The following is a 288,358-nucleotide window of genomic DNA, read 5'->3' on the forward strand; positions in this document are numbered from 1 at the left end:
GTAAGTAGAGTCAAGGGACAAGTTTCAGGTGTGGGGATTGAGAACAGTAGTAGAGGGGGTGAGAAGAAGAGGAAGAAGAGAAGGAAGAGGAAGAAAAAGAATAATGAGGGAAGGAAGAGGACTGGGGGTGGAGAAAACAGAGAAGATTATGAAGAGATTTCCTTTCTGTGCTAAGATATTTCATATATATTATCAAATTTAGCTTCAAATATCAGATAAAGGGCTAGTATCCAAAATCTAAAAAGAACTTATCAAACTCAACACCCAAAGAACAAATGATCCAGTCAAGAAATGGGCAGAAGACATGAGCACGCACTTTTCCAAAGAAGACATCCAAGTGGCCAACAGACACCTGAAAAGGTGCTCAACATCGCTCGGCATCAGGGAAATCCAAATCAAAACCTCAATGAGATACCACCTCACACCAGTCAGAATGGCTAAAATTAACAAGTCAGGAAACAACAGATGTTGGCAGGGATGCAGAGAAAGGGGAACCCTCCTATACTGTTGGTGGGAATGCAAGCTGGTGCAGCCACTCTGGAAAACAGTATGGAGGTTCCTCAAAAAGTTGAAAATAGAGCTGCCTTATGACCAAGCAATTGCACTACTGGGTATTTACCCCAAAGATACCAATGTAGTTATCCAAAGGGATACGGGCACCCCGATGTTTATAGCAGCAATATCCACAATAGCCAAACTATGGAAAGAGCCAAGATGTCCATTGACAGATGAATGGATAAAGAAGAGGTGGTATATATATATACAATGGAATATTATGCAGCCATCAAAAGGAATGAAATCTTGCCATTTGCAACAACATGGATAGAACTAGAGGGTATTATGCTGAGCGAAATAAGTCAATCAAAGAAAGACATGTATCATATGATCTCACTTATATGAGGAATTCTTAATCTCAGGAAACAAACTGAGTGTTGCTGGAGTGGTGGGGTGTGGGAGGAATGGGGTGGCTGGGTGATAGACATTGGGAAGGGTATGTGCTATGGTGAGTTCTGTGAACTGTGTAAGACTGTTGAATCACAGACCTGTACTTTTGAAACAAATAATATATTATATGTTAAAAAAAAAGCAGATAGTAGGAAGAGTAAAATGAAGGGGGGGGAATCGGAGGGGGAGACGAACCATGAGAGACTATGGACTCTGAGAAACAAACTGAGGGTTCTAGAGGGGAGGGGGTGGGGGGATGGGTTAGCCTGGTGATGGGTATTAAAGAGGGCATGTATTGAATGGAGCACTGGGTGTTATACACAAACAATGAATCATGGAACACTACATCAAAAACTAATGATGTAATGTATGGTGATTAACATAACAATAAATTTTTTTTTAAAAAAAAGGGCATGTACTGAATGGAGCACTGGGTGTTACATGCAAACAATGAATCATGGAACACTACATCAAAAACTAATGATGTAATGTATGGTGACTAACATAACATAACAAAATTTTTAAAAAATGTAAAATAAAAATAATTAGCTTCACAACTGCCCAGGAGGTAGGTTCTACAATTATATGCATTTTAGAGAAGAAGAAGGCAAGGCTTCAAGAATTTGTGGAAGTTGCCCATCATCTCATACCAAGAGTTAGAGCCAGACCTCCCACCCAAGTTAATCTGCTACCAAAGCCTATGCTTGCAAGATAAGCTCAAAGACCAGGGGGTAGTTTTTTTTTTTTAAGATTTTATTTATTTGTTTGCCAGAGAGAGAAAGAGCTAGAGGGAACACAAGTAGGGGGAGCGGCAGGCAGAGGGAGAAGCAAGCTTCCCGCTGAGCAAGGAGCCTGATGCAGGACTCGATACCAGGATGCTGGGATCATGACCTGAGCCGAAGGCAGATGCCCAACCGACTGAGCCACCCGAGTGTCCTGACCAGGGGGCAGTTTTAAGCTATGTTCATTTATTTCCCAACCCCCTAAGATGGGTAAGTGGCTACCAAGCATTGAGTATACCAGTGCACCCAGACAAGGGGTTTCTTTCTTTCTTTTTCTTTCTTTCTTTCTTTCTTTCTTTCTTTCTTTCTTTCTTTCTTTCTTTCTTTCTTTCTTTCTTTTTTCTTTCTTCCTTTCTTTTTTCTTTCTTTCTTTCTTTCTTCTTTCTTTCTTCTTTCTTTCTTTCTTTTTCTTCTTTCTTTCTTTCTTTCTTTCTTACTTGAGAAGTGGCTTTCTTAATGGGGAATAATTTGGAAAGATATATTTTAATCAAGTATTTCATATACTATACGTGAATAGAGTAAATTATAATTTTTAAAAAATGCTCTCTTTTCTCCCAATCTCACTCAATTTACTTAAAGGTGATGCAGTTATTTGAACTCTAACATAAAGAAGTGAGCCATGTACAAGCCCTCAAGGAAGCAAGAAAATGAAGGAAGGAATTTTTAGGGGGGAAAAATCACCTATTAGCTTAAAACTGAAAACAGAAAGGACTACATTTCCAGTGGTTTCCAAGACAGGAGTCTCTGTTTCCCACTATTTGAGAATGATTAATGAATTGACCTCCTCTGTGCCACTTTGAAAACACACCAAATGTGCTTGGTTTGGCAGACCAGTGGAGGAAGAACTATTCATACAGAACAAAAAAGGCTGCTGTTTGCCAGTAGCTATTAACTTGTGGCTATATCAACACTTGTGCTGTTAACAATAATCTTATCCAAGAGTCTATTCTTGTAGAACCTCGAGGGTTGAAGAAATGTTTTATTGGCAGCATCCCTAAGCCTATAAGTAGCAATATGTTTTGACAGAAGGAAGCCACACAATTCTCACCTAGTCTTGGGTTTGCTTTCTTATGAGATAGTCTGAGGCTGGAAATAAAAAAGCATACCCCCCTCCCTTCTCAGAAGAAATAGGTTTTGTACTCAAACCTGATGTTCCAATTTCTTTTAAATTTTTCATTTCTCACAGATCCTCTAAACTTGTAACTTCTAGGCTTCTGAATCCATACCTCCCACACAGATGCATTTTTCAACCCATGCCTACAAGAGCGCCTGACAATACTGATGTGGTCTCAAGATTACATCTATTTCACGACCAACTGCTGTTGAAATACCTCCTCTTGTTGTCATATGCTGGCTCTTAATTTGGGGAAAAACTACACATGTCTACTTAAATTGAAAGTTTTTGGTCTTGAAACAATGCCCAGAGCTGGAAAAAAGAAAATTGGGAGTAGTGGCAAACTAAATATATAATAGAAAGTAGAAGAAGTAGCCTAGAACACAGGTAAAACAAATCTACTGGGAATACATCATTTCTGTCTGTTGGGGCCAGCATGGAGTATAGACAAGAGGGTGAGTGTTAGGAGCCAGCAACCGTGGGCCCTGGACAATGAGTTGTTACATGAGTCTGGAAATTTTTGACTCTCTCTTATGATCATCTCTGTAGGTCCAAGTTCTACTCCTTGGAACTTGTGTGTCTTTCATTCCACACATTCATGACACAAATATCCACTGTGTATTGATAATTTACTGATAACTCTGCTAGGTACTGGGGCCACAAAATACAGTCCAACAGCTTCCTTGCCACCGAGGAGCCCATGTTCTGTGCGTGGAGATACAAGCAGAGTATAAGGGGTGACATATGAAAGGTATGCAGATGGGGCTGGCTCTGGGACAAAAGACTTAAGGCACTCAACCCAAAAGAGGGAGCAGAAGGGGATGAGACACTTTAGTTCTATTTAAAAAAAATGAATAGAAATCAGAGAAAATACTTCCAGGTATGAAGGAAGAGATGTAAGGTCAGAATTGTAAGAGATGCTGAATGAAATGTCAGTGGTTCAGTAGAATTGGAGAACACCTGCATGGATTAGTAATGAGGAGCCATCCATCATGAGGTGTGTTGAAGTGAAGGATGCCGAGAAGGAATCTCAAAAGGTTCTAGATTGAAATAGTGGTTCCACATGGCTATATGGCTTCAGGCATATGACTTGTACTTAATTGTTCATTCCGCACATTTTTGTTGTGTGCATACTCCATGGCAGTGCTCTGGGATGAGATAGTGATAAGGGGGTGATATGAGATAATATAAGAAGGATGACTTACTGAATGTTCCACACAAAAGAGGTGTTGAATTTTATAAATTCTAGTCCCCAGTCATATGGCAGCTGCTGCCATCTTCACTCTTATGTGTGGTTTAGGGGTAGTGGCTATGTGATCACAGTATAATCCCCACAGATACTTACCTTAGGAGCCCTGCCTCTTTGACCCCACTGCATTTGAATGTAGATGTCCCCCCATGGATATATCAAAGGAAACAGGAAGCACAAGCTCAGGGTCGCTGTGTTGGCAGTCTGGTCCTTGTTCTGCCACATTAATTGTTCTTAGAAAAATTATTTCATTTCCACATTAGTTTTTTTTTTTTTTAACTTTTCTAGTAAACAGGTTGCACATGATGCTTTTTAAGATTAATTTAGCTCATAATTACTTGGGTCAACAAAGAAAAACCTATGAATTTCATTTTTGTTTAAGTCACAAACTTTCTCTGAAGAGTGAATATTTGTGCAGCACTCAGCTAGATATTCGGGTGGTAAAATAAAGAATGAGTAAAAATTTTGGTGGAAAATCAACAATCACAAACATTTGCTGAACACTTATCAGGTGTTAAAATATGTATTCACATGTATTAACTCTCTAAATCCTCACTGTAATCATTTGAGGAAGGTACTACGATCTTTAGTTTATAAATGAAAAACCCAAGGCACAGAAAGTTCTGTCGGAAATAAAAGAACTAATAAAAGTAAGAAATAAATTTGGCCCCAGACTTTCTGAGTCTACCCTGCATTCTAGATCTCTGGCTTGGACCTGTCCTAGGAGCAGGGAGCAGCTTGATATGACATGAGAATAGGAAAATGAACCCAGCTTATATGGGCCTTGAATGCTATGCTAAAGAAGATGGGCATTAGAATACAGTGGAGGAAGTGGGTTGCCTATAGAACCACAGTAAAACTGTCCTGCCAAGTGATGCCTGAAGGACGCTCTCTCGTTGCTACGGAGATGTGAGACAATATGAAGTAGTGAGGACTACAGGGAAATGGAGAAGCCTCACATTTGGAGGGTGGTGCAGGGACAGCAAATCAGCCCGGCAAGAGAATGTCAACCCAATGCTGCCAGTTTCTCTTTTTCAGGAAAAGCAGTGAATACCAGATGTTCACTCTCCAAATTATTAAATGTTGGCCTATGGCATTTGTTTTTGTTTTGTTTTTTAACACCACGGACCAAAAATAACATGCCTATTGGCCAGATGCACCCACTGGTAGACAGATTGCCATCGTGAGACACCTGTGCTTTCAAAAAGTCCATTAATTTTTTTGTTTGTTTTAATCTGGAAAGCAATGTAAGCACATTAACGTTTTAGAAAGATAAATCCGGTGGTAATATAGAAAACAGGAGTTGAGAGGGGATGGCCAGTTAGAAGATTATTGCAAGAAGAGAAAGATGACAAAGGCCTGGGGGGAGGGGGGGTGGCTGTGAGAATAGCAAGACGTGGAAGAGTTTTCGGAGTATAATTGATCCATTACGTGTGGCTGGTGACGAGAAAGAAGGAATCAGCGCTAATTCAGGACCGTCAAACTTTAGTGATTAGAGGGAAAGTAATGTATTGATGTAGACAAGAAACATTAAAGGAAGAGCACATTTCTGGAGGAGAATAGTGAGTTCAATTTGAGAAGTGTTCAAATAAGGTTTAGGAAGCATTCAAATAGTATCAAGCTCCTCTCGGCTCTCCTATTGAAAAGAATAATCATTCCTCAGATTCAGTTGGCTCCCATCCACTGATCACAATCGCTTCCTTGGAAACACTAAGAATTTCAAGAATTGCTAAAAACTGTTCATTCTTGTGAGATTTCAGCACAAAATCAATTATCAGCAAGAATTAGTAACCACAGAATTGTAAACAGGATTCTTTTAAAAGAATTTGCTCATTGTTACTTTCCTGTACGTTTTTATTCTAGTCTCTTGCATGTAGGTTCTACCATCACGGGCAGCAAATCTATTGGAGGGAAATGGTGCTACATATGGACAATTTTGTTTAAAAAAATCAACTTGGAAACCTTGGTTTTAGTTCAGCATTACTTTTCCTAATAGGTACACAATCAAGTTTCTGGGAATTTGTGTTATTTAATGATCATAATGTACATTTAGCCCGTCAATGCTACTGAGCATAAAGCTTTACTTGTTACAATTAATAGATTTTAAAAGACTTTGTAATCAAATATAATAATAGATTTATGAATATTAATTAGAGACTAAAACTGAATAAATTTTTAGTTTTTTCTGGTCTCCATGGGCTTTGATTTATTTGATTTGGTTAATTAATTCCTTGGGGATAAAGCCGTGTGTAAGAGAGAGAGAGAGAGAGTGTGTATGTGTGTGTGTGTGTGTTTTAAATAGAGCTCAATCTATTCTGTAAAAAACCTGGAATGATATGAACTAAAACATATATTAGGGTCAGTGGAAAATAAGTAGGTAATATCTTAGAATGAATATATATAGATATAGATATTGATACATATGTAGAAAGATAATGTACTTTTATTTATTCGGTAAACATTTATATTTATCCCACATGAAAGACATAGTATTTGCTAGTGCTGAGAAACTCAGAGGGAAAACAGATTTTGGCTAGAAGCAATCACAGTCTGATGACAGATACATCGCTAATTATAATATGAAGCAAAAAAAATGCCAAAAGGGAAAAAGGACTCCCAAAATTCTAAAGTTGGTGAATGACAAATGAAGGTCTTGCTAATAAAGTGTGGTTCTCCACCATCTTTCTGCTCTGCTAAGAATATTCCTTGGTGTCTTGGTGAACTTAAATCCATAAGATTTCTCTGAATCTCCAAACTTTAACACAGTTAAAGAAACAACTCTAGCTTCTGATCAATAAAACTAGAAGAAGTTGTTCTAAAATTAATTTTGAAACAATATCAAGGACTATCCTATGGAACAGTGTCACCATTCTCTAAGGTAAATGTGTTGAAATGTTTATTTTTTCTGGATTTTTAATTTCAGGAGCAGTCTGCTAAAGCTTGTCCTTTAAACCTACCATGTGTCTCCTAATTGATGCAAGAGAGTTCTAACACTCATAGATGACAATAGGATGCCTTTCCTTCTTATATTTTAAACTGCGCTATATATGGCCAAACTAAATTAATATTCAGAGATTACTACTTTAGTCTTCTTTTATAGCCATATCATTTATAGAACTCAGTGTGTATGAAGGCTCTCCTGGAGCTCATGTCCTTAGTGACTTTTTGTTTTTTTACTGAGACCCTATCTGGGAAGACATGAACTAAAAAGACAGTACAGCACCGGGATGCAAGGAAGTGTCAGCAGTAGGGTGGGGTCCTAGAACTTGATCTTGCCTTTGGCTGCACACAAGATGCTTACTCTGTAGAGCACATATTCAGGAGTTGACATTGGCCTAATAAAATGGGGAAATGGGATGTTTTGCTCCCATTAGGGTAATAAATATTTTTTATAGATAAGAACACAAGGGTCATTTAGGTGATTCTCCCAAGGTCACACAGTTAGTGAATAAAGGACTTCAATTCAGATATCATGGATCTTGACTCAAAGTCTAGTGATCTTTTCTTAATCTTTTCTTTGACTATTTTATTAAATATATAAATATCAACCTATTTAAGCCTTACAAAAACTCTGTGATAGGATCAAATTCCATCGTGATTGCATGAGGATAGCTCCACTGACCTGCTCTCCAGTGAAGCTGGTGAAAATTATTTTTAATTTTAATGATACTGTGATGCCAGTATCATTATTATTATTATTATTATTATTATTATTATTATTATTATTGTTTTTACAAATGAGGAACTCAGGCACAGAGAAGCTAAGTAACTCACCCAAGGTCATGTGTAAAAGCTTGGATTTGAGCCCAGTTAATTGGTTCCAGAGCACATCCTTGGGGTGGGAGGGGAGTGGTGATGGAAAACATAGTTTAAATTATTTTAAATTATCTTATTCTAAAAAAAATGATACAAAGAAGATATCATTTATCTCAGACTTAGTAGCCACTTAGATGGAGGTGTCCTGTTTTTGCTTTCCTACTCATTAGCAGTGTCACTCTGCTCAAATAACATATTCTGAGTCTTGGTTTACTCATTAGGGAAAGACAATGGGGGGGTGATAAAGTCTCCTTCTCTGGGTGGTTGGAACAGATGAAGAAGATATGTAAGAAATGGGAACATACTTAATACCCGAGACATGGCAAGTGTTCAGTCAGTGCTAATTTCTCTATCCCTTTGATCTCTTCTCTCATTTCTCCTTCCAAAGGTTAAAATGTATTTTTACAAAGTTGAGAAAGCTCACAAAATGGAGATTGTATGTATAGGGTAAGGATGTGGAATTGAAGAGTTGGTGTCTCTGACAACTTAGCATGCCAACCTCAGTATGACAGATATTGGTCACCAAAATAAAATGCAAGAGCAAGATTCAGATTTTCAAAATATCCTCCTAATAACTTCCCTCAGATCTCTTGAGATCCTCACACCCAAGGAGGATAAAAAAGGGGAAGAGTTTGGACAAGCAGAGGACTTTATTTATTTGTTTGTTTATTTGTTTGTTTGTTTTTTGAAGAAAGAGAGATGCTGCTTTATTGAAAGTTTACTTGTCTCCCTGGAGGGGTTCTTCCTTCTTCTGTTCATCCTAGGGAGAGGGGAGTCTAACACATCCCTTGGAGAATTGCAGATCTCTTAGAGTGGGGGATACAGTGGACAGTGGTCTGGCCCCCATCCTAGAAATCAAGGAGACAAAGAAGTCAGGCAAAGGGGAAGTGGCTTCAGGAAACAGGGATGAACCTATACTTCAAGAGTTTGTCAAAGTAATGGATGCATGAGTACCGCCCTTGAACCAGATGTGGGAGAGAGAGCTTCACGGACCTGTTTTTATTTCTGCCCTAGAAGAATCTTCAGAGATTGAAGGGTCTCCAACAGGGAGAGGTCCGTATGAAATAGAGCTCTAGGAAATCACTGGCTAAAGTGAGAAATCACAAATATCCATGAACTGAGTGTTGGAAGAACTTCACAAAAGACAAAGGACTGTCGATTTTAACATATCTCATAAGGCAAGGCACAGAAAGTCATAATAAGACCTCATTTGAAAGCAAAACATTCTTTTTTCCCTTCTTACTCTCCTCTCCCCTCCCTCTGAGCCTGAGAGTATGGGAGAGAGTCATAGAAAAGCCAAGGCAGCAGCAACTGGTGGGAGAAGGGAAGATGATTTCCTTTAAGATGAAAACTAAAGGAATTATTCATATCTACAATTGTACATTTGAAAGTACGTAACTTTTAGTTTGGTGATTTTGTTTCATTTTGGTTTTGTTTTCGTTTTTACGTTAAAGTAACCATACAGCTATTTATTTCCAAGAGTGAATATCAGAAGAGTAATCTCATCTCCTGATTTTTGTTCTATGGATATCAATAAGTAAATTGTATTGAAATATGTATTTTTTAAGGATTTATTTATTTATTTATTTAAGAGAGAGACAGAGGAGGGAGGGACAGAGGGAGAGGGAGAGAATCTTCAAACAGACTCCCTGCTGAGCAGGGACCCCCCCCGCCCCCAGCTCAGGGCTCCATCTCATGACCCTGAGATCATGACCTGAGCTGAAACCAAGAGTCAGATGCTTAACCGACTGAGCCACCCAGGTGTCCTAGTATTGAAATATATTTTAATGACACAGAGTGAAACAAATATACAATTACATTTTGATCAAACCTCAAAAATCATGGTAGTTCAATATGTCAGGTTAATATGTTCGTATATGAATATACATGTTCTATTCCTTATAATTAATAACTTTGATAAGAGAAATGACAGAAATATTCAATAATAAAAGATCAGTTTTCTTCTCTTTTGCTACCAAATATATAGTTTTATATTAGCAGATAGAGTTTAATTTTCTTTTTATTTTATTTTTTATTTTTTTAAAGTTTTTTTTTAAATTTTTTGACAAAAAGAGAGAGACAGTGAGAGAGGGAACACAAACAGGGGGAGTGGGAGAGGGAGAAGCAGGCTTCCCACCCAGCAGGGAGTCCCATGCGGGGCTGGATCCCAGGACCCTCGGATCATGACCTGAGCCAAAGGCAGAAGCTTAACGACTGAGCCACCCAGGCGCCCTTAGAGTTTAATTTTCTGAGAGCATTTTTTTATTTGTCTCAATATCTACAATGCAAATACATCACTACAAATGTGTTGTAGTTCACAAACTAGTAGGTTATATTAGTTTCAGATTCATCCCACCACGTCTGATTATTTAGTGTTTAATATGTGGAGAACTATCTCAAATCCATTCATACCTTATATTGTAATAATTATTATCATATAGTAAGTATAAACATGATCTAACAAATGAAAAACATGGTATCTTGGTAAGAGAATAGACTATAAGTAATAAGATTTAAGTTCTCACTTCTGACCAGTCAGTACGTACTTTTGTGACCCTGGATCAATATAAACATTCCCATGTCTCAGTTTTCCCATGTGCAAGTTAAAATTGATAGCAATCTAACTTCCTCAAAGTTGTTTTTTTTTTTTTTTTTTTAAAGAAAATTAGCTTTATTGATGACCAAGAGATATATGCTGGGAAAAACACAAAAATATGTCAAAAGGAAAATGAAGTTAGTCTCCTTTATATGTTTTTCATTTGGGTTAATATGAGGGACAGACCAGGCTTTGCTGGAAACATGGATCAAGATATCATCTAAATATAATGGTCAATTTGGAAAAATGTTTTACATTTATTTAATAGTATCCAGAGGTGTCAGTTAAAAGACTCAATAACAGCAAAAATGCAGATGACCTCTTTTACATCTTGATGGCAAAATATACAAAGTAATCAGGGTGAATTTTCTCAGTAAAAAGGCTTTTGTAGATAATGTTCCTCCTGGAACTATTATGTTGTATAAATAATATAACATAACATAACATAACATAACATAACATAACATAACATAATAATTACTTTATATTTATATATATCTATAATAGAAATATTTTATAACATAATAAGATTGTCTTAGGAAACCTATCCTATCCTGACATCCTGGATCTGGTTAAAAAGTAGATTCTGACACAGGAGATCTGGGATGGAACTCACATTTATACAAGTACCCAGGTGATAAGGATATTGTTGATCTGTGAACCATTCTCTGAGTAACCTTAAGTTACTGACAAGTGCACTGAGTAATCTTTTTTTTTTTTAAGATTTTATTTATTTATTTGACACAGAGAGACACAGCGAGAGAGAGAACACAAGCGGGGGAGTGGGAGAGGGAGAAGCAGGCTTCCTGCAGAGCAGGGAGCCCGATGCGGGGCTCAATCCCAGGACCCCGGGATCATGACCTGAGCCAAAGGCAGACACTTAACAACTGAGCCACCCAGGTGCCCCAAGCACTGAATAATCTTAAGATTCAGCATTTTCACAGTTAAGAACATACCTGAGTAAAACTCTTGCATGTGGACACCAGGAAACAGGTATGCAAATATTCCTAGCAACATGGTACAAATAAAATGTGGAAATAAAATAAATGTCAATCACCAAAATAATAGACTAATAAACTTTTTGGTATATTCACACAGTGGAATAATATTCAGAGGTGAAAATTAATGTTATGCTGATAACAACATCAATGTACTTCAGAAACATCGCATAAAGCAAAATAAACAATACAGAAGTCTGCATGAAGAATAAAACTTTTATAAAGCATAAATACTAATAAAAATAGACAGATTATTGTGTTTGAGGCATAAAAAGATAATAAAACTGGTTTTACATAACTAAGAAGTAAGAAATATGGAATTCAATACGTGGTATACAGTATAATTGGTGGATCCTGGGGAAGCATGAAATGAAAGCATGCTACATGCTGCATGCTAGCTTAAATGTTTTCTGTGAAATTCTATCACTTGAATTAGGATGCGAGTTTGTCATTGTGTATTTAATTACTCTACTTCATGTCTTACCTATACATTGCCTATGTTATTTTATATATATCGCATAGTAGAAGCAATTTAACAAAAGGTCAGGAAAGAAGCAATCTAAACGGGGAAAGAACAGTAGAGAGGGGAACAGGTGAACAGGTGGAAAGAGAAGTGCTACTTTTCACTTCATGTATCTTTGAAGAATTGGATTACTTTCATCAAATATGTTTGTGATGTAATCAAAAGCGGGAGCAATGTAGGAACACGTGGATGTGCACTCTAAGTGTGGTGGCCAGGCCGCACTCCTTTTACGTGAAAAGCTTCCAGTTAAAATCCTATGGATCACATCATGCATGCAGATATCTTTGATTCCTTGCATAATGTTTTTTGTTTGTTGGTTTTTTTGTTTTCATTTTTAATTAGAAGCAACTTTTTTTTTTTTTAAGACTTTATTTATTTATCCGACAGAGAGAGAGATAGCTAGAGAAGGAACACAAGCAGGGGGAGTGGGAGAGGGAGAAGCAGGCTTCCTGCTGACAGGCAGCCTGACTTGGGCCTCGATCCCAGGACCCCTGAATCATGACCTGAGCCTAAGGCAGACGCTTAACGACTGAGCCACCCAGGTGCCCCTAGAAGCAACTTTTCTTTTCTTTTTTTTTTTTTTTTTTAAGATTTTATTTATTTGAGAGAGAGAGAATGAGAGAGAGCGAGCACATGAGAGGGGGGAGGGTCAGAGGGAGAGGCAGGCTCCCTGCCGAGCAGGGAGCCCGATGCGGGACTCGATCCAGGGACTCCAGGATCATGACCTGAGCCGAAGGCAGTCGCTTAACCAACTGAGCCACCCAGGCGCCCCTAGAAGCAACTTTTTTAATGGGAAAACTGACACACAAAATATTTGGATTTCTCGCTGTCTTGAGGAATCAGAAACTCTGGCAAATACCAAGCCTCTCTCCACAAGCATACGGAGGCTCTCGGCTGGACCAGGAGGGCCTCTGCCCCATTTTGATGTGTGCTTTCCACGCTGCCACAGTCTCTCCCTATCTCTATCACATTATCTGAATGATCTCTGTCAGCCTTTAATTTCATGTCTTGCCCCGCATCATAGTGCTGCTTAAACAAATCACTCTTGCGGGGCTCTGAGGTCAGATTGGCTGGCTGGAATCCTATGTCAGCCTCTTGCTCACCATGTGACCTTAGGCAATCTATACCCTAACTTGCAAAATTTCACCTGCAAAACTCACTTTTCTCATCTGTAAGATGAAGGGTTAATAGTACGTGCCAGAGAATTCTGCCAGGTAAAATGCTTAGCAGAAGGACTGGCATATCGTAAGCTCTCAATAAATATTGGCAAGCCCTCAATAAATATCAGCTCTGCTGTTATTGTGCCCTTTATAATCTTTGTGATGAAAAGGCGCATGTCTATGCAAATTCCTAAAAGCACATCATAATAAGATGGAGCTGTACACAACTAAAATATTCTAAGTCCAGAACTTATTGGATATGGAAAATTATTCAGGGGCAATTTGAGAGAGAAGACAGTAAAAAATTAGCTTCAGCAAGAGGAAGGGAATATTAAAAAAAGACTAATTTCAAGTTGTAGTAGTGAAAGAAGAAAGAAAAAGAAAAGCAGATGAAATATCTAGTGATGATGAAGAGGTACAGAACGAAAGGGGAGCGCTTCCATAGAGGGAAGGAGAATGCACACATTAAACACTTAAAGGTGTGGAAGTTTACTGAGAAAGGAAAGAAAGGGAATAAGAGAGAGAACAAATTTATGGCTAAATAAATAAAAGGAAGGATGACCAAAGACGCCAAAAAAGTCCATAATAAGTGAAACGCAAGTCTGAAAAAAGAAAAAAGGGGGAAATTATGGAGAAATGTTATGCTTCATGAATGTGAGGAGTCTGTTGTTTCTGAGGATTCATGGAAAGGGGAGAAGAGGTTTGGTATAAAATCCTGAAGGACAAGTAGGACACATGAGCTTATCAGCAAAAAAGAAGACCACAAGAGCAAGTATCTGAAAGAGGAGCCTGAATAAAAACTTTGGAGCCCAACGTAAATAAACTTGTTTTTCTGTTGACTCTAAGAATTAGGAAATAGATGCAACAATAAAGTGACAATAAAACAGAAGAGTAACAATATTTGGAGCCATGCCATTAGCTAGACAGGGCATGAAGACCTGTGAGAGGTACAAGAATTCTGTCTCAGGTGATTGTGGATGTAAGTTGTGGGTAAAGAGAGAGTCAACTTCATAGCATATGCAGCTGCTGCCTGCTTGCCCCCTGCCCATGGTACCAAGGAATACAAATGAATAGATTACTTAAAGATATGTCTCCTTTTCTTAAAGAAGAAAAAGGTTTTCACTTGGAGGGAATATAAGATTCATTAAGTAAAACAAAACAAAACAAAACAAAACAAAAACAGGACGAGAAATAACTAAAACTAAAGAAAGGATGAAAATATATCAAATTAGTCTGAAATGGATACAGAATTTAAAATGTTTGTATGTACTTACGTGCATAAAGCCTGGAAAAATACTTATAAAGTGTGAGTCAACGATGGTTAGGTTTATGTATAAGAAAAATAGAAAAGTTTGCCTTTTCAAATCATTACTCCAATAGCTTCCCTAAAAGCTGGATAAACTAGAAAAGGTACTTGAAAGATGAAGGCATTCCTGCAGAACAGGAAGATGGTTCAAATACCAGAGGAAATATCACGGTGAGAAAAAATCCCATCCTTTGTCAGGACATCAGAGTCTAGTGGAGTGTTAAAGAATGGTGTGGAGAAAGTGCTCAAGAAGGAGTGAAGCTCAAAGGATTGATAGTAGCTAAGACATTTCCAGTTTCAAACCCATTTAATGAGAGCAGCAGGGAGAAAACAAAGATGAGATGAGAGCACAAATCCAAAAGCAAAATGAAGGTCATTTTGTATTGATAGGTTAAAAGAGAAAGAAAGAAGGAAAGAAGGTCAAGTCTAAAATACAGACTTATTACACTTACACACACACCTTACCGTGTTCATAAAGAGAGGGTGCTGGGTTCAGAGATTGAAGTGGAGGGCAAAAAAAGATGTAGAAGAAGAAATTGGATAATCAAGCTGCTTCCAATTTAAAGAGAGATGTTTACAAAAATGTATGTGGATTCCCACCGGGAAAGTCAAACATGATGAACTCATTGATTCAATGTGAGATCTCACAACCTGGAGACTGAGAACTCAGTGAGCTGGAAAAGAGAGGAGTCCCCAGGCTCAGTGGTCTGATCTTAACCTGGACCCCTTAGTTCAGTTAAAAAATGCTTTGAGTAAAAATGAAACAGCTAACACACGAAAAGAAGAGTCTTCTGATGATATTTTTAAAGGACGTTTGAGAAGATATCAGAAACTAGGATTGGCAACCATCGCTGTGCTGATTACAGTGGTTTTGCTGGAAAAGATGCTAGTGTAACAAAAGGTGTCATGAAGCCCACGCAGTCCTGGGTCATAAGGTATTTGGTGGATTGTATTCTGGTATCACGACAAAGGCGAGCATCGCTAACGTGATTTTACACAATGTAGGTCAAGGAAAGCTTGCAGGAAGGTGATGTGTCAGTTAAATTGGGAATGCAGAGGAATACATTCTTTATCAGGTCTCTATCATCATGGAAAAGTGGAATAGAAATTAAATGGATGAGGGACTGAAGTGAAGCTGTGTTTTATGCACTTCTACGTGAAATCTTCAGAATTTTTCCAAAGAGAAAACATGTTAGATTTGAGAGAAAATAAATGTAAAGATGAAGAAAAGGCAATGCTAAGCTGGATGGGCCTCGTCATATGTTATGCAGCTGAGATCATTCTGAAAATAATGAAAGCAAAAGAGATAAGAAAATTTAAAATATATGACAAGTTCACAACAAAATCTGGAGAAAGTACAGCACAATAAAAGGAGAGAAAAGAAAGTTTTATCAAGGCTGCATGGGGTGACAGATGATCTCTGTGCCTTCTATTAATTCAAATTTCACAACTAAGTTATAAAAAGTATCATCATCTCCATATTTTGCGTTAGAAACTCGAGAATTAGGTAGGTTAAATAACTCGTCCAAGGTCACACAGCAAGCAAATGTAGAGCTGAAATTCAATTCACTGTCGATCTTACTCCTCAGCTTTTATCTACACACCATTGCCTTTCAAAACAAAGACATAAAAGTGAGAAATAAAGGGAACTACAATTACATGGAAGCTGTATAGTTGAAGGATGGGTGTATTGTCTGTAGAGCAGGAGGCTGCAACAAATAAAAAAAAAAAGGAAAAGTAAAAAATGTTGTCATGATTTCCACGCAGCACTTAAAAGAGAAATCCTACACAATATCCCGCAGAGGTGTGTCTGAGCTGAGCTGGGTGACAGACACCTATGCTAAAAGCATGGGTCTGCAATTCGGAGCCAGAGTTCTTGTTCGGGAAATAATTATTTCTGAGTAATACATAATTAAATTAGATTAAGTGTTACCTGACTTCTCTTTTGCTGCTATTCAAATATATCACTGCCAATCTGTTGAATTAAAGAAGTTGTCCTTAAACTGTGACATTGGGCAGCTCTCAGACCTACTCACTGTCCTGACACAGTCACTCTGAGAATGGTATACCTGCAACGTTTTCATTCCTTGAGGGGTCCTGGAAGGTCACATTAGAGGATTTACCGTATGGCACCATCCTTTTCTTTTCCCCCTGAGAAAATTGTGCCTATGCTTTGAATGTAAAGGCCTACTATTCTTTTAACTTTCATATGATGTAATTGAGCGGTAATGATGACAAAATAAAACTCAGGTAGAATGAATTTTACAATATATTTTAGTAGAAAGAAATTAACAAATAATATAGGCATGGTGCTACTTTTGTACAGTTCCACTTTTGTAAAATTTTCATGCATACAGTAAAATGAAATTTTTGTATGGAACATATTAAGGAGTTGCATGATGATATTATAGGAAATATTTTTTCTTTTTATAGTTTTTTATTTTTCTATGGTGAAAATGCATGAAATATATAAATATATGTAAATATTTATTAATATATGTTAATAAATTTATATTAATTTAACAGCTTGGATTCAAAAATAAATACTAATTTCAAGTCACTCTTACAGATAGAAATTAGACTAATTGAAGTTGACTTTGAGTGATTTTTATAATATAGAAAGTTTTTGTAAGTAATCAATCCAGGATTTATGGAAATTTAGACAACAGTTAATACCTCAAGAAAAAGACTATTGTAAAAAAATTAAGAATGTAAACAGTTACATGAACAAAACTTTAAAAGTTATATAAAGTATTCATCTTATTAATATATTATGATCATATTAATACTTATAACTATATTAATTATCAATAATAGTAATCACTAATATTTACTAACTTTTTTATATAAAGTGTATTATATCACTTAACTTTTTGAGTATTATGCGATGTAGATGCTATAATTGTCCAATTTTCTCCAAGAGGCTTAGGCAATGCTAAGTGTTTTGATAACATCCATGTAAATTAACAGTAAGTTCATAAAAGCAATGCCTTATGAGCACATTGAATAAATCAGACAAGACTGATGTTTCCTAAGCCTTATTGTTCATGAATCACTAATCCTGATGATGTTGAAAATAATTTTTCGGTTGTTGTGCATCTAAAGAAAATGATTATTTCTCCTCTCACTATTGAAATACAATAGAGAGCTCATTGCTCCCAGTCACCATACTACAAAATATATTCACCTGATCAGCGTTCTCTGGAGTTGAAGAACCTAAATTCCAGAGGTGGAGTGAAAAGTGTGCATTGTTAAAATGTTTCTCAGGGATTTTGACAACTACAAAGATATGGCCCTTGTCTTAGATCAGGTTGCTATGACTACATACCATAAACGAGTGGCTTATCAGCAACAGAAATTTACTTCTCACAGTTCTGGAGGCTAGAAGTTCGAGATCAAGGGGCCAGCCTGGTAGAGACCTGGTGAGGACCCCCTTCTAGGTTGCAGGCCGCTAACTTCTTCGAGGCACACCCAGTGGCAAAGAGAGCTACCTCTCTGACCTTTTAGAAGGGCACAAATCCCATATGAGGACTCCACCCACAGGACCTAATTATCTCCCAAAGCCTCCATCTCCTCATATAAATCACATTGGGGGTTAGGATTTCAGCATAAGAATTTCAGGGGGACACAAACATTTAGTCCATAGTAACTCCTGAGTTTGTATGGCAAATCACAAATAAAAAGACAATGGATTCCAGATCTTCGTTTTCCAGTTTAAACCAGTTGCCTTCCTATGTGCCCCTGGAAGGGAGAGGTTTATGTCTGATTTTTGTTTTTTGACTCCACATATTCTCAGTATCTCCCCCAGAATTCCAATGCATTAACATTTCTTTTCCTACTTTTTCCTAGTCTCCCCTCTGCATCCTTGCAATTCCTGAGGGAATTGTGACCAAGGCAGGAAGTACATTTGCCATCTTAGACCTTGTACTGAAGTGTTTGGGTTTAATTTATATTGCCACGCCCAATGTCCAGTGGCCATCTCTATGACAGTGGAATCAAATATTCTCACACGAAGAGGATTAATTTGTTCTTTCAAAGGATCAAAGAGTAGAGTGGGAAGAAAAGAGACTACCTCCCATCTTTCGTGGAGCCAACATTCTATTGATACAGGCAAAAATAAAGAAATAAACAAATGGGAAAATAAATGAATATAATAAAAGATCAGAGAGTGATAGGAACTATGTAGAAAAAATTTAGAAGGGTAAGATTATAAAAACCAAAGTGAGGTAAGAATGCTAGATTAGAGAACAAAAGTCTTCCCCAGGGAATTGATATTTGAGCTGAAATATGAGGTAGGAAAGTACATCATCTGCAAATCTTGGGAAGAGTGATTCAGACAGCAAAAGCAGAAACTGGGAGGGAGGGGGGCATCCATAACATCGGGGTTTGCTTGATAGGTGGCATGAGCCAGACTCCTGGGATGAGGAGCCTCTTGTACCTGGGACATTTAGTGTTTCGCATCCCAAGACTCCCTGGCCAGTTCAGCAGAAGTTCTGAGATCCCGAGAGACCTGGCTTCCTTTGAGAAGAGTGGTCCAGACAGGAGAGGATACAGTCATCCTCTGAGCTTTTCCTAATGCCCCAGGCATCCCAGTCCATCCTCTTCCTTCCCCTCCATCTGGATCCGCACTTACTTCCCCCCACCCACCCAATGCCAAAATGCTGTGGCTTCCACCTGTGCCTTGTTGGACTTCCTGGGAAACCCTAAACTGCACCCAGCCAGCCCAAGGCAGCAATGGGGTTGGTTTACTTTCAGAAAGCATGAAGGTCAGTGTGCATATAACAATGTAATATGATGGAGGAAGGAAGGAGGTGAGCAACAAGAAAAAGACAACAATTTGCTCATGTAGGCGTTGATAGCACACAGTGCTTAGATTTCATTTTGAGTGTGATGGAGACCATTGGCAAATTTTGAGTAAGAGAGTGAATTTATCTAATTTATATTATCATATGTCACTCTCACTGGTATTTGGGGAACTAACTGGAGGTATGGAAATCTGTCAGTAGCATATTTCAGTCTGTGAGAGAAGTCTGTGGCTTAGTCCAGGTGTTAGCAGAGTAGATGTTCTGACATGGTCAGATTCCTTGTGTACATGTTTGTACTGTGAAAATGGTGTCCATCAGAGTCATTAATAGATTAAATGAGGAATTAGGAGGAGATAAAAAGGAGTCAAAGATCCCTCCAAGATTTGAGGACTGAGTATTAAATGCTGTGTCTGTGGACTGAGATGGGAAAGACAGGATACCAGTGGAGTCGGGAGTATCACTTTGGACATGATGAATTTGAGGTGCCAATTAGACAGGCAAGAAGAGGCAGGGGGCTCTGTGTGCGGGAGGCAGATCAGGGTGGAGAGCCACACGAGGGAGTCACATCAGCACGACTCTGGATGAGATCATCAGGGAGGAGTGTACACATAAATACAAGTAGAAAACTCACTCAAGCCTTTGTGCTATGACAAAATATGTGATTCTTTACCTGAACGTTACAGACAACTATGATCTGACAACGGGGCCATGATTTGTAGAATGTAACATATACGTTACTGTAAAGCAATTAGAATATTAATGTTAGCTGTAGTTAACACACAACCTCCCTGAAAAGGCAGTGATTTTTTTTTTTTCCCAATACAAATTTAAGTGTGGCTATCTTAATGCCCTACAGTACATGAGTCACTTTCAGCAGTGAACTTCAGTTAATCCTGAGAGGCTGGCAAATTCACTTATAAAAACTGGTGGCACAATTGGGAAGAAAAACTGCCCTTTTGAGTAAATGCTTTATAAAGGCAATTAAAGCAGAAAGATGTGTTTATGGGCTTTCACCCTTCAAAATGGCTATAGATCAAGTTTATTAAAAACGCAATTTGGAAGAGAAGCTGGCAATACAGTAATAAAAATAAAAATGAAACTAATTTATCTTAAAAGTCTATGTTGCTTTTAGCCCTAACCAACCCAAAGATTTTGTTAGTCAAACACAAGTTGGAATTGAAGACTGCCTTTTAATCCCAAAGCATTTTGAACAAGAATGTAGCTGTTGTGTTTATGGTCACAGGACAGATGAATTCTCATAGTTTAAGACAGAAAATATAGATATAATTTACATATAGCTAAAACTTAATAAAGATAATGTTTAGGGGCTATTTTTTTTTAAATCAACTTCAACAGGATTTGGGAAGAAAAACAAATGCTCTATTCACATTTATATGCATCCAAGTAGTTAAAAGAGGCAGTTTTTTTCCTATATGTTTAAAATCAACATTTTTACCTGTTTGCACTTTCTCTTTTTTTAATTAATTGCTTTTGAAAAAAAATAAAGGAATACCTTTTAGGTTTAATAATTAGGACATTTAAGATATCAAATACTGTGAGAAATCAAATAATATTCTTTCTCCTAAAAACATACTTTTTGTAAGATTCATCCTATTTTTTTTAAATATGTGACCTGTTTTCAGTTCAAGAATAATGTCCAAATGGATTGTTTCATATGCCAGATTATATCTCTTCTGAGCGCATTCCAGCTATTTTGATATCCTATGATAAAATGAATTAAGTGCGCCTGTCCAACTTTGGACAGAATCCTTCACCAGTGAGGACCTGGCAGCTTGCAGACAAGCGTCAGTTTCACCATATTCAAATAAACATTGTTCTGAAGTGTTTGTGGGTACAGAGAGGAAAGACTTGGCCCCCAAATGGGATTAGCTGAACAGACAGTCTGGAGCGGGGGACGGTTCTAACTTAGGATGGCGGCCCACTTCCCAGTGCCTTCCTTCCTTTGCTTTGGCTTCTGTCTCCCTGGGATTGGGCAATGTTCTGAAATGTAAATCCCCCCATTTCCTTTTATGCCTCCCAACATTCCTGAAAGATTACACTTAACTTTCAGACCTAAAGAGTTGATCTTTATCTTCAATTCACTCAACACAGAAAAATGATTATTAATAGCACACAGAGCAAATAGTGATTTCAGAATCCTTATTATCATATAAGCCTACCTGCAAGGTGATCTCAGAATAAGAAATGAAAGGTATTTTTTTTAGCAGAATTTAACATGCCTTTTAAAGTCTGTAACACCGTTGTATTTAAAATCATTAAGTGGGGTGCCTGGGTGGCTCAGTCGGTTAAGTGGCTGCCTTCAGCTCAGGTCATGATCCCTGGGTCCTGGGATCGAGCCCCGCATCAGGCTCCCTGCTCCTGGGGGAGCCTGCTTCTCCCTCTCCCTCTGCCTGCCGCTTCCCCTGCTTGTGTGCTCTTTCTCTCTCTGTCAAATAAATAAAAATCTTATGAAAAAAATTAAAAAATAAAAATAAAATCATTAAGTGATACTGACTTCACTAACCAGATTATCTTGATATTAGCCTGAATTATCTAGTAAGACAGTTGTTTGTGAGAACTATGTAAGTTTGCTTATTAATTATAGTTTTAAAGTACCATCCACTTACATCAAGTTATTTATAAGTACAAGTCTTTTTTTTTTTTTTAATATTTTATTTATTTATTTGACAGAGAAAGAACACAAGCAGGGGGAGTGGGGGAGGGAGAAGCAGGCTTCCCGCCGAGCGGGGAACCTGATGCGGGGCTCCATCCCAGGACCCCGGGATCATGACCTGAGCCGAAGGCAGCCGCTTAACCGACTGAGCCACCCAGGCACCCCTATAAGTACAAGTCTTAAGTGCCATTAATTTAGAAAAAATAACAACCAAAATTCTTATCTCTTTACAATTTAATATCAGTCCATACTACACATAAATTAAATTAGGAAATATGTTTCTAATAGATTATTCCCCAAATAGCACTTACTAGGCACATACAGCAAGAACCCAACACATCCATTCTGTGTGATTTTCCTAGTTCAGAAAGTAATTACAACCATGAAACAAACAAGAGTGGTCCTCTATGCATAAATATTTGCTATTTTGCTATTAGAATTAGTGGAAGAACATTTTAAAAGAAACAAATACCCGGGTCTCCAGGCCACTTTATATTTTCAGCTATAAAAATATAAAATAAAATCGGAAGGTTTTTAGGCGATCAAATGATTTTCCATCTCTGGGCAAAGGAGAGGAATAGCTGATTTGCTTTGTGAATGTATTTCACCAATGTTTATATGGAATGTGACAGTTACCTGCTGCACAAACTCTATCCTTTTAGAAATGTAGTAAATTTAAAGCTTTTTATGAGCCTGCGTGAGCCTGTGTGATAGCTAGAAAAAAATGGCATGCTGAAAAAAGTTTATTTAAACTTCAGAGTCTGGCTAAAGGTGCAAACCACATCTTTGCCTGGAAGCAGTAGGTCTACCTGAACAAAGATGGGCTAGGAATGTGTTCATGAGGCAACACAATGGAGTCTCCTGTCTGCTAATACATATGGCACTTTTACTTGAAGTGTGAATTAGGACAACAATAGCAATTGCTCTAAGTTTCGTTCTCCATACTCATATAAATATGTCCAAACACATTTTAGATTAAATGGCAGTTTCAAAATTTTTTCTATTAAACGGTCAATCCCTTTCTCTCTTTTCTCTTTTTCTCCTATAGATATAAAGACATAGATATCAAAAGACACATCATAAATAGAGATATAAATGAATCATAGATAGATCATGGACGTATAGGTGTAGATAGCTAGATCTGTGATGGTTAGAACATAAATACACAGATCACAGTTATTAGGACAGATTATTGATAGAGAGATTATAGATTTAGATAATCTAGGATAGTTCATAGCTCTATGACTGATCATAGATAAGTATAGATAAATCTATGATAGATCTACACACATATGATCTATTTGTATCTATGTATGTATAGGAGAAAGTGAGATATCAGGGTTGACCTACCTTTTCTGAGAAGGGCCAGGTAGTTCACATTTTAGGTTTTACTGGCCATATGGCCTCTGTTGTAATTACTCAACTGTTTTGTGTGGTAGCACCAAAGTTGTAAACAATATGTACATAAATGAGCACAACTGTGTTCCAATAAAATGTTATTTACGGACCCTGAAAATTGAATTTCATGGAATTTTTATGTGTCATGAAATATTATTTGTCTTTTGTCAATCACCTAAAACTGTAGAATCTAGTCTTAGCTTGAGGTCTATCAGAAAGAGTCCTCAAGGCATAATAGCTCATGGGGCTGTAGTTTGTAACTTTTAAAATATATATAAAAACCATTTTTTTTTAATTTCAAAGAATTTTACAGCCCATTGTGGCCCATGTCATCTTATTATGATCTGCAACCATCTCTGCAGTAAATATGAACTCTAAAGAAGAAAATGAAAGTTTCAAAGCCGAAGACTTTTTAAAAGAAAATATAATTTTATTGCACAAATTGGACCACAGCCAAGATAGAAAACCTCACACCTCTACTTTAAAAGAAAGTGCACAGCAAGAATATGTCTCAGCTAAATGTTTCATTATATGTAAGTTAAGATGTATAATTAGTCAAAATAAAATTCCAGTATTTTCACAGTGTTGCAAACACAGTACAATATTAATTTTCACATTATATTTTATATGCAAACAAATGGGGTTTGTCTAAAAAAAAGTGTCGCTTTCCTCAGAAAAGCTGTCCTTGATAATAAATAAGAATTCCACTGAAAAATGAAACTTTCCATATGTGAGAAATTTCAAAAATATGAATTGAAGAGAAATGAAGCCTTCTCTCTGAAATACATGATTTTACAGATGGAGCTTCTTAAATTAATGCTCAAAAATCTGAATGCCCCAATCTATCAGTTTATACAAAGAATGAATGGATAAATAAACAAACGTTTTTTGTCTGTTTTTAAAGTTTCATTTGGCATCCAGGTCATGGGTAGAGTAGACAATGGAAGCATTTCTCTCTTTAATTCAGTAAAAATTCCGAATCAGAAAGCTGAATGTGTCAGGTGATGATTTCATGAAAGTACTATCAATTTGGTTTCTATCCAATCTGGATAATTCAAAATGTTACCCATATTTGTTTGTTTGTTCACTTGCTTGTTTGTTTTTGGTAGAGACTTAAAAGAGTTGAGAACTGAGGACTGGGCCCTCATTCAAGTCATTTCTCTCATTTTTCTTTGCCTTTAGGAGATAGAAATGGACCAATTAAATGTACGACCCCCTTGGGGAACCTAGTTGCCCTGCTAGGATCATAGACGCATATCAAACATTTCTGTTCCTTTCATGACCACGGGCACCAGAGGAGTTTCAGAGCAACAACAACAAAACAAAACATCGAGGGAACCATATTTCATCTTTTCCTTTACTCTCCTGCTACAAAAAAAATCAAGCAGAAACAACAATTTCTCATTGGATGATGAAATTATCATCATTTTGTAACAAATCTATAAAAGAACAGAAAGTGAAATTCTGCTTAAAAACTAGTCCCAAACCGTATGCACAGCCTGTGTTTTAAAAATAAATGGGCCGGGTGGTTAGAACAACCACTTTTGTTCATGCTAAAAAGTGTAATTCGTTTTTTGAATTTATTCGCCCGGTATTCATCTTTAAAAGGTAAGAAAATATAGTTCACAGACGACGAGCCTTGTGTTCTCATGAGCATCTTTGGAAACCTAAGTTCACCATAATAAGCTCTTGGATCAACTATTTCTTTTTAAACAGTGATCTGGCATGGCTTATGAAAAATGCATATTTAACAGTGTAAATATGAAAGAGATGAAAAACAAGACCAAGGGAAACTGAAGTGGAATGTATGGGTAAGCATCTAACACCAATTTCGTCTGTTAGCGGTTAGATTAAAATTTTCCAGTAAAATCATCAACTTCACGGGGAAGTTCCTGCTCATTCTGATGCTCCGGGACCATCTCTTCATACTGATTTTCACAAAATTTCTGGGCGAATGCATTGTCTTGTTTGCTCTGTGACATTCCTAACAGTCTTAAATAGCACCTCCAGACTGACTACAATTTGACATAGAAAATGACCTTAGAAAAAGGCTCTGGCCAGGAAACTTCATCACAGCATCACAGAAATCTCGAAAGAGCCCATTGAGACATAAGTGCTGCTTATAACCCACCTATAAATATCCTTACCAGTATCACAGAGTCCAAATATATACTTCCTGATAAATTTCCAGATAAAATTCAGATAAAGCAACCCCAGCTCAGCCTAGGAAGCATATTCAGGCTCTCTAGAATAAAAGTTGTATAGTGTGATTCTGCAAAAAAGGTCATAATAATAGTAAACAACAACAATAATAACTAATTCCACAAATATGTATTTTTCAACAGCTGGTATTTTTCATCAACATGAATCATAAGACTTACAAAAACTCCATTATCGTTGATGAATTTTGAAGAATGCTATGCAAATGCTGCTTTGCTTGCTGGGCGTTGGCCATGATTAGATGCCTTCCACAGTATTTTACCGCAGACTTGTTACTATAATTCTTGAACCACCCATGAATTGTTTAAGAGGTGATGACGATGACGTTGCTATCGATGTTGCTGGAAGCCCTGTTGGGGACATGCAATGTGCCTTCTCTACAGCAGATGGAACCAAGGCTGTCAAAGACCCACATGTCTTTGGGTCTTACCAGGTCAGCACCTGCAGAACCAGTTTCCAACTGCCAGTCTTTGCCCTTGTCTGGCCCCCTCTGCCTGTGGCAGCAGCACCAGAAGAGGAAAAGTCCCTGGAACAGCTCTCGTCCACGGACTGACAGGAGTTGGCGTAAAATGTTCTGGCTGCCTCACTCCTCAATTGGGATGACTCAGAGCCCCACGTGATGCACTGGCTCCCAGAGAATCCTGTCAGGACTAAATTGCAACTCATCTCATTGAGAACTGGCTTTGTAACACATGTTTTCTTGGCTTTCCATGACCTTGCCCATTCTACTTCCTCACTTCAGTATTCACCATTTCCAGGACCACATCCCAAATAAACAACTTGCATTTGAATTCTTGTTTTCTGGATCCGTTTTGCAACTTGGTGAGACCGGATATCAGATTTCCCAAAATATTTTCTGAGAGCTATGAGTACATGGTGTCCCTCTTTTATCTACCAATAATACCTGTTTGTTTGCTTTTTTAAAATTTCTTGAAATGTACTTTTTGTGTCTCTAACATAATAAAATGGAAGAGGTGCTTGAGTATCTAACCAGTTTCCTTAAATCAGATATGCACATCTCTGCAATAATAATGAGAGGGGAGAAACTGGGGAGACTAGAATGAATTCTGCCAAGACACTTATAAGGTACCGAAATCCAGTCAACCATCTTGCTGTTAGCTAATGCTTTGCTATTTTGATAAAGAAAGATCTTCACCAATATTAACCTTGATTAAATTTTCTGACAGCCATCGATTAAAGGTCGTTTGACACTATAGAATAACATGGAACTAGCATCATTGTTTAAATTAGAGTCTGTGCTCCCTATCCCTAAATATTTTTCCACCTTACTTCTATACTTGGAAACCATTTCATAGGTCTCAGATGAGAATTTTGATACCTTCTACCACTCAAAAGACATGCTATCTATTAAAATATATGACCTATATTAAATCCTTAAGTTATTCTGGCACTTGGATCACCAAATAATTGTCATTGCTCAAGCAACATTCTGAGGATTTCCATTATTTCTTTAATTTTCCAAGACTTTAGGGATCCCTTGATTTCTGGAATTCCACATGTGACTCTACTCATTGACATGCTGATTCTGGTACTAATACAAGATGAGCTCAGAGAGTCAGAAAGTCCTAAAACATGTGGGTAGGCAAAGTGCTTGAGTGAATGAGAAAAAACGTGAAATATAAAAATATATGTATGCTAACTTATTCTACAGCGTGCATCCTGCCGGCATTCACCTCATCCTAGAGGAGATAAGGATGCAGCTGCCGAATGTAAGACACCAGCTTCATGGAGACACTCAATTTCAACTACAATCAGCCTGAGGCTCAAACCTGCCACAGCCGTTCATCAACTACCGAAAAAAAAAAAACCCAAAAAACAAACCAAAAGAAACCAACAAAAACAAGCAAAAAATATCAAACAACTATGACAACAAGAGACTCCAAAGTTGGAAGGGGTTTTCTAAAATATCAAATAAGGTAATCTTTTCCAAATTGGGAGTGATGCATGTGTTCAGTTACATTGAAGACTTTTTAATTACCACTTTTATTTTTCTTTAACATATTTTATTTATGCTTATTAACAGAATCAGAAAACAGGGTAAAATGTTCTGAAGGGCCCTTTCCTCACACATCATGTATAATAATATTCATGAACAGTGAACAAAAAGAGAAATTATTGACACAGAAAATGATTGCTGTTATCACAAGTCATTGTATTCCACAATACCTTCCTATATGGGTCCTTCTAAAAGAGTTTTTATTTATCTTGTATTAATATTTATTAATTCCAAGCTTTGTTGGGATTTTACTTTCTAAGGAAAAGGATACAACCTTAACTAAGAAACTAAGGAAGCAGATACATAACCCTGAGGTCCTTTTGCCTGCCTTCAAACACCAGGTTGTATATATCCATTTGTTCATCGAACATTCATAAAGTGAGCCCTAACTTTTGACTAGTCATGTTTATATTTTCTGGTATGCCCTACTGCCTGGATTATGACCTGTAAAATTGTTTAAATGCAGTAATGATGCTCAGTTCAAAGTATAAGAAGATAGTAAATGTGGCCAGAAGGAAAGAGTGATCAATTCTTCCTGAATAATGGTACACTTCACAGAAGAAGTCATACTTGTGCTCAGACTGGAAGCAAATGGAAATATTCATTAGATGTGGAAGAGCCAAGAGGCCATCCCAGTCAGAGGAAAAAGTACGAACAAAGGGATGAAACAACCAAGCGCATTCAGGAACCAGATATTCATTAGGAATCAATTGAACATTGAATGGAAATGTTTGTATTGGAAGAAACCAGGAGGTAGAAGCCTAAGTATCTGGGATTTTATCTTATAGTCAAAGGAGAGCTAGGGAAGATACTGGGGAAGGAGTCAATATAGCATCTACTTTTAAAAAAAAAAGGATTTATTTATTTATTTGATAGTGAGAGAGAGAAAGAGAGAGAGTGAGAGAGAGAGCGCCAGCAGGGGGAGGGGCAGAGGGAGAGGGAGAGAAAGAATCCCAAGCACACTCCTGGCAGAGCATAGAGTCCAACATGGGGCTCCATCTCACGACCCTGAGATCATGACCTGAGCTGAAATCAATAGTGGGACATTCAACCAGCTGGGCCACCCAGGCACCCCGCATCTATTTTTGAGAAGGGTTTCTTCAAGACCGAGGGGCAATTTAAATATATATATATATATTTTGATGTGCGATTGATACATAATGTGGTACAGTCATGAGGGGTGGAGAATAGAAAGCACATCTGCCACATACTTTCCATCCTTCATAAATATGCAAAGTTCAAGCACACATATTTCTATTATTACTTAGAAGTGAAGGCTGGAGGTGAGTGAGGGTGACAGCAGGGAACAGAAGTTCCACAGAGGAAGAGAAAGAAAGAATGCTTTTTCACATGTCCTCTGGTTTGGCCAACGTTTGTCTCCCTTGTCCCTTCGCCAGCTCTTCAGCCACCACTGACTTCTCTTACTTCCCACCTCCATCCCTAACCCAGAAATACATTTAAAAAATTCTTTTGATCAGTACAGGAATAACCATCCATAGGAAAGATGAGGACATTTTTAAAGCTGAAATCCAATATAAACGTATAGAGGTATAAAGATGACAGTGTTGTTTTCACAAGACACTGTAGAGTTAGGGGCAGTGTGTGTGCGTGTGTGTGTGTATTTAATTACTAGATGTCAAACACTTCAATAATTTGGCCTTCACAACCACATGTATGTCCATTGCTTCCACTATGATTGGACTGGAGGGATGAAAGATCTTTACATTCTCAAGCTCTGCATCTGTCACTAATAATTTTTAAACAACATAAATGGCATTAGAATGTGTATTATGCTTTCAACCTGGCTTTACATCTGAAATGCTTCTTATATAAACTCCCACGTAGTCCAAGGATCAGCAACTATAGCAAATCAGATTCAGTACCAAATATTTTCCCTTTTTTGATGGCAGAAGGAAATGTCTTCCCCACCCTGAACATCAAATACATCCATAAGGGACTGCCTGAAATAATGTCATTAAAAGTGTATTCATCTCAGCAGGAACAGCACAAAATGAATTTTAGTCCCTGGTATTGCTTTGAGATAAACCTGTGAAGGAAATAAAAACTGTATTTCAGTTGCTGTAAATGAGAATATGGAAGAGATATTTACACCCAGCCTCTGTTTCTCCTTATCCTTCATCATCTCTCTTACTGCCAGTTTAATTGTCAACCTGTCTCTTGAGTTTCATACCTTTCCCAAATGTGTTTCCCCCCTCTGCCTTATCTCTTCAAAGCCATCAGTCACACAGCAGATTTGTAATGAACTTGCTCTCTGCCAAGGCAAGAAAAAAAAGTGACATCATTTTCAAAAAGGGGAGATCAGCACTTTAATCTCAGTGAGATAGAAAATAGAACAAAGGGAATGTCTGGCGGGGCTAAAAGGGGGAAAGGATGGGGATGGAGCACACGCTTTCTTTCCCTCTCCATGCTTTGTACACTATGATTTAGAAATTTGGAATCCATTTGTTTTCTGTTCTCATCGTATCCTGCTGGCCATGCAAGGTCTCGTCTGGACATAATTACTGAGAAAAGGGTGTGGCTTTCTCTCTCTCCGCTTTTGTGAATTTGGTGGGATGGGGTGAGGGTGAAATGTTTACGGGCTTATTACAGAGTTTCAACGTTGACGAAGCGTTTTAAAATTTTGATGTGAGGTAGCTAGCTCATGAACCCGACTGGGCAGGTGTATTCTAGTGGTAACTAAAACCAAATCAGACTGCGAAGAGATGGCCAGAGAAGAAAGAAAGGACAAGCACTTTTTTTAATCACAGAGAATCCCCTCAGACTAAATTGTAGACATGTAGATCAAAGGTAATGTGGGAATCGGCACTGAAGGCTCAGAGGCTAAGATATTAAAACAGCTGTTTACAATAACTTGTGTAATCAGAATTAGTTTATAAAAAGTATGATCCTCTGAAAATAATCAGGCTGAAAAGAAATGTAGGTTCTCTCTGGTTACTATGGTTTTAGTTATGGTGGGACCATGTGTAGGAGATTATCAAACATGTACCATTTGTCAAAGAAATGTGATGAATCACCCTTGATAAAAGATAACAAATGCCTTCTTTTTAAAGTGAAGCTGGTTTAGAATTAGACATGTGTGTTGGGCTTGAACCTCCCAAGCCACAATTTCAGGTGTGCCAAGAACAAAACTGTTTAAATTTGTTACAATTAATTTTTGTCTGCAAGCTTCACTTCTCCTGTTATCAAAAATCCCAACCTTAAGGCAGTTCTTGGTAAACCCAGTTCAGTCCAAAGTTTGCCTTTGCTCTGACTTCTCTGTGTTGATCCAAATTTCTTGGATTTCACTCAGCATCCAGGTCCTTTTCCCAGTCCTACCTACAAAACCCAGTATCTGCTAGGGCACACATCACTCCGTACAGTTTCCAGCCTGAGTTCCTCTCATCTGTTGCAAGGCATCTGATTTCCCATGGTATTACTGGTTGTCATTTCAGAAACTATTTTGTATCACTGGCATCACTACCATAAAGGATCTTTAGCACCTTCAGCCATTTCTCAGCCACTTTGATATTTGTCAGCATAGTGGGAGATCACAAGAAACCTCTAGATTCTCTCCTGCTCCATCTGGTAAATGGCAACTTGGGGGCCATTACAGAACTCTGCCTAGATTGAGCAGGCTGCATTTTCTATCTTATTGGTGCCCCATAACTCTGGGATGGCAGGAGTTAGGGGAAGTGATGTCTAACCAGCTTCTGCCTCCCACATTCCACCCAGGAAAGGAAGGCACTGGTCTGTAGATGATCTGTTGGCTCTAGGTCCTCACCAGCTCTCTGGGATGTGGTCCAGACAGGGAGGATGTAGACAGATTCAGAGCCCTTCCTCAGAAATCCACACAACAAACTCATTTTACTACTTTTCCTCACTAACTTTTTTTCCTTTCCCAACTCACACAGATTTTGTCTCTTCTGTGATCATAAAAACAGAGAGAAAACATTTGCCTCCAATGTAATTGCTTAAAACCCAAGTCAGTTGTGCTCATGGTTTTTTAATATTAAAAAGCTTGAAACTTGCAAACAAAAACAAAAATTATCTTCCCTATTATCTCTACAATAAAGTCAATTTTGACGATAAAAAATGAGTTTTGATCTTCTTTGTTCTTTTGGTTTTTCTGCTAAACATATATACTGTAAATGAAAATATATCATGAAATTTCAAAGAAATATCATATATTAGTATTTCAAAATACTATTAATTCTATGTTTCTTTCCCCCTACAAATCTTTGCCTACCAAAAAAATGTGATTCTTACTTACTTGTCCTGCTCTCCTCTAAGAAAGGTTTTTACCTTTAATCCATTTCTCCAAAACAATAAATTCCACACATAGCAAAAATGAGTATATGTCTGGGACGCCTGGGTGGCTCAGTCGGTTAAGCGTCTGCCTTCAGCTCAGGTCATGATCCCAGGGTCCTGGGATCGAGTCCCGCATCGGGCTCCCTGCTCAGCGTGGAGTCTGCTTCTCCCTCTGCCTGCCGCTCCCCCTGCTTGTACTCTCTCTGACAAATAAATATTTAAAAAAAAAAAAAAAAAAAAAAAATGAGTATATGTCCAAAGTACAAGACTCTATATTAAGGTCCTCCAAGACTCTATAGATAAATCTTCATGATGAAGTAAAAATATGTAGCCAAGAGAATCTATCCATTGGCTGAACAGCCTCCTATGGACCAATACCAATGTAGAAAGGCCTTTGTCCAGATGGAGTCCAACTGAGGCCGTCAGAGCTTCTCAGGGATATGTACTAAGAGACACCAAAGGTAATCTGTAGTTATTGATAGACACTTGAGTTAAAAGTTTATATGGGCCAAATGGACACAAGTTTTGCTTATAGAAGGACACATGGACAGGGTTGGAGTTAAGAAGAGGGGTTATGGAGAGAGAAACAAAGACATAGAGCAAGGGAAAACAAATGCTAAGAGTCAAAGAAATTATGACACAAATGTAGAGATGACAGACTGATACCTATTCACAACTGCATCTCTGAGCTCTCTAGCTCCCTTCCTTGTCTTATTTTTTCTCCTTTGAATCTAGGTGACCACCATACTTTTTATTATACATATTTATTTATTTGCTGTCTATTTATACACACACACACACACACACACACACACACAATATTTAGATTCCATGAGAGGTAAGTTTTGTGTTTTGTTCACTAGTGTATCCTCAGTTCCTAGGGCAGTGGTAAGGATTTTAACAATTATATTGCAGGAAAGAAGGAAACAAAGGAAGAAGAAAGGAGGAAAGGAGTGTAAAAGGAAAGGGAGGAGGGACTAGAAGGAGAAGAGCAAGAGGTAAATTTCTTGCTTTGTCATTCTCTGGACTCAGACACCTGGCTACACTTCCTGCTCTTGCATTCCGTAATTCTCCCATTTTCTTTCTACAAGCTCTGTTTTCTGGACCTGAGCTCATTTGAATGTGTTTCTTTTCCCTGTAACCAAATGAACCCTGACAACAACAGCTGTGGGGAGTTATCCTAGTCAGTTTACAGACCCTTTTTCTTTATTTGAGGTGAGTAGCTAACTTTCTCATCTTTAAATGATCTTTGAGCCTGGTATAAAAACTGACCACATGATACCATGAGCTTGTTAGAAGAGCATGACTAAGGGTGCTGATTCAAATCATGGGGGGAGATGGTACAAAGGTAAAAGGGGAAAGATGACATACAGCTGTTACCTCCACAGTGGCGGAAGATCTGGGAGCTGAGGAAGCAAGTGATCTTTCCCCATTTACTATAATGGCCTTAAGGGCAATAAATAGTTCAGTAGTGGTCCCCAAATGTTATTGAACATATTACTAGAATGCTTGCTAAAATGGAGGTTACAAAGTCCGACTCCCCCAAATTCAGATTCTACCAATATATATTGTGGGCCAGGCATCTGAATTATTAGTCAAAACACCAAATGATACCTACTACCAGATGATCTGAATGTTTGTGTTCCTCCAAAATCCACATGTTGAAATCCCACTCCCCAAAGATGGTGGTATTAGGAGATGGGGCATTTGAAGGTGCTTCAGTTGCCTAAAAATGTGACCACGCTGACGACTTGATCTTGGACTTGAATATGAGAAAGAGATATCTGCTGTTTATAAGCTATCCAGTCTTTGGTATTTTGTTATAGCAGCCCAAACAGACTAATACAAAAGCAAGTGGTTTTCTAAATACATATTAAAGATAAAAAAGCTCTAATTTGATCTGTAACATTTAGAGTGCCATGTTCCCAAAACTTTAACCATGGTTCCCCACTTCTGAATACCATCTACCTCTGCGTGCCCTTAGACATCCAGAAATTAAAAGACAGAGTATAAGTGTGGATGAGATGGAAAAGATGAGGGTTCATTGTGGTGGTGGTGGTGGTGATTTTTTAATTAGCTAGGCTTTGTGTTGAATTTCTCGTATAAAATATTCTACCTTTAGAGCTGCATGGGTAAGGACATAGCCAATTGATTAACAAATTATCAAAACCTGGGATGTCAAAGTAGCAATGTCCTGAGCCACACTCTTTTCTGTCAGGTTCCCACAAAAATTGTATTATCTTACTGCCTTTCCCTCTACCATCAGTTAGAGCTTTGGTACATTTTCTAATTAGCCTCACATTCTCAGAAATGGAACACCTTTCCTGGGGTATATTAGACTCTTTCAGAGGCTGCTGGGCACTCTTGAGAACAGGACAAATGCAGTATTGAATTGGTAATGTGATATAAACATTGGGCTTCCATGACTGTTTTGCTTCAGGGTAGCAGGGCTGGTCATAATATGAAAGCTGGAAATGAATTAGGACTAAGGTAAACTTTTAAACTCCAACCAAAAAGCTCCCCTGAGTCTGGTGGCTGGATCTAAGAATGATGTGTAGGGTCATATAAGTTGCTGGTTAGGTCACATCTTAGGTCTCTAGCCTCAGACACACTCAAATCCCAAGTCTTTCCAGCTGATTGCTGATTCATTCTTCTAAAATAAGACCTGCTGAGAGGAAAGAGTTAAATCTGTCTTCAGAAGGTTCTGCCTGACTCTGAAGAGGCCATCCTTCATAGCCGCCTGCCTACTTGAATGAAAAGTAGCATATTAAGCTTCTAGACAGAGTTATGAGAGATCAAATAAAGAAAGAAGTACCTCCCACTCATAGACTTACAAAATATATAGTCTTTTGCAAAGTGTACAAAGGAGGATTCATAGACTGAGGAGCTGTTTGGTGTTCCCAAAATACAGTGCCTCATGTAAGAACTTGAGAAGATAGAAGACCCAGTTAAGGCAAAGCCATAAAAACAGAAGGCAAAGTGAATTCATTTTGTAATTTGCTTTATTATATCAGGATTTATAGAAAGCAGTTCTACCTATTGCACAAATCTTTTTTTAGTTTTGTTCCCTTCCTTTTTTTCCCCCTCTGTTTTAAACTTTCCATGATAGGTGGTCTCAGAAAGTGCTGAATTAAGACTTAGCAAAGTCAAGTCCTATATATCTGGCTAGTCCTATAGTTCTAAAACAGTCTCAGAAGCTAGTGCCTCACATTTGTCTGAGAGACGTAAGACCAAAAGAGTAAGCAACACGGGGCGCCTGGGTGGCTCAGTTGGTTAAGCGACTGCCTTCGGCTCAGGTCATGATCCTGGAGTCCCTGGATCGAGTCCTGCATCGGGCTCCCTGCTCGGCAGGGAGTCTGCTTTGCCCTCTGACCCTATCCCCTCTCATGTGCTCTCTCTCATTCTCTTTCTCTCAAATAAATAAATAAAATCTTTTAAAAAAAAAAAAAAAAGAGTAAGCAACACATACTTATAAACACTCACAAGCACAGGTGCCCACACACGGAGACATGGACAAACATATGCAAGGTTACGTTTTGTACTTTATTGCGATTTAGTTTGGGAAAGCACTGCTTACACCTTAACATTCTTTCTTGGATCGCAATGTTCATACACCCTAGCAGATTTCAAAACCAAGGTAGGATTTATTTTATAAGAAAGGGTAGGAATTCTCCATCTTGCTTCGGTAGCACTCAATAATGGATTCTCAATATTGTAGCATATTAAGAGATGCTAATATTTGTATAGATTTTTTCGAATTTACAATGTAGTTTTACAACCATTATTTATTCATTCAGTAACTATTTGTCAAACACCTGCTGTGTGCCAAGCATTGTTCTAGGCTCTTGTGATAGAATGTGGGCGAAGATCTTTGTGCTCGTGGAGATTACATTCTAAAGAATCATCCCATTTGAGACCCCCAGTAATTCTGTACTTTCTCTTGAGGGAAACATGACTCGAACCCAAATTGTAATCCAAAAACTCTGTACTTTTACTAGACTTTGCTATTTTTCTTACAAAATCTAATCAATAAAAATAGGGTAATTATGAGAACCACGGTAAATGTCCTAATCTATACAAGGAAACATACAAGTATAGTAATCAGTTTAGTAAATGGCTAAATTGTTTTGAAGGCCAAATCATTAAACCAACTAGCAAACTCAAGCACTCCATGAAGGTACTCAGAAAGGACCCAAGGAACAATAATTCTTTATAGTATCTATAGAGAGTACAGAATGTGACTTTGCATACTATGCCAAGTAGTTGTAATTAATTTTGTTTGACTCTACTTTAAATTAAAACTGGGATATCACATGAGAAAGAATTTCTGTTTCCCATTACAAGTGTACTTTAGTTGGTTTCCACCTAAGTGCAAATATGTTTTATTTTTTTAAACAAAGTAATTGATATTACAGCTCTCATTTCCCTTTAAAAAAACATTGGTATTTTCCACTAGATTTAGTTTTAAATATTTTTCAAATATTTATCACATTAGATTCACATCTCAAACTGTTCAAGTTAAGTGGAAGTCTCCAGCCTATCCCTAATTTATTTTTATCCATGACACATGAAGAGTCCATTTCCATCTTATAGTTGGCTCAGCCTGAGAGATTTATTTGTTTTTTTCTGACTAATTCTGTACATCAGCTCTTCAAATATGAACTAACTAGTGCACTGCATAGGGTAATCTTAAAACCTTATGTTTTAAGGTTTTATTTGAATTTTATGAGAAGAGAAGCCTATTTGATTGTGTTGAGACCAGTCATTCTCAACATGGTAGATTTTGGCTCATTTTCTCTTCCCTAATGTTTTCCAACATTTGCTATGCTTTTATTGTAATGCTGAATTCATTACTTTTGTTATAGTTGCCCAATTAGTATTCAGTCTTAGTTTCTAACAACACAAGGACCCATAGCAGGTATGTGTTTAAGAAGAAGAAAAAAATTGTGACTACAGATTAAATGGGGAGAGAGGTGGTGGAGTGGAGAGAAAGAAAAGTTCCAAACAATGTGCAAAAATAACAGAAATTACCCCAAGTCACTAACAGTCCACAAATTCATTGAGAAATTACATATTAAAATTTAGGTGAATTTTTTTTAGAAAAAATCACGTCAGTTTTATTTTCTTGACAAATGTTAAGTTAGATCACATAGCTTTCCCCTACCCAAAGAGTATTCTTGGGTAATATAAACCCAAAAGAACTTTCTTCTATATTGCAAGGTTCTAGGTGGTAGAGAATTATAAGGTCTTAAGTTGAGAACTTCACCATTATGAGAAAAACAGATCTAATGTTAAAATACTCTGACATTCTGTAAACTTAGAGAACATTACTTAGAATTGGCTTTCATATAGTAAAAGACTTTACCAGCCAACACAATGTTTTCTTTCAGGGCATGATGCCCTGGGCAGGACATGGGATAGTTTATCAGTCAGGGCCCTGTCAAGAGGACAAAAAATAAAAAATTAAAAAAAAAAAAAAAAAAAAAAAAAGCAATCACTAGTTATTTTAACACAAAGATTCGATATAAATAATTATCAACCAGGTATTACAGCCATGAGAGACAAAAGAGAGGCACTGTGGATTTATAAAAGCAATTACTGGGGGGAGAAACTATCACTTCCAGGGTTCAGGGAACAAATGGAAGAGGATGTTATTATTAAAATCTAGAAGCTTAGAGGAAGGGCCTGTGGAGTTTGGACCCAGAGCTCTGCAGGGGGACCCTGGCTGCGTGGTGCTGGTACATCAGAAATTAGGAGGAAGGACCACCTGAAGTCAGGACCTAGATTAGCTAGTTCTGATATAGCTGAGAATGCACTAAGAAATTGTGTCTAGGATGTGCAAAAACTGCAAAATAGGAACAATTGCAGCTTTGGGGACCTACTGTCAATGCCAATGGAAAGAGGGATTTCAAGGGTGACCCTCATAAAAACAACAGATTATGGGCATGTCCCTTTTTCCTCCTCCTGCTTTCCAGTCTCCCTCTTGGGCTTTGTTGGCAAAGCCTAACAGAAGCCAGCTGGCAAAGGAGAAGTGTCCCCAAAATCACAAAGCAAAATATAGAGGGATTGATTTGAAACTTAGAAAGACAGTAGCTTCTTGGGGCACCTGGGTGGCTCAGTCGTTAAGCGTCTGCCTTCGGCTCAGGTCATGATCCCAGGGTCCTGGGATCGAGCCCTGCATCCGGCTCCCTGCTCGGCGGGAAGCCTGCTTCTCCCTCTCCCACTCCCCCTGCTTGTGTTCCCTCTCTCGCTGTGTCTCTCTCTGTCAAATAAATAAATAAAATCTTTAAAAAAAAAAAAAAAGAAAGACAGTAGCTTCTTAACTGCTACATAAGGAAGACAGCTTGTATTAATGTGTCCATAACATATCATTTGAGTTTACAAAGCTATATTCTTGGTTCTAGAATACAGAAAACAATATTAGTAATTGCCAGCATATAATAGCACCTACTGTATACTAGGTTCTATGCTAAATGCCACACATGTGTTGTCTTATTTAATTGTCCAGACATCAAATGAGAGAGTGATCATCATGAACCATAAACAGTTATCTAAACTGAATAAAAATGTGGATTTCAAGATAGAAGTCCCAGTAAGCCATCATTTGGTCCAGCCCTTTCTCTATATGCATATCATCTTTTTTTTTTTTTTTTCCTGTAGAAGAAAGAGTTGAGTTTATTGGTTACTCTAGATCAGGGCTTTGCATACTTTTTAAAAAATATATTTATTTATTTATTTATTTATTTATTTATTTATTTATTTATTTTAGAGAGAGAGCACAGAAGTAGGGGGAGGGGTAGAAGGAGAGGGAGAGAGAATCTCAAGCAGACTCTCCACTGAGCAGGGAGCCCAGTGCAGGGCTCCATCTCAGGACCCAGGATTGTGACCTAAGCCAAAACGAACAGTCGGACGCTCAACTGACTGACCCACCCAGGCACCCCTGCATATACTTTAAAAAAAAATTCATTTTGAAAAAAAATTTGTTTTGAATCCAGGATAGTTAATATATAGTGCTATATTAGTTTCAGGTGCACAATACTGTGATTCAGCAATTCTATATATTACTCAGTGTTCATCAGGATAAGTGTATTCTTAATCTCCTTCACCTAAGTCACCCATCCGCCACCCAACTCCTCTCTGGTTACCATCAGTTTGTTTTCTGTAATTAGAGTCTGTTTCTTGGTTTGTCTCTCTCTCTCTCTCTTTTTTCCTTTGTTTTGTTTCTTAAATTCCACATAAGAATTAAATCATATGGTATCTGTCTTTCTTTGACTTATTTCTTTTAGCATTATATTCTCTAGTTCCATCCATGTTGTTGTAAATGACAAAAGTTCATTCTTTTTTATGGCTGAATAATATTCCATTGTATATATCTATCATGTCATCTTTGTCAATTCGTTTACTGTTGGACACTTGGGCTGTTTCTATTTTTTGGTTATTGTAAATAATGCTGCAATAAACATAAGGTGCATGATTCTCTTCGAATTACTGTTTTTATATTCTTTGGGTAAATACCCAGTAGTATAAGCACATTATCTTAAAACCAAACGTAGCTAACCAGTGTTTCTCTCACCTGTAGCAATTAGGAAAATTAGAGGGGTTGAAGGATTCCTTTACCAGAACTATAAACCACAGCTTTATATAAACAACATAGCCTTTTCTCTTAGCCATAACTTGAGGAAAAAAATTAGTAATATTTAAGGGGAACTAGCTGCATGTTAGCAACATGAATTGGTTGACCTTAGAAGCACTTTGATTAAAATATATTTATTTTTCAATTCAAATAATGACAATACAGTTGATAAATTCTCTTAGCTGAAAATGAAGGAAGAAAAATCATTGAACTCCTAGAGCGGTCATTAAGAGCTGGAGCATACAAGTCTGAGATTGGAAAGTCAAAATGAGGCAATAAACTAGTAGTTAGTAAGGTAATAATAACTACTAATATCTAATAGGAAGCCATTGTATTATTATTATTACATATGTGTTACTTAGATATATAATGATATATAATATATATATTTATATATATATTATGTATGAATATATATTAGCTATAACTAGTGTTCACTGTCTCATCTCTGTGCCAAGAATTTTGTTTGATAAATACACAAACACAAACTTATATAACTCCCCTTGATGACACTATGAAATGGTTTTGTAGATAAGGAAGCAAAGAGCTATAAGATGGTAGAATGCAATTTAAACTTTGCTTTATTGAATTCTAAACATTTAATTTGTCCTACCTCCCACATGACCAAATCTTCATGGATGACATGCCAGATGCCACGAAGAAGAACCAGTTTGGTTTCTCTTCTTAATTCCCTTTCCCTTTCACCCAACCTTGCACAGGTACTCATGGTAGCATATGAGGAAGAGAACAGAGAAAACCTCACTTTTCCCATGCCATGTCCCTACGTCTAATTCTATTTTGTCTCCCATATCAGTCATGATTAAGGTGTTCTCTATCTTCTTTCAATTACAAGATAGCCCGAGTCTTCAAGTTCTAGCAATACCATATGAAAATATATAACAACCAAATCACAGAAACTATTGGTTTGATGTGCAAGTAATGTAAAAATGCTTATAAGTGGTACAATAGTCATAATTGACGAGAGAGCAGAGAATTAAGTCTCACTCCAGCCATGCTCAAATCCTGGCTGAATTCTACTTACTAGTTCAGTGATGTTGGGCCAGTGTTTTCACTGCTCCAAGTCACAGGTTCACCACTTCAAGTCACACACACACACACCCATATGTGTATATAATAAGAGTCCTGTCTCACCAGGGTGTGAGGCTTTAATAGCATAATACATGGAAAGTACTTAGCACAGTGTTTGGCAAATAGTAAGTGCTTAACAAATTTTAGCTTTTGTTAGTGGTAATAGATGGGTTTACATACAGTGTCACATCTTATTTTGCATTATATGGAAATTCTTTACGGGGTAAGTCTAATATTTATGAGTCAATGCCGGTGTCCTTGGAAACAGATGTCTACAAACTCTTCCTGATACAGAAAATGCAATGGGATTTAGTCTTGCACCACTTCTTTGAGAGTGGGAAATTAGAAACTCAAGGCAGTCACGTCATAGGATGTCCTCCTAGGTACGACTGGAGTTACATATTCTCACTGACAGAATGCACAGTGTGTAACACCTCCACCAGGAGCCTTGATCACACGGTTTTACAGTGCCTCCCCTGGACATCAGGCTATAAAGTAAACAATTTTATAATGAGTCCCATAGCATTTCTGGTATAAATTGTTTACATTTATTGTATAAATCCAAAACAGAGCCTCCTCATACCGGGGTCCTACTGATTGGAATCTGTTCAGCATGCATGGGTTTATTTTTGGAAGTCTTTTTTAAACTTTCATTTTGTCTTCTCTTATCATTATGCTATCTTTCCTCTTTTAGTCTAGCGGTTAGGAACTTTTTGTTACAAATAAGAGAATGCCAAGCTGCTGATTTCAGTAAACAATAAGGACATGTATTTGTCGTGCATGACAGGGAGACTGGAAGTCAGTTTTGTCAGGATCGGTTCAAGGTTCAGTGCTGTTCCCAAAGACCCAACCAGCTTCTGTTCCTCTTCCCTGTCATTCATAGCATGTGTTATTCTCAGTCTCAGGCACCAGAGATGTACCAGCGGCTCCTAAAACACGCACGGTGACCAATGTTTTTGAATATCACTAAATAATCTACAGTCAAAATGAAGGAACAAAGGCTAAGTAATGAAGATTAGTATCATCTGTAGCATAAAATAGCAGTATGACTTGGAGAAAGCCATTTAACCTTCTAGAATTCTACTCGCTCATCTCCAAAATGAGTATAAATGTTCTTAAATCATCCTTAAATGCCTCACTCTGCATCTGTCACGTTTCAGATATTGAATAAATAAGTAAATAAACAAGCAAACAAACACATAATGAATGTGTAAAGGAATACACAGTTAAACAAAGCTCATTTTAGTTATTTAACCTTATAATCTTGAAAATAATTGGACAGTCTTTGGTTTCCATGGGAAGTTTAAATTCATGGCATTTAAAATGGGAAAAAGGAGAATTTGCCTGACTCAACCATAGATACTTGCCCTTCCTGTGTGCTGATGTTATTTGGCTTATCCAGGCATGCCTATATGTGAATAAGCCTTAGTGTTGATCCGTCTCCAGTTTACCTAAACCTGTCTGAAAGGTAGAGCCAGACAGCTGAGTCATTCTCTAACAATTGCCAACTGGCGATGACTTCTCAAAGCCAGACAATCCCCCTCAGTGGTCATTCTTCTTCTTCTTCTTTTTTTTTTTTTTTCCCCAAGGATCATAAAGCAGATGCATTATTTTCCATCTATTGTGTCATAAAACAGTGATTCCAAAAGCTGGGAAGGTGAGTGATTTCTTGGAAGCGAAAACTGTAAGGCAGAGACTGGAACAAAGACCTAATTATGGGTAGAGGTGCTAAAAGGCACAGGAGACCAGGAAGCACACTACCAATAATCAAAGAAGTTCACCCTGACTGCTGGGTTTGTTGTCCTGAGTGAAAAAGAACAACAAAAGGACTCCACAGTGAGAGACCAAACTACACTTGGCCAGATTCATGCTAGCACTTGCTTGAATTTTCTCACACACTTCCCTCCCCCATGGCCCTACTCATCTTTTCTTGGAGACAAAGGTAGGTTCAATTTCCCCAGGCTTCAGTCAGACAATCCAGCTGCCAGAAATGTGCTGGCTGATGATCTTTCTGGAACGACTTCTCTGCTACTTACTTGGGTCTGTCAAATCAGGGAAAGGAAAGAAGAACAGAGGACGATGTTGTGAAAAGCCAGGCTGTAAGCTCTGTGAAAAACCAGCAACTAATGATAATGCTCAAGTACTGTGTTAACATTAATTAGATTTCTATGCTGTAACACTTGTCCATTATTAACTATAGTTTCACTTTGTCTATCTTTACTTTGTTTTTATAATATTGACCAAAAAGTATTATTTCAATGAAGTTCTTTTTCAGTATTTACGAAAATGTGGCCCACCAGGGACTTTCTATAAATAGCAAAAAATTAATGTTTTGTCTAATTTACCTGCAGAACTAGTGGTAAGATACTATTAAGGCCAATAAATTACTTAGTTTATCAAGACCATAACAGTAGGTAAGAAAAATAGAATCTCTAGCCATATTAAAGAAGATAAAATAATAGTTTCATGTAAGGTTTACACAAATACACGGAGATAATGGAAGTTATTTTGAATATTGGCAGACTTGCGAAGGGAAATGGAAATTTTTGAAAGTGAATTACTATAAGTTGTTAACCATAATTCAATATTTACTTGCAGACTTTCAGAAAAGTAGTTCACTGTTCGTTTTATGCGATGAGTTGTTAATGTTACGTGAAATAACAAATTGGCATCATAACTAAACAGAGTCTCTGGGCAGTTATCATAAAAAGAACGATGGGAGTCTAAGCATGGGAGTTGAGTTTTTTACTGACAAATGGATTATTCTGCACAATGTGAAGTTTGTCATTCCTGCTTTCTGATCAGAGACTCTTCAGTCTCAATTTTAAATGTCTTCATTACACAGATCGTATTTATTATAATTGTGGGTGAGATTAAGCTTGTTAGAATGAGAGCCTATTACATCATTCTGTTATTTTTAAAACCTTGGGAATGTCACACTTACCCAAATGAAGGACTGATATGTGGCCCTACAACCATTCCAGTTATGGCAGGGCCATTCCAACAACATTCTTGACGTGCTGGAAGCTGACGGCATGCCCAGACAAATGTTACCCTGTTCCCTATTCCCTTCAGTTTCTGGTGTTAAGTACTAATTGAGGCCCCGATCACCCTGCAGAAAATGAAATAAAATAAGATAAAATACAGCAAAATCCACAGAAAATACCATGGAAGTTTCTATTGATACAGTGCTGAAGGCAGAAAGACATATTAATGAGTAGCACTCTGAACGGGAGCTGAAGTCATTTATTTAAAATGGCAATGAGATGACCTCTTAAAAAGCTCCGGTGGGGTGGGCAGAGGGTAATTTGGCCGAGGCCTCGTACAAAGGGCTTCAAACTTAGACTTTTATTATTATTTCCAAATGATGGTTTACCTTGTTATGAATTGAACTGTATCTCCCCAAAAATTCATATGTTGACGTTCTAAGCCTTTAATGTGATTGTATTTAGAGATAGGGCCTCTAGGGAGGTAATTAAAGTTAAGTTAGGTCATAAGGATGGGATCCTAATCCCCGGGATCTGATGTCTTTAGAAGAAAACGGACAGCAGGAGTATGTGCCCATACAGGAAAGACCATGTGAGGACACAGCAAAAAGGTTGCCAATCAGGAAGGAGGTCATACCAGAAACCAACCCTGATGGCATCTTGATCTTGGACTTCCAGGCTCCAGAACTGTGAGAAAATAAATTTCTGTTGTTTAAGGCCCCTTGTAGTATTCTGTTATGGCATCCCAGGCAGACTAATGCATACCTATAATCACAAAGGTTAATCTGACATATTAAAAGAAGATGTTTGTCATTCTTCCAATGCTTACCCATTTATAAAACCACCTTGCCTGAAGCCAATAATAACAGCAGAATCTATTGAACTTTTTTTCTTGATAGGTGCTGTTTTACACATTTTCATTTCATAGAGTAATTCATATTATTACCTGTTTTACAGATAAGAAAAGGAGTAAAAGACAGTATAAGTAACTGATCCAAAGTCGAATAACATACTCAGAATATTGTAAATAGTAAAGTGAGCTACAGAATAGTTTATTTATAAATCCTGTTATTATCTGGGGGAAAAGCACAGGTGTATCACTGTGCATTTGTACTTTTAAAGTCATTTCTTTAACACATGTGAAAAATTTAAACTTTCCACAATTAAAGAAAGCTTTTTGGTCATAAATTTTATAATGTATTGGGAGTCTCAAAAAAAGAAGATAAAAGGACATTTCAAGGAAAATCACTACAGAGGTAAACTGAATTTTCTCCATTAAATACATTTATCTAAACATGGGGCAAATTGCTTGTATTTGAAAACAACTGTGATTTTTATATATCTTTTTTAAAGTTGAATGCCAAAATTTCCTTTTGAATCCCACAGTGGTTTTAGAAGCCAACATATTTCCAGGAGGTTGGAAAGCTACTATAAGCTTATTTTTAACTGGTCAGCAAGTAAAATTCTAACTAATGTTGATCTTTCTCTGACAGCACTTGCTTGGAAGGTTCCATAGTTTTGATTAATACTTAAACACTAGGGCTTCCAAAGCAAATTTACAAGCTGAAATTACTAAAGCTACAATAAATACAGAAACACGTTACTGCTTTATTTTCTACATGAGCTAAAAAGAGCAGCCATTAGGAATAAGCAAGTACAGGAAGGAGGAACTTTGTTTTCAGTTCGTTTTTTCACTGACCATTAGAGATGTACACTGTGATCTCACTGATATGAGGAATTCTTCATCTCAGGAAACAAACTGAGGGTTGCTGGAGTGGTGGGGGGTGGGAAGGATGGGGTGGCTGGGTGATGGACACTGGGGAGGGTGTGGGCTATGGTGAGCGCTGTGAATTGTGTAAGACTGATGAATCACAGACCTGTACCTCTGAAACAAATATTACATTATATGTCAAAAAAAAGAAAAATATAGTAGGAAGGGAAAAATGAAGGTGGGGAGATCGGAGGGGGAGACGAACCATGAAAGACTATGGACTCTGAGAAACCAACTGAGGGTTCTAGAGGGGAGGGGTGTGGGGGGATGGGTTAGCCTGGTGATGGGTATTAAAGAGGACATGTATTGAATGGAACACTGGGTGTTATACGCAAACAATGAATCATGGAACACTACATCAAAAACTAATGATGTAATGTATGGTGATTAACATAACATAATAAAATAAAATTAGAAGGAAAGAAATGTATACTGTGAGGGGGAACCTATGGTGGTTTTGTTTACTAGCTCTGGAGCTAGACTGGATGTGAGTGCTGGCTCTGCAACTTCCTGGCTGTGTGATATTAGGCAAGTTATTTCTTCTTTCTGTCCTTTAGTTTCCTCATCTGTGAAATGGGGCAGTGACAGTGTCTATTCCGTAGGAATTTTACACACCTTAAACGAGTTACAACAAATAAACTGCAAAGAACAGTGACTAGCATATAGCAGATATTCCATATGTGATGGTGATTATTTTTTCCTATAAAAATAGTATTTAAATAAAGTCAGGATTCTATGATATTCAGCCATTAATTCAATAAACATTCACTCATTCAATAAATATTTATTAAGTCCATACCATGGCCAGGAGCTGGCTGTAAAGAGTTGAATAATTCAAGGGACCTCTTGTCTAAGGTCTAGCATTATAGTGGGGAGAACAGACACATATATTCCTGGTGGGTGCTGTCTACTGAGCTTTCTATTAGAACATGGACATGGGAACTCATAAGGAGCTCTGGGAAGAGCGTTCTGGAAGGAGTATTGCTGGATCTGAGTTTTGCAACTTTATGACTCACTTAGTTAGAAGAGGATATGGAGACAGCTATTCTTTTTTTTTTTTTTATAGGAAAAATCGTAATGTTTCATTTTATTTTGTGTGTGTGTTTCTTTTTTTTTTATGTTATGTTAATCAGCTATTCTTAACAGAGGAAGCAGAAAAGCAAAAACATAATGGCCTGAGGAGTTTGGGAAACTAATGGGAGGTGTGAATAGCTTATGAATCATACATAAAGGGGCCGTGAGGAAATCAAGCTGAGAATTAAACACTGATCGCATAACTTCTCCCAATTTCTACTCTTCTACAGCACCATGATGGTCCCTTTTGTTGAGGACCAATAACTCAGCTCTGACTACATGTGGGGAAGAAAAATATGCATGATGACACTCCTTACCTCATTGTTCAAATTGGGCCAACATTCCAACAAATAACCGGTCAAAACCATCTCAGTCTCTAAGGGATATGATTAATTGGACAGGTTCCAAAATACACTAATATTGGAATACACTAATCTCACCTGCAGATGAAAATATTTTAATATGCAGCTCAAAGATGGCTAGACAAGTGTTAGTCCAGAGAGCACTATAATATATTTAAAAGTAAAGCTCAATACTAAGTAATCCCATGAAGTGTAATAAAATTTCACATCTGGTTGTACAGAGTACACATTGTCTAAATTATGGAGATGAGAAATGGCAAACTAAGTGTGAAAGCAGCTTCAGTTAATGACGGCTATTTATGACCCAGCCTGTTTTCTGATGCATACACAATTATTGAGCTTGTGGCACACAAAAGCCTGAATAACTGCAGAAATATTGGGGATGGGAGAAATATTTAATCATGCCAGTTTTATCGCAGGTCGGCAAGGCCTTATCTTTAGGTGGGCCTAAATCAACAATATTAAAATGAGTAATTTACCCTGTTCCGACCTGAAGCCGACTGACTGTTTTATGCCTAGGGAAGAAAAACACTGGGCTTTGTAACTCTTCACCCTGATTGCTTGTAATGCTCATCGATCTGAAACAAACAGTGCATAAATCTGTTCTTTAGCAACAGACGCAACTAAGGTGTCGATTAAAAATGACCGAGCAGAAATTGGAACATGATTACCAAATCCGTAGTACCCAACACCATTCACTGACTCATACACAGCTACTTCATTGAGAAGAATGAACTAAATAAAATATCCTTTCAAAAAATTGAATTGTAAGGGACATTTTATGAGATAGTTGTGAGACATTTTTTTTTTTTTTTCTGAGACAAAAAGATGAGGTTCTGATTGCGCTGAGAATTCAACCTATGTCCCTGCTAATTTTTCTTTCTTCCCTTAATGAACAAAGATCATGGCCAAATTTCATTTGCCAGTTCTGTTGACAATTTGGACAATAAACTATTCTCACCTAATGTTCCTTTAATGTTACAGAAGCTCAATTCAAGAGAGGAAGCTTATGTTCTTAAAGGTGAAATAAGTTACTTTCATGTTACTCTTTAGTACCAAAGGGTAACAGCAAATGAGATGAGTTCTATAGTCAATGGCTGCTTACCAGAAGCCTTTGGAGAACAATGGTTCTTTCTCTTCTGTGGAACAGGAACCTGAGACATGGAGCAGCTTAGCAGCTAAGCCATTACCCAGACTAAGATATATCATTAGTGAGTGCCAAAGCCCCCAATCAAATCTCAGTCTGAAGGGCTCTGTGGTTGTTACTAGGGCAATTTACCAAATATTTATTGCCTTCTATCTTCTGGGCACATGGTAGGTAGGTACTTCCTTGTTCCTTTGTGGTTGGATGGGATCATGGGTCTAGTAGTAGCCAATCAGTTGCAAGCACAGAGACACATACCTTCTCCTGAATAAAGTATGTAAGTGCTGGCGCAAGACTCTCCAGAGTTCTCTTTCCCTCGGCCCAGGCAACTGGCAAGGTTCTAGCTAGTGGCTTCACTATCAACCAGAGTCCCAGAGAGTCCCCAGCTAATCTTCAGAGCAGCACTGGAACAAAATACATTTCTCTTGTTTATAGTTTCTGGGATTTGGGGGTTTGTTGGTTTCCACAACCAACTTCACCTATCCTGATGTATGGAGACCACAAAGCCTATTCTCCATAAAGGAACCCATAAACTAGAGATAGCATCATAAAACCAAGTCACAAGGAACAGAGATAAAGCTTCATGATGAAAGGAGGATGAGATCGGGGCCATAAAGAAAGAGAAAACCAACCTGAGAAGAGCAATTTGGAATCTCAAGCATAAACCAATGTAGAGACTAAATTCACTTGGCAGTTTTGGAAGACCACAAAGAAACTTCCCAAAGAATTCAAAGTGAGTATCAGAAAACAATGGGAACTTAGGAAATAGTGAGCTCCAGAGTGGCAATAATAAAATGGGAATTTACTCAAAATATCTCTTCTCAATATAAAAGGGCCCATTTATAGATAACTGTACACTTTTATGACCATAACATCATTGTTGGAAATACTATACAATGCTAGTACCTCCACAACCCTCGGGATGAGAAGATATTATCGCTCTCTTTTTTCTAATTCTTTGCACATATTTCTATTTTTTTTTTTTTTTTTAAAGATTTTATTTATTTATTTGACAGAGAGAGACACAGCGAGAGAGGGAACACAAGCAGGGGGAGTGGGAGAGGGAGAAGCAGGCTTCCCGCAGAGCAGGGAGCCCGATGCGGGGCTCGATCCCAGGACCCTGGGATCATGACCTGAGCCGAAGGCAGACGCTTAACGACTGAGCCACCCAGGTGCCCCACTTTGCACATATTTCTAAAACAGTATTTTTGATAAACCAACACCAGTGCTATCTTAGGAGCCCTCATAGGGCTATAAATCCTCTGGAGGAATATTTGGATGGGAAAATGCTAGCTTAAAAAAAAAAATCATCTCATTCCAACATGTGTCCAACAATGGCTTTCAAAAGGTGATTTGGGGAAACTCGGCTAGCATTTGTGTTGGACTTCGCATACCCATTCAGGGGCCTGAGTGTCTTTGCATTGACTATTGGGAACTAATGAAGAGCCATATACCTGGGATAATGATCAGTGGAAAGACAGTTTTGGGGAAAGTACACAGGGCCTTCTGCAATTCCAGACTGAATTTGATCAAGCTTTTAGATGTTATGGGAATGGGTCTGGAGAATATGGCTAGAGGGAGAAAAAAAATAAACTAGAGTTGGCTCCCCCAACTTGCCTTATCAATGGAGTATATTAGCAGAGGGGAAAGATTATATAGTGCTCTTCTAGTAACCACTTCTGTCTTGCTTTCACTACTGTTTTCCTGATACTTATTCTGACAATATCTGGAGGCTTCCCCTTTACTGTGAGTTCTTCCCTTGAAGCTCTAGGTTGGTTTATGTTCCCTTACCTGGGACTCCCATTAACTCCATACATTGCACTACCAGTCTATCTGGCATATTGCATTGTAATTCCTAAGAATGTCTGTGTCTGACTCTTCCACAAGACTGAAAGACCTCTGAGAAAAGGGACCTTTTAATGTTCACTGTTGTGTCCATCGTACTCAGGACAGAGGCAGACACAGAGTAGCTCAAAGCAAGTTTATTAAATTAAAAAAAAAAAAAAATCAAAGAATGAATAAGTAAACATGAAACTAAATGATATAACTGTTAAGAAGGTAACATATTTACTGGGGCACCTGGGTGGCTCAGTCGTTAAGCGTCTGCCTTCGGCTCAGGTCATGATCCCGGGGTCCTGGGATTGAGCTCCGCATCGGGCTCCCTGCTCCGCGGGAAGCCTGCTTCTCCCTCTCCCACCCCCCCTGCTTGTGTTCCCTCTCTCGCTGTGTTTCTCTCTGTCAAATAAATAAATAAAATCTTAAAAAAAAGAAGGTAACATATTTACTTCATTGTTTTACAAATAAACTTCATTCAAAGTCCCATCTTCTTACATCATCAGATTGTTGCAAATGCCTTACTATGTAGTGGCACATTCTAATCTTTGTACATATTACTTGTCCCCAAATCGTCTTGTTTAACAATTATTGTCTTTGTTTTTTTAGAAGAAAAACTAAAGCTTAGAGTGATTAGGTGCTATAAGAGAAATAGTCCCTTTAGGAGACAAGTACATGCTTTCTAATCAGATGACCTTATTATAACAATAGTAAATCTGATGACTCTGAAGTGTAGGTAGTATTTCTCTACTGCTTGCAATTCTAAATAATTCAATAATAACTGAGTAATAATTCTAAATAATTCAATAAATAACAGAGTTAAACATATTCTCATGACAGAGATATCTTAAATGGAATTTTGTAACTAAGGTGTAGTATTATCTCTAAGAGCAAAGATTTGGAAACTAGACTACATGGGTTCAAATCCCAGCTCTACATAACCTATGGCAAGACGTCTATGTCTCAATTTCCTCATTTGCGATATGGTTGCACATGATTGTTGGAGGCTTAAGTTATCGAATAGCTACAAAGTACTTAGGGCATAGGTTATCACGGAGCCAATGCTTAATAGATATTATTTGTACCCTCACTGGAACTACTTGAGTCAACTGTTAGACCATTATCATCAATGTTACTAAAAACAGAATAGAAAAATTCTATTTTTCTACATATTACTATATGATTAGAAATTGTGGCTTTAGCATGGAAGGCCCTTCATGGTCTACAAGGCCATGCATGACTTGGCACTTCCTTGCCTGGTCTCTGAGCTCTCCACACCTTGAACATGCTCTTTGGCTGTGTTGCAGTGTCTGCATGTCCTACAAAGATGAATGCCTCCAGGCATTTCCAGCTTTTGCACAGCTGCTCATTCTGCATAGAATGTAGTCTCCTCTTCTCTTGTTGTTTTTTTGCCTGAAAAACTCTTTCCACGACTTTAGGATTCAACTAAAACTCAGCTAAAACTCCCATGCACCCCTTGCAGCCGAACCTGGCTAAGAGCCCCTTCTAATTGCTCCAACAGACCTTGCATCTATCCCTGTGATCATGCTCATTGATCCAGGTTTGCCCTGTGCTTGCCTGCCTTGCCCAATGAACAGACAGAAAGCTAGCCAGGGGCAGGAGCTGAGTCCTTTCACCTTTTATTTGTCATATCTGACATCACATTGGGAATATCAGAACCCTTAATAAATAGGTGTTAAATGAATAAATAGGTGAGAGATAGCTTTCAAGTGGAGCAGAGTATTTCTGCTCAATTGCTTAGAAGAGTACTTCCCAAACATTTTCAAATCAGGACGTACAGCTAGCTCCATAGAAAAAAGAATGGGCAGTTTGTCCACTTGAGGTTAATAGCACAGATCGCAACCAGCCTGGACCACTGAAGGAGCACCCATCCACCACACCCAAGCATGGAGGGGCATCCGCCCCCCAAATAAGAAGCTCTGGCTCAGAGCACAGAATATGACAGCTCATCCTTCTACTTGTTCAGCCACCTTCACTCAGTCTTCCTCAGACAACCCTCATGATTTAAAGGTGATATTCTGCTTTAATAACTGTGAAGGTGGCATGTTTGGTATCATTGGTTGGAGCAATCAGAAGATACAGGGTCTAGCACCCTCTCTCCTATCCAGAGATGAACACTACATACCCTTGTCAAGTAACAAGGTTTTTTTGTTTGTTTTCCTTATAAAAATGAGCTGTTAAGATCTGCCCTAGCTACACCATGGGATATTTGAGGGATAATATAATTTGCTACAGACAAACTCAATGTGAGATAAATAAAATTCTATAGGAATATAGTAATGAATTGCAAATATATACTCCTAGTATGTGAAATGATGTTATCCGTTATAAGTAGGTGGGCTTTATAATTTATTTTATAAACCAGGACAAAAATGAGAGTGAAATAAGATACTATTAAGAAACACAACAAGATGACAGTCAGTCATTAATAGGCAATCATCAGGACTTTATCAGGAATATGATCACCCAGATTACAATGAGTATTCTAGAAGATGCTAGAATTTGAAGTGATTCTTTTAGTGGCATCAATATTTTTGTCTGTGCACTACTGCAACCCTCTGTTTATATTTGCGGCATTCATCACCTTTTGAAGGGAGCAAAGCAGAGCTCTGTTTTGAGCCCTTCTTCCTCCCACCCCACTGCAGTTGAGACATAGGCATGGCAACTCAGCCCTCTCAGTCAGACATTCTCAACCCAGACCAGGAGCACAGAAGCAGAGGATGCTCCATATCCTTGCAGACAAATATAGTGGCAGCTGTAATGGCCACACTCAGTTTCCAGAGGAGCAATGATAGTGGTTTTAGCCGTGAGCTCTGATTGGTTCAGTGGTGCTAGGTGGTAAAGTCCATGCCCAAAGATGGTGGAATGCTGTCTTCAAGGGGCCAGCGCCTGAGCCTGTCCTCCCCAGCACAGTTAGTGTTGTTTCTTCTTCCTTAATTTCCAAGACCAGGTCCATGGCCATCCCCAAGGATCTGGGAACCACCTTTAACCTGAATCTTTCAGTGCAATTATTTTCTGCTTACATTAGCCAGAGATGGTTTCTGCTCAAATCTAGATGCACCCTAATAAACTAAAATTAACTACACATGGAGCAACCAAGGAACTGTAAGTCATATAGCTTGCTTACAACCACATCACTAGAAAGTAAATCAGAGCTAGAGGCCAGATCTACCGCACCCGGTCTAGAGAGCTTTGTAACTCCACACACTGAAGATACCCAATAAACATTAGTTTAATTTGCTATTTTGTGTGTTCTGTTATATATTTTTAAAGCATGCTTTCTACAGGGCCACAGTTTGGAACGGGTGATCGATCCAAGTGCTCTTACATGGGATGGTGCAGTTATTCAACAACAATTAAGGAAATTTTGTACTGTGGTTAAAAAGCTAAGAAAAAGCAAAAACCTGGGAAACATCTTTTATAACCTTTGTTTTTCAGAAATGACAAAATACATTTCATCTTAGAAAATAAGAGCTAAAATGAAGCAATGTGCTGAAAAGAGAATTGTATGGATATTAAATGGGCAAGCATCCAATTCTCTATGTGGGGTCTCAGAAACCCAACATTTTATGATGGTGTGGTTTGATTAACGAAAATTAACAAGCAATGAGTACTTACTTCTTTGGAAAGAAACACCACTGGAATGGATATTATTTCCTGTGTTTGAAAAACATGCCTTTGCTGTGATGTTTTTAGACAATTTACTATGGGTGAATCTCTTTCTCTTAACTCAATCTGCCAAGCTTGCCTGTCATTCCAATGGGATGTCCATTTGTTGTTGTCTATAACACTACAACTTCATTTATTTTTTCTCTTTTCCTTACTAGGTATCAAATATGCTGGCCATTTCATAAACTTTTGCCAAAATAATCCTAACAGCCCAGAGCAGTTAGTATATGGAAATGCATTTATTGGTGTGGCTTCCCTCGTTTCACCTGGCTTAGCTTTGCAGAGACCCTTAAACTATCTGAATCAGCTTTTAAAACCAAGAAGACAACTCTATGTCCAGAACATCTGCTCCATCTGCATTTCCCATTTTGGCCCTGGGCTCCAGGAAGTACTTGGTTCCACAGAGCTGCCAGGACATATTTTCACACACTTGGAACTTGAGTTACCGTGGAACAGCTTCCACGGAAGTCTCCTTAGACTTCTAAAATCCTCCAGTATCAGCAAAATGGAGAACACATACCCATTAAACAAATTAGTCTGAAATCTGTTTAGAGACCAAAAGTGGTTGTCACACATCTGGAAAAAGAGTGCAGGGTGGGCTGGGTAGGAAAGGGGAGCCTAATAAAAGGAAAATATTAATTGAGCAGATCAAGAAAAAAAGGAGAATAGAAAAATATCAAGCTGAACGTGGACACAAAGTCATTAGCGGATATTGCTTTGTTTGCAGAAATGGAGAGCACAGGCTCGTGCCAGAGAAGACCCGTTCCAAGACACAGATGTTCAGAGTGTGCTTGCCTAGTTCCTACCCATTTCCTGCTTCCTTCTCACTCCCACCAAAACATTGAACTTGACACCAACATGTCTGCTTGTGTTACCAGTGGTGCAGCCAGGTTGAAATAGCCTTAGCACTGCGCAAGGACACTTCTTCCTGGTCTGCTTCTTCTGAGTCCCAGAACCTCAACTATTGCTAATCGGTTGGCTCCAACTTAGACAATGTTTTCCTTTTGCTTAGCCAGGCTTCATAAATTAGCTTACACTAATGAGTAGAATAGAGCAGTCAGCGACCATGTAGAATTTAGAGTGAGACTAAGTTTGAATCCAAGTTCCATCCCTTATGTGTTTTTTTACTTTATCTATCTGGGCCTCAGTTTCCTAACCTGAGAAATGGGAATGGTAGTGGTAAAGTGGTACATTCTCATAAGATTATTGTGTATATTACATAGGGAAACCGACATTAGTGGTTAGAACAGTACCTGGTACAGTATTAGCACCATGTAAATATTTGCTCTCATTACCTTCTGTGTGTTCCACAAAGTTTTAGTCTACATGATAACTTATGAATTCAAAGGATTTCTCCATCACAATACCTTCCATTGCCCCAAGTTCATTGTAAATTCACTATTCAAGCATTCATTCTGCCATCATACAGTCCTCAAAATGGTGCCGCCTGACTTACCAGGAACACATTCTTTTTTCCCTTAGCCTCCTGCTGCATGGGGTTAGTTCATGACAAATAAGCTGTAGGGAATTTTGGAGGATTATGGAAATGTCTTAAAAGTGGATTGTGGTGATGGTTTCACACTCTTTAAATTTATTAAAAATCAATGTATTCTGCTCTTACAATGTGTGAATTTCGTGGCATATAAATTATACCTCAAGAAAGATGCAAAATGAAAAAAATAATGATTGTTTAAAAAAATTTTTCCCTTTGTCTTTTAGGGAAAAAGAGGCATAAAACTATAAAGAGCCAGTATGGAAATGGAATGGAAGCAAGTAGTACATTGCTCTAATTCTTTCAGAGTTTTGTTCTTTTCTTTTTCTTCTTCTTCTTCTTCTTTTTTTTTTTTTTGATGGCTCAATTATTTACTTTAGAAATAGTAACACATTCCTTGGCTACCAAACATCTAGGGCTTAAGAAATCAGGCAGCACTTCATATCAAGATATTTTCCAGATTGAAGAACAGGGTGAGTAGGGAGGGAACTTGGGGGTTGTTTTGAGAAATCTGGAACTTGCCACCATTTCGCTGAGTAGAAGTGCCAAGAAAAAGCCGTAGGTGTGTCAAAAGAAGTTGAAGGTCTTTTGCATTTTAACAAGACAGACTAGGATCTTATGTAATCCTCTAACTGCTCTGAGTTTCAGTCAATGAAAAGAACCTTAATAAAGGAAACTGTTATTACTAGAAGCAAGGTTGATTTTAGCAAAACCTTAACCTCTTTGAATAGCAGAATTAACTTTAATCCAAATGGAGATGATCCATATGAAAAAAAAAATATATAGAAGAAGAAAAGGAGGAGGAGGAGGAAATTCAAGTTGCATCACTTAGCAAATGACTAATCAGAGCAGTAACAAGCCTCCAGTTTTAATTGTGCCAAGAATTTTACTTCAAACCCCAGTCTCAAGGAAATAATTCAGCAAATCTCTTTGTATTTGATATTTCTATTGGCATTTTGGCCAATTCTTGATTCATTCAAAAGATGGCTAATTCTGTCTGCTGAAACTTGCACTAGTGGGGTGGGTAGCTGCTTGTTACCGTAAGTGATAGATGCCGACAGCAAGTCTGAGATTTGAATTATGACAATAACAGCAGTGTATCTGACTCTGCAGATGCAGTAACTACAGAAAACCTTTGCAGTTTTCATTTTGTTTTTAAAAATATCAAAAAAAAAAGAGAGATTTAAGGTGTGTTTTAAGAAACCAATGATTTCATTCATGTTTTTACTCTCATCTTTGAGACTTTATTTTATTGAATAATAAAATATCGTTCCATTTAGCCCCCTGTAAATTACCACATTAGTGGCATCTACTCAAGAAATATGCTACATGACTTTCTCCAGGGTTAGACATTTATATTTCAAGAATTGAAAGTTGATCCTAAGTACCTGGGGTCCCAGAGGTCTCAGGGGGAAGACAGGGTCAACCCAGTGGTCTGGTCAGGACAGGAGGGGGCACAGATAACTTTCCACTGAGAATGTGCCAGGCTGTTCAGGTGGCTGCTTTCACTTTATTCAGAGCACTGATAAAAACAGATCTTTTCTTCGCTAGAAGCAGATAGGCCTCTTCAGAACTGTAGACATGAAGGTACCAAGATACTGGATTTACTCTGAGTTAATGTTTACCTGAATTATTGATTGCCACATGGGTTACAAAACAGCTGGTGACTCAGTTTGTGATGCTTTTTCTTTGAATTACAAAGCCTGAGCTATAAATCCAAACCTGAGAGGATTTCTTTCATCTTTTCTACTTGTGAAATGTACCTCTTCAACAGAACCGACCCTGGGTCATTTTAAATCCATCACTAATAAATCAGTGGCACTTTCTCTTTCTTCAATGCAAGCGAAAAGTACCATTTTAGGAATTAATTTTGTCTCTGGCTTACCTTTGTCTAAGCTGTTTAGCTGTGACTTACCTTATTTATTTCACAAAATGATAGGGTATTAATTGGATTTTAAGATGCCTTGAGGTATTGGAGGTTAAACCATACATTGGGTTAAAATATTTCAAAAACCCAGGCAGATGTTAACAACCAAACTGAACACCCCTGTATGGCAAAATGAAGTGTTTAGGAGACTGTAACTTTATTTCATTGATTGCCTTGTAACTTTTCTCAATATAAAATAGTTTAAAGATGATATACCATAAAAGGCATATTCAATAATACAATTCTCATTAAAGAGATTAAAGCCATAAATTAAAAAGAGATGCAAATAATTCAACCACTAGGGAAGACCGAAGTAATACTATCATCCACTTGACTTTTGAATTGGAGCCTCCTGGCAGCTGGGGAAACAAAGGAAATATAATAAATTATATACATTTTTATCTCATAGAAGTTAATATAGCATTTATTTAAAAGAAATATTTTCTGTCTTATTCTGAAACAGAAGCTCAACCTGAGTATGTATCTTAAGCATAATGTATAAGAAAAAAAGTAATGTATATTCAAACTATACATGTGTATTGATAATGCCAATACCATTATGTTGAAGCACAAAAAAGGGAATTAGGGCCTATGCCAATAAAGTCCATTGTATAATTTTCTATTTATTTAATTTCATGCAAGGATATAATGAGAATATTTAGAAGACTAAGTAAATAGAATGATCCCAAGATTATCTATAATAAATATAATTTCTAATGTAAGAATGTTTTATAACATACAATGCAAAGATAGTTATTTCAATTGCTACTTGAGGTAGTATCCATAAATTTTAAGGACCAGGTGAGCAGAGAGAGCTAAACATTTGTTTTGAAATTTGAGAACCAAGACCAATATTCTCTGTAAATTGGTACAGCCACTATGGAAAACAATATGAAGTTTCCACAAAATGCAAAAATGGAACTACCCTATGACCCAGCATTCTCACTTCTGGGTATATGTCTGAAGGAAATGAAATCACTATCCTGAAGAGATATTTGCACCCCTATGTTCATTGTAGCATTATTCACAATGGCCAAGACATGGAAACAACCTGTGTCCCCTGACAGCTGAATGGATTTAAAAAAAATGTGATATATATAATGGGTAAAGTTGGTCAAAGGGTAAAAACTTTTAGTTATAAGACAAATATGTCCTGGGGATGCAATGTACAGTACAGTGACCATAGTTAACAATACTGTATTTATACTTGAAAGTTGCTAAGACAGTAAGAAGTTCTCACCACACACACAAAAATTTTAACTATGAGGTGATGGATGTGCTAACTAACCTTATTGTGGTAATCATTTTGCAATATATACATTTATAAAATCATCATGTTGTACACCTTAAACTTACACAATGTTAATGTCAATTATATCTCCATAAAGAACGAATATTCCTATTTGCATAAAGGCTTCCCTGTAACCACTTGGAGGGGAAACCCCTAAAGATTATAATAGGCAAAATATAGCCCTTTCTACATTTGTATCACTTGTAATAAAATGTTTAATGTCCATTTTCTTTTATAAACTATAATATCCCTGAAGGCAGAGAGCTTGTCTGTTTTTTCTACTTTGAATTTCTGGTACCTAACAAAGGATATAGCCCGTGCTAGACATCTAACAGGCATTTTGTTGAATTGAGTTTAACTATATTTAAAGCAACTTTTAGTTTCTTTAACCATCTGCAATATCACAGAATGGAAAAAAAAAAAAAAAACATCTTGGACAGAATTTTTAAAAAGAAAAGCTCAATTCCTTCACAGTTCTAAATGGGATAACTTCCTGATATACTCACTAATGCAGCTAAGATGCAAAATCTACCCTCAAATAATGGATTAAGTTAATTTTCTGAATAGAATTCTGAAATGTTTTCTCTTTTTAAAATGCAGTATCTCCAGATCATAATAATTTTAACTATGATTTGACTGGTATTAAACTGTTATCACAGACAATACTCAAATGTTCATGAAGCCATCCATGGTCCTTAATAGCCCACCAACTTTTGAGCTTTTAATCTAGATACTCAATCTCCTCTTCTTATTTACTACAGCTCAAGAAAGTATCATTTATGAAAGAAAAGTACCATGTTATTGTGTTCAGTGTTAAAAAGCATAAAAATATGTGTAGGCCTTAAACATATCCACAACCATAAATAACTGCCAAACTACCCTGAATTACCACTAACTAGATTAATGTGTGATGTAATTACAGAAATTACAAAGGAACAAAGCATCTCCTCTCGTAGCATCTTCCGTGTGGTGCTTTATCTCATTTGATCAGAGCAACAAACCCATAAGGTAAGGTCTCAGTAGCTGTAATTTGCAGACAAGAAATCAGAGGCTCCATGTTCAAGAGTTTGACTAACCACAGGGGACCAAAAACTCTATTAGTATCATCTATGTGTCTGAGAGATAATACACTGCTGTCCCATTTCCCAGTTCTCTGCTTCTCCCAGATCTTTACTGTTTCTAAGACTTAAAGCAGTATCTAACCAGACAATGCAGAGGAACTCTTGGATAAATGTGGCTGTGTGCATTTTTTTTTTTTTTTTTTTTTTTTAGGACCTCCTTATGGTTCTGCAAAGGCTTTTACTGGATTGTTCCTTTCAGGGCAGAAGACACATAACCATAGGCGGTGGATGGGCATGCTCCATGCTATCCACACCTCATCGGGATGAACTCTGGGCAAGACACTGACTGACCCTGCTGAGCACAGTGGGTGGGCAGGCTCCAGCTCAGTCATTTCTCCAGAGGCGCATAGTTGAGCAGCTTCTGGATCAGGTCCATGTGCGCCAGCAACATGCGGCTTCAGCAGCAGTACTTCAGGCCAAGCTCATCCAGTGACTGCGTGCATTCTTGAAAAGGCAGTTTGACTGTAGAGGTTAAGGGTGAGACCCCTACAGTCAGACCGTGGCTTCCACGTACAAGTGTGTAGTTTGTGCACCGCACAAGAGTTCCAAACCCAGGTCAGACAACCTACCTCCTTAGCTTCCCAGGTGTTTTAATTTAAATCTGATATTTTAACCTTCCTAAATCTCCTTTTCCCCACTGTTAATGTTGGTATAGAAATAATACTTCGTTCACAATCTTGTCGGGAAGACTAGGTAAGGAATGCCAGGTACTTTTCACAGTGCAGTCTACAGTAAACACTCAATAAAATTAGTTCTTAGCGTTATTTTAAGATTTTATTTATTTATTTGAGAGAGAGCGAGAGCATGAGCATGAGCATGGAGAGGGGCAGAGGGCGAAACAGACTCCCCACTGAGCAAGGAGCCTGATGCAGGACTCGATCCAGGACTCTGGGATCATGACCTGAGCCGAAGGCAGATGCTTAACAGACTAAGCCACCCAGGCATCCTTATTTCTTAGCATTATTAAAAAATATTATTATTCTTTCTTCATCATTAGCAAATAAATAATTATGTGAACTTTTGATCATTTACTGAGGATAAGCTGTTGGAAGTGGAATAATCGGGCCAAAGTTAATGAACCTTTTGAAGACTCTTGACTTGCATTTGCCTTTGGGGATGGCCACACAATGTGCCCTCTTACCAACAGTGAATGAGGCAGCCTATCTCAGTATATCTCAACCATCATTGTGATCTCAGATTTCCTCTCTGCCAGCCTCCCATTATAATCCAAATTCTACCTTAGAGTTACTAAAGCTTCTATTTTCTGAAGACAAATATTTTATTTGAAGGAATAGGTTGGCAGTCTTCATGTACTCCCTAGTGCATGAAGATAACAAGAGTAGTTATCAAGTCAGTAACACACAGCTAAATATGTGTGTGAATAAAACATCACCCCATTATTTGTGGTGGCACAGAGAACTATGGAAATTTCCAGGCAAAAGAAAGGGCACAGACAAGGAAAGGATTAATTAAAGACTTTGGCAAGTAGGAAAAGCCTGGAGATTTAGGTACAACACAGCAAGGGGCATGACAGCTAGTCTGCCTCCTTTAGGTGCCGTGTGAGGGTCTATTGGACCCTTAAAACTGGAAAAGAATAGAATTATAAACCTACACAGAATCTTTGCAGTCTGTGGACACTGAGACCCACAGAAGATGAAGAAGACCCTCCGCACAGTGCTGCCTCCTTCTGTTTACATTTATTTATTTATTTGTTTACAGATTTTATTTATTTGAGAGAGAGAGCACACAAGCAGGGGGAGGGGCAGAGGGAGAGAGAGAAGCAGACTCCCCACTGAGCAGGGAGCCCAATGCGGGGCTCAATCCTAGGACCTTGGGATCATGACCTGAGCCAAAGGCAGATGCTTAACCAACTGAGTCACCCAGGCGCCCCTCCTTATGTTTACATTTAACTGTATTTGTTGGTTATCCATTCTGAAAGTTTTGACCCAAACAACTCTGTAGTTGAAGTCAACTATCTGTACAAAAGCACACACTGAAACTAACTCCAGGGATCCACAGTAAGGTGTTGGTGTTTTTCTTGGAGGAAAAAAAAATCTAAGGGAGCCAGTGGTAGCCTGATAGAGAGAGGTTATTTTCATGGTGACTTGATGAAATATTTTCTACCTTTGCAAGCAGAGCACCTGCTGGATCAGGTGGGCTATGAAAGGATAGCAGCACAGAAGAAAGGCATTCATGTATTTTGGAAGCCTATGCTTGAATCTGTTCAAAGTTATTATCTTTTCTCCTCAATTCCCTCTGTTGAAGAAAGATTCCTGGTGCCCTTTTCCCCTACTGTAAAAGTAAAACTTTCATTTTAACCTTTGAGGAAGCAAACTCAAGTGCAAATGTTCCTTCAGGTCACAAGTCTAAGCCTACTCTATTTAAACAGCTGTATATCAAATGATAGAAGAACCAAGACTCTTGCCTTGTTAACACTGAGCCTTCTTAAGAGCAGGCCCCAAATGTCATAACATTTCATACTTAATCTCTATACCAGTTTAAAAAAAAGTTGGGAAGTTACCTGTCTTCCAGTGTTTTAAAATGTTTCTCTGTTGTTCTGTGTTGTGTTAAACAACCATAATCATTCAGATAAGAACTACCTGAGATCCCCACACTTTTCCTACTATGAATATTTTATTCTAGAATATTCTATTGCTAGTAATACCTTCTCCTAACACACACCTACATGGAAATATTTCAAGGATTAAAATTCTAAAGAGCCTTTCCCTGAGTCAGGTTTTCAAATTTTATACTTTCATGGAGAATGGGCTCTAAAATTAAACCTGCTTCTCTGTTTGGATTCTGAGATATTAAGTACATTTTTTAGCCCATCTGCTTCTGAGAATGGCATCCCAGGAGCCCCAAAGCATTAAGTTTATGCCTTGAGGCATGAGCATAAGGGGAGAGAAGATGTCAGACCCAGAGAAACTATATGTCACATAGTTGAGTGTGTTGATAGTCCATAAACATTAGTTTATGTTAAACTCAGCACTGCTGAGTTTTTAAAATCTTCTCTGGCTAGTTGCAAATCTGAAAAGTCAAGAGACAGTGACTAGAACATGGAAGGCAAAAGAGTCAAAGAAAAAAAGACTTCCAAAAGCTTTGCAAATCCAACCACAAAGGTCTCTATAGTTGTAGAGGAAAGCAAATCCAGAAAGGTAGAAGAATTGGAAATGTTCAATAAGCTTTTAACACTTTCTACATCAAAGAAATGATTAAATATGAAATCATTCTGGCCAGGATCTGCCGTGGATGGCATAAATGCAAGCTCTCAACTGGGAAATTGAGACCAATAGTTAGAAGTTCTACACTGAGGATCAATATTTCGAAGTTTTGGTTTCTCCTTGTGGAAATGTCTATGAGGCCTAAAACTTTGAAAGTCTTTTTTTGATTTACTTCCTCTCTTCTCCCTCCCCATTCCTCCTTCCCTTCCTTCACCTTCTCCTTCTTCTCCTTGTTTTCCTCCCTCTCCCTTTGCCCCTTTATCTTCTTCTCCTTCTACTTCTCCTTCTTCTTCTTTTACTAAGAAATGGAATGTGCTATTGAAAACAAAACTTTACTGCTTGGAAACCCCCATTTTGGCTTCCAGTAAGGTTAGCAACAGGAAGCAAATAATGGGGAACTTGTTCATGACTCTTTTCCCCATACTTCACCTATGGAAATTTGCCAAACACTAAACATGTGGCTACTGACTAGAGAGTGAAAAACACACCAAAAATGTATCTATGAGTCTACACCCATGGAAAAGTAAGCATTTCAATAAAAAAAGACATTTGGGTTTTATATGAAATATGGACACCCACATGCACCTACGCAATTCCTGACTGTCATATGGAATAAAACTTTTTTCTTTTCTTTTAAGTAGATTTTGCTACTTTGTTGAAATAAATTTATCTTTAAAATATTTCTTGCTGACTTGTTTTCTGATCACCATGACCATTTGAATCTATTGAAGTATATAGAAGATTTTATTTGTCTTTTTCTTCTTTCCCCCCCCCCCATCTCTTAGCAATACGTCTGTCTTAAGGTCCAAGGATGGAATATAGTAATTTTTAAAGAGGTTGCTTGGCTGTGCTATTTAGAAATCACTGTGCTCTCATGTTTTACTCTATAACTTTTCCAGTGTGAAATGGCCACAGCAAGTCCTTCCCCTAATTTCCTGGTAAGAAGTTATGGTATTTGCCTATAAAACCTTTTGGGCTTCACTGTCCCCCCTAAGTGAATCTTTTACATACCAACCCAGCTGGCAGTGGTCCTGTTTTTCTGAGGCCTAAAAGCCTCTCTTGACACTTATCATGTTCTAGTTATATAATTTATGTTCACATTTTATTTTCTTAAACATATTGTTAGTTTTCAAAGCCAATAGGTAATTATTTTTTTAAGGTTTATTTATTTATTTCAGAGAGAGAGAGAGCTGGGAGTGGGGCAGAGGGGGGAGAGAGAGAGAATCTCAAGCAGACTCTGCGCTGAGTGCATGGCTGGGTCCCATGACCCTGAGATCATGGCCTGAGCCAAAACCAAGAGTCGGCCGCTTAATGGACTGAGCTTCCCAGGCACCCCAATGGGTATTTATATTTATTTATATTTGTTTATATTTATGTATTTTTTTATCCAGTATCCAGTAGATTTTTAATTTTCAAGTACTTAAAATCACAAATGAATAGGCCAAGGCAATAAATTCTCAAAAGCATTTTCTCAGCATCCATTAACTTTAATTTTAGCATTAGTATACTTTTTATTAGTTGGCTCAGTGATTGTTTTAAAATTGGGTCAAAATGTAGTATTAGCAATCATTTAAAGTGCTCTAATATAATAACAAAATATTCTAATGTAATTATAAGTGATTACATAGTTCCTTCAAAAAAATGTGTTGGAGAAGAAAAATAATTCTTACTTGCCTACAGGAACAAAGCCAGGATTTACAGGACTCTGGTGTGTTTCCCTTGTGTAAAAGCCATGCTATGGAAAAATTGGATTTGCCTGCATGAGGCAGCAAAGAATACTATACTTTTTGCTTATGGATAGTGTCTTTTTTGTCAGGATATTCTCATGACATGTCACTTAAATCAGGAACAACAACAACAACAACAAAAACCCAAGGAGATGAAAAAGCTTGTATCTAAGCGTGCTTGATTAAGTGAGTTGCCATTGCTTTTTGGTAAATCCATTAAAAAAATGATGACTGTGGCCTTGTCTTTGTCTAAGGCCAGAAAATCATGTGATTCTCATGTTGATAATAGAGGGTCAGGACTCACAAAGGACAGCTCAAGCCTGAACTAAGGATCTAAATATCGGGTTCTAAGAGCCTGGAGTCAACAGCAAGTTGGAAATATCAGGCCTAGAAAGAACAGGGATCGAGATAAGAGAGGTGAACTTTGAGACAAACTCTGTTCAGATAGTACTTACACTAGCTAGACTATATTTTTCAAACTTTTATGTGCATAGATAAGCATCATTTGGGGATCTTCTTAAAGTGCAGAGACAATAGGCCTAGGGCAGGGTCCCAAAATCTGCATTTCTAGTGAGCTTCTGGTCTGCAGGTCCAGAGATCACAGTATTCTACACAAGCATCTAGTGTGGATGCTTTGAACCTGTGGTGGATGGTGTCTGAAAGTCCCAGAATATGGGTTATACCCCCAACTCCAGTTTGGTATTTGATCCCCAGGAAATCCAAGGAAAAATATGTTAGCAGATTATCCCCATTACCAAGAAAATATCACAAAACATTGACTAACAAGGAAAGCAAATGGTTATTATCAACCTGATTAGCAATGGAGAAATCATTAGTAAAAGCAACACAAGCATTGTGAAGTCATAGGAAAAGGTTAAGGGTTTTTTGATAAACAGTGATACCTTGAACTGGATTTAGGTCTTAGTAAAGTTTCAATAATGAGCAACATTTGCCCAGATGTCTTGATCATTCCCTTTTTCCATACCATAAAGTGCAGAGGATCATAGGACTATAATATGTGGTGATAAACTTGTTTGATTACACATCCCAGGTGCTGCTGGGTCCAATTATCTTGGTGCTAAAATATCTTCTAATTGGGTGTGAAACACACATCAGAGTTAATTACACTGTACACTACTATTCAGGCTTGAAATAATTAAGACTGTTTTCATTTCTCAACTGGCCTAGGGAAAAAAAAAAGTACATTCATTTTAAGTTTCAATCCTTGGAGATTTCACAGAATCTCATGAGATCAGCTAGATATGAATTTATGCAAATTTCTAACCCTAGAATCTTATTGAGACCATAAGCCTCTTATCATAACCTAGATACTTTGATCTACAGAGGTTTATCTATCTGTGTCTTGTGAGTGGCATGTGCCCTTGAAAACTGAGAAATCAAAACATTATGGGATGGGAAGGTCGATTATATTAAAAAATTATATTAGTCACTTAAGTACTAATTTGGGGAGTTCATCTTCACAACTTGGTAATCTTGGAATTCCAAGGCCAACTCTCTACAGAATATTGATTACATAATACATGAACAATATTGAGAGAATTGGAAGATTAAAACTAAAATGATCCCCACATCTACAAATCATGGAAATACATTAGAGTTGGAATTATCTACCACAAGAAGATCTAGCATTTTATCTTCAGGGCAAAAATGAAAGACATACTCTTGACTAAACTCCTCTGTGTCATTTAACCTAAAATATTATATCTATATCATCTATCTATCATCTATCTATCTCTATTTATATCAAATAGCAAATTTGAAATTAATATGGGTTACTAATCTTCTGAAAGGGCAAATAGATGCCAAAAGGTGATAATGAGTTAGAGTGTCAGCAACTTGTTCCCAAAACCCACTGTTCCGAAAGTTTGTGGTCACATTTACCCTTCCCCTTTTGGATCATCTCCTGGCCTTGGTGGACTGACTCATGATATCTGCCAGGTTTTTCCTGACCTGACTATCTCTCTGGTCACTAGCTGACTCATCCATGCTGTCATTGGTTTCTTCCATTATACTTTACTTCCCCAGGCTTCATCCATCACCTGCTGCTCTCCTCCTACCTTACTGTACCAATAGTTCATGTTCCTTTGAGCCAATACTTTCTGCCATTACTCATCCTATGCATGGCAATTCTTCACAATTAAATGTTAAATTATGATAACTCATCTCAAAATATGGTACACTCTACAGCTGCTATAAAATAAAGATCACAAAGTATCTTAGATTCTTCTGCCTGGTAAATCATTTTAGAGTCAGGATTTTTGGATGAGGATTTCGTTAACTTATCTTCTCTCTCCTGAATAATTTGACTGATCCTAAATCTTTAGTGACACACTTTTCACCCACCAGCATGGAACTTGATTTTCCTCACTTTTTCTATATCATTCCAATGCTCACTAACCTGAGCAAAAAAAAATCTGAAAGTAACCAATGGTTATGGTCTTCAAACTTTTATTTGACTTTTGCTCCTTTGTCACTTTGGGAACATAGAGTATTTACAGAAGGCATGTCAGGTTTGATAAATAGATTATTGACTCAACAGCTCTACAACATAAACCACTAGCAAGAATTAATGTGCTTGTATTTTGCCCAGTTTGTAGGTAAAATTAAAGTATTTAGAATACTGCGGACTTTTAATTTGTTATTCTTGAAAATTCAGTCCAAATTCAAATTTGGATTTCACTTGGCTCCTTTAAGAAGATAAATAGAGGGCAAAAGGGGAATGTGCTTATTAATCTTAAAGGCAGATAATTAAACTTTTATGATGAAAAGAATAAGGACCACTGCTTAAATTGATTTTAACCTTGTTAATTTATCAAAAGTAGAATATTGTTTTGTCATCACAAATAAAGCCACTTTTCCACTTCTTTATTTCATTTTGCATTGTATTCAAAACTCTTGAAATTTCTAAGTTTTGGTTAATTCACATAACACTTTCTATACTTAGAGAAGTCAGTAGAAGTATGACTTGTAATTCCTTTTTTTTTTTCTATTAGTGCTACTAGAACATACATTCTCTCATTAATTCCACAATCAGGTATTAGTGATACAAACATCATGGGGTTTCAAGACCTGAGCCATGAGAACTCTACTCTACTGGATGAAAGAAAAAATTTGTTGAATAATCTCATTAATACCTTATTACAAACTATGAACAAGAGAGGAATACCAGCTTTAGTCTGAAGATCAGGAGCACCTTCCTGGCCTTTGAGAACTGAAAAGGAGAACTCTTTAACCAGGTTAAAGGAAAGGTTTGCTTTGCAGACAAAATGGAGCATGACTAGGGTTCCAGGGGAGAAGGAAGCCTGTCACACTGAGGAACACTGAGAAAGCCAGAGTGGCTGGACACAAGAAGGTTGAGGAAGGTGGTGCTGTCATTGCATTCATTCTGTATTGTCCAAGCCTCTGTTCCATCTGCCTGACTCCTACCACACTCCCTAAAAGAGGCAGCTGTTCTGAAAAGGCAGGGACCGGGTATCTCACATAGAGCTAAGGCTGGTCCCTGATCTCTGACAGCCTGGCCTGGTTGGTTCAGCTTCAGGCATGAAAACTGCTGTCTGTTCACGTTGGTGCCGTCCTCACCCAGACTCACTTCCTCAGTATCTTTGGGTCTTTATTACACACAGAGTAGAGCTGACAGCACAGGCCTGTTCTGGAAAGATAACTCTGAATGGAAATCTGAGGGCCAAAACAGGTCTGATTATTCCAAGTTCTATGCTAAAGCAGATTGTATTGTATAACTGGTCTTTGATGTGTTCTTAGAATCTATTAATAACTTAAAAAATGAAGACAAGCATCTATCCAGAACTTTTAAAGGGTCTTATTTAAAATGCTTCGCAATGGCAAATTACCAGAGTTGTGATTTAAATTGTCTTCTTTCATTTTTACTATGGGGATGAATAGTAAGGTTCAGAAAACACATTCATTTATATTTTGGCAGAAACCTGCATGTTATAATCCTTGTAAGTGTGTGATCAGAGGACATGGGGCTGGTAGAAGCATGTGCCACATGGGTGGTAGAATAACATGCTCTTTACAAAAATAAATTAAACATAATAGATTTTAGATAGAAGTGATAAACACTAGATTATAAGCCCTTTACAGCCTAGATCATATCTTATTAGCACAATAAATGTCACAGCTTGGGGAAAAGTAAATTTGCTAAGTAGAAACAATAATGAATAATTGAATGAATGACTGGAAACCACTGAGAGTATAACCAGCAGCCTAAAATTTTCATCTGGAGTGAACTGCAGTGTGAACTATGGACTTTGGGTGATAATGGTGTGTCATTGCAGGTTCATCAGTTGCAACAACCGTGCCACTCTGGCGGGGGATGTTGACTATGGCGGGGGCAGGAGTTACATGGGAGATCTCTGTACCTTCCACTCAGTTTTGCTGTGATCTAAAACTGCTCTTGGGCACCTGGGTGGCTCAGTGGGTTAAGCGTCTGCCTAAGGTAGGCACACCTTATGAAACTAGATTTAAAGATAACCAGAAAGGTTAAAAAAATAAAATAAAATAAAGATAACCAGAAGTGCTAATGCCAGATGGAACCATTAGATCATGAAGGAAGCTCAAATTGGATTGGCAAAGATGCACAGGAATGCAAACGTAAGTGTTCCTGCTGCAATTGAAAGCCTAGGTAGACTCTGCTCTTGGCTATGCTTTAGGGAAAATGCAGTTTTATGTCAGTGTGGGTAGAAGCTAGGCACAGGGAAACACGTGAACAAAGATGTGATTATGCATATTCAGGGCATAGCAAATTGTTCTTCAAAATAAATCTTTAACTATCAACTTGAAAACTCCTGAGTTTCTACTATGATTAAAATTAGTCACAGGTAGTTCTAAGGAAAATCCCCTTCATGAATTTCTGACTCTGTGGCCGAGTGCAATGGCATCAGGACAAAAGAGAGGTTGTATCAGTATCCTCCAGGAGTTTACAATCAAAAGAGAAGAAAGAAAGATTAAATCAGGCCAACGCAAACCCAGAAAAATAAATGTTTTGAACATCTAGGTCAGTTTGTGGACCATGGCAAAATGTGACATTTATAGGAAAATCTCAGGACAAAAAAGCAAACCACAATCATTTAAGTTATCTTTCCCACTTCCTAGGGCATCTGGGCCAAGTTTCATATTTGATCAAAAGAAGCCCAATTCTGTAATTTCTGCTCATGGGAGAATAGACCAAGAAGTAGGTGGAAAAAAAAAAAAAAAAAAGCCAAGAAATTCTTCTTCATCGGCTTCTTTTTAGTAGCCAGAAATAAAGAGGATTTAATCCCATCTGGGAACTGTAGTCATTTTTCAAAATCAATTTTTCGAGACACCGTTGTCTTATGTTTACCCTCTAGGTGTCTACTTTCTCAAGGTAACAAAAAGGTTCACAAGGAGTCTTATCTCCAGGTGATAAACAGATGCAAACAGAGCCAGGCCTATCTGGGCTACCACAAGGCCTGTTTGGCTAATTGCCCTGATAGATCATTCTCCTGATGCCTGATGTTGTTATTGTACCCAGCATAGCTGAGATAGCACATGTTTAACCCCTGACCTCCCAGCTGCCTGGACCACATTGCTCTGGAACGAACCGTTCTCCATCATCACTTCCTCCCCATGGCAGCCCGGGAAAGAGATCTGTTTCTATGCAAATAGCAAAGGCTCTGACCCCGTCATGAGTCACCAGTCTGTCTACCTACTTCCAAGATTCCCCGTTTATATATTTATTCAGCTTGTCAGAGTTCCTGGCAAAGAGGATAATGATATTTGAGGTAAATAGGATTCATGCTAACTCTGGGAACAGTAATTCCATAAATCCGAGATGCCTGAAGTGACTTCTACGGGCTTCCTATGAACCAATCCATTCCATCCTACTCCCTTTTCAGGTACCTTTTACTTTAACACAAAAGATAAAATAGCAAAAGCCACAGAATGAACAACAACAACAAATATTCCAGAGCCACTTATTACAATGTAGGGAAATACCTGATTATTCTGTGCCTTAGGGCACTGGCTGAAATTTCTGTAAGACGGGCTAAATACTACTACTCGCAGCAGAAGTGAGAAGCAAATGTATTTTACTGTAGATAGGTCAGCTTTCTTTTATTGCATGCTTCACACATCTTATTCACAGAACTTACACTCATCAAGTTTTAACAGATACTGCCAACACTCAGTGATTCAGCTGCTGACAGGCTGGCCGAGGAGTGTTGTGCAAAAATTTCACATTATGCAATGATATAGAAACATTACATGGGAATAACACAACAGGAAGTGGTGGTTTTTATGACCATTTGTGTTAATTAATGGAATTATGTTGTCTTTACGGAGAGGCAGAAAATATACGGAGAAAAAGAAAAACGTAATCATTATGGAGTGCGTTTGCATTTCTGTTCATCTTCTTTAAACATCCCAAACTTAAATGGACATGAAATATTAGAGGCTATCGCATTGGGGAAAAAAAGATCCATTTTGGTACATATTGTATTTCAGCTTTCACTGAACCATTTAACATAGACTCAAAGCATTACGGCTTAATTATAAAATAGCTCAATCTTTCCAACACTTTGTTCAGCCATGTCTTTAGACGTTTAATAACATTTCAACCAAAAACAAAAAGAGCATATTTGTTTTGTAAAACTAATTACTGAATACTAATGTTATCAATCATTATTATCCTTCCCACGTAGTAAACCTGATATTTTCCTCTGCCCATTAAGAAAGCAAGATGGTAACGTGTAAAATATTGAGTGGATTGACAAGATATTGAAAATGCCTGAGGGAAAACCAGACAAATAATCAAAGTTATGTGTGTCTACGGGTTTGCACTGAAGGAGCGCGTGACACAGAAGGGGTACTCGTTGTCAGATGAGCTAGGTTACCTTCATCTAGGGAGCTTTGAGTTCATTCTGAATCTCAGTTTTCTCTTACATGACGTTAATGAAGCCTTTCTAACCAGCTTCCCCTGAAGTTTAAATGATAATAAGTTTAAATGATACAGTGGCCGGAATTAAAAAAGAACAAATAATTGATTGATCCCAAGTCCCTTCTTGCACTCTCTTGTACAACTGCCAGAGATTCCACTTCAATCAAATTTACCTTCAAGCTACTTAGAGTATAATTTCACTGAGCTCGCACAAATTTTGGAAATCTTGACCCACAGTGAGATAGCTTGTCTTCTGAAAAGGAAGAAAAGCAATGTCTAACATGAACAAGTCTTGTCCCACTGAAAGAGAGAAAGAAACAAAGGTGAATTTCTATGAGCAACAAGAAAAGTTAGATCTCTTTTGTTTATTAGAAAATTTAGGGGGACTTGCCAAACAACAGGATTGTGTGGGGATGAAGCTCAGAGGCCAAGGATGTTACAGGATAAAAATTAACTGAGGCTCTGATGAGAAGCAATTCTGGCTTTTATTGCAACTTAAGACTAATTTATAGAAACTTCAGACCTGGTTCCTTCATCTGTAAAATGGATAACCATATTTGTTTCACAGAATTATACTAGGATTAAATGATACAATGTGAGTAAATCACTTATCCTAGCAGAGAAGACAAACTTAACAAATGCTACTTTAAAGTTTGTAGTATTAATATGAGTAACGTGAAATGATTTGAAAGCAATTGAGAATACCTTGATTCTTTTTAGAGTGTTAGGGTTCTTACTCTCTCATAGATTTATCTCTTCCTCATCATCTCTTAAATATTAATTCATGTTGAAAGTCTTTGCCAATTTCCCCTTTCTTGTGTCTTATCTAAATCTCCAACCAGTGGCACCCATTCAAGTTAATGTCAATATAGCATCCCATGTTAGGATGAGATCCAGAACACAGGATGAACAAGAAAATACTCCTTTCACATTTTTTTTTTATAATTTATACATGCAAAGCCTAAAATTAATCACATCTCCAAACATTTGGATCCAATAATGCAGAGCATTGGGCAAATAATTTACCAGATTTTCAATGACTCCAAATAAAGATAGACAAATATGGGAAAATCTAGACCAATAATTTTTCTATACCTGGTGTCAGTCTATCTGTCTATCTATCTATCTATCTATCTATCATCTATCTATCTAATCTGGTATAGCATTTTAAAATGGTAAGTTCACAAGTGAAAAGTTTATTGTTTATAGTGTCCAGTTTTCCTTGTTATAAAAAGAAGTTAACTTGTTCTGTAGTACATTTAACTAACTGATACCCATTACCTTGCCAATTTCTATACAAATACATTGTGAGAAAACTACTTTTTGATGTACTAATAACCGATAGACATCACATTGCTCAAGGATGACTGTAGTGTTGGGTTTATGGATTTAACATCCCAGTAATGATATTTTTTAAACCACAGCTCTCTTTTAAATAAATGTAAGTAATTGGATTTTCTTCTGTATAAAAAAACTGTGTCAGATAAATGTTATAAATCTGAAAGCAGAAAAGTAGAGAAGAAATAGTAATTTATAAGTCACAATGGGGTGTTTCACAATTTTTGTTTAACAAAACATATTTTACTCTGCTTACACCTTGATCTATAGGACCCCAATGATTACAAGGCTGTAAATTGTGTGAAGAGCTCTGCAGAAAATCATAAAAGGGCAGCGAGGGGGCCTTATATCATGGAGTCACTTGGTCCCTAAGACTCAACCAGGACTTTGATATTCAGTTTAAACACAACCATATATTTTTATTAATAATGAATAGAACCACTTGTTTCAATTTCATAAGCCCAATGCACCAAAGCTGGTGAGATTTCTATTACCCATGACCTGGATATTAATCCTTTGATTAAAAAAAATTCTCAATTTTTCAAATATTGACTTAATACTGAAACAATGAGAAACAACTTTCCCAGCAATTTTGGTACATTGAACAGGGAAATAAGAGTGGCCATTCTTTGTTCACAAGGAGAGCTATTAAAAATGCTTTTGGTACAGGAAATACTTTTTTTCTCCCCAGATATTAGAGGATATCTTCAGGAAACTCAGCAGATTAATCATATGAACCCTGGCTCAGCTTTATTTAGAAGTAAAGCATAAGATTGAACACTCATCTTAAAATGTAAAATCCCTCTTTCAGTATTTCATGATGCTGATATTCCTTGTTTGAGTGTTTTTCTGTTGGCTCAGATACTGATAGCAAAGAGTTTTCCCTTACTTTTTTTTTTTTTTAATTTTTATTTTTTTAGTAGTGGGCCAGGGGAAAGATAAAAGGAGAATGTTGGTTAACTTTGCCTGGATTTTTAACATGAAACCACAAGATTAAAAACAGTAATGTATTTTTTTTTAATTCACAAAGTAATAGGCTTAAGCATAGAAGTTTCTAAAACTTCCAATTTGTGTTGACATAATGACTATGTACAAGTTGTTTTTCAAAAGGTTTCTGAATAAGAAAACTTTATGGAAAGAAAGAAGTGCTCCTTCATTCTTTGTTGGATGGAGAGTATTCTGCTTTTTAGTAGAATTTTTCAAAACAGCCCAGAACCGCCTTTTCTAAAAGATACTCTAAGACATGTGTTTCCTTACACTTCCTCAGGAGAAGATATAACTTATATCCATTTTTTTAAAACTCAAGGAAATTCCCTTTGACTGAGACTTAGAATAATCACATGGACAAAAGTACATATTTCACAATCACTGCTCTAAGCCCAGGACCAAACACTGCAGGGAATGGTTGGAGAAGAGGAGAACGGGATGGACATGAAACATCTCAACTCTGCTTTTAAGGAAACTATTTGCTGACTGGGAAATTAGAAATGACATAAACTAAATTAAAAACCCATTTCTGAAGCCACATTTCAAATGCAGCTTGAGGCTATGCTACAAACAAGGATGTAGATGATGTAGAGAGAAGGTTGAGTTTGTGAGACAGGGATGTCTCCTGGAGGATGCTAGGTTGGGACAAATCTCGAAGATAGTGCGGAAAATGAGCTGGGTATCTTGGAGGGTTTGGGGGGCAGGCAGAGTCATCTGAGCAGTGATGTTGAGTGCTGAGGGCACTGAGGCCAGATCTCTCTAGATTTCCCCCATTCCCCATGCCCTGGCAGCATTCAGGAAGACACATGGAACCACGTACTGCATGTGTAGATTTGTCCTTATCCATGCAACTTCTTCAGACCCTCAACTCAAGCACGAAAGTCAAAAGTATATATTTTAAAATTGCTTCTTGTCTATCTCCTGGGTGGGGAGTACCAACATGATAGTTACTTCTCTGAACTTCAGTTTCCTTATCTGTGAAGTGGAGACATTCATAATGGAATTGTGAGGATTGATTTATTTAATGTGTGCACAAAATTGAGTCAAGTGCCTGGTACCAAAAAAGCACTCAATACATGACCCCTGTCAGTATTATAATTATGGAGTTTATTCACAAGAATAAAGATGTCTTGAGCAGCCTACATGATGGTTTGCAGGATTTCACCTTCAACTATCAGCAGTGTGAACAGAGTGAATGAAAAAGATGGATGAAGCCTTTACGACAAAAAAAACGGTATTAACTTGGAGATGTTCACGTGATTTGGGGTGTGCTATCTGGGGACTGAAATTCCATATTTTACTCACTATCCACCTTCTCCCTGGGTTACAATTACCATGTTAAGTTATAACAAGAGCACAAATCCTATTTAGGTGCTTGATAGGTGACTATTTTTTAACTGAGAACCTGTGAGAGGGTATAGAGTCTGGACTCAAGATCCTCAAAGATCACTTAAAAAAATCTCTCAAAGAACACACAGATTCAAGGGATAACCGTGAAATATTTTACCAGCTAAGGCAGTTTGCTTTGTAACAAAGAGCAAATGTGATATACAAATGATAATGTACATGAGAATGTGCATGAGAATGTACCTTATTGCTTCTTATATTGGCCTTTGTTTTATTTTAGATGAAGAACTAGAAACTTTACATGGGCTGAGGCATTTTTAAGAGACTTCACCACAAATTTTGAGATCCTCTGGTAGGGTTTTAAAGGAACTGGACATGAGAGTAATAAAATCATTTTTTTTTTTTAAATGTTCAAACATCCCAGGGTGTAGTCCTGTATATCCGTTTCCCAAACAGTGTCTCCTGCAAGCACCAGCTTAAGGAGAGAAACTTGAAAGGCAGCATTTCAAATTAAATGCCCTCGATATGTTTATCTCCATGGGTAATTTGTAACAAATCTGGAATAGCAATTTTCCACCAAATGAAAAACTGCAAAAGATGACTTTTTTTTTCCCTCCTTTTTAAAGTACAGGTCCTGGTCAAGAGACTATAAAGAGGTTCTTCTAGTCAAAAGAAATTACCTGCAGTCCTTTGGGCCCTATAATGCCTGAAAGATCATGTGCTGTGTCCCTAAGAAAGTTGGATGGTGCAGGGGAAGTGGCAACCCACTGAGAAAACCTAGGATAAGGGAACTTTCAAAGCCCTCAACTAAGTTTTAGCAGCAAGATTACCCATTAGCTTGGCCAGCTTGTTTAGACACCAAATTTACATTCCCCTAGAGGAAAGAAAAACAAATTTGGAACACGAGGGTCCCTGGTCCCCAGAAAATAAACGTGCTTTTAAGTAGAAAGAGTAAGAACTGATTAGGTGGTTCTTTTATTTTTCTAAGCCAGGCAAGTTCATTTTTCAAAAAACCCCCATATTTATGAGAGGAAAGATAACCCAGAAAAGCAAGTGTAGGCTCTGGAAAAGATTAGACTGCAGAGGGAAATTTTTAATGACACCTTTAGCGTCAAATATGTTTTTTGGTAGTTAAAGTAATCATAAATCCCATTGCATTTTTTTTCACTTGGATCAGCAAGTGGATGAAAATGGCCACTCTAAATGCTGCTTCGGTTTCAATTTAGAGGGCTGGAATTGAGTTATGTTGTGAATGGAGAGAATATGCAGTGTTTCTTATGTGTAGCTTGACAGTTTGCTTATGTTCCATGGCTAAATTTTAAGCCATCCCTAGTGAAAATGAGAATAATAAAAACAATGTCCAGAAAGCCAAGTGTATTTAAGTTAAAGAATTATCATTATGTATGTCTTGCATTTTTTGGTATAAAAATGCCCCATTTTTAGGAAACGCTGGTGATGGTGAAAATTCCTTGTGTTCTCTCCCAGGGTGTCTGATGCATACAATGTGAAGTTAGCTATATGTTAATTTTAAATCTATCTTTTTACTTATTTATGAAATTAAACTGTCGAGAACCTTCCCATGTATACTATCATTTAGAATGCTTACTTCACAAGAAAATGTACTTTATTTCACCTGCATTTGGGATGAAAATGTAGCAAGGACATCTAGATAACATTGTCCATCATGTGTTTTGGGAGGCAGAAATCATTATCTGTGTATGTCCAAGCATGGCATCATGCTGTATCATTTTGACCTTCAAAAGCTTTGAAAATTTGAGATGCCCCCAATGACCACTGAATCCAAGGACGATTTTCTCCTGAGATCTCCTTTTCTCCAAGGATGATTCGTCAGTCGCTCTTTCTTGAAGAGGCTTTCCTAGAGCTGTTAGTTTTCCAGCGTCACAAAAACAAAGAAACTAGCAAAGTCAGACAGTGGTTCACAAACCCAAAAGAGAAAAGAGCCATGCTTTCACAAAGAACTAAAAAGGGCTTCCAGGAAATTGATGCTCAGTCAATAGATGAGTCAATAGTATCTCCAGCCTGGCACCCAGGAGTGGGGAAGAGCTGGTAAAAGGGCAGTAGATTGGAAATAAATGTTGTGGGCTGACAGGCTGAAAATCTGATTGCCTGGTATTCCTGTCACAATACATAATAATGTGAAAATGAACAAGCCTGAGAAAAGTCTAAGTCTAGTTATTGTGAGTAGACGCAAATGCAGGGGGCCTAATGATAGAAGTTGACAGCTCCAAAGGCATCCTATTCCTTTGCCATCGGCCAAATAGTTTGATGAGAAAACGTTTGTAGTACTTAGCCTGGGTGTGTGGCTTCTTGCCCCTTCCTGCTAGCTTGTGGACTTTTCTATCAGGATTGTGGATAAGACAGAAGAAAACTGTATAGATGAAATTTAGAACGTGATGACTTTAAGTCCCCAGAGGTGCCAAGAGAAGAGTCTGACAATTAGGTTAGCACCATGCAGCATCTGGTAGGAGTTAGGGTACTGTCACTCATTTATCATGACTTCCATCTCCAGTGATGGAGAACACCCTGGATTCTGTGTTTCGAGTTCTTGGAACTGCATAAATCTTTTGGCACCCACAGATAAGTGAGGACGTTTCCCCTAACTGTCTTACAGTTATGGACAGTTCCCAGAGACATAAAGGTAATATAAATAATGTGCCTTATGACCAGCATATTAGGAATTTTGCATCAAAGTCATATGCAAGTCTCTCTGCTAATTATCTAAAACATTATATTGAAAATATAGAAGCTCCTGTGGTCTGAGAAATGTCAAGACCTCCATCAGATTATGTTCCATGAGCTACGTTTTGGTTTTCCTAGTGAAACAGTGGAGGCCAATGGTTTTAAGTTATTGTATAATTGTCCCTAGTGTAATCCTATAAAATAAAACAATCCACATTCTAGGAATAAACCTGCTTGTAAATTCAATAATTTCTCTGATTTCCAATGCTGTTCATTTATGTTTTGACCTGGAAATCAGAGTGTGCTAAGGAGGAGGAGTTCTCCCCTGTCCAACACAAGAAGTCTCTACAATGTATTTACTTTGAAATTGAAATTCTGGAAGAGAATTCTGGGATTCTTCCTCACTCCTCAGAGATGTCACATCTCTGTGCCTTCGCTGCTGTTTTAACTACAGAATAAAGCTTTAAGCCTGAAATCATGGGAAGGCATTAAACTGGGATGGATATTCTGGCTTCTTGGCCCGTTTCCACACTTTCTGATTTGTGCAACTACCAGAAATTGCTCAGTATCTATAGACCTAAGATTCTCAAAATAGAGCATTGCAGTAAATATTCTCAAGTACCTTCCAGCACTGAGTCTCTATAATGCTATAAAACCTCAGACCTCTTCACTATTATCATTCCTTTCTCCCTTGAAACGAGGGACAGATGGTCACTAAAGACTTCCAGATCTGAGGTTCTGTCCTTTCTGACATCTAATTTAACTAATATACCCTGAGCATGTATCATGCAGTTCACTTTCACATGGATTACCTCCCTATAAGAGATACTATTATTCCTGTTTTATAAATTAAAAAAAAGCACCAAAGCTGAAGTTAAAGGAGCTGCTTAAGGTCGGTCATATATTCAGTGAATAGCTGAATTGGGATTTCACCTCATCAGGGAATATTTCCAAACCTACGACTCAGTTTATCATAGTAAAGCTACCTTAAATCTCTTAGGAATTATCAGAATTTGATCTTCAAGCCTTTTCTTGAAAACTTCTGGAAGTATCTGTGGCTGCATCACTCAGAAAATTAGTAGACCGGCCCACTCAGCCTTCAAAGCTCTGCAGCCTCACCAGATCTCTATCAAAATCTTCTTCTGTAGGAAGCTGCTGTTTGTGCAGGCTCCAGAGGACAGGTAATTATGAGGCCACACCCAAAACATCTTGACATGTTGATTGCCAATGCATCTGACCTCAGTGAATTACAACAAAAATGAGTAAAATAATATAAAACTATATGTGAAACATATTTTTCCTACAGCCCAAGTTAGCTGTGGCTCAGTCAACAATATTTTCCCTGCCCAATTTTGAAACATTTGAGAGATAAACAATGAAGTCAAGCAAGTGGGGACGAAAAGAGCCACTTTATACTGATAAAAAACAGACTAGAGAATTGTGGCTTACGTAAGTGATGGCAATGGATTTGTCACCAATGAATCCCAGAATGAGCCTAATGCCTGCAAGCCCGGAAAGCACTGGACAACCCAGGCTTCCCCACATCAGGGTCTGTCCCTGTCAAACATGGAGTGCGAGGACAAGACTGGAACGCACTGTCTGAGTGAGCAGGCTAGTTCTCAAGCAGAACAGAGGGATAGGGGCTACCCTGGGCTTATGTGTTTCCTTACTCAAACTCAGCATTCTGACCACTCCTTCCCTTCTCTGGGGGAAGAGTGCGTGAGTGGGGCAAGGGGCCAGGAATGCTTAGGGAAAAACTTCCTTCATGAGAAACCAGAGGAGTGAGGAAGAAGTGAATCTGCAAGAGAACAGATGATAGGATTTCTAGGAATTAAGCATCTCACAGGAAGCTCTACTCAGAGAGAGAGAGAGAGAAAAAGAGAGAGAGAGAGCACGAGCAGGGGGAGGGGCAGAGGGAGAAGGAAAGGGAGCAGCAGACTATTCGCTGAGCCCAGAGCCTGATGCTGACAAGAGCTCCATCCCAGGACTCTGAGATCATGACCTGAGCCAAAGTCAGACGCTTAACCAAATGAGCCACCCAGGCGCTCCTAGATGTCCCCAATTTCTAATTTTGCTTAGGAGTTCAGAGTTTTCATATCAATCTCTGAAAATACTACCTTCTTCTAACCTTCTAGTCTCTTCCGTAAAGTGGTTGCCCAGTGTTTGTTAGCTTTCTGGATAATGGATGGCTTACACCATGATCTATCCCTCTTCTGCCAGAGGTTGTGTTCCCATGTGGGCTTCTCAGTATATATAATATATATAATAATATCCTTGAAAGGACTCATTCAAAGTGATCATTTGGCAATCCAAGTTCCACAGCATAATCCAGAGGAAGGACGCGTGCTTTGGGGTGAAATGTTGGCACTCTTAGACTTTCTGAGTAGGCCAAAGTGGATACTTTTCTCTCTACCCTCCTCTGGGCCCTTAGTGGTCTATAGATACACCTTTCTATTCTCTTTTGCTGCTGGTTGCCTACCAGTAAATATTGACTCTCTGACAAGCGGTATCCAAGGACAATTTCTTCCAGTTAAAATGTCATAGGTATAGTTTACCATTAACAGACATAATGACCAGGCAAGTTAGGGTAATAGCCTTTCAAAGTTTCTACAGCTGGCATTCATTTAGCACTGTGGTCTACTGACTTAAGGGTGTTCTTTCTATGCTACAGTGTTTTCTCTTTTGAGAACTGAATGACAGTTTTCTGGATTTTCATATGGAATATCAAATCAGTACTTCCCAACAATTTTTTTTTTTTAGATTTTATTTATTTATTTATTTATTTATTTGACACAGAGAGAGAGATAGAGAGAGCAGGAACACAAGCAGGGGGAGTGGGAGAGGGGGAAGCAGGCTTCCTGCCAAGTAGGGAGCCCGATGTGGGGCTCGATCCCAGCACCCTGGGATCATGACCTGAGCCGAACGCAGACGCCACCCAGGTGCCCAGTACTTCCCAACAATTTAAATTTAAATTTAAATTCAGTTGCCCTGAAGGGTCATCTGAAGTCTGTTTTGATGATATCTTATCTGACAATCCTAGCTCAGGACTGTGCTTGTCTGTATTAACCATTTCAGCTTTTGACTATTTGTCCTGGCTTAAATGAATTTTATTTTCAAAAAACCGATGGTAAGCTCTTGAGAACACTGACCTTATCTTATAAATCTCTCAAATCTCCCACATTATGTGATCCCTGGATGCTAATTGATTGGCTGAAGGATCTGTCCTCATCTGACCCTGTGTTTGTGAATAACACTGCTTAATTATTCATACATTTTTATCAGAGTGTCATGTTTTGATACAACTTAATGGGAATAGTTGGAGGATATGGAGGGAAAGTACTAAGAAACTGATGCCAAATAATTAAAATGATTTGGCCCAAAGACATCCTGCTAGTTAGCTGCCTATGTGGGGCCAAAAATTTAGTTCTCTTGACACTTAGTACAATGAGGTTTTCATGTAACCATGCTGAGTTGTTGACATTTTCCCTAATCTAGGAAGCCACCCATATAATTAAAATGCATATTTTGTATTGTGAAACTCAGTGATTAAATTGAGTAGATTTTAGGTGGGGTAGAAATCTACATTTTTATCAAGGGCCCAGGGTAGTTTTTTTTTGTTTTTTTGTTTTTTTTTTAAGATTTATTTATTTATTTTAGAGAGAGGGTGAACATGATGGGGGGAGGGGCAGAGAAAGAGGGAGAGAGAATCCCAGGCCGACTCCCTGCTGAGACTGACCTGGGGCTTGATCTCACAACCCGAGATCATGACCTGAGCCTGAGCCAAAATCAAGAGTCCAACACTCAACCCACTGAACCACCCAGGTGCTAGGACCCAGGGTACTTTTAAAGAGGAATTTTCAGAACCCAAGCTCTCTTGCTATCTCCTACTTACCATGTTGATTTTTCCCCCTAGGTCTAACTCCTACATATGTGTTTTGTGTTGAGTGAGAATGTCTATAAATGGCCAAGGAACTGTTATGTCTTCAAAACTTTTTATTGCAACCAAAGTGACTCTAGTCTACCATGACTACAGCTATAATCACACCTGCACGAATTTGAATGTGTTTCTGATATACTTAATGAAAGAAATGGCAACAGCATACCTCCCAAAAGTCATGGAGTTCAAAGAAAAATAATTCCATTTGTTATTGCCCATTGAAGAGCTGGATACAAATAAATTTGACTTAGCTTTGCATAAATTCATGCTCACATTTCATGCTGTGTTCTATCTGGATTAGAGAGTAAGCTACTTGAGAGGAGGGACAATGCCTATCTTGTTTACTTTTATAGTCTAGAGAGCAATACAGTGTCTAAAAGATAGTAGATACTCAACAAAAGTTAAGAAAATCCAAGGTTCCTGGAGGAAACCACAGGAGTTTTAAACTACTCATAGGAGACATGGCCATATCAGAGTGTGTGTTTATTATACTAGCAACCAACTTTTGTTAAAAAGCAAGCAATGAAATGACATTCTTGCCTAAATCTGGGGAAGCAATTTCTGAATGCTATTATGGCATATATAAAGGACTAGGTGTTATACATGTGAAATGCTTAGCCTTGAACCTGGTACATAATAGATGCTCAATAAAAACCTACTAATATAATTATGAATGCTATTATTATAAAGATTAGGTTTTAATTAAAAGGAAACTCTCAGGAACCAACTTCCAGTTATATGTGGTTCCTGAGCAAGAGAAGCTGACTAAGCATTAAAATCCCTAGGAATTATACCTCTGAAGACAATATAGATAGGGTTTTCTGGTATAGAGTTATAGTTATAAGCTTTTCTGTGAGTTAACAGAATCTATGGGCCTCCGATCATTTTTAAATAAATCTGTCTTCCTATAAATCGCACATACTGAGAACACTTTAAAAACATAACAAATAATTCTGTGACATTTTATAAGAAAAACTATATTTTAGAAACAAGGAAGTCTGTGTATCTGTGTTTATATTAGAAAAATGGTAAGATTTTTTTTTTTAATTGATATGGTCTGGAGTTGTCTCTCTTGATGTTTTTATGTTCTCAAATTCTTTTAAAGAGAAGTGTATAATCACAGACATGCACTCCACCCATAAATTCCCATGGTCCAAATTTTAAACCAATATTACGCTGCAATAAATTCCTGTTTACCACAGTCCAGACCACTAAGTTGGGGAAATACCACTAATGGATTTTATGGGATTTTTGTAAATGCTACCCTCCAGTTTTATGCTAAAAGTGAGGGAAGTATTAAGTAAATTTTTGGTCAGATGTAAACAACTTCCAGGATGTGTCAAGGATCAGTGAATTCTGCCCAAGTTTTCATAACCTGTGGTTCTTAACTTTTTCTTTCTTAGGGATCACTCAAAGAACCTCATGAAAAACACAGGTTTTCTCTGAAAAAAATATGTTTTTACACATGCACGTAAAATCTGGCATATAATTTCAGGGTGTTCAGAACTCCTGAAGAAACTGAGTTTAAGAAAAAAGGCTCACACACTAATGATGTAAACGATTTCCAGCTAAGGTTGAGTGCCATTTCAGGAGGGAACCTTCTTGCCAAATGCTACATGTTTCTACTCAGTGATTCTCTTGGTAAAGAGCCAGCACAAGATGTGAACAGGTGTACCTGCAATACAATTACTCACTTGAAAACCATGGAAATAGAACTGAATGCGTGACTCTGGGGTGATATCCCATGACCTGTTTTTCCCTTTGAAAATCCCAGAAACTATCTCTTTATTAAATTGTGACAAGTAGAATTTTCTTTATAAATTCTCTTTAATTGGGGCGCCTGGGTGGCTCAGTTGGTTAAGCGACTGCCTTCGGCTCAGGTCATGATCCTAGAGTCCTGGGATCTAGTCCCACATCGGGCTCCCTGCTCAGCAGGGAGTCTGCTTCTCCCTCTGACCCTCCCCCTCTCATGTGCTCTCTCTCTCTCTCTCTCAAATAAATAAATAAAATCTTAAAAAATAAAAAAATAAAAAAAAAGATCCTTGATGACCCTCAAAATTTAAAAAAAATAAATAAATAAATAAATTCTCTTTAATTACCAGTATGTCAGTGATATTATATATTAATGACAAGTATTTCCTCCATACCTGATGTGTCTCTGGCACTGTACTGGACTCTAAGGCAGTCATACACAGGCTCCATAAGGCAGGACCTTAGTCCTTGAAGAAGTTCAAAGCTGTTTGAGAGTACTAGATAAACTTTGAAACAAGAGCATAACTAATGAGAATACAGCACACACCAAACAAACCTTGAGATATTTGTCACTATTATGTATGTCACTGGAGGAATATTCAGTATGCTTTCGATTGCCAAAATGGAGTGTCACACATAGGGACTTAATTAGCGTGGAGACTTGGGGGCTCAGCCAAGTATTGCCCAGTGGCCTACAATGGGACCGAAGACACGTGGAAGGTATGGAATAAGGATTGAGGAAGGGGAAACAACAATCTCCCTCCTCTCTCTCTCTTCCCTGTCATAGCAGCTAATTTTGGAGTTTATGTGCCATGCACTGTCTTATATATGTTAATATATAACTTATAAATGTTAATCTGGTCATACCTCATCACTGTACTATGAGGTAGAGCCTACCTGCACTTTACTGCTGTGATCACTGAGGCACACCTCATCAAAGATCTCAGGGCTAGGAAAGTGGGACCACCGGGATACCAACCCAAGCACACCTGGCTCCAGAAGCCATGCCTTTAACCAGTATGTTGTTCTGTTTAGGGGACTGCCAGCACTTACTCTGTACCAGGCAAAGTGCTTGACTCTGAAAAGACAGAGCTCAAAGTTAGTGCCCCACTGAGGTATATGGAGTTTCCAAAGATGGTCACAACACCACCTCCCATCCCACGTATTCAGTAGCAATGTGTTCTTGCCACACCCATCAATGTTTGGAGTCTGTTCTTTCCCCCTGGGACTCAGGTAGTCTCTGTGACTGCCTTAACCAATAGAATATAGCAGAAGGTCTGGAACTTTCAACTTCTGAATCCAGATCTTAGGAGAACAGGAAGCTCTTGCCTGGGCCTCTTGGAATGCTCACTCTTGGGGCCCTCTAAGAACCTGCTGCCATGTTGAGACCAGTCCAAGCCATATGGGCAGAATACTGGTAGGTTTTCTGGTAGACAAACCCAGCTGAGACAAGTGGCCAGCATCAACTAACCAGAGATAGGAATGAGCCCAGAATAGTCTCCAGATGATTCCAGCCCCAACTGCCATCTGACTGATCCAAATGAGATGCCAAGTGACAATACTCCAGCTGAGCCCAGTCAGTCCACAGAAGCATGAGAAATAATAATAAATGCTTGCTTGTTTTAAATTACTGAATTTGGAGTGATTTGTTATATAGCCATATAAAACTAAAATATTCTCCTGCAAGCAGCTCTACTGGGAGATATTTACATGGTAATCAAATACAACCTAGAAATTCAGTATATGTTATAGTTATAATTAACAAAAGAGATTCTGGAAGCACAAAGGAGCAGCACCTACCTCAGACTAGAAGTGGAAATGGCTGAGAAAGATAAAGGGGAAGAAGGAAGAAGTAGGATAAAGGAAGAGGGGATCAGGAGGCAGGGAGATGGATGGGAGAGAATAGGAGGGACAGGAAGGAAGGAGAGAGAAGAAGCTACTGCAAAGGAATGCAAGAGAGGCCCTGGCTCATTCCAGAAGAGGTGGAGGAGGAGGAGGAAATCAGCTTAACTAAGAGAAGAGTGTGGTGGGTATTCGTGGGTTGGGGGAGAGGCCAGGGGGCTAATAATTAAGAGGGGGGCTGGGTTAGAGGAGGCCTATTTAAGATCATAACGGGCCTTGGATGGCATGCTGAGGGTGTCAGGCTTTATGCTTAAGGTAACAGGGAGCCATGCATCTCTCTAAAAAGACCTAATGGAGCACATGTGCATTGTGGGTAGGGAAGGCTACCTACCTGGCAGCAGTGTGGGACAAATGATAGGAGAGGGCAGTTACATTGAAGGCAGGTTGTTCTGGCAGGAGGTGGACTCAGATAGACCAGAAAGGGAAGAGCGGGAGCAAAACCGAAGCTGTCCTCATGATGACATGGAGGGAATGATGCAGAGACAAGCAAAAGAGATGACATCACAGTACCTGCAGACTGAGGAGACAGGGTCAGAGGCCAGCCCCTTCTTTCAGGTTGGAAGTTATTCACTGGTGCTGCTATTCATCAAGATAAGGAATAGAGACCAAGAAGCAGACGAGGGAAAAGAGAAGGAATTAATTTTGCGCATACTGAATCTGGCGTGTCTTTGTGGTGTCCACACAGAGATGTCAAGCAGGTTGATAAACAGAGCTTTTCTGAAGTTCAAGACAGAGGTCGTCCCGGACAGGTGGAGTTGGGGGTCATCAGTGTGCAAGTGGTTATAAAATTGCAGGAGTTATTAAGAACTCCTCGAGACAGTATGTATAATGCTGAAAAAAAATTGGTGGGGTGTGATTCTAAGGAAAATCTGATAACTCGATTCCAAAGATAGATATTAGCATTTTAACATCTCTGATATCAGAATGCCTCTGGAAATTAATGGGAGATCCTAGATTAATTGACAGTGCTTTTTCTTCAAAAAATAATGGTGTTTTATAATTAGTGACATCTTAGATCCAATGAAATAAGATGGTATATCAAAGCAACCTGGATCTAATAACTGCTTAGGAGAAGGCTATATTTATTTAATTTTTTAAAAGTCTACAAAAAATATATTAAGAAATAATAGTGCAGGTAGTATGCCAATGGGGTAAAATAATTACTTGACTCAAATGACAAGTTTGGAAACACTGATCCAAGAGCTTTAACAAGAATGACTATTATTTATTGAGCATTACTGACCACTGATTATGCAGATGTTCCACTAAGTATTTATGTGCTTTAATTCTTTTCAATCTCACATCAATTCTATGAGGTAACTATTATTGGTTTCATTTTGCAGATGAGCAAACTTAGACAGCGTGATTCAACATCAAATATCAGTCCTGGCAAAAATGTCCACAACAAATATCCAGAGCAATGTGACAGCCCACACAACTGAATCATAGCCGTGAAGAAATTTGGGGAAGTCAATACTCCCCAGAAGGAGAGCCTAATAGCCTGTAGAAAGAGACAGGAACCCTATTAGCAACCGGCAGGACTCTAGCCAACATCACTGGAATTCGTGAGCAAGATACAAATACTCTGGAAAGGAATCTTCCAAGAATCAAAACCTCAGTTCTAAGAGGGAAATGGGGGCACTTAGAGAAGTTCCTAGAATGAGAAATAAGGAAGAGGACCACAGTGGGCATGCAATGTAAATATGATGGAAGTGAATAGGGCCTTCTGGGGAAAGGCTCTGGGGATATCAAAAAATAATTGGGATACTCCAGGCCAAGAACCAGGAAATAGCTTGGAACTGCTTCAAATTTAGTCAACTTCAGTTTCCAATTGATCCTGGAAGTGAGGAAAGAACTAACTTATAAGACTGGGATGAAGATGCCCCAGTGGTGAGGAAGGAGAGGTTGCAGAGACTAGAGAATCAGGCAGGATCTGAAATCAGCTAGAACTGGGTTCAGGAATTCCTTGGCTATTTGATTTGATCAGATAAAAGGACAAGACTCACTACCCAGGAGAATAATTTTCCTCTTACCAGACAATAGTGATCAAGATGGAGGTCACCAGTGAGTTTCAAATAGCTATTTGGCCTTCTAGTCTATAGATCAAAAATAATAATAAAGCACAGAGAATTTATTACAGATCTGTTGCTACTTAGCCAGAGCTCTCTGTTGATTAAAAGTAAAAAGTATTCATGCAAATTCTATTAATATTAATAATTCAAATATAATGTGTGCTTATGTGGCATGTGCTGTACATTTTACATTCATTATCTCAACCCTCACAGCAACCCAACAACAACAAAAGCCTATTATAATCACATCTATTATTACATACAAGGAAACTGAGGCCCAGTGATGTGATGTAATTTGTCCAAGTACAAGGCAATATAAATAAGAAAAAAAAAAAGAATCAAACTTAGGTCATCGATTTTGAAGTCGGTGGTCAAATAATTTGTAAAGCCATATAAACCTCACACAATTTTTAAATGGCATCTAAAATTGCTAACCATGAATTTAAATAGTTGCAAAGTGTGTGATGTGTGTATTATAATGTCTATTTTAAGTGTATCCACTGGAACTAAATAACAGCAATTGGAAAACCCCCATCATTTATTTTAAATCATTTAATCATTCATCCTTAAACTCAAAGTTCCATTTCTCTTCTCTTGCAGAATTTGATCCCAATCTCATGTTTTATGAACAAAAGTCTTTTATTCATTGCCCAATGATGCTAACCTACAACAAAAATACATAGATGAATTAAAATTTATTTTAAAATTTCCAATAACTGTAAATTTACAAATATTACATATTTTTCTTCTGGAATGAGGTATTATTACAATTATCATTTATGTTCAATTGACTATAAGTGTGACTAATTTATAATTTTTTATTAAGTTTTTTATTCCCTTTTCCTTTTTCTGACTCTTCCCTAAATAGTTGCCTTTTAGTGCTATAATAGTTAAATACTACAGCATAAGCAATAACTCACATACAAAGTAAAAAGAAATACTGTGAAAGGGAAGTACTCTTGTACAGCTAGTTCTCTGATTAAAGACCTATGCATTTTTACCACCTACTTAAACAGGGATTTTCAAACAATAAGAGGGTTTTTTGTTTGTTTGTTTGTTTTACAATTTAGTATCTGGTTTCTACATAGAAGACTAAACTCATGCTTATAGCTAAATGTGGTCTTGGCCAACTAAATTTAAGATGTAACATTTTAGAAATTTACATATCAATGTCTCTAGAGTATTACTTGTTAAATTTTAAAAAAAGTCATGATCAGTGTGCATTTGTGATTACATGTGTACTCATTCTCTTACCTAAACTGACAAGATATTTTCCAAATGGTGTTTCTAAAGGGCATGTACAATATCAGCCTGCAGACATTTAGGTCTGTGTGATGCATTTGCTCTTCCTGTTTGTACCAATATATCAATGCAGAGTTGTTCTGTTTTCCTCAACTGCATTTATTGCTGCCTTTCTCAGCATAAACCTAGCCCATTGCATTTTTATAAATAAATATTTTTGAACCTTAAAAATTTAATAAAAAGGAAAACTTAATTGTAAAAAGATCCATAATGAGATGGACTGGGATATTTTCATCTATTACTTCCCTAGGTTCACATGTCATGAATGCATAGAATAACTCAGGGCTCAGCATTGAACTTTCCCCCTTATTTTTCATTATTATCTTTGATTTTAGATGTGGTACTGAGAAACCTTATTACCATAAATAAGTAGTTGGAAATGAGAGAGATTTGGGAGAGTCAACTTATAGACCCATCATTTGAGTTTTACAGCAAAAATTACATAGTGATCTACCATCTAAAAATATTTACAATCCATCAGCAACTCAATCAGATTCCACTTTTTTTAAGCAAATAATTGCAAACCACCAGACTTGCAAAGAAATTTGTTACATAGTCATTAGGTTCATTTTCTTATTATCATTGTTGGGTCAGGGAAGTTTTAACTCTCCAAGCAGAACCTAAGAGACAGTTTTGTAAGAAGAAGGGCTACAGGGAACGGGGAGGTGGGAAAGTTCCATCTCAGGCAGATTAACTTCAGGAAAGTGTGATGATTAAGTAGACTGTCTAGACATGGATATCTGTAGAACTTTCCACTCTGTCTTATCTACACTGAAGGTCTGCAAGTCTCTAAGGTACATGGAAACTGGTTTGAAGACCATTGCTTTAATGGATGCCTCTTTATTAATTGTATTCACTATATTCACTGTATCCCCAAGTGGCTGGCACAAAATATATTCCATTATGTTCTATAAATAGAACGTAGATGAATTACTTATCTAGTTATGTCATAAGATTCTAACTTTCATCAACATTTGGCATTTTATTTCCTTGTCATTCACATATAAGCCAGAAACCTCTAGATTTCTCAGTTGTTCAAAACATTCCAAATTTCTCAGCTTTCAAAGTCACAGTTGTTCTTTAACAAAACCCTATAAAGAAATACAATACAATGCTTCCAATCCTTTTGAGAAATAGGGACAAGAAGCCTTAGGCTCTGTGACAATACACTAACCTCACCTTTTAAAAGTGTATGGCTATTGAAAGAACAGATTAATTAACACTCCTAAAGCTAGGCTATATTCCCAAGGTAGAGAGTTCAATAGAAGTGGCTTCTGGCCTAAATAAGAGTGCTAAGTTGCTAATTAGCTTTGCCTATTATTTGTAGAAAGAAGTTTACTCTGTATATGAGAATAAAGCATATATTTGCACTACCTGAATAATTAAGAAACTTGATACATTGCAAGTAGCTAAAAATAACAATGGAATAATAGAAAATCTGAATAATGCCATTCTGTAAAAGAACTTAATTTATGTTCTGCTTTTTTCTCTGTAGTGACCTTTTTCTATATCCAAAAACTAAAGGAGGGATAAATCACAATGCAGGAGTTTTCTTTGTTATATATATTTTCCCAGGGTTTTTTTTTTCCTCCCGCCCTGCATCTCTGTCTATAAAAGCAAAAAATGAAATTGATTTCATTCAATTTCTTCTAAATCTGCTACTGTATTTCTATAAGATGGGAAAACCAAGGACAAATCCATCCAGATTTGTTGTCCTACGGTGGTAGAATTAGCGGAAGTCTCTAGCTCACTTTGTTTTTATAGATCCACCGTCAATTTCAGGACTGGCCTTTCCACATTTCCTTATTGGCACTCCCCAGTTAAAATTTCTGATCCCATAGGATCCCTGTTCCTAAAGTAACCACTGAAATTTTGCTTTCCCTTTTTTTTTTCAATGGCAACTTCTATCTTGAAGACCTTGGTTTACATTAGTAAGATGAGCAGTAACTCACAGGAAATCTCAGACCATATTATTGACAAAGGGATCTAAAATACTAAGACCCGCATATGTTGAGTTTCATTTCAGGAAAAAATTGGCATAAGTGTGGGCCAGATAAACATAGTTTCAAACAGTATGTATAGTAACATGTAATACTATCTCCGTTGTGCACATGTAGAACTGAAGAGAAGAAATAAAATAAGACAGGCTAGCTTATAAGGCTAGTAAAACACGGATCTGGGTTTGATGACTTCAAATTCCATGGTCTTTTTAATAAACCATGTTGCAAAAGCATTTTACCTCTAGAGAGAAATACTCATGGGGAACAGTCAGTATCCAATACCAGGTAAGCAAACACTTCCTTTTTCCTCTGATTATAAAAAGGAACACACAGGGGCACCTGGGTGGCTGGGTGGGTTGAGCATCTGCCTTTGGCTCAGGTCACGATCCCAGGGTCCTGGGATGAAGCATTGGGCTCTTGCTCTCTGCTCAGTGGGGAACCTGCTTCACCATTTCCCTCTGCTCCTCCCCCTGCTTGTGATCTCTCTCATTCTCTGTCAAATACATAAATAAAATATCTTAAAAATAATATAAATAATAAATAAATAAATAAATAAATAAACAAACAAAACACATACTACTATTACTTTGGAATTTTCTGAGGTTATATAGTTAATCAAGTATTGATGTACTCACTACCAATCATAAACAAAATGCAATTTAAGCACCTAAACATACAGTGGTTATGTACATTTGAGTTGAAGTGTCTATAGGGAACAAATTGTACAAGCATTTCAAAAACGTTCATCTTTTGGGATCTTCAATAAGATGAAGGTCTTGTTGACTATGTTTATATGAATAAATGCTGCATTATATTTATATAAACCAACTAACAGAAGTGTATATTATATTAATATCTTAAAATGTCCTGTAAATAACTAAAATTTGAAATACTCAAAAGAATTATGAAACCCATCAATTATTCTCCACCCATTTCTCAAGCCCCATGTCCATTCTGTAGCCTCTAGCAGCTCTGATGGTCACTCAATGTCAACACAAAGTAAATGCAGAAAATTATCCAATGCAAGAGGCAGCTTACTCTTGAGATAATCAAACATCAAGCTGTATCTTTTCTATCTAGTAAAAGAAGAAAGAAAAAAAAGGAAGGAAGGAAGGAAGGAAAAAAGAAAGGAAGGAAGGAAGGAAAAGAAGGAAAAAAGAAAGGAAAGGAAAGGAAGAAAAAGAAAGAAAGAAAGAAAGAAAGAAAGAAAGAAAGAAAGAAAGAAAGAAAGAAAGAAAGAAAAAAAGAAAGAAAGAAAGAAAAGAAAGAAAGAAAGAAAGAAGAAAGGAGAGAGGAAGAAGGAAGGAAGGAAGAAAATTAATATCTCCTTTGTCTTCTCTCCTCATGTCCATCCCCACTTCTTGCCCTCCCTTAACAAAATTCCTTATAGTTGTTGTCTGTATCCACTGCCTCTAATTCTCTCCTCCCATTCTTTTTTGCAGCCATTCAAGTCATATTCTCTCTAACACATCCCTGTAACACCAAAACTGTAGTTATCAATTCACCAATGACCTCTCTTATGAACTGAGTAGTGACCCTCCCTCTCAAAAAATCATATTCTGAAGCCCTAGTCCCCAGTGTGATTGCATTTGGTGATAAAACTTGAAGCAAGCAATTGAGGCTAAATGCATAAGGATGGGGCTCCAGTCCAGCAGGACTGGTGTCTTTATGAGAAAGGGAGTATGTGAGCACAAAGGAAAGGTCATATGAGGACAAGTAAGAAGGTACCATCTACCAGTCAAGGCAAGAGGACTCATGAGAAACCAACCCAGGCAGCAGCTTGAATAAGACTTCCAGCCTCCAGAACTGTGAGAAAAAAAGAAAAAAATCCTGTCGTTTAATCCACCTAGTCTGCGGTATTTTCTTACGGCAGCCCGAGCTGACTGATATAACCTCCATGTTTCTAAATCCAATCATCAGGTTTTTTTGTTTTTTGTTTTTTTTGTTTTCTTGTTTTTTGTTTTTTCTGTGTCAGCATCTTACTTTACCTGTCAGGAGCATTTTATGCAGTTTAACGTTCTCTTAAACTGTGTCTCTTAGGACACCACAATCAACAAGCTTTTAGCTTTCTTTTTCTTTTTTTTTTTTTAAGCTTTTATCTTTCTACTAACTCTTTGTCAGTGTCCATGTCGCACTCATTTCTCTACTTCTAAATGTTGATGTCATCCACATCAAGTGACCCATTCTCTTTACTAAGTAACACAGTCCCTGGGTAATCTCATCTGGTCTCCTGGCTTTAGTTACCTCGTGTATGCTGATGACTACCAACTTTATATCACCAACCTGTAACTCTCTCCTGAGCTCCAGACCTAAAATATATACCCAACTCCTGGCAAGATATTTGCACCTGAATGTTTAACAGGAACTCAGATTTAACATATTCCAAACTGGCCTTCTGATAAACCACCATTCTTCAACTAACTTATCCCACCTGCCGTTTTCCTATTTCAGTTAATAAAAACTCAACTCTGCTGAAGCCAAAATAATTGTATTTTACTCACATCTCAGATTCTGTCCAACAGCAAAGCTGTTGGTTCTCTAAGTACTTGGGGAGGCCCCCTTCCTGGTCTACAGACGGCCATTTTCTCATTGTATCTTCACACGACAAAAAGCAGAGAGAGATAAGAAGCAAGTGCTCTAGGGTCTCTTCTCACGAATCCTGTTCATGAGACCTTCACCCTTTTGGTCTAATCACATCCCAAAGGCTCTACTTTCAAATATCATCACACTGAGAATTAGGTTTCAATATATAAATTTGCAAGGGTGGGGGAACACAAACATTTAGTAGATAGCATCATTCATATAGGACCCTCTTCTAAGGGGACTTCTCTTACCCACACAACTTTAAAGAGTTGGCTACAAAAGCAATATTGCATTCCACATGTTAATGCTCCTTCTGGGCCTGATTAGACCAGGAATGAGCCACAACTCCAGGGCAGAGAAATCCATAGTCATATCAACTGACCTCTTATCACTGGAGCCTCATCTAAGGAAGTGAGATGAGCCAGGAAGAGTCCTCTCCTGAGCATTTGGTTTGGGGAAGCTGAGAGTTTGAGCCACCTGATAGAGTTTGAGACAGAGAATGACTTAGAGATGACAATGAAGGTCCATGGGGACAGCAAAGATGGGGGCTACAATATGCACAGGAAATTAATTCACAGGGAAATGAAACAGAAGCAAGAGAAGAGCACAGAAGCTGTGATAATAAAACAAGGTCCCTAGAGAAGTCTTGCTTCCTAAACATACCAATCTGTCTATAAATTACTGTTTTTAAGGTAACTTGAAGAGATCGCTCTCCCTTGCAAACAAGCTAGTATACAAACTCATCAGCTAAGTGCACAATGAGGCTAAATTTATATTAACTATGTAAAAAAATTATCTTACTCATGCATTTGAGCACATTCTTGTGAAATCAGGTGTATCTGCCCACGGGTGTCAACAAACAACAATATAGAGAACCGTGGTTAAATGACTGCATATTTAAGTCAAGTGCAGAAAACAATGTTTTGTTGAATGGCATTTTGTTAAACCTTTAATGAACTACTCTTTACAAATGATCTCATCTGTGTAAAATGGCTAGTGAAGCTCAGAACTATGCAGCCATAATTTACATTGGACTGGCAGTAATAGGTATAGCAACTTCGTGGTCTTTCATTTTGCTCTTCATGTTCAAATACACTAAGCTAAAGATCAACCATAGCAAGAGAAGGTGGATGGTGATTTTTTTTTTAAGGGGATAGAAACTACATTTTCTTTGGTGATGTTGATTTTTCTGGCATCTTTTGTGTGAAGGGAACAAAGAAAAATAGACACTAGAGACATTAATCACACAAAATCTGTCACTAAAGAGGGACACAACCAACAATTTTACCATCAAAATGCAATCCATAATCAGGAGAAAAGGGAATTGCTACGCTGTGTGATTCTACCCCTGATAACTCATTAATTAGATGCCAACTGTTAAATACTACAGCCAAGGCAGACGAAAGGTCTATTTTCTCCATTTGCAACAAAAGCACTTATCAATGGACGATACTCATTTCTTCAAAATTGCTTTTTGTGTTTTTTTGTCAGTTTGAGTTTTGACATGAATCATTTTTAAAACCCTTGTAATTAAAATCTCTAGAGCTTGGGGCATAAATTTGCTAGTTGAAAAATGTTTAAATGTGATCAGTAGTATTTATTCTATATATCTTTGAAAAAGTATGGTGTGCTGTTTGGAAAATTTGACACCTTTGTTATTACCTTGAGTTAAAATTTAAATGAGTATTAGACCAAGAGAAAGAGTTTTCTATAAAAGCCAAATTGATACATATTTTTGTGTACACATGGTTTACATTTCCTGTTGAGAGTAACAAAAGAAGTAAAATATAAAAAAGAATGGGATAAAAAAAGTTGTCCTTGGACTTTAGATTTGAAATCCATTAAAAGATAGGTTGTAAGGAGGTAGTTGCTTTATCTGAACTGTTTTTTTTTTCCTTTCTTTCTTTCTATTTCTATCCTAGTTATTAACCAAATTAGAGTTATTACCCAAAGAATAGAGGTCCTAGAATCAGGCCCAGAGGGAATTCAGGGGAAACAGCTTTTGCGTATGAATTTGTGCTGCTCTGTTCAAAGCAAGCCATTCAGGCTTTCAACACTTTATTTTATCAGTGTTTTAGGGAGAACAACCAAAAAAGGAAGGAAAAAAAAAAAAGGATTAAGATTGTGTGTGCCTGACGGAGACTGGGGGTAGGGTAGTTGGGATTTTAGTGGTCTGAAGACAAAGCAGAAAGATACATTGGTGGGCTAGGGCTTCAGAATATGATTTTTTGGGAGGGAGCGTCACTACTCAGTTCAAAAGAGAGGTCATTGATGAATTGATAACTACAGTTTTGTTGTTGCAGGGTTGTGTTAGAAAGTTAGACCAAGTGAAGTTGTTATCATCTAGCTTATACAACTCCAAACCTTGTCTGGTAAATCTGCATATCAATTGTCACTAACCACTCTCTATAAGGACCCACACATTTTCTGTGACCTCCAATAGTAAGTAATATTCCATGGGTCCCCGAGCTCTCTGGATCTTGAACTAAATTAAAGCCTCTTCAATCAAAAACGTTAGTTAGTCAACTGAGCACAAATCATCTTGGCCCTCTCTGGCATAAGCCACTACTTTTTGATTGAGGATTTACCATGTAACTATCCTGTGCAGTGCCTTCTGGAAATTCCAAGGTCTATAAGGCATGTTTCCTGTCCTCAAAGAGGCCTGTCATCTACAGGCTACAAGGGACACAGATGTAACACATAAGAAATAATAAAGTGTGCACGTGCACGTGTGTGTGTGTGCGTATGGCAGGGAGGAGCAAACTGTAATGCTGACTTAAAAAAGCTAAGGAAGTTTCCTTACTATCAATTCCTCAATTCTGAAATAATTCCTATGTAAGTGGATATGGGGTGTTATGATAAAGATATATAAGCTCATCTTGTTCATGTTTACAGTGCTCATTAGAAAAGCTAAAATAATTTATATTTTTTTTAATTTGGAAAAGAAACTAAAGCCTGTTCTATAGCTAGTCAGTGCTAGTCAGCTTTCCTTGATATGCCATCTTCTGTAAAGGTCTCCGATTTGAGTTTAATTTTCAATGACATGCTCATTTTGTTCAGGGTGAAGAAATTGCATGTTGAATCCTTCTTTACTACTCTGTTCTCAGTTTCCAAGAGGCCCTCAACTCCTAAAGATACCACTGAAATCTTTACTAGTTAAAATAGATATTTGATTAAGAATTTCTTTTCTTCATGATATAATACACGGTGGCATATTTGAATAGATTTTTAAAAGTATACCTGCGTCGTCTTCACTTGTCAGAACATAAATTATTTTATGATATTTTATGTATATTCAATTATTGAATACATAAATATCATTTGTGTTTTAAAATGTATGTAGAGAGGAACCATGAGAGACTATGGACTCCGAGAAACAAACAGGGTTTTAGCCGGGAGGGGAGTGGGGGAGGGGTTAGCCTGGTGATGGGTATTAAGGAGGGCACGTACTGCACGGAGCACTGGGTGTTATACAAAAACAATGAATCATGGAACACTACATCAAAAACTAATGATGTACTGTATGGTGACTAACATAACATAACAAAATAAAATAAAATAAAATAAATAAAAAAATAAAATAAAATAAAAAAGATGTATGTAGACATGGGGCACCTGGGTGGCTCAGCTGGTTAAGTGTCCGACTCTTGATTTCAGCTCAGGATATGATCTTGGGGTCCTGAGATGGAGCCCCGTGTCAGGCTCCATGCTCAGCGGGAAGTCTGCTTAAGATTCTCTTTCTCCCTCTCCCTCTGCCCCTCCCTGCCACGCTCCTGTGCACTCTCTCTCTCTAAAATAACTAAATAAATCTTTAAAAATAAATAAAAATGTATGTAGACAGTTTTGGGGTGTATTATGCCATTTCATTTATTGAGAACACTATACTGTTTATAGTTTTGGTATTAGTGGACCCTTTAAAAAATTGCACAAAATAGCCATTTTTTCAAAAAAAAAATGTTGTTTGTTTCCACAAACTTTAAAAGCATTTTTATCTCTGTTTTTTACTTGTCTCAAATCTTAAAAGCAGGAATCTGGAGACCTAAGTCTCTATTTGAAGCTACATTACTGACCTGTTTTCTGAACTCGGGCAAATCAATAAACAATTTTAATGGTTTACTATTTTATAGTAATAATAGCAATAACAACAATAAAAGTTAACATTTTAACTTATTCCAAGTCAGGTGGCCAGGTGCTACACGTCTTAATCTTTACTACATGCTAATAATATCATCCTCCTCTTTTACTGATGATGAAATTGAAGGACAGAAAGACCCAAGGTCACTCAGCTAATCAGAAGCCAAGCCAAGATATGGGCAGTTTGACTTGAGAATCTGCGTTTCCAACCACCAGGCTACACTACCTCTGAAACCTAACTCGCATTGTACCATGTATATCCTTCAACCACTTGCTTTATTTTTATTTTTCAAAAGCTTTCTCCAGATATCTATGGCTCCAAAGAAATGACACTCTTTTCCATCCCTAATACATATTCCAGTCTGCAGGCTGTGGATTTTCACTAAAGCCTGTCCTCTGACTGGAATGTTACTTGCCTATCTCCAACATTCCAAGTCCTGCCCACCCTTCGATAACTAGCTATTCCCAGTAGTAACCAACTGGAAGATAAATTCTCTCGTAATCACACCAAAACCTTTAGCTACTAACTATACAAAGAAGAAGACATTTACAAAATCATAGGAGAAAATTTGAATAAACAATGAGAAACCATTTATATGGATGAGGCAATATATCATGGTAACATCAATTCTTCCCAAATTGTTCTACAAATTTAAAATAATTACAATAAAAAATTCGGCAGATGTTCATAGAAAATTGATAAAACTCCTTCTATGATTAATATAGAATAATGATGGTCTGCAAGTAATTATGTCAGTTTTGTAATGAATGAAACAAGGTTGACTTAGTTTGAATTACTTCACCACATATTAAAATATTTTATATGATTATAATAAGAGAAGCAGTATGGCATATACGCAGGAACAAAAATGTCAGTGAAACAAAATACATAGCTTACAAACAGACCTACTTATACAAAGAAACTTATGTTATACCAAAAAAAAAGTGTGATAAAAATGATGCTACAAAACAAAGAGGGTAAGATGGATTGCTCAATATATGGTGTTGGGAAAAAAGGCTCCTTCTACAGAGAATAATTACACTAGTCCTCTACCTTCCATAAAAGGCAAAAGCATACCCCACAAAGATTATAAAAAATAATTAAGGCAATACCATTAAGCTAATAAAGTAAAATATTTAAGGATATCTTTGTAAATATCTCTTGACTTGGCAAAAATTAGAAAAACTTAAACAAGAAGAATTTCTATCTAATCGAGGACAATATACATGAAGTTAACAGACAGATAAGACACTGGAGAAAGATATTTGAAATGTCTTAAAATAAACATACTATGACTATCTGTAATAGACAAAGAACTCCACATTTTAGAAAGACATAAATCTAAAATTTTTAAGTGGGAAAAAATATTAAAATAAATAATTCACAAAAGAGAAAGTTCAAATAGTAATTCCATGATGAGGGTTATCAACTCATTAGTAAGTAATCAGATAAATTAATAGTTCAATTATGCTATTCTATATTCATTTAAATCACAAAACTTAGTACTGGAGAGGATGTGTAGAGATATACTCATGAGTGTGTAAACCAGAACACTCCATATGGAAAGCAGTCTGTTAATACTTAGTGAAATAAATTGAGCACATACCCTATGATCTGCAGGCACCTTGTTCATAGAGGTCTGTAAGGGTCCAGGTATATAAATATTCTTCATGGCGTTGAAAGATAGAACTGGGGAAATGAATAACAAAATGTCAAAGATGTATGCTATGGGATATTATATATTGGAAGCAATAAACAGACATATCTCAAAAACACAATACTTAGTTAAAACAAGTGAGAAATAATATTTATAGCACAATACCCTTTATGTAAATTTAACACGTACACAACAACAGCACCATATTAATTTTTCTTACAAGGATACATATGTATTTAAAGACATATATCAAACACTGTAGTAAATGTCTACAGGATGAAAGGAATGGGGGCAGAGGTCAGGGATGAAGGGGGAAAACTACAGGTAAGTGAAGTAAGACAAACACTTGCTTGAATTCACAATGATAATTTGGCATAAATGGATAAGTTTAATTAACTCAGATTTCAGCCCCTGAAAAACAAGAGCCAAAAATATAATAATAAATAAAATAAAATATAAAATAAAATAAAATGTGTTTTAGATTCAGCTAGATTTGTGTAGACTGATACAACAAGGAACTTCCAAGAGGGACTGTGGGTGGATGTGCAAGGGTCTGAGAAAGGTCGGGAAGCAGGGAAGTACTTTGTCTATCCTCGACACTTAAACCATGTGCTGTCTGGGTCTCTCCTTCGTTCTGAAAATGTGGTATTTGGGCTGAAAGTACTCTTTTATTTGAAGAACAAAGAAATTGAACAAAAGGATCCTTAAGAAGCACTGAGGATTCATGGAAAGAATGGACGCTTTGGCATAGTGTAGAGTCTCTACCCAGCTATGTGTGTGACTTTGGGTGAGTCATTGATTTCTCTTTTATAAGCCTTGCTTTTCTTGTTTGTCAACAATGAGAAGAGATCCTGCGGTCCAGAGCCATTAAGATGAGATGGTTTCTTCACTTCATTCAACAGATATTTATTGAGTCTGTGGCATAGTCCACTGTTCTAAGGGCTAGACTAATTAAAAAAATTTCTAGCCGTTATGGATTATAGTTGGGGGAGGGATGTCCAGAATAGCAGATGGTGGTATCTTTGGGTGAGCCCCAGAACAGAGTAGGTGGGTAAGAAGTGTCCAGAAGTAGAGCAATTCCATTGTAGATAGGATTGCCGGGACAAGCCTTGTTAAGAGTTTAAGCAAAGATCTGGAGAAAGTAAGGGAGCAAGCTGGGCGGTCCAGGGTGAGAAGGGACCAGGAGGTGGAAGCTAGTCTGACATGTCCAGGAAGAGCAAGGAAGCAGTGGAATGGGAGAGCAATGGGCAAAGGGCAAGCAACAGGGGATGGGAGGTGGGAGTTCACAGAGTCCAGACACAAGGGTCTTGTGGGCCATTGTAATGACTTTGACCTCCACTCTGAGAGACAGGAAGCCCCTGAAGGGCTATGAGCAGTGAGGGATATGACTTAACTTATTCTAAAAGAAAACATTCTCTCTGCTGTGTTGACACAGACTGAAGTAGAGTAAGAATGGAAGCCGGAGAGCAGCTTGGAGGCTTGCATCTCTTGCAGCAGGAGATGATGGTAGCTTGGCCTGACTTGTAGAGTGGAAAAAGCAAAAGACTCAGACTGGATCTGTTTTGAATATACTGACAGATCTGGATGTGGAGTCCGAAAGAAAGGCACCCAGAAGAGGGTGCACAAGTCATCTAGTGCAACAGTTAGCATCTAGAAGTCACCTCAAACGGTTAAGCGCAGCACTCCCAGGAGGGGCTCAGTTAAAATGCAGAGACCTGGTACCTATGCTCAGAGATTTTCATTCAGTATATTTGGGATGAGCCTTCTCAGAAATTTATAGTTTTGGCAGGCATTTTAGATAGTTCTGGCCCAGATGGTCTATACAACCATCCTTCAAGAAACACTGTTCTAGAAAGGTGAACATTTTCAGAATTTTTAGCATTCTTGGAAGAAACACAATTAAACTGGAAAAAGCCAATCAAAATCTTGAGGCAAATATTGCATTTTAATTCTAAGATGGGGAAAAATATACGGTGACAACCATGGAGTGATTACAAGTAATGTTTTCTTCTTCCAGCGAATGTAAGAGCCAAGATGACTTGGGGACGCCTAGGAAAATATATTTAATTGTCTTTATAAATGGAATTAATGGACAATACAAAATTGAAGTAAAAGCAGAAACAAGACAAGGGAGGGGAGAAACTGACTCTTTGCCTATGCTCTTGCCATTATTTTGTGTTTAGGTTAAAATTACATCTGTACATCTGCAGAGGCAAAATCAGTTAAAATGAAAAGTGTCTGCTGCGGACAGTCAAATTTCACTGTGAATTGAAGAGTCAAGTTAGAAGGGTAGAAAATATTTTTAAAGTTTTTTTTTTTTTTTCCCTTTTAAACTTGATTTTTACGTTTCTTTTAAAAGTGCGAACTAGGGGCACCTGGGTGGCTCAGTTGGTTAAGCGACTGCCTTCGGCTCAGGTCATGATCCTGGAGTCCCGGGATCAAGTCCCGCATTGGGCTCCCTGCTCAGCAGGGAGTCTGCTTCTCCCTCTGACCCTCTCATGCTCTATCTCATTCTTTCTCTCAAATAAATAAATAAAATTAAAAAAAAAAAAAAAAAAAAAAAATAAAAGTGCGAACTATTTAATACTTCTTGACCAGGGTTTCCTCATTTGCAGATTGAAGACCCTCAAATGGATCCTCAATGAAGATTCTTTCTGGGTCCAAATAATATGTCATGCTAAACAAAGCCACGTGATAAAGTGTCAGTTGTAATTTTAATCAGATACCAGAGGCTGATATACAGAATTTCCATGCATGTACCGAGTCCCTCTGAATTAGCCAGTTTTCTTTAAAGTGGGAAGCCTAGTGAGAGAGGTTGCTCTCTAATTTCCAGCTCAGAATTTCAGGGTTTCAGAAAGCCCAGATCATTCAGATAAGGTTCAGATAAAGATCCTAACATATGGATGCAGTTGAGCCTTTAAAACTCATCCTCTCCACCTAAAGTGGGAGGTGGGTATTTATGACTAAAGCATAGAAATTGCTAGTGCAGACGGAGTATGTAGACAAACATCAAGGTTAATGACAAACAGTATCTTTTAGCAATTTTTATAAATAAAATTACAAAGAACATCATTATTATTTTGGCCTGGGGACAGCTAGAAGATTATAAACAACCTTGTTATTTAGCCAGGAAAAATTAAAGGCAGAGAGTGCCAAAAGTATCTTATACTCACTAACAAGTCACCTCAGATTGGTAAATAACTTGGAAAGATGTGGTACAAATGCAGAAAGATGTGTGCCAGGCTCAAATTCTTACAGACGACAGTTCACTGCAGACAAGTGCAATGTAATGATGACTTTGATGGGTCTTCATGCCACAAGACAACTCTTTGTAAGAAATAAAATATGAGATTTTTTCCGAAAGGATAAAAAAAAAAAGTCTCTGGAGACAAATCGCTGTGTATCATTAATGAAAGAGAAACAAAGAAAAAGACAAATCAATGCAGTTAACGAATCTTAATGGCTGAATTGTGCATTTACTTTACCAAAACTGAACACTTTAGAGAGCACAAAACAAAAGATGAATTTTGAATAACAAAATCCTCAAAATGAGAAGCAGACTTCGAAAGTACAGGTACTCTTTGAATGGGGAGGATGGGTCCCGCGTCCTCTCAGTTTCAATTTTGAGAAATCCAAAATTAGAAAATAATGATGCTCACAAGATTCCCAAATGACAGCATTTCTGGAATATCTTGTTTCCTTGTCTTTTTTCTTTTCTCCTTGTCAACTACAATTAAGCCCTCAAGGGGCAAATAAAAACATTCAATTATGTTGAATTCAGTGGCTATTTGGTGGGCACAGGACTAAGGCCAGGGAGATGCAAAAGTTTAGTCTAGAATATTGGTTCTTGACTGTGGCAATTTTGCACCCTCCCCCCAGGAAACGTTTGGCAATATCTGGAGGGAGGGGTCTGGAGGGAGGGGTGCTACTAGTGTCTGGTGGGTAGAGGCCAGGGATGGTCCTAAACATACTGTTCAAGTGCCGTGCATGGAGCAGTTCTATTCAGCAAAGAGTCATTCGGTGCAAAATGACAAGAGTGCCAAGACTGAGAAGCCCTGGACCTGTCCTTTAAAGATGTTTCCATCTATGTACATGGAGCAAATAGGTGGAGAAAGATATTCAGAGTATAATGAGAACATACCTAACATTGTGATTAGTTTCTTTAGGGATATGGAGAAAGCAAAGGAAATTGTCACCCTATAGTGTTCGTTAAGATGCACATTGAAGAATTTTGGTTGACAGAAGTAAAGAAAAAGGATATTCCAGATGAGGGGATGGACTTATCCAAAGCAGAAAGACATAAAAGTGAGTGAAAATGTTGATGCCTGCTGACTTGCAATCAGGAAGACCTGGGGCTGAGGAGAGGCAAATTCTTTCATAAAGCACCGACAATGTGCAAGGAATTATTCTCTAACTTGTCGTTACAACTGGTAAAGATGAATTGCAGAAGAAACCTCAAGTTTTGGATACCATAGTCAAGAGTTTGAATCTATTCGATCACTACTGTGAAGCCATTAAAGGCTTTTGAACACAGGGATGATATGATCAGACATATAATTATAGAAAAATAATTCTCGTGGCAGAAGTAAGATGGATTGAAGGGAGAAGTTTGAATAAAGAAATTGGTCAAGTTATTGGAGCACTTTCCAAAATGTGTTCCTGGACTTGCTAAAAAGTGTCATTAAATAAAAGTTTTCTATGGTTAAATACATTTGGGAAATTCTTGGTTAAACTAAGTCAGACAAGTTTCTCTAATACAGCACTTCTTGGACTCTTTCCTTAGCTTTTACACATTGTTATTCTTCACAAGGAGCTATAGTATGCAGCATTTTCCAAGTGTATTTGCCTCAGGAATATTTTTTCACGGCATGTACAATAGGAATCATGTTCCAAAGGACACTTCAAAAGAAATGTAAGTTAATATTAAAAAAAAAAAAATGTTGAGACTGGGTTAATATAAAAGCTATTGAGCTAGTGGAACTTACTTTCAGACTTCCAGTTTAAGACATTGGGCAGAGAGTGATATCCTAAGGAAGACTATTAGGCAAGAAGACATTCTTGCACACATATCATGATAGGCCTGGAGCTGGAAGTAAGAAATTCTAAGAAATGGCTAGAAGAGAGATGATGATGCATTTGATTTAAACTAACATGCCGATTACTGAACAATTATTGTGGCTGCCTGAAGTGCTGAATTGAGAAGGATTCTCAAGCTTTATCAGTAATCAATGAGGGATTGCATGAGTAGAGTGATGCCTTCCATAGAAGCGAGGAACATAATATGCAGTACTCATGTCATATGTTGGTCACACATGGACCAGAAAGTAGCTAGTTTAACATGGATTATGTATTGATTTTAAATATTCTTAGTTCATGAAAATTTTCTTCAAAGGGAACCTCTTCTAGAAATGTAAAGGAACAGAACAGATAAAAGCAACACTATCTATGTAAGGTCTAGAAACTCCACTACTCTCCCTCTGGGACTTCCTCCTCATGGACATAACTAGCCATGATAGCTTCTAGAGCTAATTAACTCATTGATCAAGATAAGGCTAGCAGATCCTAAGGGAAGCTGGCTGTGGTAAAACACTTTTACCTTCTCAGGGAAAATGCTTCCTGTTTTCTTTTATTTTCTAATTGAGTTCCCATTGGTTCTCTATTAATATTCAGTAAAGATTTGAGAACTTCCCAATTAATTCAGTTTTACCAATAGACAATCAAAGGAGGGCTTTTCAGTTCACACGGTAAACATTCAGGGAAAAGTTAGAGTTTACAGCGGAGGGACCCAATGGACGTTGGAAGTACACTGGCAGCAGTAATGGAAAGTGGGGAAAACCTAAGAGAAAGATGTCTCTGTGACAAGCAGAGTCCACCATCTCCTCTCCTTGGCAATCACCCTTGCTGAACTTTAGAGGTTTTGAGATTTATTTAATTACCGGAGAATGATTTCTTTGCAGCGCCAGTTGTTAACTTAATGGTTTTGTCCTGTAAACTCACAGCAAAGTGCAGAGCAAGGAAACATATTTTAAAATGGTATTTTGTCTTGGAATCAACAGAGAAGTATTGCAAGAATAATTTGTCACTTTGACAAGCTTCAGATAGCCAATGAAATTACCAGATACCTCTTTAAAAAATATTAGATCTGGAACAAGAGCAAACCAATACTCCATAGTTGGACATTAATTAATGGGTTTTATCTGATACATACATACCATTCTTGTCAAGTAAAGCAACTTAGTGTCCTCTCTTCCAGTTTCAATCAAATAAACTCTGATGACCACAGCTAGGAGAGCTTCCCATTCAGCTTTGTATCCTCAGTACCTAACATAGATGCGTGGCGCATTTGGGCTAAGTTCCCAGTTATTATTTGCTGAGCTAAAGGTCTTGTTTCTGAGTATATATCTAGATCATGTGCAATAGCAACAGGCATATTACTTGGGAGAGACTTGAACAAAAGGAGGCTGAAGAACTCTAGTCTTCAGTTTGGAGGACTTGTAAATATCTCTGAGGGCATAAGATGTTTGTTCGAGTAGATGCAAAGTCTGGGGTACATGCGGACTCTGCTTTCTGCTAGTTTTTTCAGCAATGGGGCTACCGGTTGCTAGAAATGTGTTTCAATCAATACACTGGTATACTTAGCGAAGTTGACATGGATGGGGTAATTCTGCTACATTAAAAATTGCAACGTATAGGTTAGAAACATATTAATAAGCAGATTTTAAGCAGTGAATCTCTAAACATTTCCCAAAGACTTGGGTAGTTACTTCCTGAGATAGGACTTTAAAGTTTTCTTTTCTTTTCTTTTTTTTTTTTTAAGCTTTGTGTTTTGAATTATCTAAAATGTATTCCATGCACTGTGGCTATGAAATGTTGACGAGTTACAATCTTGATCACCTTCTTTGGATTTGTTTCAGCCAAAGTAATAAGTTTTTACAACTAATTGTAAATATCACCTTTCAGTGGTTTTAATGAACCTAATAAAGAGATATGGTAATTTGCCTGCTCTCTGTAGGCACTTAGCTGTGAGAAAATTAAATTAGGATTAAGCCATATTAACCCTCATTACTTAGAGTAATGGATATATTAACATAACTTAAGACAATAAAACATTGTTATATATGAATCTTCAGAATTTTTCAAAAGAAACATATATGAGATTCTTTTTAGCTATGGTTTAGATGTGGGAGAATGGAAATTTTCCTTACACTTTGAATACAGTGAACCACCTTTAGGGGAACTTGGAGTTACTCCTAGATAGACTCTGCCTCATGCTAACAATATACTTTTCTTTCATTTTTATTTTATTTTCTTTCATTTTTATTTTTAACCTATGCACTTTTTCATTAAAAGGAACCATTTCTTTAAATAGAAATGCTCAAGGATTTGTTGGTAGACCTGTGTTCTTCTTTCCACATGAAGAAAGTATAACCAGGAGGATCTTTTGAAGTTGATAAAAGTTTTAAAAATAGTAAACCTTAAGATCTGCTTTTTGGGACATAAAGAATCCATGCATTTTACTTTACTTTCTGGACAATGGATTTTTTTTTCCTCTGGAAACATAAACCTATATATATACATATATGTATGTATATATACTCTAAATAAACAGTCTTCAATTGTATTCTTCCAAGTTCTTTTTTCTAAGTAAGTTAAATGAAACCTTATCCACATACATCTGGACATACTCAGGGCTTGTCATGTTGGGATTAAGAACTTGGGATGGCATCAACCTGGCTGTCATTGGTTTTTGACATTTGTATCAATGCCCTCCTTTAAAATGGGACATTTTAGACAGTTCTGGGAGGGGTTCTCAAGATCTAAAGCACATTGACGTGACTCAGTGTACATGAGAAGGAAATGTTTCATTGTTTGGTGGTGGTTTCCATGCCAAAATTTTCCAGACGCTGAAGACACTGACCATGTTTTCAGAGAATGGGGATTGGCGAAGTGGCAAGAGGGAGGGGCATGGGCAGCATAGCAGGATTTTAGATGCTAAAACCAATGAAAGGTTGAAGTCCCAAGTTATATTTGCCAAGAATTTAAAAGCTACATCTTCTCTCATCGATGGCCTAACTGTGATAGCCCAAGAGAAGTATGCCAGAAAGGAGGGGTGAAGGGATTTCCTTTACTCATAGCATATAATATCTCCCAAATGTCTTGCAGAAACCAATACTTAGGAGTTGCCAAAATATTTTAACATCATGTTATGGTGCTTCATGTATGTTATGACTTCATGTCCATCTGCAGAATAGGAAGGATGGGAGCAAATATGGACATGGAAAAGGTAAGAAAAAAATGGCATGAGAATCCTAGATCTTTAACATGACAGCAGTGACATTACATGGGAAAATAGTAAAATTCCCATCTTGAATAAAAGTAAATCATGCATGAAACCACTCCCAAAAGGAAAGAAATACAATACAAAATATAACCAATGTGATTTTTTGAGGAGAAAAGGCAGATTCTTCACTCGTCTTATCTCTTAAGAATGAGAGATTGCACCATCTGCTCCCCAAACAGTTATTGCATTTCACTCTGGATTTCTCCTTGGTCTCCTCCCTATGTTTCTCTGAATTTTCAGATTGGCTCTCTTCCTGTGAGCCACATCCTCTCTTTAAATGCTTCCATATTTACCCTCTCTCTCTGCAGCTTATGTGTGACTCTTTGTTAAGCATTTCAAAATATTACATGTTACCGCGTCGTAATACATTGCCTGTATCTAGCACCTTCTTTTCTTAGAACTCAGTGGTGTTCAAACAAATACTGTCTTCCTAATTACTATGTTTTAAAAAGTGATTATTCATTCTATAGGTATAAAGCCATGTCACAATTTGTAGAAGAGAGAGAGAGAGAATGACTAGCTCCCATTGATTCTACAGTGCTTAATCTAACTTGTGTTTGTACACCCATTGAAAGATATCCTCCAGGTTATAATCACTCCTCTTAGTGTGTTATTACCTTCTTCTACAATCTTCTCCATGATACATGAATACATATACCTTTAACCAAACTTAGGGTCATCCATTGTAGTTACCTCTCACATAGCCAGAGTTAGAAACTTGACATTTCCCTCTCCTTTCCTTCCAGCCAGTGACCAAATCCTTGCAATTTTACCTCATCATCAGCTTTGTAGTTTTGAAAACTGTGGCCTGGGGGTCAATTCCTGCCAGCATCCTTATTTTCTGAATAGAGTTTTATTGGAACACACCTACACTCATTTGTTTATATATTGTCTATGGCAGAGTTAAATAGCAAAAGCACAAATTGGTTCTTATCACTCCCCATTTTAAAAAACCTTCAAGGATTCCTTTCTTTGAGGATAAAGCTCAACTTTCAAAATGCAACTATCAAGCCCTATTACTACCTATGTCTCTTCTCCTCCCCCCCTCCTCGACAATAGATATTCCAAGCAAAAGGAACAACTTTAAGTTTTTGTTATATTCCATACCCTACCAGAAAGGACTCTTGATTCCAAAAGACTGAGTTAGGTGCCTCTTCTATGTTTCTTAATAAAATGTTCTATTTCTCTTAATCTAGCACTTGCTACAATCGAGTTGCTGTTTCACTTACTTGTCTGAATACTCTGCAATAATCTACTTCCTGCTGACACATTTACCAGTATAAATTACAGTGTCTGGCATATATAGTATATCATAGAGTTTCAGAAATATTTAATTATGTAAACAACAAAATATGGATGCCATGTACATACTAAGGGGAAAAACAACTACCATGTGAAGTTTATAAAAGTACAAAGAGAACAACCAAATTTAGAGAGAGCTAGACAAGGCCCAAGAGTAAGTAGAAAGAATATGGATTTGTTGGGAAATTAGCTAAATTTGAGTAGGTAATATGGTCTAACTATGAGAAAGCATGAGGCAATAACCAGACATATTTAGTGGAATGTGATATGCAAGCACCAGGAAACAGTCCCATAGCTGTACTTCACACTGCTTAGTCCATTATTATAAGTGTGTTGACATTATCACTTCCATATTACCTTATTATTAATGATTCTAACTTACCCTCTGAAATTATTTAGAGATACATTTTGATTAATTGTTATTATGCTTAGCAATTGCTTAGTTTGAATCTCACTTATTTTGAAATATGTGTAAAATACTAGCATGATAGGAGCAAACTGTTAGAAAATAAAAAGAGAGACGGTAGGATCAATGATGAATCTGAAGAAAATTACTGTTGTAGGTATAGGAAATACATGCTTCATTATCCATAAACATTGTATTAATTGTCACCCATCATCAATATGTTCTATAGCTTGTTTATATAGAGATGGTTATGGATTGTCTCTGATCCAGCCGTATGCTCTTTCTCTGTGTATAAATGTCATCCTGCTGTGAGACTCATCAAGTTTTCCATTCCATCTATACAGAAGGAAGATAGCTTGCTTTTATATAAGCTCCAAAATTTGCCTTATTAGACCAACATCTAACCATCAGAGCCATGGCTTTTCCTAAGGTGTAAACAAATGGAGGGAGTCAAACGGCAAAAAAAAAAGCAGCCAAGAAATTAATTCAATTTACCGTATCTAGAACTTCCCAAAAATCTTGGAAACTAGGAATTAATATTATCTTCTTCAACTAAATTGTAAAATTAATAATATTAAAATATACATTGATATGTTCCTGCACAAATTTCAGCCAGCAGCTATTTAAATGGTCTTGTTTGCATTAATTCTTTTGGGATCTTTGCTATTATAGTTAATAAGAACTACATTCCAACTGATAAATGTGTTTGAAAACATTTCCATGAAGGAAAATGTTAATAAATAAATAATAAAATATTTACAAATGAGAAGAGGATTTTACAGACTTTGGAAGCTAAATGTAACCAAAATTTCAAGAAGAACCTTGAGCAGATTAGTCCTAGTGAATACCAAATGTACCCCCATCCATATCCTAAAGGTGGCCTGGCTTCTTAGTTGTCTCAAGTGGCCCATTCATACATAAAAAGACTTTGACAGCAGGACATACAAATCCGTAAGCAATAATACTTGCCTCTTCATCTCACCCAAAGTATCCACAGGAAGGATTCTCAGCATTCTTTTTCTATCTATAACTTTATAGCATTAGTTTCCAAAGGTGGAAAAAAAAAAAAGAAAAGGAATATTATGGGATTCACATAAATGATTTGACTTATCCTGAGAAAGGAAATCCCCCCCACAGTTCTTAATGGTTATGTGACTGGGACAAGCCATGTTTGTACTGTTTGAATACATATCCCCTTACTCCTGCCTGGTGGGATTCAGAGTCACCCACTAAGCATGATTAACTAATGACTGAAATGAAATCCTGTCAGTTAAGAAAATCTCAAAGGCTTCCTGGAGTTAGGTTGGAAAGATGTCACTAATAGAAGGGCTGTACTTTATGCTTTTGCAATGTTTATAGAACCTCTAACACAATGGAATGTGATTAATGAGGCTCTCCAAACTCTAGCCCAAGCATGGAACTTTGTACTTGTCATATCTAAAGATCAGCCCTTTATCACCCTCATCACAGAAGAAATGTAAACCAGAACCTGATCATTTCCCAGAGGAGTTACCCTGGTTTTCATCCTCAAGTAAGCTAAGGGGTTAAAGAGGAGACATTCACATTTTTTTTAATAAGAATGACACTTTTGCTTAGGGAAATGCTTTTCTCATAGATATATCTACATTTACCATTTTATTCTATGCTTACAAAACGATGCAAAGCAAGTTTGCCAGGAATTATTATCACCTCTGAGAAGAGACATCTGGGGCCTCAGAAAATTGTGTGGCTTTCCTAAATCTTCAGCTAGCTGGGAACATATTTGATACCAGAACTCAGCCTGCTTCTCTTCCAAATAGATTGAAACATGCTCCTATACTTAAACACATCCTATAAGGCATTGACAAAGAACTTGGCCAATTAGCGAATTTTCTTAATATCTTCAAACCCAGTCTCTACTCTTTTCCTAAAGCCTGAGAGTAATGTTAAAAATGAAAAAAAAATGTGATTTTTCTAACTATGATAAAATATTTTTCATTGTGTCGATTCAAGACATTGATCTCAAAACCTTCAAAATTGTGTTTTTTTGCCCATTCCAAGCTCACACCTCATTAAATGTGCTCCCCCTCATCTCTCTTCCATCTGGGAGGCTGCTGTGAATGCGTGATGGATGGCTCACAGCACAGGTCCAGTTGATCTAGCCCCACTTCCAACCTCTTCTATTCTAGCAACAATTTCCGGAGGCCTGAAAAACAAGGTCTTCCTGGCTGGAGAAAAGTTATTAAAGAGCACATAAACTTGATTTCACCACATCTAGTGGGCAAGCTCCTGTTGGAGAAAAATTAATGTAGAATACCAACCAGGGCCCATTTTCAACTGAGAACAACTATGTCAGTTGTCCTGAAGCTCCTCATGTGAGGATTATAAATCTGTACTTTGGATCCTTTTATACTGTTGAAGGTAGATGTAGATTATTCTTCCTAGACATCTCATCAGCAGTACCCAGAAAAGCATGAAGCAGTTCATCCCTCGGTAATAGACATGACATGCCCTTATTCTATTTCCTTCTTCTTTCTTGTCTGCTTTAGCTAATTTTTTTTTCAGGTAATCCTCCTAGTAAAATGACATGTTTATCTCTCCTAGGCATTAAAGTGGAAACCGTGGAGAAACACCTTTGGTGGTTTTGCTTTATTTATTTGCTGGTTGCTCACAGTTTGGGAGCTGTCATTATTTGAGAAAAGAAAGACTCTTGATCTGAGCTCCTTGATGGACAAGATGTTGTCTTTATTTTTATTTTTTTTTCCTTTGGCAACTGATACTCTGTCTGACTTTCTTCTTAACCCATCTGTCTTACGCTTTCTTGTTTTGCCAGAAAAAAAGAAAAATATGACATCCTCACAAAATGGTATTTATATTGCCCTAACTGGACAGAAAGAAAGAAGATTCCTGATTGATGACTATATAAAGGAATTAAGCTATTCAAAGGGTATGTTAAAATAATTGATCATTCTATTATCAAAAATGGATTTTTATTAGTAAAACATCATGTTTCCTTGAGCCATAGTAAACAAATGTACTATGTGTTGTAAAAATAGAAGACTCTTTTTGGCAGAGGAGTCTGGTGAGCAGAGAACTTAATACAAAAGCAGAGAATTTGTTTTCCCTTATTGACTCACAGATATTTTTTAGATGTTACTTTTTTTTTTACAGAGAATAGAGTGGAAAGACTATGTCACCCTGTATTCTGTTTATTTTACTTCTGAATTTTTACAGATCACATGGGTGGATTTAATCAGATTGTAAATGATCTGCTCTTTTGAAAAAGTAGGTTAATAGGTAGAATGTTTAGACACACATATTAGTTTATTATTTCTACTATTCTCCATATTCTTTATTTATTAGTCTTAAGATAATTCAAGCCCTATTTATTGGTGATGTAAGAGGATCTAGCAAGAATATTACCAAGATTAAATATTCATAGATGTTGACATCAATCCTCTTAGCTTTTTAAAAATAATTTTATTTAGACATATTTTGCATATCATATAATTCACTCCTTTTGAGTGTACAATTCAATTCTTACTTTGAGTAAATTTGCCAAGTTATGCATACATCACCATGAATCAATTTTAAAACATTTTAATCACTGCATTATGATCTCTTATGCACATTTACGGTAAATCTCTGTTCCTTCTTCCTCTGGCAGCTACTGATTTGCTGTCTTCAAAAACTTTGTTTCTCTGTAATTTTTATAAATTAAGTCACACAATACTTGGTCTCTCGAGTATAACTTCTTTTATAGAGCAAAATTATTTTGAAGTTCACCCATGCTTTACCATGTATCCTTACTTTGTTCAAATAGCAGTCCATTGCATGGATACACTACATTTTGTCTATGTGTTCAGCAGCTGATAGACATGTAGGCTGTTTCCAGTTTGGGGCTACTATGAAACATGCTGCTAAGAGCATTCATGGAGAAGTGTTTGTGTGGACGTATGTTTCCATTTTCTTGGGTAGATAGATATGCCAGATAGTCCACCTAAGGGTAGAATTTCTGGGTTGTATGGTAAATTTATGTTTAACTTTTTAAGAAACCTTCATGCAAAAGTAGCTGTACTATTTTACTAATGTCCCATCATTAAGGTATGTGGATTCCAATTTCTCTACTTGCTTACCAACACTGGTTATTTTCTGTCTTTTTTATTATAGCCATTCTAATGGGAGTGAACTGGTTCCTTACTGTGGTTTTGTTTTCCTAATGTTGTTGAGACTCCCTTGGCTTTCACAGGCTTACTTCTATAATTTTTAAGTCTGTCTCTTAGGATGGACATGTAAGAAATACAGGATATTTTTTAAGGAAACTGTTTTAATTTATAGAGATTTAGAAATACATTTAAATAAATTTGGTTTTATCCATAATGATAAGAAAATATTATTTCCTGTTGATGAGAGACCAAAATCTACATCAGGGTAGTGGCTAAACTCTGGACAGGTTTCTGGAGATCTGGCATCTACTGCTAGCTGCTTCACTGTTTCTGTGACCTACGACATGAGGGTGGAGGCCGAGAGCTCTCAGACACAGTCATCCATTTGGGAATGGTGTAAGGGATAAACATCCTACAAATGAGGTATTTTATTTTATTTGTTAAGGATTTTTTATTTATTTATTTGACAGAGAGAGAGAGCAAGAGATGGAACACAAGCAGGGAGAGTGGGAGAGGGAGAAGCAGGCTTCTTGCTGAGCAGGGAGCCTGATGCAGGACTCGATCCCAGGACCCTGGGATCATGACCTGAGCCGAAGGCAGACGCTTAACGACTGAGCCATCCAAGCACCCCAAATGGAGGTATTTTAAAGGTTAACTTCTTGTCTTTCTACTAGCTCTGATTGGTAATCCATATTCTTGTATCTGCACACTTAATAATCTGACATGATTCCATTTATAAAGCATTAAAGTAAAAGAAGAGGAAACTGTGCTATTGAAACTCAAAACTGCAGCACAATCCCTAGAAATAAAATTAAATACAGAATCCAAAGACAGAATGATTCAGATATTTTCACAGTTTCATATTGTTTGAGATTCATTAGATATCTCTTCAAAACACCAAGGAAAATGGGAAAGCCTTTGGAAATCAAGCTTTTAATGCCTTCTTTGGAGATAGGAACACCATGGTCTTTGCCAACCTATACACCAGACTGTGATCAACAATGGTCCTTTGGTGTTTAGGAAGAAAAATTTAATTCATGCCCTTGTACTATCAATAAGGAGTAGAAATCAAATGCGAATAAGCTCACTTCATTCATATCATATGGCTTTCTAGTGTGTCAAATAAATATGGTACTAATGGAAACTTCCAAAGGTGACACAGAGAGACAGAGGAAGAGACACTATCTGTGAGGAGCTACCTCTCTAAACTTTTCACTATCGAGTTTTAGTGACAATTTACTTTTTCAAAAATGTTTCAAGTGGAGAGAAGGGGAACATGAAATCTAAGTTGTTCCAACTGAGTAAGCAAATGAGATGACTAAATTCAGAAGATTCAAGCATGAAAATAATCTAGCTATAAAATAAAAAAAAAATAAAGAATCACTTGGAAAAGTTTAGTTACTTCTATTAGCTAAGTGGAGGAACTACAAAAGAAAATTGGCCAACAGCAATTATATGAATTTTTCAGCGATACTGTGAAATGATAGCTAAGAATTCCGTATGTTGGACAAGTTCATTGTTTAGGTAGTTCAAAACTTGGTTGACTGGCACCCGAAAGTATTGTTTGGAGCAATTTTGCAGGAGTTTAGCAACTCTGTACCTTTGAAGCTCTGAAACTTTGTGTAAAACAGGTTATCAGAAAAGCCAGGAATGTCTTAAGATTATACGGAGTAAAAGAGATCTCACATTAAATTATGTTCCGTAAAACACAGTCATTACATAAATAATAATAGTTTGCTCTTAATTTGAGCTTCGAAATAACCCACTTCACTCACTGCTTATATATTTACCCTGGCAGATCGTTTGGTTTTTCCCTTTGGGATAAAAGAGAAACTGAGGCCTTGGGCTGTTATTGATTTCCCTGATAAAGTAGTAGAGACTTGAAGTCCCGCCATCCAAGTCCAATTTCAGACCTCTTGCAACTACATATAGCTTAATCGATATAGTATTTATCCTTATAATAAGAGTCGGGCAGGCTTGAAAATTATCTCTGACCTTTTAAAGAATGCAATTTTATTTTTTCTAATATATCAATAGACAGTGGGAAGTATATGTGCGTGTGTTTGTAGATAGATAGATGATAGATAGATATGTAGTCTAGTGGGAAGTTATATATATTTGTTATATGTTTTAGATATATATTCTAATTCAGAATCTTTTTTACTCACTCAACGAAATATGTTTTCTCAGATTAAAATGGCACTTCCCTCTTCATCGGAACTGTAGTCAGATACAGAAGGCTCGGTAACATTTGCTACAATTGTAGCACCTATGTTCAAATCAGTCTCTGGGTAGATCTTTCATCTCTTCTTAAAATGACTTCCATCTTTATATCAACCATATACTCTTTTGAAAAAGGGCATTTCCCTCATTTACTCTTCCCCAGTGCTGTTGGAGAATGTTTGCTTCAAGTTTTTGCCAGTTTCCCTTTGGAACAGAGAGCAAGTGCTTGACAAATGGCAGGTTTATGTATGAGGAGATCTCCATGGTTTAACATGCTTTTGTTTCCTGTCAGTGTGGACCTTCTGTTTTTGTTCACGCATAATCATCTTGTAACCTGCATGGAGAGGCAAAGCAACCAAGGCTTAGGGGAAATGGATAGTCAAGCAATTACTCCTACACTGATTTTCCAATTTTTGGCCCAAAGAGATTTCCCTGAGACAGGGGACTCCGGTTGGTTCCTGGGGTTGCTGTATGCAGAAGGCTGGATGTAAAAATAATGTCACAAGTCCCCTATAAAATCAGTACATTATCAAGAAAGCCTCCTCATCACTTGGATGAGGACTTCCCTCCTCAGAGAATCTGTTTCAGGGCACTAACATGCTTTGCATATACCAAATTGTTTTACTTACCTAATGAGTATGTAATTATTTAAAGTGTATCACTACTACAGTGAGAGTTTTTATAGAACAGGGATTAAGTCTATTTATCAAAGTTCTGCTACATGTTTTGTGTTTTCTACAAATGTTTGTTGGATAAATGGATGAACCACAAACTGTATCATGGTGTTTCAAATCCGGCAGAGTATGCATTTCAATGTCACAGATTCACATGAATCATACCACACTCACAAAAAGTGCATAAAGAGTGTTTTATACTCATGTGAGAAATGAAAAGCCACCTACCCACAGTGTGTTAATCATGGATTTTCTTACAGTGGCTCTCATCTTAGAAGAAAGGTTGGCTTTCTCTCTAATTGCTACAGAAGCTTATTCATGAACTTAAGACTCATGCTTCAAGCATTTACCAGAATAAAAGAAAGGTAAGACCAACTAAATTCTTTGAGACCCTTAGACTATCCAGAGACAAACTAGTTGATTGCTATTGTCCCTTGGAGGGAGAATGAAATGAACACCAAACTCTCAGAAAACCATGAAAGGGAGAAAGGGATAAGAGGTCATGGATGCCAACTTTTTGTAGGAAAGTTGGAATTCTAAACCAACCAGATGTGACAATGAGAACTAGGAAGGTAGGATACATTTCAGAAAAGAACCAACAGGATTTGGAGACTGGGTTTGGGGATTGTAAAGCATGGAGTAGTGAAGATGGGTTCAAAATATATAGCCAAGAGGAGATAGTTGAACACTTTCCTAAGGATATAGAATACGGGGACAGAGGTGCCTGGGAGATTATTCCTAGGTGGATTCAATATTTGGGGTGTTTATCAGTTGCACTAAATGCTTAGTTTGTGCATTTACAAATTTTAAATCCATGAGGGTCAGCAGGACTTAGTGGCTCACTTCCAAAGAACAGAGTATGGAAAAGGATAGATACCTTTGTAGTGGAGAAACCTTGCACACAATACCTTAGAGAGTGATGATGTTATCATCAGTGACATCATGCTGATATCATGCTCCACCTGCTATGATGAGATGAGAACAGCACTCCACCTCCCTTGTATTTTTTTCCCCGCAAACCCAGAACTAGAGTCAGATCAGACAAACCCGAATGGAAAGACAAAATACATGACCACTATTCTTCAGAACTCCCAGATTCATTAAAAACAAGGAAAGACCGAGGAATTGTCACAAAGCACAGGAGATATGATGACTAAAGGCAATGTGGTAGAATTGATGGGATCCTGAAACAGAAACAGGATGTTAGTGGAAAAACTGATGATATACCAGCAAAGCCTGGAGTTTAGTTAATAGCAACAGAGCAGTGTTGGTTTCTTGTTTTGATAAATGTTCCAAGGTAATGTAAGATGATAACATTAGGGGAAGCTGTTCAGGTTGATGTAACTTTCCAATGTTTTGAAGGCTGGGACTCTGTGATGTAATGATAATATTGTTAGCAATAACTGAATAACAACTGAAACTTCTAAAGCACTTTCCTATGCACTGACTCATGATGTGACAATATTATGAGGCTGGTAGAACAGGTATTTTTATGCCCATTTTATTAATGAGTAAACAGTGGCTCAGAGCCAATCTTACCCAGGATCAAAATTTTCAGGAGCTTGGGCTTAAACCATGATCTTACAAATCCAAATCCTGTGTTATCTTTACTTCTGCAAAGTGTTATTATTATGTTTTAAGATTTTATTTATTTATTCATGAGAGACAGAGGGAGAGGGAGAAGGCTCCCTGCAAGGAGTCAAGTCCAATGTGGGGACTTGATCCCAGGACCCTGGGGATCACAACCTGAGCCAAAGGCAGATGCTTAACCAACTGAGCCACCCAGGCACCCTTCCACAAGGTAGAAACACAGGAAAATGTACATGTGGATTGTATAGTTGGGGGAGTGTGCAAAAAACATGGAGAGGGGCACGAAAGGTTTGAGATGGCAGTCAAGTTTCAACGTTGATGTGAAAACACCATCGAGGAATGAAGTCCAAAGAATAACGAATGAGCTAACTTTCTGTTATTTTTTTAAGGTTTTATTTGTTTGTTTGTTTGTTTATTTATTTATTTATTTATTTATTTATTTATTTAAGGGAGAGTGCACCCCAGAGAGAGTGCACAGGTGGGGGAAGGGGCAGAGGGATAGGGACAGAAAATCTTCAAGCAGACTCCCTGCTGAGCATGGAGCCCCACAAGGGGCTAGTTCTCAGGACTCTGAGATCATGACCTGAGCCAAAATTAAAGTCAGACACTTAACTGACTGAACCACCCAGGTTCCCCATGACTTTCCATTTTTTGAGGCTCACAGATTTGCTTTTTGTTTCTCTACTCTTCTACCCTTTTGTATTAGCGATGGTTTCTTAATAAAAATAAAGTAACCTAATTATCCCAGTTTTGTGAGTCTGCAAAATTATTACCCTCTGGAGCCCCTGAACCACATTTACTACTCTTTCGCTTCCTGTGGTTCCACCATCACACATTTCTAAAGCTGACTTATGGGTCATGTGGTTAAGAAACTTGTTACAGTTATTCTGTTCATACATTTGATGTGATGCCTTTCTGTACTTAATTTTCCTTGTCCTGATTACAGTCATCCCATCAATAGTCTTTAGTAGGGAGCACAGACAGATGATAGTGTTTGTTTATAATTTATAAAAAGCTATAATCTAAAATACAAATTTTGTACATCTGCAGCCACCTCGTCTCACTTTTTTAATCTTACTCATTTTCTGGCAGCATAAATCAGAAAGTAAAACCTGCACGGAGTTCCATTTTCTTTTAAACAGAAACGTATTCTTAAAGATGAAATAATTATACTGTTACCTCAGATCAAGGTTTCAAAGAAAGAACCTCATGTGGATATTTATGTACACTTAAACACAAGAAGATGAGTATTTAAAAGGAGGTAGATTAGTATTTGTCCTAAAATGTGGTCTTCCGTGTTGATTCGGCTGGCTGAAGAGCTCTCCCTATGCTTTGCTGCCACCTTGGCAAACTAGAAGGATTTACAAGGAAATTCTGCACCAGGCCGGCTGGAAAGTGTTCCCATTACCTCCGTGCGCAAAGCCCGGCTCCGGAGGCGTTTGAAATGGCTATTACAGATTCCCATTGGCTTGGGTATGTTGCAGAGAGAACTTAGAACATCTATCCTGTGGAGAAACACATTTTTTTTTTCCTTTTAAAAATAACTCAGTTTTCGCAAGATCCACGTGCTACCCTCTAAATGATTTTTAAAGACTCTTTCTTTCTTTAGTCCAGAACGGAGATGGAGAAAAGGGGAATCTGTAGAAGATTGTCTGAGTTTGCGCTGTGGGCGACGTTCTGGCTCACTGGGGTGTGCCGGTGACAGCAGAGGCCTTGAGCTGTCAGTTTCTCTTGTCTAAGCTTCCATTTCACGTCTAGGAGGTGACTCGCCTCCAACTCCAGTTTACTTCTTGGGAGTCAGGAGCACTTAGACAAAGCTGTTTACAAAACGCAAAGCATCTGTGCGGCCAAGGCTGAGCCTCACTTATTCACTTTCTCTCTCTCATTAAAACAAAACAAACCCCCAAATTCATTCATTCATTCATTCATTCACTCGTTCATTCATTCTGCTTCCAAAGGAGCTGGGGAAATATTGCCGATCAAAATTTAGGCACTAAAGCTGACCTGCTGTTTTCAGTATTGGGACTCAGATATATTTTCTGCATCATCATTCTTGTCTGTGCTTCCCCTGTTTATTCCATTCTAAGGCACGTTCTCTCTCCCTTCCATCTCCCTATTCACAGCTCCCTCAAACCAGCCCCTTCCCCATCTTCTGGCGTCTTGGTCTTATTTGAATATGTGGTCATTCGCCATTGCCTACACTGGGTGAGTGGGTGAGAGACAGCTTTCCCTGCGGTTTCATTTAAATTTTGCGTGGGTGGATGGGTACCCTCCACCATTCGTCTCGCACACGCAAAACAGTTATAAGCTAGAATTAGAATGAGCGGAGAGTTCCACATCTTCAAAGCACCGCTAGGAAAGGAAATAATACGGGAGGCGGGAAAGAGGAAGAAATAAAGGAATAAAACCCAACTTTGCTGGCAACTTCAATAAATCTGGTAACTGGAGGCAAAAAATAGATTCCGAGGGCTGGGTCTGGTCCGGATGAAACGCTGGGGCTCCTTCCCATGCCGGAGTCTGGCGCTGGAAGCCTGCCACTGGCGTCTTGCCACGCGAATGCCCCCAGACAGCAACACACCCACTGGAAACGCACGTGAACAAAGCTCTCGCCCCGGGAGCCGCCGCTTGCGGTTTCCGAGTCAATTCTAGCTTCTCCAGGGAGTGTAGGGCGCACACAGGGTTAAATTAGTTCCCTCCCCAGTAGGAGGGAGAGAAGGGGGAGGGGGGAAACAGCATACAGTCTCAGGCTGGGTACCTGGTAGTTAGTTGTACGTTCGAAACCTGTCGCTGTCCCTTGCGAGTTTCGCATCTTCCATTGTCACCGCAGAGGAACGAGCGCTCCGAGATAACATCAGTGGCCACAATCTCCGTGCCAAGGCGCTGCGCTGCTTCCGCCCGGGGTGCGTCTTTGGCCCTCGGTTCCGGGTGTCTAGCAGCTGCGAGGCGGCAGCACTGCGCCTGCCGCTGTGTCCACCCAGCCCCGGGATCAGGTTGGCGGTTCTCAACGATGGGCAGGAGGGACCTTGGCGGTGACCCCTAAAACAATACCATGCCCCGGGATCCCCGCTGCTGCCGCGCCAGCTTCTTCCCTTTCCACCTCCCCGACCCGGTCGGATTCGGATGAGCGCACTGCGAGGAGACACGGCGGCCGCCAGGTAAAGGGACAGAGGTGCCAGGTGGAGTTTCCCATAACAGCCAGGGCTGCTGCTACGCGGTTGGGGGGAGATATATTATTATTATTATTATTATTATTATTATTATTATTATTATTTTGAACCAGCGTAGGGTGGTCAATGGGATGGGATGTTTTGGCTTTTTCTTGCCTCCAGAGAGAGCATAGGCTGCTTAACTCTTCCCCCCGACTTTAGGGAGGTCTATTTGCAGGTAGAATTCGCCTCCTCGAAAGAGTTTGGTAACTGAGCTTTGGGTCAAAACACACATTTGCCAGTCTGCTGGGAGGATCGATCCCAAATTGGGGTTCTGGAGCCATTAAGCTTGCTGTAATCCAGCCTCTCACTTCCCAGAATGAATAGGATAACTTCTAGGAGTAACACCCCCTACTCCTCCACCCCCGCGTCCACTCCATCTGCTGATAATGTCACCGATGTTATCAAGCGGTTGCATCTAAAGCCACCAGCCCGCCTCCTGCCCGCAATCCGGGATTGCTTCGTGGCTAAGAAGATGCCGAGGATGCCAGTGCATTTTCCTGCGAGTTGGGGAGAGGGTTACTTTTTCCCCCAAACCAAGTCTTTCTCCAGCTTTGCTGGTCTTCAGCGGCCCGGCACTGAGCTCGGACCCGCGCGTCTTCCCCGCGCGCCAGCGGGGGCGATGAAGGCGCAGGCAGCACACCAGGCTGAACTGGGGTTGCGTTGTCTCAGCCGCGTGCGTGGGACGCAGAGAGGGGGCGGAAAGCTCCGGGCCCCCCACCAGATCTAAGTGCCGGGGCCAGGCGGCGGCGAGGAGGGAGGGAGCAGAGCCTCGCCAGCTGCCACCGTGTCCCCGCGCGGGCTTGGAGTCGCCTGGAAAGATCCCTCCGCCGCGCTGACCAGTCCCGGGTTCGTCTCCGCGCCTTCAGGGCGGGCGCGGTCACTTTTCATTTTTAATCAGGCCCAAGATCAAGGTTGCCAGTTGAGGTCGGGTCATTAACCAGGGAAATTAAGTATCTGGGAAGAGGGTGACTGGGGCCGACTGGACTCTCAGTGATGCCCGGGAAACTCCGGGATCGCGTGGGGCTCCGGCCAGCGACAGCTGCTGGTGGAGGTGGAGGCCACCGTGGCTGTCGACGCTGGCGCTTTGCTCCTGGAACCTCCCAGCAAGATGGCACTCACTGTCTGTCCTAGTCCAATTAACTCCCCCCCCGGCGTGCCCCCTCCTCCTCTGGATACTTGTTAGTCACACACTGAGTTTGAGGAGAAGAGAGGTTATGTCGATGTAAATCAAAGTATTTTCCTGACCACTTTGCATAATGCAACAGGAGCAGCGACCCGTGGGCACAAACCCAGGTCGTGTGTGCGTGTGTGAGCGTGTGTGAGAGCGTGTGCCAGCGTGCGTCTCGGCCGTGCGTCTGGGTGGATCCATGCGTGGCTTGTGCTTGGGAGGCAAATGGGGCGTTTCTCCAAGTCCTCTTAACACGACGAAGGCACTTAAATAAGTGAAGGCGGTAGACACAACTAGGATGCGAAGGAAATAAAAACAATTGGGAAAGTGGTGCCAAGTGACTCAGACTTTGAACTGAGGACGGGGAAATCCTCCTGAGCCAGTCGAGGCCACCGCCCCTGCGCAACCTTTGGTCCGAGACAGCCCCGCGGATCCCTAGGGAGTTGGTCCTGAGCTAGTTTCAAGCTCGCCGTTTGCTTCTCGCATGGCCCCACCGACGGGCGTCTCGGCGCAGCCTGGAGCCTTGGCTCGAGCTCGCTCTCCCTCTTCTGTTCACATTCAGCCTCTCCACAGACTTGTTAAAACATGACAGCAACTTACTAGAGGCAGGAGGAGCGACAATGAAAGGAGAGGAGAAAACCAGAACCTTTTAAAATATGTTTTCCAAGAAACAGACGTGCACCTGGTTTTCTTACATTACTCTTTAACCTTTTCAAAGAGATTGCGAAGTGGAAACATTGCCCGTATACAAATCAGGCTCCTTTTGCTGTCAAGTCTGTTTCCTGAATCTTTGAGGCTGAATTTAGTTATCCGTTGCAATCTATGGGGAAAGTGAACAACCTTTTTTTCCCAGCAGCTAGAGTGAAGGCAGAAAATAGGTGTTCAAAATAATCATGTTAAACTTCGGATTATTTTTCCAATTAAAGTTATTTAATAAGCCCCGGGATCAGGGAGTTAACTGGTGATGGCGTGGGGGTGGGGGTCGCAAATCATCAGGGTTGCCTTCATTTGAAATAACGCCATCTTGGTTGAGAGACTTGTGATATTTTTACCCTCTAATTTCACGTTTCGATCATTTCTCAGTGTCTAAGTAATAGATCCTGTGGCTTGGAAGTACAGCCCAAGCGGGCAGGGAGGAAATCGACTTTCAGCGCTGAGACGGTGGCATTATCCCTAAGAGTTGGGGGTGGGATGGTGCTGGCTAGAGAGAGGAGAAGGCTTGCTCGGTCAGGGTGGCATCCATGGTGTTGGTCCAGGCGTCTGCAACTCTCTTCGGGGAGGAGAGGGTTAAAAACCGAGTCCGACTTTGCCTCTTGGAAAGCAAGGGTTGCAGCCGCGCCTCCCAAGCATTCTTTAAACCAGAAATGTGGGAGGGACTCTGAAAGGGAGGGAGTAAAGGAGGGGGGCAGAGAAAGAGGGCTCGAGGAGGGGAGCGCGCCAGAGCGCGAGGGACCGAGGGAGAGGAGGAGCGCGGGAGCGACGCAGGCGATCCCGCGAATTCATTACTGTAAACATCTCCCGGGGGTGTCAGGAGGGGTGGGGGTGGGGGCCGCGGCGTCTACATTAGCCCGGCCGCATCCGATCGAGGCAGCAGTGAGGTCGGAGCAGCCTCGGGACCCACGCCGGGCCGGCGCAGCACTTGGAGCGAGCCCCGCGCCCGCCCCCGCGCAGCCCCGCGCAGCGCCCTGCTCCGGGCTCCGTGCGGTGGGCTTCCAGGCGCCCGCGGCGCGCCCGCCCGGGTCTCCGGCCGCCCCCCGAGGTCCTCCGCCTCTGAGGAGCCCAGGCGCTGCGGGGCCTCTTTCCGCTGCCTTCCCCGCTCGCCCTGCTTCTTTCGGGACTCGTGGCTTGGTCTAGGCGGAGAGGGGGAGGCAGAGGAGGAAAGGAGGCGGGGGCCGCGGCGCCCGGAGCCGAGAGAAAGTGGCATGCCCGAGCCCTGGAGGCGGAGGTGGCGGAGGACGGGGGAAGACGATGCCGCGGCTCCGTAGAGGAGAAAGGCGAGAGCGAGCTAGGCGAGAGGGGCGCCGGGGCTCCGGCCCGTTGCGGGGAGGCGCGCGCCGCTCTGAGGCTCCGGCCTCCGCACCCCCGCGCCCCGACGCTGCGGGCGAGAAGGCTGGGTTTCGGCAGCCGCCACCGTCGCCGCCGCCGCCACTCGGAGGACCCAGCAAAAGTTTGGATCTGGGGGAGGACGCGGCGCTGAGCGAGATTACCACCGGGGCTGGAAGGAGACCTCGAGAACCTTCGCAGGTAACGCTCACCCCCAGCCCTCTCCTTCCACGCCCCGCCGCTGAGCTCCTGCTCCTTCCCAGTGCCTTTCCTGACGCTCGCCAGATCTGAGCGAAAGTAAGAAGGAGGCGAAGTTCAAGATGTCGGGGATGGGCACCTAGCGCGGGGAGATCTACAGTCAGGTTAGAGGGGCCCGCGGCGCTGCTCTGCCCTAGGTGGGCCGCTGTGCAGGGAGCTGAGCCTCCACTGGGGAGGGATGAGAACCCTCGGCCCTAGCTGGGGCGTCATTTTGTAGCTCGTTGGAAATTGAGAATGTGGATCCAGGGGCTTCTAGTATTCTTCAATCCGGGAGAATGATGCATGGATTTCACTCACTCCCACCCTCACCTCCTCACCTTCACCCTCTCACTCTCTCAGCCCTATTTAGCATCTTTTAAAAATGATAGGAGCCCACTCCCATTCGCCCACCTCATTTAGCTGGTGCAGGAAAGCAAATCTGTGTGTGTGTGTGTGTGTGTGTGTGTGTGTGTGTGAAAGAGAGAGAGAGAAAGAAAGAGAGAGAGAGAGAATCAAGTAAAGGGAAAAAATTACCTTTTCCCCCTTTGACATCCCCGGAGTCTTCCCTTCCTCCCTCCTTCCATTCACCTTCTGGCGTCATAAAATAAAAACTTTAGAAGTCACATTTTTATTGCAGTATGAGATGAAACGTGTTAGCCATTGGCAACATGAATTTACCGTGATGTGTGTGTGTGTGTGTGTGTGTGTTGGGGTGGGGGGTGGTTAGTGGCCTTGCAGAGAGTCTGGTTGTTCTCAGTGGCCTGACACACCATGGTGTGGGGGGAGCAAGTGGTCCCGTGTGTGCACTTGGGGCCAGGGGCAGCAGAGAGAGAATATGGTCACGTTTCCCAAACAGCAGCCTTACTTAGGTTAACTAAGAAAATAGCTCCTGCTTTTCCTTCAGAGAGCTACAGAAAGATTCCAGCCCCAACTCTCCACAGTCCCCTTTCCCCCAGCTGAGTCTCAAAGCAGCTCAATATTTGCTGCTGCTGTCATCATTATTATGATCATTATTTATTCACCTGGAAGCTCATCTTGACTTCTCTTGTAAATGGAAAGCAGTCTCCAAGAGCTTTTGATTAATTTTAGTGGAGGGAATCTCTTGTAAAGCTTGCAGTAAGCTAATCAAGTGCAAAGCACAAATCCGTGTAAATGCTAGTGCAGAGCGCAAGGTGCTGATTAGATTTCTTCACATGCTGCATTTGCTGTGCAAAGCCCCATCTAAATGGGAGCTATTGCTTACCACTCAGCTGGGAGGCTCTTAAATCACACAGGGTTTCAGGGAGCTTTGGGGCATGTCCCCTTGCTCAGAGGCTTATTGCTAAATTTATTATGTCTAACTTCTCCTAGCCAAAAGCTAAAATGTAGGCTAGCTTCCATATAGGAATCCATATTGTTTGTGGGTTTAAGTGATATGACCTTCCTAAGTCTACAGTGAAAGGATCCCCAAACATTTTGAGGTAATAGAATGCAGGTTGGCATTCGTCCAGGGATGTATTTGGTTGTTGCAGTGCGAATGTAAAATGTTAGGCCAGTATCTAAAGTGTTTAACAGAACTGGACTTTTTCTTTTTTAATTACTAAGCAATATGCACCAGGTACATAAGATTGACAGGCCACCATATTAGAAGAGAATACATCTTTGGTTAATACACATGCCATGTAAAGTTGCTTATTTCCCCATGATGTTATTGTTCCTCCAAATACAACTTTTCTTCCTCTCCTCCTCAAAAGCCCCAAACAGGATAGGGTTAAACCATTTAAGAATTTTTAATAATCAGCAGTGGAGGTGCAGTACTATACTGTTATGTTGAGTTGCAAATATCTGAGTGGAGGAGGTTGGAAGATGAAATTTCAAGCATTATTCCATGTCTCTGCCCGTAGGTACAAGAGATTGTAAGAAGTGGGCTAGCCGTGTAGCAGAACGTATTACAAACCTAGCATGGAAAGAATGCTGGTTTTAAAAAAAAAATGCCCATGTCTTAACACTTCAGTAGTTTCACTGCAGTTTTAGAAATTCCAGGGGATGCTTTTAACAGAAGAAAGTAGATTCACAAATGACACCATGCTGGGCTGCCTTGAGGTCCCCTAGGCAGTCATGGTTTTTCCCCTGTATGCTAGGTTTCAGATGATGTGATCTTATCCGAGTTTGACTATGACCGGCTGGATCTAATTTGAACCTCCTCTGATGCCCGTTAGTTACATTTATATTCTGGCCTGCTGGAGAGTTTGATTTAGGATTTAGACATATCTCCCTGAAGCAACCTTATATCTTCCCAGTTTGAAGCTGTGGTTTCAGGAAAGCCTCAAGTATGTATGTCCAGAAGCCTTATTCTGTAGAGACTCAGTGTGAACATCTGATCTAGTTTGACTCTTCAGTCTTATACCCTACAAGGAAGAATTGCTGCTTCTGTGATCAGCAGTGTCTGAAGTTAAAAAACAGCAAAGGGTAGGGGGGCTTTCAGTTTTGTTCATTGTTTAGAAGATTCAAAAAAAAAAAAGAGCAAGGTGATGCAATTTTATTTCTATTCAGGTCAGACCTTTCTGAAGAATCATCTTTTGGTATTTTTACTTTAATTTCAATTCAAGTTCATTTTTCACTAGATTACTTTAATAACTTTGTGGTTTCTGCTACAGTGATTCAAATTCAGTCCATTAGTGACCTCTATCTGTGAGAAGTGGATACTCATTGTTTTTTTTTTTTCTTCTCATCAGTCTGCAGATTATGGGGGGTGGGAACCAACAGCTCTGTAGTTCTTTCTGAATATTTAGATTTTCCAACCCGATTTTTCTAATACGGAGTTCAGTATGGGTAATGATATTTAACAACAGTAATAAAACGTTACAGGCTAATAGGCTACTAAATGGTTATTCCATATAGCATTGACAATATGATCAATATGAATAAAATACCAGGGCTATCCACTGCCAGTAAAACGATTGTACAGTCAGGTAGACTAATGTTTTGAGACTCACAATGCTGCTGAATGTAAGTGAAGTTTTATTGTCCCTAAGTGCTTACATAACGAGGGAAACTTGAGACAAGCTCAGAACTACATGTGATAACTAGACTTCATAGTAGCCATGTGTATATGTCTTTAAATTCAGCTTTGCTTCTGCTGTGAACTTATGGTACAGATCAGGGACAAGGTGGGATGTGAGAAGGGTGTCTATAAACAGATGGTCTTTTAAGGAGACTTTTAAAATCTGATTCCTAATCCCAGCTTTGTCTTCTCAGGGTTTTCAAATTGAAATTTCAATTTGAGTTGATTATTCTAAATGGTGATTGAAGACAAAGTTTACTGAATTTCTTAGGTGGGCGGTTACCATTATCTGACATTTTCCAGATGGTTTTTGATGTAGTGGTGTTCAGGGATGTGGAATTTTTAGGAGGTTTTCTTTCTTTTTCCTTGGGCAGGTTTTATGTAAAAGACATTTTTAAAGACCAATGATGATGATGATGATGATGATTTTTATTATTATCAAACAACCATTATAATATCCCAGCCAACTTTCTTTCCTTTCCCCACCTTCCAAATTGCTTTGCTTTTTAAAAATTATGTATTTTTCCTGGAACTATATGTTGAAGATAGGACTAAGACAACCAGTATGTTTTTACTCTTTTAAGCAATGTGAACTCCAATTAAGTATCTGTTTATCGTAAAACACACACACTCACCTACACATCAAGAACCCTTTTAAGACAGAGATTCTTTTCAAGGTTTTAAATATGTTTCCTTTTAAAGAGCTATGACACAAATATTGTAATAAAAATATCCTGTGTTCCGATGAATACAGAGACTTATTTCAGCCGCATGGAACAGTAAAACACTTGTATTAGCAAAATAATCAGTGGTATTTTCAGTACATGGTCAAAATCTGTTAGAACCTTCATGTTTTTTTTTTTTTTTCTTGGCAAATTTCACATCTACTGGTCTTTTTGGTTTTCTTTGATTCCTTCTACTGAGGCTCTTTGAAGTGATTCAAAATTAAACAGTAGCTACTTTTTTTAGAGAAATTCATCATGTTATATTCAGGATTCCAGAAGAGTTAATGATGCAGAAAAAGTCCTGTAAAACATCTTTCTAAAAGAAGTCCTTCTCTTGTAGGCTTCCCACTTACGGGCCTCCTGTACCATTTGCAGTGAATTGGAGCTCCGTTATTTATTTATTTTTCAAATACCACCTCTAACTTAATTTAATGTGGGATGTGTTTCTGCAGAAGCATGCAGCACCATGTGTCCCGAGTCTCCTGAACAAAGCAGTATCGTTTTTATGGATCTGAAATAAGGGAAAGTCAAAGAAAATATCCGTGTATACTTTTGGAATTCAAAAAGGCCACATTCATGATTCTGAAACACTGGTCAGTTATTCTGCTGATGCTTAATAAGGCCACACGTTTTCTGGCAGTTTAGTGGTTAAAGACCTCAGCCATTTTTTGAAGCATTCACAAAATAAATCTCTGGGTGTTCCTACCCATTAGGTGCTCATTAGAACTGAGCAGTTTTTCTCACTTTCTTCCCAGGTTGCTTTTAAGGAAATGTGCAGGAAACGTGGCAAAAGGTCCTCTTTCCCCCTCAGTTTACAGGTCATGTGTGATCATTTCAGTTCTTTTTGTTAGAGCTTTCAAGACACAGATAAAGGAATCTTCCATCTGAACCTTTTAAGAACCTGAGGTCTTTTGGATTTAAACCCACTAAAAACCATTATGTCTCAAAGCTCATAGGTAGTTATTAGGTCCTTGGAATATTGAAACCCCCTTTAACAGGGAGTAAAAGAACAGCGGCTCCCAAAGTCTGTTCACAAATATAGTGTCCCTTGAAGTCAACAGAGGTCATGAGCTGAATGGAAAACATTAGACTCATATCAGTCCCGAAATAGGTCCATGTGCTGGTGTCACTTATCCCCAGCTGCCTATGGGCATCACTTTTCATGAAATCCAGTGTCAAAATAGCCTCTGTGATAGTTTCCTCTCCCACTTGGCTCCAAACTCGGGCTGAAATATTTTGAAGAAGGAAATAATGCAGGGAATCCTAATATCCCTCATAGATAAAGAGGAGATGAAGTCTATGGGAATAGACTAGATAAGCATTTGCCATAGAGGTGCTGGGAAATTCTCTGTATGCCCTAAGGGATGAAATGGATTCATACCTAGCCTTTACCCCCTCCTCTCTTACCTTTCCCAATTATCACATGCAGGATTTTATGGCTCACAACTGCCTTTGTGAGTTGGTGTGAGAAAGACCTATTAGCCTGGCCTCTCCTTGGGTAGCTGGAGCCCAACAATTTGAAGGCTACCCACGAATGCACAGAGTTCTCCCTGAGACCATTGGGCTTTGCCCAAAATGATGAACGTTACATTTAATCACACAGATGTTTGAATTCTCCAGATACAGTTTTTAAGTTTCTTCCTTTACCAACCTATCTGAAATGATCAGTTGGATTTCTTATTAAAATAATAACCATTATTTCAATCACATAAATATGTAGTTTAAAAAAAAAAAAAGTATTTCATTGTCTCTCCACCATTAGAGTAGGTACAAGTTTTCCTGTTATGGATGAGTATAATTTTATGATGTAGGCCTTGTGATTTGGGACCTTAACTGTGGTAGGGAGTGAGCAGTAGGGAGGTTGTTTTGGAGGAAAGAAAATATGTGTTTATATAAAGAAAACCTGCATTCTCATGTCAGCACACTCCTTTGTACATTTATGACCTTGGACAAATTACTTAATCTCCTGGAGACTTAATTTCCTTTCTGTAGAGTTCAACAGAGTTGTTGTAGGGTCAGATAAGATTAATGTGTGGGAAAATACCTTGATAGTCATACAGTGTTATATTCCTATAAAGACGCATTATTCAAATTGATAACATTTATCCCCACAGGACTGCCATGTACCAGGATAGTTCTGAGTCTTATACTAAGACAGAGTGCTCTGCCCTCCAGGAGCTTTGGCTTTTGTGAAAGTAATGGGACATCACCCAAGCAGTCAAGTGTCTGGTGGCCCTCTACGTCATTTCTTCTATTCATCTAACGGGGCCTTGTCTTCTTTTGTAAGTTTGTTCTGTTTTGATGAAAGTATTCTTTTCAAGAATCAAGGGTAATTAGGGTGAGATTTGTGCAAGGGCCAAACTTTCCATCCCTGACACGCTGGCTTGATGTTGGAAACTGAATTTATCACAAATGGATTCCACGGGGCTCTTTTGGGAAGAAACCATCCACATTCCTGCAGTAAGGTTGTTTCTCCTTTTGGCTGGATTTATACTTGAGTCATCCAAGTTACTTTCGCAAAAGCACAAACCATTAATAGAATATATGATGATGTTTAAAATTTTGGTTTTGCAACATGAGGCAGGCTGAATGCAAAAGACTGCCTCTTTGGTAGGGCAAACCTGAACTCATTCTCAGTGAATGGAAAGACTTGATTTATTATGATACTGACATACTCTCCAAAGCTTGGCCTTATTTTGATATTGTTAGTATCACAAAACCCTTGTGGGACAGTTTTTTTGACAACTTATTTTTCCATACTTTGTTCAGTTGCATTTTTATAATTGTCCAATCTGAGACAGTTTCAATTTTAAATGTTCCAAGAGCGAGCATGTTTATTTTACTTTCTTGATTTGTATACATGTAGGCCTTTGTAAAGGTAAATTTTTAATCATTTGATCGTTGCTTAAATGAAGCTTGCAGAAAACACATGCATATGTGAAGTATATTTATAAAATGTATGATTAGGTTGTGATTCTTGATCAGAAGGAATGTTTTTATCCATTATTTGGGTGTATGACAGGGTGTATTTAATAGTGTTCTTTTCCGTTTCTGACTTACTAGTTGCCAAAGTTCTGACACTTGCCCCCCCCCACCCCAAGTTGATGAGAACTTCAGCAGTGCATTGTAAAGTACCTGGCCATATAATTCTGTTTTTACATGACAAATTACTTTTGTAGTTTGGCAAAATTAATCTGACTGCTTTTTGTTCTGGCAGTGCTGAATGATACAATAATAATATTTGAAGAAGAAACATGTTTGCCACTACTCTGAAGAGTTCTGCTACTAAAACCAGAAGAGTCTGGAGGTATATGTGTGGGGAGTTAAAAAGGCACAAACAAATCTAAAACTTAGATACCATGGGGAGGGGGTGCTTTTTATATTCTTCAGTTTGGTGGTGCTAATGTAGCCCATATGTTCCTAACAGAATAGAAGAATGAAATAGCCAAGTTATTTTTAATTGGACATTTTCTTTTCCAAATAGGTCCTAAGGAAACTCTAAATAAAGAAAAGTGCAGAATGCAATGAGGGAAGTTATTTTTGTGTGAATGGCTTGGTACTCATGAAGGAGATATAATTCTTTTAGAGGCAGAGGGTATACATCAGATGATAAAGAAAGCTTTTCCATTCATCCAGGAGTGATTTTTAGCACTTGCTGTATGCCAGGCACAGAGTAAGATTGGAGAGGCAAGTGGTAATGCAGGATCCCTCCACTTGAGGCTGCCTAGGCTGGGGAGGAGAGAGGGAGGCACAAAACCTAATTGCATTTGGTTTGTACATGACTGAGGACAGTCAATCCTAATTGTGCCAGGAATACATAGTATTAATGAAGAAAGCTTTATGTTGGGAGAGGGATAGTCTCGGGTTCTCATGCTGGCTGTGTCACTTGCTAATTTGATAAACTTGGGCAAATTTTTAAATGTCTTTTAATCTCTGTGTCTAGTCTAAAATGGGAAAAAGCATTCTATACTCATAGAGCTGTTCTTTGGAGGGTTGAGATAATTATGTAAAATGTCCGCCTATCTAGCACACAGTGGAGGCTTAATAAATGCTGACTACAGATCCTTCTCTCTCCGAAATGATAATGATTCCATTAGGTTACTCTCCCCTTCAACGAATATCTTTGGCATTTCTCTGGAATCCCCCAAAAGGCTTTGGACCCCTTGAACCTATCCACTAACAAGATACAGCCTCTTCTGCAAAATAAAATTCCAATATTTATGCGTGAAACAGAGCATGAAAAGGACAGCAAGGGAAATAAGCACTTCACACGGCGGCAGAAGGAGCTCCGAGCTAGTGGTATGCAGCAGGCTGCTGGTGTGATAGGGGCTGGAGAAAGGAGGGAGAACAGAAAAGAGGACACATCTCAGTTTGGGGAATCAGAAAGTGGCGTCAACCGGGTCCTGGTCTAACCTGTAGTTTGTTGTGCTTGTTATTGCTATTGTTCATTGAAAGCACAGGCTTTGACAGTTGAGGAGTGCTTCTCCACGCACCCCCCCCACCTCTATGCACCCTCCCATGGATGGCCAATCGTTATAGCTTGCAACAAGTCCTGTGTCTAGACTATGACAGTGGGCGCACCGAACTGTGGTTATTATGTCTTTGCCAATGTACCGAGATTTTTATCAGAATGAATTTTAAATTCTTGCTTCACGCAATTCATCTCACACATGACTCTTGGCAGAGTCATGCAAGTATTTTATTGTAGGAGATTAACATGTAAATTATTGTTATATTTATATAATTCTTAGTTTGTACTCAGAGAATGATTGTACCTTGCTGGTATAATGACAGATGTCCAAATCAGAATGATGCTATTGGATTATCAGTTTAACGTGGAAATATTTCTTTCAGAAAGTAATTTTCAGTTAATTTAAGTAAAGGGACTTCTAACGGCTTCTGTGGAAGATACTCTGAACAAATACAGAACTCAAAGGCACTGGTCAAAGTACACGATGCTGGGTTATTTTTCATTTGTCATTGTAATTGGGTGACTACATAGTATAATTTTTTTGCTTTCTACTCAACAATTAAAATGTAGGGTTTTTTGTTTCCACTATGAATCTGTAAATTTATGCTATAAGAAAGTTATACTTAACAAGATGTTAGGCATGTCCCTGACCTCCCAACTCCAGAAGCGCAGAAGCTTTTCCTGGTAAGATCACATAATATATAATGTACTATATACACATATAATTAATCAAATTGGGGCAGAGAGAAGCAGGTACTAGGGTATATTTTATAAGGTGTTAGCATCTCAGTAAGTAGCTTCCAACCCAACATTCCACCCAGCGTAAAACAATAAGACCTTGTTTTGCTACTTTAGAACATGTAAGAGAGATTAAAATTCTTTGGAAAATGGTTTAAAAATTTTCTTTTACTCAAATAGGTAAGGGACAAGTCCAGTAGTGCTGACAGCAGTGGAATTTAAAACTGAAGTCTAATAACCTCTGAGTCCCGAAGGAATGCACGGCAGACATCCGTTCTAGTCACGCGCTTGTAACCGGGCATTTGACAAAAATTGAATCCTTACCGTGTGCCAAGCACCATGCTGTTTTGGCTTTTGGGATATTATTTCAAAGAAGACCTCATCCTTGCTCATCAAGAAATCTGATAGGTCCACCTAGGGACACCCTCTTCCAAACTTGACTCATCTGTCTGAATCAACTGGAGAAGTTGCTTAAAAGCCCAGGTTCCTGGGCTCTAGCCTGGAGGTTCTGATTTGTTAAGCCCGTGAAGAAGCCTGGAAATGTGGATGCATAAAACCCTCCAGGATTGGAGTTTACTGACCTCCATGATTTTTAGAACTTTTTCTGTCCCAGAGACTCAGTAGTTTTATAACCATCTGGTTTATAGTCATTTGTGAATTTCTGACAGTATTTTTTTTTTCTATGTGTTTTGTCACATAGGAAGTATTGCTTGATTTAACCCAACTGTTCTAGTAAAGAACCTTCTCAGGGGCCAGACATCAGGGCTGGCTTCTCTCTCGGTAGCCACAGTCCCCTGTGTGACGCTGCCACCAGGCATCTGTGTCCCTTACACTACTCACTGTACTGGTTTTGGTATCCCCACAGTTACTTTCCTAAAAAACAAATTGTATTACTTTAGCCATCTACCACTCAGATTCCCTGTCCCTCTGGATAAGGCACATCCAGACTTGTTATCAGGACATGTGAGACATGATCCTCTGGGTCTCAAACCATCACTCAAGCCTCATTTTCTTTTCTTTTCTTTTTTTTTTCTTTTTTTAAGATTTTTATCTATTTATTTGACAGAGAGAAACACAACGAGAGAGGGAACACAAGAAGGGGGGAGTGGGAGAGGGAGAAGCAGGCTTCCCACTGAGCAGGGTGCCCAATGTGGGGCTCGATCCCAGGACCCTGGGATCATGACCTGAGCCGAAGGCAGACGCTTAACAACTGAGCCACCCAGGCACCCCTCAAGCCTCATTTTCAAGCACCCATCTCCTGCACCCATGTTCATGATAAGGCATGGCTTTTTGATGCTTAGCCTTTCCCATGCTGCTTATCCTTTATGTAGAATATGCCCTCTAACTCTCCATTTGGCACATTCTTTTCCTTTAAGACCCACATGAATGTCACCTTCCCTCCTAGTCAAAATTACTCATTCCTTTCTCTGGGCTTCTACAGCATTTTGTTTGTACCTTTATTATTTCCCTGTTCATGTTGTATTGTAATGTGTCTGTTCTAATCTGTCTTTTCCACTGGACTCCAAGAACCTTGGCTCATTCGTTCCATCTCCCTAGGGTTGACAATAATGCCTAAAGCACCAGGTTCTACATAAATGCAATTGAATGAATAAATGCATAATTGAGCTGGCCAATCCCTGAAGACAAGAAGATTCACAATCTAGTGATAGGGACTCCTTCCTCTAACCCCATAGATTGGTTGCCCAATGGGGAAAAAATACAACCACCCCTTTCTGCCTTCCTCTAAGCAGGTTTGTCAGGTAAATGCCTGCTGGTTAACCCAACCCTGATCAGCATCAAGCACTCCAAATCACACATGAGGCAATTCAGATGCCACACTGGAAGATCTGTTTAAAGAAGAAATAATTCCACTTGATGATGTATCTTTCTTGGCACCGAGTGAAACCATCAGTTAAGTAGTTGTTCATGCAGATGTGGTTAACCATAGGATGAGAAATTTAACTCACACTATTAACTTTGTGTATCTTTCTTGGCATAACTAAGAGAGCAAAGCAAAGAACTCATGAAAATTTTGTGCCTTTGCGCTCTTTTTCATTTTTTTACCCTTTGCTTTTATGGCACATTATTTCCTGATGGAGATATCTGAGCAGCCAGGGTTCTCCAGAGAGGAGAAAAGAAGACTAGAAATCATAACTTCTTAATCACTCTGTCACAAAGCGGGATCCACCTTAGTCTTCATGATGTGCACATTGAAAAATATTTGAAGGGTACAATAAATTCTAAACTTACTTTTGTTTAATGTGGTCATTCAGTCTGTCTTCTTCTCCAAAAGATAATTTTAACAATACTTTGCTACTTTCATCGTGAATTATCCATTGATGAACAGAGATGATTTGCATGCATGTGGGCCGGGTGTATGCAAAATTTCCAGGGGCTAAATAGGTAGAAGATGGTGGAGCATATTTTGATATGCTTTTCCCTTAACCTTTGGGTCCCTCTGGGCTGTCTATTATGTTGGCAACACATTCAATGGCAATAGGAAATACATGGAATGACACCTGAGATGATTTTTGATAAGCCACTGTGCTTTAATATAAGAGGCCTAGAACACAACCCAGAAGATCTTATAATGTTAATTTATGGGACTGTTTAGAAACCGTATGCTCCCCTTATTCCTGAATCACACTGAATATCAGCAAGACCATAGTCTCATCTAGGGGAATAATAATAATAATAGTAATAATAATAATAATAATAATAGCAGTAGTATTAAACACTACATAAAGGTATGGATCATAGATAAGGTTTATTTAGAGTGCTACTTATGCAATTCATGTATATTATCACATTTAAATTTTCATGAAACCCTATAAAGTAGGTTCTGTTTAGTAATACTGCTCATAACCCAATTTTACACACAGGGAAACTGAAGTGGAGAGAATTGCCTCAGGTTGCTTACCTTATTTTGTAGCTATTAATTATCTTTATAGGATAGCTGAGCACTGAGTAATTTCCAAAATTAACTCTGCATTTATTTTTCCATATCTTTAAAATCTGAATTCAAAGGAGATTGTTCATGGTCCAGTAGGTAATCTGTGACACAACTTTTTGTATTTGATTTTTTTAGTAGATAACTATGTAAGAAGTCATTATTTGTTCTTTGCCATTTTTGAGTGAAAAGGTTCTTGGGTCTCTCCAGGTGTTTCTGTAAAATGGGAAGAGGGAAGAATCACTAGTTTGAAAATAAAGTGACAATTGTGATCCTATTTTCTGTACTAATGAAAGTCTGTAGATAAGTGCCAGATTGTGGGGTATTTGTTTTGCAGAGGACACTCTCCACTTTTTCCTTTACCAGCACTACTAATAAATAGTTAAATGAATTGATTTTCACCTCATTTTCCCTGTGGAGGTGATAATGGACGATAGAATGACCAGAGGGCAGATAATAGCGTAAAGCTAGTGGCCTCTGAGAGAGTCTGGAAATAATGGAGAATTGACTGTGTTATAAATAGGTCAGATTCTCTCATTTTCTAGACCTATGTAATTGCTCAGGCTGCAGACTTTATTGGGGAAAAAGAATGACCCCGAGATGGGCTGGAAAAGGCTGTTTGTTCTCCATTGGTGGTTTGAAAAGAAGCACAAATGTGTTTGAAAGTCTTCACCTTGTTGAATGTGATGTTTGGCCATCCCTCCCTTTTCTTTCTTTTATTCTTTCTTTCTTTTTCTTTCTTTCTTTCTTTCTTTCTTTCTTTCTTTCTTTCTTTCTTTCGTTCCTTCGTTCCTTCATTCCTTCCTTCCTCCCTCCCTCTCTCTTTTCTTCCCTCCCCCTTTCTTTCTTTCTCTTTCTTTCTTTTTCTTTTTCTTTCTTTCTTTCTTTCTTTCTTTCTTTCTTTCTTTCTTTCTTTCTTTCTTTCTTCTTTTTCTTTTCCTTCCTTCCTTCCTTCCTTCCTTCCTTCCTTCCTTCCTTCCTTCCTTCCTTCCTTCCCCATCCCTCCCTTTCCACATTTTGTACCGATGCACTCATCTCTGTGTAGCAAAGTTGTGTTTTTTGAATTCAGGAATTGTAGTGAAGACCTCCCAATTATCTGTCCTTCCTAATTCCATATGAATATTATCCATGCTGCCTTAATTCCTTATTTCCTACTCCTTAATTCCCTCATTTCCTTTTAGACAGCTAGACCATGGCTACAGGTGTTTCTGTGTCCTTCTGTCCCTATATGGCCTTTACCTGTCATGAGGCAACTCTGGATGGGTGGCATACTAGAGTCAGTCTAGATGAGCTCATTGATGGCGTTATGAAAGCAGGCTCCGCCCAGGCATGGGAGCAGTTTGGTGTATGGCCCCGTGGCCAGCCAGCTCCATGCCACATGAAAACACTAGCTCTGTTTGGCCCTTCAGGAAATTCTTCGGCATTTCTGTCTGGGATGGTCTGAATTCGTCTGAATCAGGTGGAACCAAACATTTGCTATCTGCAGTTTGCAACTGAGAAATGATCAGGCCATGTGAAAAAAATGTAAACATACTCGTGTCGCTCCTACCAGGAACAGCTGCCCGGCCTGTCTGGACCATATGCATCTGTAACAGATCAGCCTATGGCCCCATGTCACTCTTCCCTCTGCGCTGAGTGGTGACCTGATCGGATTTTCTGCTGGACTTCAGCGTGGGTGTGTGTCAGGGTGAGCTGATTGCAATGAAGTCCCAACGAAGAACTTAATCTGTACGTCTTTATTAAACAAGCTATGTTAGCTAGAACCACTACTTTGAGCCATATTTGGTGACTCCCATTCATTCATTTTCAAGTATTCTATCTCTCGTTTTATGCATCTTTTCAAAATCCTGTCCTTCTAACCCTTGCACTTTGGTTCCATTTTGGCCTATGTATGTCTTTCCTCCCTTGACTGGCACACCATAGTTACCTTACTCTTCCTCATGCCAGTGATGATGACATTACTTTCCATTACGTACAAGGTCAAGTCTAAACTTCTTAGCCTGCTGCTCAAAGCTGTTCTTCTGTAGCTCTCCCTAATCTCCCCAAAGAAAGTTTATCTTCTCTTCTGAACTAAATTTAGAGTATGTCCTTACTTTTCTCTTTGTAGCAGTCTTGTTGTGGTGTAAAATTTTACCAAGTGCTCTGTCTCCACTATCTATTAGCTCCCCTAGGGCAAAGGTCATACCCAATAGCACCTATTGGAGGTGCTAAATTGATCTCAGGTAGCTAACCCCAAGCTACCTCTGTGAAATTCCTTTACAGCACAAGTCTGTGTCTCCTTCTATCTGTACTACTTCCCAGAGGGTTTTAAATATGGGACAAATTAATATTAACAAGGTTTGCACAGATAACTCTTATGTATTTGAGTTTTAAAGTTACTTAATGGAATAAGCTCCCTTTGTTGCGTCGGTGGAAATCTTTGTCAAAGCGGTGCACTCTTGCTTTGAAAACAGGAAGGTAGAACATTCCAGCAGCATCATGAACCCTCTGTATATATTTGTAAAACCTGTCGTCTTTCCAGGCCTCTAGGCAAGAGCAAATAGACATAATCAGAGGCATTAGAACTTGATTATGTTCAATTGGATTCTTATAACTGAGGCTTGATAGCCCAAATTAGTGGTGTGCTAGTTTATACTGAAAGAGATGCTTGCATTATTGCAAAACCATAGACTTCAGCTTGCTGGAATCTTTGACGACATCTGGATGTTTTGAAAAAGACAGCAATCACATGTTTTTTATTATCTCCATAATTGTATTCTTTTTAAAAGGGAGCTGCATAAAGACGTAGGGCAGGGGGTAATGGAAGGCGATGGAGTTTAGATTCAGATAGATGGATTTGAGTCCTGGTTCTGCCTCAGACAGCTAGGGTAACTAGAGCATATTTTGTTTTTGTTTTTTTGTCTTTGTATGTACTTTCTCCGTTTTTAAATAAGGAAAGATGTTATGCATCTCATAAGATCACTGTGGTGAATAGACCAGGTGATGCTTGACTCCTCTCAAGTACTAGTGAGCATTACCTCCCTTCCCCCTTGCCCTCTGACTTGAAATAATATGAATGCTGTGGCTTATAAGTGGCTATTTTTTCCTGCACAGATAAAGCAGTTCTGTAATACCGTGTCACTTTTTACCCAAAGGATCTCTGTAGGGACACAGTTCCTCCTACCCAGTTTCTCCATAACGCTATTTATTTCTAGGGTCCAGAAGAGGATACAAGACCCCAGAAATAGTCATTACTCTGTCTGACTTAGGACACTCACTGATGAAAAACTCTTAAAATCACATCTTTTTATGGAAAAAAAATCTTTCCAGCAGTCTCATCGCCTCAAAAACAGTAGGTATCATGGATTATTAAAAAGGAATTATCCAAAGAAAGTGCTCTTAAAAACGACTGCCTGCAGAGGAGTCTGGCTTATCAACAGGCAAAAAAAAAAAAGGAATATTTCGACTAAATTTCAGCTTGTCACCACAAACATGAAAATAGCAACATCCATAATATATTCTTTGGGGACAGTGCTGTGAATGTTTCCACTAGGTGAAATTCTCAAGTAACAGCTTCTAAGAATGAACATGAACTCTCCGAGAACCCCAGGGAATGTCTATTAGGAAACAGGTAAACAACAAAACGAAAGCCATGACAAAGAGGGAAGAAAAAGGCAAATTAAGTAAATAATTTCTTTGCAGACCACATTGTGGAAAATATGATGTGATAGAGACACAATTCATTTAGCCTGAATGACCAATGTAATTATAACTGGCTAATGAATATTTTTTTTTCTTTTTCTGCATAATATTAGTGTCATCCACAGTTATGAAGGTGTTTTTCATATCAAAACACCACAGCCATGCAAAATTATATTTATCGACTTCTTTCCTGGTGAAAAATCAGTGGTGTTTTAGCCTTTACCTAGATTTCCGTGGCCGTAAAAGTTTATTGGCCTAGATATCCATAGACTGGAAACACAGTGTTAGAAGATAAAGAAAGATCTACAGCATGATTTTTTTTTAACCTTTAATAAACAGGTATTGGAACTTACCCTCGATTATACTTTTCTTGGTGTAGAGATACTGATCTCCTTATGCAAAATACTCTGGAAATCTGGAAGGGGTTCATGGGAAAATTGTAGCATTCCCTTTATTAGTGATGGAAGTAACAAGAATAATTATCCTGGTGGTTTAGCTTAAGTTTGGTCTTTTCGTGATAGGCATGGAAACAAGCTGACTTGACATGGCCCCTCCTATTCTGTGATTTCGTATTTCTAAATCATTACCAGAATTTCTATAAAAATGTATACCCAGTATCTTCCTGAAAAAAATGACTATTCAGATAATTCTTTGTCTTTAAGCGATGGAGAGACTTGTAAATAATGAGATCCAGAGGAAATCTCTAATTTTATTTAATGGTAGTTTAGGTTTGATTCTGACTCGACCATTTTACTGGGACTCCTAACAAGAAGATGAAAGGATTGAACTGCAAGCCCCATGTCCTTCTTTTTTCAAAATTAAGAGCACGTTGCACATGAAGGAGTGGTAGTTGGTATCTGTGAACTGTGGTGAACAGGGCCCTTAGGTAATAATTGATGTAAGGAATAGGATTGTTTGGAAAAGTTAGGAAATGGGGTCCAGGGGACAGAAGCTTAAGAAAGATCCAGGCACATCACTGGTAGAGATAACCTCCCAGAATCTCTTTTTCTGCATACAGTAGCTCTTACCCTTCTCCAATGGATAGTTACTGGGAATTCATAAAAACATGAAATGTTTGCTTTTTTCATGTCACTCCAAAATTTAACTGTAAATCCCAGGTGACAGCAATAGAGGTTTCAGTGTCATCTCTGCTTGTCCTGTTTAATAGAAAGGGCTGGGAGGGGCGGTTCATTGTGGTCATGGGCACATCCAAGAACCACCACACACAGAGGGAATCTCAAGTACACCATGGTGATTCAGTGTGGAATTAGGTGGGCCGGAGTTGAATCCAAACTGTACTATTAACTGACTGTGAAACTGGGGTCAAATTATACATCTTATCTAAGCCTCTTTTGTAAAATGAAGATACTAATTTTTATTAGTGTTCTTGTAAATATTAAATGCCATAAGAGATGAAAAGCATTATACACAATAGGATCTTAGTGTATTGTTGGTTTTTCTGTGTTTGACGAATTACCACTCTATGGATGGAGAGACACGTGGACTGGGTGCATATGTGTAGAGGTTCTTCCCTGAAATGTCTAAAAATTCATTTTATTTAAGATTGCAATAGACCCTACTGGAATACCTGAAGATTAGATTTAATCACCGCCAGAGAGAAAGTACGGTATGAAGTGAGACATTTGGAGATGGGAACCATGCTTCATGTTCCTTGTCATTGTTGTAACTCATATTTAAGTCTTAAAGCACTCATTTGGTCTTACTTCCCTGTGTCCTGTAGCAGGTAGGGCGTGTGTCATTATTCCTTCCTCATAGCATCACCAAGAGGAAAATGAAATGCTGAAGGGCATGCCCCTTTCTGTTATGCATCACTGTATACTACACAGTCATCCTATCAACAGTTGATGCCATGAAATGAATGGGACAGGCAGTGTGGGGTACTCAAAAGATCGTTAGGTAGGTGGGTGGAAGGTCTGAGCTCTAGTTTTTGTGCTGTCTCAAAAAAAAAAAAAAAAGTCCTTTGCTTTCTGTCAAATTACTCAACATTCTTGAACCTCGGTTTCTTCATCTGTTCAACACTGGACAGTTCCAGTAATTCACTAATTATCAGAATATAGGGAGCTAAGCATTAGTGATTAGGAGCTTGGCTCTGGATTCTGTCTGCTCGGGCTTGGAGCTGCTTTCCCTACTTGACATCTCTGGCCCCTTGGCAAGGACCTCAATCTATGTAAGCCTCACTTTTCTCATCAGTGCAGTGGAAATAGCCAAATTAAAACCTCCTTAAAGAGTTGCCTTAGGATTCAATGAGGTAATACATGAAGTGTTTAGCAGAGTACCTGGTCGAATTACATGCTCAATAGATATTGACAGGCTTTCCAACATGCCTTATTCAAAAAAAGGTATGGTAAGTATCTCTGATGTTTTCAAAAAGCAGCAGACATTAATGTGTCCCTGCATTACTGACCCAACAGCTTAGGGTATGCCCTTCAAAGCTACTCAAGGGCTGGTGATCACAGAGGAACATCCCACCGGCCTCTTCAGAGATACAGTCCCTCTAGCTCCCTCTAAAAGCTCAGTAAATGTTTGACAGTGATAATGTTGATGATTGTCATAGCTGGGAGTTTGCTGGTGCAGACAGGTAAGACATGGGGACCTTTTAGTTTCTGGCAGGATTTGGAAGGCTGATTGTGAAACCTTTGGTGTGAGCGAGCTATTCCAGAAATCCTGCCAATAGGCCTAAACTGCTGTAACTAACAAGTCTTGTTTCTCTTATATCTGATGCTTCTGCCTTGCATTAAGTCTCTGGAAATTTACCAGCCTAACCACCCAAATCTAGTTTCAGAACACTGCAGAGGTAATGGCACTTTTTGATGCCAGGCTCAAGATATGACTCTCACGTTTAATTTTGACTATGGGTTTTTTTTCAAATTAAAGACAGTCAGCCTTAACACATATAGCAAATAAGGCAGAGAAGACCTAGAGAACATCCACCTTCCACCTGGTGGTTCTTTTCTTTTGATTCAAATTAGGTTGTATGGGTGTCTGCCTTAGTCGTTGTTATGAAATGCACACCCACTCTCCTTTGCAGCCTTCAGGCAGAGAAAGGATGCAATGGATAATGTGGCCGTAAAAGTTTATTGGCCAAGAAACATGAAATCAGGACAAAATGTGATGATCAAATCTCTTTAGAATGCAAACAGGGTATGTAGTAGTGGCCAGCTTTTAAATGCTTGCCCCCAATATTCCACATGCACTCTGTCTCTCCCGCTCTCTCCCGGTGATACCAATGGGATCATTTAAAAGTAATTTCTCCTTACTGAACCCATTGGAACGGCAATTGTCTAATTCATATTTTATCCCCAGTTCCAGCACTGACAGGGTATAAAGTTAGGGATTCAATACATATTTGTGGAAGGCAAGAAGGAATCACAGGAGGAAGGAGAAAGAAAGAAAGAGAGAGGAAGAAGGAAAAGAATGGATTTCAGCTTACCTCCAACAGGTGATTATAAGTAATTTTGTTGGTGCTGGTGGTTCTGCACTGTAATTTTGGAAAAGGACAGAGCCTTTAGTCCTATTGAAGACATAGCATAACATGACTTTTGGAGTGCACTGAAACTCAGTTCTGCCTGTGTGCTTGACATGGGCTATCCGAATTACTATACAAACAGAATAAATTCAGTTTTATATTCAGCTTATAGGGTAGGGCACATACTTTTCAAACATGATTTTGAGGGTTTAAATTGGAAAGAAAATCTCATCTGGAGTAGAAAGTCAAGCCTCTCTTCTCTTTCCATTCTCATATAGAAGAAAGGAGAACACATTTTATTTTACTCTTTTTCAAAGCACTTAACTTACGTATTAAAGGGCTTCATTATGCTCTGCAGGACTCTATAAAAATTTAAAGAAGGATGCATGATTGAACCAGCAATCAACAACTATTTATTGAAGTCCCAAATGTCAGAAAGTTCCAAGTGCCAGTTTAGTGGTCTTCTTGAGGGATTTAATAAACTGTCATCTTGCAAAGAAAAAAAAAATCACTGCAGAAGACAAACATTTGTCAGCGAGTGGTCACAGGCTGCAAATGCCCGTTCTATAGAATGGAAGTCTTATGTGCTTCATTTCTTGATATATTATTCCAGCTAAGAAATACAGTCCAGGATGTACAACATTTTCATTTTTTCTTTTTTTTGAAGCTTGCCAGATGCGTACAGATGACTCTGAGTTCCTACGTCTTTGCTGCTTGAATACCTATTTTGAATCCTCCACACCTGTCCTTAGCTGAAAGCTGACATTCCAATTAAAGCCGACAATAAACTCAGCTGAGAATCCCTCCCTCCCTCTTAAAATTGTGATATTTCTACTTGATCGATTATTTGTAAAATTCAGTTCATTGCTTTTGGCCAGTCAGCATTGTGAATAGGAGTTTCGTGTTTAACCTGATCCACGGAATGGTTATGTGTTTGTAGCCATTTCTTTTTGAATGTAAAAACAGAAAGCTACTGCTGTGAATTATTTAATTTGGCCTGGTTAAGAGAACAGTACTGTATCACTACAGGATGCTGCTAAGGTGGTTCTGAGGTTCTTTTCCCCTGAAGGTTGCTTGCTGTATGGCAGGGTAACAGGAGGCCCTGTCATAAGCCAGCCTCACACGCCCTCACCCCCTGGGTATACATCACACCCTGCAGAAGGCACTGATGTGGATTAAAGACCTAAAACATCATCTAATAATGCCTGTCTAATGGAGATAGGCATCATTCTGGTAATGTAATTGTGGTCCTTAGACACTTGCAAGTTAGAAATTTGATTTTACTCCTCATGTAAGAGCTATCTTTATTGAAAGGGAGTGATGGAGGGCGCCTGGGTGGCTCAGTCGTTAAGCATCTGCCTTCGGCTCAGGTCATGATCCCAGGGTCCTGGGATCGAGTCCCACATCGGGCTCCCTGTTCGGCGGGAAGCCTGCTTCTCCCTCTCCCACTCCCCCTGCTTGTGTTCCTGCTCTCGCTATCTCTCTCTCTGTCAAATAAATAAATAAAATATTTTTAAAAAAAAAAAGGGAGTGATGGAAAGTTTACAGGTGGCAAAACATGGAAGGCTTTTCACATCAAATGTCACAGTAGATTCAGATCCTGATGTAAGGGGCAAAAGGAGGTTGGCAGCCCACATAATCTTGCTGTGCCTTCAGAAATGAACTAGTCACTGTGTTAGAATATGCCCAGATTCCTATAAGACGCTGTAGGTGGGCAACATATTTCTTCCTTTTGTGAAAATCTTAAAAATGAATCTGGTAAGGAGAGAACAAAAGGGGAAGAATACCAACTATTGAAAACTGGTGAAGAAATAGCTGTTTGAACTTTTAATGATTAGAGGAAGAAAATAAGTGTTAAGAGGTATACATGTTTCTCTTTTCTAGCAGTGAGACGTTAATACAATATGGATAGAAGGCACATAACTAAGAAATTTACTATTAAGCTGATAAATTCAGTCTTGTGAATATAGATATTTTGTACTTAAAACTGTCTGGAATATGCAGATGATTCTCTTAAAATTAAATCAAAGCAATAATAATAGGTAGTGCTGTTTGGATATTTAAAATGTCTTCAAAGTCTGATATCCTAGAGACAGTTTTATAGATTTTTATCTGCAATATTTGTCAGTTTGTGAGAATGCCCACTGGGTTGTTGAAAGTTAAGCATACAGGGGTATGTGCAAGGCACAGTAATTTCATTGGTAGGAGCTTTATTGGAGATAGTTAGCTTAACCTTTTGACAAGCTCTTGCCTACATCTTAAACATCCCGCTTTCTGTCCCGAAATTTTACCTATAAGTGGTACTCTACTGGTGTCAAAAAGCTGTGGATAAAATTCTATTGGGAAAATGTTTTAGCTTTCAAAATGGAATTGTAGCCGGAGCCTGGTCTGAGAACCACACGTTCTTTGGAGAGAATCTTATTTTCAGCCCGGTAATGTTCAGTAATGTTGCACCTGCTTTCCTGTGCAGGGGTGCACATGTACCTAGAAAGACTTGTAGAAAATGGTCAAGCTCGTCCTGGGGCCAGAGTCCTTGGGTTCAAATCCCATCTCTTCCTTGCCTTAGACAAGTTACATCTCTGTGCCCTAGTTTTCTTATCTACAGCAAGGAGGTAATGTCTACCTTATAAAGTTGTTGAGGAGGTTTAATGAGCTGATACATACAGTGTGCTCCGAATGGGGCCCGGCATGTAGTATGTGCACGTTAAGGATAAGCTATTTAGATTAGCTCTAGATAGTGCTTCCCCAGCACCATTTCTGCACCATCTGTAATCGTCTAGTAAACGACTTTGTGAACTCTTCTTGTTTTCTACGTGACAAACTTAAAACACACAGACCCTGTTACTCAATTGGAAGCTAAAGTCATGACTAATTTACAGGGTTCTTTTGTAAAGCTTTTTTTTTTAATTAGGTAGCTACATTGTTAGTTTGCAGTTACCTTGAGAGCAGTGTGCATATCATATTCGTCTTGTAATACCTCCACAGCTCCTAACCAAGTAGTGAATGATGTGATGAATAAATCTGCCTGCACTACTTCTTCTCTAAGTTTACATTATGAGTATTAGGTTTTATGAATAGAATACCTCAATTTTCCAGAAGAAGATAAACCAGGTGATGTACCTCCACAGACCCAGAGGTGATAAAAACAAAGGGAAACAAAAGGACACTTCTCAAAACTGTTTTTTGTATAACACTAGTTCACATTAGAAAGAAAGTGGTGGTTGTACAAATCTGGGACCCTTTTTAGAAAGTAAAGCAGGTAATGGGCATCTGTAAAAAGTGTCTCTTAGGATGTTCTAAGCACAGAGCATAAGGATAATGAAACCTCTGTGTGCCCGTTTTGCTCTTGGAATATATATGTCCTGCACATGTATGTGTTTTCATGTGGGTGATGAAGTTGTCATTTTGCAAACAGAACAAGAGGCAAAGGGCTCTCGTTTCCCTCCCGAGTTATCCTCAAGTTTTCCAGGGAAATTGTTTTTCCACCCTGCAACATTTATCCTTGCTTCAAAAGTTAATTTTCAAAACAAGTAAATGAGAACAAACAGAGGAGACAAAGTGGGGAGGGTGTAGGGGGAGAATCAGAGTCATGGGCAGGTGCTTAGCTGATTTTAATAAGAAGAAGAGCAACGGCCGATGTTCCTGGATAAATGTCGATATGCATTATTAAGTGAAACAGTGGTAAAATATAGACTGTCAGAGGCATTTTTCTTCTGGAGACACGGGAAGAATTGAAATGCACTTTCAAAGGAGACATCTCTTTCAGTGTTTCTTCAATCATTTTCTGTTTGAAGCTTTAATTACAGTGCTTCTTGCTACCTAATGCTTTCAGTTTAAAATCACATCACAAAAGAGAGGGGGAGATGGGGCTGCTCTGATGAACAGCAACCATAGCATCAGCTTCGAGGTGTTTATTCACCCCGGAGTTCCCGCTACATGATGCCTTTAGAGATCAACATTTTGTTTTTGGAATGCTTTTGTATCATGCATGTCGGACACAATGTTTCTTTAGAGTAATTGCTACTATACTGCTATTGCAAGAGCAGATAATAACCTTCAGGAAATAACGTTTCCTGAAATAAAGGCACTGTTTATTCCCATGGTCTCCTCGGGATCGGGTCCTGTGGGTGGCTGGTGACTTCCTAAGAGTTTAGTATCCTAATCCAAGGAAGCTGTATTTGAAAGATAGATCTAGATCTAGATATGAGCTGGCGAATACACATGTAAGCACATACATACACACAGGTCCGTACTTACCTACACATATGCATGCACTTTCATGCATTGATAAGGGTCATAATTTCTCCTGCTGAAGAATTTGTTATTCAAGCCCCATCAGTATATACTCTGAACATGTGCTCAGCCAAGGGTAGCAGAGGTTCAGAGGACTCAGCCTCTGTCTCAAGTTGCTCATGGCTTGGAGGTAGACAGACAAGGGAGCAAGTATCATAACCTGCGATGGTAGGGGGGTGTATCCAGCGGCTTAAGCAAGTAAAAGTGAGCTTCATTTCCCCTCTGGGACCCTGGGAAGGCTCCAGGAGGAAGTGACCTTTGAGCTGATCTTTGATGAAGGAACAGCTAAGCAGATAAGCAGAAAGAGGTCTACCAGGAGCAGTACATAATCACTTCGGGGCTGAATTGACACCAAAATGAATATGAGCTCTTTTGTTTCCAAATAGTTTAGATGGTTTTTTTAATGCATTGTTCTCACTGCCCAGAAGAGGAGTCAGGGACCAAACCACAGTTGCTTGTAGTAAAGATTATATGTAGTATGGACTCTATGTATATATACATCTATATGGAATAAATAAAGTCCTTTATAAAGTTCTTTTATTTTTTTCTTTTTACCTCATAGCAGTTCAGCAAGTTAGATGAATTGGATCATTATTTTTCAGGTCAGGAAAAGGAGGCTCACAGAAGTGATATCACTTGCATATGGTCACATGATTCAGTTTCCCTCCAGTGATGTTCTGAGACTCACCGCTGGGACCGGGGTCTGCGCTGCCCTTGCCACCGTGAGGGGGATGGCGGATTCCAGGTTAGATCTAGGACCCCGGATCCCCCACGTCATCAGCGGTCAGTGGCTTTCCTCAATCATTAGTCACTAGTGATGGATAAAGAGTTAGCATGAGTCAGTGGGCCTGTCTCGATCGGTCTCACTTCATGCAAAATTGGCAAGGCTCTTTATCTGTTTCGGGAAGACCATAGGATTTGAGCAAAAATGTTGACTTTCTCATAGCTCTGCCAGGTCCACTTCCCTTCTCCCCCCAGGAATTTAAACAAATGTCTTAATTCTGCATCCTCCTTTCCGTACTTCAAAGTATTTCTGCCAGACAGACCTTGTCTGTTCTAGCTCTGACTTCAGGGATGGGTAGGTTTCTTTCTTTCTTTTTTTTAATTGTTACTTGTCTACTACCTGTGGATTTACACCCACCCAGGAGGAACAATTTAATTTTCCTCATTTGTGCAGGTGCTGCTGTGTGACCATATAATTAATTGAAACTAAGTCTGGAATCAGGAAGCATGGGGGAGGAAAAACCCCATAACCTGTAAAAATTAAAAGTGATATCACACAAGAAGGGACTGCCTCCTAATGAAGACAGTCTTCACATGTAGAATCCATACTCAGTAACAAGGAATTTGTAACAGCTAAAAAATAAATAAATAAATAAGTTGCTCATAAGAAGAAAGTTGGAAGATGCTATATGTAGCAATGTCACTAGTCTGCTTGATTTTGGATTCTGTGACGCTTGTGAGAAATTAAAAAAAAATGAAGAATATTCTTTTCTCTCTTTTTTTCCCCTACAATTAAGATCTTTTTGACTAAGAAAAAATGCAGAAGAGCAATTACTCCGTTACTTTACTCTCCTAATTATAACGATAACCTTGTCACATTATCGTAATTCCCCAAACAGAAAAGGCAAGATCCAAATTGCACCAATATTTGGTAATTTTACCTTGTTAACAGCTCACTGTCAGTGCGTAGAAGACTAAATTTTTTTCTCATTACCTTTTGGTAGCATGGTGTCTATTTTTTTTTTTTTTTTTTTTGCCTCCAAAAATGATGTTTCATTCTGTAGAACACATTTGTGTTCCACCACCCCATGATTTGAATGCAACTTTGTAACAGCTCCTCACAGCTTCCAGAGCCATCTCTGGAGCAGTCTGTAATTCTCCCCTGGCTGTTTGATGGTGACGGGACCTATACCTGTATCAGGAGAGAGGAGCGCACAGCCTGGGGTGAAAAGTAGCTATTTATCAAGGTATCTTACAATCTCAGTTTATGTTGTTGTAAAACGTTACTGTGCATGTTCTGTGAGATTATATCCGCTAGAAATTTGTCAGCCATTGTCAACATACTGTAAGGAATAAGGACATGTATTCTTCTAGTCGACTTCATTTTAGTCTGCATTTCTTTGCCCTCGTTTTCAAAGAGACGGACTACCAGCGACGCTTGATGGTGCCATCTGTTAGGTTGTGAATTGTGCAGAGTGAGTGCTGGGATTCGACTCGAACACTCATAGAACCCTGGCAGGTAGACAACGAGGCATCCTGATGCATGAGTCTTGCCTGTGTGGAAATTCTCCCTCCATTATTATAGCAGATGATAGTGCTGACAACCATTAAACTTGCAGAATGGCTGCCTGGTTTATAATGCTAATGTAGGGGTGAGATAAAATAGAATCATAACAGAAATCCTTCCAAGCAGAATGGTAAATTTCCCTTATTTTAAAGTGTATAATAATGTAGCCCTGAAAAGCATTAGTTCTTTAGACAGCCTCAGCCTTTGGTAAAATCATGAAATCGTGGGGGTGGTAGTTATTGTTGTATTTTGTTGTTGTCTGCTTTTAGTGCCCTTAAAATTCCAGAACTCTCCAGTTTTACTTCTATGGGACACTTCGGTCATCATTTTTTTTCTGGTCCTCAAACTCCTACCAATAAAACCAATCTCCAGATGAGTTGGTAACTCATTCCCCTACGGGGAATATAACTGCCACCAGTGCTAAAGGTTACTTTTTTGGAAGTATTCACATTTTAAAAACTATGAGTAAAGCCTTGGGCTAAACGCAAGTAGTTTCTGAAATGGAATATTTGGCAGCTACTGAAGAACTAAGCGGGAAGAGTGTTCATGGGAGGAAAGGTGTCGTTGCTTGTGAAAGTTCCCTGGACACCGGGTCAGCTTTTTAAATCCATCAGACTCACTCAGGTTTTCAAAAGGATATTTCATCTCACATAGACATAGACATTTCTGAAATTCAAACCCAAAGTAACTGGAATGTTATGTAAAAAAAAAAAAAAAAAAAAAGTTAAACTTCTTTAATGATCCCTGTGTTTCCCAGGGAGGATGTCTGGCAGGTAGCAAGAAAACCGGAGTTGACTACAATCTCTACCACTTTTTGGCTTTGAGGATCTAATGCAGGTTATTTGATTTTCTAGCAGGGTGGTCTCCTTCTCTGTTGACTGAGGTTCATAATACCCACCCATAGACTTGTTCTAGATCAGATAAGATGATATTAAGTAGTGGAGAGAGGGAGAGAGTAGATGGGCATTTCGTCAGGTAGTTGTTGCTGGTTCCAACTTGACCCCCTGTCCTACCTTTTTTTTTTTTTTTTTTAATTCAGATGCAAGATCTCTAATTCATTTCATAACTGTCTTAAAGACTATGATGCTCACGGGCATCAATTATTTTCCTGTTCTTCAGGACATTCTTCAGGCAACAGCAGTTCAATAACAGGAAAGAATGCCATCACATGATTGCGTCATGTTCTTCAAAATGAGATCTATTGATGGTTGAACAGTATAAACAACAAGGAACATAATTGGTCAGAATGACCCAGGGGAAACAGCCCAATGAAATTAAACAAAGGAAATTTTATACTGTGAGGAAAAATCAATGGGTTGTAACAGAATCCTACATGGAGGGACAGAGCTCTTGAATCCTAGAGACCTAGAGAAGCCGTGTGGACTAGAGGAGCCAGGGCTTTTTGGTTTACTTTTCTAAGACTGTTTTCACACTGTTAAGTATAAAGATAAATAATAAATACATGTGTTTTAAATCTGTTTTGTCTTACATAAAATTAGACATCCAGAAGCATCTATAGCACATCAATTTTTGAGAATTACAGTTTTCTAGACACTGTTGCCCTACTCAATTGGATCATTACAGAAGGCTTATGAAGTATCAATCGTCATGGTCATGCCCAAATAATATCACAGCAGTTACTTCTGTCACCAGGGCCACACAAACAGAAAATGATGGAATTGGAGTGGGACTGGCTGTATCTGACTCCAGAGTCTATGCTATTTAACAAACGGCAGATGCATTTAATGCCACCCCACCCCAATTCCCACATTTTGTGACTGACTTGGTTCAGATCTTCTATAATCTCCAAACCTCAGTACTTAACATGATCTTAGAAAAGAGAAACAAAAACAGAGTGGACTTCTCTTGCAAAAAATGTGAAATGTCCTAGGTGGAGAGTATCGATATGTCTGGTATTTATTTGTACATAACTTAACAGATGATAATTGACTCTAAATGTCAATGAAGATACTGGAGTTGAAAGGGAGAGGGTGTTAACACATGTAAAAATCTTACCAACAAAAAAAATTCCTTAAAAAAAGCAGTCCTTTATGTGGCACTTTAATGGACAGCCAGAAGTCAGGGCATTGATACTCTTCCAGAAGATGATCTTTATCAAAGGAAGTAAAGGACAGGCATGGGCTCTTCATTGGCTCTCTTTGCAGTATTTACGTGGCAGACGACCAAAGTGGCACTTGGACATTTACTCTTCTCTGCCTGTACATGTAGAGCATTATAGCCAAATGGCATTTTTTTTTCCATGTCTCATGAATTGATTTGGTCAATGACTGTGTATTATTACTTGAGTTGGATGGATACGTTTAGAAATTTTAGTGATTTTTTAAAAACTCACAGTGAGTAGCAGTTTGGGAATGTTAAAATTAACACTGTTTTCCTTCATTTAATACAAGTGGATTAACTTAGAGAAATAGAGGATAATAAAAAATTGAACAAACAGTATCCATCACTGACAACCTGAGTTAGAAACATATTTAGGTAATTAGAAGACTAAATCATTATATCTCCACTGGGCCAACCAAGGCCGCTCCAAATGTGTTTATGGAGGATCTGTGTGAAGACATTTTTGTCTTTGGCAAAAAGGGCTGGTATTCTGAGTGTGCCATCGGACTCATAGGTAATATAAAAATAAAGTATTTGAAAGTAGGGTTCTGTCATTTTCTATGTCTTTTGTAGACCATAGAAAACCATTTTCTATGTCTTTTGTAGTCATAGGTAACACTATTACAGAAAAATATGACTCTACCTATCATGATTGAAACAAATGAAACAAATGTAATTTAATGTAATAGTTTTTAAACTGTGCAGCTCTGCATCGTCCTGCAGATCAGCTTCTTCATCTATATGATAAGGATTATAATAGTGCTGATTTCAAAGGATTTTTTGTAGTGATCAGATGTGAGATTATATCTAAAAGTGATTTGCAAATTGAAGGGTATTATTCATGTGTAAGTCCTAGTGGTGATTATTATTCTGATTCTTCGGGGTAGTTCATACATTAAGCCATATTTCATGTGGCCTGTCTTGTCGTATGAAGTTTGTATAATAATACCTAATTTAAATCTATTTCCTTTGGTTTCACTAATTTACAACCTCATATTTCCTGTATAACCACAAGTTAGTTCTCACATGCAATCCTGGCCTTACCAAAAAGTAAACAATTTAATTTTATAATTCAATCAGGGCTTAGAGATTTTAAAATGTTGCTTCCTCAATATTAAAGAGAATTCAAACTCCTGAACTGATGGGTTGCATGTAATCTATATAATATTAAATGGGACGCTGTTGAACATACACTGGTCATTTCATAATAAGGAGATAAGAAATTAATCATGTGACCACTGGTTTTATCTTGTCTCTGTCTTACCATTCCTATGACAGCAAGAAAAGAGTAGTGAAGTTATGAACTATACCAGTTATAGAAACAGAATTGATGAGATATTATATACAGCAGTCAAGGTACAAAGCCATAGAAACCCTAGAGTTTTGTTGTTGTTGTTGTTGTTGTTTTTAAGTACACTCTACCCCAATGTGGGGTTTGAACTCATGACCCAAGATCAAGAGTCACATGCTCTACTGACTGAGCCAGCCAGGCGCCCCCTGCCCCCCCCAGAGTTTTATTTTAATCTAGGCTTCCATTTCTGTTGCTTCTATTCTCTTCAGGGATCTTAGGAAAATGTGAATGAAATCTCCTGTTTTAAAAACTGCTCTTTTTTTGTTTCTGGGTTTTTTTTTTTTTTTTTTTTTTTTGTGGGGCGGGTGGTGTAGGGGCAGGATGAGGATAATGAAAATCTTCCTGATCCAAATGACATGCAGCCCGGGGTGTCATATATTGTTTTTGCATAGGAAGAGTGATATTAATACCTCCAGTATGTATGGAGTCATAAAAATAACTTTTGTCATAATATCTCTTGTGTGCTGTTCCTTTTCTCATAAGAAATCTGTCACATTCATTTTAAGTTACAATGTGAATATGAGACAAGTGGATTCTGCAGTTGTTTTAATGGGTTGGGTGTAAAAATAATGACCTTGATGGAGCTATTCCGAGTATTATGCAGCATCTGGAATGCCAGTAATTTCTTAATCTTATTAATAAGAATATTACCAGCTCTCCAGTAGGTGCATGACCAATGACCAGATTTCTTTATTTTGAAATTTTCTAGTCATTTCAGGAACCATATACATGGGGATGCATTAAGATGTATATGCTTGAGAGTTCTTGTGCTCAGATTATTGGTTTTAAAATATAGGTGGTTAGCTTTTTAAAAAGTTGCTATTTTGGGCTGTCATGCTTAAAAGACATTTGGAAATAGCATAAAAAAGATTCCTACATTGAAAGAGCTGTTTCAAGTCATGAGGGAAAATGTGCTTGACGTGACACTGATGTATTCGTACCTATTGAATCCATGGGTCCTTGGGAAGGTTTAGAACCTATAATGGAATTTATTACAAAATGCCAACCAACAGGCCATATCTTAGGGGGAAAAAAAAAGTCCTTTCTTTGTTAGTCCTCCAGACAGAAACTTCACTGCTTGTGGAGTGCTTTTAATAGAGGATGAATAGCACCAATTTTTTGTAAGATTTTTCCTCCACTCCCAACCATTAGAATAAGAAAGATGGGTCTTTGCCCTTTGCCAAATCTAGGCCATGCTGACAGGTGAACTAGAGTAGGAAAACCACAAACGGAGGGAAATTTACAAATGCTTCTGTGCTAGTAGATTTCTGATGAAGTATCCTGATTATTCATACAATGGAAACTGGAGGACAAGGGAAGATATAATTGGATAGAGATCCACTTTCATATTGGCACTTGCCTAATTCCCTCTGGTTGAAGGCATTAAAGAGAGCACATGAGCCAACAATAGTTTCTAGATGTGTTAGAGGGGGAAAAAGTCAGTGTTGTGGACTGAGGTACCTGATGAGCCATGCACGCATGGGTCAGGGGAGATGGTATTCAGTGGATGAAGACTGGGTCTGATTGTAGAAACTTACAAGGGAAAGTTTCATTGGGAGAAAAATGTAGCAGATTCTTGCTCCACTCAAGATTGAAATCAGCCTTTGCTCTCCAAGAATAAAATGGTTTTGTAAAGGAATCCAGGGGATCATCTTGATTTTTCAACCCATAAGATAACACTTGGTGAATTCGCAAGGCTAATTCTAAAGGAGACATTCTTACCAATCTATGAATGTGTGTGTGTGTAAGAAAGATGGAAATTTCTGCTTATATTTTGGTGAAAGCATTTTGGAAAATGCAGTATTTGGTATTATCCAGTAGTTGATCTAAATATGTATGGTAGAATACACAGGATTTATATTCCTGGCCTAGTAGCAGCAAAAGAAAATGTCATCTGGTGGCTGAAAAATAATGTCAGTATTGGGTCCTATCAAATCTTTGGCATGAATAAAAGGGAACATATCCCTTCCATGTATCAGCTTCCCAGGAATGAAGCAAGCATAAATACTTTTCAGTTTGGTCATTTGTGAATTAGTCATGATGAAGAAAACAGTCCGTTTCTGCCAGATGAAGGGTAATACAGTGCAGGACTTTCAAACAGTATTAATATTTGTGTTGTGACTAAAAAGTAATGAAAATAGTTTCCACAGGTCACACAGAGCTTCTCATGATTCAACCAGTGTCTTTGAAATTTGGAGGAAGGACACATCTATTGGAACCTTAAGTGAAAACCTTAAGTGAAAAATGTGATGAGGCCTGTGCTCAGGGGTCATTTTTTTTTTTTTTCTTCCCAGAGCAGCTGGGCCGGGGAAGTTGTGTGCAAATACATCCGTAAATTGGGAGCAGGATTGTGGATTCGAGCTTTACAGAAGCGGTAGAGCCATCCTAGTTCAGCTGCCACATTGACATGTGCACTCAGAACTCTGGGCACCTGGGCAGTGCTGTGAACATCACGGTTTTCCCATTATTGGCATGGCGACTGCCCATAACAGAAACTCGAAAGGGATTTAGAACCTCTGAGCTTCCTTCCATTCCATACCGTTCCTGTTAGACTAAAATGGCGCTTTCTAGGAAAACAAGCACTGTCTCTATATGCCCTGAGTGTGTTTGCCCTGTGGCCATATTGTATGGATTAAGAGCGTGAATTCTGGAGCCAGACTTCTGGACTCAGACCTCAGCTCTGCCGTTTACTTATGTAGGAGACTGGATAAAGTTCTTTTATCACTCTGCCTCAGTATCCTGCCCTGTACAATGCAGATAATTATAGTACCTCCTTATGGCATTGTTGTGAGGGTTGAATGATTTAGCATCTGGAAAGGGCCTAGAAAGGAACCTAGCACAAAGTAAATAACCTGATGAGCGAATTTTGTTTTCCTGTAGAGACCAGGTGAACGCTTAGCGTGATTATCTTCTTTGAACAGCATGGTTTACGCTCCCCTCACCCCCACCACAGGTGAGTTACAGAAGGCTTGTACAGAGTCGCCAAGCAAGGAGTCTTACCACTTATTTGGAAATTAGTCATCCCTGTTCTTCTTGTGGTTGGGCCCTTGAGAATTTGGCCCCTTCCTTGTTTCATAATGGGACAAATAAAGATGAGATAGTGAAAGCAGAACCGTGTTGACTCAGGAGAAGGTGGTGCTGGGGGACGAACACGGGCCCTTGGGGCAAAGCACATGGCTTTGTTCTCCTGTCCTAGGCAAGTCACTCACTTTCTCACTGAGTAGGAGTGCCCTGCTTGGGCAATCAAAAGGGCTATGGTATGAATGAAGACTGAAATTAAAAGATGATTGGAAAACCTTAATGACCATGTGTGAGGCACTAATATTCCGAGATAATGGTCATTGCTAGGTGTATTTCCTAATTAACTCTACTCTCCTTGCCTTATATAATGTAAATGGAGCTTTTCCTTAAAAAATGTACTCACGTTTGGGGAGCATGGAGCAGCTCTGGACCAGAGGGGTACAGAAAAATGGTGATTGAGCTTCACACTCAGTTTACCCTCTGTTTCTTTTGTCTTTTCTTTTTCATTTCCATGAACCTTGTCTGGGATCCAGGGTCTCAATCCTGCCTCCCCTGCCTCGCCATTAATGAGGACACCTCCCTGTGGAACCCCACCTTGGCTGCTCTCTCCTCTTATTCTTGGGATACTTACCTTTCTCCTGTAACCTTTTGAAACCCAGTTTCATGGCCTGTAAAATGGAGCAGACTTTACCAACTTCAGAGGTTAACAGACGTGGTATGTAAGTGCCTGGCGTATTTTAGCCACCTCTCCCAGCCTCTTAATTCTGTTAGAGATTTGCAGGTCAGTCTATCTTTTATCTTAGAAATTCCAGCTATGATACACACTGATCAGTAAGCCTTTTCATGAGAAATAGTTAACATTTTAACAATAATTTCCTGGCAACTATACTCCTTCTCTGAAACAGAAGGACTGTATGATGATGGACTTATAGGGCCTGGAGCAAACTAGTGAAGACTCTGTAGGGCAGAAGGAGGGCACCTTAGCCAGTACTGGTGATTACCATTTGCCTTTGAGCACTACTTTGGGATTTCTTGAAAGAAAAGAACTCTGCCCAAAGCAGCTCTGTCATTATTTCCACACATCCTTGGTGGCTGACCATCTATTGTTAAGGGTACCCAGTGTCAATGCAGGCTTCCTTTTTCTAGTCTGGGATGGAGTGAAGGGGAAATGTGAGCTCCCCTGGTTCCCTGGGCTGACCAGAAAACGGCACGAGGAACAACCTGGAGTGCAGAACCCAGCGTGGAGTCCTCTGGGCTGGGACCGTGAAACCAGGGCAGGGCCAGGACAGCACAGGCAAGAGATCATTTCCCGCACCCAGCACCACACTGGAGGCATTCAGCTTGGCCCTTAGGGAGGAATGTTAGTGACAAGGAGACAGGAGGAGCCAGGACATTGTGAGTGCGCTTGAGAGTTCTAATAAAAGTCTACAGACAGTCACAGTGGGAAATGTGTTTTAAGAATTTCAGATGAGGTTTATTTTGTCCCCAAGCCCTTTGGTTACCATGGTTTGTTTGGGTTTTATCAGAGCTACTGAAAAATACATTTCTCTTGCTAAACACTGATGAGCCAATGGCAGAATACCAATCGTGAAGTGATGTTATGAAAGCATTCTTTTTCTGTGCTTTTGGAGGGATTTTGCATTAGCAATAAAAATGATCACAAGTGCTGTCATTACCAAGATGTTTTCTCTTAAAAGTTTCAGTCAGTACAATTTGGGGATCATGCTAATTAAATGTGACAGTGAATCTTAGTGGCTTTTATAAAATGTTGGTATGTCCATTTCATCTACCACAGTATTCTTCAAAGAGGCTTTCTCCAAATGGGCATATCGTCTTTCAACATAAGAAAAAAATCAAGCATGGAAAGTGACAAGCTGCCTTCACACCAAATAAGACTCTTTATCTCTACCATCCCCCTTCTCTAGCTTCCAGTATTGACAGCCATCATCCAAGAGGGGAGAGTTGTCACTTTGACACATAGATTATACCTTGGCTCCTTTAAAGATGTCCTCTTGTTCTTTTGCCAACTTTGTATTGACCATTAAAAGTGAAAGCCCTTGGTTTTCATAGGTTTCACTTTTCAACTCTAGATTAGAATCTATGTGAGGTTATTTTAAGTAACTCAGTAGATATGAAAATTGAACATGTAATAATTCAACTCCTTTTTCATTTTAGGTATTAGGATTCATTGTTGTACTTGCTTACCTCAAACTGATCACAGCTTTTGAAGCAGCTAAATTAATTCACATTTAGAGGTCAATTATTTTTTAAAACATTGCATTGATGTGCTTTAATTTGTACTCTTAATGAAGGAGCAGAGTGAAGTGTATGGTTTTCATGAATTCTTTATGTTTGTGTTTTCCCTTATATTCTCATTATTTCTTTGAAAACAACTCTGGTAGCTTAATATATTCCATTTTACTTTTTAAATTTTTTTTCCATTGCACTCTATACTGAGTCAAAAGTTTAGATTTTAAAGCCTTGTTTCTTCAAGTGTTTGTAAAACCTGTCTCTTAAGAAAGTGTCTGTTCAGGTTGCTCAGTGGTATTGTGTTTGGGTGGTATAAGGTGGTGGTAGTGTATCTTGGGCACTGGTGACATCCTAAGGATTTGGAACCCAGAGCTTTTTTTCATCTATTTTGCTCAAGCCTGAGTGGTTTAAAATGGATATACTTATTTCAGTATGGCATGCTATCTGCTAATGTTTTTTTCTTTAGAAGAGTACATCATTTTAACAGTCACCATGGTATTAGCTCAGGGTTGGCTATAATGTTTTCATGTTTGGATTTGCTATAATATTTTTATATTATAGAATTTCTTTTAAAATGGAAATTATCACACTCATATATTGGTTTCGTAAACTTTAACAAAGTATAAGCAAAAAAAATATGGGATAGGGAAAATATTAAATTAGGGGGCCAGACAGTACATACTATGACATTTTCATCTGATGGTGCCTAATTGGCCATTGAAGAGGGTAAGCCAGTGGATGGGCTGGTTGATGTGGGTGCAAGAAGGAAGAAACAGTTTGTCTAAACTCTGAGCTCGTCCCTTCCATTGACATGTCCAAAGGCTATACCAAAGACTGATGCCAGAAAAAGGGAATCAAAGATAATCATTATTTGCCAGGTACTTCATTAACTTTCTTACCATGGTAGAAAGGGAAGTGAGTAACAAGATTGTGGCATAACAAGGTGGGCTGAGGCAAGGCCACTGGGGCAGAACTATAGTGGGACTCTCCTCTGACTCTGCATTTGACATCTGAAGAATACTGTTACCACCGTCTCTCTTGACTGGCTTTGCCAAAGCTTTTCTTGGCTCGTGTGTCCCATGATATAAACCATTTGTCAAGAGACACCATTTTTTCGTAGTCAGTGAAATGGAAGTGTGTGTGTGTGTGTGTGTGTTGGGGCAGGGAGGTGTTACTGCCAGCTTACTAAGATTGTATATACTCTACAGTCAAGCTTTTCTAAGCAACTCCTCCAAACCTTTTTGGGTGGAGTCTTGAAAATGGTCACTGTGATTATCTAATAGTTGTAGAGTGCTGAGAACAAACATGAAAATCTTGAGAACCACGGGCCTGAATAGCCATGGTCCAACTTCTGTGCCTGGCATTCAGTGCTGCAAATGACCTGAATAATGTACTGTCTAGCAATAAGTCATCACTTTGCCCTGCGTTTTCTCATTTCTGCAGCTTTACTTTTATCAGAAACCGAGGATTTCCTCTTCTTTGCTTATCTAAATCCCACTTCTCTTTCAAGGCCAGTCTCAAGTAGCTTATCTTCCATGAAGAATTCCCAGACTGCTTCAACTGTGGTGGTTCCCTTTTCCCCTGAGCTCATAGGCCTTATCAGTTATACCACTTCTGCCACTATCCATCAGCTATTCATCAACTACCATTTGTACTTCTGTGTTGTCCTTTGGTGGGATTTAACTGGCGTCATTTTTGTTCACTTCTCATGCAGGTACAGGTCACCCCCTTAACCGAGACCTGGGGAGCCTGGGAAGCATGTCTTGGAAATTTTGTATTATCAGCATTAATTAATCAGGTCTGATGTCCATGGCAGGGGTTATGAAGCTTGTATTGGTTAACTGATTATCAGACAGTTATCTGCGGACAGTGAGTAGGTCTTGATATTCTTTTATTGCTCATTGGTTCTGCACTTAGCCAGGAACAGAGCTGGTTCTTACTTCAGTATGAGCAGATACATCGTGACCCAGTGGACCCACAGAAACACACAGTCGGGCTTCTCATTCTCACCATTTAGTGGGCCATGTGCCCTGCACTGTGGTAGGTACTCCACACCTATTCATTTAATTAATCCTCATGGTTGGATTCTTTAACTAAAAAACTAACTTTTTTGGTAGATGCTGTTATTTACATTTTACACATGGTGAAGGGACTCAGAAGGTTTGAATAACCCACCCAAGGTCTCATGGTCAGTCAGGGTGGAACTTGTCTGAGTAACTCTCAAGATAGATCTCTTATCACCACTTTCCACTCTACTGGAAATCTATTGCATGCAGGCCATGCTGCACTTTTAGCTTCCAGTTCTCCACTCTTGCAACTAACTGACTTGCCATAGGTTCTATGTTAACATCTTTCATGGCTGAGTCATGTTTTTAGACATTTTGAACTTCATAGTTAGCCACTTAGAATTGTCAAACATAGCCTCCATGGGAGGTAAGTTCTCATTAATTATAAGCGGAGGGGTGTTGGGGAGTTATAGTAAATGTCCAGAATATCACAGGAAAGAAATTCTGCCAGTAGTAAGAGAAGGAAACACTTTGTCCTCCATCACTCCCACCACAGACACAATGCACACACACACACGCACACGCACACACATATGCACATACACACACACCTCATATCCTTGGAAGCAGTAAGTAATTGAGTTTTATATTCAGTAAAGTGCAATTAGATTTTTCTTTACTTACTTTTAATGCTATGTTAACATTTACTGATACAATGAAGAAACAGCTTACATCTGTTGAGTTAATTCCTGATTCAAATGTGGATTTCTTTATGTTATATTGTGATTGGACTGTAGTTTGTAGCTAAGGAGTTTACACATTAGCTAAGGATAGAAAAATATTTCAGCTCCTTCAGTTGGGTGTGCCAACTCATTCAGCTGTTCCAGAAAGGATGGAAGGAGGAATTGTTTAAAAATGACAGCATGGGGTGAATTCTGGCATCAGGTGTCAGAGATGCTATTCTTGGTTGTGCTTCTGGATTGCTAATTTAAAGTGAGTGATTTTCCCTCAGTGTCTTCATCTGGGTAGTGAAGAAATGGTCCATGATGATATTTTTTTAAACAACATTTGGGTTTCCATGATCTCCTTTTGACATTCTCAAGTTAACACTGTCTTAAGATTTCAGACATCTGACCCACCTCTAAAGGCTTGATGGAGTGATTTGAACCATCAGAGAAATCAAGCTTATTGTGTCTTCCTCATTTCTTTTTATTAGTCTGGGTTAAAACAGTCATTCTCAAATGTGTGTGCATCAGGACTCACCTGGGAGCAGGTAAGCATAATGCTGTTTGGCCAGTTGGGAGAACGAATCTGTAAGGGAAAGTCTCAGGAATCAGCATTTTCAAAGAGCTTCTCAGGAAACCACAAAGCACACTAGTGATTAAGGACCCCTAGTCACACCATTCACCAGCTCAAAAACAGTTCATTCAAAATTTGCTCATGACTGCTTGATCATAAGGTTAATAGATTTCATAAATAAAAATACAGGATGCCCAGTTAAATTTGAATTCTTGATAAACATCGGTTTTTGTTTTTTGTGTTTTTTTTTTTTTTGCATACATATGTCCTATGCTCTGTTTGTATCTTATTTTATTTTACCTGGCAACTTTTCATGCTATAGAAATTCAAGGCTGTCTTGCTTCTTTCACAACTGTCAATACTGAGAGGTCAGAAAGGATCCTGATACAGAAAGAGGTGTATGGAGGCTTTGGTTCTGCCTGTTAACTTGTATCTTGATCCTTTTGAGGAGTATTATATTAGAAAGAAATTTGAAGATGCCTTTTTTATCTTTTATTCATTTTTGTGCTTTTATGCTGCATTTTGCCAGTGTTGCATTCATTGTCATTTCTTAAATAAATTGAAGGGTTTTTTAGAGTGCAAAGGAATTTAGCCACATGGCTCCTATTAATCCATCACTTCATGTGGAAATTTGTTCCAAGGCCTCTCATGTGGGTACAACCACCTTCTCCTAAATTACAGAGCTCTATTTTGATGCGAGGCTTATGAGGAACTTAAGACCTCCCTGTTGACCAATTTGTTGTCTTCCCTAAATAGTTATTCTTCAAAATGGAATATTTTCCACTGTCATTGAATTGAATCTCTTTGCTCTCCTTTGGAAAAAATTTACCCAGGACATAACTGGGTACAGTAGTCAACAAAGGCATTGGCCATCATTCAGGAGGAGACCAGATCATTGCCAACAGCACTAAGATTCGTTTCCACTGAAATTGATCTCTGGGTACCTCTCACCTGATTACAGACTGACTCAGCAAGAAAGGCCTGTAGTCATTGGGTAAGCAAATATTTTCTCTTTGGCTTTTATTTAATAAAGTTCTCAGACGTGATTTTCTATGCACTTAGTGGGTACACTTGTCTTGTGAATATGGCAGATACTAGCACAGAGCCTGTAATAGGTGGTTGTGATTGCCAAGGAAATAGTTCAGCTGGCTGGACCCAACCTTATCATCACCCTGAAGGTTGTTGATTCCCAACCTTTGCTCCTGGGCTTTTGCCATCTCACTGAGATCTCAAAACCTAGACCCAGATCATCCCACATGGTCCTCGTGTGTGAAACAGTCCCAATGTTATACTGTAGGTAAATATTGAATGTGTATATCTGATACTTCTGGGTGCTTTAGAGTGGAGTATGGGTGGGCGGAGCAAGGGACTTTGTGACTTACAACCCCATTTCTAATTTTCTGGAGCCGATGACAATTTGATTAAGGTCTTACATAAATATTTCTTCAAACTCAAACAATATCTACTAGTACCTCCGTCTCCTCCTCAAAACATTGTTTTAGAATGGATTAAGGGCTTCTGCAGCTCAAGAAAGAAAAGATGGGTGTCCCCAAATTGACTCACCATTTTTGTAAGTACAAGTTAGGTTGGAACTAGGGAAATGAGATGGTTCTCTCCTTTGGAACAGACACGTGGGCCTCCCCAGTAGGAATCCCATGCAAAGGGCAGCTAACTGGATTATGGGAGAGGAACAGTTTGGATTCCTGAGACCCCTAACCAGCACTGCCTACAGCAAGTATTGAAAACCCTGCCTCTGACTGTCCTTCTCCCTGTGGGGCAAAGGACTGTTGCAGGTGCCAAGCATAGCCGCATGCCCAGCCCCAGTGAGTGTGTGCACAAGGGAGACAGAATGGGACCTGTCTTTGTTTCACCTAAGCCACCTTCTAGCCCTACTTCCACTGCTCAGCACCTTCATTTCCTCGTGTCAAATTGTCCATCTGTAAAGAGGTGATAATACTACCTACTTGGCTGAGCTATCCAGAAGATTAAAGCAAATCATACACGTTAAGTGATTAGCGCAATGTCTAGAGACACATAGCTTTTAAGGAGTTCAGTAAACCTAATTCCCTCTTGCCTGTAAAACTCCATTTGTGAGGGTATATTCTAGCATTGGAAAGAATGCTTATTGCACTAACTCTTTAAGAGGTGATGCACGGCCTTGTTTATTTATCCTCTGCACTTTCTCTGATTACTGATCTACCATTGGGTTCACCGGTGACCAGTCTTAAGCTAAAACGGTCTTCCTTTCCTTACAATTTGTGCTGTTACTTGAAATTCTGGCCGTCAGGGGCAGCCTCAGAAACTCATGACCAAAACCATAGTTTTTTGGGTTTCTTTGAGATTCACTGCTATTTTAATTACATGTGTTTTCTTATTTTCCTTTCAGGACAAGAGCTATGTATTTTCATCACCATGGTTATCTTCTGATGCTTTAAAGTATTTGGCTGTTTTCCTCTATTTGAGCATAGAGGCAGGGATGCTGTACTTTGTCTGAAAGTATTTACTGTCTCCCAAGAGTAGACAGAGTGACTTACATTTATAAAGTGCTAAAACATTATCATTGTTTTGTGTTTGCGCTTGCAAACTCAGAACTTTACATGTTGTTAAGAGCTTTCAACACCTTCTCTTCCTCCTTTGAAAAATAATCAGCATATTGCCTCTAGCATTCTTTCAAGGAAAGCCAAAGATTGTGTTTTCCAATTTCTGAGAATCTAATCCCTAAAGCAATGGCAGTAAAAACTGCTTGTACCTTTTGGGGCTAAGTTAACAATCCATTTGTCTTTTTGTTATCAAACTCATTCAGATTTACAGCTCTCCATATTAAAACCAATTGCTTGCTTGATGGTGGTTATATTCTATTGCAGTGGAGGAAGGGCCTTATAGACATACCTCGAAGGCATTCCAGATCCCCAAGAGCATGGATCTACTAGCTCAGAAGGCAGCAAACATTCTGATGGCCAATCCCAATCCTTGACCTGAAAGTCACAAAATGAGCATGTGGTTTGTATTTCTGTTCAGAAAAAGTGAAAAGCCAGCTCTGCCTATGATCTTAAATGTTGTTATACCTTTAAATATAGCTCAGGACATTTGCCAGGAAACTGTTAAAAACAAAATGGAAATTCAAATCTCACTATAAATAAGGAGTGATTTGTAACGCATTGCCCTTGCATTTTTCATTTTGGGTTGGCAAATCGGAAACCCGTGGGATTCCATTGTGGGTGACCCATTTAAATAATTTTTCAAAGGCTACCAATTCTTATAATTCTGACGTCTACGTTTGCTGTTGGAGTAGAAAACTCCAAAGCTGAATCGATTTTTTGAAATTATTTTTATATTTTGTCTGTATATGTAAAAAATGGAGGAGAGGAAGTGAAATGATTCATTTGAAATGACGTATGAATCCATTTTCTCCTGAAGTGCTCTTACCGAATTCCTGTTGACATTCAGGAGAGTTGAGTGCATCACGAAGAGGAGAATTCTAGTCACAAGCCCACTGTTGCTGCCATTAAAAAGGAGGTGCACGGGATTTTTATTAATTCCCTGCATCCATGCTCCCCTTCGATATTCTGCTTTCTAGGCAGTATGCTCTTCATTAGTCAGCTGGTTAGCCTCTGAAGACCAGGCCCTGCCTTCAATATATGTGCTCTACTTCCTTTACTGTCAATAGGACTTGAGCGAGAAGGTCAAGGACAGACTTGCTAATGGCAATCACTGCCTTTGGAGAGAGTCTGTCAAGCTCTGAGTTGAGGAGGAAAGAGTCAGATGTTTTTATTATTGCCTGGGATGCTGCCTTTTATGTTGTTACCGTGTACAAAAGGATACCCAGTCTTTTTTTTTTTAAATACATCCACACTCCCCCCTCCCCCCGCCATTTCTATGTGGAACCATTCAGAAAGTTGCAGCCTTTGTGACTTGTGCCGGCATGAAAATCACAGGTGCACTGTTAACTAGGCAGTGTAAAAGCATATTGCAAACATTATTATCAGATCAGAACATCTTTATAAGTCTATAAGCATTTTGAATAATAATGGCAGCAGTAACAATGATAACTGACGGATGATAAACCCAGGCCGAGATGGCTAAGTGGCTGTTTCTGAGAAGTCACCTTGTAAATCAGAGGCAGAGCGGCAGGAAGGATGCTTTGGCCGGACTTGCAGGCAGACCCTTCTAGCCCTGACACCAGCAGGAAAAATAGATGCCACCGCAGAGTAGGGCAGATGAGGATCGGGGAATGTGACATGTCTTTGTAAGGAACTGTTTGGTTATTTCACATGTTTACTCTATGTAGCTCAATGTAGGAGCATTCTCTTGCAAAAAAAAGAGTATGGCTTCAAAGTATAGACACGGACAAAGTCACAGAAGGGATGCTCAAGAGTCACAAAAGATGCTGTATTGCAGAGTAAAATACTCCTGTCTTATCATGGTTAAAGGGGCAAATCAAGTCTCATTGAAATCTCGGTGGCTGGCCCTGCTTTTTAAACCCAGACTAGCACTCAAAAACCTGCAACCCTCTTATAAACCTTGGAAATTTCTGCGCAGCAGTAACACGTCCCTCCCAGTCGAAACCTCGTATCTTCTGATCCTCCCGGCAGCCTGGTAGAAACCAGCTTTTGGAAAACACTTTGAATTCTTTTTTTTTTTTTTCTTTTTTTTTTTAAGGTGACATCTGCAGTGAATCTCCACTCCTCTTCTACTCTCCCCTAAGCATGAGGTCCTTCTTCCAGCTGGCCCCGATGGATCTCATGCTCCCCTTCCTCCCAGAGAGCTGTCTTTGAAGTACAGTGGCTGCTGGGCGTGGGGGGCCAGAGGGGAGGAGTGGGAGCCAGCTGAAATTCATGCTGCTTGGTGGGATTACAGGTTTCTCCTTCTCTCTCTCTTTTAATGTATATATTTACTTTTATTTTGAAATGTATGCCTTCTCTTGGCTAAAGTAAGAGAGAGTTGGTCTGGTTTTAAAGCATACCCCCAGAGCAGCCTTGTTTATGCATAGTTGACTGTGACAAGCAGCTGCCCCCAAAGTCATCAGTGCCAGGATTTGGAAATTGGACGTAGACCCCTTTTACTTAGGTGTAGGTTATTTGGGGGGTGGACAAGGGCTGAGAGGTGTCAGAAAATTTATAAATGCATCCTGATGCTCTCTCTTCCCCAATATCTCGTTTTCCAGCTACCCGGAGAAAATTATTTTACCTCTCAGAACCTCAATATTCCTTATCTATAAAGTGGAAATCAAACTCTTAGCTCAGAGGGCTGTTTTGAAGGCTAAGGGACACAGCCTTTTAAAGCCCTTTACGTAGTTTCTGGTTTATTTTAACAACTTAAGTACCTGAATCCTTTGTCATTATCAGGACCATGTTTATAGTGCGGCATATTTTTACTGAAAATGTATGGGGATCTAGAGGGCAAGAATTGACAGGGTCTTCCTTAAAAGCAACACCATTGGAATAATAATGAATACCCTTATGAATCTATATGCCAATAGTCCAGACGAGGAGGGGGTGGTCATCCAATGCCCAGGCTATTGGAATTTCCTAAAATAAGTATTTCTCAAAAGGGGGTGCCTGGGTCATTTGTAGATTTGTCATTGAACTCTCAGCAGTCTGGTTTGGGTTGTCTCAATTTTGTCACTCAGATTTGCATCTTGTCTTTCTTTCTGTTTTTAGTTGTTTGGATTTCTCCCAAAGTATTTGTGGCTAAAATTCCTTTTGGACTCTGAGGCTGCCTTTTTTACATAAGCCTTGGATTGGAATCAATAGAATGTCAAGATGCCGGGCACATTCAGCCTAATAGCAGGTGGGTGTCTGCTGGACATGTGCCTGATTTGCCTGACAGTAGCAAATTTAGGCCAGAATTAATGAGCCAGAGAAGGTGCTGTTGGTGTTGCAGGATTTTTGCAGAGTTTTCAGAAGACATTTTGTTTTCTCCTTCTGATGGGATCATGTTTGCTCAAGACATTTGTGTTCACGTCTACACCTGTGCATGTGTGTGTTGTGTGTATATGTTTACTGTGACATAGAGCTGATTTATGATTCGGAAATAACCTTGACACACACACCTAAAAATTGGGCTCGTAAACCTCAATAGAGTTGAGTTTAAGTTAACAGTTTGTCTCGGACTGTTTAATGTTCAAGGAGAAGAAAACAGTCAAATGCTGAGTGAACCCCCGAGGTTTTTGTTTACACTTATCAGGACACATTGCTGTTGTATGAAGAACAATGTCAGAAAACAACGGGTCAGTAGAAGGGAGGTCCTCTGGGTTAAGGGAATGGAGTTATAGCCAGAGACTACTGTGTTTCTCTTGCTTCTGCTGTGTAAAAGATGTTTAACATTGAGAAAACCACCTGCCTTTTGACTTTCTTTTCCTCTGGGTCTTTACTTATGTATCAGGGAGTCAAAAAAGACTAAATATGGAAATGCAAGTTAGGTAGCTGGTGTACATCATAGCTACCCCCTCAGTGGTGGCTTTCTAGCTCATCTACAAAGAGAGAAGAACACAGCGATGGTTCTGGTTTCTTCCCTGCTTATATTTTAGTTGGTCTTTTTGTTTTTCTTACTCTGTGTCTTGCAACAGGCTTTCTCTTCTTTCAGCTTTGGATTTCAAATAGAAACTCAACTCTGGAACCTATGCTTTCTAATCCTTGACCAGGAATGCCCTTTAAATTCCTGTGACCTCCCACAGCGGGATGATATTAAACATCCTGATCTAGATTTTGGCAGAGGATGAATAAAATGGAAATGAGGCTTATGCAAATTAGCTTCCCATTTGTTTGGAGATGGTCTGGGGCAACAGCAGTCATGGAGTATTCCAGGATTCTAGAACAGAGCAAGTGATGCTCTGAATGACAAGCCCGCGGCTTCACATGGCTCATTCCAGGATGCCCATTACCCCAGAGAAGACCGGCCTCTATATTTAGTGGTCAAAGAAAGGAAAACAATAGTTTGACAGTGCCATTGAGTCCCAGTTTAAACAGTTTAGAAAATTCTACCACGTCTCCATTTCTCAGAACAAATTGATGGTTGTTCCCTTCCTTTGGTTCAAAGCCCTAGTCCTCATGGACATTCATAGTGATGAGTGCAGTAATGTTAGCATTGGAGATTGATCCAGGATGAAGACTTCCATTTTCTTCTGGAATAAAAGGTTAAATTCTCCCTTTGCAATGATGATAAAGTTTGTTTTATGGTATCAATTATTTTTAACTTTATAGAAATCGATTTCAATAATACAGTTATTAATATTTATTCAGGAAAAAGGTGTGCATATTTATGGGGATCATGAAGATGGTGCCCAAAGTTCCTTTGCCATATTTCATTGGAATGAAAAAAAATGATCCAGTATTTGGGGTCATTTTGCAGGGTTATTTCTTCATATTATGCTATCCACAATTAGGACGTCTGACAAAAATGATTCTGTCATTTCATTTCAACTTGGGTCGTAGACTTTGAAGGGATGAAGCCTTGGCTGTGGAAGACACCTGGACCTGTGAGCGTGGCTACAATCTGGCATTGATTTTTGTTTCCCTACAGTGAAGGACATGGTTTTCTTTTTGTGGAGTTCGAATTTACCCTGTTTTTTTTTTTGTTTTTTTTCTTGGAGTGTCGGCAAATGGAGAAGTATCATCGTTGCAGTCTATTCGTGGAAAGAACACAGGCTTTGGTGGAAGAACTAATTTTAAATATTTATTTGATGATTATTTTTCTGAATCTCTAAACTGTACATAAGAAGTCCTTCTGGGAGGCACCTGGGTGGTGCAGTTGGTTAAGTGTCATGATGTCAGGGTCCTAGGATCGAGTACTGCATCGGGCTCCCTGCTCAGCGGAGAGTCTGCTTCTCCCTCTCCCTTTGCCCCTCACCCGCGCTCATGCTCTCTCTCTTTCAAATGAATAAAATCTTTAAAAAAAAAAAAAGAAGCCCTTCTGGAATATTCTTAGGAAGTTTAAATGAGAGGATATTCATAGGGAACAGCACCTCTAACAATGGAAGATATTTAGTTCCCACAGCTACCACCCCATATCCTGTGTGATATACCAGGCTTAAGGTATGCCCAGGTCCTGCTCTTAGACGTGCAAGTTGGTGGTAAGGCAAAATGAATGGGGTTTTGATATCATTCTATTCAATAGTTAGATGAGCATTTGTTTGATGTGATATGTCCTTACAGGTATATGATGTGTGTGTATGTGACTGTGTGGAAGTGAGAGAGGACAGGGAGCAGGGGGTGATGGTGTGTTTTGACTTAGGAGCCCCTGCGAAAGTGGTAGAAAGCTTGAGTCAGGGAAACTAAGGGAGAAGTAGAAATGATTTGCTCAATTATTCTTGGGAACCTTTTTCAGCCCCACTCATTGATTTTCATTTGTTCTTAGTGTTTGTTTGAGACAGTAGAACAAAGTGGTTAAGAAATCTAGAATCAGGCCAATCTGGGTTGGAATTCTGGCATTTATTAGTATTTATCTTGGGTCTGTGACTTATCCACTGTGGGCTCAGTTTCTTCATTGGTATAATGGGAATAACTAGAGAACCAACCCTATAATGCTTTTGCACAGATTAGATGAAGACATCTGAAGTGAGGTGTCTGGCGCATAGTTAGGCACTGAATAAATAAATCATAGCTACTGTTGTTGTAACATTACTATGATGTGTATGATGGGGATAATAGTACGATCATATGCAGTTATTATGAGGATTACATGAGATCTTCATGCATTGATTTGTCCTGCAAAGAAAGTGCTCAGTAAAGTCTAGCCATTTTTATTATTAACTCAGGATGAAAGCACCTAATTTTGAGAGATGCTAAGTAGTGGCTGTGGAAAAGAACACCGTTTTAAAGGGTTCTGGGTATGTTAGATATATTTTAATTGTTTAATATATTTCTATGATATTCTGTGTAATTTTTTCAGGAAAAAAAATGCACATTGTTTCACTGCACAACTTTGGAGGTTAAAGCTAAGCTTCCTGCACGAGCCCCTCTTGTGACTTATTGAAAATAGAAAGCCATCTGAAAGAAAAGAACCTGCAGAAAATTCCCGTGTGAGGAGTGAGATTGTCCTTGTGAAGGGTTAGGGCTCTAGCACTTGTATGCAGAAAACCCTTGAAAGATAATCTCCACAAGATGCTGAAAATTACTTGGTGGGGCCGGGGGCGGGGGGTGGGGGGCGTTGGCTGGGGAGACTGACCCTGAAGGAAAGACTGCCTCTCCCAATAATTTCCAAAAATAAATACTTGAGGGACATTTGTTTGTGTATGATGGATTAAATTTTATTCATATAATGTTTATACTATGCTGTGATACTTAAAGAAGCAGAGGTAATGAGAAAAAAAAATATAGGAGGTCCACACATTTTGTTAAATGGGAAAGTAAGGAAACACTTTTAACCCTTTCAGAATCCTTGCTTTTGGTGAGCTGGAATGGGCAGATTTCCCAAATAGTAGCAATCAAGGAATTAATCCATTGAGTGACTGATGGGCAGTCTTTCCCATGATCAGAATTCAAATGTGGGTTAAAGTAATGAATTTTGGGAGCAGAGCACTCCCATTTTGGCAGCAGTTACTGGGAGCTCTAGATACACCCTGAAGAAGACAGTGGATGGCATAGAGAGAAGCTCTAAGCCCGTCCCAGAACTCCTCCTGCATGAAGTCAGGATTAGACTCCCCGTCTGCTTAAGGGGTATTTCTTCAAGGCATTGTGCAAAGAAGAAAATATCCCTTCCTTTATATAACATGAGCACTGCATTTTGACTACAGTGCTCTGGAGAGAGCAAAAGCTGAAACCTCCTGAAAAATCAAGGACAGAAGGAAGAGGAAGCGGGACTTTCTTAAGCTAGTCAGAATCTGACAATGGACAGATGGATGTTTTAAGAATAGGCGGTGATTGGAGCTATTTTTTTTTTTTTTTGGTATTGATTGGCTCCTGCGGTGCACTGGACTGTTTTTATCCCTGCACTAGGATTTATTTATTTATTCCTCCGAGAATAAGGGCTCCCCCCGTTCCCTGGAAGCTGTGAGCTTCCAATCTAGGGAAGCCTCCACAGTGAAATTACTCTCTTGTCTTAACCTCTCTGTTTAAGCCCCTGTGAACTAGGGCTCCTTAGCTACCTGCCTTACAAAATGCAAGCGTTGATTAGTGTTTGCACGGGACTAGGAAATGTCTTTTATGAATGGGATGTGCTCACACCAGGCTGTACAATGTTGACCGGGGGCATTGCGCTTGTAATTGTTTAAATAATTAGCAGAAGAAATGACATGGAAAAGAAACACTGGAAAAACGTGGGGTAATGGTGTCTTCATTCTGTACTTGCGTAAAGCAGTCGACATTGAGTGCCTAGGTTGGGTGACGGGACGCGGTCGGACTTGGCGGTTCTTCCTTCGCCATTTCTGCGGCTCTTTCTTCCCTTCCTGTCTTTCGGGACATGCCAGTATGCCCTCCAGAGCCACAGAGGACAGACATTCTTCTCTGGGCTCCTGTGGCAGCTTCTCTGCTCCCACGGCAGGCCTGCCTGGGTTCGGCAGAGAATTAGTCACTGTGCAGAAGCTGGCTATAGGTGCCCGGTAACACAGGGCTCTGAGTGGCGCTGAAAGCTGCTTTATGAGCCGTGCAGAGTCGGTGTGCATGTGTGCAGGTGCACGTCTGTGAGAAGACTGGGGTGTTGGGGCATCGCTGGCCCGACCTTCGTCAGGCCCTCTGTGTGGGAGCTATATGAGGCTTTTGTGCCCCCTGTTACTTTTCATTGCAGATGGGGCATCGTCCAAAAAAGCATGGACAGGGTGGGCTGGAAGTGCGGGGGGATGGGGGTGGGCATGGGAGAGGCAATGAATAAAGATATAAGAGCACGGAGGAGAGGCAAGAGACAGGCGAGGATTTCTGTGGCAGGGTGAAAGGGTATTTAACTTGGAGCCAGGAAATGTGGTGGGCCTTCTACCGCCACTGCTGCCTGGCCCTGTGACCTTGAACCCTGGTTTCCTTATTTGTAAGATGGTGGTCTAAATAGGTGGAGGCAAGATGCAAGGGAGACATATGCTTGTCCAGCCATCTGTCATCAACACTCATTAAGTGTCTAGTCCCCGAGCCTTCCGAAGCCCTCCCTCCACAGGTCGGACTGAGGTCAGTATCTCCCCTCTGGGTTGGAAGAGCAGTACTGCTTGTTCCAAAGTTTCATTTCTCTTACTAATCTTTTTCAGATTTGGTACATCCCAGACTATCATTTTTCAGGACAGTATTTATATTATCGGTATGCTAATCCTGCCTTCCCTACTCAAAGGGGACTCAATAGTGTTCGGTTCTAATAGAAATACTAAAATTATCCTTATTTCAAAAACACGAAACTTATTTCTGACCACGAATATAAGACACGTTTATTTGCAGATACATAAATAAATCCAAAGTGAAAGAGTAAAATAACCAACAGTTGTAATCTCAGTCCAGAGAATCATTTTGTGTGTGTGTGTGTGAGTGTGTGCATTATATACGCAGGAGGGTATATGTGGTGGGTATTTTATTAGGTATGCTATTACTTAATGTGTTATTTAGAGTTCCAGATTCTGCAAAATAAAGTTTGTTGAGATTAAGGATGGATGAATTTTATTTTCTTCATATTTAGGTATATCTAAATCATCAGAGATTTGACAATGCATTTGGTCCTGGAAGCTGTGACCAGGTTTAGTTGAAGAGCTGGGAAACCAAGGATGGGCAGTTGTATTTTCTTTTCTTTTCTTCCTCTAACTTTTGAGGAATAATTGACAAATACAATTGTATATACATTTTCCTTTCTTAATGTTCTATAGGAATACCATTGCTTCAGGCTTGCTGCTGTCAACTATAATGATAGCAAATATTTTTATATCATTTACCTCTTTGGCATTGGTCCCACTTGTCACACACACATTTATATAACATATATACACACATGTATGTTTTATATATATGCACACATACATATGATTTATATATAATTCTTTTTATAGACGAGGTAAGTGAGGCACAGAGAGGTTAAGTAACTTGCCCACAAGTCACACAGCCAGTGAAGAGTGAGCCAGGCTTCAATCACAGGGCGCTGTGCAACTTGAACTTTTATCAACTCCACTGACCTCATTGACAATGCTGATGTCAGAAATAATGCTCAGTCAATGGGCATAAAGTTTCCATTCTGCAAGATGAATAAGTTCCAGAGATCTGCTGTATAACTCTGTGCCGATAGTTAATAATAGAGTACGATACGCTTAAAATTTTGTTAAGAGAGGTCTTATTCATTGTTCTTATTGCAATAAAATGAAATTAAAAAGAAAAGAAAAACAATGCCCGAAATAGGTGTTTCATAAACCTGATAAAACTCATCTCTACTTATATGCCAATTCTTCCACAGTTTAGGAATTGAAAATATGATGTTTTGTTCTATTTATTTCAAAGTAAAAAGTAAAAGATAAAATGGGGTCTTTGTTTAATTTTTTTTAAACAGTTGAAGTTAGAACACGAGTCAGGCAAATTCTCCTGGGCATGGTAGACGTGGAATCAATTTAGTAATGATCCTGTCATTTGTACAATGGGGCCATGATATTTCTCAAAGTCAGAAGGAAGAAGTTCACATCCAAAAGGTCAACACAGGAAGGTAAGCTGGTTCTCATGGAATTTAGGTGAATCAAAGTAATTCCCAGGTAGCATGTAAATGTTAACAATAGCAGAGATTTTTTTTTTTCTTTTTTAATTATTGGAGTCGGCTTTCCTTTATAGATCAGTGTTCTCTAGCTTGGCTATAGGGGAATCTCACTATTGTATATAACCAATCTCACTTGATATTTGGCCTTTGGTTACATCTTAGGTAAGGTGTTATAATTTCCAGTTTTATCATCAAATGAGGAAGCTCAGTTTATACTGTTTTCAAAATGATATTAAAAAAACACATTTACATACTTCCAGGGTTTCAGAAAATAGGCGGAAATAGATGTTAAGCTTGAAACTGCTTGGTCATCCAGTTTGTAGATGGCTAAGGAATGAAAAAAAAAAGAGTTCATCTTGGTCACACTAATTGACTCTGACAGCAGACACCAGTGTGCCAACCACTCCAAAGAATTCTTGTGGACGAGCTACTTCTGCTGTCCGAGATTTTTCTTATTTGTTTTGTTTGCTCATTTGATGTATAATCTTGTGGTTTCTGGTCCCCTTCTCCATCTAAAGCAGAAAAACATATTGGATTCTTAGGTCATTTTAATTGGAACTTGCTCTCCAAGTCCTAACTATTTCAACAAATTAAAGGACTTGACTGGAATTCTTTTTTTTTTTTTTTTTTAAGTGAACACTTTGCTGTTACTCAAACCCTACCACAGGGTCAGCAGACAAATGCCATCTGTCTCTTTAGATGTGGTCACAGTTGACAGTTCAAAAGAACAAAATCAAAACACTTTAAGACCTGAAATCAAAACTCATCCTTGGAAGAAGAGCTCATATTTCAAAGATGATATTAAAATGATAATAATTTTAATATCCCCTTTTAGCATAAATTTTTCCTGATTAAACACTACCCATAAGGCTATATTGTTTTCATCATCCTTTTAGTGAGATCTCTGGAACGCCTGTGTGGTGAATGATGAGGAAACGTTCTAAACATGCTTTTATTTTAGCTTCCTTTTTTTTATTTTTGGTGATGGGATTAGATTAAAATATTCTGGAATGAACCACATTTGACTATTTGAGTCCTGAATTTTATTTTGTAGTACTATTACAACTTGAAATGAGTGATTCCTGTTGTGGCCTTTTATGTTTTCTGTCTTCATGCATTGTTAAAAGAAAGACACAGCACTGTTATTAATACAAATTAATAAAAAAATACTTCCAATCCAATCAGGCTTCCAGGAATTGGATGAAGTGCTTTGCTTGGATGATGTCGTACATTATCTTCATCCACCTTTCAAGATAGGTTCTGTTACATTACTATTTATTACCTTTATGCAGATCAGGAGACCTGGGCTTCCAGAAGGTCACTAACTTGTTCAGTGTTCTATGACTAGTTCAGGGTTTCTTCACAACAGTGCAATCGACAGTTTGAACTGAAAAGCTCTTTGTTGTGGGGTGCAGTGCTGCTTCCTGCAGGAGATTGAGCAGCATCCACGGACCCTACCCACCAAATGCCAGTAGTACTCCCAGTCATGACTTGAAAATGTCTCCAACGTTGCCAAATATCTTCCAAGGGAGGGGGGCAAAATGGCCCCTGTTGAGAACCACTGCACTGGTTATGTGGTGGAGCTTGGGAATGTCTTAGGTTAATTCCCTTCCTCTTAGCTCCTCCATTGTACTGCTTCTCTCTGTTCATATAGCACATAGCTACAGCTCTCAGCTCTTCTTGACTCTTTCTCTCCCCTGCCCTTTCTTTTCTGAACTTAGAGTTTTTGCCCTTAGTAAGTGGTCACTATGTCTGCTTGTTCATCTCAATAATGGGCTAAGTGCGGTGATAAACACCTTCCTATTCTCTTTGTGGGTGTAGTCAGTTAAAAAAGGGGTAGGAGTCTACACATCCTGAAGACAATAGCACACGCAGAGCAGCATGCATGAAGAAACATACAGTGAGCATTTTTTAAATTGCTCATCTCACTTGCCTTGCTGAGTATATGCTTGGGTTATGTAGTAGTCATGTGTTCACAGAGTAGACTTCGAATCACTGTTGCCTGTGAATTGCTGACTGGCCTTGAGCAAGTCACTGAATCGTCCATGTTTCCTCTTTTTTTGTCGTTGTTTTGATGAAATGAGAACCATTCTTCTAACATAATGCCTCTTACTTTTGATTTTGGAGAGTGGTGCAATGTTCACAGCAAAACACTTTGAAAAGAATTCTGAGGCATCCAATTTATTGAAAACTAAATGTAATTTTTGAAAGACAAATCATTATTCAGTGGAACTGATTTTCAAGATGAAATGGTGCATTTGTCCGCCATTGATCTATAAAGTTGAAGAAAGCCAGGAGGTAGTGACCCAAAGCTCTCCCAAGCTATCCTCAGCTTGGTTTCAGTTTTCTCAGGATTAAACACTTTTTCAGGCTTTATAGTCACTGAGGACTTGGACAAATATCATTTTGAAAAAATGGAATGAAAACACACACCAGTGGTGTCTTGATGTTGGTGTCATCTGTTCATTTGACAGAAGCTGAGGACATAGCTTGCCCTCTTCCAGTGTAAGTGTGTTTGAAGTGCATTGTCCTGTGGGAATTCATTCTCCACAGAAAGTCTGCTGTGAAAAAGAGTCTGAACTCTGAGAATCTGAAGATGCACAGGCAGGGGAAGGACCACAGCCCTGCCTGTTGCTTGGTAGGTTATGGAGCAGGTTCTTATTAGCACTTGAAGCGTAACTTAGGTGAATGCTTAGGTGATCAGAAATCCCATCACCTTCAGCCTGCAAAATAGCCGTCAAATTGTTCTTGTCAATTAACATATCAGATAGCTGAGAATAAAACAAACCTTTATATACCTAGGTTAGTAGGCGACTAAATGGTTCTCCTTATTGCTTTTGATTTATTGAGTGGCAGGTGTACATGAGTACTTAATTTATAAATGAGATTCAGTTTTGTCTACTAAATATATAGCATTTTTATTGCTTAATAAATATTTCTTGAGCTAAGTCCTGACTCTTATGGATGTGAGGAATAAAGGGGCATTATGCTTACATAGAATGCTATATAAATTTAATATACATTTATCTTGTTGTTTTAAACACATATAACAGTCAAGAAATGAATGACTCACTCCACTAAATTGAAATAACAGAGTAAATTGCAAATTGATTTTTTAAGTGTCAAATTAAATATCTGTCTACATAGTAGTTGATTTCACCCTGCCTGAAATGGGTCATTAAAATAGATGGGACAGGAAGAAAACAAAAATCTTTTATAAGATTTTTTTTTTAAAGAAAACACGTGATAGGATAGATGGCTTTCTTATTTTTTAATGTTAATCAATACATTCTGTGACGACAGAAGAGAAAATAGAATAAGGAAATAACTCTAGAAAAGGAAGGAGGCAGTTTCTCCTTTGTTCTGCCTTTTACATCATCCCAGGGGCCACATACCCGCTTTCTCTCCCCATCCGGTAGCAGTTAGGCTTCATGTTGTGGGACACACAGTATATAATGACCTCCTCCCTCCTTTCCATCCTTAACAGGTAAGAAGAATTGGTACACCCTTTCACCTTTGATGATAAAAGTGCATCAACTCAGAATAAGTGGGGTCTGGTATGTGCAAAGAAGTATTAGCATTACTTGCTCAGTCAAAAACTAACCACATGAATTCTGCACCTGTTCACGCAGGATGCCACACAGAGTGCCCTGAGGGATCTAGACGTGGAGAATATACTGCTTAGCCAGTTCCATGAGCTCAGGGCTTTCTTCACAGTCAATCCACGGTATTTTAAAATCACATAAATATTTCGCATAGTATTTTCAAATCAGTGGATGGCAAATACACAAAATATGTCTTCATCTACTGTATGTACTACAGGCCAGTTCACATCTGGATATGGGGCACATTTTCTTTCCTTTTAGGCCATACAGTTGCCACTGGCTTATACTCTGATTTGTTAAGTTGACGTTAACTTCAGAAGAAAGGAGGAAAAGATGATTTGATTAGATGTCTATATAAAATATCTAGATTAAGTTTTCATTTATTTGAGCATAGCTTTCAAATGGTTAACTAATGAGTTTTTAGACTTTTCTTGAAACTTCCAAGTTTTTTTTTTTTTTTTTTTGTCATGCCTGTGTACTCTACTCTGTGTTGCTTTTGAAATTCCATGAAGATAACAGCTGCCTCTTCCTCATGATATTCAAACTCTGTTTCTGTACCTCATCTCCTGGCTGCATGGCCTGTAGGTTAATTTAGGGTTTACCAAACCTTTCATATGATTTTTTAAATACAACTGGAACCCTATTGATTTGATAAGATTGAAACATGTTGAGCCAAAAACAGTAGGTGCCAGCAGAATTTTAAATATGTCATGTATTTCTGGGGATTGGAAATATTGAAGGGATATTGTTGAATATAGTCTACCTGGGAACTAATTAATAACGTTTTATAGATTTAGGGCTCTTTACACCATTGCCCACCTTTAACTATTTCTTTTGGTTATTTAGCATTATTTACATGGCTCTTGTCTTGTATGTGGAATGTATGTGCATGTGTGTCTTTTGAGTATGATGTGTGCCTGAGTAGAGCTTCGTTGAACTGCTTCCCCTGGTATCCCTGTGCCCAGTTCCCTCCTGCCTACAAGTCTCAGCTCAGATGTCCTGTTGAAAATGCACACACTCCAGGGTGCCTGGGTGGCTCAGTTGGTTAAGTGTCCGACTCTGACTCTTGGTTTTGGCTCAGGTCATGATCTCAGGGTCCTGGGATGGGGGCCCATGTTGGGCTCCACGCTCATCGGGGAGTCGGCTTAAGGATTCTCTCTCCCCCTCTCCCTCTGCACCACCATCCCCTCCCACCCAACCCTGCCCCAGCTTTCATGTGCACACTATCTCCTAAATAAATAAATGAATCTTAAAAAAATAAATAAATAAAATGCACCCACTACAAAAAATAAATAAATAAAATGCACCTTCATCACACACCCTAAATCCCTCTTACTGTAGTTGGTGCTCAATAAACAGTTGGGGATTTTTTTCCCTGAGCTCTGAAAGAAGTTCAGCCTTTATAGTTGCCCCAGTCTCTGTCATTTCCATTTGAGGAATATACATGAGGCTTTTATGTTTTAGTACTTTTGATTCTAAGCCCCTCTCCTATTTACATTTCATATAATCCTGAAAAAACTAAAGTTTTCTTTATAGTTCCATACACACCCACACTAAATTAGTAGGAGATGTGTGTGATATGTCAGAACAACCCTGGGTTTTGGGAGTTGCATAAGCCTAGATTCAAGAGCTGAAGACTGATGGTTATAATCTGTGTGAATTTGAGCACATTATTTCACTTGTCTTAAATTTAATGTTTTGTTTTGTTGTTGTTTTTTTTTTTAAATCTCAAAATTGGGTTAGTCATAATGACCTACAAGTAATTTGTGAGGATTAGTGGTAGGATGTAAAAAAATGAGAAGGTGGGCTTGGCATTAAGAACGTGCTCAGTAGTTGGTAGGCACACATTTTGAATATATATATGTATGCTTATTTATTTTATGTTTGTGTATATGCACAGAGCTCTGAGAAATCATGGATTTCAAAGATACAGAAGAAAGAATCCTTTGAAGTCTATATGAAAAGAGCTTAGGAATTAATGTCCCTCTTTTATCCAAGCTATAAGTGCCTACCATGTTCAAAGAGCATCAATAGGATTAATATTCAGAATTTTCTTTGAAGTCCTAATACAGAAGGGCCTGGAAATGAAACCCATAGCTATTTCTATAGGGGGATAACTTCTTAATATCAAGTAACAGGCCCGGCGGGAAAACTAGGCCATTTCTGGTTTGCTATATTTTCCTGTTTTTACATATACATTCTCTTGGTGCCATGAAGAAGGTTGAGAGGGGTTCAGTTGACTGGCAAGAGGTGAGTGTGTTCCTTGCTTGGTCTGGAGCTTAGAGTCAACTTCCACAAATCCCCTAAGGGTGGGCTTGAGGGCCTTTGAGAATTCTGCAGTTCGGATTGGGCTCATTTTCATTCATCTTCAGACAAGCTTTAGGCCTGCATCTCTCAGGAAATTATAGTTCATTTTTTGACTGTTCAGGAAGGACCTTTTAAAATACTGCACAGGTCAGGGAGGTGGCATCTCCCCAGGGGCCAGGAAACGGCTCCTCTGAAGTCCAGAAGTGGTTTGTTTTCACGTGCTATCTACTCTTCCAGATCTGGAGAATGACCGAGAACCCGTCCGCAGGGATTGAGGTGGGAATCATCAGCCCTCATCTTCACAAGAAAGTTACAATGAATCAAGCATTTCTGTAAATATTAAAACAGTTGTACACACCCTTTTCATGTAGTTTGTTTTTGTTTTTGCTTTTGTTTTCTTCTTTTTGAGATGCTCTAGCACATTTGCTATTTGTCCTGCCTCTGCCTTGTAGAGTCAGGGATCAAACGAGATTAGACACAAACACAAGACAGGCTTTTTTTGAAGTAACCTCTTCTTCTTCCTTTTCTTTCCTTTTGTAATGTAGAAAAAGGACTTCAATGTGAATTTATTTTTTGAATTTTTCCAATGCACAAATAAATAGAATTTCAGACTAAAAAATTTTGAAGTAACTGAACCCATTATCTTTTGAAAGACTTTTTTTTTTTTTTTTTTTTTTTTTTTTTTAGCATTTTCACTGTTTAAACTCTTTCTGCCTATCACCATGGTACCTGGGAGAATTTGGATATTTCATAGGCAGGCAGTTACCATGCAACCGCACAGATCAGAACATGCTAGCGGTGCCTTGCTTGTTATGTGATGTGTTGACTTTCAATTGATTTTAAGCACACTTTAAATGGTAATGAGAATGCTGAGCTGGGAGATAGCATATGGCTTTAACAATTTGGTTCTAAGAAAGCAGGCAAACCTTTAAAAATGATAGAGTTTCATGATAGTGAAAGTCAAGGTGAAATCTGAGTGTTTGAATGACAAACTATTTCTTCCCTTTCTATTATTTTCAGCTGTGCCTTTATTATATTTTATTGTGTTAATATGAAAGAAATAAAGAGGAAAACCAAAATTTGCTATCGAAGTTTGGATCAAATTAAATATGACATAAGGCTTTGTTCAAAAGGTATGACTCCTTTGGTACTTTTGAACTCAAATCATCCTTTCAAGCAAAATTTAATATGAAAAGTCAATTAAAATATAATAAGGAAAAATGTAGTTCAAGGAGCTGGAAAATGAGAGAAAATGTATTCAGACCGTGAAAGAAAGATGAAGAGAAATATTAGCTATTTAGGCATGAACTACATTTATGTGTATAGCACTCAGTATATATTCTCTGATTAACCGGGAGAACTATGTGAGTAAATGAGATGAGCCACTTGGAGATATTTGCTTTCCTCATGAGGAAATACATCATGGGGGTATCATTCCTGAGTTTGTTTTCTTCATTTGTTCTACTAGATTTTACTGACTGCCGTTCCCAGTTAAATAACAAAAATCTGTGAAGTTATTTTTTTTCTTAAACTCTCCTATTTTCATAGTTTAAACTTAATCCTGGAAATAAAATGCAGTCAGTCTTTGAGAGATTTCAGGGCTTAAACAACTCGTGAGAAGTCCTGTCTGTTCACAGATTCACAGAGGCACCACGCTTCTCTACAGTTCACTCACTCACTTCTACTTCTGCAGAAATCTAAAGATATTGGCGAATTTTACAGTCAGATGTGTGGCTTAAAATTATATACTGATAGGATGTTACAGCTGAATGGGATTGCAGAGAGGATATGCTCTGGTGGCATTTTTACACCAACAAAATTGATTTATTTACAGTCATAAATAAAATTTCTGCAGTTGGGAAAGATCTCCTCTGTTTTAGACTCAGGTTGGTAGCTCTATCCTTGTTACTATTTAAATGTAGTCATTGCCTTTGAAACTCTTTTACTCTAGTTACTTCATGTAGAACAGCTTACATCCAGTGATGAAAGTAATGATTATCATTTATTGTGCACTCAGTCCATTCAGGCCATTTACTAAGTAAACACTTTGTATAGATCCCCTCTTTTAATCTTTATACCCACGTTGTAAGGAATTTTTGGATTAGAGGAATTAAATGATTTGCTGAATGTTTGCCTACCGCTCATTAATGACAGAGAAGGTGTCTGGACATACAAGTCTGTCTGACTCTATTTATTCATCCTTGAATTAAACACATTTCTTAATTGAGTAAAGTCATTCTACTGGAATTCTAAACTTCCTTAGATTTTCAAGTGATTTTAGATTGCAGAGTACAAGCCATACTTATCAGAACCCAGGTACTAGAAGCAGATTCAGGAAACCAAGTCTTCTCTGTCATCCTTCCTCATCAACACATCAGATTCGCTCTATGTATTGTGGGGCTTGGCTTCTGATGGTAACATTCAGATGCTGTGAGAAATTTCTTTAAATCTCAAAGCTAATTCTCAGTTGGACCCAACAGGTGGCACTCCATCCCTGGGACTCATGGGATTTTCAAGCTGAAAGAGACCTTAGGCATTGTAACAATCTTCTTCCTATTATGGTTTTAATACTCAAGAAGAGATATTAAATGACTCCCCTCAAGGCCACACATCTAGTTAGTGACAACACTAAGACAAAGACCCAAGTCTCTGGAATCCATGGCTTTACCTCTTTCTACTATTCAGACAGCCTTCCTTTAAAAAGTATTGTCGAGTAGTAGATTTAATCATATACAACATATTTCATGCAGCTATACATCAGGGTGAAATAGGGGAAGTGGTTTTTTGTTTGTTTTAAATTCAGATGGCAAATGCAAACGGCTTTTGGCCCCATGAAACACTCTTGACTCAGTAGGCTAAAAATATTTTCCAGTGTCAGAGATGGCCATGTTCTGGTTGTTTCATCCCTAGACCATGCTCAAGAATAGTATTAATAACCACCATAAAGCTGGTGACTACCGTAGATAAACCATGTTGCTATTGCTAATTTTTAAAGTAACTCTGTAAGGTAGATATCATTATCCCTGTTTACGGAGAAAACCATGACTCAGCTTAGTTAAATGATTTTTACAATGTCATATAGCTACTCATGAGAATATTCAGGAGTTTAACGCTGGTTTCTCTAACTATAAAGCTTACATGTTTCCCTCTATACCACGTTGGCCTAACAAAATTAAAGTTAATTAATGCTGAAGAATTATCAAGTACATCTAACAATGCCACTCACAGCAAAATTAATTCCTCCTTCTTAAATTGCCTCTTGGACATTCAGTTTAACCATCATTCATCTCTGTTTTCTTTCTCTCATCAGTGAGTTAACGAAAGCCTGTATATTTTACATGTGAGGAAATCAGGTCACGGTAAGATTAAGTAACTCCCCCAAGATCACATGGCCAGAAAGTGGCAAATCTGGGATTTCAATCCAAGACCCAAATAAAAAAGATAGGCTGCATCCAGCTATGAAAAAGTTTAAATGACAGTATCTTCACAAGCAGTGGAAATAAAATTTTGAGTGGGGCAATACAATGATACTCTCAGGATATTCATATAAGTAGAGAGTGGTTAGAAAGGAGAGACTGGGGACAAGGAGATATGAGACAAGTGTAGTTTAGCTCTTTATGGGGTTATCAGCCAATATATGAAGAGGGAGTTATAAAGGAAGAATTGACCTCACTAGTGACTCATGTGGGTGGTAAGTTAGGAGGAAGTAGAAAGAGTGGGTGCCACTACTGTGGGTAACTGAGGAGATGTCCATGTTGTTGGTTGAAATGGAAAAGTCAGAAGAAGAGCTTGAGAGATTGAAGTTCCAGATGGATGTATGGATGCTAATGTCTGTGGGTTTGGAAATCAGTTCAGATGTATCAATGTTGAACTGGGTTGAAGATTTGGAATCCAGCTTTATACATGTAATCATGTATTAAAGAGAAGGTTCATGAGGGTAGATCTATAAGGACTGTCCACATTTTGGGGGTTGGGAGGAAAACAGATGTGGTCAGAAAAGTAAGAAGAAGACTAAGAGGGTATCAGAGAAACTGATGGAAGGGAGAGTTTAGGGGGTAGCAACAGCTCAGGAAGGCAGTGAAGAGACAGGGAGAGAGGCTGATGTGCTGAAGGGAGCACACAATGAGATTTAAAGGAAGCAAAACATGAAAGAGAGCACCTGACAGAATGTGGCCCAGGGCGGGCAGCACACTGACAGTCCCAACCCATCAGGGCCGGGTTGAACTCACCCTGGACTCATAGACCATTGTTGAGCCATTTTGTCAGCATTGCTTACAAGCCCCTTTGAACTTTAAATGACACAGCATGATCCTAATAAAGAGGTCCTGGAACACAGCCAGGCTGCCAAGACTAAAATTATGTTCAACATCACCGATTCCCTAGAGAGACTGCAGGCCTCTGGATAATGGAAGACAGTAGGCTGCCTTAGCAGCTGGGTAATGGCAAGCCACAGTGGATGGATGGCCTGGGGAGAAAAGCCCTAAAGATCTTTCCACCCCAGAGGAAGGAGCATAACCTTGGGATGAGAACACTTGGGTTTAAATCCCAGTTCTGCTACCCACTACCTAAATAAGGTTGAACAAATCCCTGGAACTGCTGGAGCCTCAGTTTTGCCATTTATAAAATGACCCAATCAGAATACTTGTCTTCTAGAGATGGGAAGATCAAATGAGATGTATGGGGGAGTACTTTGTAAATTGCAAATTCTATGCAAATATTATCTCTTTCTTAAGTATCATTATTATTGGTAAAGCCACAGAGATGTGGATAGCTAAGAGACAGTACTAGCAGGATGATTACCCTGTATCTCAGAAATGTACTTGTCCTTAAGTCCACCATAGAATGTTCTGAATATGAGGCTATACAAAAGGTTGTTCCTAGAAGTCAAGTAGAAGACATTAGTGTCTGTGACAAATAGTGCTTCTTGGTCTATATGGAGGAAAGGCTTTTTTCACAATAGACATTTGAATTTTTTAACCATATCTAAAATTTATCATTAAATACTTATTTTTAGGAGTGCCTGGGTGATGCAGTTGGATAAGTGTCTGACTCGTGATTTCAGCTCAGTTCATAATCTCATGGTTGTGAGATTGAATCCCACGTCAGGCTCCGCGCTTAGCATGGAATCTGCTTGAGACTCTTTCTCCCTCTCCCTCTGCCCCTCCTGCTTGTGCTCTCTCCCTTTCTCTAAAAATAAATAAATCTTTAAAAATAAATAAATAAATGAATAAATAAATAAATAATTAGTAAAAGGTAGAGAAGTGTATTTTGTGGGTATAAATATATTTGCATATATATACACACACATACTCTGTAAATGCATATAAAGTTTTACATGTTTGTTACACGAAAATATACATATACCTACCTGATTTTCTTTGCTCTAGCTTACAAAGCTGTCTTTTGAAACGACGATACATTTATTCCAGTTTCTCAAAGGAACCATCTTGCTATAACAACCTTGGAATAGTCCCTGTGCTCAGATTTGGAGTTACAGCTGCAGAAGCATTCCTGGTATGCTCCCGGCTCTTCTCTGAAGAAGGCTAGATGGCACTTCCGATTTCATTAAAGCACCCTGGAGCTCAGAGAACAAATTGGAGAAATCAGGATTGATTACATTCTGTGCTCTCTTCGTCTTCATCAGGATTTGTCCAAAGCCAAGTTAGAGTTTTCAAAGTGAGAGTAGCTTAAGGGGGCTCTACATTCAGCACAGAAGGCTGTGATTTGGTAAAAGCTCCAATTATTATGAAAAGTAAAATGGAAAGGGTGAGCGTAATTTTGCTTTAAGAACCATACCTTCACATCAGTGACTTCATTTGCCCTGTAGCGGAATGGATCTGTCAACTTATTTATTAGGAAACGAGTTGCTACAATGTCATAAATGGATGGCATATCCTTTGATGTATGAGAATTCTGTGTAGAGATCCTTCATTCCTGTTGAAAAGGAAACTAATAACCATTTGGAAGATATATATGCCATAACCCCAGATGAATGATCATCTCTGTTCTTTGGTTTATTTTGAGGGGTGTCTTGAGGTGATTTTCTTCTTTACGACTAGATGGGGAGTTGGAAAATGAAGCTAGTCTCAAATGCCACTTTCTTTCCAAGTCCTTCAGGTATTCCCAAATATCCCTCTTTCTTACCAGCCTGGATATAATTTTGTTGATGCCTCTATTTATGGCATTTATGACCTTCTGCCTTCAATTATTCATTTATCCATCTTCTTTGCCTTCTTCTCTCCTAAGTAACATGCAGGCAAGGACTTGAACTGATTTATTTCTGAATTCCCTGAAGGCACTTAGTAATTCCCTCCACTTAGCTTTTGCTCACTTGGTAGCTGCTGCAGCTGTTCCAATGAGGTAAACCCCAGAGAACAGTAGATAGAGGCCTCTTTGCTTGTGTCTGTAGGGAAGACGAAAGTTGAGGTTCTGGGCATCGATTATTAAGAGGAGAAAAAAAAAAATCCTTTCTAGAATAATGGCATTGACTGAATAACTGATAAGCTCAAAACTAGCATATAAAGAATGACCCTGTCTTATTGTTCATTGATGAGTAAAGCCCTCTGCTTGAGGACATGATATGGCCAGATAAATAACTTCTGATAGAAGATGAAGGGATTCCCTCTTTATTTTTCCTTCTCTTGTCTTTTTGTCAGATCTTGGCAGGTAATTGAGAACCTGGATTAAGAATGGAGAAAAGGTCAGAGAATAACATTGTACAGATTTCTGGGTCACAAAAAGAGTCCCTCCACTGTTTTTGATGGGACCATTTTGACTGTGTTCAAGCATACTGCTTTTGTTCAAGCTCACATCATTGCTTTCATTAATATCACTTCTATGAACTCAAGAACTTCAAAAGCCACTTTACCTAAATTAATACCACTGGGTTTTGCTGTTTTTTTTTTTTTTTTTAACATTTTTTGTGGTTGATTTTGGGGGATGAAATGCGTTGAAAAATTGTCACTTATTTTAACATTGGGAAGAAGCTTAGAGAGAAGTGAGTCCAGCTCCTTCCATAAAGTTGTGTATGACACAATGCCTAGGAAAGTTAAGAGACATGCCTGTCCTGGTGGGACATTCAGGAATAAAATCACAATCTCCAAAATCTTACCCAGGTCTTCCTTTACTTATACCTTATTTCATGTGTTTTCCACCTGTTTCTCTCTTGTCTGTAATCTTCTCTAATGTGCATATTTATTTAGCCAACCAAGTTGTGAAATTTTCAAGGACTTGGATCATATCTTTCACTTCTTTTGACCTTGCACAAGCAAGCCTGAGTTTTTGAACATTGTTATTCACAGTAGGTCACACTTCAAGAATTAATGGTGGCTGTAGGCAGCATTTATTTGCACAAATTGGTGTGGATAAAGAAATTGAGAGACAGTGGGAAAACTCTACCAAAAGGGGAAAAAAAAATCAGAAACAAGATAAATAAGCCTAAGGATTGTTTTTAAAACTGAGAAGGATTTCTTTTTGTTCTTATTGTTTTTGAAATTGGACTAATGGCAGAGGAAATAAAAAGATGCAGATAAACTAAATTGCTCTAAATCACTGCAGTTCAGAACAGTGCTAGAGAAATACCTTCAAAGAGGGTTTAGAAAATGGGAAAGAAATTAGTCTTTCCTGCTGTGTGTGTGCAGAGGGGTGGACCAGGGGGATTAGGAAAGAAAATGGGAAGACCACAGTGGCCCTCCCAGCCTTGGTCTGGCTGTCAGTGCTAGTTAGTGAAGACAGGGCGCTTTGACATGACACGGAGGGTTCAGAATCATCACAGGTCAAAAAAACACCACTAAGAATTCATAGCCCTTTTGGAGCCTAACTGCAGTGCACCTGATAAATAATTCAGGTAGTCAGAAGTGCCTGGGCAGGGTAGACTTTAAGTGTGCTTTTTCATTTTTTCCTTTAATAACATCCCAGACTTTCCACCTGATTTAATTAAATTTACACCCTCCTTTCAATTGTCTTCTTTTTCTTTCTTTCTTTTCTTTTCTTTCTTTCTTTCTTTCTTTCTTTTTCTTTCTTTCTTTTTCTTTCTTTCTTTCTTTCTTTCTTTTTCTTTCTTTCTTTCTTTCTTTCTTTCTTCTTTCTTTCTTTTCTTTCTTTCTTTCTTTCTTTCTTCTTTCTTTCTTTCTTTCTTCTTTCTTTCTTTCTTCTTTCTCTTTCTTTCTTTCTTTCTCTTCCTTTCTTTCATCTTCCTTTCCTTCCTTCCTTCCTTCATTCCTTCCTCCCTCCCTCCCTCCCTTCCTCACTTCCTTCCTCTCTCCCTCCCTTCTCCTTCTCCTTCTCCCTCTCTTTCTCTCTTTCCTTTTTTTCATCAAGAAAGGTCATTTAGGACAAAAAGAAAGGTCATTTAGGGAGCCCAGTGTTTTGTTTTCTTTGAGCTACATTCTGCCTTTCAAGAACTCACAGCTTTAGTTGGAAATAAAGAGCATTATTTATTTTGGCAATGGTAGGTGCCTCCATTGGATAGTGCTCATCAGTTTTGCTTAAGTTTTTGCCTCAATAATAAATTACAGCTTTTCTAGGTTTTAGGGCTGATAGAATGACAATATGCTTTTGAAAATGTCCATAGTGTACAAGTTATCCATATCAGACACAATCGGGACGGTTATTTCATTTTAATTAAGAAATCATAAAAAAAATAATAATAACTTATATACACATAAAACAAAACCATTTAAGAGGACATTAATTTGCCAGTCTTTTGATGTAGGCCCCAGGGTTCTATCTGCATATGGAACCTGATTGGATTAATACTGTTTTCTCCCCCAAATGCACCAACTCTGATTTCCGGTTTCCTTTCTTATATTGGAATTAAAACATTTAGGCACTAGGAGAGTAACCTGAGTGTAGAATTGAAACAGATCTTTAAGATCCTGCTCTCTCCATTTTTGTCTTCCGTAATGTGCTGGCAACTTTAACTGATTTGCCATTAAAAAAAAAACAAGACAAAACAAAAAAAAAAACTAGTTTTTCTAAACTATTCAACCGTGTTTTCATATGAGTAACTCCCTTCTTGTACTTCTGTTTTATTGCTTTACAAAATCTTTATTCTAATTGTATAATTACAGTACAGAAGCCTAACTAGCATACATGGTTTGGAACTCTTGGTAGACATAGAGCTCAAAAGTCAGGAGCAGGGGCGCCGGGGTGGCTCAGTTGGTTAAGCGACTGCCTTCGGCTCAGGTCATGATCCTGGAGTCCCAGGATCGAGTCCCGCATCGGGCTCCCTGCTCAGCGGGGAGTCTGCTTCTCCTTCTGACCTCCCCCCCGTGCTCTCTCTTTCTCATTCTCTCTCTCAAATAAATAAATAAAATCTTTCAAAAAAAAAAGTCAGGAGCAAGTGTGGAGGTACTGGAAGACTATCCGAGCAGCTTCCAATGTGCCATCAGTGCAGTCAGTGAGGGTATGCGAGCATAGTATTTTTAGGTATATTGATTAAGTGGCATATTGGTAAGGAGCTTTCTGCTACATATATCCCAGCCACTATAGATCTAAGATGTGTAACCTTCACAAAATTAAACACTTAATGCCTCCATATCTACATCAGTAGAATGTCAATATAATAATAACAGTTACTTCTTGGGTTGCCACGAGAATTAAGTGAGTTGACAAAGCTCAAGCATGTGGTGTTGTGCATTTCAGTTTTACATGGCACTCAGCACATGTTAGTTATTATTCTTCTTACTTCCACACTTGGTATTCTCACTTCCAGTCTATACAAGTATCTCTCAATTTTTTTTGTTGTTGTTGCTCCTCTAAGAAGGTTGCCTAGATATTTTCTTTTCCTAAAGCTCCCTTTCCCTTGTGACATTTTAATATTGTGTATATATAGTATGTCTGTTTGTGTCGTGTGGCCACTTAAAAGGCCACAAACTATCATAATATCTAAGGTTTTCTTCTCTTTCCCCCAAGAACCAGTTTTTACCCACCTTGGGGATGGTATCACCCTTGTAGAGAATGAGTGATTTATTGTATGTCAGGTGACTACGCTTCCTCTCCAGCCAAGGCCGTGGGGCACTGTGTCAGAGTGGGACCAGCTCATTATGAGACTGGGCAAGTTGACCTGGGAGTCCTGCTCCCTTCCCCCCTAGATGAACCCCACCCTGAGATGGACACTTAGATGTGAGAGCTGTGATGCAGAGAAACCGGCAAAGGGTTGAAGCACATCAATGGTTTTTAGAGCCTGAGAGAGCAATTAGAGTTAGACAATATATTTTTCTTAATAACCTCTTAGCAGTTTTCATTTTTTATTAATGGATTGTCATCAGAGGTATGAAGTCATTGTTCGCTGGCCTGAAAAATAGGGGGTGGATGGATTCTTGGAACTGCTGGGGGTATATGGCCACGGTACTTGAGAAAAGAAGATTTTCAGCTCCAAGAGTGAGAATGCTTAAGTCCTAGAAACTGAAATCCGGTTCAGAGTGGAGGTCCAGAAGGAAGACTTTCCAGCGGTGTACAAACAAATTGCTTTGCAGTCCTGCTGTGGGAGTGGGGCATAAGTGAGCTGCTTTTCAATCACCTCGTTTTACAATTGACTCTGGTGTATCTTTCTTTCCACTGCATTGTGAACTATCGAAGTGAGGTATCTCTACCAGTTTACATGGGCTGCCGTAGCAAAGCCCCACAGACTGGGTGGCTTAAACCACAGAAATTTATCTTCTCACAATCCTGGAGGCTAGAAGGGTGAAATCAAGATGTCTGCAGGATTCTGAGACCTCTCTCCTCAGCTTGTTGATGGCCGTCTTCTTCCTGTGTCTTCACATGGTTCCTCTCTGTGTAACTGTGTCCTGATCTCCTCTTCTTGGAAGGACACCGGTAATATTGGATCAGGGCCACACTAATGACCTAATTTTAACTTAGTTATTTCTTTAAAGATTCTGTCTCCAAATATGGGCACATTCTGAGGTTCGAGAGGTTAGGACTTGAACCCATGAGTTTTACAGGGCACAGCTGTGTCCATAACAATCCACTACTTGTCATGTGTGGATATTCCATAGTGAACTAATGAATGAATGAATGAATGAATGGATATTTATTTTGGCCGCTGAGAAGCCAGTCCAGGCCCTGGGAGAAGGTTTCTGCAACCTTCAAGAGCATATCTCAAGAGCATAGCCTGGAAGGGCCATATAGGCTTTGGATGGTCACGGCCTTTGTCCTGTTGCACATCTTGACCTGGTGTGAGGGTGCAAGTCACAGACAGGTCTGACGGTCGTACTGTGGTCAGTCACAGTTTGAGGAATTCTCACTGATTTTGAGATTATTCCCATACTCTGACTTCCCTGAATAGTGAGCAAGAGAGTCAGGGGACAGAACATTCTGAGGAAACATTAGGGTTAGGGCTTAGCAACAATCAAAGGAAGCTAATGGAGGTGATTATTTCACCTGAGAATCTCTCCATTAGGTCCTGACCCTAAGTCTCCAGTTTCTGACCCCATAAGTCCCTCAAAAGACCAATTCATCTCTTGTAAAAAAACGAAGCAAAAGACTTGGGTCTAAAAAGAAATAAAATAAAAAAAATAAAAAAAAAAAGACTTGTTTCTAGAAGCACATGAGCTTTCAGGAGGAAACAGACAATGCCCAGGTTCTTGCCCCCCCTTGAGTGGGGCCCATCCTCACCGCAGGGAGCCAGGCAGCAATGCCCACCCCCCTCAAGTGAGACAGAACAGCCTCTCTGGAGTGATGCAGTCCTGCCCAACCCTGGACAGCACTGGCAAATTTCTTGTCAGTAGGGCCACTAAAAGCTGCTTTTTCAAATTAACTAGGGTTGTTTTCCAGGCTGTGCTCATAGCTTCAGAAATAAAAAATTAAAAAAATTATAAAGTCAGTGCTTTTCCTCACCACATAGAATAATTTATAGTAGGGAGCAATTTACTTGCTAGGGAACAGCGGGTGGTCTGTACCTTTCCCAGTGAAAGGGACATTATGCTAAACAGGGTGGCTGGCTTCAGTGCTCAGGATAGAAGGGGAGAGACCATTCTAATTAATTATGTGGCTGTCTTTACTCAGCATGGGTACCTCGCTTTGTCTTTAAAGTTCTTGTTTAGTCAAAGCTGTATTTCTTTTATTTATTTATTATTTATACTTCATCTATTTCCAAAGAGAATTTGAGACAGCTGAAAAATGTGGGGGTTATTTATCCTGAAATGGGACATTGAAAGAAAATTCTGACAGAGTATGGAGCTTACTTTGCCCCCCCAAGTTCCTCTTCTCTATAACATTTTCTGTTCTACTTTATCCCTTCCCCCAAAATTTCTTTCAGCTCTTTGCTGTACAGATTCACGTTGTCTCTTTCGATCCTTACCTTCTCTCAGCATACCTTCCCTGTTCTAGTCCATTTAAACTTGGGCTTCCCATTGCCCTTAGAATAAATCCAAATGGCTCGCCAAAGCCATGAGACTTTGTGAAAACAGGCCTATCAGTGGCCCTCTGTTCACTCTACTCCTCACTAAATAAATGCCAGCCACATTGGTCTTTTCATTCCAGGAAGAGGTTAGGCTCTTCCTCCCTTGGACCTTTGCACCTGCTCTTATTATGCCTAGACGTTGTGTTGGCCTCTTTCTTCCCATGCACTGCCCTCTCTTCTCCCAGATTCCTCATTCATTACAACTCCTCATTCTTTGGGAATCCCATTCTCCAAGATGTCATCCATGACTGCCATAGACCCACACCTATCACCCACAGTGATATTCTCTGTCACCCTTCTTTATTTCCTTCATGACATTGCTCACAACTTTATCATTTTTGTTTCATGTGTGTAGTTTTTTTTTTTTTTCTTTTCTGTCTTGCTTTCTAAACATGTCACTTTCCTGACTGTAACTACTTTATCTTTCTCAACTTTGCATCACAAGGATCCCATCCTGTGCCAGATACATAGTAAGTAGCCACTCAACAATTATTTGATGAATTAATGAGTGAGAAATACTAGCTCTAGGCAAAGGTCAGATACTCTTCACTTGATTTAGAATGTCTGCCAAGAATGTTTGGATTTCTAGAGAGAGTAGCATTCTAATACAAAGGAATTGGTTTAAAATTATAAAATTTTATAATTTTATAATCAGGGACCTAGTGAGGAAAGGTTTTTGAGGAAACCACATCATGTTAATTGGCTGCCCATTCAAAGTGTATTTTTCCTTGACCTATTTCTTGAATGTTTTGTCTCAGAGAACAGACCTGCCATTTAGATGTAATCCTTTAGAAGATAAACCTTGTCACACCAATCATGATACTCCCAAGGGTATGGGAACCCCGTATTTTAGTCAAGCGTGAGAGTGTGGCTAAGGAAGCAATGAGTAATCTGATCTCATGTCATGCATATGATGCCGCCCTCATCGATCTCAGTATTTTAATCTGCTTTATCATCCCAAACATCATGTTACTCTCTAATACTTGAGTTTTTTATTTTATTTAGAAGTGAAGATTGGAACTCTTTTCTGGACATTTATCAAGTAGCTGAGACAAAGATGAAAAACCAGTCTAAACTGTCTTCTTGCATGATTGTGTGTGTTACTGGGACGACCTTTCAGCTGTGTTGCCTCCCTCTGGTGGTGGCTTTGTGTACACGAACCTGGGTGGCACTGAGTAAGGCTGTAGATTGCTTTTCTTAATACAAAGAAAGAAAGAAACAAACAAACAAAAAGTCATCATGTTCTGATTGTGTGTGTGTGTGTGTGTGTGTGTGTGTGTGTGTGTGTTTGTCGGGGGTGGGGGAGAAGATCTTTTCTTTAAACAAAGAATTAAGTGGTTGAAATTGATTGACAGCATATAATTAAGAAAATATAAACTTTCTGCATTGGGGATAAAGTTTGAAGCCTGCAATGTTCATAAATGAAAGGAGTGCTCTGACTGTGTGTAAACCTGTAAAAGGATCTGTTCGTATGTTTAAATTCTCCTTTGTTTGGGAAACATATCTTACTTAACATTTCATTCAGATGAGAAAAGCTGTTAGTGTAGATTTTCCAAAGATAGCTTTAAAATCTGCTGTGTATTTTTAATATTTTGCTTTGAATGATTCCTTTTGTGTAGTGTGAAGCTTACACTGGACAATACTAATGGCTCTCATCTGGGGTTTAATTTTCAGTCTGGGAAATCACTTGATTTTATTTTATCGCATATCTGATCATGCTGGGGGAGATGCCCTTGAAAAAAGGAGAAGGTCAAGGATAGGAAATCACCATCTTTCTTTTGTTTCTTCTTCCCTCTCATGCCTCAAATCCAGAAATAGTCCCCTGAACATAGCCTGACACTTCAGTGTGACAGGTGTTCAGAAGACGAGGAGGCGCTCTGTAGAACCTGTTTATTCAGTGAGGAAATTTTATACCATTTACATTCAGAGCCATCCCTATGATACTAAAATACGCTTATGCAATGAATTTTTCATTTTTTAAACTCAAAACCAGGTAACTCACCTGCAAATACACACTATGTAATTTCATTTCATGTGCCTGATCAATATCACTGACTGAAATCTATATTCTCTTTGTGAAGGAGACAACAAGATTTTCTGTTTCATTATGCATATTACATATGTGGTGCAATATTTTGGTGGGAAAATGGGTCATGTTTATATTTTTGGATTCAGTTTATTTTTTTCATGAGCTTTTTTATAGCTCTTAAAGTTCCCAACCTATTTTGTATGGGTTCTAACTATGTGGAATGGTAAAGGGGTGTGCAATTAAAGCACAGTTGAACTGTCACATTGAAATTTGTGTAAATATTTATAAGCTATTGGCATTATATGAGAAGGAATACTTGGGTTTTTTGTTGTCGTTGTTTTGGGTTTTTTTGTTGTTGTTGTTCTTTTCCTTTTTTTTTTTTCTTTCTTCTTTTTCTTCTTTTTTTTTTTTTTTTTTTTTTAAGAAACACAGAGTTTCTGTAGTAGACCATAAGGACTTATCTGAATTCGGGTCACAATCATCATAGAACTGAAAAGTTAGGTATCTAGGGTGATTAGACATGCCTTTCATCAAACCAAGTTTGTAATAATGGGTCAGGCTGACCCCATTTCAGTCGATAAGAGCACAGAATTTGATGTATTTTGCAAAACAATTATAGTGCTATGGCAATTACAATTATTTTCTAGTTGCATGTTTTATGCCCTTTTCTAAGGTCATCTAGTTTCTTTGTATTTGAAGACTATTCGTCCATCTCTCTACCTATCTCTCAGTCTCTCCAGGTAGGTTAGGGTTGCTTAAAGCCTTTGAAGCCTTTTCCAGAATATTAGCTTGGTGTTTCTTTATGAGACCTCAGATTGAAGTTGTCAAAGAGTTTTTACAGACTGCCTCTTCAAGCAAAGTAATCATCTGAAGGTTGCTTTTTGATTCATCTATTTATTCTATAAACACTTCTTGAATGTCTGACATCTGCCTTTGTAGGCTCTGGGGAAACAGTAGTGAGCAAAAGCAGTCCAACCTCTGCCCACGTAGAGCTTACAGGGAAGCAAGAAAGGGGTTAGGAGCAAGGCTCTGCGGCTCATGCCTGAGTTCAAATTCTGTTCCTCCCTGTCCCTTATCTCATGATCGGCTTTGGAGAAGCTACCTAACTTGGGGCTCCTTCTCTCCGTGGGGGTAGTAACGGTACCAAATGTATTGCTTTGTTATGAGTCAGTGTATGGAAGGTTCTTAAAAAAAGTGTCTGAAACTGCAAATGCTAAGTTAAAAATGCCCTTAAAACACTGAAATGAGTAAGTCAAGTGGGTGTTTAGCTGTACAGGTAAGGAGCTAAGAGGAGAGGCTAAGATGGAGACTGTAGTTTGTGATTTATTTGCATATACAGGAGACAATTTAAATTTAGGGCTTGGTTGCCATGTCCTACAGAAAGAGAAGAAGAAGAGCACCTGGATCCAAGCTTATTGGACTCACACTGAATGCCTAGATTGAGGAGAGGAAGCCTGCAAAATAGGAAATAGGAGGAATGGGAGGAAAACCAACAGACTATGATGTCATAGCTACCAGAGATTGAGAATGGTTCAGGAACGGCATGCACAGCAGGTCTAAATGATGCTGCAAGATAAAGAAAAAAGAAGACAGGCAAGAGCCCTTTGGATTTACCAACCCAGGACTGATAATTGATGTCAGTGAGACATGCTAGTGTGAAAGTAGAGACAGGAACCAGTGTGGAGAGTGATGGTGGGAAATGGGTGGGAGGTGAGAAAACAGAGATTCGATTATGAACCAATCTTTCTAGAAGTTTGGCTAAATGTTAGAAGAGAAATGGGGCAACAGCTGGAGGGGGGTGATTATTTTTTTAAGTGGAAAATACTAAAGAATGTTTATTTTTTAAAGATTTTTATTTATTTATTTTAGAGAGAGAGTGCTAGAAGGGGAGGGACAGAGAGAGAGGGATAAGCAGACTCTGCGCTGAGCACAGAGTTGCACTCGGGGCTTGATCCCATGACCCTGAGATCACGACCTGAGCCAAAATCAAGAGTCAGATACCCAACCGACAGAACCACCCAGGCACCCCCAGAGAATGTTTAAAAATAGATCTAGTTTGAGACAGAGAGGTTGATACACAGGGAAGGAGAACATAGAGAGATATATTCTAGAGAGGCCTGTGGGGCAAGGGCTCAACAAGAGAGATGGAGTGGTCAGCCTTTGAGGAAAAGAAAGTGGGTGCAGACGCAGAGGACTCAGATGTTTGGCAACAGAAAGACATGGGAGATCCTGTCTGATGTCTTCTGCTCATCTTCAGATTAAAGTCATGGTTGTCTACTGAAAGTGAAAGGAGAAGTTAGGGAATTTAAGGAGAGTGAAGACTGACTCCATCTTTGAGGAGAATGAGGGAGAAGTTTCCAGAGAAGTAGAACAGCGTTGCTAGATGGGGGGCGGCCTCACTGTAGGTTAGTGATTTCTTATTTAAGGTAGACCTCATGGGTGTTATTAGGTGACTTTCTCTGGTGAGAATCTGAAACTCAGGAAAGCTCAGGGGAGATTGGGCTTGTGATTGGGTGGATTTGTTTGCTTGATTCAAGGTGCAATGAAAGAATAATGGGCAGAAGAATTTTTGAAATAATAGATTGTACACCCTAAACCAATAAGATAGGAGGCGAATGTGGTGGGAAGAGCACCAAATTGTTTTCTTTTTTTTTTCTTTTAAAGATTTCATTTATTTATTTGAGAGAGAGAGTAAGAGAGATCATAAAATGGGAGAGGGTCAGAAGGAGAAGCAGATTCCCCACTGAGCAGGGAGCCTGATGCGGGATTCAATCCCTGGACTCCAGGATCATGACCTGAGCTGAAGGCCATCGCTTAACCAACTGAGCCACCTAGGTGCCCTCTTTTCTTTTTTATCAGAAAGACTGAACTGGGATTCTATGGCTAGGATTTGCTACTATTTGAATTTGAGTAAGTCACAGATTTGCAAATTCTGGATAATAATGACTTATTTCTCATGGCTCTGTGAGTATTGCACTGTACTAGCAGTGGTTAGCACTCAGTAAGTATTTGAATATTTAGCTGAATTTGAACTCAAGTTGGAAATGCACCAGAGGCTTAGTGGTGCATAAAGTGATTGTAGTCATTTGCTTATTTCTTCTGTTGAATTATTAAGGCCAGTGTAAATAGCAAGCTCAAATCTTTTGTCCTGCCCCAACATAGCTTGCCTCTCAAAAAAAAAAAAAAAAAAGAAAAAGAAAAAGAAAAAGAAAAGAAAAGGAGGTTGGAAGAAGGGAAGAAAAGAAGATGACTTTTCATTCCCCTCTCCCCCACTCTAGGTGAATGCTTGGGGTCATGACAGACTAGGGGGCAGCATGGAAAGGGACACAAGTATTCAGAGTGAGCACTGCATTTTTGGTTCGCAGGACAGAAGATAGAAGAAGAAATCTTTCAGACTTTCTGGAGTCAAGTGTTCTTATGGGATTGTTTAGAAAAGGTCCTTTGCAGAATGAAAAAAAAAAATGATCTAGCAAGATCTTTCTTAAAATTACTGTTTGTTAGATTACTGATCTCACTTTCTACAGATTTTTTTCCCTTGGAATTCAAGGAATTCTTGATACCTACATCATCTCATCCCAAGCTATTAGTATACAGAAGGTGGCCATGTGTTGGGCAGTTGGTGACTAGCTTTACTCCTTCAACAGCTTTTGCCACAGTGGCCCCACATAAAGACCTTCCCAAGCTGTAGAATGTGGTGACAGCCAACTTGGGGTTCTTTGAGATGAAGTAGGCAAGGAAACTTTGCTGTCTGTTTTGCTAGAAGCCTATCAGTAGCCTCAAGTCCTTCAGACTCCTCCAATCCTTGGCACCTTGATGCTGCCCATCAGCTGAGCTGCAGCTTAGTTTCCCACTCCTGCTGAACCCTGGAGTCACAGGGCGGAAGAGACAGTGGGTTCCGGGGCATAATTACCCTTTATTTATGAACTAGTCCATCCTGGAAGTTTTACTCACTTCAGATGCCAGGCTACTGATAGTTTTGTATATTTAATCAGTAAGGAGAGACTTTTGTTTTTGCAGGGAAGTGCATGTTGGTTTTAATACCATCATAACTAAGACCATTTATAAAATCATACCAGTAGCTAGTATTTTCTTAGGGAAAATTTATAATACCATCCTCTGCTCATACCATCAATATGGCTTCAAGCAAATTACTTCATCTCTGTAGACTTCATGTGAGGTTGATAGACATATCTCCTATGGGTTGTTTTGGGATTACATGAAATGAAACATATTAAAATGCTTTTAGAATTATAAAGAGCTTTATGCAAAGAGTTATTTGATCTGACGTGAACTGATACTCAATCACGGGGCCTGTGCCATAGATATCTTTCTAGTAACTGGGTCTATGCCTGGCAGGGAGTGGGCATTCCCCACGTGTTTACTGGGCCGTACTTGGTGCTGGTCACACCATGTGAGTCTTGTTTTCCATTCTGGGCAGCACATATCAAGAAACAGAGGCATCAGCATTGCTAAGATTCTGAAGCAAATGAAAGAAATGGGACATTTACATAGGAAAGGAGAAGATCTGAGAGACCCAGTAAATGTCTCCACATATTCGCAGTGTTGATGGATGGGAAGATGTATGTGTATATCTCCAAAAGAAAGAACTATGATCAATGAACGAAAGAGGAAAGTAAAATTTGATGGATTCAAAAGAACCAACTCGCTACTAAATTCAGGACAAAAGCTCCCTGTGCAGGAAGCTTTTTGTTATTATTGCTGGTTTTTAAAGTTAAAATGGGAATGGCCAACACATAATGAGTGGATGTGTTCCACATGTTCGATAACACTTGAAATGATTTACAGCCTCACAACAACTGTGAGAGATTAATACTACCATTTTCTCCAATTGACAAATCAGTTAACTGGGGCCAAGGGAGGGGAAGCGATGTGCCCAAGTTAACACCACTGGCAAGTCAGAAAGCTATCCAGGTCACCTGTCGCCAGAGCCCAGCGCACTTTATTAAGTGCCTACTTGGTATTCTTAGTTACTTCACATGCATTACCTCTAGTCTTCCCAACAATTTTGTGAGCAAGCCTTATTATCCCCTCCTGAGATGAACAAAGAGACTGAAGGAGGTTAAGTCAAATGCCTGTTGTCATGCTTTTGAAGAGTGGCTGAGCTCAGGTCAAAACCAAACTTTAACTTACCCCAAACCCTTTGCTCTTGCCAGGCCACCACATCTGCAGCTCCTCCTCTTACAAGTCAATTTGATCCAAAAAAGAGAAAAACCAGTTGCCTCCATGTCCTTATAGTGGGTGTCTGGGTGGTTGAGCCCTAAAGTAGTTGATCATCAGATCCATCTGGGGAATATTGACAAAATGCACATGCAGAGCCTTCTTTGAAAACCTATCAAACCAAAAATCTGCAGGGTAGTACCTAGAAACCCTCTTTTTCCATCATCTTCCTTTAGTGTTTTTGATGACCCTTGGGGTTGGAGAATCTCTGAATCAGATGATGGGAAAAAGTCCGTCTCAGAGATAAGAGCCTAAGAAACCAGCTATTTTCCTTGCTTGAAACATGAGGTGCTCAGTATATGTTTGTTCGACCAAATGAATGGATGGATATATAATTGAGTTAAGTACCTTTTTTGGAAATGGATTGACAAATATATAGATATGGGCTCTAGGGGGTCCATCCTTTATGGACTGTATACTTATTTCTTTTCTTTAATTGTATTGGTGCTATCTCAGTAAAATTCTTCTCTATTAGTGTCTGCTCACCCCCGAGTTTCAACACCATGAAGGCCCAGTCTTGCATCCAGATATGCAGATTTTTAATGGAACCAAGGAATGGTCAGTGGGGGCTCTCTAGTGGATGTAGAACATCAAGTGACAATGATGAATGTGTCCTCAAAGTTTATGCACTTGAGTTTTTAACGTTGGTTGCTTGTTCTAAACTTATTATTTGAACCAACTGTATTGGAAACCATGTGGGAACAACTCTTCAAATGTGTTAGAGAATTTTATGCTTGCCAGGAGAATAGCTCTTTTTTTTTTTTTTTTTTTTTTTTTGGGGTCCAATTTTAATGTTTTCAATTCGAGACTGACTGGAGCCAGGGAATTGTCAACTGTTTATATAAAGTGTTTCCTTTCCTTCCTTCCCTCTTTTCCTCCTTCTCTCCCTCTTCCCTTCTTTCTTTCTCTTTGTTTTAGCAAAGAAAAATATTTGTCTAATGAGAAACTTCAAGGGGCTTGGTTGAGGGTCAGTGAATGAGATGGAAAAATGGCTTCAAGTTAGGGGGTAGCTATTGTTTTATTTTTCCCCAAATTCCTCTGCTAATCCCCACACCTTGGCCCGCTAACCATAGAACTCTCCTGACTGTTGTAGGAACAGTATTTATAACCTATCTTCAGGGATGTGGAAATGTGCACAAGATCTATAAATTGTTTTAGTGTTTCCAGATTGTAACAGAGACATTTGTAGTGTAGTTAGGCCTATGGATTCTGCACCTGTGTGTCTGATTTTAAGCATAAATTATCTAACTCCAGAAGTGCTAAGTCCCAGGTACCCAGGGAAACTTTCGTAGAGAATCCTTCTTCAGGTTAGCTTTCTCATTCATAGCATTTCATGCACTGCGCTGTCTTGTGACAATCCAGCCAACGCTGAGACCATTAAGATTTTATTGGGTTTGTCCTCGTGTCATTATATTATGCAATCAGCAGGGCTTGTTGACAATTCTTATTTTCTGAACTATGATTTTTAGAGTCTGAGTTTATTAAGCGCTCCTGGAATACAGGCTCCTGGAATTAATTAAAAAAAAAAAAAAATCTTCTTAGCACTGGGAGAGAAACACTTTGCTGAAAGCTTTTACATGATTTATATGCTTTGAGTCTCAGTTCCTATGAAAAGAGTTAAATTAGAGTAAAGTAGCCCAGAATAACTGTGCCATTACAATCAGCTTTAACAGACTGGCAGGGCCAGGTTCTTGGGGTCTCCAAAGAGCATTTGTTCCGTGTTGATTTATACTCAGCCTTTGGAAACTGTGTTTTCTACTTTCAGTGAAAATTCCTGTTTTTCCTCAACACCTTCCATTAAACCATTCTTCACAATCTCTAGTTTCCTGGAAAGGAAGCATATTCAGTGCAGTATTCAAACAAATAGGAAGGGGTGGGGGGGAGAAGAAAACTTTTGCTCTCAATATTTGAAACTCATAGTGTAAAGCAAAATCTTTTATTCCCAATATTTAGAGACTTATAAATGGAAATGGCTAGTGACCTTGAAACATGGGTTTGTTTATTATCTTCTGGAAACAGGACTCCCTGAGTGAGAAGCAGGAAGAGTTGGGAGAACATGCTGTGCTGTCCCAAGTTTTATTTCTTCTCTCCGCTGGGCTGGGTTTCACCTCTTTTTTTTTTTTTTTTTTTAAGATTTTATTTATTTATTTGTCAGAGAGAGAGAGAGCACAAGCAGGAGGAGTGGCAGGCAGAGGAAGAAGCAGGCTCCCTGCCAAGTGGGGAGCCCGATGTGGGACTCGATCCGAGGACCCTGGGATCATGACCTGAGCTGAAGGCAGACGCTTAACCGACTGAGCCACCCAGGCATCCCATGACTTTCACCTCTTGATCCAGATTTCAACCAGCATGGGTCCATGTGCAGCACTTCTGGAATCTTTTCCCTTGCTTGCACCTTTTTAGCCTTCAGATCATCACATAGACAATCCTTGTCCTGCAGCATTTTTCCTGATACCCCGGGGACTAGGTTAGAGCTCTTTAAGCACAACCATAATTCTTTGATACCCTAATATTAGAACACTTTACATAGTACCATAATTCCCTGCTTATTCATTTCTCTCTCCCCTCACTGACTTTAGTCAAACTCGTGAAGCCAAAACCCACATTAGCTCCACCTCAGACTGTATCCTCATTCTCGTGCCCTATTAAATACTGGTTGAATAAGTGAATGACAAACATGTTACATTTTCATGTTTTCTTGGTGTCCTGGGCAAGAGGCTTTTTTAGGTTCTATTTATTAGAAACCCGATGCTAATTTCTTCTATAAAATTAGAATAATAATGCTAACCTTTAAGGTACTTCTAAGATGGTGTGGGTCAGTGGTTCATAACTGGGGGTGATTTTGTCACCCCAGGAGACATACGTAGGACCATGTCTGGAAACATTTTTGGATGCTCATGGCAGCAGCCCCACACAGAATTATCCAGGCCAAAATGTCAATAGTGCTGAGGTTGAGAAATTCTGGAGTATATGGAAAGGCATAGAACTTGGTACGTTTAAGGTGATTTTATTTTGCAATACACGTTAGAGTTTACCTCTTTGGACAACATAAATAATAATAATTAGGGAGAGTAACAGTTTATATTTATTATGTTCTTGCTTGTGTCCAGCATCATGAAAGCTTTTGGCAAATACTATCCTAGTTAATTCTCCCAAGAATACTGTGAGTTAGGAACTATTATTATCGTCATTTTTCAGGTGAGGAAAGGAAGGCATGAAAGGTCAAGATCCTGCGGCTACTCCGTGCCAGAGATGGGATGAGAACTCAGGGGCTGTGCTTTTGACCATTCTACTATACTGCTTTCTTTATGAATAGTCTCCAGCTTAAGGTCTGAAAGCATTTCTGCTTTTAGAATTCGGTAGGAATTAGCACTGAAAAAATAGAGGAAATTTTAGCCTACTTAAATGAAAAAAAAAAAGTCATTATTGCCTGTATGTTTGTAATTTTACACTTGCACTAATTTGAACAAAGATACAGTATATTGGCTGACATATATAGGCTGTCATTGATCCAAGGATCACAACAAATCTGCTCTTTTCTGTAATTTTTTGGGATTCTCAAGAAGTTCAAAGAAAACCCTGAGAGCTTGTTTTCATTCGGAACTGAAGTTGTCATAGCTGATCAACACATCCTGATCTCGATGGGACTTTTCTTCTGTTAAGGTGGATAAACAGTGACAGTTTGTCCGAAGTAATCCTATTAGAGGATTTCTTCAGGACCACATCCTCTTCTTACATAATTACGAAATAAGCACTCCTAAGTAGAGTACATCAGCAAGAGATCAAGGCCTGGGGCAAAGGATGGGCTGATGGGGCTTTTCCCCTCCTTACAGAAGACACAGTGCAGGCAAATGGAAAATGTATAATTTGGAAGCATGGTAGTTTCCAGGTCCAAAATCTGAGTATTTTGTTATCTCCCAGTGATTATTACTTTGAGGTTGTTAGTTGATGAACTTTCTAAGCAAATTCTGTCATCCTCAAGAATTAGCTCATTGTTTCCAGGGCCTTAAAACTTGGCTTGTAAACATAGTTAAGAAACACCTATTCTTTTTACTTAGGAACTTAGAACACTGGAGCAGCTGTTTTTCTCTCTTGGAAATTTTATTTATTGTGTGCTGGTATCACATGTTGAAGATTCCTGTGGAATACTCGAAACTGTGTTAGGTTCTATTCTTTCGGTCTCACTTTCCTACCTCTTAGGAAGAGTAAATGTTAATAGCACCAAACAAATGTTTGTTCTTAAATAAATCCTGCTTTATCAAGTGGGCTCTCCTGATTACAAATAACTTTTTAAGCTCCTACTGGGCATTAGTGCTTGTCACTCAGATGTACGTTTTCAAGAGTCTGTGGAGGCCAAGTGTATGGTGTAGTCATTGCACTACTCCACATACAAGCTGTCATTTATGTATAAGATGTAATTTGAGACTATCTCCTGGGGACAGAAGTGATCAGTATGCCTTATGCTTACTCTTCCTAAAGAGTCATTTGACATGCTCTTGCATTTGTTTTATATTTAAGGAAGTAAAACATTTGAATGATTAAATAAGATGTTACTGTGTTTAGGGCAATGCTCTCAAATGTTAACATAACTCCCTCGGTTCTTGCTAATATGCAGATTCCGCCTTTCCAACAACTTGCCAGCTTGAGATCACACTCCTGGACCAGGATCACCCTTGAGTAGTTAGAAATTAGGGAACACTGAGATGGCTTAAAAATTTGAAATCTGAGCTAAGGATGACATCAGGCTGATGACATTAAACTCATTTTTCCTAAACTATCCCAGTTGTATTATAAATTATTCTTTAAGCAGATAGGGAGATTTTTGCTGGGGGGTTGGGGGGGATGGCTCCTGTCTAGTGGTGAAATGTATATTTGTAAGTTTTAACAAATTAAATAATTTTTTCTAAAGATTTTATTTATTTTTTTGACAGAGAGAGACACAGTGAGAGAGGGAACACAAGCAGGGGGAGTGGGAGAGGGAGAAGCAGGCTTCCCACAGAGCAGGGAGCCTGATGCGGGCTAGGTCCCAGGATCCTGGGATCATGACCCGAGCCGAAGGCAGACTCTTAACCGACTGAACCACCCAGTCGCCCCAAATAATGTTTGGTTTTTAATAAAGTCATAGCTCAGTCTGTTTTGCCTGGACAAAGATTCCCTATTCCTCCCCTTTCCTTTTAAAGGTTTTCGAACAATAAAACATGCATTTTACTGCTTCAGGTCATCAGAGGCATTTTTTAGGTGGTTCACAATTTTTTTTTTTAAGTTGTAGAACAAATTTACAATATCCTTGACACTTAGATATCATTTACAGTGGTTTTTTTTTCTTTTTTAAATTACTTTTCTAAAGATAGCTAAGGGAACAGTTTCAAATAGTTCCTGTGTGCTTCTAGATATACGTTGTTTTGAGTTTCTGTCTGTTGGTGAGAATTAAGAAACTCATAGCTTGCCATGTCCAGTCTTGTTAGCTTATTTTGTAAGGAAATCAAATCTAGCACCTTTCAATTAACTGCTTTACCTCTCTGATCTAAAAACAGACAGGACACGTTGTGGAGCAGGAAGGCATGATTACTATCTGTGGATTGCCTTTACTTCCCCAACTGGGACTTCTATCATTTCAAAGTCTGCTGAAGGTCCTTCTTAAAAAGTAGGAAAAAAAAAAAAACAAACCCTCACAGATGTGAGGAAGGTAGTAGTGTTGAAAAATAACTTATTCCCAGTCATGAGCTTGGCAGCTCTTAAGGGGATCAGAAGGGTGTATCTCATCTGTACCCGGAGGTCCCAAAAGAAGGAATAAACAGAAACGTATCATGGACTGGAGTCCAGTCACTCTCCTTGGTAACTCATGCGTAAGCTGTTTTGGAGAAAGACAAAGATAAGGGGCGCCTGGGTGGCTCAGCCGGTTAAGCGTCTGCCTTCAGCTCAGGTCATGATCCCAGGACCCTGGGATCGAGCCCCGCATTGGGCTCCTTGCTCGGCGGGGAGCCTGCTTCTCCCTCTCCCATTCCCCCTGCTTGTGCTCTCTCTCTCTGTCAAATAAATAAATAACATCTTTAAAAAAAAAAAAAAAAAAAGAAAGACAAAGATAAGAAGAGGCAAAAAGTGGGGAAGAAAAGAGAAATCTCTTTGCCTTCATGCATGCTTCTGTGCGTTACTTTTATTCCTCTCCCTCAGTGTCAGATCAAAAGGACACATCTTTTATTTTATTTTATTTTTTAAATTAGTTTCAGAGATAGAATTTAGTGATTCATCAGTTGCATATAACACCCAGTGCTCATCACATCGAGTGCCCTCCTTAATGCCCATCACCCAGGTACCCCATCCCCCTACCCACCTCCCCTCCAGCAACCTTGTTTGTTTCCTAGAGTTCAACATCTCTTATGCTTTGCCTCCCTCTCAATTTTCCTCTTATTTTATTTTTCCTTCCCTTCCCCAGTGTTCATCTAGTTTCTTAAATTCCGCATATGAGTGAAATCATATGGTATTTCTCTTTCTCTGACTGACTTAATTTTGCTAAGCATCATACCAAAAGGGCACATCTTTTTAAACGACCTTATCAGTCCCTATCTTGTATTTGTTTATTTATAACTAGAAAGGGTTTCATGTGTTTGCCCTCAAATTGTATTAGTTACTCAGTCACTTGTGTCATCTTGAAACAAGATGTGACCAGTTGGATTTGTAGGTGATCATCATTATTGATTCAGTGGATTCAACAGTGTGCCTTGCACTTTTCTATTTGGATATGCAAATGGATATTTAAGAGAAGGTACTGATTGGGATGTAAAATTCACAGTATGATCACTGAGGGTGAGGGTAACAGTATGGTTTTCCTTTGAAGATCAGATAATTGAATCATGTTCCTTTCTTGAATACCTTCTCAACTAAATTATTGTCACTTAAAACATCACATTACGCCAACTCCTGCCTCTGGTCATTTGGTCCCAGGCACATTGTTCTTGACGGGCAAAGAGTTAGATCAGCACTTCATCCATTAGGACCCTTAACTGACTTTTTTCTCTTTGCTTTCCTACAACAGATTGCAGATTGAGCTTAACCAAGAAGTTCAGAGTCTGATCAACGCTGAACTGATCTACAACACGAGAAGGGAGTTCTAGTTCTGCCTGCCCAGTTGGGTCCCTGATGACCGCTGATAACTTGGCTTCACTCATTGCCTGTGTGGAAAATTCTCCCTATTGAATTTTTTTTTTTTTTTCACATGGAGGACAGTAACAAAGAAGACAACATAGGCTGATAAAACCAGAGACCACAGGAGAATTCTTTTACCACAGGCCTTTGAGACTTTTCCTCTAGTTGGAGTTCTGGACTTTAACAGAACCCTGTCCAGTCATTTTGGTTTTGTTATATATATATATATATATATTTTTTTTTTTCCTCTTTTTACTTTCCCCACCACCTTGTATTTTGTTTCTGTACTTCAGAAATGGGCCTACAGACCACACAGTGGCCCAGCCATGGGGCTTTTTTCCTGAAATCTTGGCTTCTCATCTCCCTGGGGCTCTACTCACAAGTGTCAAAAATCTTAGCGTGCCCTAGTGTATGCCGCTGCGATAGGAACTTTGTCTACTGTAATGAGCGAAGCTTGACCTCAGTGCCTCTTGGGATCCCGGAGGGCGTAACCGTACTCTACCTCCACAACAACCAAATTAATAATGCTGGATTTCCTGCAGAACTGCACAACGTCCGGTCCGTGCACACGGTCTACCTTTATGGCAACCAATTGGATGAATTCCCCATGAACCTTCCCAAGAACGTCAAAGTTCTCCATTTGCAGGAAAACAACATTCAGACCATTTCACGGGCCGCTCTGGCCCAGCTCTTGAAGCTCGAGGAGCTTCACCTGGATGACAACTCGATATCCACAGTGGGGGTGGAAGACGGGGCCTTCCGGGAGGCTATTAGCCTCAAACTGTTGTTTCTATCCAAGAATCACCTGAGCAGTGTGCCTGTGGGGCTTCCTGTGGATTTGCAAGAGCTGAGAGTGGATGAAAATCGAATTGCTGTCATATCAGACATGGCCTTTCAGAACCTCACGAGCTTGGAGCGTCTGATTGTGGACGGCAACCTCCTGACCAACAAGGGCATTGCCGAGGGCACCTTCAGCCATCTCACCAAGCTCAAGGAATTTTCAATTGTTCGGAATTCACTCTCCCACCCCCCTCCCGATCTCCCAGGCACACATCTGATCAGGCTTTACCTGCAGGACAACCAGATCAACCACATCCCTTTGACAGCCTTCTCAAATCTGCGCAAGCTAGAACGGCTGGATATATCCAACAACCAACTGCGCATGCTGACTCAAGGGGTCTTTGATAATCTCTCCAACCTGAAGCAGCTCACTGCTCGGAATAACCCCTGGTTTTGTGACTGCAGCATTAAATGGGTCACGGAATGGCTCAAATACATCCCTTCATCTCTCAACGTGCGAGGTTTCATGTGCCAAGGGCCTGAGCAAGTCCGGGGGATGGCTGTCAGGGAGCTGAATATGAATCTTTTGTCCTGCCCCACCACGACCCCTGGGCTGCCTGTCTTTACCCCGGCCCCAAGTACAGCCTCTCCAACGACTCAGCCCCCCACCCTCTCTGTCCCTACCCCCAGCAGAAGCTATACACCCCTGACTCCCACCACCGCCAGACTGCCTACAATTCCTGACTGGGATGGCAGAGAAAGAGTGACACCTCCTATTTCTGAACGGATCCAACTCTCTATCCATTTTGTGAACGACACGTCCATTCAAGTCAGCTGGCTCTCTCTCTTTACTGTGATGGCGTACAAACTCACATGGGTGAAAATGGGCCACAGTTTAGTAGGGGGCATCGTCCAGGAACGCATAGTCAGCGGTGAGAAGCAGCACTTGAGCCTGGTTAACCTAGAGCCCCGATCCACCTATCGGATTTGTTTGGTGCCCCTGGATGCTTTTAACTACCGAGCTGTGGAAGATACCATTTGTTCTGAGGCCACCACCCATGCCTCCTATTTGAACAATGGCAGCAATACTGCTTCCAGCCATGAGCAGACGACTTCCCACAGCATGGGCTCCCCTTTCCTGCTGGCAGGCCTGATCGGGGGCGCAGTGATATTCGTGCTCGTGGTCTTGCTCAGTGTCTTTTGCTGGCACATGCACAAAAAGGGGCGCTACACGTCCCAGAAGTGGAAATACAACCGGGGCCGGCGGAAAGACGACTATTGCGAGGCAGGCACCAAGAAGGACAATTCCATCCTGGAGATGACCGAAACCAGCTTTCAGATCGTCTCCTTAAATAACGATCAGCTCCTTAAAGGAGATTTCAGACTGCAGCCCATTTACACCCCAAATGGGGGCATTAATTACACAGACTGCCATATCCCCAACAACATGCGATACTGCAACAGCAGTGTTCCAGATCTGGAGCACTGCCACACGTGACCGCCAGAGGCCCGGCGTCAGGAAGGCGGACAGTAAGACTCTGGCGACCACACACGTGTGTACACAGAGAGACACGCGAATTACATTTGATAAATGTTACCCAGATGCATTTGTGCATTTGAATACTCTGTAATTTATACGGTGTACTATATAATGGGATTTAAAAAAAAAAAAAGTGCTATCTTTTCTATTTCAAGTTAATTACAAACAGTTTTGTAACTCCTTGCTTTTTAAATCTTAAAAAAAAAAATAGTCGCTGAAGTACTGTACAGGGTTGTACAATGAGAACCCAACGCCAAGGCAAAAGACGGAGTGATTCTTCCTCATGATGCACATTAACCATTTTGCTGTGGAAGCTGTCAGAATAAATTCCTTTCTTACAGTCGGTGGTCAGATGAAAGGGCAGATTAGAATGAACTCATCAGGGTAGGCTAAGTGATGTGGGTAAAACAAGAAATGGCCCAGATACCTTCATGCTATTTCTGCACTTCCTGATCTGGAAGAGAAGTTAAAAATCTTGAAATATCAGAAAGGAGGTAGTTACCCTGATTTGACCCAAAGCAGGAAATATAGAAAAGCATCACGAGGAAGCCCGTTCCTGTAAGATAAGTTAACCCAACCCGGCAGAATCCAGCAAGTGACATGTTTGGAAAAGAACTTCAAACCCGGGCATTGGCTTTCTGACCAGGAGCTTAAAAATCACTCCTCATGCTTCCCTGATTCTATGTGATAACAGAGTTAGAGACTTGAGTCTGATTTCGGTCATCTTCAGGGACAGGTAGGATGTTCCAGCAAGAAAACTCCCTTTAAAAGTGTTACTATTCAAATCATATGTCAGGTTGAATCACATTCAACAGAGATATATTCTAGAATACTTTTTTAGAAGAGGCTAATAAAATAACGGGAAGAATTATATTGAATGGAATTATTTTTGATAATGAGAATTATTTGGGTTAGATTCACTGCAGCTATGTCAACATGATATTTAGACCAACAAGAGATTAGTGTTTGGAATATACTAAACTTGTTATTTAAAAACTATTGATACCATTTAGACAAAAACAAGTGATCAGCAGTTCTGCTCTACTTTATCAAATGACTGTGTTAGTATCATGTTGAAATAGCTTGAATTAATATCTTTATCCCCTCGCAAATTTGTCTTCCAATCACCTCACATATATTTTCGTAATTAGCTGTTTATGCTACATTTGTTTGTTTGTTTTTTCCCACTCTGCTTAAAATTTGAAAGAAAATTTTGGATGCCAGTTTTGGTTGCACAAAATATCCGTATATACTTACACACTTTAAAATGTATAGTAATTTTCAGTGTTAATAATTCTATGGGAACACATCAAAGCTGGCTGAAATAATGTATTTTTTTTTTTTAAGCAATACTGAGTTTCCACCTTGGACTGACTTTGATCCTGTTCCATTTTTGAAATTTCATTTATTCCTTTTCAGTCTTGGATGTTCCTCTTCTTTGGGAATCATAGAGGGATAATCAATCTTTTATTAACAGGATAACATGAAAAATGAACAAGTCAGGGAACATAGGCTTGTTCCCCTAATCTTGGCAGAGTGGGGCATAGAGCAGAGGGCATAGAGAAGGGAGGAATGTCTGTGCTTAACTCTAGATATTTTGGAAGCAATGCCCATCTTCACAAACTATGTATAATTTACTCCTTTTCATCCCTTAGATGTAGAAGGGCTATCGATTGCATACATTATCTAAAAAACACACACCCTTGGAAAATTCCTTTTAAAGTCAAATTTCACCGTGTTGCATATTTCCTTTACCACTGGCCATTTTTTAGGGACCTATGAAGTTAATGTCACAATCATTTTTGCTTTTCTCTCTCTCTCTCACTTTTAACAAAATAGAACTGTGATGTGTCTTTGTAAGAGTTTAGGTATAAAATGCTATGCAAGTTTTTTCTTTATAGTAAGAGCTTTATTTTCTTTAATAATGTACCCCCAACTTATATGTTTTAATCTCCCTTGTCCCTCAGAATAAGCAGAAAATATAACTGAAGTTATAATGTTGTAGAAGCAAGAATCGAAACCGCAGTTGAGCTGAAATTAGCTATGCATTAATTTGAATTAATTCTAAAGTGACTTAGGTTTCCATTTTAGTATATTAGCTAGCAAATTTTGGCTGTTGCTTTTTTAAAGCTAATTCCACACAGCGAAGGGACAAGACAGTCTGTGAAGGTGATCAGCGTAACAGTAAGCCATGTAACGTTCAGGACAATGACATGGGGTTTTGTGTACTTAACTGGATAATTCCCTTCCACTGTGCTCTTCCCCTTGGCTGTGTAGATAAAACTCTGTGTTCAAATGATGGTACTTTGATTTTTGAGGGTTTTTTTCTCTCTTATCCACAAAATAATCATTCTCATTTATTTCTATTGCCTGTATAACCCCGGCGTGATATTTGGCTGCTGAAACGTTTTTGCTTTGGGCCAAGAAGACCAATGTTGGAGAGGTTTCTATGACGTCTTATGGGTTTCCTAGAATTATTTGGGGCTTAACTGGTACAATGAAGACCTAGTCACTTGAAATGATTCCTTTGCTAGAAGATGTTCCAGAAAACATAGAATGTAGTTAATATGTTTCACTTTGATCTTGCACATAATGTGGCAGAGATTGCTAAATCTAAGATCAATCTCCCATTTGTCATAACATACCCGGGGCTCTCACTTACAGCAGGATAGAAAGCACGTCACGGGATTTGTAATGTCTTATGTGTCTTAGGAAAACTGCTGAATAACCAACCATCAGTGTTGGATTAGGCTTTGACTGGCATTTTCAGTCACGGGAATGTGTTCTACTCTGTACTTTAGCCTCTCTTGCTGTCATTGGTTCATATTTTGAGATTAGTCAAGAGTCACAGTTGAAAGTGCTGGCCAAGTCTGTGAACAAAGCCATACATAAGCGACTGGCTTATAAAGAGCTTGATACCATTTGACCAAGCAAGGTGATCAGATAATACACAGCCACTTTCAGAGCTAGGGAACTGTCACTGTGCAGAAACAATTCTAAAAGGAAAAGGTATAGCCATGATCACACAGATGTTATTGATCATTATTCATACCTAGGGTTGTCATTAATACCTATTTGTTTGGGGAAATGTGCTTGAACAGAGAGAGGCTCTGGGCTTCCCTCAAAAATGCATTAACAGCTCATCGCAAAAGACAGTCACGGACAGAGACAAAAAGTGTGTTTCCCTGCCTAATTTCCCTGTGTGAGAAGTGGAAAACATTCTATCCCATGAGAAATAATGCAATTTCTAGTTATCTGGATGTTCATTGAAAATATATTAGATATGTTCCCTGAGGTAAAAACAAAAACAAACAAACAAAAAAAAACAAAAAAAAAAAACTGTGATATGACTAGTCTGGCAAAATTATTAATGAAGTAGCTAATTCTAAGACTCCATTTCTTATCAGTGCAGATCATGATGGTCTTAGTCATTTCACAAGATCACAGCTTACTTCCCCTCTGTGGAGAACCAGCTCTGCATGTAGCCAGCAGGACACCCAGTCCAAACATAAGTTACGGGAACAGTTGCTGCGTTAGTTTGGGGAACATCAGCTGGAGAGCTCAGTGTAACTTTTGACCACGAAGTGGTTAATTTCCATTGACATCTTTGTTTATAGCATTTTTCGGGAACCTACAACAAGGAGACATTACTTTAGGACATGAGAAGAATGGTTTTGCCCATGATTTTCCTGCTTCATGGGCAAGCTAAGCAGTTTCATTGTGCCCCAAAGGGAAAGAGATACAGACACAAAACAAAACACTCTCCTAGTTCTTAATCTTTGTCAAAACTGGCCTGATATTCTTTTTTTTTTTTTTTTTTAAGTCAAAATACTAATGAAGAATGCTATAGCTTACACCCTTCTCTGATTTCTTCAGCAGGGTCAAAAGACAATTGCTGGCAATGGGAATGCTTGTCACAGATTGTGGGGAGAAAGATTTGTACATGTATGATACTGTTGTTATAACAGATCAGATTCTTGTGCTATAGTTTTCATTTTTCTTTTTCTAGTGGCACATCCACCAGAAGAGCACAAAGCAAGGCCATTGCAACAGGCATTTTTAAACTAGCATGAAACACACACACACGTGCACACATACACACAAACACACACACCGAGGCATTTATAAAGATATCCATAGGATGTAAGATTTATAATCTTTTTGAGGCAAGGTGAAAATATCGCCACTGTCTGTCCTTCCTAGGACCAGTATATATTCACTGAAAGTTAATCCCGATGATTTGTTATTGTTTGAACCATATGTTGATTTGCTTCTGGTTTATGTTTAGTGTGTTCTCACTGACAAGGGACTGCAAGGGCCTGGAAGATTCTGCATTACACATCCGCTGAGACCTACCATGTCGTACACTTTGTTAACTACAAACTTCACTTTACACCATACAGTACCTTGTTGATATATTCAGTAAAAGCTTATTTTAAAAGAAAACCACATTGCGTTTATCTGAGTAAGTTCATTGGGTTACAGGCAATACTTGTGTTGTTAATGTTAAAAAGAAATGTGGGATGCTTCCTGATGATGCAGGGAAGAAGAAAGTAGTAGGATTTTTCCTTTTCTCCTACCTTGAAGACAACTTGTGTTTTTTAAGGTCATTTGATCCTTTTTGTGTGAGGGGTTTATATGACATCTTCATGTTCTTTTCTATTTCCCAACTAGATTTTGTGTTTCTATGAATATCTTTTCATTATACACACATACATCAAGCATATTGTTTTGTATTTGTGAAATCTGTGTTGTTTAGGAAAGAGATAAATACCAATGTAGTTACCCAATCAGAATCGTCTTTTTCCCTATTTCAAAACATAAGCTATCAGTTTTAAATGTCAATTTTCCTTACGAATTCTCATGGTACATTTCTACTGCAGATTTCTTTATAGCTCATCCACCCATACTTCCAATGAGCATTCATGAAAATGTATCTATTCATATGTTCCAGTTCAACTCAGATTAATCTCACAGTTTGCCAGAGCCCTTTCTCTAACTCTTCTTGGCCATTTCACTAATAATGTATTTGACAAAGATTAAATCAGGAAATAAAATCATGACACTTCAGTTAACTAGTGTTAATTATTTGTAGACTCTCTATTGGAAAATTAAGTATGAAAGACAGTGGTAACAGGTGATTGATATTACACTTGGGAGATTTTATGTCAAGTAATGTCCAGGCAACTCTTAGTTACTTTTACCAAGAATTACAGACCTTACTCTGTGAAGACCAGACCCTTAGTCAAGGAATACAATTCATTAAAGAAGAAAGTTTATTAAAATCCTTCTACTTTGTTCCAGGCACCTGGCTGAGTTCGGAAGTTTCATAGAAGGATAAAATACAGTCTTAGGCAAGTCAATCATATCGTCTACTTCCCTGTGTTCCTAAAGAAATCTGTCCATTCAAAGTATTTACTCCTCATCTACTTTCCACAGAGTACTATGTTAGATTCTTCTGGGGATTCGGAGAAAAATATGACTCTGCTGCTAAGGAGCTCATAGATCATGCAATAAGCTCATTTTCTAACACATACCAGAGTCTCAGAGACTGTGTAATGACTTTACATTCTCTTAAACTCAACAGAGTGTCTAAGGCGACAAAAAAAAAAAAAAAATATGTACTTCTTGGTAAATTTGATGATGCATTTGTTGTATATATTAGATGATCTTGGTGTTTAATAGATAACACAAAGTGGTAGTGCACTGATAAAATTAGAATTGAATTTGAATTAAATTTTCTAACATATACTACGTGATTGAACATTTAGGAATTGTATTTGGTAATTAGACTTGCAACCTTAAATTTCCATTGGGCACCTGAATATAAATTAATCTAAAACAAGAATAATGGCACATTACAATTATTGAGCACCTATGTAAGAACATATTTAGAATGCTTTGATACATGTGGTCACATTTTGTCTTTAACCATGTAAGGTACTTTATCATCATTTTTCAGATTGTAAAACTCAGCTTCCCGAGAAGTATAGTGATTGGTCCATGATCACAAAACCTGTAAATGACAAGAGTCGGAATTAACCCTAAACGTGACTCTTAGACTCTTAACGATTTCCTGTCTCTTAATAAATTGACTAGCTTTAAGACTGAGTAGGCTTCAAGACAACTTCTTTGTCAATGGTTAAAATTTGTGATGATGGAGATATCACAACTTCACTCAGTGGATGCATATATCAATTATTGTTCATGACAAATCAAGGAATCATTCTAAAAACCTGAAAATATCTGTCTTTTAAATCCCTTGGTTACCCATCCTTTTTTTTTTTTTTTAATAGAAATTCTATGTCTGTTAGTATTGGGTGGCTGCACATTTATCTGATTTGAAAGCTTTGGTTGGAATCAAGATATACTTAAACCCACAGGGTGAGCTGAAAGAACTATTAAAAGGACTTGAGTCAGGTTATTTTTAGTAATGAATTTGTTTCATACTTGAGAGGTTGCTCGAAGTATTTTGTAGATCCAGCTGAAGATGCTCATATGTCAGAATCTATTAGGGCCTTAGCAAACTGGCTTCTGGATTTACGCCTTTTTTTTTTTTTCATAGCACAAATAGAAAACGTGTGCTTTAGAGGATATTGTAGGAGCTTTGTTTTCATTAGTTATACCGAAAGTTAGGGATAAAGAATTTGTAATAATACACTCTAAAACAGATGCCTTTTTAGCACACACACCAACTGATGAACCCATTTGCCCATTTTCTTGGTATGAAGTCTAAACTAAATGAAAATTTTATTACATCCTTAAGGAGATTCTGATCACTTCAGTGACATAATCAACTTCCATATCGGGTCAATCTATCCTTAAGCAAATATAAAATTGCGCTGGTTGAGAGTCTGCTAAACTTCCTGATTTGGGTAGTAGGGGCCTTTGTTAGTTTCATTTTGTTTTCATTCTACAGATATTTGCTGAGGTCTGGTAAGTTTTCCTGAATAAGACTGTTTTCCAGGACAGTAAATTTTGCATCATTGAAAATTTTCCCTGGAAGTTACTGGCATTCAATACATGGGCTGGGCTTTTCCCACTTTTTTGCTTTCTTTAAGCGCTCACACTCTTACGTTTAAATAATCTGGCAACATTTCTACTTCCAATACTTGTAAGATTTCATGAATGTATTTTCTTCTCTCAGTTTCCAAACTCTGACATGGTTAAGACCCTCCCGTGGTCTCTGGTCCACTTACACCTTTCCTATACACTGTGGGACAAAGGATAATGATCTGTAAAGAATGCCTGATTGTGACACTGTCTTTGTGTCCATTGCCATGACTTTAAGAGAGAATTCAAACTCTTTGTATGATGTATATGTCATATATACATTGCTCTCTGACATTCCTTACCAGTATGTCCTCCTTGTTCATTATGTGCTCTAGAAATAGATCCATATTTGATATGAACAGAGTCTATTTCCAAGGAACCTCCACTCCTTCAGACTGCTGTAGTTTTGCTGAAGGTCTTTTATTCTATGACATTGACTTTCTCCTTTGCTTAGTGACCTGTTCCTTCCTCAAGATACAACTCAAGTGCCCCCCCTTCAGGAAGTTTCTCAAATCATATCTGTCAATTCTCTGAGCCCTCTGTGCAGCTAGTAAAGCTTTAAAATATTTTTATTTACGGCATCTGTATGTTGTGGTTTTTCATGGATCTGTTTCATGCCTATGCTCCAAGCGCCCTGGAGACAGAGGACATATACTCTGTCAATTGTTGTATCTCATCCAGTGCTGAGTATAGCGTCCACTTTGGCAGGTGTTTAGTACCTGCTTTTGGGTAAACTGTGAATAGAACGCATGGGACCCTGCTGTGATATCAGACTCCCTGGGGGGTCAGGCTTACCCAAACAGCAGCAGCTCGAATAATAGCTACCTTGTCAATCTTCTATGGCTAGGTGCCTTTTTAAAAAGCCTCAGAATGTTCTGTGGAGTTCTGGATTTGTAGAATTAACCTTGCTCAAATGCCACAATATGCACTTTATAAGAATAAACAAAACATACATTTTCTAAAAAAAAAAAAACCTCTTGTTTACCCATGACAATTTCTATAGAAATTGTTGTTTTCATGATTATTTGGTGACCACATATTTATCTGATTTGAAAGCTTTATTACAAAATCAGGATATGTCTACACCCACAAGGAAGGCTGAGAGAACTATCCAAATGATTTGAAGAACATACCTTTTTATATTTTACAGACAACCTAAAAGCTCTGAACCAACTTGCAGAAAGGCATATAAAGAGATACCTCGATGAATTGTCTTACAACAAAATGTCATCGTCACAAGAAGTACCCAAAGTATGGGTAGACATAAAGTCAAAATAAAACATTTTGACAGTTTGCTAGTAGTCAGGATGAATTTTTCACATGTAAAACGCAGAAGTGGATTATTATTTTTTTGTTTCCATCAGCAATACCAAACGGGACAGCCATTATTCACTGTGTCATATCTTATATCTAAAATATGGCATGTATCATTTAGAGGTTCACATCGTATTATCTTAGTTATTTGCTACAAGAATAAGTAGTTCTCTTCTAGAAATGATATTCCCATAAAGAAGGAGGCAGGGGAGGTGGTAGTTAATAAGAATTCAGACTTCAAACAGGCTGACTTATTTTGGAAAACTATCTCTGCCCATTGGCCTTGTTAATAACTTATACTTTATGGTCACCAGTTTCTTTGACCTGAAATAGAGGTAGTGAAGCCAGACACGTATGGAGGATGGAGAGCAGTTGGCAATGTCTCAGACTCGAGCAAGCATTGAGTACATGGCGTTGAGCACCACGTATTTTTCCAGACAAACCTCATTTGCGAGCACAGGGTGACATATTGCCAACTTTATATGAAGAGACCAAACTTTGTGAGTATTAAGATCAGAATTATATGTAAGAGTTATCTATTCAAAAGTAATTAGCATCCCAAATTCCACGTAACTGCTTACAACCATTATCAATACAAGTCTGACAGGGGTTTTTCCATTTTCCCTATTCTTTTCTTTTTCTTTTTTTTTTTTTTTTTCTGGAAAAGTTGGGGAAAAGGAGGTGCCATCAGGTAGCACAGAACCCTACCAGGTCTTCTATCTCATGACGGATGGGACCACTGAGCAGCACTGTTGAATGGAAAAAAGAATAGACTTCTTTGTAGTGTAGCTAACACATTTCCTTTCTGATCTTCAGAACACATATACATGGGATTATTGCTAAAAGTTAATTCAGGAGTATCAAATGCACTCTAGGATGGAGTGCTCAGAAAACATTGGGAAATTAAAACATTAAAAGTCAAGATAATAACATTCTGTTCAGGAATCTATAATGTTAAATAGCAAAGTCTTATTTCATTTTACTCTATTACCAACCATAAGATCTACAGCTGCACTTGGTTGGCAGCTAGTGGGGTTGGTAGACACCAACTGGAAGAGCATTTTAATGGTTTTGCAATGCAGATGCGATCGTTTACCAGCTGTCAATGAGGTAATCAATGATTTGCAGTCAATGCCATTCTTAATTTTGTAATCTAGTTGTAATTACGAGGCATGCATCCTCTTCAGATAGGTCATGTTTTTTCCTCCTGTTCACTTTCTGTCAATGATAGTTAAAATAGTCTCAAAGCAGCTCACTCACTGGGGTCCATATTAGCATTATTTTCCTTTTTATCCTGCCATTCCTCACTTAATAAGTGAAGGAGATGAGATATTCAGATGCTAGGGGGGAAAATACATTCTCTTCTAGTTCTTGAGTGGAGAGTTTAATTGGTTTCAGGGCAGTTATTCGGCAGGTATAAATCAATACTGGCATTCCCGTGGTATAGAGCCAATTTCTCTTCTCTTCTCTTTGGGTTGTTTTGATAGATTGCCCCCCAGCTCTTTCTATTGTTAAATATTTTACATATTGGCCTCATTAGTTGAAATACAGTGCATTCCACTGGTGTATCTGGAATAAGCGGGAACCAGTGCTTTGCAATGAAGGCCAATCACCTCTGACAGAGAACAGCAGTTTCTATATAGAATATTGTATGGGGGCTAAATTACTGAACATGAGGAATCCCTCTGAGTCTGAGTTCAAAGCTGTCCAGAGCTAGAGTTACCCTTGCTCCGGTCCATACTAACCTTGGGCCTTGAGCATATTTATGCTTCAGTTTCCTTTTTTGTCCATGGGGTAATTACAATACTTACCTCAGCAGCAATCATCCAGCACAGGGCCTGACACATACTCAATGTCAGGTACTTTCTGAAAATATATGGAGTTAATGTCCAGAAAGTTGGGTTACATGGCTTGGGTCTCCCTTGGATCATGAGTAAGACCATTCATCTCTCCAGCTTGTTTCTACTAGTCAAAAGCATAAGACTTTGGTTGATTTTTAAAGTTCTTTTGGACTTAAAATCTGTTTCATCCTTGTCAATTTTCCATGAAGTTTAGCTGTAGTGAATTGGGCTAATTTTTGTCATATATTTTTATAAATTTCAGGAAGATGTGTATATGATAGAAAACAGGGAGCATGCAAACACTCAGTTTCATTGACTTTATTACAAAGACTATCATGCCGCCCATTAGTGACAGCAACAGTAAACTCAATATGTTTGGGAAGCAATATGCACAATTATCAAAAGAGCCGGATCACAAAGAACTGCCACTTTGTACCTGTGTGTTATTACTTAATGTTTCTAAGTCTCACTGCCCTTATATGTGAAATGGGGTAACAGTACTTGTGAAGAGTCAACGAGATAACTTATGTCAAGTGTTTGGTGCAGTGACGGATTCATTCAAACTCATCGTGGCTGAAAAATTGCAACGAATAGAAAGAGAAGCAAGTGGAAACAAAACTCATTCTTATTAACTCAATTATCTTTCCCTCAAAAGAGGGAAGTTCAAACTATGTTACTAAGTAGACATATTTATAAAATACTTTATTTCAATAAAAATTAAAGATAGATTTCCCTACAATAAAACTCGTATAAAGCAAGATTGTTTCTTAAAATATTGAGTGCATCTTCTATCTTTGTAAGCCTTTTATGTAATAGCTATTAAACTTTAAATATTCAACAGAAAAGAAATTATGAGAATACCCAGGAAAATGCTGAATTACTAATGTGCTTTATTTTTGATGAAATAGAACAGATTTTAACACTGACTGTGCCACTTCTTATCTTTGAACCTTGAAAAAGTATACAATTATGATCTTAAAAATAAAGAATGAATTTTTAGAATAATCAGAAAATACTTCTTTCCAGGACATTCAATACATTTATAAAACCCCTGCTTACCAGGTAGCTCTGGATGTTAATATTTGGCCTTAAGGTGGTTGCCTAAAAATCCCTACCAGTACATAATACCTTCAATTAATTACATCGTACATCTGAATTTAATAATTTACTAAAGATTTTTGTATAATTCAGACTTTCCAGTCTAGTGATGGATACTTTAAATGAATGGCTCTTAGCTGTGTAGTTAGAAAGTGATCCTTGGGATGCAAATCAAGGTATCATTATCTATTCACTTCTTTTACAATCTCATTCATTCATTAGGTCCTTATTATGAAATTTTTAAGTTTGTTAATTCTATAAGGAGAATTGAATAAAATGTAACCTAGTTAGTAAAATAATTATTTTCAAAAGTTAGTTAAGGATTATGCTACTCTCTAAAGGGCCCAAATAGCATTTTAAAAGGAATTTATCAAAGCAAATATTACAAAATTATTTAATAGTATTTTTTTTTTCCAAAACATTAAAATTCTACCTGGCAGTTTAGGAACTTTTGAGTAAATCAAAGATGAAGTTATCTGGAGGGAAAAGCACATTGTTATTAATCTTAACTAGTTTTGCATAGTGAAGGAAATTCAAAACTTCAGAGGCTTGTTTTTGAAATAATTTATTTTAACAAAGGTAGCTTTCACTGGGACGCCTGGGTGGCTCAGTCGGTTAAGCGTCTGCCTTTGGCTCAGGTCGTAATCCCAGGGTCCTGGGATCGAGTCCCGCATCGGGCTCCCTGCTCCGCGGGGAGCCTGCTTCTCCCTCTGCCTCTGTCTCTCTCTCTCTCTCTGTCTCTCATGAATAAATAAATAAAATCTTAAAAAAAAAAAAAAAAAAGGTAGCTTTCACTAATGAAAGAATTACTATAAGGTGAGTCTGTTTTAAAAAGCCAGTGCAACCTGAAAAGTAAACAACAAACAAACCAGCATAAGGAAAAAATAAATAAATAAGTACATAAAATGTTTATATAAAATTACCAACATTTTAAGAGCAGTAACAACAATAACAACAATAAAAAGCTAACCAAAACAAAATGAAAAATGCATTAAAATTATGTTTTACTTAACAGTGATCAAGTATGGGCAAATACATTCTGGTGTGACATACTTTTTTAGGGAAAAATAAGCAACGTGTTTTGTGGAGATATGAATAAAAATACTTAAATGTGCAAATCATTTATGGCATGGGTACAAGTTAATCAGGTTTAGTTTAGAAAATATAATAATAAAAAATATCTAGACCAAGAAGTTATCAAAAGAATTAACAAGTAGTTTGAAATATTAACCATCAAAGTACTAGAAATTTGAACTGCTTTTATTAAAAGTTATTCAAGAATCCATGGCATATGAGAGGATGAAAATTGCATTGGCTTTGGAGTTCAAATATTGGTTCGTCGACTTACCAGCTGTGTCCCTAGCCAAATAACTAACCTCTTTAATATTTGGTTTCTTATCTTGAAAGTGGTATAATAAAAACCCCTACCATAGTGTTGGTGTGAGAATTCATTTAAAGTTACCAGCACAGAGGCACCTGGGTGGCTCAGCCAATTAAGAAGCAGCTGACTTTTTTTTTTTTTAAGATTTTATTTATTTATTTGAGAGAGAAAAAGCATGAGGCGGGGAAGGTCAGAGGGAGAAAAAGACACCCTGCTGAGCAGGCAGCCTGATGTGGACTCTGATCCCTAGACTCCAGGATCATGACCTGAGCTGAAGGCAGTCGCTTAACCAACTGAGCCCCCCAGGTACCCCAAGAAGCATCTGACTCTTGATTTCAGTTCAGGTCATGATCTCAAGGTCCTGGGATCAAGGCCTCCCACCCCTCAGTCTCCACACTCAGCAGGGAGTCTGCTTGTCTCTCTCCTTCTCCCTCTGCCCCTCCCCCCACTCATGCTCCCTCTCTCTCTCTCTCTCTCATAAATAAATAAATAAATAAATAAATAAATAAATAAATAAATAAAATCTTAAAAAAAAAGTTACCAGCACAACACCTAGTACCTAGTGGTTGCTTAGCTGTGTTAACTCCATCCAACTCCTTCCTGCCATTTTCTCTTTTCTTTTCTATAATCCCTGGCAGGACAAATTACTTTCTGGTACTCCTGTAATGAGTACAGACATCTTGCAGTCTGTTCTTTCATGAGATTGTCAGAGAGAGAGAGAGAGAGATGCTATCTCATGTGACTAGGAGTGACATAGATTTGAGCATTGTTCCACCAATCCTGCCATACTTTGGGCATGCTCATGTATTGTTTGATTTAAATGAAGTTTTAAAGCATAGTAGTTGCCTTTTGAGCTTCTGTGGGTGTTTGTGGGAGACCTGGTGGGGCACACACTTCTGCAAAATTTTCACGATGTAATCTTCCCACAGTAGTAACAGTAGAGTTAATCATATCTACCCGTGTAACTGGGTCATTTAAAAAAAGCTTAAATTCCCTGTGACTCTTACCCTTTGCTCTATCATCCCCCACTCTGCTTGAAATGCCCACCAGTTTTTTCATTCTTTTGATTCCAGGCATCCTCACTCAAGTGGCTATGTGTTACCTAGATTTTCAAGAAGTGGAGTGTTTACTAGCCATTATGATGGGGCCTAGGAATATGTGTCTTACCCAAATGCAGCAACTACCAGTAGAGGATGGGACAAAAGACAATTGAGTATGATAAATGGAAGAGTTGGGAGTGCAGGCCATTAAGGATGGACAGCCACTGAAAGGGATCCCAAATCTGGGGACAACACTAAGAGGAGCAAACTTTGTCTGTGTGTTTGGTATTCCATGAAGTGCTCTAGCCCTATTGGTAGAAAGCCTGAGGCTGAAGAGAGAGTATTCACTAAGGTTCTAGCTTCTTCCCCAGGTCACCACCCTTACCTGATGACTGGTAGGCACCTCGGCTCACAAATGGGTTGCAGGTTTAGTTTTAGCTTCACCTGAGATTTCATCATGGGTTCACTTCTCTCTCTACCCTGTCCTTCCTCCCCACCCATCACTTTCACAGCTGTCAATTGCAAGAGCCCTCTCTACTAGTGCATGCTAATCTCTGTATACGTCCACTTCCCTAACAAACCAACCTGCCCCAGCCTGACTCACACTTCTGCTCAAGGCTGAATTTCACCAGAGGTAGGACTATAATTATAAGAAGGTGTAAGACTGAGCCCAAAGATGCTCCCTACTTATTGAACAACATGAAATAAAATTAACTTCATGTCATAACCTCTGACTGTTTAGTTCTATGAATTTGAATGAGACACATGAACACCTACACATGAGGCCCAAATTTTGCTGCATGTTTATGGCAAACCTAGTTTAGTTAATCAATATTTAACTTTTACCCTTCTCTGATGATTGTCAAATTTCTGAGAAAATAACCCAAATATACCTTAAAAATAAAAATTAAAAAAAAAAACACCAGCAGCAAAAAAACAAAAAATAGTTAATATTCAATTCTTTTTTAAAGATTTTATTCATTTGAGAGAGAAAGAGAGCACGTGTGCATGCACACACACACATGCAGACACACATACGCATGAGTGGGGTAGAGAGAGAGGGAGAGGCACACTCCCCACTGAGCAGGGAGCCCCATGTGGGACTCGATCCCCGGACCCAGAGATCATGACCTGAGCCAAAGGCAGAATCTTATCCATCTGAGCTACCCAGGTGTCCCAACATTCAATTCTTTAAAACCAAGCGAAACCAAAATTTCTCAACTCTATATGAAAGGAAAAAGGTATAAGAAAAAGAATCAGGGGCTCCTGGGTGGCTCAGTCACTTAAGGATCTGCCTTCGGCTCAGGTCATGATCCTAGGGTCCTGGATCGAGCCCCGCATCTGGCTCCCTGCTCCACGGGGAGTCGGCTTCTCCCTCTCCCTCTGCAAATCCACCTGCGTGTGCTCTCTCTCTCTCTCTCAAATAAATAAATAAATGAAATCTTAAAAAAAGGAAAAAGACAATAAAAATGATTGGTGCTTTAGTGTAACTAAATCCAAGTTTGTCTGCTGGATGCACAGCAAAGACAATCACGGAGCCATCGAATATATAACGAGGAAAGGGTTTATTGGAGAGGCAGCCAGAGGGGGAGACAGGAGAGCAAGCCTCAAATCCACCTCCCAGAAGGAGGGCGGGTTGGGAAATTTAAAGACAAACGGGAAAGATCTGGGTAAAAAGTTGTAGCTGCACTAATAAGTCTGTAGCTGGGATTAGTCCCATTGACCCTTTGGTTACTGGTTTCATTAGAACAAGTGTTTTCTGTGGATAGATATAAACTAAAGTAAAAAGGAAAGAATTTCTAGAGCAGGCAGTCTCTACTCTGTAACAACATTCTCTCATAATCCAATTATTTCAACTATACCTGCAAGATCCCAGAAATGTTCTCAATCATTGGCTGAACACTGGGAAAATGGGTGACTCTCACTGTGGCCCGGTTTCCTTCTTCCAGCCATAATACTTCTTGACAAATGTAGTTAACTGGATGGCAACCTTCTCGTTACATTGACAAAATATTGACAGGAGTAAGAGTTGAATTCTCTTTTTGGAGTGGTTTATGACTTTAAAATAAGCAGCTTTTCTTGAAAGCAGTTCCTCACATGGGCAAAGAGAGGATGAGAATGAAAGGCTGTCAGGTATTTAGGGCACCAAATTTACTTTTTTAAAAAAAATTTATTTATTATTTTATTATTTTTTTATTATGTTATGTTAGTCACCATACATTACATCATTAGTTTTTGATGTAGTGTTCCATGATTCATTGTTTGTGTATAACACCCAGTGCTCCATGCAGTACGTGCCCTCCTTAATACCCATCACCAGGCTAACCCATCCCTCCACCACCCTCCCCTCTAGAACCCTCAGTTTGTTTCTCAGAGTCCATAGTCTCTCATGGTTCGACTCCCCTCTGATATCCCCCCCTTCATTTTTCGATCCATGTAATGATAGCAAAAGAATCTATAAATATAAATTCTATTAACAAGCACTCTAATCCTAGCCAAAATCAAAAGGGAAAATTCGGCAGCTCTGAATTACTTTTTATAGTGCAAGTAGAATTCTGGGACTCTACCAGAAATCCTAAGACTTCTGATTCTACTTTCTTCCACTTAGTTTACAATATGCCCAAAGAATGATGGCAATGAATGAGTTGTCTCAACCATGTTGGAGAGCTGCTGAATTAAATTAAATGGATCATCTATCTCAGAGATGGGATAACTGAAGCCCCCTGAAAGAATTGGCGAAGATCTGACCATTAGTGATAGAGTGAGCTCTGAAGCTTTGAAACACAGGGTTTAGGATTTCAAATCAGGTGCTTCCCTTTACTGCATTGCTCTACTTTACTAGTAGGTTTTCCTGCAGTCATTGTTATTACCTAATTACATAACTATGCTGACTCTGCTATGAGCCTGTGGTGGGCCATTCTGCAGATGAAGCCAAAGAGATCTGGAAATGACCAGTCTGAGCACTGTATTCCCAAAACTGTATATTTTATCAGAACAGCAAGGTACTCAGTGGATTAATGGCCTGACCAACCTCCTGACTACATTTAGAATCATGGAATTACTAGATTTTAATGCAGATCATGACCCTGTTTTCTTTGTCAAGTAAAAAATAAAATTTAATCACCAACATACATATATAGATAGATGGGTGGATAGATAGATAGATAGACAATATATTAGATACACTTGATAATTATTTTGTTATTTTCTTTCATCTTTGGGAAAGCCATTGAGAGCTTTCTCTACAGAAACAAATTAGAAGAGGGAGAGTTCATTAATAATTTTTATAATTAAGATAATGACTGAGTTCTCTCATTAAGACCTCTGCCGTTATATTACCATTTGCTGCCTAAATTTCCTAGTTTTTAACAAATGTGTCTTGTGAATATTACTGTATTTATATACATGCCCTAGATCCTCACTGGTCTCGCTCTGTCTTTTCTGTTGGAGTCTAGCATCTCTGCAAAGAGCTTTAAGCCCCTTGATTAGAACACAGCAAAGGACTCAGGCAACCCGGCAAACACATCATTAGAAGCCATCTCCTGGGGCGCCTGGGTGGCTCAGTCCTTAAGTGTCTGCCTTCGGCTCAGGTCATGATCCCAGGGTCCTGGGATCCAGCCCTCATCTGGCTCCCTGCTCCGCGGGCAGCCTGCCTCTCCCTCTACCAGTCCCCCTGCTTGTGTTCCCTCTCTCGTTGTGTCTCTCTCTGTCAAATAAATAAATAAAATCTTAAAAAAAAAAAAAAAAAGAAGAAGCCACCTCCTATTCTCTGGCAAACAGCCTGAGAGAATTAGTGTGAATGTTCCTAAAGTGTAGATCCTACCTTACGCTTTTCTGCAGCATAGCTGAGTGCCTGGGTGGAAATCTTGACCTGGTTTTTTTACTCATCATGTGACCTTGGGCAAGTTACTTAAACTGTAGCCATAATTTCCTCATAGACTTGGTGTAAGTACTAAATGAGTTTAAGTGCATATAAAGCATGTGCTACATCCAGTTCTCCATAATGTGGGTAACAATATTATAATCCCTCCCATGGTGCACTTGGTTGCTGACTAATTTTAGTGCCTTGTTATCCCAATAGAACACATTTTCGCTAAAACTAAATAAAACTAAAATGAAAACTAATGATAGGGCTTTTCAAAGCATTACAACCTCCAAGGATAAAAGCAGGGAATGCAGTACTTAATGCTGGGGTACACACTGTAAGAGTGTGTACTTTTTTGACAAAGCCTTAGGTATGACGGATTGGTATTTGTCATTCCTAATTCTTTCTATAAACCTTTTTCATTTTTTCCTGGAAGAAATCTAGCACATGTATACAACATCTTTGCATGTAGGATTCTGTATGTGTATAATATATAATGGTTTTGTCAATTATATGCACATGTGCAGAGTTTTCTAGACAACCTTGAAGTGGGGACTAGCTACCTATGAATGTTTGGTCATAGGTATAGAGGCAGCCAGCCAAGGTAGCTCTAATCAGTGTCCCAATGTCTGGTCATTAACTTCCCTGGGGTCAAGAGGCAATAGCAGGAGAGCCCTGATTTCTGGATAAAGGCTACAGTAAAATGCATTGCACACAACAGTTTAAGGGGTGGTCCCAGATTTCTCCTCCCTTAGCCATTTCTTACTCTTCTTCTGGAGCTAATGTCAGCCTCTATAGAAATATATATTTTTTTGTTGTTGTTAAATCACCTTTTTTAAAAAGATTTTATTTATTTATTTGAGAGAGAGAGAGTGAGCGAAAGAGAGAAGGATCGGGGGAGGGGCAAAGGGAGAGGGAGAAGCATACTCCCTACTGAACAGGGAGCCAGATGTGAGGCTCGATCCTGGGACTCCAGGATCATGACCTGAGCCAAAGGCAGACGCTTAACCGACTGAGCCACCCAGGTGCCCCTAAATTCACCTTTTAAATAGGCAATGGAAGGAAGAATTTTTACGTGGTGACATAGAAATAATTTAAAAATAGTTAGTGTTTGTTTTAAATGTTGGTAAACCATGGCTTTGTTACAATGAAAGCTGGAAGTGAAGATATTAAATAAAATAACCTATAAGCAGTCCAAATATTATGCACACCTAATATGTTGTGCACACCTAATATTTGTATTAAATCCTCTCCCGTTTAAAATAACTGGAATCATTTCTATCTCTAGCATTTTATTCTTGTTGGATGAAGTATTTGGTACCCAAACTGGCTGCAAGTATATTTATTCAAGGATATAAATTTGGTATAGGTTACCTAACCTGTTATAAAAGAGGAGACAATTCTATTAGTGTGTAATGGAACATTGGCAATTCTTGGCTTGCAGTGAAAAAAATAATCAGCTACTGAAATTATTACCTGAGGTCACTTGGAATGAAATACCCATTAAGCCAAAGTTTTGGTGAGCTGTGTGATTTCTTCAATAGAATTTTATGATAGGAATATAAATATAATAATTGTGGGGTAAGCTAGCTCTTTCTGACTGGACTGAAATATGCAGAGAAAGAAAACAACAGCTCAGGGTTTTAAATACTTTGCTCAAGGCAAGTCAGAGGCCCAGGGAACATCCATGACTACTTCCCACAGTCTTTTATATCTTGTAGCTGCAGGGCTACTGTTGGCAAAAAAAGGGTACACCACGTCTGATCTTGTTTATTGTTGAATTACAATGTGGGTTGAATCACAGCCTCACCAGATCTCCTCTGTGAAAGTTATGGCCTTGACTGGGAAAGACTGAGAGCTCAGAAAATTCAGATGGAAATGCTAGGGGGATATAGATTAGTGTGACTGTACTGAGTGTCCAAATCCAATGAAACTTCCTTGTCAGTCGCAGGCCCTATCCCTGTTGTAGAAGGTTGGTTCTTCCTTTCTTGGGGAACTAACTTTCCTGAGGTAACTAATGTACAAGGAATGCCATTTCTCCTCATGGCTTGTCCTCACCACCTTACTGCCCTCAAACCTAGAGTTAGAATCAGGTCCTAGGGTGTTAGTAGAGGCCAAAGTGTGAGCCAAAAGAAAGGCTAAAATATGAAAAAATATCAAGTGATTGTTGATTTTTATCAGCAAGAACCTGGGGAATATGTGTGGCAATAGATTTGAAAGGAGCTTCCCCAGGTGGGAAAAATCATAAACACGTTGGTCGAAATTCCCCAATATGGGTGCAGGCACCAGAGTCCGCGTCTAATGTGCGCTTGCCCGAGCAGCCCAGAGTGACTGTAACTGCCTACTGTGTTAGTCGCCTGAAACGTGGACTCGATGATGGCTCACACCAAATGAAGGTGTGAGGCAAGGGATTTCTTGGTGTATGGTAGAATCTGAGGCCTGTGGGGATATGAACAGAGGAGCAATTTATCATCTGATTTCCTTTAACTTCTAATTCTGTCTTCTAAGAGAGTCCAAGGGTATTTCCTTCACTAAGGCCTTTAACAATACATTTATGAAGCTGTCTTATCTTGGACAGAGATGAAGGTGCAGATGCTGCCCTTGAAATGGGCTTCATGTTTAAGTGGGAATGATGGAATCCTGGAGTGGGAGAGGTCAAATGACAACACTTATTACTGGGTACAGGGTGGACATGATTATAATAGGCATCAAGAGTATAGTAGTAGGTAAATGGTTTAACCCATTCTCTAGGAGTGGATAATTGCTCATCATAACTTTATGAATAAAATAGATGTCCAGCCAACTTAACTTATATTAAATTGTACAGCTGAACAAATGACCCAGGTGTGACAAAGGGCAGCCTGACTTTAATAATCACAATGGAGTGTCAAAGCCACTTAACAATTCCAAGAGTTAAGTTGTAGGCGTAGTGATTTCTATGTCATCCCCATTACACTTGCTTCTTTCACCCATGAAGAAGTTGGCTATATTTTAGAGAAAAGCAGATCAGTGTACATTTAATCAAGTGGCGACTTCAATGGCTACTATTGTAGAAGATATGGTATCTACTGGAAAAAATCAACTCAGCTGTGACACCTTGTATTCAGCTATTAATCTAGAAATGGTTATAAAATATCTTCTTGTTTTATCTCAATAAGCAAAAAACACTAGAATGGTTTGCTTTCATTTTAATTAGCATTTCTCATTTCTATCATAAATTACTTCCAGGGACCTTGAATGTCTCACCATACCAGAGGATATTACACAGGTCTACTGACATCAAATGACTGAAATTAGAGAGCTGGGAATACATGATATCTAAGCTAACTTTGTAATTTACATACATGCCAGAAGGTAGGGGAAACCCCCTCCCCCCACCCATGAAAATTTAGGACCTACCATCTTTTTCATATTTCTGATAGTTCAGTGGGACATGTCTGAATATCCCTTCCAAAGGAATCAGCCCAGTTCTTAGTGGGCTTCCTGGATGTTTGAAAGCAACGTATAGCATTTTTGGATGTGCTGTTTCAATACTTTTAACAAATAATTGCTACATCTGTGAATTTTCAGTTTGTTCCAGAATAAGAGTAGACTCTCCAGCATATCCAGGATATAGTGCAAGCTGTTCTCTCTGCCACTTGGTCATAATGATTCAGCAAATTCCATGGTGTTTATAGTGTCTGAAGCAGATGGCCTTGTAGTTTGGAAAATCTTGCAAATCTGATAGGAGATTAATAATGTAGATTTTAGAGTACTGAAACAAAATCAGGCTTTTTTTCCTGAGATTGATTATTAATATCCCTTTGAGAAAAAGATCCTACTTTGCTAATGGCTGCTAAGAGAGGCCAAACACTGGACCATTGGAGCTCCAAGTGGCCATGCAACCATGATCATCATTTTTTTATGAACTAACCATAAACTTGAGCTTGGGTAACAAAAGACCTATACAAAGTAGAAATGGTATATGTAAGATTGGCTCGATGCTCAAATTTGTTGCTTGAACAATTGTTTCCCCTACCAATAGGTTTTATGTTGCTGCATTGCCACTTCTTTCATCAATGCCTATTCCCCAGAAAAACTATAGAGAAGAGACATCTTCCAAGTGAGCAGATCATTGAGTGGTACATCTGTTTTCTCACTTTGCGTGGAAATGAAGGTTGCCAGAAGCATGAATATGATTTGGAGGATTGGTAATAAGGAGATATAGGGAAGAGATATGTGGAAGGACCTTTCAGAACTGTTAGATTCTCTGTGGATATTAATGTCCCATATGACTTCTCTTCAGAAGATGTTCCTAGCTGAAGAAACTCTCAATAATTAGTTGAATACAATGACTCATTATATGAATATTAAGCAGTTACTTTCAATAGCCACCTACCCTTGCTTGCTCAATAGATTAATGAATAAAGAATTTATAACAGCAAGAAGATAGGTTGAAACATGGATTCAACAGCATGGATTATTTGGTACAGCCAATGCTGTGCACCTACACAGCCAACCTCAGAGACAAATGCTGACACTTTCACAATTTGCCGTCCACTAGGGGGCCAGTCATCTATCTGATGACAGGTAATGATACTGGATTCCTTCCATTATGGAAAGGGCAATTATTTATCCAAATTGGAATACACAATTATTCTGCATATGGATTTGTCTTTTTTGTGACCCTGCCTCTGCATCTGTTGACTGACTTAATGGGACAGCAACAGAGTGACCCATATAACATTGTTTTTGAACAATGCATTCATTTATAATACACAGGTTGAGAAAATGGACTCAAGTCAATTGGATTCACTTGTGTTATCATGTGCCCCAAGCTGCCTGAAGCAACCGGCCTTTTAGAACAGTATAATGTACTAGTGAAGGCTCACTTATGGCACCACTTGGGAGAAAACACTGTTGGGGGATAGGGCACTGTCTTCCAGAATAAGAAATATGATCTGAATTACTGACCAATACATGGTACTTTTTGTTTATATTTAAATGTCATGTGGTAATTACCTTAAGCTATCCTAGAGGTCATTGAATACAGAGAGGCTCACAGACCAAATGAAGATGCCCAAATCTCACATGGCTAATTCAATTTAAAACACATGATAGGAAGTAAGGGGAAGGGCTATTCTTGAAATAAGGTGTAAGTGGGCTTAAGGCTTAAGGAAAGGTCTCTAATAAGGTAGAAGTTTTCTGGGGTCAACATACCCTATCCAAGAAGCACAGAACCATGTACACCTGGCCAAAGCTGGAGCCAGCCAATTACTGCACTAAGAGCTATGGATTTTATTTTCATTTATGGGATACAGGACACATGAGTTCAGGAGGAGTTTCACCAATGTGTGGCTAATCCTCAGCCTCATAAATTTTGAGTACCTCATATGCTTTATGTACATTTAGTGTGCCAAGAATATTTGGTGCCTCAGAGACCTCATGCATATTTAGCATATTATGAATATTAGGTGGCTCTTGGTCTTCCCATCCCTTTATATCTATGTTCAGCACACACAAGACTTACTTACTTTACGTTTAACATGGCTCATAGGTTACTAACTTACTAACACATCTTATAAGTTTTGTTTTTGCATTTTGTATAGCAGAATTGAATGCTGTCTAATAATATGACATATGTAACTCACACAGAGTATTGTCTGGAAACCAAGAGATGGAACTAAGAGAGGAAACACTTATCTTTCATCTAAAGACTACTCACAATATTCAGCTTTCCATTCACATGACTTTGGGCTATGATGGTTTATAGGTCTTAGCACTCAAAGGAAGACAGCCTCCCTTCCAAGATGACACGCAGAGATTCCTGTGACCTTTTAAGATTACCACTGGTAATTTGGTCTTTCCATGCCACTTAACCAATAGGTGAAGAAGTTAACTGCATTGGCTGGCACAATTGATCCTGATTATTAAGGAAAAACAGAGTTACAGTACAAATATTTCTATTTGTATAAAGACTGGCTGCTATATGAGTACAAAGACAGTTACTAGGAGGAAATGTCAAGGGCAGGGGGATTCTAATTAAACAGATTTAGGATTCTTCCTGTAGGCAGGCCGAGTTCATCACATATCAAGTGTGGAAGATTCTCACTAACATGACTTAGCAGGATGCTTGCTACAAGGGGGCTAGGCAGTCTCAAGGATAAGACTCAAGGATGAGGCTTCATTGAAAGGAGGGCTCAGAGGAAACTCTCTAAGGTTGAGTCAAGGAGAGATACTATCACACACATTAGGACATAAAAAAAACAAACAAACCTTTTTGAATGCATAGATTTTAAGCCATGTGTAGCAGTACAGAATTTGTATTTTTTTCTTTTTTTATTAAGTATTTTTTATTTTAATTCCAGTACAGTTAACATACAGTGTTGTATTAGTTTCAGATGCACAATATGGTGATTCAACAATTCTATACATTACCTGTGCTCATCATGATGAGTGTACTCTTTAGTTCTTATCACCTATTTCATCTATCCCCTACCCACCAGAATTTGGATTTCTATTTTATAACTGACAAGTTTCTTTGGGCTCATAGCACCTATGTAGAGTATTTTGCCCACAGACAGTGCTCCATAACTAATGTGGACAGAAATTCCATATCTCTGGAGGAATTTTGGTACTGCCCCCATCATTATGTGCAGCACCCCAATGGGACATAAGATTGCCCTGAAGTCTGGCTCCAGAATCATAACTGTAAATGCATTCATTTTAAGCATGATGTTAAGAATCTGAAAATGTACTAATTATTAATTTTCTATTCTACAGTTTCCTCCAGAAAGCTCCAACATATTTATTTTGGGTAACAATTTATTTCAGCAGAAATCACTTGACCCAAATTTTGATGATTTAATAGCTCATTGAAAGAACTAGCCTGGAGCTGATAACAAAATCTGTTGCAGATGCTATAACTCCTATTTGCATCCATTGGTCTTTTGGTTTATGTGCTTTAATAATTTGAAAAACAGGGGGATAATCAGGAACCAAGATAGATATGTATGTCTCGAGGTAGAACTTAATTCAAAATTATACAAAATGTTTTGTCAGATGAACTGCTTAACCACATTTGTTATCAGTGGCGCAAAACATGTTGGATTAAGTTTTTGAATAATGTGCAAGGATGGTGTCAGACTGATCCTAACAGACAAGAAGCTCGGGATCAAAACCAGAACTTTGTTTCTGTCATACTAGTTTTAGGTAAAAGATTTTACGATGAATTCTTTCAAAATGGAATTTCGGATAGTATCTATACTTTTAATTACTATAAAATTTAATGAATTTTGTATCATTGATATTTTTGTGTCATCTTTGAATTCTTCACTTGTCTTTATTTGAATTTTGTCAACAATTTCAGAGAAGAAACCACATTTTGGGCAAAGGCATTGAGTTCCTTTTTTTAATATACACCCTATACACGTATAGAATACTTTCTCATATTCTGAGGAAGAATGTAGAATTTTTGTGCTAGTTGATTGTACAATTTGTTGCTTTGTTATTTCATTATTTATGTATTATTTTATTTTTTATTGGAAAATTATTGTTATTTAACTACACAGGAAAATAAAGAGAGCGATAATAGGAACATTTACCCATCAACTACCTTTGTCTGATCTTAATATTATTCTACATTTGCTTCAGATCTTTTATTTATTAAAAAAATTACAAATATAGTTGAAGCCTTTGTACCTCTTACCTATCACACTAGTCTCTTTTCTTTTCTCAAATATTTACTATGTTCACATGAATCAATAAACAGTATATAGTGTTGTTTTACATGTTTTAAATTTATACATAAATGGTTTCAAATTCTATGAATCATTCTGCATCTTGCTTTTTTGTACTCAGTGTAATGTTTGCGAAATGTCTCTACATTGTTTTCATTCATTCATTCTCAATACACTTTGATATTCTATCATATAAATATATCATTTTACAAATATATAAGAATTTAAATTTTACTTTAGCATGCTGATGAACATTTAAGTTGTTTAACATTTTTGGGGATTGTAAAATCTTCTTCATTGAATACTCTTTTAACATCTTATATCATATACTAGAATACCTTGATCATATATATCAGGTTTTGAATCACTAGATTAAAGACTCAATTTTCATTTGTAGCTTTACTCGATATTACCAAATTGCTCTCCAAAGTGTTTGTACAAATTTTGATTATCACTAGTTAAACATGAGAGTTGTCATTTCCACGTCCTTGCTATTTCCTATCGTAAAACATTTAAATGTTTGCCTATCTTAGGAACGGAGACAGTGTCATTCTGGTTTGAATTTGCATTTCCCTGATTCCTCTTGTATTTAAGCTTCTTTTCATTATTTTTTTTTTTATCAGTCTGGAAATTTTGTTCATTTTTTCCTCATTGGTTCAAGTCCTCTATATATGCTGACTAGTAATTGTTAGCTTGTTATATTTTCTGCAGTAATTTTACATTTTGTGTTCTTTAATATAAGATAAAAATTTCTTTTTTAAAAAAGATTTATTTACTTATTTATTTAAGAGAGAGAGTGTGTGTGAGGTGGGGAGAGGCAGAGGGCAGAGGGAGAGGGAGAGAGAAATTTTAGCAGACTCTGCGCTCAGCACAGAGCCAAATGTGGGGCTCGATCTCATGACCCTGAAAACACAACCTTGAGATCATGACCTGAGCCTAAACCAAGAGTTGGTCCCTTAACCAACTGAGCCACCCAGGGAACCAGTAGACTATAAATTTCTAAGTACTAATTTAGCTACCTCTCTCAATTTTTAGTGTATAAGTTTAATTTAATATTCAGCTCTAAATTTTTCCAATTCAATTGATCTTTTACCCATAAATTATTTGGAATGTCTCCAATTTTTTTTGTTTCATAGATAGATATTTAAAATTATTTACTCCTCACTATCTTTAAGTCAAAGAATATGGCCTGGAAAATATCCTTTCCTTGGTATTTGTTGTGATTTGTTTTATAGTTTAGTAAAATTTGGTCATTGCTTGAAACAAGTTTTTTTTCCCTAATTGTTGTTTGCAGAATTCTGTGTAACTACATTAGATTGAGCTAAGATTACCTCATTTTTACCTTCTTGTTCTATCAATTATTGGGGTGATGTGTTAAATGATTGTGCATGTGTCAGTTTCAGAAATTGTGTCATATTTTGACTCTGTTATTAAATGGGTAGATTTTAGAATAGTTCTGTGTTTTTAGTAAGCTCTTCCTTTTATAAATACATATGACCCACTTAATTTCTCAGAGGGACATTTTACTTTATTGCCTTAAACTATTTTGTTGTCAGTATAGTTACACCAGCTTTATTTTGGCCAATGTTTTCTTGGTGGTGGTGGGATTTTTTTTTTTTCTCTTATTTTTAGACATTCTATGTCTTTATGCTTAAACTGTCTCTTATGAGGAGGGTTTTTTTTTCTCCCCTCAGCTGATTTGGAAGATGCATGTTCTATTTTTATTTCCTTTAAGTGGTTTCCTGACAATCTCAGCATGCCTATTTGACTTAAAGCCCAAATTAATCAATACTTTATTTCTCCTGAATAATAAGAGGAATTTCAAACATGTTACTGTCCTTCATCACCTGCCTACTTATATATGCTTTCCCACGAGGGCTGGGAGCTCAAGTATGCATACATCTGAAAAAAGACTTCTATATTAAATAGGGACTTCAAAACAATACCAAGAAAATAACCTGGATAAGTCTCCTTAAATGTACTGTTTATAAGTAAAGCAATGAACCAAGAATATCAAATATTTCTTAGACATGAAGCAAAATAAAGTATTATTAGAAGTATGTTTGATGTTGCTGAAGATTCTTTCACAAACATATTATTTGAAGTCAATTAAAATTGTGTTTTTAATGACCTTATTAGCTCAGAAGATGTTTTATTTTTTTTTTTTTTTTTTTTTTTTTTTTTATTTGAGAGAGAGAGAATGAGAGACAGAGAGCATGAGAGGGAGGAGGGTCAGAGGGAGAAGCAGACTCCCTGCCGAGCAGGGAGCCCGATGCGGGACTCGATCCCGGGACTCCAGGATCATGACCTGAGCCGAAGGCAGTTGCTTAACCAACTGAGCCACCCAGGCGCCCCTCAGAAGATGTTTTAATGATTCATGCTGATATATCATTTGTAGAATCTTTAAAAAACACACTGTTAGATGCTCTGATATGCAGGAGCATCTACACTAAGGAGCAACTGGTTTTCTTTTTTTTTTTTAATTATTATTATTTTTTATTTAAATTTAATTAGCCAACATATAGTATATCATCAGTTTCAGCTGTAGTATTCAATAATTTATCAGTTGCATATAACACCCAGTACTCACCACATCACATTTCTTCCTTAATGCCCATCACCCAGTTACCCCATCCCCTCACCTACCTCCCCTCCAGCCACCCTCAGTTTGTTTCCCGTAGTCAAAAGTCTCTCATAGTTTGTCTCCCTCTCTGATTTCTTCCCATTCAGTTTTCCCTCCCTTTCCTTATGGTCCTCTGTGCTGTTCTTTATATTCCACATATGAGTGAAACCATATGATAATTGTCTTTCTCTGATTGACTTATTTCACTCAGCATAATACCCTCCAGTTCCTTCCATGTCAATGTAAATTAAATGGTGAGTATTCATCCTTTCTGATGGTTGAGTAACATTCCACTGTGGATATATATATATATATATAAAATCTCCACATCTTTTTTTTAAAGATTTATTTATTTATTTGAGAGACAGAGAGCACAAACAGGGGGAGCAGCAGAGGGACAGGGAGAAGCAGACTCCCCGCTGACCAGAGAGCCTGACACGAGGCTGGATCCCAGGACCCCAGGATCATGACCTGAGCCAAAGGCAGACACTTAACAGACTGAGCCTCCCAGGTGCCCCACCACATCTTCTTTATCCATTTATCTGTCGATGGACATCTCAGCTCTGTAGTGATCTAAAGGGACACCTGTACCCTACCCAATGTTCATAAAGCAACTGTTTTTCTAACTGGTTGGGAAAGACTTTTATTTCCTGACATGCTTCCTTTTCATTGAAGCATCCCCAAGATAGCAAGTTTTCTTTTAGAAGCAATGTACATTTTCCACCTTGAAAAGGGTTTCCTTTCTATTTGTTACAACATAAAATATTTTCTGAGAATTTCCTTCTTGCTGTGTTTTTCATCAGATAAGCAAACAACAACAACAAAAAATCTTGATTTTTACACTAAAAATCCCCTAAGAAAATATAAAACTTTTACACAATTGAAAAAGAGATTGTGTCTTTTATTAGGTGACAACTTAAATATAATTTTCCTCTATTAGTGAACCAATTGTGAAATCTGAACCTTTGACTTTTTGTTCATGTTAAGTCATATCAAATTAAGTTGCTCAAAATGAGTATATAGCTAAAGTAATAAGTATAAAAAGCCTTTTAGTGATTTACAAAAACTTAGAAGTTATTAGTTAATTTGCTTTATTTGAACAGTTTCTGTTTTACAAATTTCCCCCACTCTTTTTAGTCAAGGAAAGAAAAGAGATCTAAGTATTTTTCAGTCATGAATCGATATAATAACACCCTAAAATCACTTAACTCTGAGTTGTGGAACTTTCATCCCTTTGATTTGGTCTGCTTGAGGAATGTCATATTCCATGCTGTGAACAGAAGTCTCCTTTAACCACATGAGAACAATTAAGAGAAAGTCAAGGTTTGCGCCCAAGTCAGCTAATACACAAAGGCTGGGATAATGGTCATTACCTACATCAAGGAAGGCAACAAAGAAGTTCCAGACATTTATAATGAGGCATCTGAACTCAAAACACATTTAAACAAAAACAAAAACAAACAAATATAACCCCCAAAATATTTTCAATTGGTGATCCAGTTGAGGGTTTGTATAATTAGGCTGAAGATATTACCAGAGTCACATATACAAACGCAATGTGTTAAGCAAAGTTGGGGGAAAAAAAAATGAAAAAAGCAACCGTACACACAGAATGGTTTTTCTAAGGAACAGATGTAACTTGGAAAGGTACCAACTTGGTCATCCTAGATGACAAATCTTCTGGTGGCATCAATAGAGTGCCATTTGGCTAGTCATGCCTGGGTGAAGAATCTCCGGAGGTTCTATGTTGAGTCACTAAGAATGCTCCATTAAGTCATTTAAACCAAACTTCCTAGCAAGTGATCTCCAGAATCTCAATTTAACTGTATCTTTTAGAGATTTAAGGGAAATCTCCGGCCAAGCTAAAACTGCTTCTGCTAGGGGACCTATTAGTATTCTTCACAGTGCTACTCAAACTCCCTGCCTTTTCCTAGAAGCACATGAAAGAAACTCAGATCCAAGTATACTGTATTCCCCTCACCAAAGCCACCTTGGAGAGAAGCTGCCCTGCGATATGGAGACATGGACTCTATTAAGAGCTCAGCCGCAGAGTTACTTTGATTGAGTCACTTAACCTTCGTGCTCTTCTAAGTGCCACTCCCGGCCTGTGTTGCAGGGACATTTTGAGAATAAGTCCATGTGTATGAACCCTTCTCTGTGTGTTGCTATTAGAGAGACATCATCAGGACTGAGCTGAGTAGCAGGCTAAGAAATGAATGAAGAAAACAAAAATGATGCCGATTTTTCTTTTAAAGAGAATTACAAAAAGACTGTACCTTTGTTTTTCGTGATACTAAGAATAGGTGATTTTAAAATTTTATCGCTTCTCTCATATCAATGTTATTTTGCATGAACTGATTTAGTGTCATTTATCTTGTATTTCAAAGTCATTTGATGGCAATCAGAATAATTTCACTTAATGAAAGAGACATAAAATAAAAGTTGGTTAACAAAAGCACCTTGACATTTGTGTTTGTGTCGAATATTGACTTGTTGAGTTTCTGGTGGAGTGACTGAAATGGAGACCAGCTTTTTGTTTGTGATATTTCTGTGAATAATAGGATAGATTTGAGACAGCTATGAAAATGCCATGTGTTGATTTATAAATAACTCTCTATGTAATTGTAATATATGTTAATTGTGGAAAACATAAAAAAAACACACGAAGTATAAAATAAAAATTACTCATATTCTCACCAACCAGAGATACTTAATGTCACCATTTTTATATGTGTGTGTATTCTTCTTTAAAAAAAATAAAATTGAGGGGCGCCTGGGTGGCTCAGTCATTAAGCGTCTGCCTTCGACTCTGGTCATGGTCCCAGGGTCCGGAGATCAAGCCCCACATCGGGCTCCCTGGTCAGCCAGGAGGCCTGCTTATCCCTCTCTAACTCCCCTTGCTTGTGTTCCTGCTCTCACTATCTCTCTCTCTGTCAAATAAATAAATAAAATCTTTAAAAAAAATAAAAAAATAAAAAATAAATAATATTAGGATAATCCAATTTAGACAGATTTGAATTCTATTTGAGCAATTTATATTTATAAAATTACTTTTTGAACATAATATTCCATATTATTGATGTATTAACATTTATTTAATCAGTGGGCCAATGAAGGATACTCAGAATAATTTTTTTCAGTATTCTATTTAAGGTAACATTAACATCTGCATGCCTGTACACTTCGAATAATTGGGAAAATTAGGCGAAGCTATGAATACTTTTAAACTTTTTTTTTTTTAAGGAATCACCTTCTTTGAACAGTGTGTATTAATTTACAGATTTTCCTGCAGTGTATAGACACCCCATTTTACCCTAGCCTCGCCAACACATTGTTAATGTAACAAGGTTGGTGATGTTGCTGATGTCTTCTTGGTAAAATCATAAAACAGACTTCAACCAGATGTTGAAATAACACCTGGCTATTAACAACAGTTAAACAAATTGAAGAAGCGTCTTTAAACTCAATCCTGAAAGCTCTTCCTCAACATTTGAAAAGCTTTAGGCAACAGAAGAAGAAAGAATGCATTTATTTGAAGCTAGGGGTCCATATGCTGTCTACAAATCAGACCCATTAGCTTTGCTTACCTTATGGTTTGGCTATCACGTGGAAACCACCTTTGCTGCCAAAGAGAGATAAAAGTGTACATTAAAAATACATTGCACCTTATCTCATGGAAGCAGGTGAAGAGGCTTTCATTCTTTAAGCAGACTGACTCTACCTTTTTGTTGCATGTGTTTAATGAGAACTCAACATAAATGCTAGCAACATGCAATCTGAGCATGCTGGTCTAGGAGCAGTGTCTGCCATCTGCTTGGGCTAAATGGAGCTGCCCAGCCTTTGCCTTCCTGCCCTTGAAACTTGACTATTGGAATTTAATTACATGATTATATGATTAAATCAAAGAGATTGAAAGGCTAAAGGTAATGTCTCTAGAGGTGAAGCAGGCCCCAGGCTTCTGAACAGCTGACATGGGGGAGAAAGGTCCCTCCTGGCATGTCAGAGAAAGAAAGATAATGAGCTCTTCTGGGGGTGACACTGATTTTGTTTTATTAGATGTGGTGTTGATTGGGAAAGAATTTTAAATTCTCAAGTCCAGAAAATGAATTTGAAAGCTTTTTTTTTCTTTTTCTTTTTCTTTTTCTTAAGTCAAAGTGCTCAAGCAATTTTTTTTTCCCTTGATTTAGCTCTTTGATTCCTTTTGTGCTCTTGGAGGAATTTTGAGAGTCTGGAACATATTGTCTGAAAGTTAAGGAATTAGGAAGGCAAAGGGAATCTGGGACTTATTTTCAATAGGTGTATTGTCTCAGTCTTACCTCCAACAACTCAATGCTGGTGTAAGCTTCAAGATAGATATTTTCTGATGGACTTTGACCTTGATAGTGAAATTCAGCATTCTATTCAGAGAAGACACATCACAAGTCAGCCAATGGGGAGAGCTACCAGTTGCAAACAGTCACCTGGGTTTTACAGCAAACTATGGTACAGAGCACACATAGCAAGAGTTGATAGAGCCTAGTCTCAGGAGACTAGGATTGAGACTAAGATGTGTACTAGGGAGCAAAGAAGAGTAATAGAAATGGAGACTGTGTTACTCAGAGGACTTTCAAATCCTCAGTAGCTAAGCTCGTCTCTCATCCTATCTTGTACCTCCCTTGGCTCAGCTTCCTTGCATCCTGTTACCGTGAAGCATTTGGCACTTGTTACTTTTGTTTGTGAAAAGCTTATTCATAAAGGATAGGGCACTGTGTTGCCTGCACCTGGGAAGCAGTGTTATTACCAAATCAACAGTTACTTGCAGAGATTTAGGAGAGAAACAAGGTCTGACATGCAAATCAGCTCTTGCTAGTGACTGTGGAAATCAGGGGAATGGTAGACTTTAAATGCAGAATGACACAGTCATGGCAGGCATGGGTGAGAATGTGCTAGTAGTGAGTACGGTGAGTGTTGGAAACATTAACTTACTCTTTTGTTCTATAGGTTGTGTTTCTGTAATGATAATAAGACTTGCCTGCACTTTCACACCTGGAAAGGAATGACACCTGGTTTGTACTAAACTCTTTAATCTCAAAGCCCTTGTTCTTGACCAGTACCATATTGCACTGTGCAGAGCAATGCAAGTGTCATAATAATAATTAAGCCAACATTTATGGAGTTTTCCTATGGACTGGACTCTTCTATAGCACTTAAAATACATCCTCACATCAAAAACATATTGAGGTGAATGTGATAATTAGCTCTACTTCACAGATGAAGAAACTAAAGTTTCTCAGATTTGGGCCCTGTAAGTTAAAACCAATCCTCTTCTTAATCATATCATATTGAGGTCAGTCTAGGGTTTGGGAGAAAAACAAATAAGTACATGTGTGAAGCATTAAGAAGCAATACGATATGATGAAAAGAGTTTACGTGTAAGGATCTGGAAAGCCAAGTTCAAGGCTCTGATCTACCACAACTCTCTGTATCAACTTGGATAAACCAGACAAACATTTTCTATACGATGATAGAATTAAATGAATTGGTATTACATATCCTTCTAGATGACCATTCTGAGTATAAGTACCAAATTATTGCTACAGATCACAAAAATAAAGGTGATTAAAAGGAGAGAGACCTCCTTCTGAAAGGTGAGGACTACATCTGATGTTCACACTTTATTCATTTTCTTTAACTTTTCAACTCATTTTGCAATAGGTTTCTTTTATACCAACCGCTTCATAGAACTACTTTGACAATGGTCTCCACTGACTTTCCATTTCTTATTTTTATTTTTTTAACTAGTATTATATCAGTTAAAGGATCTTTTTGTGCTACAAAATTTGATTCATTGAGATTCTGATGAAAGCTATGGGATCTTTCACTGGAAAAGTTCACTAATGCATAAAAAAATATATCTCTACATATGGTCTCAGATGATCCACAGTGCCAAATACTGCATAGTGCTCAAGAAGAGGGGGCTAAGGAAAGTCCTTTGAATTTGTCGAGAAGGACTTTCTAAATCTCACTGGTAAAGGTTAGGCAAAACTCAGTTTAGAAATGAGTACAGAAGGAAGAATTTGAGTCAATGAATGCATTGGAAGCTTGTGGGATTTCTTTTTGAAAATAGGAGTATATAAATAAGCAGTGTTAATCCTGGAAACATTATTCAAAGTCTTTATTTTACATACCAGGCAAATTTTCTATAAGAATGGAAAACAGGGGCGCCTGGGTGGCTCAGTCGGTTAAGCATCTGCCTTCATTTCAGGTCATGATCCCAGGGTCCTGGGGTCGAGCTCCACATCAGGCTCCCTGCTTGGCGGGGAGCCTGCTTCTTCCTCTCACTCTGCCTGCTTGTGCTCCCTCTCTCTCTGTCAAATAAATAAATAAAATCTTTAAAAAAAAAAAAAGAATGGAAAACAAACTTTGATATCGTAAAATTACTTGGCTAGTTTCTATTTCTCCTCCCTCCTGCCCCAAAATGAAGCCAGGGGCAGAGGAAGTTACCAACATCTGATATGTGTTATAAATGATTTCTTTTTAAGTATGTATGCAAGATTTCCATTTCTTTCCATTTTCATTTCCCAAAGAGAAGAGTCTTACAATCTGTTTTGGCTTGAATTTCATGCTTCTATCTATGAATTTGTAGGGGTAATGGAGATCAGAGAACTAAGTGGCATCTTGCTGTGCACAGAGGAGAAAGAAATGATAAGATAAGGAGATAAGCGAAGTGATAAATAGCGTGGGTGACAAACACATGCTGACTACTGCTCTTTTCCCCCTGGCTCCAATCAGAGGTGACATCCCCAGCTACTTCCTTTTACCATTTTTCTACCAGTGCCAGGTCTGGGCAGCATCAAGTGGACCCATATGAATGTTGCTCTAACCACTGAATGAATGACTATGAGCAAGTTGCTAGTGACTCCAGACCTCATTTCCTCAGCATTTACAAGTTTGTGAACAGGTTTAAAAAACAGTTTGTGTAGATCTCAGTATAATTTCTAGCATGGAGCGAATACTCAACAGTGGTGATTTTTACTATGATCATGTATCAAAACATTTCCTTTTAGGAAAATCTCTGCTGGTGGTAGAGTACTTGTTCAAAGCAAAAACAAACAAAAACAAAAAAATAGGAAAGAAAAATTGTTATACAAATTCATAATGAGCGTTCAGTTTTCTATTTTGAAAAAAAGAAGAGTAAAAAGGATATTCTCTAGGTGTCCTCTACCAGTGCTATGACAAGTTCACGTTTACATGATTATGTGTGTGTATATACATGTGTGTATATATATGTAAATATATATATATAGTCTCTATCTATTTATCTATCTATCTATTGAGAAATATTTATTGTAAGACATTGGCTTCCATGGTTATGGAGGCTGAGAAATCCCAAGGTCTGTTATCAGCATGCTGGACACCCAAGAGAGCCAATGCTATAGATCCAGTCCAAGTCAAAAGACCTGAGAACCAGGAGAGCTGATGGTGTAAATTCCAGTGCAAATGCCAACAGACTTGAGACCCAGCAAGAGCCAGTGTTTCGGTTCAAGTCTGAAGGCAGAAAACAACGAATGCCCCAACCCAACAGTAAGGCATTTTTGCTTTATTCAGATCTTCAATTGATTGGATGAGGTCAACCCACATCAAGGAGAATAATCTACTTTACTCAGTTAATCTCTCCCAGAAACACCTCACAGATATATTCAGAAAAATGCTTGGTCAAATATCTGGGCGCCCCGTGGTTCAGTCAAGTTGACATATAAATTCATCATCACACTGTAGAATTGTAGGTGCTCAGAATTTGAGGAAGATGGAATTTGCCTGACTCTGTATAAGTAGGGTGTTCCTTGTGACATTTTTCATAATCAGAAGCCTGCTACAAGGAAAGACAGAGCAAAATGGCAGGGTCTACAGTCCCAAAATTCCAGGCAACCCAAAATAGGTAAGACACATTCTTGACTATGAAGTTAGCCACAGTCTACTGAGCTTTGCTGCTCCTAAACCTGATCACTATGGTCAACAAGGGTCAAATTTCCATTTCCAATCCATTGGAGTTATGACAGTAAACACTCATCCCGAAATTTTGCTTTGATTTTCTTGAATAGGAACATATCATCAAGTCCCATAGAACAAAGTGGAATGTGATCATGAGAGATGTAATGTCTCAGGCAGAAAGTCTATCATAATGACTCTAAGGTTTCACCTACATTCACTTGAAAATCCACCAATATCATCCCCAAACTTAACTATGCACATCCCCTTACCTGGCTTATGTCCCATCATTGCCTCAAACAGCCCTTAAAAGAGCTGTGCCAGCCATTTTGAAATCTGGCTGTTCTCATGAATAAAAGGGGTACCTTGGTTTCCACGAACAAGTCAAGTCTAAGCGTACTTTATGAGCACGACAAGAAACAGATGTCAACGCCTAACACCAATGCTGCTCTTGGTTTAATTTGAAAAACCAGCCACTGGACAATCCATCTCACAGAATCTACTTAGAGTGCTTATCAAATTTTAATAAAGTTGATTTAAGACGAGCTTTGAATGCAGTTAAGTGAACACCTTTGACATGAAAGGTTTTGTAGTCTATTTTCTGTCCCCAGTAATATCCAGTAAACTTTTTGTCTCTCTTTTCCTTATAGAGCCCTTACTTCAACAAGTAGAGATTTTCTTTGTTTTCTTTCTTTTCTTGGCGGGCAGAAGAGTTGTGATGTCCAGGGTACCAACCCGTCAGCTCTGGTTTGTCATCTGGCGATGCTATCACATCTCATTTTTAAAAAAGAAAATTGCACTGGTGCCCACAGGCCATAGAAATGTCAAAACTACTAAAGAGTTTGATCCTCTCAATAGTTTGGGAAAGCTCTCCGAAAATCCCATGGATGTAACAAAAGAGCAGGAGAGAGAAGAGAGAAAGGGAAAGGGAAAAAGTAAAGCAGTATTCATTTCCCCTAAACCGATGTAGCAATCAACTTTGCAATTACCAAAATCCATTTCACTGGACTTTATAACTGGAAATGAAATGAGTGAGAAATGAGAATCTCTAATGAAGGCTCAGGTCCCCACCCATTGCGTTATCATCACATTCCACCAATTCCAACATTCACTCGCCAGCTTTGTAATTTGCAGCTTATTTTCTCACAGCTCGCCAAGCGATTCGCATTCATTTACATTATTGCCGTTTAACACGCAGACAAGTAGAAATATGGTTTCAGATCTGATGGGCTCGGCATTTTTTTTGTCTAGTTGAGTTTGTTTTGCTGCCTAAAACAAATGTCTCTGGAGCTCTGTTTAATTTAGCATGTCAAACTGCTTCCTTCAAAGGCGATTTGGAAATGCTTTATGTATACGATAGACACAAAAAGCCAGAAAAAACAGAGTGGGGAGTGATGTTTAAATGAGGAACCATGAAAACACAAGCAGGGATGCCTATCAACGTGGATGAGATTTCGATTGTTGTTAGATGAACACTGTGCATTCCCGAATTGAAACAAACAGAAGAGAGGGGCATGAGGCATTTCAAATTATGAGCTATACAGACATTTCTTCTGAAGCCTTTCTTTTTCTTCCTCTTCTTTTAATTTTTATTGTTTTTAACTATAAACTTAGAGTGGCAACTCAGGATTTGAGTAGGGACCCAAACAAACATTTTCCAGAGGTCTCGAGCTCTTGGAGCTTCCATTGTTTGTATATTCTCGATACTAGATTCCTATCAGATATATGATTTGCAATGATTTTCTCCCACCCTGGGGGCTACCTTTTCACTCTCTTGATAATGGCTTTTGATGTACAAATGTTTTTAATTTTGATAAAGTCCACGTTACCTTTTTTTGCTTTCCCGTTGCTCATACAACTTGATGAACAGGTCTCAGTGCCCAGTGCACAGTACATTAAGATATTCTAAAAAATGTTCTTTAAAAATGGAATCTGCCTGAACTTTCCAAAAAGGAATGGCCGTCCAAAACAGATATAGGCTGACAATTTCTCATCATCAGTTCCAAAATCTGAGAAGCTATTGAGATGAAAAGTTTTTATAGTTCAGTTGTGAGCAAAACCTGTCCTAAACTTTCATGAAGTAAGAGATAGTCTTTATTTATCCCAATTAGTGGGACTATTTGTCCATTTTGTTTTAAAGTATTACTATACTTAATAATGAGATGCTATCCCAGACTCTACTGATTCTAATAATTAGCATAGATACTGAATTACTCTTTTTTGCTCTGGGATGCCAAGAAACTTCCTTTATTTTAAGGTGTACGATGTGATGATTTAATATACAAATAAATTGTGAAACGATTACCACAATCAAGTTAACATATCCATCCCCTCACATAGTTTCCTTTGTGTGTGTGTGTGTGTGAGAGAGAGAGAGAGAATACTTGAGATCTATTCTCTTAGCAAATGTTGGCTGTATTACTTTTGAAGAATCTAAAATATTCTGAATTTTGAAGAGCTTCTGAAAGGGCTGATGAGCCTGCAATGATAATAGCAACTAACAATGGTATAATGCTAGAGTGCTTAGGTTTCTCAGTCAGTTAAGTGTCTGACTCAGGCTCAGGTCCTGATCTCAGCATCCTGATTGAGCCCCGGGGCGGGGGGCTCCCTGCTCAGCAGAGTCTGCTTGTCCCTCTGCCCTTCCCCCTGCTCATGCTCTCTCTCTCTCAAATAAATGAATTTTTTTTTTTTTTTTAAAGCAGGGGAGGTAATGTTTTTTAGTTTCTAATGGGCTTTCCTGTATTATCTCCCTTGTACCCCACCAAAGAATTTTATAGAGGGTGTTAATACTATTTTCAAGTAAAAACACTGATGCTCAGAGAGATGAGATGTGTTAAAGAAAACCAGAGCAGGACAGAAGTTAAAACAGTGAAGATGCAATTTATTTTTTTAAAAAAGCTACGGCAATAAGGGTAAACAGACCCCAATATTAATGCATTAAAATCCAAATACAGCTTGGACCAGTGGGAATTATAGCCAAGGAGTTAAAGCGGGGGGTGGGGTGGGGTGTCAGTGAGTTTGAAATCACTAGGAGGAAATCTTCAGGGTAAGGGGTGATTCTTGCTGAAGGTAAGTAGGTCAGTGTGAGCAGATCCCAAGGGTAGAAGTGAGGAATTTGGTGAGATATTGAGGGTGATCAGATATTGAGGGCTATGCAGGATTCTTGGCTAAAACTGGATTCTACGGGGCGCCTGGGTGGCTCAGTTGGTTAAGCGACTGCCTTCGGCTCAGGTCATGATCCTGGAGTCCCGGGATCAAGTCCCACATCAGGCTCCCTGCTCAGCAGGGAGTCTGCTTCTCCCTCTGACCCTCCTCCCTCTCATGCTCTCTGTCTCTCATTGTCTATCTCGCAAATAAATAAAATCTTAAAATAAATAAATAAATAAATAAAACTGGATTCTACAAGGAAGAACATGGAACACTGAAAATGAAGCCTAGCTAGAAAGAGAGCTTAAAGTGCCTGATAAAAGTTTGGTCAAGGAGAGAGTCTTTGTCAAATGACTTTCCCAAAAGTGATGAAGTATCAGAACTGAAAGGTTAGATCTCATGTCTTCTTGGCTCCAAATTCAAGTGGATAGCAGTTTCTATTTCTTAAGCATACAGAACAAGATTTACTAAACATGTTGCCCTGTATGCAAAGTTTAGTCAACCCTGTTTCTATGGGATGCTAGAAAAAAGCTGGCAATTCATTGAGAGAGGGAGCAAGAGTGAGAGTGAGAGACAGTCACAGAAAGTTAGTCTATGCCAGACACCCTCTAGATGTGACAGTTGTAATTTTCTATTACTGTATGCCTGGAAACCTGAAGTCAGGGAGTGGGGTTGACAGAACCAAGAAGATAAACAAGACTGCCCATGTAGCCTGCTCTAGACTTCTCTTCCATGGGATATTTCCTAACAAATATATAGAAGAGGAATATCAGCTTGATGAGATTTTAGGGGCACAGGGAATTTTAGGACCCTTCTCCCTGACCTTTCTCTACCTGTCAGCTCACCTAGGCATTCTTACAGATTTAACTGGTTTTATTCTGATTCATCAAGGGATGGTAATCCATACCAACAGGGACACATGAAAGTGTTTCCATCTCTATGCCTTAGAGTGAATGATATTTTTTATATACTTCTCCAAAAGCATAAGGACTCTGAATTTGAGATGGAGAAGGGAAGGGGGCATCAAAGAACCCTGAAATTGCTCTTAAAATTTTGGGAGTCCCAGCTTACATACTTTCTTACAGGATCTTACTTGCTGTGTGTCCTTGGAGAAGAGCTGTTAACCTCTTTGAGCCTTAATTTTCTTTATGTCTGGGGTAGCTGTAAATGTGGCACTCAATATTTGTAAGGCTCCATCCTGTTGGCAAATACTTCAGAAGCTAAGAACTCACTTTGTACACCTGCCATTTGGGAAGAGGGTGCAATTGGAGGGTAGCCATAGTGGGTGAACAGTTGTTTCAATAGTCCTGAGTTTGTTTCTAGTGGAAATTTCATTTGGAAGTTGTGAAGAGATTTTTTTTTTTACTTTATTTATTTATTTATTTATTATTTATTTTTTTATGTTTTTTTTTTAGGGAGGGAGAGAGAGAGAATGGGGTGGGGAGGGGCCGATGGAGAAGGAGAGAGAGAATCTTAAGCAGGTTTTCTATGCTCAGCAGGGAGCCCGAACCTCAGGGCTCCATCTCACAACCCTAAGATCATGATCTGAGCTGAAATCAAGAGTCAGATGCTGAACCAACCGAGACACCCAAGTGCGCCATGAAGAGATTTTTTTTTAAGTCAGGACACCCATGATTGCGCTTGACTTCACTCAGTCAAACGAGGGTAGGAATTGGCAGTGAGCACCACTCTGAATCATCTTCTGCCCCCTCTTTCTACTTCTACATCTGCTTACAGAAATGAATTGGACAATTTGCTATCATCCAGAATTTAGAAGACTTTTTTTCTGTTAAAGAAGTTCATTATTCTTCCAGGTTACTAATCAGTTTAGATCTCAAATATATGGATAGGTTGGTAGGGCAAGGGGGTGGGGTGCGGAATAAAACCTGAGTAGAACCTTTCTTATTTTGTTTGATTCAACAAAATAAGCAGTTCTCATAGGCACATAAGCTATGATATAAATCCCTTTCCTCTGGCATTCGATTGAGATACATAAGGGATGTACAATGAATACATTGCGGGGGCTCAAGTCAGCTAATCCCCACACACACCCTAGCCTTCTTCTTCTTCTCTTCTTCTTCCTTTTTTAACAAAAATATCTTTACTACTAACGTTAGGAGTATCAATTACCAGCTAAAATCTTTTTTTTTTTTTCCAGGAAATAATTCTGCTGAAACTAATCTTGTCATATTAGGGTAGGTAGGTTAAGTAATGTTTAAGAAATTTCCCAACTTGTATTACTTATAGGGTGTCAAGATAGTAATTCTTACAACAATAAAAAACCCCATTTTTTTTTCCTTCTGTGGTTCTTATGATTCTATTATTTATAGTGGCCCCACCACCCTGGTGTAGATTCATTTCTTCTCTCCCTTGGGCTGTTAAGCCAGGACAGGAAGTATTTTGTGATGGGCAGGATAGATTTCCAGAACTCCCTGGTGCTTTTAAATCTCCTATTTTGGCTGGGGGAAATCACCCAGCACAATTTGTAATATCAGACAGCAGTGTAAGGAGAGGCTAAATGTCAGGGCTGGGGAAGCAGAATGATGAGGGATAAATGCGATTGCCTAAAGCAGGGATGAAGACAATCTCATTAGTCTTTCATTTTATAGGCACTGGTTTCTAAGACAGACAACAGGGACACAAATAGAAGAGGTGTACTCTGAGCAACTTACGGGACAAAACCTTTCCACATCGACCTAGTTGGAATGGTACATGGCCCTGCTGATGCCAGCATTTAAAGGCTTCTGATGTTCTTGGTGTTGCCTCAAAGATCTCATTAGAAGAATATAGTTCTTCTATAGTATTCCCTGGAAAACATTCAGTTTGTGGACCATTAGAGAATTTTGGGGGCTTTGTTTTTTAAACAAATCAAACTTGTTTTAGATCATGGCAATTTAGAACTCATGGGAGCATGGCATTTTCTATTATTATTGTTGCTGATTAAATCTGGACCTCAATGGTTCAATGCCATAATTGCTGTGTCAAAGCCCATCTACATCTGGGTAAACAATTTCCCATGAAATCAGGTTAGGTCACAGTCAATTTTTTATTATTTCAATTATCTCACGTGACTGTCTCTGAATAGCTCATCCTAATCCTGGATTTACAAGTGAAATTGTTTATTTACATATTTATTGAAATAGTGTGGTAGACTAGGTATTGTAGTAGAGTGGTCAGAGTAAGATCCTCTCCCTCTCCCTCTCCCTCTGCCCCTCTTCCCACTTTTTCTCTCTCTTTCTCTCTCAAATAAATACATAAATCTTTAAAAAAAAGATGGAAAATATATTTGAAAATCCACAACAGTAAAATTACATGGCATAATTTACATTTTCCCAGGATATCAGAAATCACTTCATAATTTTATAATTTATCAGAATTATTGTTACGAATCAAAGTTTTCAGTGCATTAGAGGCATGCAAAGGGGTCAATTATACACTTATGAAAGTGTGGGATAGGAGATATTCTCGTATGATCTTCTAAGTGACTAATCACGCAATTCTCACAGCAGAGAATCTGATCGTTGGGTAATTTATGCACTTGAAGAGGCACAATATGTGAAAGAATTCATGTATCTTCAGCTATGACAGAACATTTTTTTTATTGTTTTCAAGTAACTGGGCTATTTGAATGTTAGTGCATTCCAGATTTTATTTTAGTTTTTAAAGATTTATTTATTTATTTTACAGAGAGAGAGAGAGAGAGAGTACATGACTAAGGGAGGGACAGAAGGTGAGAATCTTCAAGCAGACTCCCTGCTGAGCCCCAATCAGGGTTCAATCTCATGACCTTATCCTTTTGAAGAAGACTGGACATTTACTTTGTAGAATGTCTCTTCTTTCGGGTTTGTCTGATGTTTCCTCACAATAAAATTCAGGTTCATATTTTTGGCAAGAGGATCAAAAAGGCATTATGCCCTTTCCACCGCATCATATCAAGAAGTACATGTTGTTGCTAAGTCTCACTACTGGTCTTGTTAATTTTGATCACTTTGAAGTCTGACTGCAAGAGACCAAACTTGAGATCACTCTACGTTATTGCAACTAAACCAACTTCAGTTCCCAACTTCACATTCAAACTTTAATTTTGGAAACAGTTGTTGAGATAATGGTGTATGAGTTTTACTTGGAAACAAGATTGTCATTATCTTTTGAATTCTGTGATTTAGTCTCTGGAAACCAAAACATGGATCTAAATATTTTGTGTAAGTTAAAGGAATTGGCACGTCCAAGTTCAGTCTCTCTCATTGCTTTCTTCTCTGTCTTGCCACATTTGGGCAAAACCCACCAAGATAACAGGACTCTGTTATCCACTGTCTATTCTTTACTAGAAATGGAGCAACATGGATCACATTCCCCTCCAAAACTCATTTATTTTTTTTTTTTTATTTTAAAGATTTTTTTTTAATTTATTTATTTGACAGAGAGATAGCACAAGTAGGCAGAGCGGCAGGCAGAGGGAAAGGGAGAAGCAGGCTCTCTGCTGAGCAGGGAGCCTGATGCGGGGCTCGATCCCAGGAGTCTGGGATCATGACCTGAGCCGAAGGTAGCCGCTTAACCGACTGAGCCACCCAGGTGCCCCCCCTCCAAAACTCATTTAATATATACTTTCAATTCTTCCATTTTCAGTTCTTTAGTATAACAGTCAACCAAATACTTTTTTTTCCCCCCCTTAGGGAATGATCTCTTGCTGACCGTAACTTCCCTTTAATTGTTGAATGATATTATAAGGTCAGTATATGTAAAGAGAAATAAGAACAATAGCCCAGTTTTTAGTGACAGGAATGCAGGAGAGATAAAAACAAAAATGTATAAGAGCTGCCAGAAAAATTACTGAGAGTGTAACTGGATATGTCTCTGTGTGGGAAAGGTTAGTGAAACAAGGGGCACCTGGGTGGCTCAGTCGCTTAAGCGTCCACCTTCGGCTCAGATCATGATCCCAGGGTCCTGGGATCCAGTCCTCCATCGGGCTCCCTGCTCAGCGGGGAGTCTGCCTCTCCCTCTGCCCCTCCCCCCACTCATGCGCTCATGTACTCTCTCTCTCTCATGCGTGTACTCACATGCACTCAAAAGTAAACAAAATCTTTAAAAAAAAAGATTAGTGAAACGAGACTCATCCCTCTCTAAATCAGAAATTCAGTTGGAAATGGGACGAAAGACCAACAACACAAATGGTAAAGAGCCACATATGGAAAGGTGCATGAAATAAAACTATCCAGGTCCATCATCATATAAAAGCTGTGCTACCAAGAGGGCCAGCAGGTTGACATCCTGCTTATGTGAACTGGAACAGAGCTGACGAGATTCTTTTAGTGAGACAATCTGACCACTCTGGCTGCCTTATCATTAAAAGCAGAGAATTCTATTGCTATGTGATGATCTAAGTACTATGGGTTTTCATGGCAGAAAGTATTAAAATTGTGTGGTCGTCATTTGTGGTTCAATGTGTTCATAGACTCAAACAGGATTTATCCCCAATGAAACATGGTAAATATGCAATTTGGAACATTAAAGCACAACTATCTATAGTTTCTCTATTCTGGAAGAGCCTATGAAATCAGAGGGGAGAGACCTCTTTTTTAGTAACTTTAGTATTCAGATAATTTAATTGGGAACCTTTGACTCACCACCACCGTATAGAACAGAGCTGGTCACTCATTCCTAACATCTAGTCCTGGATGGAGAAGCAGTTGATATCCCTTGCATTCCTCGACACACAGATATCTGGGTGACAGAATGGAAGAGTTTGAGTCCAAATGCTCTAGGCTGTTAGGGATCTCAGCTGTTTTCACTGTTCTCTTTTAAGTTCAATCAGTCCTAGCGTTCTACATCAACATCAACAGTGAATGTTCACTTGACAAAATACATTCATAACTACTCTATATTCCAGCTCTCTTGACAACACCATTCAATTATTAACATGTCTTTTCTGAAAATGATGCCATAGCATTAAATTCATGAGCTGCTTTCCCTGCTGCATTTTTTAAGTTTTTAAATAACAAAGACAACCTCTGTAGTTATTTAATACTTCCAGAAAGGAGTACATTTTTTAGCTACTTCATGATTAACTATTGAAATGTGTAAGCCTAGGAATTTAAAAGGTCTGTAAAAACCAAACACCTTCTAAATCTGACTTCCATTTGAAAAATTAGAGGACCATTGAACTCTTATTATAACTGCCTGTTGCTTAAAAGATCATACTGAATAACAAAGAGAAGTAAATAGATTCGATGAAAGGAATTTCTGTGGCTGGCTGCTTGGGTTTGTTCTGTGTAAAATGCACATTTATTTTAAATTAGACAAATGGCAGGGTTTCCTGCCTAATGAGACTGCTTGGACTCGTGGTTTGGAAGTGTCACCTCCATTCTTTATCAAATAATCATAATTAGGGTGAATGAACCAACCAGGGAAGTATGAAGTAAGTCAAAAGTGTATTGAATGGAAACAAAAAAGACCTCCAACAAGCAGACCACCAGGGCACAATCTAGGGGAAACATCTATAGTGCAAACACACAGCCCAGGAAAAGCTGCTGGGCACCAATACTGTGACTGTTGAATTATAGAGCTCATAGCAAGTTTGAATCCTGACTGTCCACATTGCCTACCTAGTTCTTTTTAAATTACGTCCACTCTCTCAATACAGCCCTCAAATATTCAGGTGTTTCTTTCTCTCTCTTCCACTGTTCATCAAAGCAGCCCATGATAGATTTAAATTGCATTAGTTCTTATATTTGCTTGTGGTATTTTTCTGCTCCAATTTGAGAAGCCTTTCAACAACATTGGCATTTCCCTGCCCTAGCACACAGATACAAAATTCTTCTGAATCCCTGAATGTACTCCTTTGGATGCATTGTAGAATCTGTATCAGATAGTAATAATTGCTATCAGACCCCTCTAAAATTCTGTTTTTACAAAGTTTCAGGATTGCTAAGTGTCTTTTTCTTTAAGAAAGATTCCTGAGGGAAATTTCTGGGCCAAGCCAAAACTAAGACCTGAACTTTGATTAAGTACGAAGGGCATGGTAATTACTACAGGGATAGATGAGGTCAAGGCCAGGTTATTTTTCAAAATGGTGGAAAGACAGAAGAGAATCATGTAATTAATTTGAAGGAAGCATGGAAGTGGATTTTGGAGACCTGGTGGCTCAAGAAAATGGGAGGTAGCAAACAGATTCCAGATTAGTGACTATTAGACATTGGAATGATAACACATATATATTACCAGGCCTCATTTTCCATGAATTCTGATTCAGTAAGTCAAAGGTGGGGCACAAAGATCTACATGTTTTAGATGTACAGATGATTCTAATTCACGTTGTCATCACAGAGAACACTTTTGAGGAGCACTGTACTAATATGTGATTGAACTCTTTTAGTGACAAGGGACATGAACTCATCTCAAATTTATTTAAGCCAAAGAAGCAGGATTGTATTAATTCAAGTGGTCAAAATGTTCAAGAGCACATCTTTAAGGTTAAGATGAAGGTGGACCCAGGTGCTGAAAGGAAATCATATGGAAACTTTTTCTGTCTTCTGGTTTTGCTTTCATACTTGCTTGCTTCATTCTCAGGCAGGCTTTGACTAAGAATGGTATTAATATGGCACTAACAGATCTGGCTTAAAGTATACTAGCTTAGTGAACCTATTAGGAAGATGACTTCTATTTTAAATTAGTTCAACAAATTTACTTTGATTTAATTATATTGAATTAATTTATTAAATTATTAATCTATGGAATTAATTTGGCCTACTGAAATAAATGCAGTGGGAAGGAGGATGGAACATTAACTACCTTTGTCTGCTCCCCCCCCACCCCGGATTTTGGGATGAGGTCTTCACACACAAACCAAATGGATTGAAGAAGAATTAGGATTAGAATGTGGGATTGGATTTCCAAAAGGAAACCTGGATCCTACTCTCAGAAGAGGAAATTAATGCTAAGAAAGAATAAGCAACGTTATGTCCACTACACGTGGATTCAGATGAAGCAAAGAGACTCCTGGACCAGAATTCAATGAATCTAGGTAATGGCCAGCAACTCAGCAAGATGTTAGCTTATGGAATGGCAGTCCCTTATTGTCGAGTAAGGATGTGCTTTCTTTACACAGAATGTGTGCTCTCTGCTTTGAAGAAGCACAAGTGTCTAGGAATGTGTTCAAAAGGTTCTGGGAAAGCTGAATTCAATAGGTACTGGAAGCTATTCTCACAGCAAGGGCAAAGTTCTTTGAGGGATTTTGATAGATGGGTGTAGAAATCTGAATGCAAAGACTTCAGCAACAGACTATTAAAGAACTTAGTTGGGGCACCTGGGTGGCTCAGTGGATTAAACAGTTCAGGTCATGATCCCAGAGTCCTAGGATCGAGCCCCATATCGGGCTCCCTGCTCAGCAGAGAGTCTGCTTCTCCCTCTGCTTGTCCCTTCTTGTTCTGTTCTCTCTCTCTCTCAAATAAATAAAATCTTAAAAAAAAAAGAACTTAGTTATAATGGGGGCCTGGGTGGTACTGTCCGTTAAATGACCAACTCTTGGTTTTGGCTCAAGTCATGATCTCAGGGTCATGAGATGGAGCCCTGCACTGGACTCCACACTCAGTGGGGAGTCTGCTTGAGATTCTCTCCCTCCCTCTCCCTCCACCCCTCCCCCTGCTCTCTCATTCTAAACTATATAAATAAATCTTTAAAAAAAAGAATTTAGTTATAGAAAATGATTCCTTAAGGTGATTTACCTCTAATCAGAAACTCTGAGAAAGTTTAAAGGTTTATATAGTGTGTTGGTTCCAAAATACATTTTACTTCAATATATTGTTCAGGAAAATTAGGAAAGGATATAATAATTATGTTTGATAAATGAAAAAGACCATAATAATCTGTGATTAAAAGTCATAGGTTGATGTCAAAGGTAAGATACACATTGTTGGTTTGTTTATTACCTGTCAATTTAAGGTCTTTAACATTCCGCACATGTCGCATGGTATTAAGCTATGCATATATACACACATACTATATATAAAACATATATATACATATATATGAGTATATAAATTATATACTTTACTTTTTTAATTTAGTAAAATAAATAGAACTTACAATTTACGATTTTAATCATTTTAAGTGTATAGTTTAGTGGCATCAAGTGCATTCGCATTGTTGTACAACTATTATCACTATATGAAAACTTTTTCATTATCACAAAATAAAACTCTGTATCCGTGAAACAATAACTCCCCATTCTTCCCTGATAGCCACTGGTAACCACTGGTCAAACTTTCGTCTCTATAAATTGGACTACTTTGGATACTGCAGCTAAGTTGAATCATGTAGTGTTTTGTAGGGTTTGCCTTTTTGTAGCTAGCTTATTTTACTTAGCATAATGTCCTCAAGGTTCAACCATGCATAGCGTGTAGCAGAATGTCTTTCCTTTTTTTCTTTATTTTTCTTTCTTTCCTTCTTTCTTTTTTTTTTATTTTGAGAAAGAAAGAGTGGGAGTGGAGTGGGGGGGTTGGGGAAGGACAGAGGGAGAGAGAGAGAGACAATCTTAAGCAGGCTCTATGCCCAGCTTGGAGCCTGACTCAGGGCTTGATCTCACAACCCTGAGATCATGACCTGAGCCAAAACCAAGAGTCAGTCACTTAATTGACTGAGCCACAGGTGCCCCATGCCTTTCCTTTTTTAAAGCCAAATAATATTCCATTGTAATAATATACTACATTTTTTAAAAATCCATTCACCCATCAGGAGAGCAGACATTTCAAGCTGTTTCTATCTTTTGGTTATTGGGACAATGCTGCTATGACCATGGGTGTACAATGTGTATATATATATATATATATATATATACACATTATACATACATATACATATATATTCATATACACACACACATATATATAATCTGTGATTAAAAGTTATATATATATGTGTATATATATATATACATATATATATGAAAAGGGAAGTCTACAAATGAATGGTTTTTAGTTGGTAAATATCAAACTTTTATATTTTGGATTATAACTGTCATTAGCATAAAAAATCTTATAACTTATAAAATGATATTCCTTCAACACAAGTGAGTGCTTGCTTTGGCAGCACGTGTACTAAAACTGGAAAGATACAGAGAAGATTAACGTGGCCCCTGCATGAGGATGACGTGCAAATTCACGAAGCATTCCATTATTAAAAGAAACAAAACAAAACAAAAAAACAAGTGTAGGGAAAGCCTAAAGAAATTAATTGTGGAAGTTTATAGACTTTCAATAAGCATGGCTAGACTTTAAGTGACTGCTGTGTAAATTACATTAGGGTGTGTTACACATCATTGCTCCCAGCAGGTGATACCCCCATGGTACTCAGATGACCTGTAGGTGGCATCTGGACAAACATTTTAGTTCCATGTTTATATATACATTTTTTGTGTATTGTGAAAACATGTCACCAGTGCATGAAACATGAGACAACCTTAAAATAATGCCTTGTTAAAACACACACAAAACAGTGAGTCTGAAACATAAAATTTTTTAGAAAAGTAGTAAGTGAATATGGCAAAAATTGTTAAGGTAGTGACTGAAATTTTGGTAATTTATCATGTACTTAGGAAGAAATAGCGGAAAATAAACCTATTACCAGGAAGAAAGATAAAAGTCAATTAAATTTGCATTTGTGTACATAAAAATGACAGAATAAGAGGTCTTAGCACATTAGAAAGAATAAACTAATGTAGTATTTATTAAATGCATGTGCATACAATAGACATAAAAAAAGGAAGAATTTGACTGGAGTTTGAACTAAGACTTGAAAGAAGTGATAGAGATTTTTGCCTCATTGTTCACAGTGCTGATGTCTGATTCTCTTCCTGCCAAAATTAGCTTAAAGAGAATGGAATGATTTTCACATTGAGTCCTTTTAGCAGATGCACCTGGTTTTCTTGTTCATTGTCAGTTTCAAACCCCAAATGTTACACTGAACATGTTAACACTGCATTTAGCAGACCTAAGAACAGTTAAGTTAGCTCTTAGCAGATGATTATTATTGTTTTCTATTCAAAACTTTTTTTACATGACATCTCAACACTAGAGGTGAATTGTAAAACTCAGTTCAAATTACTTGACCTTTTCTCTGTTGAAGGTTAAATGGGTAATAGACAGGTTCTCATAGATTAAAGTAACTAATGAATCAAATAGTTTATTTTTTGATATTTTGAAGTTTGGCATTTCCTAAAACGTACCCATGATGAAACTTGCTTTTTTCATATCTTTTTTTTTTTCTATTACAAAGCAAGAATCAAAATAGTAAAGGATGAAAAATAGGATATTTTGGTAGGAAATGAAGTCATTCATTTTTAGGGAAACAACTTAAAAACATCAGTTCTTAATCTCAGAAGGCCATATACTCATGATGTTATAGTCTTAAAGATTTGAGTTGAGAGCATTGCATAGGCATATCTGAATGTGTTTCAAATGAGCACTTCTCAATTATCTTCACATGAAATACAGGAACCAGCAAACTAGAACACTACATGGAAAAGGACTTCACTTGAAACTTCAGAAGCCCACAGTTCCACCACAGCTTTAGAGCCATAGAAAGTGCTTAATATACTTAAATTTTTGTGGATGACTGATAATATATGCTCATTTGAATGAAAGTCATCTAAAATTTCTAACTTGAACTTAAAAATAAATATCCAAAAATTAAGGAAAAGCTAGCTGTCTTTTGAAAGTTAAAACTTACGTTTTGTAAGCACAAGATTAAAGGCAGAAAATTTTAAACACTTTTATAGTTTATGTCAAAGATATAAAAGTATTTGGAGTTTATGGGAAAATGTATTAAATCTGAGAATACAGCACCCTTTTTCTGGATTGCTTGGTCTTTTTCTTTCTCTTTTTCTCTCTCCTGCCATAACTTCATCCATCAAAATATATCTGTCCTAGATTATTAAATTTTCTTGCACTTCCTAGATTGTGGAGTACTTCTGATTTTTGAACATATTAACTTCAAATTTAGATATTATAAGGTCAAAGCTGATTCTTCTTAAAGAAAAACAGGCTAATTTTATCCATTTATTTGATCTCCATTAAAGCCATCATAAATGATTTATTGAATATTTTTAAAAGATAAATACCTTTTCATATGGGTCTCTAAGAAAATGCTGGAATCACAGAGTATGCCCTCTGATGATTTTTATATTCAAAAAGATTCAGTCTCTTTAAAGTTGCAATAATTAGAAACTATTTTTGCAATTTAAAAATATATATGTATACTATCAACATTCTCAGATTCTGGAGTCTATGAATGAATATTTTTCAAAAATTGGTATAAAGCACTTGAAAATACAACTTGGAATATTGATAACATTTTAAGAGTGAAAAATATGGAATTAACATTCCCTATTAATATTATTTTTCAAAATCTGTTAAAGTCAGTATTATGCAGCATTTTCAAACGTGTTTCATGAACACACTATTTTTTGCAAAATGGTTTGTGATAAAAGGAGTTAGTGGTCCAAGAAATTTGGGATGTGTGTTCCATCAAGCCATAATGCACATTAGCATATTAAGGTCTCTAAGGCAGTAGAATTACTCTAACATGGCTCTAACTTGAACTTATGTTTCATGATGTTTTTTAGCACACACATGGCATGGCTCTCAGAACTGATGAAGGAGACCATAGAAAATGATGTTTAAGAGGATACTTTGGGTCCAAAATGCTGGGATTCAAATCTTGCTACTTAAGTCTTCATCTTGGAGTTTTTTTATCTGTGAAATGGGAACACTGATACAATAGCATCTGTCTTATAAAATAATTATGGGTATTATATTAATATATGTAAGGGCTTGCAATAATGCACAGAACAATGGACACTTAAAAATGCTATTATCATGATTTGGCAAACTGTTCTGGGGCTTTGAAATAACCCATGATCTATTCATTTGTTCCCATTCTCTCATTAATGTGTATGTATATGTATGTGTGTGTGTGTGTGTGTGTGTGTGTGTGTATGTATACATATGTATACATGCACATCTATCCATCTAATCTAATCTATTTTAATAAGTTTAATTCTTGGGGTGCCTGGATGGCTCAGTTGCTTAAGCATTTGTTTTCAACTCAGGTCATGATCCCGGGGTCTTGGGATCCAGCCCTGCATTGAGCTCTCTGCTCAGTGGGGAGCCTGCTTCTCCCTCTTCCTCTGCAGCTCCCCTGCTCATGTTCTCTCTCTCTCTCTCTCAAATAAATGAATAAAACCTTTAAAAAATAAAAATAAAAAAATAAGTTTTATTTCTCAACATATTACAAAATACTTTCAATGCAAAATCATAAATAAAAGCAATCTCATCCCTTGGGTTAAGATATTTAGTTTGTTAAAAAGCAGTTTACTATATTTTCTTAAAATAGAAATAAAATCATATCCTTCTCTCCAGGAACACTGTCCAGTTAGCTATATGAATTAGAGAGAGCATTTGCCAAAGACATACCCACCTTTGACTCAGCCCTCTCGTTTCCAGACTACTACACAGAACTCCTTAAATCTTTTGCTGGGACTTTGAAAATGAGTTTCTGCTCAAATATGTGTTCTCTTTTGTAACCAGAATATAAGTTTCTGAGAGTATTTTCCTAACACTGTGTATCTGGTTGCTAGATAGACATGGTCTGTTCAGATTTCATTCCTAAGTTAGACATATATAACATTTTTATGTGAGATTGAAAGAAAAAATCCCACATTGCCCATATATTGCTCTTATTTTTCCCAGAGTCTCATAGAATGAGCAAAAATGCAAACTTATTTATGCTTTATTTTAATTAAAATGATCTTTATTTTTTAAATGAATCATCAGTGTAATGTATATTGCTAAATAATAAGACAGGAATTTATTGGCTTACATAATTATACCATTCAAGCTGTGAAATTTACTTTAGGTACTTCTGTATGCAAAGCCTTAAATCAATGGGTCTCAGTGGGGATGGTACCACCCTCCAGGGTACATTTTGAAAATTTATGGAGGTTATTTTTAGTTATCATAACATTTGGGGGGTAGTCACTACTAGAGTTTTGTGAATGGGGCCAGGAAGGTTAGACATCATGCAATGATCACGATTGTTCTGCAAAAAAATATTATCCATATCCTGCAGAGTTCTTAAATATCTTCCATGCTTCCAAAATGCATGTTTTTACCTAAACCTATAGACTAAAACTCCATTTTACATATAAATTCAAAACAGGTTTTTGGGGCAGCTTTAAAGCAAACTGAATAGCTAAGAAATGCAAATATTATATAAATCAAAGAAAAGTTGTTCTGTTTTAAACTTTACTAAGAATTGCATATCATTTTGAATTTCCATTAAATGTGGTCACATTTCTCATGGAATTTTAATCTGGATCATTCTCAATTTGTAGGTTTTGAATGCAAATTTGTAATAGAGGATATCTGAGACTCTTTTTCATAGCCAGATGAAAATATTATTAAAATTAGTGGAGACTTCTTAAAATATAGGCATCTCATTAAATTTTATTAATAAAGCTTGTCTAAAAATAACTCATGTTCTTGACTTTCTATATTTGAGTATTTCTACAGCACAATGAAAATTTTAATTGTGAGAAAACATTGAAAAAATTTATTTGCTATACTTAAAGTTGACCCATAAACACCATGGGGGCTATGGGCAGTGACTTTCTCATGCAGTCAAAAATCCATGTGTAGCTTTTGATTCCCCAAAAGCTTAACTACTAATAGCTTACTGTTGACTGGAAGCCTTACCAAGAACATAAACAGTTGATTAACACATATTTTGTATGTTATATGTATGATATCCTGTATTCTTACAGTAAAGTAAACTAGAAAAAAGAAAATATTAAAAAAATCATTAAGGAAGAGAAAATATATTTACCATACTCTCCTGTATTTATATGAAAAATCCATGTATAAATGGACCCACACTGTTCAAACATGCTGTTCAAGTGCAAACTGTATTTATGTATTTATTTTATTTTTTTTAGAGAGAGAGAGCAGTGGGGAGAGGGGCAGAAGGAGAGGGAGTGAGAAAATCTTAAGCAGGCTTCATGCCCAGGGTGGAGCCTGACATTGGGCTCCATCTCACGACCCTGAGATCATGACCTGAGCCAAAACCAAGAGTTGGATGTTTAACCAACTAAGCCACGCAGGCACCCCAAAATACTGTTATAAAAAAGGTTTCAATTAAGAAGTATTGTGTAAGAATATGAAGAAATATCAAAACACCTCTGAGCCCTGGTCTTTTAGAATCACCCTTGTAGATAATTTTGAGAGATGACCTAACTCTTCTCAGAATTATTTGACTACCTTACAACCACACATCTAGTACCACCAAGGAAAGAGCAAGAAACCAGGTTTCTGTACTTCTAGTAAACTCTATAGAACTATAGTAACATATATTTACTGAGTGAAAATACAGGGTTAAACGAAAGTAATCACTCAACCAATATTTGTCTTAAATTAATTCTTATCCTCTTATGTTTTAAAGTAAAACATAGTGCTTTTGCAACTTTTCTGATAACTCCTTTGACTGTATGAAAAATATCAGAACACTTTGTCTTAGTTAATTCTACTGTTGACTTTGAGTCCTGCCTTAGAGACCTTAAGACTTTACACACCTTAAATAATAATTGGAATCATGAATCATTTTTATCTTCAAGTCAATAGAAGACCCATTTATGCACTGTGTTGAGGGAGAAACAAAATCCCAACCCAAAACTCCAAATCACATTGTCTTCAGGATTAGGCAGCCTTAAATATTATTTCCTTTGCTTTGCTCCTCCAACTGAAAGAATGTGGGTCTAAAAGCAGTTTTAGTAAGACCTGAATGAAATTATAAAGCATTTTAAAAAACCGATCCTATTCTCCTGAGTTTTGATAATAAAACGAGCCTTGTTCCTGGAAAATACCAGAATTGTGGTCTAGAAATGATGTGCAGTGACCAGCCTACGTAATATTTGAGTCTGTGGAATATTAATTTACTGAATGATTGGTTGCTTCTTGCAAATTTGGTTGGAAATTTGGCAGTGCTGACTCTGGTACAGTCATTCTCTCTGTTCATTATCTTGTAGGTGCACTGCCTCCTAAAAGGTTCATAAGAGCAATGTGCTATAACTTGGGCTTTCTTACAGCTGCAGTTCTACCTAATTTGTACTTTGGCACTCGAAAGATTATAATAAATGAAGTGCAGCTTTCAAAGTTTCAGACACACCAATTTTTCCCTGTTTGGCAAAGGTGGATTTAATTTGACTTTCACGAGTGCAAAATCTGTCTCCTTAGAAGTTGGTCAAACTATTAATTTTATGGCAGGGACAACTGAGTACAGTAAACCTTTTCACAAACCCAGACAGCTTAACCTAATTAAAAGGTTGTTTTGACAGGTGGTTTAAAGTAGAAGGAATACTATCAAGAACGTTTCAAGAAATGAGTTTGATGAATATATAGAGTGTGCACACAGGTGAAAAGGTGATTTGGAAGGCTGTGATGACAGGTCTGTGTCCAGAAAGTGGAAGGGAGACCTCAAGATCTGTCTGTGTACTTAATTGGCCATTTCTTTCTCTTATTTAGGTATTTTAAGAGATGGATAACATCAAGTTCATGTGAACACCAAAACATATTGAGAACTGACACTGACCATGAAAAGAACTTGCAAAATAAATTGCTTATCTTAGAAAGATGGCAGAGGAGAAGGAGGCCTAAATTTCGTCTGGTCCCAGGAATTCAGCTAGATAGGGATCAAACAATTCTGAACACCTACGAACTCAACAGGAGATCAAAGAAAAGAATAGCAACAACTCTCTGAACAGAAAAGCGACCACTTTCTGGAAGGTAGGACGTGCGGAGAAGTGAATCCGAGGGGATATTCGGGAAGATAGACGGTGGGGGAGGGGGCCTCCATTAGCAGCTACCGGCAAGTGATAGAGCAGCAGAGCACAAAATCAGAACTTTTAGAGTCTGCTTTGCTGAGGGACGTCGCTCCAGTGGCTACGTGGGGGGTGGAACCCTCGCAGGACAGTGTGGTCTCAGGACCCTCGGGGTCACAGAAAGACCGGGGGTGCCTGAGTGCGGCAGAGCTCCCAGGTATCAGAACGGGGAAGCCTGCTGCAGAGACAGAGCCGAGGTGCGGGCTCTCAGCTCGGGGTTGCCATACACCGTGATCGCGGCACAGTCGGGCCACTGCTCTTCCAGCAGAGACCCAACAAGGTGCAGATCCGGGGAGACTCACCTTCCTCCCCCTGGGGGGAGCGGCGCGGGAGCTCACCGCAGGGATCTGCTGGGTTTCTAGACTCCACATGGGGTCGTGAGCCAGAGATAGAAATGCTCAGTCACAGGCTGGGTGAGCACGGAGTGTGGCCGGAGACCAGGGAGACAGGAGTGACTGCCTGCTTTTCCCTGGGGGCACACTGAGGAGCGGGGCCCCAAGTTCTCGGCTCCTCCGGGGGAGACTGGGAGGCTGCCATTTTCACTCTCATCCTCCAAAGCTGTACGAAAAGCTTGAAGGGAACAAAAGCTCCCAAGAGCAAACCCGAGCAGATTACTTAGCCGGGACCTGGCAAGGGCAGGGCAATTCCACCTCCGGCAAAGACATTTGGGAACCACGGCAACAGGCCCCTCCCCCAGAAGATCAGCAAGCACAGCCAGCCAAGACCAAGTTTACCAATCAAGGAGAATGGCAGAACTCCAGCGTTAGGGGATGACAGCACATAGAATTCATGGCTTTTTTCCCCCTGATTCTTTAGTCTTTCAAAGTTAATTTTTTTTAATTTTTTTTCTTTTTCTTTTTCTTTTTTGAATTTTTTTTTCCCTCTTTCAACCAATACCTTATAAATCCCTTTTTAAAAAATCTTTTTTATTTTTCATTTTTAGAGTCATATTCTATCCCTTTGTAGTAGTTAACCTTATTATTGGTATATATATAAGTTGTTCTCTCTTTAAAATTTTGGGATACAATTTCTTCTAACAGACCAAATATACGCTAAATCTCTTGTATGGCTTTGTTCTAGTCTCCTGCCGGATCACATTCTCTCCCTTTTATTTTTTTTTAATTCCTCTTCTTTCTTTTTTCAACCAACTTCTTATCTTGTCAATTCCTTTTATAAAATCTTTTATAATTTTCATCTTTACAGTCATATTCCATCCCTTCATCGTATTAACCCTTATTTTTGTACATATATAAGTTTTTCTTTCTTTAAAATTTTGTAAGGCACTTTCTTCTAACAGACCAAAATACGCCCAAAATCTAGTGTGTGGCAATGATCTATGCACCAGCCTGATCATATTTGATCATATTCTTTTTTTTTATCTTTATCTTTTTCTTTTTTTCCTTCTTTTTTCCTTCTTTCCCTTTCTTTTCCCCCGGTTTCAGGTCTCTTCTGATTTTTTTGTGTATATTTTTCTGGGGTCATTGTTATCCTATTAGCATTTTGTTCTCTCATTCATCTGTTGTCCTCTGGACAAAATGACAAAATGGAAAAACTCCCCCTCAAGAAAAAGAACAAGAGGCAGTACTGACTGCCAGGGACCTAATCAATACGGACATTAGTAAGATGTCAGAACTAGAGTTCAGAATGATGATTATAAAGATACTAGCTGGGCTTGAAAAAAGCATGGAAGATATTAGAGAAACCCTCTCTGGAGAAATAAAAGAACTAAAATCTAACCAAGTCGAAATCAAAAAGGCTATTAATGAGGTGAAATAAAAAATGGAGGCTCTAACTGCTAGGATAAATGAGGCAGAAGAGAGAATTAGTGATATAGAAGACCAAATAAGAGAAAATAAAGAAGCTGAGAAAAAAAGAGATAAACAACTACTGGATCATGAGGGCAGAATTCGAGAGTTAAGTGATACCATAAAATGAAACAATTTTGGAATAATTGGGATCCCAGAAGAAGAAAGAGAGAGAGGGGCAGAAGGTATATTGGAGCAAATTATAGCAGAGAACTTCCCTAATTTGGGGAAGGAAACAGGCATCAAAATCCAGGAGGCACAGAGAACCCCCCTCAAAATCAATCAAAACAGGTCAACACCCCACATCTAATAGTAAAACTTACTAGTCTCAGAGACAAAGAGAAAATCCTGAAAGTAGCTTAGGACAAGAGATCTGTAACTTAGAATGGTAGAAACATTAGACTGGCAACAGACCTATCCACAGAGACCTGGCAGGCCAGAAAGGACTGGCATGATATATTCAGAGCACTAAATGAGAAAAATATGAAGCCAAGAATACTATATCCAGCTAGGCTGTCATTGAAAATAGAAGGAGAGATAAAAAGCTTCCAGGACAAACAAAAACTAAAGGAATTTCAAACATGAAACCAGCCCTACAAGAAATATAGAAAGAGGTGCTCTAAGCAAAGAGAGAGCCTAAAAGTAACATAGACCAGAAAGGAACACAGACAATATACAGTAACAGTCACCTTACAGGCAATACAATAGCACTAAATTCATACCTTTCAATAGTTACTCTGAATGTAAATGGGCTAAATGCCCCAATCAAAAGACACAGGCTATCAGATTGGATAAAAAAAAAAAAAGACCCTTCGATATGTTGTCTTCAAGAGACTCATTTTAGACCCAAAGACACCTCCAGATTGAAAGTGAGGTGTTGGAAAACCATTTGCCATGCTAATGGACATCAAGAGAAAGCTGGGGTGGCAATCCTTATATCAGACAAATTAGATTTTAAACCAAAGACTCTAATAAGAGATGAAGAAGGACACTGTATCATACTTAAAGGGTCTATCCAACAGGAAGATCTAACAATTGTAAATATTTATCCCCCTAACACGGGAGCAGCCAATTATATAAGCCAATTAATAACAAAAGCAAAGAAACACATTGACAACAATACAATAATAGTAGGGGACTTTAACACCCCCCTCACTGAAATGGACAGATCATCTAAGCAAAAGATCAACAAGGAAATAAAGACTTTAAAATGACACACTGGACCAAATGGACTTCACAGATATATTCAGAACATTCCATCCAAAAGCAACAGAATACACATTCTTCTCTAGTGCCCATGGAACATTCTCTAGAATAGATCACATCCTAAGTCACAAATCAGGTCTCAAACAGTACCAAAAGATTGGGATCATTCCCTGCCTATTTTCAGACCACAATGCTTTGAAACTAGAACTCAATCACAAGAGGAAAGTTGGAAAGAACTCAAATACATGGAGGCTAAAGAGCATCGTACTAAAGAATGAATGGGTCAACAAGGAAATTAAAGAAGAATTTTAAAAAATTCATGGAAACAAATGAAAATTAAAACACAACTGTTCAAAATCTTTGGGATGCAGCAAAGGCAGTCCTAAGAGGAAAATATATAGCAATATAAGCCTTTCTCAAGAAACAAGAATAGTCTCAAATACACAACCTATCCCTACACCTAAAGGAGCTGGAGAAAGAGCAACAAATAAAGCCTAAACCCAGCAGGAGAAGAGAAATAATAAAGATCAGAGCAGAAATCAATGAAATAGAAACCAAAAGAACAGTAGAACTGATCAACGAGACTAGGCACTGGTTCTTTGAGAGAATTAATAGGATTGATAAACCCCTGGCCAGACTTATCAAAAAGAAAAGAGAAATGACCCAAATAAATAAAATCATGAATGAAAAGGGAGAGATCACAACCAACACCAAAGAAATACAAAAAATTATAAGAATATATTATGAGCAATTATATGCCAGCAAATTAGATAATCTGGAAGAAATGGATGCATTCCTAGAGATGTATAAACTACCAAAATTGAACCATGAAGAAATAGAAAACCTAAACAGACCTATAACCACTAAGGAAATTGAAGCAGTCATCAAAAATCACCCAACAAACAAAAGCCTGGGGACAGATGTCTTCCCAGGGGAATTCTACCGAACATTTAAAGAAGAATTAATACCTATTCTTCTGAAACTGTTCCAAAAAATAGAAATGGAAGGAAAACTTCCAAACTCGTTTTATGAGGCCACCATTACCTTGATCCCAAAACCAGACAAAGACCCTATCAAAAAGGAGAATTACAGACCAATATCCCTGATGAATATGGATGCAAAAATTCTCACCAAAATACTAGCCAATAGTACCCAACAGTACATTAAAAGGATTATTCACCACGACCAAGTGGGATTTATCCCTGGGCTGCAAGGCTGGTTCAACATCTGCAAATCAATCAACATGATACAATACATTAATAAAAGAAAGAACAAGAACGATATGATCCTCTCAAAAGATGCAGAAAAAAACATTTGACAAAGTACAGCATCCTTTCTTGATCAAAACTCTTCAGAATATAGGGATAGAGGGTACATACTTCAATATCATAAAAGCCATCTATGACAAACCCACAGCTAATATCATTCTCAATGGGGAAAAACTGAGAGCTTTCCCCCTAAGGTCAGGAACACAGCAGGGATGTCCACTATCACCACTGCTATTCAACATAGTACTAGAAGTCCTAGCCACAGCAATCAGACAACAAAAAGAAATAAAAGGCATCCAAATCGGCAAAGACGAAGTCAAACTCTCACTCTTTGCAGATGATATGATACTTTATGTGGAAAACTCAAAAGACTCCACCCCAAAACTGCTAAAACTCACATAGAAATTCAGTAAAGTGGCAGGATATAAAATCAATGCACAGAAATCAGTGGCATTCCTATACACCAACAACAAGACAGAAGAAAGAGAAATTAAGGAGTCGATCCCATTTATAGTAGCACCCAAAACCATAAGATACTTAGGAATAAATCTAACCAAAGAAGCAAAGAATCTGTACTCAGAAAAGTATAAAATACTCATGAAAGGAATTGAGGAAGACACAAAGAAATGGAAAAACGTTCCATGCTCATGGATTGGAAGAGCAAATATTGTGAAGATGTCAATGCTACCTAGAGCAGTCTACACATCTAATGCAATCCCTATCAAAATACCATCAACTTTTTCAAAGAAATGGAACAAATAATCCTAAAATTTGTATGGAACCAGAAAAGACCCCGAATAGCCAGAGGAATGTTGAAAAAGAAAAGCAAAGCTGGTGGCATCACAATTCCGGACTTCCAGCTCTATTACAAAGCTGTCATCATCAAGACAGCATGGTACTGGCACAAAAACAGACACATAGATCAATGGAACAGAATAGAGAGCCCAGAAATGGACCCTCAACTCTATGGTCAACTAATCTTCAACAAAGCAGGAAAGAATATCCAGTGGAAAAAAGACAGTCTCTTCAACAAATGGCGTTGGGAAAATTGGACAGCCACATGCAGAAGAATGAAACTGGACCATTTCCTTACACCACACACAAAAATAGACTCAAAATGGTTGAAAGACCTAAATGTGAGACAGGAGTCCATCAAAATCCTAAAGGAGAACACAGGCAGCAACCTCTTCGACCTCAGCCGCAGCAACTTCTTCCTAGAAACATCGCCAAAGGCAAGGGAAGCAAGGGCAAAAATGAACTATTGGGACTTCATCAAGATAAAAAGCTTTTGCACAGCAAAAGAAACAGTCAACAAAACCAAAAGACAACCGACAGAATGGGAGAAGATATTTGCAAATGACACATCAGATAAAGGGCTAGTATCCAAAATCTATAAAGAACTTATCAAACTCAACACCCAAAGAACTCATGATCCAATCAAGAAATGGGCAAAAGACATGAACAGACATTTTTCCAAAGAAGACATCCAAATGGCCAACAGACATGGAAAAAGTGCTCATAATATATACCATTATATATATATTATAATTGCTCATAATATATACCACCTCACACCAGTCAGAATGGCTAAAATTAACAAGTCAGGAGATGACAGATGTTGGGGGGATGCAGAGAAAGGGAAACCCTCCTACACTGTTGGTGGGAATGCAAGCTGGTGCAGCCACTCTGGAAAACAGCATGGAGGTTCCTCAAAAAGTTGAAAATAGAGCTGCCCTATGACCCAGCAATTGCACTACTGGGTATTTATCCCAAAGATACAAATGTAGTGATCCGAAGGGGTACATGCACCCCGATGTTTATAGCAGCAATGTCCAAAATAGCCAAACTATGGAAAGAGTCAAGATGTCCTTCGACAGATGAATGGATAAAGAAGAGGTGGTATATATATACAATGGAATATTATGCAGCCATCAAAATGAATGAAATCTTGCCATTTGCAATGACGTGGATGGAAATGGAGGGTATTATGCTGAGTGAAATAAGTCAATCAGAGAAAGACAAGTATCATATGATCTCACTGATATGAGGAATTCTTAATCTCAGGAAACAAACTGAGGTTTGCTGGAGTGGTGGTGGGTGGGAGGATTGGGGTGGCTGGATGATAGGCATTGGGTAGGGTATGTGCTATGGTGAGTGCTGTGAATTGTGTTGAATCACAGACCTGTACCTCTGAAACAAATAATACATTATATGTTAAAAAAAAAAAGAAGATAGTAGGAAGGGAGAAGTGAAGGGGGGGATATCGGTGCGGGAGATGAACCATGAGAAACTGTGGACTCTGAGAAAGAAACTGAGGGTTCTAGAGGGGAAAGGGGTGGCGGGATGGGTAGCCTGGTGATGGGTATTAAAGAGGGCATGTACTGAATGGAGCACTGGATGTTATATGCAAACAATGAATCATGAAACACTACATCAAAAGCTAATGATGTAATGTATGGAGATTAACATAACATAATAAAATTAAAAAAAAAAGAAATTGGAGGTGTGTTAGGAAAGAAATTGTAATTTTGAATTGAGATTGTTCTGAATATTAACAAAAGTTCTCATGCCTTATTTCTATTGGAGTTTTTGAATCCTAAGGCTTGAGATGATATAGAGATATTGCCGTTAGCCTGTCTTAACTGGTTTGACCAGTTAACCCACAAATTTTGGGCCACTTTTTTTATCCTTTCATGCAGGTTTCAGTAATTAAAAAAAAAAAAGTGAACAAACAAACAATTTCCCAGACTATGGTTCAAGGATGTTCTCCCAAGAGAAGATCTATAAAATGTGTTTGGGTATGGTAGCATGTGGTCCTCTACTTTATATGCAACAAGGACTGATTCTCAGAATGCACATTCTTTTTGAACCACTCTCATTTCTCACCCTCTGTTTATTTTCCCCAACTCTTCAGTAGAAAAAGCAATCAAGGTGATACAAGGTTCTGGGTCCCAGAAAGCAAAATGAAACCAAATCAATATAGGTACTCTATAGTCACTTAATAATCATATGCTATATTTATCTAAAAAGTGATAATTTCTTTAAAATTTAACACCTTGATGGTGTCAAGATTTTCAGAAGGACCTGCCTTAGCATAGCCTCATCAAATTGCTTCTCTATCTCTCTGATGATGGATAATAACCTCTTAAAAATAATTCATGAGAATTCCCATTTTCATTTTTTTCTGTACTTACAACATTTTAAAAACTGAAATTGTCAATAAAGTGACATTATTGCTGATGACAAGAATAATAACAAATCTTAAAGTAACTTGCTCAAAGTCACATAAATTAACCTGTAAATTAATCAATAAAATGAAATTCAATCCAAGTCTTTAAAATTTGAGGCACATTCTCTTAACCATTATGATTCTCCAAAAAATTTACTTCGTAAAATTTTGTGTTATTCAAATTTAAATAAACAACTTAAGTTAAAATCCACTCAAAACCTAGTATTTTCCCATTCAAAATGTGTTTAGACTAATGCAGATCTAGCCTAAATTCTAAAACATGGCCTCTACGTGGGACAAAGAAATAAGATGAAAATATCAACTACATTAAACTAATATATAGAAAAACAATAGCCAGAACTATGAAAAGTTTTTGCTAGTTTAATGTAATTAGAACTAGGGAAAAACGGAAAACTGACATAGGTTATGACCTGGCTTCAACCTGGGTTTTTTGAGACAGGTGTCACCTCAGAAAAGGTAGAAAATTCACACTCCTGTCATCATATCAACATGAGCAGTGACTCATAATCTAGACACCAATAGCAAAAGACCCTGGTACATTTTGTCTCATTACACCTTGGATAGTGGTTTGTCCTGCTTATCTACACCAAATCTTCCCTGCACACTGGGCCAAACGTTACTAAAATAAAGGGAGCTTTATAAATGACATAAACTAATGGGCAAGAAACAGAGTTAAACTGAGAGTTTTGCATGCATTCTAAAAGTTATAGATCCAATGAATAGAGGGAAATAGTTGAGAGCTAAGATAATGGAAAAAAAAAAGATTTCTTGATAGCAGATAACTTAGAAATTATATTTAAAATTTAAGTTGAAAAGCTAGAAATATTAGAAAACCAGGTACTAGAAGTAGGTGAAATAGACAACTTCAGGATAGGAGAGCTTGCTTGGATCCAAATTTTAGAAGAGTGCTCTGTCCACTATCTTCTCTCTAAATGTGTAAAGAGTACACATACTTATTTTTCAGAGGATAGGAACAAAGTAAATACCTTTTTCAGTCCCTTGTAATTGCATGGAAATAATTCTTTATCATGCAGTCAAGAGACGAAGTAAAAGTTACATACACAGACACACACACCCACACACACACAGACATGTTCACTAGACTCGTATCAGAAAGAATCATTTGCAAGTATTTTTCCCATTCTATGTTTTTTACTCTCTTGATAGGATCCTTTCATACAAAACATTTTAAAATTTTGATGAAATTCCATTTACCTTATTTCTTTTTTTGTTTCATGTTTATACAACACACACATCTGGGCATTTCATAAATGATCTTTAAAAATGGAATCTGCATGAAATTCCCCAAAAAGAAATTGGATGTAATATTTTAATCATGGAAATACAAGGCAAAAATTTCTCTTCCCCAATGTCAAAATACAAGAAAACTATTGAAATGAAAAGTTTCTGTAACTCAGTTAAGAATGAAACCTGTCCTAAATATAGTCATGAAACTAAATGTACTCTTTATGCCACTTAGTAGGAATGTTTGTCTACTTTGTTGCAGAAATATTAATGCATTTGATTATAAGTTGCTACTTCAGACCTCACTCAATCTAATCATTGGCATATGTACTGAATCACTTTTCTGCAATCCAAAATATTCTGAATTTTGAAGATATCTTATCCCAGGAGATTCTGTAAGGGCTTGTGACTCTTCAGGGACATAGTAAAGTAGCAGTGGTGTAAGACCATTTTAGTGTCTAAAGAGTTTTTCTGCATATTACCTCACTTGAGCCTCACCAAAGATTCTTATAGTGGGTGTTATTCTTATTTGGCGAGTAAGAACACTGAGTCTCAAAGAGGTTATATGACTTTCCCAAAGATGATAAAGCATAAGAACTGAGAGATTGGATCCCATGTCTTCTGGCTCCAAATCCCAGGGGATAGCACAGCTTTTATTTGCCACATACACAGGAGGAGATCTACTAAACAAGTTTATCCCCATGCTGTGCCATTTCCTTAAAAAATATATATATATATTAGTGTTGATTATAAGAAATAGTCTGAGAGTGAAGTAGAAAAAAGTATAAAAGTAAGAAGACATGTATTTTCAGGAAAATGTAAACAGAAAAGGATACTATTGCTAATACAGAGTTGCAAACGCTCAGAGACAAATTATAGGGAAGGTAATATTATCCTCATTTTACAGGGAGGGAAACTGAGGTACAGAGTTATGTACTAACTTGTTCATGATTTCTAGAGTTAGTGCTGTTATCACTATTCCGTACAATGTCACGCTATTGATACCCTGAAATATGTTTTAAGGCAAAAACATTTAAACAGAATAAGTAGGCATATTTTTTAGTTCATTAAAGATGCAATTCACAATGATAATATTTACTAAATAACTTTGATGAACATAGAATATTGAATATTGCCACAAGGCAAAATAGTTAGAAAAGTAAAATGAAATTGACAATATATATTAAAGTCAATTACGTAAGCTGACAATAACATATTAATATTTGTCTTCAGATACTGTAGGTGGTAATTAATTACATAGATTAATTTAATATATTTGTATATAAAACTGTTCTCTTCATACAAAGGCTATAGTTCCTTTTCAAGAGCATAATGGAATATTTTAAAATTTGATCTATATGACTCAGGGAAAATATCAGAGCCCAAACCAGGTGTTTCAGAGGTTATATTATTTGACTACAATAGAATATCCCTTTAAATTAATAACAGCTAACCACCATCCAATAAAAATGAAACAAAATCACCTTTATCCAAAGAAATCAATAAAAATTCCCAAATAGCTATAAACTTAAAAACAAATCTACCTAAAACTTTTGCCAAAGTTTTAGGAAATAAAAACTGTAATTATGATGACAATAATACATATAAAAATGTATGGTATTTATCCCAAGATGTATAAAGAGGAAATTATTATTTAATGTTTTTATTTTTAAAGAAAAAAATTAGAATAAATAACCTCTGCAATCGAGGAAGGCACATATAGTCACACAGACACACACACTCATATGCACACACCTCTAAGGAGAATAGGTACTGCTAGAAAATTAACAGAATTTACAAATTGAGGTAAGATTAAATTTTTTGAAAGATAAACCACTGACAAAGCTATTCATGGAAAAAGGAGAAATACAACAGCTTACTATTGTAAAATAGAGGATAAAACCACATTTAAAATACAGATTTAGACTGAAGAGGCCAGTAACTATAAAAGATATTCAAAATGTAACAACAGACAAACAGACTTTTTATCATTACCAAGACTAGAGAACTTTTCAGAAAATTCTAACAAACCATCCGAGAATAGATACTTTCATATAATTTGATCAGTATCAAAGCTTAGAAAAATGTGAAAAGCATGGAAAGATGTTTAATCATAATAGTAAATAGAAAAGATATGAACTACTAACACAGTAAAATATTACCTTTAGCTATCATATTTACCAAGATTTAAAAATAGTGATGTGATTCAGTCGTGCTGAGACAATTAAGGAAAAAAATCATATCTGGCTCATGAACATAAATATTGATTGTGTTTTCCTGGAGGCATTTGCTACAAAAATACTGTAGGACATCTAAGTCACTAATTCATACCTAAGAATTTGATGTAAGGAAGTAATAAAAACAAAGTGCATACCCAGACATATATGTATAAGGATCTTTATTATAGTGTTGCTTCTTTTTCCAGTATCTAATAATATTTGTATGGTCAAGTCAATTTTGGTGCATTCATATGTCTATAAATGGACTATTATGAACTCATCAAGAGAGATGATATAGAGATCTATTTATTGACACAGAAATATCTTCATCATTTATGGGAAAATACAATAAAATATTTAAAATAATTTCTGTATATATTTTATTTATCCATATTGCTTTATATATATTATAAAATATATACTGTATAATATATGTTATGTGTTTTATATAAATAATCATTAAATAGTTGATAAGCAGAGCCCTAAGCATTTGTTAAACAGCCACCAGAAATGAAGGGTTGGGGAAGACTAGTTCATAGAACAGTTGTTAACTATAACTGAGTGCAGAAAGACCAGCACTACTTCAGCAAAAGGAAGGGAATATAAACAAAATCTTGGAGGTGGAGAGTTTGGTGTTTGGTGGGTGACCTATGCTGGATGAGAAACATGAAAGAAATCTGAATTATGGTCAGTTTATACAAGACTTGTTCCTACATTCATCATGAACAACCTGCATTTATCTGGAAACTTGATCTTCTAGAGTGAAAAATCTTTTTTTGTTGCTCTTCACTGGTATCCACTTGACTCTTTCAGAAACATGGCTTTTTTTTTGGTGACATATCCAGTAAGACTCTGATAGTTCCTACCAAAACATTGGCACCTATTTGACATTTGATAAATACTTCTCAAATATGAGCAGGACACAAGTGAGCACTTGGGCTAGCTCATAGTGGTTTGTCTGAATCTTCGTAAATCTCTCTCTTCAGACTGTTTTCAGGGAGGCACACATCACGATGGACTGTCATTTCCTGGCCTCTTATATATCCTTTTGAAAGTGCTGATGCACGGTTGATCAATGAATAGAAACTGGACTGGTAGCAATATTCTGTATGATCCCAACATTTGGCCATTACAAACATGGTTTCTATGAATACCTTGTTCATATGCTTTTGTTCTTCTGTGTGACTGTAGCTTTAAGATAGATCCCTGGAACTGGTCAAAGTATGTGCATGAAGAGTACTTTTGTTGCTCATTTATGGTTCACCTGTTGGCCATCCCTATGTCTTTTGAAAAATGTCTATTCAGATCCATTGTCAATTTTACATTTTTTGCTATTAAATTATATGAGTTCCTTAAATATTTTAAATATTAATCTCTTATCAGATATATAGTTTACAAATATTTTCTCCCAATCCATAGGTTTCCTATTCACCCTGCTGATTACTTCCTTTGTTCTGCAAAAGCTATTTAATTTAATGCAAACTTTTGCATTTGTTGACTATGCTTTTAGTGTCATGACCAAAAAAATTATTCCCAAGACCAATGTCAAGAAACCTTTTCCCCTATATTTTATTCTAGTGGTTTTACAGTTTCAGGTCTTAAATTTAAGTTTTTAGTCATTTTGAGTTGATTTTTGTATATAGTATGACATTAAAGGACACTTGAAGACACTTTCATTCTTCTGCATGTGACTATCAATTTTTCCAATACAACTTATTAAAGAGACTATTATTCCCTTATTGTGTGTTCTTGCCACCCTTGTCAAAGATTAGTTGACCCAGAATGTGTGAATTTATTTCTGGGCTCTCTTTTCTGTTCCTATATGTCTATTTTTAGTGTCTGTACCATATTGTTTTGATTATCAAAGATTTATAATATATTTTGAAATCAAGGAGTATGAAATAAAAATCAAAATACAAATCAAAACCGCAATGAGCTATCACCTACCACCTGTCAGGATGGCTATTATCAAAAAGATAAAAGATAACAAGTGTTGGTGAAGATATGGAAAAAAGGGAATCATTTTTATTTTATTTACTTATTTGTTAATTAATTAATTAATTAATTAATTTGAGAGAGAGAGAGAGCGAGAGAGCATGGGGGAGGACCAGAGGGAGAGAGACAAGCAAAGTCAGTGCCGAGCACAGAGTCCAACGCAGGGCTCAATCCCATGTTTTGAGAACATGACCTGAGCTGAAATCGAGTCAGAGGCTTAACCAACTGAGCCCCCCAAGACCCCTGAAAAGGGAATTCTTGTACACCCTTGTTGGGGATGTAAATTGGTAAAGCCAATACAGAAAACAGTACAGAGGTTCCTCAAAAAATGAAAAATAAAACTACCATATGATCCAGTAATTTTATATCTAAGTATATATCTAAAGGAAATAAAAACTGGACCTGGAAGAGGTATCTGCACTCACATGTTCATTGAAGCATTGTTCACAATAGCCAAAATATGGAAACAACCTAAATATCTGCCAATGGATGCATGAGTGAATAAATGTAGTACACACACACACACACACACATACACACACACGCGGCAATACTATTAGCCTTAAAAAATAAGGAAATCCTGCCATTTGCAACAATATAGATGAACCTGAAGCACATTATGCTAAGTTCCATAAGCCAGGAACAGAAAGACAAATGCTGCATGATCTCACTTATATATGGAATTTAAAACAGTCAAACTCATAAGAAGCAGAGAGTAGAATGGTGGTTGCTGGCAGAGGTGGGTGGAATGAGAAGTTGGTCAAAGGGTACAAGGTTTCAGTTATGCAAGTTGAATGAATTCTGGAAATCTAATGTACACCATGGTGGCAATAGTTAACAATACCGTATTATATACTTGAAATTTGCTAATAGAATAGATCTTAAATTAAATCTTCTCATTACACACACACACACACAATGGCAATTATGTAGAAGTGATGGGTAAGCTATTTGGCTTGATTGTGATGATCATTTCACAGTGTATATGTAAATCAAAACATTGAGTTGTACATCATGAATACACACAATTTTTATGTTAGAGAGATCACAATATAAAAATGAAGGGAAAAATATCTGCATGCTGTAAATCTCTTTCTCTTATACCTCCTTTCTCTTTTGTGTCTTTCTACTATATTTATTTGTTATCTCCTTCATTCTGTGATAGCTATACTATTGTGCTTATAGATACTGCTGTGGTAACTTTGAAAAAAAAAATGAGAAAGTGTTATTTGCCACAATATTTCTACATCTTGGCAGTTTTAACTGTAAGTACAATGAATTGTTATAAAATGTGGTTGAGTCTCCATGGACTTTGTTAACTTTTCAAATTAAACTTTATTGATGTTTTATAGCTTCACATTGAGATTTTACAATTCTGTCTTTAGTGAAATTATTTTATGGAATTAATGTTGTGAACTAAATTATTTTAAAACTTAACCCCATACAAAAAATATTATCTGGTTCTTAGATGAAAAAATATGCAATGAAAGTTTAAACAAGCTAAAGATTATTGAATAAGATATACTGGGTTGAATTATTTATTAAAAAATATTGTGATTTATTAATACAAATTGCTATTAATGCAGCAGTTTCAAAGATCAAAGAATAATCAGATGATTGGAAATATAACATGTTTTCCTAGGTTTTGCCACTGTCATTTAGGTCAATATTAAGCTGAGATAAATAAATGATTTTTTTTTTTCCCACTTAGATTACTTACTATGGAAGTTCCTGAACTCACCATTCTTAAAATGAATGCATCTAATTCTCCATAGACATGAAAAAAAGGTTGCAGTGTGTTCTTACCAAAGACTAAAGAGTTAGGACACTAAAAAGTGCTCTGTCTAGAGCTTTATTTCTCTCCTTGATTGGGTTTGGAGTTGGGACTCTCCTAGATTACTGACAAGAAAATAACTAATGAGATGAATTTGTCTCCCAATATTGAGATCAACTTCAAGAGATGTATTAAGGAGAACCTGACTTATTACTAAGATTCAGTCTTAAGTAAAGATAATAAATATGTTTTACCTGTGCACGCACACACACACACACACACACACAAGATGCATTAACAAATTAATGTAATTTTCTGTAAAGAAAATATTCATAAGTCCCTTCAACTTTATAGCTCCAATCGTGAGAGTTTTGTTCTAACAATTCTACTGACTGCATTTTTTCTCAAAGCTTTATTGAGATATGATTCAAATGCCATATAATTCACTAGTTTAAATTGTACAGTTCAATGATATTTAGTATATTCAACAAGATGTAACCATTACCACAATAAATTTTAGGGACATTTTCAAGGTTTTTCTGTTCTGTAGCATGCATCAGTACTTTATTCCCTTTTATTTCCAAGAGATATTCAATTATGTGAATATACCATATTTAATTTATCTCTTCATTAGTTGATGGACATAGTTGTTTCCACTTTTTGGCTGTTATTAGTAGAACTACTGTGATCATTCATGTATACATTTGTTTGCATGGACTTGTTTTCATTTTTCTTTGGTATATAACCAGGAGTAGATTTGTTATGTCATATGGTAACTCAATGTTTAACATTTGAGAAACCCCTAGATTCTTTCAAGGTGGCTGCACAATTTTACATTCCCACCAGTAGTATATGAGAGTTCAAATTTCTCTGCATCATCATTATTATTTGCCTTTTTAAATTATAATCACCATGATTTGCATCTCTCTCATGGCTAATGGTATTGAGCATTTATTCATGTACATTGGTCTTTTGTACATCTTCTTTGTAGAGATGTCTGTTCTGATTATTTGCACATTTTCTAATGGAGTTGTTCAATTATGGAGTTGTAAGAGTTCTATATATATTCTAAATACAAATCTCTTATCAGATATATGATTTAAAAATACTTAAGCCCATTCTGTGGGTTGCCCTTACACTTTCAGGATGGTGCTCTTTGAAGCACTAACTTTTAACATTTTTATAAAGTTCAATTTTATGTATTTCCTTCTTTGTTGTTTTAAGTATTCTCTTTAAGAATCCTTGCATAATTCAAGGTCATTCTTATGTGGTGTTCTAAGAGTTTTGTAGTTTTGTCTTTACATTTAGATCTTTGATTCATTTTTAATTTTTTTGTGTATGGTGTGAGGAAGGGGTCCAAATTCACTCTTTTGCACATGGACCTCCAATTGTTCCAGCAACGTGTGTTGATGTTGAAGAGACTATTCTTTTCTGTATTTAGTTGTCTTGACATTTGAGGAATACTGATTAAGTTTTGAAGATGATTTTATTGTATTGGTTTCCCTAAAGAATAATTTCAGATATGTCATTCCTGTAGCTATGCAAATCTTAACCCTTGGAAAGAGATGACTAGCGTTCTGTTTAGTACTGATAAGTATACATTCTACAGTTTAATGATTATTTTAACACTTTTGAGATTGTAAATATTGCAGTATCAGTAAAAAACTGGTCTTAGTAGCATATTGCTTACAGCTTTAATCGTATTTAACAACAAGAGCTGTTCTGTGGGTCTATGTATGCATGAATTTGTATTCATGGTATCGCGTGTGTGCGTGTTTGTATGTGACACACAGAAAGACTATATGTAATAGTATGTCTGAAGGAAGAATGGGCTAAATTCTGTTGATATGTAATAGTGGAGTTGTACCTAATATGAGTTAAGTTCTAGAATCAGTTAATAAGTGGGAAAAAATTAAAATCCACCTGTGAAATCTCTTAAATTGCTTAGAAGTGGGTTATTAAAATTTCAACATGCAAGACGACAATTTTTATTTTGCATGTTAGAAGAAATTGGAGCGGACGTTGAAAGCCAGTAAGTTGCTGTCACATTCATTGTTTCATGTCTGAAGAGTGCAGCTAAAAATTACCTTCCCCTACCCATCCTTATGAAGAAAAGCCCTATTCAAAATGTTTTGCATTGAGATAGATGAATAAGGGAAAAAACCAAATATGTCTTATCTGGCCAAGAAATAAAGACCATTAAAATTACAAACCAATTGGTAATTCTATGTACTAATAAGGTTCAGGGTATTTACCCATATAAGTCACATTAATTCCTTGTTATAAATTATTACCTCTTATTTTACTTACAGTTCCTAATTATCTGGCAGCAGTATAATGTGACTGAAAATAAGTAAAAGAAAAAGAAATCTTTGATAAATTATACAAAATTATAAAAGATTAGAGTCCCTGAGATTATCATTGAAATATAGTACATTTCTCGCCACTGAAAGTATAAATTTTGTTCATTGTACTCCATTTGAGAACATAAGAATGAATGTACTTCCTATTTGAAGTACTTCCACAAAAATAGTTAACATAAAATCTTGTTCTGTATAGTCACCCAGTTGCCAAGTTGCTTTGACTCTTTATACATTCTCTCCTTTCTACCTCCTACTCTCTATTCTGACAGTAGCTATATGTTTTCTCTAGAAAATTATCAGTCTTCTTTCTGCTTTTGCTATTTCTATTCCTTCCCTGTTCAAAACCTTCTAAAGCAAAATTCTATAATGTAACTCTTCTGTTAAAGCAGAATAAGTCAGCAAAGTTTTTAAAACTCTCAGTGTTTCACTATTGCCCACAGAATAAAGGAAAAAAATAGGCAAAGTATAGAGGTATGGCAGTCCATCAGCTTCTGACTGAAGTGGCCTATTGTACGGATAGATTGCATAGATAAAATATATTTAATCACTGCCCCAGGGCTTAAATCTGGCACAGAACATATATGTTTTTAATCACTGTTTTAGTCCAAGTTCTGTGAGAAGTAGATGTCAAGATTGTTTATTTATTAGGGGAACAACTTGTGAACAAAAAATTAGAGGGGAGGGAGCCAGGATGTCAGCGCATGATTCAGGTATGATCTTGAATGAAGGGAAAAGGTGGGTGAAAGCATCTTAGTTTGCAGTAAAGTTCCTGAGAAAATGAGACAAGACTATCGGGGGCATTCTCAAGCCAAGGTTGCTCCTGAGGAGAATACTGTGTCTTCCAGGAATGGGCATGCCTTGGCATCTCTGCTGTGTTCAGTAACTAGTTGAGAGCAACTATGGAAACCATAAATTTGGTACAAAGACAATGTTGAATTTTGGACTACAGCAGCTGGAGCCTGTAACTAAGAAATCTAAAAACTTCATTGTTGTGGCTGCCACAGCAAACAGCACACCTTCAAAAAGAATGATTTCCATCTACATCATGATTTGGAGATCATAATAGCTGAAAAATGGCTGAAGGAATTCCCATATGGGCAGTTTTTGTTTTACTTCTAGAAAATAATGTTCCAATTGAACAATTCAAAGTACATATTTTTCATGGTACACTGCTTCTGAGTATCTAATTCATCAGTGTCCACCAGAAACAGAAGATTAAGTTTTAACACAGGTATTTCTGAGTGAGTATCTCAATTCATATTCTCACTAGCAACATGCCCAGGTTTTAGTTCCTACCATCTTTATCAACACTTGGTAATTATAGACTCTTGAATTTTAACCAGTATATAAGTGTATAGCTCTATCATATGGATCATGCTTTTGATGTCATATCTAAGAACTTTCTCACCTTACTCAAAGTCACAAAGATTTTCTAGTGTGTTGCCATTTGGTTACAGTTCTAGTTTTACATTCAAGTCTCTAATCCATTCTGAATTAATTGTTTTATATGATGTGAGGTATGGATTGGTTCTCTTTTTAAATATGTGCCAGCATCATTTGTTGAAATGCTTCTATTTTTTCCACTGAATTGTCTTTGAACTTTTATCAAAAATCAAATGACCATATGTGTCCACTATTTGTTCTGTTCCACTGATCTCTTTGTCTGTATATATGCTAATATCACACTGTCTTAATTCCTTTAGCTTTAGAGTAAGTCTTGAAGTCAAATGTTTTCAGCCTTCAACTTTGTTCTTCAAATTTGTTTTGGTTATTTTAGAAGTTCTTTTAATTTTAATACAATTCTTACTATCTAATTTCTACAAAAAAAATCTAGTGGTATTTCAGCTAAGATTATTTTGAACTTGTTGAAGATAAATTGTGGGAAATGATCTCTAGTATTATTGACTATTCTGTTCCATGAATGTAGTACAATTCACCATTTATTCAGATCCTCTTTAATATGTCTTAACAGTGTATTATAGGTTTAAGCATACAGCTCTTATAATTCTTGTCAGATTTGTCCTTGAGTATTTTATACTTTTTCATGCTATTAAAATGTCATTTTTAACTTTGATTTCTGTACATTCTTTGCTAGTACAATTGATTTTTTATATTAGTTCTGTGATTCTAATTTAAACTTACCAAATGACTTATTCTAGTAGCTTTTTTGGTAGATTTCTATATTTGCAAATTCTCTATTTAAAATATCATGCCATCTTTGACTAGAGATAGCTTTACTTCTTCCTATACAATCAGGATGACTTTTATTTATTTTCTTGCCTGACTTCACTAGCTAGACCCCTTTAGTAGAATGGTGAATAAAATGGGTAAGAATAGACTTCTTTTCTTACTCCTGATTATAGAGGGAAATTTTTCAATCTTTCACTGTTAAGTATGATGTTATCTGTAGGTTTTTATAGACACCATTAATCAGGTTGAGAAAGTTCAATTCCATTGTTGAAATTTTATCAGGAAGGGGTTTGTACTTTGCCAAGTGCTTTACCTGCATCTATAGCGATAACCTTATGGTTTTCTTTTTCAGTTTGTTAATATGGTGCAATTGCTTAGATAAACATCCTGGGTCATGATGTATTATCTGTCTTACATATCATTGGACTGGATATTAATATTAAATATTAAATAATAATATCAATATTAAGTAAATTCAAATAGTAGTGGAAATCTTATTTATTTATCATGTCTTCTGGTCTTCATTCATATATTTACCCATATTTTCACTTGGTATTTTCCTTCTGCCTAACGGGTTTGTCCAACATGTCTTGTAGTACAGGTCTAATGGTGCTATCATTTCTGCTTCTGTATGTCTGAAAAGTCTTATTTTTTACTTTTTTTTTTTTTTTTTAAGATATTTTTACTGGAGATAAAATCCTAAGTTGGCATTTTTTTTCCTTCTTTACTTAAAAGCTGCTGCTCAACTGTTTTTATCACTTGCATTTTTTTTTCTGATAAGAAAATACTATCATGTGTTTCCTGGCTCCTCTGAAAGTAGGGTGCTCCCCATTCCCAATTGGTTGCTTTTAAGATCTTTCTGTTTACTACTAGTTTTGAGCAATTTGATTATAATGTGACTTGTTATGAGCTTCTTCCTGTTTCTTGCCCTTTGGGTTTGGTGAACTTCTTGAATCTATGGATGTATAGTTTTCATCACATTTGGAAAATTTGGGGCTATTATTTCTTCAAACATTTTCTGCCCCCTCTTTTGAGGATTCTAATTCCACATATATTAGAATTCTTGAAGTTGTCCTACAGCTCCATGATGCTCTTTCAATTTTTTTATTTATTCCTCTGTGTTTAATTTTAAATAGTTTCTGTTGTTATGTATTAAAGTTCACAAATATTTTCTTCTGCAAAATCTAACTCACTGTTAATCCCTTTAAGTGTATTTTTTTGTCTCAAACATTAACATTTTCATTTGTAGAAGTTCATTTACAGTCTTTTTATTTTTTCCAAGTCATGACTTAACTCATGGAACATATGAAATACATTCATAATAATAGTTGTAATGACTTTATCTTCTGATTTTAACATCTATGTCAATTTGCATTTTTCAGTTAATTAATATGTCTCTTCAGTACATTTCACATGTTCATGCTTCTATGTATGTCTGGCAATTTTAGATTGGATACCTAACATTTTGAGTTTTACCTTGCTGGGTGCTCAATATTTTTGTATTCCCATAAATGCAAAAATCCCTGTAATTATTTTTGAGCTTTGACCTTATATTTTTTAAATCTTGGACTAATTGGGGGTTTGGAAAGGTAAGATTGGTAGAAACTAATGGATGAGAATTACCAAAGACTGCTTGATACTATATATACCTGTCTAGAAAGATTCCAAATGAATTATGTCTATGATATCTATTTCCTTCCTGCCAAATGTAAATACACCTATAATAGTAATTGGCTGACTATTTTCTTGGAAACATTAATCCAGATCCAATTATCTGACTCCATCACTTGAGAAGGTAGTGGTTCACACATTTAGTATTTTTCCCTAACATTTTCTTCTCCCCTGAGTAAGATGATGCAATTATGTTTGACTGTCTAGCTTTTTAACAAAAATATAGAAAGATACAAGTATAAGACTATCAAGTACTTTCAAATATCTAAGTAAGTCATAAAGCTGCCTTTTCCTATATCTTAGTGTTTTGTTTATATTTTTTTGTATTTACACTCCCATCAGTGCCAGACTCCTGCTTGGACATATTCCAAGGCATGTCAACATTTTACTGAGTTTCTGCCTATAGTGATTTGAATTATAGAAATTGAACTACTCCATGGTTAAGGCTTTTTCTATATACTGGGCCTCCTCCTGATGCAAAAGTAGATCTGCTTTCCAATAGTTATTGAAATGCATTTCATTTGAAACTCAGGGGGAAAACCAAGAAAATTTATGCTCAGCACTTGGAAAATTCAGCATAATACCAGGGTTTACCTTCTGTTTTGCTTTTCACATTTGCACATACCCATGGGGCAGTGAATATTTATTATCTCACAATGAAAAGACTAATTCTTGTCTAGTTAAGTAATAGTCTATGGTTAGATTTACATGACCTCTGTCTGGTGAAGTAGATAACTTCAGGGGTCAGGGAGAAACAAGCCCATTGTAAATAGTGGGAAAAGGGACTGGGGGTATATTGTATGAGGTTGAAGTTCAATTCCTGCTGCAAACATAATAGAAAGGTATCAGTTTATAGCCTATGAACACCTAGTTTTATTTGCTTCTAGGAACATCTATTTTTTAAGAACATCTATCTTTATTGCCTTTCTTTGTAAGAGAAAACATATCTATTTAAAGTAAATAAAATCAGGTTTTAATTATAAGACTTCAAAAATTTTAGTTATTGCCACATTTAAAAGCATTGACTGTTTAACATGGCTTTATTTATGAGAGACTATTTTTCAGGTTCCTTGTTAATAACTGCAGAATCAATTTTTTTTTTTTTTTTGTAGAGTTAGTTCTACCAATAACAGTTCAGTGGTTCCTTTTTATTTGGAGTATTTTTGGAATACTGGAATGAGTCTTTTTCGAATCAGTCCTCATCACTTAAAGGTCAAAAATCCATGGTAAATTCTGAAGATCTTTGCATCCTGAAGAATGAACAAGAGATCTTCCATACTTTCCTAAAAACAACATCTTCTTTATTTGTTAGAATTTTGAGTGATAGCAATACTCTGAGGCATCATTTATGACATTCCTCTTAAGATCAATAATCCCCATTTTGTCTTATATACAGTAATCTTTATATATAATATATAATGATTTTTTTTGTTGTTGCAGTTCAGGAATGTCTGTTTTGTTGCAACTCTTAATTCTTTTTTTTTAAACCTTTTTTTTTTTTTTTAAGATTTTATTTATTTATTTGACACACAGAGAGAGAGACAGCACAAGTAGGCAGAGAGGGCAGGCAGAGGGAGAGGGAGAAGCAGGGTCTCCACTGAGCAGGGATCCTGACGTGGGGTTTGATCCCAGGACTCTGGGACGATGACCTGAGCCGAAGGCAGCTGCTTAACTGACTGAGTTACCTAGATGCCCCCCAACTCTTAATTCTTTCACTGACAGATGGA

The 288,358-nt window shown here is 38.2% G+C and overlaps 2 protein-coding genes, 1 long non-coding RNA gene and 1 other non-coding gene across 6 annotated transcripts; 3 read left to right on the plus strand and 1 right to left on the minus strand.

Moving 5' to 3' along the window:
• Positions 1 to 43,588: 43,588 nt before the first annotated feature.
• LOC144378875 (uncharacterized) lies at positions 43,589 to 120,498 on the minus strand. The gene is made up of 3 exons (XR_013440799.1): positions 120,362 to 120,498; positions 98,875 to 98,957; positions 43,589 to 43,745 (listed from the first exon to the last, which is right to left on the minus strand). It is a non-coding gene; the product is annotated as an uncharacterized LOC144378875 (long non-coding RNA).
• On the plus strand, positions 117,766 to 212,530 carry FLRT2 (fibronectin leucine rich transmembrane protein 2). The gene is made up of 2 exons (XM_036069435.2): positions 117,766 to 120,761; positions 207,244 to 212,530. The coding sequence occupies exon 2, from the start codon at positions 207,649 to 207,651 to the stop codon at positions 209,629 to 209,631; it is 1,983 nt and encodes a 660-aa protein (XP_035925328.1). The 5' UTR covers positions 117,766 to 120,761; positions 207,244 to 207,648; the 3' UTR covers positions 209,632 to 212,530.
• LOC144378874 (uncharacterized) lies at positions 123,438 to 180,902 on the plus strand. Of its 3 annotated transcripts, none has more exons than XM_078054061.1 (2): positions 123,438 to 124,227; positions 180,778 to 180,902. In XM_078054061.1, the coding sequence occupies exons 1-2, from the start codon at positions 123,952 to 123,954 to the stop codon at positions 180,874 to 180,876; spliced, it is 375 nt and encodes a 124-aa protein (XP_077910187.1). In that variant the 5' UTR covers positions 123,438 to 123,951; the 3' UTR covers positions 180,877 to 180,902. The 3 variants fall into 3 exon arrangements, with proteins under 3 accessions (XP_077910187.1, XP_077910188.1, XP_077910189.1); XM_078054062.1 differs by lacking the exon at positions 180,778 to 180,902 and adding an exon at positions 167,650 to 167,910; XM_078054063.1 differs by lacking the exon at positions 180,778 to 180,902 and adding an exon at positions 130,146 to 130,272.
• Positions 212,531 to 258,788: 46,258 nt separating the features above from the next.
• On the plus strand, positions 258,789 to 258,895 carry LOC118521112 (U6 spliceosomal RNA). The gene has a single exon (XR_004909992.1). It is a non-coding gene; the product is annotated as a U6 spliceosomal RNA (small nuclear RNA).
• Positions 258,896 to 288,358: the final 29,463 nt, after the last annotated feature.

Source organism: Halichoerus grypus, chromosome 8 (assembly GCF_964656455.1).
Source record: "Halichoerus grypus chromosome 8, mHalGry1.hap1.1, whole genome shotgun sequence".
Lineage (NCBI taxonomy): Eukaryota > Metazoa > Chordata > Mammalia > Carnivora > Phocidae > Halichoerus > Halichoerus grypus.

Bases quoted from the DNA above. Each gene is read 5' to 3' on its own strand.
- LOC144378874 (XM_078054061.1), top strand. From the start codon at position 123,952: ATGCCGCGGCTCCGTAGAGGAGAAAGGCGAGAGCGAGCTAGGCGAGAG. The intron at 124,228-180,777 runs GTAACGCTCACC...CTACTCTTCCAG, and splicing joins GACCTCGAGAACCTTCGCAG to ATCTGGAGAATGACCGAGAA.
- FLRT2 (XM_036069435.2), top strand. From the start codon at position 207,649: ATGGGCCTACAGACCACACAGTGGCCCAGCCATGGGGCTTTTTTCCTG.